At 42.7% G+C, this 288,358-nt stretch overlaps 1 protein-coding gene and 7 long non-coding RNA genes across 20 annotated transcripts; 2 read left to right on the top strand and 6 right to left on the bottom strand.

Moving 5' to 3' along the window:
• Positions 1–51,456: 51,456 nt before the first annotated feature.
• Positions 51,457–54,707, bottom strand: LOC140642139 (uncharacterized). Its single transcript, XR_012038688.1, has 4 exons — positions 54,503–54,707; positions 53,239–53,328; positions 52,379–52,532; positions 51,457–51,690 (listed from the first exon to the last, which is right to left on the bottom strand). It is a non-coding gene; the product is annotated as an uncharacterized lncRNA (long non-coding RNA).
• A 55,042-nt stretch (positions 54,708–109,749) lies between these two features.
• Positions 109,750–111,316, bottom strand: LOC140642138 (uncharacterized). The gene is made up of 4 exons (XR_012038687.1): positions 111,205–111,316; positions 110,934–110,997; positions 110,521–110,634; positions 109,750–109,930 (listed from the first exon to the last, which is right to left on the bottom strand). It is a non-coding gene; the product is annotated as an uncharacterized lncRNA (long non-coding RNA).
• Positions 111,317–112,728: 1,412 nt separating this feature from the next.
• On the bottom strand, positions 112,729–206,964 carry LOC140642505 (uncharacterized). 2 transcript variants are annotated; one of them, XR_012038927.1, is made up of 5 exons: positions 206,810–206,964; positions 204,809–205,071; positions 143,768–143,856; positions 142,698–142,798; positions 112,729–112,946 (listed from the first exon to the last, which is right to left on the bottom strand). It is a non-coding gene; the product is annotated as an uncharacterized lncRNA (long non-coding RNA). The 2 variants fall into 2 exon arrangements; XR_012038926.1 differs by lacking the exon at positions 112,729–112,946 and having other exon boundaries at positions 142,129–142,798.
• Positions 150,853–159,613, top strand: LOC140642506 (uncharacterized). Its single transcript, XR_012038928.1, has 3 exons — positions 150,853–150,898; positions 155,574–155,692; positions 159,079–159,613. It is a non-coding gene; the product is annotated as an uncharacterized lncRNA (long non-coding RNA).
• On the top strand, positions 205,748–224,631 carry LOC140642504 (uncharacterized). Of its 5 annotated transcripts, none has more exons than XR_012038923.1 (5): positions 205,748–205,921; positions 213,429–213,580; positions 213,898–213,957; positions 214,478–214,592; positions 222,429–224,631. It is a non-coding gene; the product is annotated as an uncharacterized lncRNA (long non-coding RNA). The 5 variants fall into 5 exon arrangements; XR_012038924.1 differs by lacking the exon at positions 222,429–224,631 and adding an exon at positions 215,683–217,915; XR_012038922.1 differs by lacking the exon at positions 222,429–224,631 and adding an exon at positions 215,337–217,915.
• Positions 224,632–240,668: 16,037 nt separating this feature from the next.
• Positions 240,669–248,855, bottom strand: LOC140642503 (uncharacterized). 2 transcript variants are annotated; one of them, XR_012038920.1, is made up of 3 exons: positions 248,799–248,855; positions 242,397–242,531; positions 240,669–240,868 (listed from the first exon to the last, which is right to left on the bottom strand). It is a non-coding gene; the product is annotated as an uncharacterized lncRNA (long non-coding RNA). The 2 variants fall into 2 exon arrangements; XR_012038919.1 differs by lacking the exon at positions 248,799–248,855 and adding an exon at positions 246,240–246,466.
• A 6,893-nt stretch (positions 248,856–255,748) lies between these two features.
• On the bottom strand, positions 255,749–270,758 carry DYRK2 (dual specificity tyrosine phosphorylation regulated kinase 2). Of its 7 annotated transcripts, none has more exons than XM_072843181.1 (3): positions 269,024–269,205; positions 268,338–268,486; positions 255,749–261,320 (listed from the first exon to the last, which is right to left on the bottom strand). In XM_072843181.1, the coding sequence occupies exons 1-3, from the start codon at positions 269,070–269,072 to the stop codon at positions 259,713–259,715; spliced, it is 1,806 nt and encodes a 601-aa protein (XP_072699282.1). In that variant the 5' UTR covers positions 269,073–269,205; the 3' UTR covers positions 255,749–259,712. The 7 variants fall into 7 exon arrangements, with proteins under 7 accessions (XP_072699282.1, XP_072699285.1, XP_072699284.1 ...); XM_072843184.1 differs by lacking the exon at positions 269,024–269,205 and adding an exon at positions 261,406–261,531 and having other exon boundaries at positions 268,338–268,432; XM_072843183.1 differs by lacking the exons at positions 268,338–268,486; positions 269,024–269,205 and adding an exon at positions 270,554–270,758.
• Positions 270,759–279,975: 9,217 nt separating this feature from the next.
• On the bottom strand, positions 279,976–282,043 carry LOC140642137 (uncharacterized). The gene is made up of 3 exons (XR_012038686.1): positions 281,818–282,043; positions 281,147–281,686; positions 279,976–280,011 (listed from the first exon to the last, which is right to left on the bottom strand). It is a non-coding gene; the product is annotated as an uncharacterized lncRNA (long non-coding RNA).
• Positions 282,044–288,358: the final 6,315 nt, after the last annotated feature.

Below are 288,358 nucleotides of genomic sequence, written 5' to 3'. Positions count from 1 at the left end.
TTAAATTTTTTTCCCTAAGTATTTAATTTATGTATTTTTTGATGCTATTGTAAATGGAATTATTTTCTTAATTTCCTTTTTGGATTGTTCATTACTAATGTATAAAAATGCAACCGATTTTTATATGTTAAATTTTTTATCCAGCTTAGCTGAATTTGTTTATTAGTTCTAACAGATTTTTGTGTGTATGTAATCTTTACAATTTTCTACATATAAGATCATGTCATATGCAGAGGTAACTTTCCTTCTTTCTTTCCAATTTAAACGTATCTCATTTCTTTTTCTAGCCTAATTGCTTTGCCTAGGCCTTTTAGGACTATGTTGAATAGAAATGGCAGAAGGGAGCAACCTTGCCTTGAATTTTATCTTAGAAAAAAAAGCTTTCAGTTTTTCACTTATGGGTATGATGATAACTAAGGGCTGTTTATATATGGTGCTTTTATGTTGGCTTTCATGTAATTTCAGTTTTTATTGTGTTTTTATTATAAAAAGGTGTTGAATTAGTCAAATGATTCTTGTCTACTGAGATACTTTGTATTTTTAAAATTTTGTTTTGTTAACGTGGTTCTACATTGATTAGTTTTTGTACATTGAACTAACATCCCAGGGTAAAACCCACTTGGTCATGGTATATGATAGTTTGTGAGTATCGTTGAATTGGATTTACTAATATTTTGTTTAGGATTTTTGCATTTATATTCATCAGGGACATTGGTCTCTACTGGTTTCCTTATATTGTCTTCTGGCTTTAATATCAGAGTAATGCTGGCCTTAGAAAATTAAGGTTGGAAACATTCCACCCTCTTCAGTTTTTTGGAAAACTTTGAGAAGGACTGATGTTAATTCTGTAAATGTTTAGTAGAATTCACCAGTGAATCCACCTGGTCTTAGGGTTTTTCCTTGTTGGATTGTTTTCGATTACTGATTCAATTTCTTTACTAGTTGTAGATCTGTTCAGATAGTTTATTTGCTTGTGATTCAATCTTGGTAGATTATATACCTAGATATTTATCCATTTACCCATTTCTTCTCAATTACCCAATTCTTTGGTATATAATTATTCATAGCAGTCCCTTATAATCCTTTTTTTTTTTAAGGTAGCATCGTTGTAGTGTCTCCTTTTATGTCCAGTTTATTTGTCTTCTCTCTTTGTAGTTAGTTCAGCTCAAGGTTTGTCAATTTTGTTGATGTTTTCAGTAAGCCAACTTTTAACTTTATTGTTCTTTTTTATTTTCTATTTCATTTGTTTCTGCTCTAATCTTGATTATTCCTTCTGCTAACTTTGGGCTTATTTTGTTCTTTTTCTAGTACCTTGAGGTGTAGAGTTATTTATTGTTGTTTATTTGAAATCTTCTTTGTCAATGTAAGTATCAAGGTAAAATTTCCTCTTTTGATGCACCCCATAAGTTTTGATATATTGTGTTTTCTTTTTCATTTGTCTTAAGGTATTTTCTAATTTCCTTTTTTATTTCTTCTTTGACCCAGTGATTGTTTGAGAGAATGTTGTCTAATTTTTGCATATTTATGACTTCTCCAGTGTTCTTTCTGTTATTGATTCGTTTCATTCCACCGTGGTTGGAAAAGATTCTTGGTATAATTTCAATCTTTTTAAGTTTGTTTAGACTTGTTTGGTGACCTAACATGTGATCTATCCTGGAAAATGTTCTATTTGTGCTTGTAATGTGTATTTTGCTTCTGTTGAGTGAAGTGTACTCTATTTGTCTGCTAAATCCATTTGGTCTATAGTGTTGTTCATGTGCTCTGCTTCCTCATTGACCTTCCATATGGATTTCTATCCATTATTGAAAGTAGGGTGTTGAAATTTACTCTTATGGCATTGCTATTTCTCCTTTCACTTTTGTCAAAATTAGCTTTATAGATTTAGGTGCTCTTATGTTGGGTGCATATATATTTATAATTGTTACATCTTCCTTGTGATTTGAGTCTTTTATCATTATATATTTGTCTCTTGTGACAGTTTTTGACTTAAAGTATATTTTGTCGACCACCCCTTCTCTTTTTTGGTTAGTATTTGAATGGAATATCTTTTTCCATTCTTTACTTTCAGCCTTTGTGTGTCCTTAAATCTAAGATGAGTTTCTTATGGATAACAGATAGTTTTGCTTTAAAAAAAAATCCAGCCAGCCACTCTGTCTTTTGATTGGGGAGTTCAATCCATTTACATTTCAAGTAATTGTGGACAGGAATAACTGATTATAGATATTTAAAAAATTATTTTCTGCCCCTCTTCTAGTTTCTGATTAAGGGATGTGATAACTCACTTCTGTACCTAACCTTCAGATCACCAGTCTAGTTCTGGGATTCACATCTTAGGAGAAGCAATTTTGTCAGTGAGGGAAAAAAAAGCTCAATATGATTGAAGAAAGATTTATATAAATCATGATATTATAAGGAAAGGTTGAAACCTGTGAATATTTTGCCTGGAGAAAAAAGTATTTGTAGACCATTATAGTTGTCTTCAAATATATGAAATTTGGGATAGAATTTTAATTTTTCTATGTACAGATCTTTCCTGACTTATGATGAAGTTACATCCCAATAAATCCACTGTAAACTCAATGTACTGTAAGTCAAAAATGCATTTAATGCATCTAAGCTATCAAACACCACAGCTTAGCCTAGCTTACCTCAAACATACTCAGCATGCTTATATTAGTCTACAATTGGGCAAAATAATCTAGCACAAAGCTTATTTTATAATGAAGTGTTGAATATCTCATGTAATATTGAATACTGTGCTGAAAATGAAAAACAGAATGATTGGGTACAGATGGTTTAAGTATGATGGCTGTATACCCTCATGATCACGTGGCTAACTGGGAGCCACCTTGGCACCACTGCCTAGCATCATGAGAGAATATTGTACCCTACATATATTGCTAGCCTGGGAAAAGTTCAAAATTCAAAGTACAGTTTCTATTGAATATATATTGTTTTTCATCATCATAAAGTTGAAAAATTGTAAGTCAAGGACCATCTATAGTTGCAAGTGTGAGTATTCCTGCAAATTGGCTGAATAAATAGAGGAATAGATTTTGGTTTAATATAGGGGAGAACCTTCATTATCTTTCTCTGAAAATGACAGGAACTACTTGAGAGAATATGTGTCTTATCCTTGGATGCTCCAAATATCAAGAGCCACTTATAAGAGATTTTGTAAGAAGGAATCATATATTAGGAAAATATTTAATTAAATGGCTTCTAGAATTCCTTTAGTCTCAGAGATTATGCTTCTAAGAATCATCACCTCAGATTTCTCAGTTTTCTCAATTATGCCTTGCCACACTTTAATTTGTTTAAATCAAGACACACTTGGGATACAGAGCAATATATATGCACTTGCTCCAATTGCAAGTTTTGCAAACCCCCAGCAGATTCAATCTGGATTCAGGTTGACCCCGTGCTCCTCTTCTGCAATCAAATTTATACACAGACCGTGGGGAGCTAACAATGGAGCAGCAAACGGAATTTCAGCTCCTCTTGGGGAATAGAGGACATGCCACCTAACAGGTGGCTTCAATTAATAGAGCTGCTACTGCCAGGGGAAAATAGAGGCTGAATAATCAAACCACCAAGGAAACGACTACAGGTTGATGGGGTCAGTCTTGGAGTCCTCTGGAACATGGCCAGAGAGCACAGTCCCACAAGGCGAGCACACCAAAAATTAATTGAAAAGAAGAGCAGTAAAGCACTGTGTTTTCTGTAGGTATATTTGCGACAAAACTGACTTCCTTTTAAGCTTTAAAGCACAGTTAAAAAAAAAAAAAAGGAACACAGAGAAAAAGGCTGCTACGTAATGAGATGACAGCAAAGATGTGCTGGAGATAGTGACTTCCAAATGTGAGCTGTAAAATTCTGAGCACAGTCCATCCGACGACAGTCTGTTGCCAGTAAGCTTTGGAGCCTTCCTGTCCCCATGCCTGCTGGAGCCCACATCTGATTCATCTGCTGAAGTTAGCCTCCAACACCACCTCCCTCTCTTCTTAAATACAGCGACAGTGGGAATGTTCTCTTAGCACAGGCCAGGAACAGGCTGTTTTGAAAGCATCATGTGTTGATTTTAAAAGAATGAAAAGGGATGGTCAAGGAGGAGGACACATCAGAACATCTTTGGTTGGCCATTGCTTTAATTCCATTCATATTAATATAATCCTCTTCAGAATCTCTGATCACAGTAGCATTTCCAAAAGTCATTTCTCAGGGCAGATCCTATACAACCAAAGCACACAAAGGCATCGTCTTACTCTGATTGGGCTGTTCTAACAAAGTACCATGGATTGATGAACAATAGAAATTCATTTCTCACTGTGCTGGTGGCCAGAAGTCCAAAATCAAGGTCCCAGCATGGTCGGCTTCTGGTGTCAGCCCTCTTCCTAGTTCCTGGCTGGTGCCCTCTCATCGTGTGGAAAAAGGCTATGGCTCTCTCACGTCGCAGAAAAAGGGTGATGTCTCTGGAGCCTCTTTCATAAGGTGCCAGACTTATTCAGTATCTCTCAAAGGCCCCACTTCCTAATACCATCATGTTGGGGGCTAAGATTTCAACATATGAATTAGCAGGGAACAGAAACATCTAGCTCACAGGAGTGGTGACAGAAGGGCCATGTCAGGTTGTTCTTTCTATATCCCTTGAAAAATGAGAATTAAACCATTAACAAGCCATGACCCCAAAGCCTGTGACACCAAGTTAAGTTCCTTCTCTATTATTAGTGATTAGATTACAAAAAAATCTGTGAACCCATGGGTAAGATGCTTAGTTATCTTCCAAGTCAGATGACTCCTCATGCAGTCTTCGTTGTCAGTAAAGCTTGTGCTGCTGCAGAGGAAGCAGAAGGAGGCCTGGACACCATTTGGTTAGTGTGTCCACGAAGCCATGACGGGGACTCTCATGTTCTCAGAGTGGGGAGTGGGGGGGCTAAGATGCCGTGTTTCATTCCTATCTAATGTTCTTTTCATGGGACTCAGGTGGTTGGCATCATCCCTTTGTAAAATGAATTAGCAAGCACCACAACTTCAGTTCTGGGATACAGAAATTTCCACTCACCTCAGGATACTTAGGAAAAGTAGAAAATAAAGATCGAGAATAGAAAATCTAGAGAAGCAAGAAAGTTTTTGGGAATCAGAAATTTGTGCAGGAGATTTGGGAAGACAAAAAACAAACAAACAAACAAACTAGGGCTGAGTTGCCTATAGCCTGGTATAACCTCACTTCTGTGAGGACAGAGGGAGCATGAAATTTAACCCACAAGATAGCCTCCAAATCAGAGATGACCCCCTTCTGTGAGGTAGAAATGATTTTCCGTATTGTAATCACAATGAAAGGGGAGTTTTATGACACCATGAAACAGCAACTAAAGGATTTGTTTGTTTTTCTGGCTTATTTCCTTGACCATTTATTTATTATAAAAGCAATGCTAAGCTAAAGCCAGATGTTATGCCTCCTGCTTCCATCCCGGTTCAAAGGTGACATCTAACTACTCCCTCTCACCCCCTTTTCCTAACAGAATCACAGGAAGCAAACAAATATAGTCTCCAAAAGGGATCTGCACTAGACACTCTGTCTGAATTTGTTATTTTCTCCTCTCTCGTTATGGTCCGTATTCTCAGAAGAGGCACTCAGATCTTGGGTAATTTCCTTAAGGGTGACAGATGATAGTCAGACCCTGCTAATTTTATGAGCTTCTCAGGAGGAAAAAGAAAAACACTACATGCAGAATATGAGGAGGTCTTTAAGATCATAACATAATTTCCTGTTTTAATTTCCAATGATAAAAACCTATTACATGCCCATAGTGTAATATTTTGAAAATGGAGAAAAGCATAGAAGAGGTAAATAAAAATTACCCATAACTCCATCTATATAAGAGGAGTCAACTGGAGAGTTAAATCCTGCTCAGGGTCTGTTTTTGTATCCCCTTGAATTAAGAATGGTTTTTACATATTTAAAGAGTTGCAAATCACTACCAGCACCATAACACACACACACACACACACACACACACATGCACACACACACACACACACACACACACACACAGGAACATGCAGCAGAGGCCTTATGTGGCCCACAAATCCTAAAATATTTACCATTTAGCTCTTTACAGAAAAACTTCTGCTGACCCTTGATCCAGAAGCAATCATTATTTTTTTAGGTATCTTTTTTCCTAATCTCTATTGAGTATCTGTACAAATTTTTAAGAAAAAAAAATCCGTGGTATTATTTTGTATGGTTTTGTATTTTGCTTTTTACCCCACTTTAAGATCACATCGTGAACATTTTCCCATATCATTAATTTTTTAGAAAACCAATTCCATTTTAATTCTACAAGCCAAACGTAAAATATCTACCTTTATGGACCAGGACTCTTTCCCCTAGAGTTCCAAAATTTCAAATAATGAACATCTTTTAATCTTTTAAAAATTATTTTTGGGTTAAAATACATATAAAATTGACCAACTTAACCATTTTTAAGTGTGTATAGCTCAGTGGCACTAGGTACATTCATAATATTATGCAACCATCCCCACCCTCTGTCTCCAGAACTCTTCCTCTTGCAAAACTCAAACGCCGTGTCAACTAAACAATAACTTTTCATTCTCTTCTCTCCTCTGAAAACATTTTTATTTTATTTTATTTTATTTTATTTTATTTTACTTATTCATAAGAAAGACGGGGGGGGGGAGGGAAGCAGAGAGACACAGGCAGAGGGAGAAGCAGGCTCCATGCAGGGAGCCCAATGTGGGACTCGATCCTGGGACTCCAGGATCACACCCTGGGCCAAGGGCAGATGCCAAACCGCTGAGCCACCCAGGGATCCCCTGAAAACACTTTTAATAGCTACATAATATTTATTTTGGTTTCATACCTTCTGGCTCTTTTCACTTGATGTCTCTCTATCAATGTTGGAAATAAGTTATTCTTCTGAGCCTTGCTTTTTGTGGTGACGAAAAGAAAGTAACACAAGTATTATAGAGCTGTCAACAGTGCTTATGACAGCAAACTTAAAAAATCTGATTTATGCTAAACTATCATTCATAATTCAACTAAAGGGTAGTTTAGGATTTCATGGAAAATTTTAGAGATGTTAAAATTCTGGCCTTGTAATATATTGGCTGGAGGTTTAGGAATAGTTAACCACTCTGAGTCTCAATGTTCTTATCTGAAAACCAAGGGCAATAAAATTGATAGGGTTAATGTGATGTTTAAGTGAGATAAAGTATGTAAAAGTCATTTTAAATAATATCATGTGGTGTAAATATTTGTTATGCTCTAAAAACTATTTATATATCAAACAAGGTAATCACTTATCGGAGAAGGAAATATTTTAAATAGATATTTTTTAAGAAACAAGGTCATTACATTCAAATAATAAAGAACAAAGGACAATTTCAGAAATGACTTCTTAGCAGCTCAATTTTTCCCTGGAAATTTACTATTATCCTGGGAATATCACATGGTTCAAAAGCTGAACACTTCTGCATGACATTTAATTAAAATGCAGTCTGAACATGCTACATGAAGAATTTTAAATAGTCTTGCTCAATTCAAAATATGCCCAATGTCAGCATATAATGTCTTTTTTTTTTACTAACAGTTTCCCCATTGGGATGTATTTGACAGTTAGTCTGTTAAAGAGATAGATTAGAATTTTGTAATTTTGAAATGCCTCTTAATATACTATCTTTGTTTTGTGATAAATGTATTGTTACTACTCATCCCATTTGCAATGGTTTAGGAGATAAATACCTCTTTAAAATATTGTCAAACTCTATAAACTTGAGTTCTCAAGTTTTCATGGACCTAAAAAAGAATAAAATAATCTAAAAGGGTTTTTTTTTTTCCATAGGTGCTCTTCTTTGAAAACTTCCTCTGGATAGACAAAGTAAAGTGAATATATATAAAGAATTTTTGTTAAATATTAAACATTTGCTAGGCTGTTAATTATCCACATCAATTCTCACTGTTAATAAAGTGTACCAGATAATTTTACAACTTAACTGCTTTCTATAGCTTCTTGTTTCTACACAGCAATGTGGAAATTAGAATTGAGGAATCAGATGGTGACAAAGGCCACTCAGAGTTGCTAGGATTCCCCAGTAAAAGAGATGAAGCCAAATTTGTGGGTCATAAATTTATATTATTTCTTTTGGAAAAAAGTAAAGAAAAAGTATTATGAATATAAGCATATGTAAGTCAATATTTATTTATGAAAGTCTCCAAAAATAAGGAGTCATTGAAGCTTCAGCCTCCTGGTAAATCCATCCCTGCCCAGGTAGCCTGAAAGGAGAGCCTTTCTTTTCTTTCTACTTGTCTTCTGCTTGTCTCTTGCACTAATGCAAAAAATCCAGATGGGCAGGGTGTCTGGGTGGCTCAGTCAGTTAAGCATTGACTCTTGATTTTTATTCAGGTCTTGATCTCAGGGTTGTGAGATGGAGCCCTGCAGTGCTGAGTGGGGAGCCTGCTCTCTCTCCCTCTCTCCTTCTGCCCTTTTCCCACTGGCATGTGCACACTCTTTCTTAAAAAAAAAATCCAGATGAGTGATACTGTAGAGACAAATGAATGTCATGTTTATGATCATAAAGCTCAATAGTGCGCACATTGAAGAGCTAGCTGTCCTGATGAAACAAATGTTTCTAAGATTCAGTCTATGGTTGAGGAACAGAAGGCCAACTAAAAATTCACACCAAGTGCACAAATAGAACTTGGATCCAAGAGATGTGTCCATGGTTTCTTTCAAAGCAGAGAGGAGAATCTGTCAGCCCACAGATTTACCACCATTCTTGAGTGAATTTCTTAATATCATGTGCAAATGTGACAGTGCTGGGAAAATATTAAGGCGACTGTTGGTAGCTTGCTGTGTACCTGCTTATGGTCTCTGTTAGGAGCATATCAAGCTGATCTTTTTAGGAAAATGATGTCTGGCTTGTTGGGTGGATTAACTTCCACTCTCACACTGAAGCAAAGGAGTTTCAGAGAGCTATTTGGGTGACAAATTGTACAGATAAGATGGCATTTCTTTTCTGTCTGGGTGACAATGTGCTGAGTGGCAGTCTCATTGCGTGATGATGGCTGGGCGGCTCTAAATAGCAGGCTATTCTCTTTCAGGCACAGATAGCTGGTTTAGACAGAAAGTGACCAGAGTTTTGGAAGAAAAAAAGAGGAGTTATATAAGCAAATGAAAGAACTTGTTAGTAACTTTTAAAACTAATAAATATGTATAATTTTTGTGGAAAACTTAATTTTTTAAAAAAGTCATTTATCTGCTATTAAATTTTGGTAGTACATACCCAGAATATGGATGTAAACCCATTCAGTATAAAAGTAAGATTGCATTTGGGGGAAGAATTTATTTTTAGTTTGATTCAACTTCATAGTTCTTTCCAAGTAAATTCTGGCCTTCATAAATACCATTGTCTAAAAGTGTCATGTCATCATTCCATCAAAATCACCTTTCCAAACAGGACTTGGAGCTATGCTGGGCATTGTGGAAAGGAGGTGTCAGGGGGAAAAAAACCCCAGTAAATTAAGCAGTTTGTCTTCCCACATCCTCCATCAGCCTCATTATTTCTTTCTTTCTCCTGGTGTTCATATTCCTCTGGTCCTTTCCCTGTCATCACTTTTCCCACTCCACCATGTTCTGCTATAGTGTCAGCAGATAAGGTGTTCTGTCATTAAAGAGTAAGCCTAATTCTCCAATGTGATATTTAGTAAAATTGGCTAAGACTTTGCAATGTGAAAAATTAAAATATACTGGAATGACAGGTAGTAGGATTTGAACTTGAGGCAAAGATTCCTTTAGTTTTCTCTTAATGGAACCATGGGATTAGCTTCCTGCTTCACTCTCTAGTGAATCCAACTCTATAGAGATCCTTTTAGGAGGGAAAAATCTAAGATACAAAATAAAATAGACTCTGTATTGACAGAGACAGCCAGGCTCCAAGTCAACAGAAGAATTAGGCTTTCAGAATTTGACCTTAGGGTCAAAACCTGAATTTTCTTCATCATAAAATGGAGCCTAAGAGAAGGTAAGTGAATTGCATATGATCACTCAACTCACATTTTGGTAAATCTGGTACTGGAATTCAGGTCTCATAAAATTTCTAGTCCAATGTTCTTTTTATTAGCCATGTATATCATGCCACCTCCAAAAATATGTAAATCCAATGAAGCATAAGTGAAGTAGAGTATATCAGAATGTTTTTATTTTTAGTATGTAATGATGATGAGACAGGAGATTCAAGTTTTATGAATGTACTGGGGAGAGGTGGAGGGACAGAGACAAAAGAGAAATGCATAAACTTTAAAAACAGAATAGAGTGGTCCTTCCTGAAACCAGGGTGGGAAGTGTATGTAGGGAACATGAGAGTGGATACAGATGGAGGATGAAATTGTCTCTTCGCCTGTCACTCAAATCTCCATCCTCTTTCCTACCTTTATCAAGGTAAGTCAAGCTCATAACCAAAGGTCATGTTGAATACCTGTCTTTTCCATTCTATCATCAGCCTAAGTGAAGGAAGACAATAATCAATGTCTTTTAGTTGAGGCACATTTATGAGCTTTTATCGGAGAAGGAGAAGTTTGACTAGACCTAGACTTGGTATTGGTAAGGAGACAATTTGTCAGGTGCATCTAAAATGTTCTTTATAGAGACCAATGCAGTGACTGTAACCCATTAACTCAATACTTATTTGCCTAAAACAGCAGCTCGAACTTAGAGCAGATGCCGTTGGTGCCCCATCCATCCATATCTCCTAGACCTTCAGTGCATGCTAGCTGGACCTCCAACCGCCACCTCCCGCAGGTCTATTCCTGAGGGCTTTTTCTGACTGCTAAAGCTTCATTTGCCTCCATATGGCAGACACATATACCAGGGAATTACTGCTCCCCGGGAACTGCCATCAACGAATGAACAATAAGAGTTGATGTATAAATACCCTAGCCTCATTATCTTTGAGGCATATGTTTTCTTTTGTTTTGTAGTTTCCCACTATGGTAACTGGCTTGATAATGCACCCTTTATGGGCTGTCTTCCATTCTTGTTCTCTGTCTCACTTCCCTAACCTTACTGATGTTTCTTTCAGCTCTGAAATGAACTACTTGCACCCTAACCCTTGTCCTAGAGTCTACTTTTGAGAAAGCCCAAAGGGAAACATCAGAATGCTCACTAAATTAGCAATAGAGTCTCACAACAACCTTCAGGAGAATCCACCTACATCAGACATACAGTTGCTTTAAGAAACAGCAAACCTAGTTTCAGTAACTTTAAAAACTTGGGGTTTACCTTATTGAGGGTATTTTAAAATCATGAATAGATGTTGTACTTTGTCAAATGCTTTTTTTGCGTCTATTTAAAGGATCATGTGGTTATCATTTAAATAAATTAATATCATGTATCATGTTGATTGATTTGCAAATATGGAATCACCCTTGTAGCCCAGGAATAAATCCCACTTGATCGTGGGGAATGATCCTTTTACTATATTGTTGGATTCAATATATTCAATATGCTAGTATTTTATTGACAATTTTTGCTCCCATCTTCATTAGGGATATTGCCCTGTAGTTCTCTTTTTTTAGTGGAGTCTGTCTGGTTTTGGTATCAGCGTAATGCTTTTCTATACATCAATAATGAAGTAGCAGAAAGAGAAATGAAGGAATGAATCCCATTTACAATTGCACCAAAAACCATAATATACCTAGAAATAGACCTAACCAAAGAGGTAAAAGATCTGTACTCTGAAAACTATAAAATACTAATGAAAAAATTGGAGATGACAAAGACATGGAAAAACACTCCATGCTCATGGATTGGAAGAACAAATATTGTTAAAATGTCTATATTGCCCAAAAAAATCTACATATTGGATGTAGTTTCTATCAAATTAGTACTAGCATTTTTCACAGAGCTAGAACAAACGATCTTAAAATTTATGTGGAACCAGAAAAGACCCTGAATAGCCAAAGCCATCTTGAAAAAGAAGAGGAAAGCTAGAGGCATCATAATTCTGAACTTAAAGTTATATTACAAAGCTGTGTGATTAAGGCAGTATGGTCCTGGCACAAAAATAGCCACATAGATCAATAGAGCAAATAGAAAATCCAGAAATGAACCCATAACTATATGGTCAACTAATCTTCAACAAAGCAGGAAAGAACATCCAATGGAAAAAAGACAGTTTCTTCAACAAATGGTGTTGGGAGAACTGGACAGCCACATGGGGAAGAATGAAACTGCATCACTTTCTTATACCACACACAAAAATAAATTCAAAAGTGGATTAAAGACTTAAATGTGAGATAGGAAACCATTAAAATCCTAGAGAACATTGGCAGAAACCTCTTTCGCATCAACTGTAGCAACTTCCTATGAGACATGTCTCCTGAGGCAAGGGAAACAGAAGCAAAAATAAACTATTAAGATTTTATCAAAATAGAAAGGTACTGCAAGCAAAGGAAACAACAAAACTAAAATGCAATCTCAAAATGGGAGACGATATTTGCAAATGACATATCTGATATAGAGTCAGTATCCAAAATATATAAAGAACTTCTAAAACTAAAAACCCCCCAAAACAAACAATCCAGTTAAAAGGTGGGCAGAAGACACAAATAGACATTCTTCCAAAGAAGACATACAGATGGCATATAAAACGATGCTCAACATCACTCATCAGGGAAATACAAATCAAAACTATAATGAGATATCACCCCATACCAGTCAGAATGGCTAAGATTAATAACGCAGGAAACAACATCTGTTGGTGAGGATGCAGACAATGGGGAGCTCTCTTACTTGTTGGCGGGAATGTGAAGTAGTGCAGCCACTCTGGAAGACAGTATGGAGGTTCCTCAAAAAGTTAAAAGTAGAACTACCCTACAGTCCAGCAGTTGCATTATTAGATATTTATCCAAAGGACAAAAAAAAATACTAATTCAGAGGAATATGTGCAACCCGGTGTTTATAGCAGCATTACCAGCGGTAGCCAAACTATGGAAATATCCATCAGCTGATGAATGAATAAATAAGATGTGGTGTGTATACACACACACACACAATTTGATACACATATACACACAGTGGAATATTCGTCAGCCATAAAAAGGAATGAAACCGTGTCATTTGTAAGTGGCATGGATGGAACTAGAATGTATTAGGCTAAGAGAAATAAGTCAGTCAGAGAAAGACAAATACCATATTATTTTGCTCAGGTGGAATTTAAGAAACAAACAAATGGGGGGGGGAGGAAGAGGCAAACCAAGAAACAGACTCTTATCTATAGAGAACAAACTGATGGCTACCAGAGTGGGCTACATAGAGAGTGATAGGCATTAAGGAGGGCACTTGTTATGATGAGTACCAGGTGTTGTATATAAGTGCCAAATCACTAGATTCTATACCTGAAACTAATATTAACTGGAATTTAATAAAAACTTGGAAGAAAAATAGGGGTTTATTTTTTTTTTCTATTACAAGAATCACCATAGCAGGCAGTACATAGTGTAAGTTTAGCTGTTAAATGATCCCAGCAAGGAACCATATCCCTTCTATCTTTTTGTTTTATCATCTTTAACTATCATCTTTAAGCTTTTTGTTCCTGTGACAAAATAGCTCTGGTACTGCAAGAACCAGAGCCATATTCCAGACAAACAGGAGAGAAAGTCAAAGCTTTCCTTTTCACAGAGCTTTATCTTTTTAGTCAGGTAAAGAATTTCTCTCTAGGCTGCTTCACATCTCATTAGCTGAACAACATCATATGCCCATTGCAACCAATCACATCCCAAAGGAATAAGATTAGAATGCTTGGTTTAGATCAATCATGGTTCATCCCTGGGAAGGTCTCTATCTGCATAAACAGAGGGGTCTGTTACCTGGGAAGATGAGAGCTGATACCTGGCTTAGGAAGGCAATGGGCAACATCTCTCACATCACCCCCAGAATCACTGTCAGCACCATGGTAAATATTTCAGGTTCCCATTTCCATATCATCTGTTTCCAGCCCAATGGCAAGTCAACAGACACACCCAATGTGCCTTTCTTAAAGTCTGTTTCCTATTCTTCTTTATTGATTCTTAGATAACTTTAGGAACCATATTTCTAAATCAGCCTAGGCAAATTCTTTCCTTATCCTGAAAACTACAAGCTATAGTAATTAACAATTGCTTGTAAAAGGGACTCTGCTCAGATCAGAGATTTTTTTTTTTTCAGATATGAGAAGGGGACAGAATTCTAAACAATAAAGCTACTTAGAAGAAACTTGTTAAATGAAATTGAAGATGGAAAACATTCAAAAGAACAAAATTTGGGTCTCTGTTTAGTTACCATGAAAGTGTCCTTGCAAAGATGTCTGTAAGAAGGCCCATTGGGTAAAGGAGAGTCTCATCAACCAAGTGTTGGGAAAACTGGATAACCTCATGTAAAAGAACGAAATTGAACCCTTATCTTACACTATACACTAAAACTAACTCAAAATGGATTAAAGACTTCAATGTTAGATCTGAAACTATAAAACTCCTAGAAGAAAACAGGAAGATTTATGGCATTGATCTTGGGAATATTTTCATGAGTATGACACTAAAAGCACAAACTGCAAAAACAGAAGTAGACAAGTGGGACATCAAACTAAAAGGCTGCTTCACAGCAAAGGAAACAATCAATAGAATGAAAAGAAATAGAATGAAAATGAAAGAATAGAATGCAATCTACAGAATAGAAGAAAATATTTCCAAACCATTTATCTCCTAAGGAGTTAATTTCCAAAATATGTAAGGAACCCTTACAACTCAACAGCAACAGCAACAAACAAACAAAACAACCCCTCCCCTCTCCACTCATGGAATTAAAAATTTGGCTAAAAACTTGAATAGACACTTCCTCACAAAAGACATAAAAATAGCCAACAGGTGTATGAAAAGATGCCCAACATCACTAATAATCTGGTGGAAAATGCAAGTCAGAACCACAATGAGGTATCACACTGCACATATTAAGATGACTATCTTTAAAAAGATATTTATGTACGTATGTATGTATGTATGTATGTATGTATGTATTTAGCATGTGTAGAGGGAGGGGCAGAAGGAAAGAGAGATTCCCAAGAAGACTCCATGCTGAGCGTGGAGCCCAATGCAGAGCTTGATCCCAGAGCCCTGAAATGATGACTTGAGCCAAAATTAAGAGTCAGATGCTTAACCAACTGAGCCACCCAGGTGTCCCCATATTTAGGTAGCTATTATGAAAAAAATCAAAAGACAAGTGTTGTCAAGGATGTGGACAAATGAAAACTGCACACAATATTGGTGGGAACGCAAAATGATTCAGCTGCTATGGAAAAATGTATAGAGGTTCTTTAAAACATTAGAACTGCCCCATGGTTCAGTCATCCTTCTCAGGGTATTTGTCCAAAAGAATTGAAATCGGTTGTTGAGATCAGCATTCTGGTGCATATTGCAGCATTATTCACAAGAACTAAGATGTGAAACAACCTATAAATGTCCATTGACAGATGAATGGATAAAGAAAATGTGGTATATACTTAGGATGAAATATTATTTAGCCTTAAGAAAGAAGGACATGGTATGTGTTATGTGACAACATATGTGGTATGTGTTATGTGACAATGGACCTTGGGGACATTTTGCTAACTGAAATAAACCAGACTCTGAAAGAGAAATACTACATGATTTCACTTATTTAAAGTATCTAAAATAGATTCATAATCAAAGACTAGCATGGTGATTACCAGAGACTGGGAAGCAAGGAAAATGGGAGTTATTACTCAACAAGCATAAGGTTGTAGTTAAGTAAGATGGATAAATTGCAGATCTGCTCTACAACATTGTAGCTTTAGACAACAATGATGTATCTATCCTTAACATATGTGAGGAGGGCAGATCTCACCTTCTATATTTTTGCCACAATAAAATTTTTAAAAATTAAAAAAAAAGAGAAGCTTCCTTTGAAATAGCTGGACATAACATTGGACCCTGTCTCCTGTGGAATATAAGCATTAATCTTAAAACATTGCATGCTAATTTGTTGTTGGAAGACAGTGTATTCAAATTGGCATCTGAGAGTTCTAGAGAAATATAATTGGCATCTGAAAGTTTTTAAAGAAATATAAAATATGTATTGTTTTTGGGAGGCAAGAGTCCCAGACTTTACCTCTTTCTTTCCACCAGCCAAGGAGAAATGAACAAATCAATGACTCTGTTAGGCATCTAATCTTAAAATAAACTTCACAAGATGTTTTCTTTCTATGGAAACAAAACATCCTTGTCCTCAGCAGAATGTACTCCACCAAGGGTCAGAATCTGGGGACTTTTGCCAATCAAATGGTGAATTGGAAGAGTCATTCCTGCTTTCTAGAGAATCCTACAGAACAATTTAAGTAATTAAATGTAAATGGAAAGTCACAAAAGCCAGTTAACCTAAGCTTGAATCTATTCTGCTCCACGAAACTTTATAAAGCAGACACCGTTAATTCTGATAATCCCATACCTTATAGCTTTGAAAGCCTTTTGATTCCTCTTGGGAAATCAAAAGTAATCCAGAAAAATCCTATGCTCTATTCTTATAGACCAGGCGTTGTCAAGGGTGCCTCAGATGAATTAACTCTTAACGTTCTCAACAATCCAAATAGGTGAGTGCTCTTATTATCATCCCTATTTACAGATGAGGCAACGAAAGTACAGAAAGGTTGAGGCACATGCCCAAGATTGCACAGCTACTACACGGCAGAGGCAGGATTCAATCCCAGGCCCTCTAATTCTGAAACTGACATTTTTAACCACTTTCACTACATGGAAGATTACTGGTCAGCATCCTTAATTTATAAACTAACCTGGTGTGTCATTTACCCACAAATACATGAAGAATTGGAAGGGAGAGGCTTTCAAAAATAAACTTGACAGGGACGCCTGGGTGGCTCAGTGGTTGAGTTGAGCATCTGTCTTTGACTCAAGTCGTGATCCCAGGGTGCTGGGATCAAGTCCCACATCAGGGTCCCTGCATGGAGCCTGCTTCTCCCTCGGCCTGTGTCTCTGCCTCTCTCTCTCTCTCTCTGTGTCTCATGAATAAATAAAAATCTTGAATAAAAAAATTAACTTGACTTAAGTTACTGGTTTTGTAAGAAATCTGTGTCAGTTACTGAGTCTAATGGTAATTGTGTTAGTACAGAAGTGAGACATCTGCATATTTTATTAAATAATGAATGAACCTCCACCAGAATGGTTTATTTTTTTTCTACCAGAATGGTTTAAAAGGCCATCAAAGTAGGACTCTCCTAGAATCCTTATAATCTTACTCCTTCAACCTCACCAATTCCCTGAGACATTCGTGACAAGCTAATGATAAACTAAGCCCTGCTGATGAGCATGTTCTGAAGGGCAGCGTGTGTGTTCAACTGGCCTTACAAGACTTTGATGTCAGCTACTGTTGGATCATCAGAGAAATGTTATCATATTAAAGAAAAAACAGTGCTTTTTAAAAGAATTCTGGAATAAATTATTTTGATATACAATATGGTACATCACAAAAGTTTTTGCCAGGAGAAAATTATAGGTGAAATAGGACAACTTTATTCTTCCCTTTTAGGGTGGTGACATCCAGATGTATCAACTGAGGAATGTCCAATAGCCTGGGATCTCAGAGAAGAAGAAAGAGGAGCAGGAGAAAGGCAAAAAGGATTCTGGTTGGATTGATACTTTCAAGCATATGTTCTGGCCTCTTTTTTTAAACATTGTTTCTTCAGATGAACATGGGGGCGGGGAAGAGAAAGAAAAACCATAAAACAGACTCTTAATGAGAGAGAACAAATTGAGGGTTGCTGGGGGGAAGTGGGTGGGCAGGTGGGTTAAATGGGTGATGGGCATTAAGGAGGGCACTTGCTGGGATGAACACTGGGTGTCGTATGTAAGTGGCAAGTCACTAAATTCTACTCCTGAAACTAATATTACCATGTGTGTTAACTGGGATTTAAAGAAAAACCTAAAAATTACATTAAAAATAATAATAAATATTATTTCTTAAATGTGAACACCTTTCGGATAGTTTGATGCATATTTTCTCTGTCTTTGGGCCCTACTGAACTCAATCAGGGTAAAAATAAGCATTTCCCTTAAAAAACAGAAGACAGAGTCTTTATCTCAGTCCAGCAGTGGGCTTCATCAGTGAAGAATCCTACTCTTTAATCAGTGAAAGAAGGAAATGTTATACATCGAACAGCCCCAAACTGAAATCATTATTTGTGAAGGTGTCATATGGCTTTCTCGTGGCACAGATAACCATCCAGTCAGCCACTGATTCAGCAAATATTCATTAATCATCTGTCATAGCTCTGGTAATGTTTTAGGCACTAGGGAGGTAGCAGAGGATGAAACAAAGTCTCCCTGCTGTCACAGAGCTTATAGTCCAGCAGGGCAGGGATTGCCAGTCCACATATGGACAAGTAAACGTGTGTGCCCAGTGGGGATTACGTGCTAGGAAGGAAGAAAGAGCAGAGTGGAAGTGGAGTATTTGGGAAAGGCCTTTTCGGATAAGATGATGAGGAGCAAATGACGTCATCTGGTTTCTGTGGTGTAAGTAGTCTCAGAGACACTACCAGGAAGTATCACGACTTGATGCTAGGCAACACCGTGGGTGCTTTATTGGGATCTTATCTAGTCAACGTGGCTGTCTACCTCTGTGTCCCTTAAAAGTTTTCCAGGCTAAAATTGTGAACATGATATAAATCTCTATGGCTTTGATTTCTCATCCTCTCTGGCTTACAGTGGACTCAATACATGTTTTCTAGGGCCTGACATGTGGACAGTAACCTCATTCACCTCCCACGACAGTTAAGGAACCACCTGTCTTGGAGGTTGTCCTCGTAAGCACGTCTGCATTTTCAAGAGAGTCTCAGCTTCACCCCCAGCTCCATATTCTAGTAAGTTTGATGTAGTTGGCAAACAGGAATAGTTGCATTCTGGATACTCGCCAAGGAATAAAACTTAGGACGATAATAATAATAAAATAAAGATAAGAACTAAAGGTGTTGAATACTTATGGGCAAGGTGATGTGTTACAAATTTTGTGTCTGTTTCTTCCATTGCGTTATTCCAGCCACCCTGTGAGGTCCTTTTAGCAGCCTCTGCAGATGAAGAGATGGAGGTGCAGAGAGGCAGTGCCAATTTCTGAAGGTGAGACAGCCAGCTAGTAGCTGCCAGGGACCCAGACCCGAGCCTACCCGTGTCTACTCCCGGTGCACATTTCTCTTCTTTCCTATTTACATCTAATTATGTGATCCTTATAGAGTTCTCCTCAACTTTTCTTTGGCTAAGGTAGAGAATAAATAAATAAAATGTCATTCTACAGGTTTTTCTTATTTGTTGTCTGGGAGACTTCTTGGTCTGTGGTTGGAATATCCCTCTAATAATAATCTGTTGCTTTGTCTAGTGTCCCTTTCCCAACTCCTTCTGATCCCCGCCTCCCACCCTTCTGCCTGCTGCATATACCTGCCTTATTCTTTATGCCAGTTCCAGCCTATTTTTCTGGAGTAACTCTTGGTGAACCCTGATAGCAGTTCAGAGTTGTCCAGCTTTTGGTGAAGATAGTGACAGTCTCTGACTTTCTGTTCAAGATTTTTTTTAAGGTTTTACTCATCTATTCATGAGAGATCCAGAGAGGGAGGCAGAGACACAGGCAGAGGGAGAAGCAGGCTCCCTGCATGGAGCCCGATGGGGACTTGATCCCGGGACTCTGGGGTCACGCCCCAAGCCAAAGGCAGATGCTCAACCACTGAGCCACCCAGGTGCCCTCCATTCCAAGAATTTTAAGGCCTCAGTCTACCAGCATCTGGAAAATTTTTCCATTTTTACATATCAAGAGATATCTACACCAAAGTTGTAAGGTTATCAAGGAACGGAATGGAGCAAATACCCCCTGAAAGCATAAAGCAATTTTATAGGAGCTTTGTTGGGATTTAATTTTTTTATTTACTGCTTTCTTTATTTTTAACTTGTCCCTTAAAACTATCTTCACTTAAATTGTATATGCCTGGATATGTATATGTATATTTAGGTTTTCATAATTAAAACAATCCAATTGATTAAAATTCTCAAACATGTAAAAAAGCAGTGGGATGTCCTGAGTCATTTGAATAATAGAGGAATGGAAATGTGATGATCTTAGAAGGAAAATATAATGTGAATTTGGCTATGACTACAGAGTCTTATATAACTTGTTTTGAAAATAAGGGCAGGTTCTGGAAACATGATGACCAACCTAAATAACTCTCTCATCTCTTTGTTCCTAGTCCTATCTAACTGTAGTATCTGAGAGGTCTTGGACTCTAGTGAGATGCCCCTCAGGAAGCTTGTGTGGGACTTTCTCCCTGAGATTCAAGCTTGACCTTCTAAATCCCTACTGGGGAGCTCCATGGCAGGAAGAGAGCCAGGATCCCTGAGGAATGAGTGTACCCCACTAGCATTGGCTCCCTACGAGTACATCTGTTGTCAAGAATCCGTAAGAGGTAGGAAGAACACTGAGCAGTTGGGCTGGGTCTGTACTGTATAAGGAGACAATAGAATAGGGAGGCTTCCTTCTAGCTTTTTCCTCTGCTCCCAGGGCCCCCAGAATTAGAAAATGCTTTGCCTTCTTCTTGGTGGACCACCACTACTTATGGTACTAGAGACATCAGACCTGAGTCTCAATGAGCCAACAAGGGAAAAGACAAGAATACAGCTGTGTGGTGCCATTATTCTGAGAAAGACCAAACTGAAGAGAAATAGTACTCCTGAGTGCCTCTGAGGAGACAGCTGTGAGCCCACTCCAGGGATTTTCTGGAATTGAAAAAAACGAACATGATTTTCAAACAAACACAAAAACAAGCCCAATAGGTGGGTTGCAGAAAAAATGAATTCTGTTGATACCTGCATGAATGACAAGAGATGCCAAGTAAAAGAAATCACCCAAAGAACAGAACAAAAATAAAGAGGTGGAAAAATGATGAGAAGACACGAATGGGTCCAGAGATTTAGTGTTTGAATAATAGGTTTTTCCCAAAGAGATAGATGTGTAAAAGATAGGTGAGAGGCAATAATTTCATAGATAATAAATAAAAACTTTCCTAGAGTAAAGGCAAACCTGAGTTTTTAGTTTGAAAGAAGATACTTAATTCCAAACATGCTGGTAAGAAAACAAACAAACAAACAAAACTGTATACCTGGGCATATCATAGTAAAATTCTTGAACTGTAAGCATGAAAAGAAAAATTTTCATGCTTCCAGAGCAAAGAAAACAAAACACTCCCCAAAATAAAAATAAACAGTTTGTAGGGGCACCTGGGTGGCCCAGTGGTTGAGCATCTGCCCTCGGCTCCGGTCCTGATCCTGGAGACCCGGGATCGAGTCCCACATCGGGCTCCCCACAGGGAGCCTGCTTCTCCCTCTGCCTGTGCCTCTGCCTCTCTCTGTGTGTCTCTCATGAATACATAAATAAAATCTTTTAAAAAGACAGTTTTTAGTGAAACAGCACATCGTTAAGACACAAAGTCCAGTCCAGTTTTGATTTCTGTTTCTTCCATTTACTGCCTGAGTTGACCTCGAGTAAAGTGCTGAGCTGTATTTCTGTTTGCTCACATGTAGAATAACGATAGTGAGCGGACTACATCCATGACATTCTTATGAGAATTAAATTAACTAATAGTTAATTGACACACGGTGCTTGGTACTGTGCCTGGCACAGAGTAGCAATGCATGTGATTGCTGCTCTTGCTAGATTATGTCAAGGCAGCAAGTCAGAAACAGAAGAAAATCATCTGCGGCAAAAAGAACAGATTTCAGAGGTCCTTAACCCAGTTGGTTCTCTGTCCTAGTGACCAGATATCTGTGACTATGTAAGAGCTGAGGGATTTTGAGAAATGCGTGTTTCTTATCTTAAAGGAACATGACGAAGAGAGGAAATAGAGATCTCCTTCATCTTACACCTAGGTGAGAGGGACCTCCCCTGGCCCCAAGCTTTACTGCATCCCTTAGATCACACACACATATCAAAAATAAATTTAGTGAAGGACATTTGGATACCCCTAAATCTAGATAGCTCTGGATGTCGAGAACTAGTGCTCATAGCTGGCACAGCATAAAGCGTCACTGTAAATATTCACTCATGAGGTGAGCGTTGTCCAGGGAAATGCTTCTCCAGAGCGTTTCCAGTGCATGGAGGATAGAAGCAACACAAGTACTTATTTCAGGAAAGAAAATTTAATTAATTTCTCAGCACCTTCCTCTCAGATAACATGAATGAAATAGTTCTTCCATACTTAAGCGTCCTTTTCCAACTAACACTGAAGGTCTGTTTTTTCTTGTTTCTCTTCCTGTTCCAAATCTTGGCACAAGAAATACTAAAAAATTAGCATGCTATTTGCAACATTTGTATATCGCAGCAGAGATTTATTTTTCATTATTAACAATGCAAATTACTTCTTAATTTACACATATGTAGATTAGACATAACATGAAGGAAGCATATATATATATGTGTGTGTGTATATATATATATATATATATAAAATCATTGATACTAGATGGATACCGAATACTAAAATTGGGAATAGTTTTATTTTTGTAAAAAGATAGAATAAGATTTGTTAAATGTTTAAAATTATATCAAAATTCAGTCCTTTATTTATTTTAAAGATTTTATTTATTTATTCATGAGAGACACAGAGAGAGAGAGAGAGAGAGGCAGAGACACAGGCAGAGGGAGAAGCAGGGTCCATGCACGGATCCTGACATGGGACTCAATCCCGGGTCCCCAGGATCACACCCTGGGCTGAAGGCGGTGCTAAACCACTGAGCAACCCAGGCTGCCCAAAATTCAGCCCTTTAAACATAAAGTTGATTCAAAATTTCCATTTATTATTATAAATTGTATTTTATTTTCATTTTAATAGATAAATATATTTGAAAAATTTAAAAATATATTTTAGATTATTTTCCATTTATTTTATTTTTTTAATTTTAATTTTATTTTATTTATGATAGTCACACACAGAGAGAGAAAGAGAGAGGCAGAGACACAGGCAGAGGGAGAAGCAGGCTCCGTGCACCGGGAGCCCGACGTGGGATTCGATTCCGGGTCTCCAGGATCACGCCCTGGGCCAAAGGCAGGCGCCAAACCGCTGCGCCACCCAGGGATCCCTTATTTTAATTTTTAATGAAATTCAACCTTTATGATTAAAGTACATCTGATTTTTGATCACTTAGGTTCCTGCATTATTATAAAAACATAAGAATTCTGCTTAAATAAAGGCAAGAAAATAAATTTTATAGAATAAATATAATTTTATGAGCATGGTAATTTTTATTTCATAACATTACTGATTCATCAACAAAACACTTAGATGCAATAATTGGATTCAGTTGCTTTTTATAGAAAGTATGTTAACTTTTATCATTTAAAAAACCATAGATTTACCCATACTTTTGATTTTGTCATTTTGCAGGCATATATTTCCAACACTGGAACAAACGGCATATTTTGTTCAACAATTTGTTGACTTGATTTATAACTTTCACATATTTATTCATAAGATGTATTGGGCATCCATTTGTCCTCTTGTCCTAATGTCTCAAAATATTTAGAATAGGCCTAGTAGTGAACAATGAAACTCAGTTAAATCTACATCGATGATAGACTACCTGCGAGTGTAATGTTAGTGGCATGAACTCTTAAATTTAGAAGGGAAAGCTTCAAGGAAAGTTCCAATTAGAGCATAGACCTATAACAAACCCAGAAGTTGGTCACTGGGGAAGAAAGAAAAAATGAAATTATCCTATGAAAGGTTTCACATTATAAGAGTGTTGAAGGACAAGCAAGGAATAGTATTCGGTATCTTATTTTCAAACATGTAGGGAAATTTGAATCTGATTATGAAAGATGGGGATGGAAATATTTATATAATTAAAGATAGAATTTATGCAAACACACACACACAAGGGAGAGCATTTTAAAAAGTACACCTGTGAAGAACATGAACTGTTCATCAAATTTTATGCCATATTCAATCTAACAGTTAAATATATACAGAAGAAAAATTACAAATGCAAGGAGCACATGGCAAAGACACAATTATAACAGCAGTCTTCAACATATCTTATTGGGAACTAGCTCTAATAGCTCCAACCAAATAAGTAACAATATATTGATTTATCAAGAAACTCAGATATGTGATATTTGTTACTGTGTTCATGAAACTTCACTAAAAATTGTACATTCACTTGACCATTAAGAAAATCTTATTGTAAGTATGAACGTATGTGTTATTGGCCACAGTTTTGATTAGGTTGGAAATAAAGATTTAAAAGGTTACCCAAAAAATCTCTAGTATTTGGACATAAGCATATTCCTGGATAACCTTGATATAAAAGAAGAAGTCAAAAATAAAGTTAAAGTCTATATATATAGCAATTAGTTAAAAAAAAGAAGGATTCTATAATAACCTAAGAATGTAGATGGTAGAATCATTAAAATGATTCCAGATTTATGATACTTTCTGGCTCCTAGCAGAAATAAACACACTCTCTGGGGAAAAAATATCCACTTTAGGCCTGCAGGGTTCCTACATGATAAGACAAATAGGAGATGGCAATAAAGGATCTCCAAGCTCACAGGTAGCAAGGCACCGTAAAAGATATTTAATGGAAACTGCAAATAACAGATTTAGGCCTCTGACAACGTCACATTTTGAAGCTTATGGAATACTTAAGAAAATAAAAATAGAATCACAAAAACAAGCAGCCAGAATACTTTTTTGTAGCAAAATAGTAGGGTATAAATGAATTATTTGTTAAACAAATAATTTAACAAATGAATTATTTGTTAAAATAAAATAACACAGGGAAAAAGTTAACCTACAAATGAGATACAATTGAAAAATTGAACTAAAAAATCAGAATAAATTATTCAGAATACAACAGAATGAGACAAAGATATGAAACATAATAAAAAAAGGTAAGAGCTATGGGATATAGAATGATAAGTTCTAACATACCTAATCACAGTCTCAGAGGAAAAGACTAAAATAGAGAAGAGGAATATTTAAAGAGAACATGGCTATTCAGAGATTTACTCAGGATAAGTAAGAAATGTACATCCAGACATATCATAATGAGACAGATTATTATCAAAACTAGAGAACAGAGAGAAAAACTAAAGAACAAGAATTAGACCAACAGCCGGGAGCCAATTGAATCATGTCTTTAAAATGTTGAGAGGAAATAACTGTCAACCTAGAATAGTATACTCATCAAAACTCACTCACTGCTGGCTCAGTCAGTGGAATATGCAACTTTTCACCTTGGGGTCATGAGTTCGAGCCCCGTATTGGCTGTTGAGATTACTTAAAAATGAAATCTTAAAGAATAAAGGTGAAATAAATGTATGATTAGATAACAAAACTGAGTTTTATCATCAGCAGACCTTTATGAAAACCTCCTATAAAATATATACTCTAGAAAGAAAATGATCTCAGAGGGAATGTCTGCAATGGAAGGAAAAAGGATGAACAAAGAACATGATAAATATAGGTATAAATCTACAATAGATTTGCATGCTATTTTGACAGGCTAACATGCAAACCTCAAGTACTGGACAGGAACAGTAAAGTGGAGGGTGAAGATTGAAGTGTTTCAAGATTCTTGCCTTACTTAGGAAGCAGAATAAAGTAGTGCTTAATTTTAGACCTGAGATTAAATATGCATTTGGTGACCCACTGGAACCATAAAGTGAAACAAATGGAAATAGACTGTACAATTTCCTGATCATACACAGAGAATGGGAGCAAAAACAGGTAGGAGGAGAGTAGCACAGGGTGGGAACGCAAATCCTACAAAAACCAGGATGCATAGAAATCAATTGCAAAAGGATAGAAACAAGTCCAACTGCATGAATTATGATAAAGTATTATAAAACGTGATGGTCTGTTTTAAGAAAAGCTACATTGGATTTAAAAATTCAGCTGCAAATTATAAGGGACACAGCATGTTCTTACAGTGTCAATTGAATTTCCTGAGGAGTGCATACGAGGAAGGGGTAAGATGTGCAGAGATTTACTGGGGGGAAATGCCTATGAAAGATTTAGAGAGAAGGAGTAGAAACATGAGGAGAGAGCCTTCAGAGAGCGAGGCAGGTTTGACACATGTCACAGGGAAGAGGGGGAAAGAGGAGAGTTGGGTAGGAAGAGCCTCAGACAACAGCACAGCTCTTAGAAAACTTCAACCGGACCAAGGCAGGGCATGGCAAAGAGGGACCATTGGAATGTGCCCGGTGGGCCTCAATGGCCAATCTCTGCGCCCCCTGCTGTTCTCATCATTGGCTGAGGGCATCACTGGTGAAGCCTGTCCCCTGTGGGAATGCTGTGGTGGGTCTGACAGTCTGGCAAGCGGAGCTCTCCTGTAGGGAGAGTGAGCAGAGCACCATCGTGGTTGCCTTATACAAAAATGTGAGACTAGAATGTTGGGAAAAGATACACAGAGCGAAGACTAACAACAAAAATGAGGTGAGGTATCTATCTTAAGAATAAAAAAAATAGACTTTAAGACAAAAGATGATCTTTATGAAACTTAATCAGTCTCATTACTCTTCTTGCTTACCTTACCCTTCCTATATTTCTCTTTGCCGATACATGTATCTGTGCTTTTCGATATGGCAACTAATATTTTATCTTTTACAGAAAAGATTGATTAATCATTTTTGTATCCTCAAGCAAAGTATTACAGGTTTATGTTGTTAGAGCAATAGGGATCAGAAAATTACAGAAAAGAAAATGATAAGTACTGGTGTAAATTTTCTATGATTAATCCATGAGAAAAATGAGGTGTACTTATCTGTCTAGCACCCTCGCAAAAGACATTAGTTTATGATCTACAGATACCACAATTTGAGCAACACTTTAAGCGGAAGACTGTGAAAACAAAAGAGAGGATAGTAAGAAATCCTCTAGCTTTCTGAAGTAAAAAAAAATAATAAAATATTTATTTTTAAGAGCAGTAAATTTTCCTACGCCTACACTATTAAATGTTGAGCTTTGCTTCCTGCATTTTTAAAAAAGATTTTATTTATTTATTTATGAGAGACATAGGCAGAAAGAGAAGCAGGCACCCTGCAGGGAGCCCGATGTGGGACTCAATCCCAGGACCCTAGGATTACGAGCTGGGCCAAAGGCAGACGCTCAACCACTGAGCCACCCAGGTGCCCCTGCTTCTTGCATTTAATGCTGCTATAGGTTAAAAAAAAATGTCAGTGTAGTTGACGTACAGTGTTACACTGTGACATTAGTTTCAGGGGTAACGTAATGATCCTACAAGTCTATATGTCATGCTGTGCCCACCACAAGTGTAGTTACCATCTGTCACCATACGTTGCTATCAGAATGCCATTAACTATATTTCCTATGCTCTACCTGTTATTCCTGTGGCTTGTTCATCCCCTAATGGGAAGCCTGAGATCTTCTGCTCCCCTTCACCCATTTTGCCCTTCCTCTCACCTCTCCCCTCTGGAAACCATCAGTTTTTTCTGATACATGTTGAATAAACTATGGTATATGCATGCAGCTGAGGATGATGGATGTTAAGAAATAATGAGGACTATTTCTAAGAGCCGAAATGGAAACCTCCATGGCATATTCTGAAATGAAGATGCAAAGTGCAAAACTATAAGAGTTCTTAATAAGATAATAAAAGATAGTATGTATGCATCTTTTTTATGTGTATTTTATGTGTATTTTTATTTCCCTTACATAAAAGCCAGCGTACTACCTCATATTATTAGGGGAACATGCTTTTATTCAAAACGGAATATAACAGCAGCATATGAATTTGACTTTACTTCAAATTAATAACAAAACCACACTGAAGGGAGAAAATGAATAACCAAGTAAATTTGAATACAGCACATTGACATTATACTTTTGATTTGAAGATAAAAAGAACTGTTTAAAAAAATATGAGTTCTAGTTAGTTTGTTTTCCCAAGTAGTATGAGTTAGCAATTTGAAACTTTTGGTGTAAAATAGAGATTGAACATATATATTAAGGAAATGGAAGCCAGTTTTTGCACTTTTGAATAAGAGCTACAATATGGATAGAGGAATGACCAAACCATCTGGAGTTGGACTGTGTTGGAGGTATCAACATAAACTTTGGATAAATGACATTTAGATGATAGAAACATAGAGATAAATAGCTGTATGTGTATGTCCCACCATCTTGGCATTCCACCTTGTTGGCAGAAAGGGCCGAGAAATAAAGGCAGCACAATAGCCACAAGCACACCAAAGATTTTGGTGACTAAATGCCTTTCCACGTGAAGAGAGAGTTGAGCTCCTTGAAACAATACCTGGTCCTAGGGAAAAGTATAAGAGGAGCCACAGAAAGTAGAACATCATCATCATCATCATCATAATGGGGACAGTGTCAAAAGGATCTAGGACCCAGCTGCACAGGGAGGGGAGTTCCTGCATTATATCCTTAATTCTGCTCTCTGGGAGAAATTCTCAGTTCTCTGTGAAGCCTGGCTCCATTTTCCAAAAAATTCTTTGTATGAAATGATAACTCTCCATGGTCCATCTGAAACGGGCATTAGGAATTATTCAAGGGGTCTGTAGAGGTTTTGCTGCTTATAATTTTGCCCATGGAAGTTTGGGATTCCAAGTCCATTAACCAATCAGTGGGGTATGTGGTTTCCTTGGCAGTAAAGACCCCCCGGTAATAGAATAGATTATGGATCCCTTTGTTTCTAGTCAGTCTATGGATCAAGAATCACACCCCAAACTCACTGTGTAAAGGCAGACTGCTTTTACACATGACTGCTGAATCTGTTTCTTCTCCCCGAGTCCCTACCCTTCAACTTGATGGTGTCAGCTTTGGTGATATTCGAAAGAGTAGGCGTGGGTGGCTTTCAATAGCTTTTGCTTGTTTTTGCCATGGGACTGAATCCTCTGTATCTAACTGAGGAATCTGAATAGCTCCTGTTTCTCAAAGATTTTATTTTTCAGGTTTCACTCCTTAGATTCTAGAGGAGTTCACCTTTTCATCTTTGTGAGTTCCAATTGTGATTTCAAGTCAGCCAATTTTCACGTCAGGTTGTTTCTTGCTTGTTCTGTGATGCCCTGCTCAAAGTAGCAAGAAAAGCCACCACACGTGAATACCATCCCCAGAACAACCATTCTCCTAATGACACAGGCCTAGGAAGCACACAGTTATGACAGGTGGCAATGTCACCAAATATTTACCCTCTGTATAGAATTGGGTTCCACTTTTTTGCCAACCTGTGTTTATCTATTTCTTCACTGCCTACACTTTACCTACACTTGAGATGACCTCTGAGCTAATGTAACTTGTTTTTGTTGTTGTTGTAGTAGACATTCTATGTCAAGGTGCAACTTTCAGTATTAATTAGAATAGCACTACTTACTGTGGCACGTAGACCCTAGCCTGTTAGTTAGACCTGCCTAACAATGGTTCAGTGAGCGCCTGGTTGGTAGGCAGTGTTCCTTTACATAGTAATTCAGGGCCTCAGATTCCTTCCATCTTATGCCTGGAGAGTCTTGGTGTCCTCACCTCCAACCAATGCAAGGGAAATGAGATCACGAAACCTAGGAGAGACACACCTCACTCAGTTCACATTCCATTGAAGAGAAGAGGTCACATAATCCATAATCCCTGGGTGAGCAACAACTCCACACTCTGAAAGAAGCATCACAGATTGTGTGTGGAGAGCTGGCTTTCTCTACCAATAAATAAATAACATTTATTGTAGTTTACAATAAATACTACAAACCCTTTGGTTAAACTTAGACAATCAGCTGCACAAATCCTGACTTGCTTCTCTGCTTTTGCTCTCAACGTTGGTCAAATTATCCTTGTTTTTTGTATACTGAAGTCAAATCTTGAAGGTAAAAAACTCAACATTTTCAAGTGTAAAGCTGTGCTTCTGTTAAACTTCATCGTGGCAGCAGCATCTCTATTAAGAAGGAAATGGTTTCAGGAATATATTTTATTGGATAAAACTCCATGACAGCAAGTAGAGATAAGGCAATTGGTAATTAGCTGTGCTCTTTAGGATTATTTTTCCATTTTATTGTGTTGTTCTGTTGTGCCTCTTCAGAACAATTTCCTCTCTGTGCTCTCAAGACTTAAAACACTCCCCCATTTCTCAGAGAGGCAGCGTAACAGTGAGTAGGCACGTTGTGGGTTGGATTGGATTCACCAAAAAGATATGTTGAAGTCCTAACACCATCTTCTCAAAATGTGACCTTATTTAGAAGTAAGGTCATCTCAGATGGAAATAGTCAAGAAGAGATCATTCAGGCAGGCCCTACTCCAATTTTGGTGTCTTTACCAAAAAAGCTTTCTCCTTTAAGAGCTTTACCCAAAGAGCTTTTTCTCTTCATAATGTGAAGACAGACAAGGTAACAGCCAAGTGATGTTGGAGCGAGGCCACTGCAAGCCCAGGAATCTCCAGAAGCTAGGAAGAGGGAAGGAAGGATTCCCCCCAAAGTCTCAGTGGGAGCATGGCCAACATGGCCCTGCTGACACCTTCATTTGGGAATTGTAGCATCCAGCCCTGTGAGAGGATAGGTTTCTGTCTTTGCGAGCCTCTGCTGTGGTGTCTTGTTGAGGCAGCCCTGGAGAACCGGTGCAGGTACCAGGGTGCGGGTTAAGCAGATCTGGGGTTGAATAACACTTTTCTCACTTGCCATCTCCCTGGTTCTGGGCAAGATGTTTTACCTCTCAGACACGATTCTCTCAACTATAACATGGGGGAGAATGATATCTGCCCCTTGGAACTGTTAGGAGGGTCTTAAAAATCTTTTGTATTAGTCCTGATGCACTGAATTCTGAGTTAAGGAGAAGTTATTGTTGTTTGTTGGCATGTTTGACGGCATCTTGCTTGGCCTTAGTATTTGGACATCCTTCTAGATATCACTGCTGCAACTCTGAAGCTAACAAAGAATTTTTTTCTTTTCTTTTACAGCATGTATTTGTATATCCAGATAACTCTGTGTTTTATCATTCAGACGACAGGAGCTCCATGCACGGACAACATGATCTATTTATCTTTGGCCCCAGAACAGGTACAATTTCCATGTGAAAGGATCAAGAGAAAAGAGAGAGAGAGAGAAAAGAAAAATAAATAAAAAAAGAAAAAAAAGGATCAAGAAGGATATAGTTGATGCCTTAATTGTAGAAATACTTATTGAGTACTTAGCCGATTCCTTGGCTCTCTGTCAAGTCCAAGTAATGCAGCAGGGGAAAAGGTAACATCTTCTAGATAGTCTACAGGAAAGGTCAGGTGTTGGGTCTCTTGAGGACAGTACAATGAGAGTGAGGTCAGGGAACTCATACCAGGAATGTCCAAACTAGTCTTGGGAACGAAGGAAGGCTTCCTGGAGAAGATAGTCCCTCAGCTGAGCCTCCAGCTGTGAGCATTAATTATTCAGATGAATGGGGATGTGTGGAGGGCCTAGGTACTCCAAAAAGAGGGAGCAAACCACCCTCAAAAGTCCCGAAATGGGTTAGCTTCCTGGAGATTTCTCACCAGTACCTATGAATAGTTCTGTGGCCATATCTGTATGTTCTTGTGTATTTGAGGATATAATTCCCTTAGACTTGGAAACTTTCATTCCTCTAAGGCAACTGAGTGTTCCCTTACAAGCTTGTCATCTATTCTGGTCTTTCATTTGCTCCTAAAAATACTTTTACTACAGTTTTTCAGTTGAAAAAGCATTCTTCTGAATAAAATAAAATAAGCAGTACAGTCCTTTCGCTTTTACTTGGTTATTGGTTAACAGGATTCTCTCTTGCCTAAGCAGTGGACTTATTCTTCCTTTGTTTCTTTTATTTTCTAAATATAGCCTTTAAAAATCAACCCTCTTTTTTTTCTTTTGCATTTTTCTTAAACCTTGATTCATGATGTGCCTCAATTTTCTGAAAGCTACTTTTTTTTATTTTTATTTAATTTTTTTAAATTTTTATTTATTTATGATAGTCACAGAGAGAGAGAGAGAGAGAGGCAGAGACACAGGCAGAGGGAGAAGCAGGCTCCATGCACCGGGAGCCTGATGTGGGATTCGATCCCGGGTCTCCAGGATCGCGCCCTGGGCCAAAGGCAGGCGCCAAACCGCTGCGCCACCCAGGGATCCCCTGAAAGCTACTTTTTAAAAAAGATTTATTTATTTATTTATTTGAGAGAAAGAGAGAGGAAAGGAGGGGCAAAGGCAGAGAATCTCAAGTGGACTCTGCACTGAGTGTGGACCTGACACAGGGCTTGATCTCACCACCCATGAGATCATGACCTGAGCTGAAACCAATAGTTGGACTAACTGACTGAGCCACCCAGGCCCCCTGAAAGCTACTTTGATAGGTTGGTTTTTCTCATTTGCTCTCATGTTTGCTTATCCCCTCCCTCTGTTGTGTATTTATATGAGTAAGGATGTTCTTTTCAAACATGAGTCCATCAGATAAGTCCCCCTGGATGACCATACTGCTCTCTTTAAATGCTCTTCCCAACTGTCTTCACTTTAGTCATCATTGAGACTTGAGATTCAAAATGTCATTTATTTAAGAGCTTAACATGTCCCTTGAGCCATGTCTTCCTTTAAGATGTCTGGCTATGAGATTATATGTATGGTTTTGAAACTTACCCTCCTAAGCCCTAAGCAGCAGGCCTAATAACTCCCAGAATTCTCTTCACTGATTATTGCAGCCACCAAGATATCCTTGAAATATAGACTCTGGGAGAAATTGCTTAGCGTGGGTAAGCAGGGCATGGAGTACAAGTTTTCCTCCTATCTTGGGGTTTCATAGAGGTCCCAAAGCCTGAAAATCCCTGGTGACATGATGCCATGTTCTCCTACCTTCCAAAGAAAGAGCCAGGCACTTATGCTGAACATGCAAAGAACATGGTCCAAAGCGAGTTATGTCACACAAGCTCCCCCCACCCCGCACCTTGTGTAAAGCTTGTAGAAGACAAGATGAAAAACATCATTGAGATGTTGAAGCACTTGTAGAGAGGTTTCCTGGTGAGAGGAATCCGAGTGCTGAAGCAGTGCAGGGACGGGTGAGCTTTCCCTCCCTAAACCAGACAGTGCCTACAAAAAAGCCAAACCACACTGAAACAGAAGAAAATACCTTTTTAATACTTGGCGTCTCTAGCAAGCTGCTTTTTAGAGATGAGGATGGGGCAGTGTCGAGAATGGTCCACATGTCCTGATGCTGGTGACCCTGCCATGGAGCATATGGAAGGGTTTGGATGGTTTGTCTTGAAAAGGACCTTTTCTCAAGATACCGCTGATTGCTGCAAGGTGACCTCAAAAAAAGGACCACCAGCAACCAAGGGCTTAGAGGAATTATAAGATCTAGCAGAGGAGTTGTAGCCCACATCAGGGAAGCTGTAGGCGAGAGATCCCTGGCAATGTGAGCCCTAAAGTACCCACAGAATTACCCTATGGAGAGAAAGTCAGCATTTTGCATTGCCACATCCAGAGAGCACCAATGACAGATTTCACCGGAAGCAATCAAGTACCAAGTTTTTGCCTCATACCTCCTCTCCTTGCTTCAAGGCTAACTCTGGAGAAGATGAGTACAGATGAGTGAGTGGAGGATAAAAAGTGGGAGAACAAGATGAAGACCTGGAGAGGAAGCAGCCAGGTGTGGTAGAGGCAGCTAGCGGTCCCCTGCCATCAGCATGGCAGGCGGGAAGTGACCAACCACCATGGGGTTAGCTTTTCCAGAGCCAATGCCCTTTGCATGTAGGTGGGGGCATGTGAATGAGTTCTCCCCAGTGCAAAATGCATAAAAATGGTATGCTACATGCTATCCTGTCCCACCTTAACCTTCTGTAGAGTCTTCCTTGTTCCCTCTCCCCCTTTCTATTAGCTGGATACTGATAACCAGGATAAAGCCGACTCTGTAAATGCCTTACTCATGTGCCCTTAGCCTTTAATATCTAAGTGTTTACTGACCTGTATTCCAGTGGTCTGTGCCTAAGTCTCTCAGCCTGAAGGTCTCTAGCTCCTGGAAACTTCTTTGCCCATATGCATATGGAAGCCTGGAAATGCCAGGGAATTGGCACCCCCTTCCTCCAACAATCTGAAACCAAGGACAGTTTGGAGTTGGTGGATAAATACCCCAGCTCCCTTCTCCGTGGCTGAAGTAACACCGAGGCAAATACTCTCCACCGTTTCCCAGCAGGATTCAGCTCTGGTTGCCCCAGTTGTAACTTATGCAACCCTTGTTGTTTTGTTTCCTTTCCCTATCTCACTTCCCTACCCTGTGGTATTGGCTGTGGTTGCCTCTCAAATAAAACCACTTCTATTTCAATCAAATCCTTATTTCAGGATCTGCTTCTGGGGAAACCCAAACTAAGACCAGGGCAACTTTGGAATCCCCATTACCGAAGCTAGCTGAGCCTCAGAGGCCTCGGATCCTTGAATAACTGGGAGGAGCAGACCCCCCCGCCCCAAGGACACCACAGTGCCCCTCCCTACCTCAGCTAACTACTTCTTATGAGCAAAACCTAAATGCTCATTCTGTTAAGCCACTGATGTTTCAGGATCTATCTGTTACAGGATCTCAACCAACACGCTACGTATGCCCCACTTCCCCTTTGGCAGCTTTCCTAACATAAAGCAGATCCAGATCTGGGAAAGGAGGCAGTTTTAAGTTGGAAGAGAGTTTGAAATTTTCATATTACTCTGGCTGGATTTTTTTTTTCATTGTGTTGAAAATTAAACTTAAGATTTATTACCTGAGAGTGGCCAACGTTTCATCCGGGATTGGGGAAGAACAAATTGAGACAAAAGATTAAAAAAAAAAAAAAAGTTGCTCTCTGCTTGCATCTCACTAAGTTCGGCTCTTTCAATAAACTGGTTATAAGTCACGTATGTTTATTTGATTCAGTGGAAATAGCAATACTGATAGCTCAGTGTGAGCTAACAATCAATAGAAAGGTATTTTTGCTTGGCGAGTGGAACATTGCCATGTTTAGTCACGTTAGGTGTCCATTTGGCCATTCCTTGAAGGATATACGTACATATCCATAAATAAATAAACTTTACTGCATCTGGATATTAGCCTATTATCTTATTTTACTTATATGGAGAGAAAGAAATATTAGTTTTGAACTTTCAGTTTGGAAAAAAATTCTAAGCCTATTTCCTCCTCCCCCCCCCCCCCCCCCCCCCCCCCCCCCGCGCCAAGCCTGGTACCTAGATGCTGTGTTTCTAGCTTCTTTGGGCTGAAAGCTTCGGTTGAAACAAGTGCTTTGCTGTCAACCTCCCTTTATCTTCTGGGCACAGTCTCCTGTTTAACACATGGTCCATGGGTTTTTTGTTCCTTCCCCAACCTTTCATCTCATTAAGGCAGGGACCCTGAGGTCATGCCCAGATGTGGCCCTGTGGGGTCCCACTTTCCTGTCAAGGGAATTAAGACAGCAAGTGGCAGCAAGAGGGCAAAGTGGAACAGGTTCTTGGTGCTCATGGAAAAGAAAGAAAGAAAGAAAGAAAGAAAGAAAGAAAGAAAGAAAGAAAGAAAGAAAGAAAGAAAGAAAGAAAGAAAGAAAGAAAGAAAGAAAAAAGAAAAAATAGCTATGGTTCATGAATGCAAAATAACAATGGCAAAGTCCAAAATGGAAGCCAACAGTTTCAGCCTTAGTTTTACCCTAAATACTCTTGTATCGCAAAAAGCCACCTTCAAATTAAGTGTGATGTCATTTCATCTACAAGGTGAGATTAAACATCTGAATGTCTTCGGATTAATAAAACTATATTCCATTGGTTGCGTATTTGCTACATGCCAGGTATTGTTCAGAGCACCACGTAGATCCGACGCATTTTATCCTCCCAACATATTCTGTTAGGCGAGGACTCTGCTTGTATCTGTTTTATCGATGAGAAACTGAGGAATCGAGAGCACAAGAAAATGGTTCCAAGTCACACTGGTCGGAAGTGGGGGGGTCTTGGTTTAAACTGAGACGGGCTGGCTGCTGGGCCTTGGGGTTCAGTCTGGGATTCGCCAGTCCGGCCTGTTGAGCCCACACAGTGCCCGGCTGGGAGCCGGCCCGTCACCCTGGTTTCACCCTCACGACAGTCCCCAGGTGGCCCTCCTGTCAATTTAGGGGGAGGTACAGAGGCTCAGAGGTCCCGAAACCTGCCACGTCTGTGTTTATCCTCTGATCCCCACACACTCTTCCTTAACCTTAAAGTGAACATAGAATTTATTGTGGAAAGTCCAGGGCTCCTTTCAGGGCAAAGAAGGACATTATTAGAGGTGACGCTGGCACAGTGGGCACAGGCCAGGACTCCGCAGGCTCCGTGCGCTGCAAGGCCGCGCAGCCCCCTGCCCCCTGCCCCCTGCCCAGCGGGCGACAGTCTACCTGGAGCCCTGGAAGACGTCTTCAGGATGGAGAGACAGAGACAGAGACAGAGAAACAGAGACAGAGAGAGACACAGAGAGATGGAGAGACAGAGACAGACAGAGACAGAGAGAGACAGAGACAGAGAGACAGAGAGACAGAGACAGAGAGAGAGACAGAGATAGAGAGAGACATAGACAGACAGAGAGACACAGAGACAGAGACAGAGAGACAGAGACAGACAGAGACAGAGAGAGATACAGAGATGAGACAGAGAGACAGAGAGAGAGACAGAGAGACAGAGAGACAGAGACAGAGAGACAAAGAGACAGAGATAGACAGAGAGACAAAGAGACAGAGACAGAGAGAGAGAACTGTTACTTTCCCTGGGGTTTTGAGCACTGGTGTCCCCCTCGCCCTCCCCTCTCTCTAAGTTCGTATCCTCTTTGGAAACCCCGCTCTAACGGCTTCCTCTTCCCTAACTTCAAGTCTTTCAAGAAAAAAAAAAAAAAAGACCACAATGAGGTTTTATAAATGTATTTTCCTCAAGTGCGAAATGACGATTTTTTTTAAGACTTGGGGAAAATAACAACCTTTCAACTAACCGAATAGAGCTGAGCAAGATGGGAGGAGAGCACTGCGAGGACTAATAATTTAAAGAGAAATTTATAGGTCTGCTGATCTCGTGACTAAGAAGTCATTCGCTGTCTGCAGCTTTGGGGGCAAGGAAACGCACTCAATCCAGGGGAGACGGGGCTCTGCTCCATGACAGCAGCAAGGCACTTGCCCAAGTCTCATCCCAGATCCGTTTTAGAGGGTGACCTGGCCAGTGTCTGTCCCTTTATAGAGCCTCCGCAGGGCACCGGATTCCTGGCCAGGAAGGCCAAAGCCCTATTGGATCCCTCTGACACCACAGGCCTTTCTTATAGAAACATGGAGCGGGCGTATTCACACGCATCTTGCACCGTTAGACTCACCGAACGATTCACCCTGGGTTTTCTTCAACATGTCTATCTGTCTGTCTATCTATCTACCTATCATCCATCTATCATCTATCATCCATATATCATCTATCATCTATCTATCTATCATCTATCTAACATCTATCAATCATCTATCATCTGTCTATCTATCATCTATCTATCTATCATCTATCTAACATCTATCAATCATCTATCATCTATCTATCATCTATCTATCTATCATCTATCTATCTAATCTATCATCTATCACCTATCTACTTACTATTTTTCTTCAACATGTTTTAGACAGAATTTTTTGGGTTGTTTTTCCAGTCTAAAATGGTCAGACCTTGTCTTTCAAATCCATTTAAGAAGTGTGTGCAATCTTGCGTGATTCCTTTCTTTTATTTTCCAACCCTCTTCATTCTTTGCATCTTCTAATATGTATGTATGTACACACATGTATATATGCATATGTGTGAAATGATGGTTTATTGGAGCTTTGGTGAAATAACATCCTTTCATCTCATGGAACAGAGCTGAACAAAATGGGAGGATGTATACATATATGAATATACATATATAGAGACAATCCAGGTGAATACATTTTTACATATATAATTTTATATATAGGCACATATATATACACACAGAGAGAGACCTCTTGAAGTTGTCTTTGATTTTTATTTAAGTATCTGGTAAAACAATTTTGAATAGATCTGTTAATATTTTTTTAACAATAAAACTATTTTGTTTCCCACTGATGCTTTTCCCCACACCACTATGAACATTTTAAAGCATACAACATAGACGGAAGAATTTTAAAGAAGACATACAGGTACCCATCACCTAGATTCTATTCTAGACATTTTACTCTACTGGCAACATTTTATATCTATTCATCTGTCATTCCTCCCATGATTTCCTAATCTACTTTATTTTTGATGCATTTCATGGTATATTTACACATTGACTTTAATAAATACTATTGCTATTACTAATGTTAATGACAACAAAATATTTTAGCTGCATATTGTCATTTGGTCAAGCAAGTCTTCATTCAAAATTACCCGATAGGAAAAGATATCACAGGTCAGATCCCCTTCTGAGGAAAAAATGACAATATTACCATATCTTTTTTGCTGGCAAGGAAATTTAAGGATTGGCATTAAAGCTCTAAAGTAATGTGTATTTTTATTTTAACAATTACTTTTGTAACTATTTGAAAATGTTAACCTTTTGACAAAAAATATTAATAAATGATGACTGCTTACTTGGCCAGTATCATTTAGGATAAGGCATCAGTTGGAAGTAGGACTGGTAAGTATTAGCATGAATCTGATTTTTGTTCTTCTGCCCTTAAATGTTGGAAATATAAGTAACAAATGGTTCTCATTAAATAAGGACCTTTGGTATTTAAAAAAATATTTTATTTATTCATGAGAGACACAGGGAGAGAGACAGACACATAGGCAGAGGGAGAAGAAAGCACCCTGTGGGAACCCAATGCGGTACTCGATCCCGGGACCCCGAGGTCACACCCTGAGCCGAAGGCAGACTCTCAACCCCGGAGCCACCCAGGTGTCCTGGTATTGGTTTTATTTAAGGACACCAGGCAATAGTTTTCTTCTCACTGAGATATCTTCCACACTTGCCTGAAATCCACTGTCATGGCTTTGGGGGAGATCCTATAAAAATGCTGATACTCTTCAATGCTTAGAAATTCTCTGCTTTCCTCAGTCCTTCTGGACAATCTGACCAGTATAGGAAGACCAACAGATGCCACATGCCACCAACAGGTGGAGGGTAGAGTTAATCTTGTTACCTGGTATTTTGGTGTCTTGGAAATACTCCAGTTCACCTAAGTGCCCACTAAATCGGGCTTTTACTAGCTCCTGTGTACTTGGTGTCCATATGGACTGGATTCTCACACTCATTTCCTACTTATTTTCACAGTTTCTTTATTAAATTTTTATTTATTCATGAGAGACACAGAGAGAGGCAGAGACACAGGCAGAGGGAGAAGCAGGCTCCTTGCAGGGAGCCTGATGTGGGACTCGATCCCAGGACCCCAGGATCATGCCCTGAGCCAAAGGCAGATGCTCAACTACTGAGCTACCCAGGTGCCCCATTTTTCCAGATTCTTAAATCCCAAGGTGGCTTGATAATGTGAGGGAGGGCAGGACTGATTCTTGTCTATCCTTCACTTGTTCCTCTCTAACTATTGGCCAAACCCTTGGTTTCATCAACTCAGTTCACTTTGGAGATGCCACTTTACACAGATATATCACTCAAATTGTGACCCAAGTACTACTATGAACCTGAGGTCAGCTTATGTTTGAACTGCCTGCCATCCTGTACCTCCAGCCATTGGATTAGATTCCCCTGTGTATACATGCTGACGCTAGCTTGAATGGGGCCTGTGTCTGGGACAGTAGAGATTAAGCTTCTGGTTGCTGCCCCTTTGAGAGCCAAGCCCCATGTCATAACCTAAATGGTCCTGGTTCCTCCCTTCTGTTTTGATACATATGAAGAACTAGACCAACTTAATCTGTTTGGCACACCCAGGGTGTGAGAACATGGATGCTGCAGTCAAGCAGTGCTGCATTCAGATTTTGGCTTTGTCACTTAAACTGTGGCATTTTGCCAGTGTCTTAATCTCCTTAAACTTCAGTTTCTTCATGTGGAAAATGAGGTTACCACAGCACCTTCCTCATTGCATGTTGATGACTTTTTACTAAAATGTTTGAAAAATACCTCATATGTTATGGTACACAGTGAGTTTAAGAAATGGAAGCTTAAAGCAAAAGTTAAAAGTATCAATATTATTCCAGACACTTAAAGCCATTTCCAAAATAAAGTGAGTTTTAAATAAATAGATACATAAATAACTTTAAAATGTATTTTTATTCACTACTATTTTTGACACTTTGCTACACAAACTTTATTCAGACACCTGACAAATTCTGTGAGGATAATACATGGGAGAGTTATGGACTATAAAAGTAGAATAAGTTTCTTTTATTCCTTCCTGTTCTCTTCCTCCTATAGTACACTAACTATTTGCTCAATTCTTTAGCCATTTATCTGTTTGTCCAAAAATATTTTGTGCTGGGCAGTGTGCCAGGATAGGCAGGAAAGCCAAGGTGAGGCATGATGAGACTCACAGTTTATGTTAAGGAGCGGGGTTTTCCCTGAAGGTGACAGAGAGCCATTGAAGAAACTTGATCACTTCTCATGGTCCTTTCCCACCCTGCCCTCCTCCAGGGAGCCTCCCAAGACTCTTTCATAAGCCAAGAGGTCCTGCTCTGTGCACTCCAGAACTCTATGCTTACCCCAAATTTAGCATTTGCTAGAATAAACTAAAATGATCTATTTTCCTGTTTGATTTTCCCACCAGAGGGTAGGATCTGTATCTTTATTCCTCCTTGTATCCCCAAGGCCCATCTTAGTACACAGTGCATACTAGATGCTCAATCAATATTCAACCAATAGCTGAGTAGGCTTGACTGGTGGGTAAAGGCTACACTGAATGGCTCTACAGGTAGAGGTCATGATGTATAGAAGAGACAGACAATAAATGATAAATATTATAAGTACAGTAACTGAGTTATTATATGAATAAGAATGAATAGCTGGGTAGGAGAAATTAGGGAAGGATTCCCAAAGGAGGTGATAGACTCCTTGCATCTTGAAGGTGAATGGTGCGGTATAAGACTTCAGACAGAAGAAAGAGCACAGACAAGGCACAGAGGAGTGAAGACTGGCCAGTGTCTTGCCTGGAAGTGGGGAGCAAGGGAGGCATGCTCTGCACCACACCATCGCTGGCTTCCACCTTCGAGGGCCAAGTAGTTCTTCAGGTTTCAAACAAATTTCTTATAGGCCCACAGTGTCATTTCTTATAGGACTTAGCTTGCAGGCTGGAAAGGGAGCTGGACCATAAAAAGTGGGGGGAGACCACTGCCCAATTAGCTGCTCTAAAACCACGGTGAGGGTTGAGGGTTCCATGGTTTGCATTCTTAAAAATCTGTTTTTAAGATTGAGTCCAGTCCTTTAGCTTTATTTCTGTTCTCTGTGTTCTCTCAAAGAATTATGGCACTGGTTTGTCATGTGATTTCCTTGAGAACCCTTGGATGAAATTTATCTAGGATTGGCATCATCAACTCAGAGCTGGCACGTGCACTCACACTTCCTTCTAGTAGCTTTGTTATATTGTCATTTTTAAAAATGATTTTATTATCATACTCGTTTTGCATTTTTATCACTTGGGTGGGCCGGCTTTCTGATAATATATGCTAAGGTAGTAGATCTCTGCTTTATATGTTAGAGAAACCCTCTAAATTGTATTAATGTTCACATTTAAATGGATCATTTAGTGGAAAAAAAACCAAAGTGACACAATAGGTGAATAAAGAAGGGATAAAGGGAACAGAAATTGAGAATTAGAAAATTATAAAAAAGGTTATACTTTATGAAAATAAGAAATCTTTGGTTTAAAGAATATTTAAATTTGGATGTCTATGGACTTCAAAATCATAACTATATTTATCTTGTGCTTTCAAATCTGAGTAGAAAAGACAGAAAAAAAGTATTAATTGGCCCTTTCTCCTCAGACTGCCACAGATTCTCATTACATCTTCTGCATCAAGGGGTGGGCTTACCGTTCTATTTCTTGATCTGAAGGCAGTCGAATACATACCCTTCCGGCTGCTCTTGGCTCTCTGCAATTCCAAAACGCCTCTTCAACCAACCATCTCTTTCTCTTTCTCCCTCCCTCTTGTTTTGTCTTTCTCTTTCTCCTTTTCTCTCCCCAAGCATTTGCTTTTCAGGTCAAATTGCTTACGTAGATTGGCTTTAGCGTCATGTATTAGTTAGGGTTCTCCAGAAAAAACAAAACCAGCTTATAATATATGTTTCAATACCCATATACATGAAAAGATTTATTGTAGAGAATTGGCTCACACAATTATGGAAGCTGAGAAGTCCCACGGCCTGCTGGCTGCAAGCTGGAGGCCCAGGAAAGCCCATGGTATAATTCCAGTTTGAGTCTGAATGCCGGAGAACCAGGAGAGCCAAAGGTGTACATCCTAGTCCAAGGGCAATGTTCCAGCTCCAGCAGACAGGCAGGAAGCAAAAGGGCTCATTTCTCTTTCCTCTGCCTTTTTGTTCTATTCAGTTCCTCAAGGAACGATGCCCATTCACCTGGAGAAGGCAAGCTACCTTACTGAGTCCACTGATTCAACCGCTAATCTCTGAAACAGCCTCATGGACACAGTCAGAAATCCGGTTTCATATGGGCATCTACTGGTCCAGTCAAGTTGACACATAAAATTAACCATCACATTTCATTAGAGAGAGATGAGTTAAAGAGAGAAGTTGGAATACAAGAGCGTTCTTTGGTCCCAAGTATGAAGAGGAGCAACTTCGGTTACATTAGCCTCTGGTTCCAGTTCCCTGCCACTAGGTGTCACTAAGTAATCTAATTAAATACCAATTTATGACTCCAACAAATGAGAAGACACGGAACGAAATGAGGCAGAAATAAAAATTAAGGTCATGTGGCCTAAATAAAATCCTGTAGCTTATCTACAACAGCTATTTCAAAACAGCGGGATGAGTCCCTGGAACATGAATTGGAAAGTTCATGAATTAACAAGAACACGTAAGAGGGCTTAGTCTTTATGGGGGAAAATGAATAAATTCTTTATAGTTTATGTACTCTTCCTTTTTTCTCTCCTATTAAATTGGACATCCTGCTGCCTTCATTTTCATGAGCATAATTAGATTTTATGTGATCCAAACGTTTTGGCTGGGCCGTCAGCATCTGCTAAGGCAACTGTACTTCCCTTGATCCTTTATTCAGATATTTTAGTGTTAAACTTTGTTACTATCGTTGAGGGTGCTGACCTGAACTACCTAAAAAGCAAACTTGATCAGTGTTAATACCTGTCCTTGGGAAGATCCTATTTATCCATCAGGATTCAAATGAAATGTTTTCAAGTTTGTCAAACCTGGTCCCCAGGGAGCCCTTCCGTTCACTTCATTTTTGCCACAGGACAGCTGCATATTTTTCCATGAGGCATTTTTCTCCTGACCCGGTCATTGTGTGTTTATGTACCTGTCTTCTGCACAGACTGTGAGCTCCCTAAGGATGAGGACCAGCTCCACAAAAACTCGATGCTGCTGCCCTGCCACTTGGCTTCCAGCTCTGCTGTAGAGACCCTCTGTGGCCCTCATGCGGTGCAGAACAAGTCAGGAGGCAATTACTGATTCCTCTGAGCACCCCCCTAGAATTTTCTCCAACATCATTTCAGCAAGAGATAAAACCGATTGTATGTGTTCTGTGTTTTAATACTAAGTGCTTCGAAAGAATAATTAAGGGCTCACTAGATTAATTGGAAAAGAGGTTTTTGTGTTGCTTTGGGTTTGTGGTTTTTTTTTTGGATGATGTCTTCAAATATTTGTCAAAGGAGTTGCTTATTATTCATCCATTACCAATCCATTAACAAACAGTTACACAGCAGAGAAGAGGGGATTGTGTTCTAAGAGATGCTAAGTCAATATTTAACTTGAGGGGATGTTTTTAAGCAAATTACTTCACTTTGCCTAAGAGAAGTAATGAGATTAGGAAACATTTTCCTTAAAGAGGTCAATGGACTTGCAAAGCCCAACAAATATGTTAAAATGTTACAAGTCTTTATGCTTAAATTTTCTGTAATATTTTTGATTTTATAAAATTAGCATAAATTAAGAACTGTGTAGTGAAATGCAGTACACATTTATTTAATGCTTTATTATGTGCCTGGTTCTATGCTAAGGAGGAGTACATTTCTGCCTAATTGGTGTCTCCACCCCCAGAAGCTTACACTTGGTGGGGCCTGTAGACAATGGATCTAAATATAATTTGCTAAGAGCCAAGAACCAAGAGATTGTGATTCATCCTCTAAGGGAGGGAGAGATTGTCAGGGAGGTTTCAGATGGTGGCAGGACATTTGAACTCCAATGTTCCCATCCGTGAAGTCAGGAAGCTTTACAGTTTGTACTTCGTGGCTTAGTTAAACCACTAAGCAAGCAAGCACTAAGGGATTTGAGCAATATTCACAGAAAGATTTTAAGAGCCCAGAATTGTAAACTTTTATTAACTGGTTGGATGTATCTTTAATCTAATGATAAAAGTTATTAGAGTAAATCAAAATGACTGTTTGCTGTCATTATATGGACATCACCCAGGCCTACTTAGTTTCAAGCTTTGGCATTCTTCGAACTCATCTGCGAGGCCCTTAAAATCCAGGCTCCTCCCAGACTTTCTGAACCCAAACCTCCTGGTGTGTGGAGGCAATGTGTTTTTAACAAGGCCTCCTTGTGATGCTGTTCTAAGTGCTACTACATAAGCAATTCGGTAAGCTAGAGGGAAAACTTGGCTTCATGAGGCAGGCTGTGGCTGCTAATATGTTCTGGTTTACTAATGAATGTTCTTCTGAAGGAGAGATAAGGAAATTTAATAGCGATTTAATACACTACTCTTTGTTCCAGGGCTGCATCTTGAACGTTTTTTCACAAATTATAATACCACCAGGGCACCTGGGTGGCCCAGTAGTGGTTGAACATCTGCCTTCAGCCCAGGGCATGACCCCGGAGTCCTGGGATCGAGTCCTGCATCAGGCTCCCCCCAGGGAGCCTGCTTCTCCCTCTTCCTGTGTCTCTGCCTCTCTCTCTGGGTCTCTCATGAATAAATAAATAAAATCTTTTTTAAAAATTGTAAGATCACCAAGACTCCTGTTTTAGAGATGCGGAAACTTAATGTTTAGAGAAGTTAAAGTGGATTAGGGCCACACATCTCGTAAGTGGTGAAACCAGTTAACAAATGTAAGAACCCCTATTCTTTGCCCCTTGAATATATCCAGTTTATCTCAGCCCCAGAAGGATCAATTTTTATTTTTTTAATTTATTTTATTTTTTTTGAGGGATCAATTTTTAAAAACACATTTCCTGCAAGATAACTATTTAAGTCATTTCCATTAAAGAGAAAAGATAATGATTTTCTCCCTCATGTGCTCTGACCTGGCTGCTGACAACTCAATTTCCAGAGAAGAAGGAGAGTCCCAACTTCTGTAACTGACAGTCTCTTCCACCCCCATCCAGACCTCAGGCTGTTCCGAACATTCCTGAATCAGAAATTAAATATGGAGAAATCTAAGTCAGTTGTGGAAAAATCTAAGCTTAGCACTCACCATGTCTTGTAGTTAGTGCTACGGGGTTCACTTCTGCATGCACCTTAGAGGTGGGACATCACTTTAAAATAATCAATTTACTGATATAACATGTCCATTACATTTGTACAAATCAGTCTTTTTGCAAATGGACAACTGGGATTCAACCAAATGCAAAAATGACAACTGACAAGCTCGATCCTTTTCTTTGACTAGTTAACTCATACCTGAGGGCATTCTTGGATGTAACCAGGATGAGGCTTGGGAGTGCTAATTCTTTCTGACTTCTGGAGAGTGAAGCCTCGGGGCTGAGATAGGTCAGCCTAGACCAACCCCCAAGATGATCCCAGGGACTCAAGGCACAAAATTTCTGATCCTTAAGCTACAGGGGTGTTGAGGGTCTTTCCAGAGATGGGTGGCACTGTCAGTTCTGTTTTATTTTGTTTGTTTTTAATTAAATTGGCAGTTGTGGTTCCTGAGGACCCTGAGGTACCTAAAAGCAGGGCTTTCACTGTCATCCTTTGTTAAAGGAATTCAGTTCAAAAGCTGATATTCTTAAGAACACCCAAGTTCATAGTTAGGGAAAACCAACAGGAGTAATTAACACAACTTTAACATTTGGCAACTGAGTTTTCTTCAAATGAAATTCTTCTTGTTAGACAGATTTACGTGTTTGTGTCATTTTGAAAAAGGAGATAAATATCATCTATTATGGATCAGAAACATTTTTTTTGCCTTGGCTTTTGCCCATTTTATTTTATTTATTTTATTTTTATTTTTATTGAAGTTCGATTTGCCAACATATATTATAACCCCCAGTGCTCATCCCATCAAGTGCCCATTTTACAATGGGCCAATTTTTGCACGTTCATAAGTGTATGTCTACGCCCCACTTCCAGGAACAGTTTAACGTGTCTATCTTAGAAGATCTGCAGGGCAATGTCCCCTTGCTTCTGGGACAGTGGTCATGAGGGGGTCCCACTGCCTTCTCTAGAGGATGCCAGGAGCACTTCTTTGCTACATTCCTTCCCAGAAACATTTGTTTTTCCGGTTTATAATATGATTCATCATTTTCCTGAAAAGGATAACCAATAGCTCCGGCTTTAACAGTGGTTTTCAGCTTTTTATTTATGGAAGCTGCTATTTGAGTAGCCAGAGAAGCTGATTTAGCTGACACCTAAACAGCCTCCTCTCAACGTGCCGTGCCGGGCAGGATAAACCAGCTGATTGTGTAACAACAAGAAATCCCCCTACATGAGCAGTTCAAGAGCTGGCACAGACGGTGGGAATTTTTCTGGGCAGCTTTCCGGATGGCCTGGCCTGTCTGGTCTGTCTCTATCCCATTGTTTTCTGAAGCTTAACCTCCACACCAATGTCTCACATGCGATGGGCGGTTCACACCATAAGTACAAAATCTGAGAGTTAAGGTAGTGATAGGGCCCAGAGGAAATGTTGTTCCTCATCTGTTCTTTAGGAAATGTCCTTGCATAGGAACAAACTTGGGTTATTGATTTTTACAGAGGGAGCTCAGGAGGGTGGGAATGCATTCAGACACACACACACACACACACACACACACACACACGTCCTCCCTAATCATGTTCCTTTCTTTGTGTTTGCCTTGAAAAATGGGTCCTTTTTTGCACATAGATGTGTGTGCATGTGTGTGTGTGTAACAGGGTGATGGTCCTATTTTATTCAAAGAAATTCTTCTGTTTTCTACTTATCTAAGTCACAGGGCAAGGAAAGTTTGCCAATCCTTTTGGTTTCTCATGGGTATACTGGGGACTGAGCCTTGTCTTTCCACCTTCTACTTTTATGCTCCCATGGCATGAGATGTGGTTGGTCTGATAGGTCCCTGGGACTAACCAGTCATTCTCCACTTGTTCCCTACTAAAATGCTGTGACCAGTATGATTTTATTCGGGCCAGCCTGTGTTGAGGTAGTCGACTGCACATCCCAACTTCCCTTGTGGCTAGAAGTGGCCAATGAGATACAAGCAGAAGTTGTGTGGAGCTCCCCAGGTTCAGCTGGGAGGATTCTTTGTTTTGGTCCCTCTTCCCTTCCTCCTGCCTGGAACATTGATGAGATGTTTAGAGCTGTTATCTTACAAGCTCAAGGTGACCTTGAAAATGGAAGCTATAAGCTGAGGATGTGGAGCTGAAAATAGAAAGATCCTCAGTCCCCAGTTGTTGTGGAGCACATCACCAGTACCGGCTTACCTACCTTCACACTTATTTGAGGAGAAGGAAAGTAAGCTTGTATCTTTTTAGACACTGTTATTTGGATTTTTGTTCAGCGCAAAACCAAGTCTGTTGCAAAAAATATATGTCCCATATCTGAAATAGCTCCACCTTGCCTCTTTTTTTTTAAAGATTTATTTATTTATTTATTTATTTATTTATTTATTTATGATAGGCATAGAGAGAGAAAGAGAGGCAGAGACACAGGAGGAGGGAGAAGCAGGCTCCATGCTGGGAGCCCGACGTGGGACTCGATCCCTGGACTCCAGGATCGCGCTCTGGGCCAAAGGCAGGCGCTAAACCGCTGAGCCACCCAGGGATTCCCAACCTTGCCACTTTTTCTCCACGTTTTCCCTCCCACCTCATACCTCTCAACCCCCCATTTTTGGTCTGTCTCTGGCTTCTCATCTCCAATTGATAAATCCTATGCTTGATCTGCTTAACACATGAGAAGTGGAAGCGCAGAAGATGCCCCCCAACCTCTGGTGGGTTATTTAGCTTTTGTAAAACCTGGAGTGCCATTTGCTTTTAGGTACCCAAGATGGCAGCAGGAGCTTATCTCTTGATAATCACTTCCATTTCCATAAGGAAGAACATTTCAAGGGAGATTGAGAAAAGAGAATATTTCCTTTATATCATTTCTAAGGTTGTAATGTTTTTTTTTTTTTAAAATTGTTACTATTCTTTTTTTTTAATTTTTATTTATTTATTTATGATAGTCACAGAGAGAGAGAGAGGCAGAGACACAGGCAGAGGGAGAAGCAGGCTCCATGCACCGAGAGCCCGATGTGGGATTCGATCCCGGGTCTCCAGGATCAGGACCTGGGCCAAAGGCAGGTGCTAACCCGCTGCGCCACCCAGGGATCCCGTAAGGTTGTAATGTTGATGGAAATTCTTCTGTGGGATAAGAGGGGAATGCAAGAAGAAGAGAAAATATCCCCAAAGACATAAATCCTCAGTTTTATCATGTATGTTTAGATTTCCACATCAGTCTTGGTCTGTCTGTCATTTCTACTTCTCCAGGTTTTTAAAGGGAGGAAAGGACTGGAGTGAAGAGATGGGTCACTGGATCCCGTGCCTTTCAGCCCAACGTGCGATCCCGCTTCACTTCTCCTGTGGCTGGTGGCTCTGAGGATAAGCGAGGGGATGCAGGAAGCAGGCATGGGTTCCTCTACTCTGTAAAGGGGCACATCTGGGTAGCAGTGAGGGGGCAGGGGTGCACAGGGGCGGTGTGGGGGCAATGGACTGTGGTCCTGTCTCCTTGCTTGGGCTTTACACTGTGTGAATCCTGGACCCATTTGTATAATCAGGAATAAGGAGCAGAGGGATTCTTTTGTTAGAAATGTGTTTATTTTATAGTGAATCAAGGAAAGGCAGTCATGGTCTGCGATGGCTGTTTGGAACTCGTGATTCAAGGCATGGCTCTTCCCAGACTGCTCGCCCTTTTGTAGAAGGTTAAGCTAACAATGTTTGCTATCTAGAATGGGATAAGTTACCCTTCCCTTATTGCAGTTTCTTATTCTCTCTGCCTCGTGTCTTAAATCTGAAAGAAGAAGATTGAGATCCTTTTGATTGCACCAAAAGTGTGATTCGAACGGAACGGTACCTCATAAGCTTCATTTTCTTTCCCGGTCGGTTGAAAAATGTTCTGCGTTATTTTCTAGAAGGGTCATCAGAGTTGACCATTTTGTCGAGATTATCTATTTTGAAAACATTTCAACATTCAGAACAGCATGATGAATAATAACTTAGAGCTTGACTCTCAGAGCAGTTTGTGGGTGTGCGTGTGCACACGTGTGTATGCGTCTTCATGTGTGTGCACACGTGTGCTTGCAGGAGTGTGGGTGTGCATGAATGCATACACGTGTGTACATGTGTGTGCACGTGTGTGTATGTGTGTATGGGGGAGTGGGTGTCTCAGGCTTTGCTCTCATCAGTGACCCATGTGGAACCAAGACACATCACATGGGCCACTCTCTGGCTGTGAGAAGTGAATACCTACCCGTATGTTTGAGATTCAGTTCCCACATCGTGACTCTATTTAAAGCTACCCAGGGTTCAGTGATGCCTGTATGTGTTGCCTTGTATTTGCATATCACCTTTTGCTGGAAAACACAGGCTTCTCAAAAAAAAAAAAATACTCCAGTCTTATCACAAGTGTGGGCGGCAGGTGTTGTTTCTTTCTTCCTCCAGAGGAGGAAAGTGCAGAAGCAGAGAGGAGTTACGTGACTCATGCAGGTTCACTAAAGTCTTGTAAAACTTCACCCCCATTTACTTTCAGTGTAATATGGTATAATGTGTTAAATCAGCAATTGGTTTTTCTTTCAGATAACTTTTTTATTGAAATCTAACTCCCATATCATAAAATCAGTCTTTTAAGTACACAATTTAGTTTTTAACATAGTTACAAAGCTGACTATCTAATTCCAGAACACTGTTGTCAACTTCAAAAAGAAACCCCATCCTCATTAGTGGCCAATCCCTTCCCCCACTTCTCCTTCAGCCCCCAGCAACCACTGATCTTCTTTATGTCTCTGTGGATCTGCCTATTCTGAACATTTCATGAAATTAAATCACACAACATGTGGCCTTTTGTGCCTGGTTTCTTTCACTTAGCAAACTATTTTTGAAGTGAATAATTCATTATCTTTTGGGAAAGTATTATGGATGAATAATATACCATTGGTTGGATGTACCACACTCTGTTTTCCCATTCATTAGTTGATGGACATTTGGGTTGTTTCCACTTTGGGGCCATTTTGAGTAGTGCCTCTGTGAACATGCATGTGTAAGTTTCTGTGTATACATTATTTTCGATTCTCTTGAGTATATACCTGGGTAATTCTGTGCTTAACTTTTTGAGGAATTCTCAAACTGTTTTTGCGGAGAGGCTGCACCATTTGACACTCCCACAGCATTGTATGAGGGCTCTGATTTCTCTGCATCTTTGCCAACACTTGGTATTGTCTCTCATTGTGATTATAGCCACCCTAGTTGGTGTGGTAGCTATTGACTTTTCTTTTTTAAAGATTTAATTTATTTATTTATTCATGAGAATTCCACAGAGAGAGGCAGAGACACAGGCAGAGGGAGAAGCAGACTCCCTGTGGGGAGCCTGATGTGGGACTCGATCCCAGGACCCCAGGATCACGACCTGAGCTGAAGGCAGATGCTCAACCACTGAGCCACTCACGTTCCCCAGCTATTGACTTTTTAAATAAAAACAAAAAGATATGCAGTCAGAGACATTGGGTCACTTTCTAATGCAAGAGAGTGGGTTATGTGGCCCGTGGAATTGGAAACCCCTTTCCTCTCTAGACTTCTATCTTTCATCTAGCGTCTGCACTTAATAGAAGAAAGAGGAAGCTGCTGGAGGCCTCACTTCCATTCTCTCTTCTCAGTACATGGAGGCTTCTCCAATTTTAACTTCCAACTCTCCACAGAAACTCTTCTACTGTTAATACCCAATTTAACATATTTACTATCATATTCTTCTTCAAGTGTTCTGGAATATTCTTTACTCCCTCATTTGATATGTTACTTATAATAATAGTGATGCTAAAAACCACATATACCCATAGTGCTTATTATACATGGTATTATTTATTTCTCATAACAATCCTGTGGTGTATGTTGTTATTGTCCTAGAAGTTTTGGACATGAGAAAATTGAAGATGAAGAGTAGAAGGTCAATTTCCTTGGCACACAGCCAGTGGTGATAGAATAGGACTGACTAGGGAGGGATGCGATGTCAGCCTCATCTATCCTGGGATTTATTTCTTCTGAAAGTCTGGAAGGCTCCCTCACACTGGAAAATCCTAAAAAGTGATTTCTTCTTCTCTCCTCTCTCAAATGCCACAGTAAACCTGGAGGGAATTATAAAGCTAAGTAGGCTTGGGATGACTTAGTTTTATTTAATTATAATTTTAATCATTCCATTAGGCCACTTATGTCTCTGGAGTAAATTCTCCTTCTCAGATATTTTCTGATAATTAGAAAATAAATTTATAACTATTTTCTTCATGATTTTAAGCAAGGTCCTATCAATTGGGCCAAATTAAGTTTGGGGTAATTTCTTAGCTTGGCAGATGAGAAAAATCAAGGCTAACTCCATATAGAAAGTCCAAGTATCATAACTTTCCTCGCTTATGAAACAGAAACCAGTATTGCCCCTTCACACCAGGTGAAGGATGGCTCTTGCTGAAACAAAATAACACCCCCAACCCCCAAACACATACACACTCTATGCTTTGGTTGGTTTGTAAATGGTATTATCAGAATACATCTAGCAACAGTGCTAGAGTGGACTCTGACTTTTTGATGCCAGGCAGCCGTTAGATGGAAAAAGAGAATGCAAATCTCAACATTCCATCAGAAATAGAAGCAGAGGAACCTCTATTTTTGAGGCTCTATTTAAATTAACTAGAATCTCTCTTTGGATATTGAGCTTTTGAATAATATTATTATTATTATTAATTTTTTTTTTTTTTAGTTTAAAGCACTCAAATGAAAAACCCAGGGAGGGACCAAATATATGAAAACCATAGACATTACCTTTATGCATGGGTGGACCTTGACCACATATTTTCCATTGAGAACCATGGTGCTTTTCCTTCTCATCTTTGGATCCTTCCTACCTGCAAGACTGGACGTCAATCCTCTTCTCAGTGATGGGATATGAGGATAAAATGTTTTTTACACTTCTTCCCTGGAAGAGGAGTGTGTGAGATTTGTATGTGTGTGTGTGTGTGTGTGTGTGTGTGTGTGTGTGTTTGAAAATCTTCAGGAAAAGACTAAAGAGTAACTGTGAGAATAAGAGCAAATCACTTTTAATTAACGTACAGTAATAAGCCCACCTCTGAGAACAATTTACCTATATGTTGTCATAAATAACACTCGATTATTAACATAGGCAAACACGACTGCAAAATAAGGGAGTCCATTGAATCTTGTTAAAAAAAAATCATGTAACTCAGGGTTTTACTCAGGTTTCTTCTATTTCTTTTAAAAAAAATGCTCCTCTTTAATTCTAGTTCATGGTAACATTCAGAGGAAATATATTTCTGGGTTGCAAGAATCTCCTGGAGATTTTTTTCTGGATGCGCTCATGCTCTGACACGAATTGTCCATGACTGGAATTTGGATGATTCTTATCACTGGCACAGTTTTAAAATAAATTGTAAAATAAAATAGACCTGAACTGTTTTCTCTTTAAAAAATTAAGTTAGCAAACATACTAATGATTGAGCCACTTTGGCTTATATTCAGTTTTGAGATACAAAATTGTATTGTCGTATTTGTTATTGTTGTATTTGTTGCATTGTTGTTAAAATACATTTTAACAATTTGTTAAAATGTTGTATTTTGTATTTTATTGTTGTATTTGTTATTAAAATACACAAAAAATGCCTCACCAGCCAGGATCTGTGTTCTTCCTCATGCTTCTCCACTTGGATGTGTTTCTAGAGCTTCCGGTCTGCACCTTGTCAGTGCTTCAGTAATCTCTGAGGCAGGAAATTCAATCAACACCAAGTCAGAGAACCCCAGCTCTATCCCTTTGTTGTGAGTCCGGGTACATTATTTGACTACTCTGAGATAATTTCTTCATCTATAAAAGTGGGGAAATGCTTGATGTTTATTATTACCATGAGGCCTTTAATCAAATTTTCTATACAAAGCTGTACTATCATAATTCATTTAGAATCAATGGTGACCTGAAAAATTAAATATACCAGTAATTTCCCTCTGGTCATTCCTTTCATGCCCCGTCTCCACATTCACCATTGGTATCAATATTTGTCAGTGTTTAAACAAATTATGATGATTTTTCCCTCGCCAAAGGTTTTTATTATTTTTATGGTTCATCATTGACATTTTCTGCTTCATATCATTTTTGGGATTGGGTAAGTAATGAATGAAATGAGTATCGATACATCCTTACAAAACAAACTGGCCACTTTGTTTCGGGAAAACAGTGCTGGGACACTCAACAGGGTTTCGCAAAGGATCCCTAGGAAAGATGTATGGGCAGAGCTGCTTCAGGAGATCACCAAGAGGTAGATAAAGGGCTGAGGAAAGGTCACAGAAGTCCAATGACCACCTGCTACTGCCCCGGTGAAAATGAGCCATGAACACGGGGCTAATTGCCATGGCGAGAACCCAGTTTCCTTGGATCTATGGGGGCTCTTGACTAGAGCTGAGAGTGCCCGTTAAGAAGCATGGCCACCCTAAGAGCGAGAAGATGCCCTGGGATGAGGCGGTGCTGGACCTGCCTGCTGGCATGGGTCAGAATAGTCAACAAGACTGGGGGAAGGCAACACATGTAGCTCAGCCCAAGCTGACAGTGGAAGGCCTGTAGTGAAAGCTCATTGCCTTGACAAAAGTGATGATGCCACTTAACTCTAGGATAGAATTATTTCTGCCACCTAAAGTAACAACATTCCTTGTGGTCACTAAGATGCTGTAAAGCAGTTTTTAAAAAGATTTTATTTATTTATTCATGAGAGATACAGAGAGAGAGAGAGAGAGAGAGAGAGGCAGAGACCCAGGCAGAGGGAGAAGCAGACTCCCTGTGGGGAGCCAGAGGTGGGACTCAATCCTAGGACCCCGGAATCATGATCTGAGCCAAAGGCAGACGCTCAACCACTAAGCCACCCAGGTGTCCCTCAAAATACTTACTAAACATGCTCTGTAGTTCAAACAATGTGGTTGGTGCTGGAGACATAAAAGTAAAAGCATGGTGCCTGCCTTCAGAGACCTGACATTCTAGTGTGGGGAGCCAGAGGTATGAACAACTACAACAGTGGGAGTTGCCACGGTGGAGTCATGGTCAGTATTCCATGGGGGATGTGTTGAAGAAGTGCCTTTACTGTAATTGAAATAGCAAGGCTAGCTGGGAGTTGGGGGAAAATTCCCCATGGGTCTCTCATTTTCTACAAGCTTTGTCAGCAGAGAAACTAATCACCTTTGCTTTTTATTATTATTATATATTTTTTCATACTCTTGAACCCCCCATCACCTATTTCACCCATCTCCTCACCCACCTCCCATCACTGATAACCATCAGTGTGTTCTCTGTAGATAAAAGTCTGTTTCTTGGTTTGTCTCTCTCTCTCTTTTGTTTCCTTTGCTATTTTGTTGTCTCTTAAACTCCACGTATGAGTGAAATCATATGATATTTGTCTTTCTCTGAGTGATTTATTTTGCTTAGCATTTTACTCTTTAACTTTATTCATGCTGTTGCAAATGGCAAGATTTTATTCTGTTTTACAGTTAAATAATATTCTGTGGTGTGTGTGTGTGTGTGTGTGTATATATATGGTATATTATATATATATAGTATGTGTGTGTATATATATAGTATACCATATATATATATACACAATGGAATATTATTATTATTATTATGTGATATATATATATATACCACATCTTCTATATCCATTCATCTGTCAATGGACCCTGGGGCTGCTTCCTTCATTTGGTTGTGGTAAATAATGTAGCAGTAAACAGGAGTGCGTGTGTCCCCTTGATTTAGTGTTTTTGTATTCTTTGGGTAAATTCCCACTAGTGTGATTACTGGATCTAGGGTAGCTCTATTTTTAACTTTCTGAGGAACCTCCCTACTGTTTTCCACAGTGGCTGCACCAGTTTGCATTCCCACCAATGGTGCACATGGGTTCCTTTTTGTCCACATCCTCTCCTACAGTTGTTGTTGTTGTTGTGTGTGTGTGTGTGTGTGTGTGTGTGTGTGTTTGATTTTAGTCATTCTGACAGGTGTGGGGTAATAGCTTATTGTAGTTTTGATTTGTCTTTCCCTGATGATGAGTGATATTGAGCCTTTGATTGAACTACCTTGAATTATCCTTTAAGGATGTTGCATAGCTAGCAAATACCTTGGAGGTTAGAGACAGTTTCTTACCTCCAGGGTAAGAAAGATTTGTTTCTTTCGTAGGATATTAAAAAAAATGTTTCCTTCCAAAGCAAAGGTTGGGCAGGTTTCCTTGCTGTTTTTTTGTTTTGTTTTGTTTTGTTTTGTTTTTGTTTTTTCGTTTTTTTTTTTAAAGATTGATATTTCCTGAGCTGGAGCTTCCTTCATTGTGATGCAGACCCACTGCATGTGCAGCATCTCCCTGGACCATTCTGTATCATCCTCTAGGATTTGGAGGCCAAGAAAAACCAAAAGAACATGGAGCTCACGCTGCCCACTCTGCCACGAGTCATAAAGCCCTTTGTCTTTGACTTTGGAGTCTTGCCTCTTCTGCAAGAATTGATGCAACTGTGGCAGGCTACCTGGTTAGCTTGAAAATGAGTAAAGTTAGTTCTTGACATGGTGGCTATACGCAAATTATCTATGTTTTCCAACCTTTTCATCTATCCTATAACACTATGCTTTCTGAGTTTTAATTCTCTCATTTGTAAGTTCAGGACGAAAATCCTTACCTCAAAAAAATCATTGCAAGGCTCAAATGGGATGTCATGTAAGTGGTAGAGACTGTTGGCTCTTCTTTCTTTCTCTGACACCGTAGAAACTTTGCAGTGTAGCCATAGTCACCAGAGTAAGGAAAACTATATAGTCCAGCCTCCCTTGCATGTAGTTGTGATCAAGCAATGAAGTTCTGAGCAATGGGATGGGGGCAGAAGTTATAAGTACAACTTTCAGATGATGTTCTTGAAAGGAAGAGGTCCCTCCTCTGCTCCTTCGCTCATTCCCATTGCCTGGAATGTAGACATAGAGATGAGACCTTTTGGTCCACGTGGATGGGAAAACACACAGCAGAGGAATAAGATAGAGGGAGCCTGGGTCTCTATCTTTCTGGAGAAACCATTCGCATCCTGGACTGCTAGTGTACAGACTGTTAAGTGGAAGAAAAATACATTTCTGTTTTGTTTGAGCCACTGCCATCTGGTACCTCCATCAGAGCAAAGAACCTGTACCCTAATTAGTGGAGGGGTGAGGACAGAGTGATGTGTTAGCTAGAAAGATCCTGCTGGTGATGACGGAGAGGAGAGAATACAGGCAAGGAAATTGGAAGGAGGGAGAGACCACCCAGCTACCCAGTTATGTGTTTCTTTTTCAAAGATTTTGAATGTTGGCAAGTCTTGCCTAGCCTATGGATTTCTACAAGAATTTTGAATTCCATAGACAAATAAATTAGAGACACACTGAGTTAGAGTTAAACATGATTCTTTGTGATAGGTATGACAGGTGTTTTCAGCATTAGAGAATTTTATGCCTCTTTAAAAGAGAGGGCTGAAAATACAATATTCCTCAAACTTATTTGAAAATGAGCCCTTTCATCATAAAACTTTAGCATCCATGGCTATGAACGTTCTAGAGAACACGGGGAAATGTGATCCAGTGCCTATTGGACTTAACAGCATCTATCCTGCCCTGTAGAGATTTTAAATCTGAGATGACATCCAAGTATCAACAGCCCACAAGGCATTTCACAAAGAAGGATGTTTGTTTGGGACAGAACCAAATAAACACGTGGGTGTGCACACGTTGCCCCCTCAGCAACTGGAGATACAGCAAGTACCATGCGATACCAATCTTCCTCTGCACAGGCTTAGGCTTTCAGGTTTGTTCCAAGGAATGAATGAATAGGACAAGAATGGAAGAGGATACAAGGCACTGGTCTGATGACACTTGGGAGATCTTCACAAAGCAAGTTCTTGCATAAACCTACATAGCACGAATACTAATACTCACGGCACGAGGTTAGACTGCATGGTGGATGACCCCCTCGCTCAGGGAACTCATGACCCCCTGAGAGGCAGAGTGGATGGAGGCAGGGCAGCGCATGTCAAGTCAGGATCCCGTGGCTCTGGCCTCAGGCATGTTTGGCCTGGCAGGTGGCCTTTTCCATGAGTGACCGAGTCCCACATAGCACTCATGGGATCAAATGGCAGTGTAAGTTGGATCAACCGTTAACATGCTGACTCTCTTCCATGACCAATGGGGGAAAAGTAACTCTATAGAAGAATACGTTGCACAGAATCCTTGGGGGAAACATTTTCTGATCACAATCCCATGCCCAATACCTCTACAGTCTTCTCAACAATACAGCTGATCCTCTGGGCCAGCAAAACTCGGTTTCCTTTCATTATTTTGGTCCATACTGGCAAAGGAGTTCTTAGGTGCGGGGGAAATGCACACAGAGGTGTCATGCCACACATGACGCCGTGACTGTGGTGACAGGGTTCTCTCCAGCCTCCAGAAGTTTTGTGTTTCATTGGATGCTGCACAGCTCTGCAGTGACAAGTGGCAGCCAAGAGTTTTGTCCTTCATAATATCTTCATTAGTAACAGCAGTGATAGATCACCTTGGAGGAAAGAGGGGCCCAGTAAATAGCGCACTGTGTAAGCCACAGTCTTTAGGTAGACACCTTCTATTACTTCCTCCAATTGGACTTGAATTCTGAGCGGTAGGAGTTCTGAACGCTGGAGACGTAGGGAGAAGCTTCCATGTCTTCTCTGCGTGTTGATCACAGAAGACAACCAATCTTCATGCACAGTTTCCTCATTCTCTCCTCTGGGCTGGATCATTAGCTGCCTAACAACCCCCCAAACAAGTACAAATTGTATCTCCAGGTCTATTCGATGAGAAGGTGACTTCTTTTCAAGGGCCATGGAGAAATTCTCCACAGAAACAAGAGTCTCCTTCAGAAACTAATAGTCAGGGGATCCCTGGGGGGCTCAGTGGTTGAGCATCTGCCTTCGGCCCAGGGGGTGGCCCTGGAGTCCTGGGATCGAGTCTCACATCGGGCTCCCTGCGTGGAGCCTGCTTCTCCCTCTGCCTGGGTCTCTGCCTCTCTGTGTGTGTCTCTCATGAATAAATAAATAAAATCTTAAAAAAAAAAAAGAAACTAATAGCCAGATTCCTCAATACTCCATGGGTTCTACAGTATGTTGATAAGTGTAGTGAAAAACTTTAGGGTTTCTTGATCAAATCTTAGTTTGGAGAATAGCAGTTTATGTAAAATGAAATCAAGTTTCTTTTTTTATTTCTGGAACCTTTAATAAGATGATACATATTGTGGAATTTCAAAGGAAACAGAAAATAGTTTCCTGAGTTTATTTCGTCCAAGAAATCTTTGCTATGGGCCTACATAGTTGCATGAAACATTGATTTTTTTTTTTTTGGAAAAGGCTAATGGAATCAGCTAATCATCAGCTTTCATGTCTAAGGACATACCAACCAAAACCAGAAAAGTGTTCAGAAAATGCCCAGTAACCTGGTGCACTGGCCAAAGTCCACATTTTTGGTCAGGAGGTTAGGCCTAATGATGTTTTAGCAGAGAAATAATTTGATTCTTGGAACTGTGAAGAGCAGAGCAGTAAAGGTTGCTCACTGACCCGTGGCAGAGATGGGCTGTGGGATTTGCACAATCCCTGCCTCCCTGGTGGGAATTCTACTTCCTTCTCCCCTCTTTAAGAAAAAAAAAAATGCAAATGGGCAGGAGAGATGTGATTTCAGAGCTAGAACTCTATCATTTCTAAGATGTGAAATAATAATTCAAAAAGGTGGTGCTTTGCTGTCTGAACATCTATAACTGAGCATCATGCTCCAAAACAGCCACATCAGTGATATCAATGGTCCAGAGGGTCCTGCAGTGGATTTGCTGCTGACGAGCACATGATGCATGTGTGTGCATGGCCAAGTTCACACGCATGCACCCAAATGCTCGACTGGAGAACTGAGAGGAAAAATCAAAGAAAGGAAAAAAACAAAACAAAACAAAAAACACACTTCTCCAAAGTCTTCAGAGCTAGTGAGAATCTCAGAGACTGCAATTTTTTGAAGCTTCCTCTGTCACATTTTATGGATTTGGGGCTTTCAAATTATCATAGATCATAGACACTAGGATTTGGTCTTGTGGATTTTTGCCCTGTGTGATTGAGAAGTCTTCACCTGATATCTTGGATTTATTGCATTTGGAAAAATGTGACAAGCCGTTAAATGTCCTTTGGGTTACAAGGTCAACCAGGACTAATATTTTGAAAATATAAAATGTGTGTGATAGGCAGCTAAGCACAGTGATTAAGAATATGTATTCTGGGGATCCCTGGATGGCTCAGATCCCTGCCTGCCTTCAGCCCAGGGCGTGGTCCTGGGGTCCCGGGATTGAGTCCCACATTGGGCTCCCTATATGGAGCCTGCTTCTCCCTCTGCCTGTGTCTCTGCCTCTCTCTCTCTGTGTCTCTCATGAATAAATAAATAAAATCTTAAAAAAAAGAATATGTATTCTAGGGGCATCTGGCTGGCTCAGTCAGTATAGCACACAGCTCTTGACCTTGGGGTTGTAAATTTGAGCCCCATGTTGGGTGTAGAGATTACCTAAAAATAAAATCTTAAAAAGAGAGAGAGAGAGAGGTGTATTCCAGAGCCAATCTGCCTGAGTTTGAAGCCAAGCTCTGTGCCCTTGGAGCAAGTTGTTTATCTGCTCTATGCTTCAGCTTCCTTGTCAGTAAAATTGGAATGATAATAGTAACCACCTCAGGATACTCAGGATGTCATAGGATGAAATGAATTCATATTTGAAAAGCTCTTAGAATAGTTTAATAAATGTTTGTTACATTTCAAAAAGATTTTTAAATGTGTTTTTCATTTTCTCTCTTATACACCATGATACTCAAATCATTTCAGTCTAGACCTACATTTGTCCCTCAGGCTCCTTCCATCTTCCTCATGAAAGCAAAATTGCTTTCTTTCCACAATTGTGAGCTTAATAAGGAAGACACACCTCAAGGTGCCCTCAAAGCTGGACCTAAGTGACTGTGTGGCGCAGAGGTCACACCCACCCCAACTTGCAGCCAACAGGAGGCCATGAGGGAGAAGTAACACTTTTCTTATTAAATCGCCCATGTGTAGGGTGTTTCTGTTTTGGCAAAGAATGTTATCATTTAGCTAATAAATTCAAAGCAAGATTGATTAGACACCCTAGCTCCCACCAACCAAAACCCATGAGGGACTGGGGTAGCTCGCAGAATGCCATTTTATTCATTCATATTGACAAGTGTATCTGTCAGGCAGAGTAGAAATGCTTCCACTGGCGCGATGCAGGCCTTCTCTCCCTGTCAGGCTCGCTGGGAGCCAATCGTCATCCAGACTCACTTTACCTACTCGCCATGAACGATCGCTGCTCAAGGCCTGGAAACACATGGAGTCCACACAAGACGCGTTCTTGGTCTGTATGAGGGTCAGAGAGGAATGAGAACGTTGTTCTGCATGAAAGCAAATCAAGAGCAATGAGATGACACAAGGCTTCATGGCAAAGAGCTAGGGTATGCTGAGGCATCCATCTCATAAGATTATTCACTGTCCCACTGTGACTACAAAGATTTTGGCCTGATAACTAAGATTCCCTATTAGGTGGTTCTTAGATAGGTCCCACCACTTCTTATTTCCCCTTTTTATGCTTTCATGGATGCTTCTTTTCCAGTTCCACCCCCACTGGAAGGATATCTTCCCTCACTGGCTGTGCCCACATGTTTACTCGGGGCACCATTCGGTCTCCTCTTACTGTGTTCACTTAAAGTCACCTAGATTGCAGCTGGGGAGGGGCAGTTGGAGAAACCCTTTCAAGGTTTCCAGGGAGGACCAACACCTGGTGCCATCTTAGTACTGGGGTACAGAGAGGAATAAGGTGGGCACTTGCCCCGCAGGGCCTGGCAGCCCAAGAAGGGACACGGCCAGGTCAGCACATAGACACCAAGGCTATCCTGGAGTGTAAGCACAGCCAGAGGAGCAGGTGCAAGAACCAGCTGCAGCACCGCAGGAAAGCATGATTAACTCTTCTTGGTCCATGAGCATGAGAGGAAATGAGGGAAGGCTTCCTACAGGAGGCGATAATTGAGCTGGAACAGTGATCGAGGTGTTCCGGAAAGGGGAAATGCCATAGCTAAGGACAAAGGCATAACCTGGTGTGAGGTGTCTGAGAAACTAACGAGTTAGCTATTTGGTGGGGTGAGGGTGTGGGGGGCAGAGGAGAGGAAGGAGTGAGGCGGACCTGAAGAGGTAGGCAGTCGTTTTTGCCATGAGAGGCCTTTTCACAAGGAACACCGGGCTAGTAGTTCGCTAGGCCTGCTGTGACAAAGCACCACAAGCGAGGTGGCTCACCAGAAATTTATCACCTCACAGCTGTGGAGGCTAGAAGTCCAGGAGCGAGGCGTCAGCAGGGTTGGTTACTTCTGAGGGCCAAGAGTGACCAGGTGTTCCAGGCCTCTCTCCTTGCGTCTGGTAGTCTGTTGGCAGTCTGAGGTGATTTCCTTGGCTCGTAGAAGCACCGCCCTGATCTCTGCCTTTGTCTTCACATCCGGTCCACGTGCTCCCCATGTGTACCTGTGTCCACAATTCTTCCATGACACGAATTCTGCCATGTTGAATTGGGGCCTACGTTGTGCCCTTCCTTGCTTATCTCCGTAAAGGCCCTCTCTCCAAAGAAGGCCACGTTCTGAGGATTGAACATAGGGATTTTGGAGGAGGACACAATTCAACCCGTAACAGCCTGCATTTAAAAGACGATGGAAGAGAAAGAACTGCAGGAGGATCAACCAGGAAACTAGGAAGAGAAGGGCAAGAGGTGGGGGTGTCTGCAAAGCTAATGGCTCCTTTAGGGCAAATAAGTGGACGCACCAAATCCCAGCTCTGCCTTTTGCACTTCACTTATGTGCTTCTCATGTTTCTCGTTGAAGGGTCAGGGTAATACGTCTTCGCCACAGGGTTGCTGTGAGGATTAAATGTAATTATGTATAAACTCCATGCACACAATGGGCACACACGCATGCGTGCCTAAATAGTAGTATGAGGAGTGGAGTTAGTGACACCACGGTGGCATCCTGAATGTGCACAGGCTACCTAATGCCAAAAGGGTTCTAGACTGTTATCAATTTACTCCCCAGAGACACTACATCTTTTAAAAGCTGACCCCTTGGGGGGCTGCTCTTGTCTCCCATGATGTGTAGAGCTCATGCCATTCCATATTTGCTTCACGTGGCCAAAAACCTGTGGGAACATACAGGCACACAGAGTATGAATTACGGCCGCGAAACAGGATTTCAAAATATTCCCCTCTTGTGCTTTCTATGGAAATTAAACATCTGATTTGACACCTCATGAATCTTTCTCTCCAGGTTGTTTAGTTTGGATTTCACATGGTGACTGATCTGCCCAGGGGAGCAAAACCAAAAAAAAAAAAAAAAGGCCTTGCTCTGTGCGTGCAGCCCACCGGCAGCTCCAGGTCAGCTCTACTTCCTCAACCATGCCCACCACCGAAAAGAGACCAAGACCCTTCATGTGGCGTAGTGTCTGCTTTGTTTTGTTTTTTTTTTTCTTTCTCAGATACAGTCGAGAATGAGCTTAGATGCCACAAACGCTCTCTTGAGAGCATATTTTCTATATTTGTGGCACATTCAGATGATTCTTCAAAGGAGCATCTATATCATGACTGAGGGTGTAAAAGCAGCTTAGTTTCCCAGGCCTGCGTCTGGCTCTCAACGTCTTCCAGGCTCTAGGCCTCCCTTGCGCAACTGATATTTTGCTGGTGTGGTTCAAAGCCATGAAAAGGAGCCTTATTCCCTCTGATGAAATTCATTCGAGAATTATTTCTGAAAGACATAAATTTTTGAGCATGTCCGTTATCGAAACATCTGTGAGATACGGCGCTCTGTATACTTATTTTTCTTTCAAAACAACCTCTCCCCGTATTTTCTGTGGGCTCTTATCCTTTTTTGTTGGGAGAGTAGAACCACCCTTCTGCTTTGCTCATCCTCAACCACTCCAGGCATGTTTACAAGAAGCTTATTTGGACACAAGGAATGTTCCCAGGTGCTGCCAATCATCCCCCATTAGCCACATGACTTCGCTCTCTGTAACACACTGGAGAAGACCAAGATGCATGAGGAGAATCTTTCTTGTTGGCTTCTTCAGGCCTGTGGCCTTCTGAGTCATGGAGCATCAGGCCAAGGAAATGCATCGGTCAGCAGCATTTACCTGTTTCTCCTTTGTCTTGCTCTGTTCCTCTCCCCTGACTCCTCCTCAGTGAGGCCCTCATCCCTCTCATCTGGTTTCTTGTAATGGCCTTGGGATGATCTCTCCTCCATGTCAACATCGTCATTAACTTACGCTCTCAAGGGCCAGCCCTTCTCTTGGGTTTCTGGACACTCACTGGTCTCCATAGCCCTCAGAATAAAGTCCACACATCCTGACATGTCTCTCAAGGTCCTTCCAATCTGTCCCCAAACCACAATCCGACGCTCTCATTCCTTGACAATCTTCCATATACCATTGCTTTAGCTGGATGGAATTGCTCCTCCATAGGCACCTGTACCATGGCCTGTGTTTTACTCATTCTCTCGTCTGAGTGGAATGCAGATACCTCTCACCCTCAGGCTTGGCTTACCTCCTCCATGAAGGCTTTCATGACACTTACTCTGAAGGGGTGCCCCCCATGGATTCCCGTAGCCCCATCTCTCTGCCTTTCCGAGGCCTCATATTCCTTTCTGTTTGATATTGTGTTTACTTGTGTATCTGCTCAGTTCCTTTCTAGACTGTGAACTTCCCGAAAATACAGATGTGTCTGACTCGTGCCCCCAGAGTATCAGACACAGCTTCTGACACACATGGCAAGCACCTTATGAATGTCGGGGAGCCAGGCAGCGGGATAGACATGGGGGGCAAGGAAGACTCACGACAGACTCTTCCAGCAACTCAGCAAATTTTTACATATGGTGGCTGCTGAGTTGACTCAGCTGAAATTAATATGGAAACAGGAGTTTAGAGAGCAAATTACTTTCATATGAATTCAGCCTTGCAGCTAATAAATGAAGCAAAAAACCTCAAAAATCGTCATTGCGTATTGTCTAGCCGGGTACAACTTCAACCACACTTTTATAAGCTACACTTCCATGCAGATCTGCTGGATAATTTACCCCCCTGTGACAGCCGTCTTTTGCTTTCTCTCATATATTCTTAGCACAGTCCCCATGGTAATAAAACTTTACTCGGAAAGCAAGACGAGTGTGTGGAGGAGGGAGGGAGGTGAGCAGTGTTTTTCTGTCTGACTTGTCCTGCTGTTGCTTCAAGTTCATTGCTTGCATTTTACCTTGGTCTTGATAAACAAATTGCTATCGACGATCTTGTTTTCTGGAAGCTCTGCTGAAATGCATTTGGCGGTAGCTCCTGGCTCCATGGTGTCCTAGGTTCCAGAAATCTACTCCTATTTGGGACTTCATGATTTTGGCCGAAAAGGGGGCCTCATTTAGTTTGTATTCCCTTCTGTGAACAGCTAGGTTTCCAAGGAGAAAGCTGGCTAACGAGAGCAGCAAACTGAAGCAAGCACCCTGGGTTCTGCGTTATGCATCTGTGTCTCGGTGTATGTGTGCACCTGTGTGTGCATGTGCATGTAGGTATGCGTGCACGCGTGTGTGTGTGTAAAAGAGAGGGGGGAAAACAGAGAGAAAATGAGAAAACAGAGGGCATTTGGCATCCTTTAAATTGGACCATGTCCACCATCATGCCGCCTAACTTTAGAATCTGTCATGGGAAGGCACTAGGTGGAGGTTATTTTAACCTGGTGGTGAGCTCTGAGGAGTGAACACAGTGAAGGAGTAAGAAAATGGTTGGGGATGCTTGCAGTGGGTTGACAGTCTGAGGTGCCCACGCCCAGTCCCACACCAAGTCCCTCCAGCTACACATCTGCTCATGAGGTGGCCCTAATGCTGGGGCAGTAGCAGAAAGGGCAATTGCGATTCTGCTAAAAGCCTGTTCCTCTGCTGCCTGGTAGTAGATGTGTCCTAAAAGCTGCATGAAAGAATTAGCGTTGTCCAAAATTTAGTAGAGTTGCAAAGGATCTTTGTCACATATGCCCCTGCCTTATATGAGGAAGCCATCAGCTCTTTGATCAAGTTCCCTGCAAAGTTTAGAAAACACTAAATCTATTTCATTTCAAATGACATGAAGCAATTTCTTTTGTTTGCTAGTTTTGCATGAAGTTTTATAACTGAAGTCTTGAGAAACATCTCTAAGATTAATTGGTGGCAGTGATGGAGGTGTGAGTGTGGCATTCTGTCTAAGTTATTTACAAAAGAGAGTTTTGTACATTTTAAGAACACGATAGCTATAACTAAGCTAATGGTGTTAGCTTAAAATTAGAAGGCTGGAATTAAAGATGCATATGGGAAAGACAGAGCTTATCACTCAGATCTTTTCTGTCTCAAGCACAGAGATCTCAACATTTTAAAATATAAGGACAGAGGGATGCAAAGTGATTCTTCTCTTTAGGTATCATTTTCCCCAAAAAAAGGATTTGCAATGAGGCTAACAACTATGTTCTAAAAAAAAATTAAGCTCTTTCTAAAGAAAAAATATATTTTTCTAAAAAGTATCATATTGTATTCAATTGCTCTAGCCTTTTGGAATCATTACATATCAAATATCTCATTTTGTCCTTACAAAATTGTCTAAGACAGATTTTTCTCATCCCCATTTGACATCAAGGTAACAGATGCCAGGTAGTAAGAAAGGTAGGGCTAGATTCTAGATGTTTTGATTCCTCGTTTTGTGTTATTTTTGCTAGCTCATAAAAGAAAGGAAAAAGAAATAGTAACAGCTGAAAAGTCCTGGCGGAGGTCCACGTTTCCCAAGTGTGGGTACGATGCTACTGGTTTTAGTGTGTAACGTAGGGGTTCAAGTTCAAATTCTTTCTCTTCTTTTAGATCATTTTCTTTTTTTTTAAGATTTTATTTATTTATTCATGAGAGACCCAAGAGACCCAAATTCTTTCTCTTCTTTTAGATCAATTTCTTTTTTTAAAAAAAGATTTTATTTATTTATTCATGAGAGACCCAAATTCTTTCTCTTCTTTTAGATCATTTTCTTTTTTTTTTTTTTTTAATTTTTATTTATTTACTTATGATAGTCACAGAGAGAGAGAGAGAGAGGCAGAGACACAGGCAGAGGGAGAAGCAGGCTCCATGCATCGGGAGCCTGATATGGGATTCGATCCCGGGTCTCCAGGATCGTGCCCTGGGCCAAAGGCAGGCGCCAAACCGCTGCGCCACCCAGGGATCCCCATTTTCTTTTTTTTTTTTTTAAGATTTTATTTATTTATTCATGAGAAACCCAGAGAGATGCAGAGACACAGGCAGAGGGAGAAGCAGGCTCCATACAGGGAGCCTGACATGAGACTCGATCCTGGTACCCGGGATCATGCCCTGGGCTGAAGGCAGACGCTCAACCGCTGAGCCACCCAGGTGTCCCTAGATCATTTTCTGGTGATAGTATTGGTAGTCTAGCATGGTGGTAAATAACGTTTTTAAATTTAATGGGATGAGCACTGGGTATTATTCTATATGTTGGCAAATTGAACACCAATAAAAAACAAATTTATAAAAAAAAAGTCCTTTAATACTTACCATTTACATCGACCTGAATGCAACTGGAGGGTATTATGCTAAGCGGAATAAGTCAATCAGAGAAAGACAGTCATCATACGATCTCACTCATATGTGGAACATAAGAAACAGTGTAGAGGATCTTAGGGGAAGGGAGAAAAAATGGAATGGGAAGAAATCTGAGAGGGAGACAAACCACGAGAGACTCTTAATTACAGGAAACAAAGGGAGGGTTGCTGGAGAGGAGGTGGGGGGCTGGGGTAACTGGGTGACAGGCGTTAAGGAGGGCACGTGGTGTGATGAGCACTGGGTGTTATAGGCACCTGATAAATTACTGAACACTACCTCTGAAACTAATCACATACTGTATGTTGGCTAATTGAATTTAAATGAATAAATAAATAAAAATAAATAAAATCCCTTTGATAAGCTGGTAAAAGAAATTTTAACAAAATAAATTTTTACATAAATAAATGCCAGCTACACTTTGGGACTTACTGGATAATACTAATTGATAATCATAAGTTATTACTAATCAAAGCTTAATTTAGTCTTCAAATTTTTTCCAGATTTTTCTTAGAATTTTCCCTCTCAGTCTATTTTTTTTAAAGATTTAATTTATTTATTCATGAGAGATACAGAAAGAGGCAGAGCCATAGGCAGAGGGAGAAGCAGGCTCCCTGCAGGGAGCCCGATGTGGGACTCGATCTCAGGACCTCAGCCAGGGATCACAACCTGAGCCAAAGGCAAACGCTCACCCACTGAGCCAACCAGGCACCCATTAGTCTATTTTTTAAAAAGATTTAGTTATTTATTTGAGAGAGAGAGAGCAAGTGGAGAGAGGTGCCAGAGGAGGAGAGAGAATCTGAAGCAGACTCAATGCTGAGCGAGGAGCCAAACACAAGCCTCAATCTCAGGACCCTGAGATCTTGACCTGAGTTGAACACAAGTGTCAGACGCCTAACCAACTGAGTCACTCAGGCACACCCTCTTAATCTATTATTGATTCAAATGGATCATTATCTTTCCTAGGGTAGCCTAGGTCTCTTATACATGAGGTTACTTTAGCTTTAAGATTCTTAAGATACATCAACGTGTTAGATCAGCAAAACTCTGACGTGGTAAGTTTATGAGTCTGTTTTCCTTTTGTTGTTCATTTGGACTTTCTCATTTTTTCACAATGGGAACATATTGTACTTTTATGACAGGAAGATAGTTTCGATACCATTTTAGATAAGTGAAATTATAAAAAGGAAAAAGGAAAAAAGGAAGGAAGGAAAAAAGAAAGATGAGGGGAAAAGAAAGACAAAAAAGAAGGAAAGGTAGGAATGAAGAAAAGAAGGAATAAGGTAAGGAAAGAAAGAAGGAAGAGAGAGAGAGAGGGAGAAAGGAGAAAAGAGAAGAAAAGAAAGAAAACATGAAAAAGACTCTAGCCCAGGCCTTGAGAAGTATCTTGTTGGGTGACTATGATTATCTTGCTAAGACCACAGGACCAGACCACACCTTTGTATTAAAGTCACGTTTCCATAAAGGAACACATGTTCCCACTCTTAGCCATCTTGGGAAGAGGCTAATTCTGGATCTGAACACAAGGTTAAGTTGAGTCTAAACTCTAAGATGTGGAAATGCCTAGAGAGTTCTGATGGCTCATGGTTGAGGTGGTCCCTACCACCGAAGAAGGAGGCTGGCTGTGAATTGGTCTCTATAGAGTCACCACATCTAGTAGCAACTGAAGTCTGGAACCTGTAGAAGCCCCTCACCTGGGCTAGATTGAGGCTATACCTGCTACAGGCTGGTGTCTCCAAAGAGCAGTGATGCCACAAGGATGGTGGGCTTTGAGACACAGAGAAGAGGCAAGGTGGGAACCAGCAGGGGGATCCTGGAGGGGACGGGAGGTGGCCTGTTCCTGGGACTGCAGGAGGCTTGCCAGGAAAACCTGCCAGGAGACTCCTGCAGGCAGCTAGTTCCTGGGCCTTAAGCTGGCGAGGGTGAGGGTGGGGCCTCACATTATGTAAAAAGCAAGCATAACATTTTGTCATGCTTCAGACTTGTGCCACCTGGGACATTAAGTGGTGGGGAATAGAAGTGGATAAAAAGACAGGCTAAGGGGGCGTTGGGTGGCTCAGGGGTTGGGCATCTGCCTTTGGCTCGGGTCATGATCCTGGGGTCTAGGGATCAAGTCCCACATCAGGCTCCCTGCATGGAGCCTGCTTCTCCCTCTGCCTGTGTCTCTGCCTCTCTCTCTCTGGGTCTCTCATGAAAAAAAAAAAAAGGATGAAAAGAAATGCATAAAAATGTAGACTAGAAATACATGTAAGTTGTTGAATTATGAGCAATTTCTTTTTCCTTTTCTTTTTTTTTTTTCTGTAATTTCCAAGTCCTGTATACTTTCTTCCACTATCAAAATGGCAGCGTGTTACAAGAGTTATCATTACATTTGGTCTTGGCCTCCTAGGCCCTGTTCAATCTCGATGACATTGCAGCTTCCCCTTGTGTCGCAGTACATGGAATTGCTCCTATTATTCCATTATAGGAATCATCCCTTTGCCTGCTCCCAGGTCCTGCCTCTAACCTGATACCCAGCAAGCTCCAGCTCCTTCTGAGCCCTCCTAGCCCCCGTCTACACAGAAGAACGAGGAAGACTAAAGGACCATACCTGCATACTCAGAAGAGGCAAAGCTGATTGTTAATTTGTAGAACAATCAGGAAGTATCTGTTGACTGTGCCTTCAACGGATCTGGAAACATCTTAACTCACACAGCATATTTTAAGGATTCGGTAAATATTTGTTGAACGAAGAGTGTAATCAATCAATATATTCATTCTCTACTTCTATCTACATGGCAGATATTTACTTAGAACTTAAATATTGATTTCTTAGTAATAACCATTCATCCTTAGTATTTTTCCGACTGAGGCTCACCAAAAAAGCTTCTTGGGAGACACGTCCTATATTATAGATTTATGCTCTCCAATACAGTAGGTAGTGGTCACGTTGAAATGTGAGTAGAATGCATTAACATGCTGTAAATGTAAAATGTGCACTGGATTTTGAGTGATCTTATTAAGAATGTTTTAAATTTTGGTTTCATATTGAAGTGATAGTACTTCAGATATGTTAAGTTGAATATATTATTAAAATTATTGTCACTGGCTTTTTAAAATCTTTTTAAAAATATGGTTGTTAGAGAAGTTTAATATAGTTCATAACATTTCTATTGGGTAGTAGAGCACAAACATCTTTAAAGGGAGGAGGATTTACCATGTAGCTTTAATGTGATTTTATTATTGTACCGAACATCTTTCTCGTTCTTCTGCTATAGGTTCTACTGTAAACCCTCATTTCTTTTTTAGACAGTAGTGTAATGATTGCTCAGCGAAAAGAAGTAATAAGGCCACGCAGCAATGCCATATATGTTGACTATAGAACATGACATAGGTTAGAAGTTCAGGCACTAAAAGTCAAAGAATTTTGTTTAGGGAGCCTGGGTAGTGAGCCCATGGGAGCAGAGAACACCGAGTATGTGAATTGTCCTGAACCTCTGAATGTATCTCCGGAAGGGAGGGACTGTTATTAAGAAAGATTATTGCGACCTGGTGTTGTGGGATGTTGCCTTTGCAGGTGTGAATTCAACCTCTGGTGTCTGAAAATCCTACAGATCTCTATTCAGGTAAGATGGACCATCTGTAGTTGAGGTACTTCTCGGAAATCTCAATCTTAACCTACTGTCAAAATCTTGATAAAAATGAATGATTTTTGCACACCGACTAAGAAAATGCTACCCAACTATCCGATAACATTCTGACCAACAACCGTAATGCGTTTGCATCACATAAGCTCCCCGCCCCATCCAAATGTCCTCACTTAACCCCAGTTACGTACTGTGATCTCGGTTCTTCTATGCAAGACGTGGTATAAGAAATGGCCATGTGAGATACATGTGGAATGATTTTGTAGAACAGATATTGTCCATGTCAGAGTCTCTGCAGTTAGAATCCATAGGAATAATTTGCTCCTCGATTTTAAAGGAGCAAAATAGAAAAGCTGTTCTCACCTTAAAAACTCATCTTTCCTTCTACTAGGTAAAGAGGTCCCTGGACACTGCTCTTTTACCTTGGGTAATCATAAGCTCAGAATCAATTAGTGCTTAATTGTGGTAATAGTTTAATTCTGGTTCTTGACAAAATTATCTTTCTCTAGCTTCCTCTTGCTCTTTTTTTTTCTTTTATTCGAAATATGCTGGGTACATAATTGTAGTGGTGGCTCTTGCAGGGCTGGGGTTTGTGTTCAGCTACCCCGGCATGAGAAGTAATCCTCACTCACCCTCTACCCCTAATCCAAGTGTACATGATCCCAGGGAAAGCTTTCACGCTGTCCTCAGTCGGGGTTTTGCTGTGTATTGATTTTTTTCTGATGGGATATGTAGGGTGACATCAGAAGCCAGCCTGAGTAAAGATATAATGTATTAAGGGGAGTCTAAATATACTCTAGCCCTCAAAGAAAAACTCTCTCTAGACCTAGTGAAACAAACAAGAAAAAATTATGAAGTGAGAAAAGTGACAGTTATAAAACCTTGAATTAAAGGCTCAGTGGTATAGCAGAGTTGTGTCCTATTACTTTATATAAATCCTTACTGATCCACAAGGCCCTGTGTGATTGATTTTTAGTCTATCTCTCCAGCATCAACCTGCCTCTCTTCTGCTTATTCGCTGCCTTTATGTTCCTCAACTGCACCAACCTCATCCCTGCCTCAGGGCCTTTGCACTGGCTGTGCCTTCTACCTGAAACACTCTCACCATCTCTTTATATTTCTGGCTCTTTGCTATTATTTAAGTTTTGGCTCAAACAACATGTAGCGAACGAGACCTTTACAGACCAACCCATCTGAAGAAGCCCTTGTACCTTCACTTGCTCTCTATCACATCACCTTGTTTTATTCATTGTCCTCATCACTAAAATCATCCTTGGTTGTCCCCTCTTTAGAATGAAAGCTACCTGAGATTAGAGATGTTGTTAGTCTCATTCACATTTCTGTCCTCAGCACCCAGGAGTGCTAGGCATATAGAAGGTTCTCAACAAATATTTGTTGTTAATTCCTTCGTTTACTCATTCATTAGTGTCTTGGGCCTGGTCCCCCCATGAAGCAGACTTTCAGATGGATAGTTTCTTGACAGGAGCCTTTGGGATCAACACGTGAGAGCAGAGAAGGATGTAGGATCGGAGACAGGGCACTGCTGGCCTGGGAAGCAGTCAGAGCAAAGCTTCAGTCAATCCCATAGGAAACTGGAGTCGGGATAGTCGCTCAGGGTTGGCCCACCTTGAGGTAAGAGCGATGGTTCTCTCTTCCTCTGGAAGGGGAACAGAACCTTGGGCCCCTGAGGTCTCTTCAGTCAGGGCAATTCCCGGGGTGAGCCTCAGCTGTGAGCCACCAACACTCAATCCTGAAGATTCTGAAGGGTGGTGGGGAATCCGGGCTGCACACCCCATCACCCCTATACCCCAGCACCTCCCGCGAACCGAGAATACATCTAAATGCTGGCGACCCAGCAGCAAACTGAGGGAACACAGATCCTTGGGCTCACAGAGCTTACACGTTAGTGGATGGATGATTTGGTCAATGTGTCACCTGTATCTACACGGCGTCCTCACTCCAACAGCACACTTTTAGAATTAGAAACAGTTGAAGGACCATGGCTCTTCAAGGACATAATAAAGAGGGCTGACCCCTGAGTCCTTTGATGGAACCTAGCATAGCCTGTCAGGGTTAGACTCCTTGTTGCAGAGGGAGGTCCCAGGGCCCCAGGACATCGCACGCTCTCCAGACACAAAACCTACCTTTAAAAAAAAATCCCTCTTGTATCTTCTTTTCATCTGTCCTTTACCCAAACTTTTGATTTATGTATCTAGTCTGTCTACCTACAGACGATCTACATGTATTCAGACATCCTGGGCCTTGGAGTTCTTTTCTTGCATTTCTGTAATTTGCTTAAGTTCTCTCTTTTTTTTTTTTCTGAGAAACTCATTTTAGAACCCGCGAGCTCCAGAACCCCAGTTCTGAGAGATGCTGTGGGGGAAAAGGGAGGAGGAATCTCAGCTCAAACGTTTCCACGTTTTGGAGAATCATGACGTACGTCTGGACAGTCCTGCAGAAAACAAGTGTGTTTGCATTTGGACTGCTGTTTCTCAAATTTATTTTACCACAGTTGCTTGCCCCCCTAACTTTTTGTTGTTTGGGGCCGTGGTGGTGTGTTCATTCAGTAACACATCAGTCGATACCCCTGCATCAGTGAAGGGCGTCGTTGAGCGATGCTCTCCTGGCCTCTGTCCCTGCAGCCTCCTTTCCTAGCCTCTGCCCCTCCGCGCCATCCCATCGTGCTGCAGGATGATGCCCGGTGCCAAAGGCGGAGGTGACTGCTGAGCTACCCAGTGCCCTTTTCACTTCCCGGGCTAGCCATCTCCATCCCCACTGCACCATGACATGAGAGCTGTTGCATGACAAGAACTTTCATATGAGGGTAGAGAACGCTTTGGGCCATGGCATCTGGAAGGCATCAGGGACAATGAGGATTCAAAGCAAAGGACCGATTCGATCTAGAAAGGTGGAGGTTGGGGGGCAAGGTAGGATGTTGTCTAATTTGGCATTTGGAAATCAGAGAGCACAAGGTCGTTCGGCAGGAGATGCAGACAACCCGGGGGAAGGTGACAAGTGAGACGGAGGGAAGCCTGTCCCATCCATGTGCCTAATGTCAGGCAGTGATGCTTTCACTTCTCTCCCCAGCGGTTCTAACTGGGAGCCTGAACAGGGCGGACGGTTAGGGCCCTACATCTCCCGCCAGCGGAGAAGGAGCTGTCCAGTCCCTCCCCGGTGCTGTCCGCCAAGGGCCTGCTGTGTTCCTTTCATTTTCTGAGAACCCGAGGCTGGCTTTGCCACCCCCCTTCCCACATGGCCGCCCTGCACTCTGAATACCCACGTGAGACCCTGGCAGCTATTTTAGGGACGTTGGGTGAGTTGGCATTCCTGGGTAATGTTGGGGCTTCTCCTATTCTTAAAATTAGCTGCTGTTTGCAACTTTTAGGGTGCAGTGCCCACCGGTAATGAAGTTCTGATGACGGCGAAGAATGGAAGCATTCTGGGAAAGCAAAGCTCTGCAGAGGTTACCCAGGCACTGGCATTGCAAGCATGACTGGTCGCACGCTCATCTGGCCCACACCGGCCAGGCCCCATGACCGCCCCCGAGCATAAATGCATTGGCTTCGAGGGATGCTATCAGTGTACAAACTGTTGTCAACAAGCAACAGTCTCCCATCAGCAGGGAAAATCCTGAGGCAATCCCCACGCACGCATCCAAGCCAACTTGAGAAAGTCATTTCCAAAGTGGGAAATGTCTATTTCGTGTCGTTGTTCCCAGACAAGGCCCCTGCTTGTATAACATCAGATGACAAATGATGCAGCTGCTCTTCCTCTATTGGATGCATGCACAGAACAGCCGAAGAGGAGCAGTTGCTACATTCACCAGACGTAATCCCTATCCAATGGGCTTGGAGAACGGCTTTCTTTTTTATGTGTCATAAGCCAGATGACATGGGAAAGTCATTTTAAAAATAGTCTCTGCATGGTAATGAATAAGTTCATTCGTCTCCAGAGGCCAAGTGTTCATTTCAATTAAAAAAAAAAAAAGACAAAGCCATCACTGCCTTGCATGTGGTGTTAGGAAAAGGTGTGGCACTTGGATGTGAGGGCTGAGAGTTAGAGTTCTAGAAAAATAAGGCATTTTGAGTAATACATGAAGAAGATGTAAAGAACCTACTGGCTCTTTACTTAGTAAATACAAACGTGGGAGAATCACACTCTCTGTTTCTTTTTTTTTTTTTTTTTCTGTTTTCTATTTTCTGGATGACTTGGATCATTCAGATAAAATCCATAGATTAGAAAACTAAGGACCAAATTGTCCCTGCTCTCCCCATGTGGACCCTTGAAATAGCCCAGGGCTCCAGCCAGCGTTCTTGTGGCTTTCTTATTGTGAATGAGCACTTCTTGGTTCCTGTTATTGCTGACTCTTCTAGGTCAGGGACATGTTCATAATAAACTTCCATCCTATAGCTCATGTAACACATTTATTAACATATTAAATTAGCCCTGATGTATGGGAATTCCAGCAACTGGTTTCCTATCTTGTTCCTCCCTGCTTGGGTCGCTGTGTTGGTGGTTGGCTGATCACTAATGACTTCTTTTGGGACTGAGATTTAGTTTTTCCCTCCTACTCATTTTAGATATAGAGGAACTTCCCCAAAACTCAGGTTGCCTGACAGAAGCCCACAACCTCCTGTTGGGTCTCTCTAGGATCTCCATCTGTGATCTAATACTTTGGTCTCCTCTGATTCTCTTCCAAGCTTGTAGGGCCTGCTGGTCTGTCTGGTCAAACCCCTCCATCCACCAAGCCTCACTTTCAAAGACCAAGACTGTAGGACACAAATACTTCCTTTGTTGTAATTATTATTCCTAAATATTCTTTTAGCTTTAGATATCACCTTACTACTTTCAGCGTTTATTTATTCAGCCAAAAACATGAATGATTTCTATTTTGTGCCAGGAACTGAAGCAGGTACCAAAAAAATAATAACACATGGTTCTTTCCTTGAATAAACTCAGTCTAAGGTAACATTCTCAAATAAGCATATCTTCTATTTGCACAACACTTTAGTGTTCTCAAAGAATTTGCACATGTGATTTCTTGATCATTATGCTTTAAGCTACAGATTAATTGACTTTTCATATTCAAGACCACAACTATTCCAAAGGAATCATGAAACTAGCTTTCCCATGATGTAATTCAAATTTGTACTGGAGAGAAACCTTATAAAAGTAATGAATGTGGGAAAGCCTTCAGCCAGAATCATCACCTTTTCCAAGATGCAAGACTTTGTACAGGGGAGAAATGCTATAAATGTTTCATTGCCTGAGCAAACTGGTTTCTTGACCTATATTAGCTGGTCGATTTTCTATTTAAAGAGGCCTCCTTTCAGGGCCATTTGGGGTTTTAGTACCAGGTTCATCTATTTTGAATTGAGAGAATGCAATGTATGCTTTTGAATATGATTTATATGAGTAGCTTAGCACTATCAAAATTATTAAACTTGGAGAAAGTCTAATGGGATCACCTCATTTTATTTTTTGCACATTTTGGTGAAGTCCAGCAGATTGAATATTCAGTATAATCAGATAAGGCATAGCTATACTACGGGAGAGTAAGAGAACACCTAAAAATGTTTTGCTGTCTATTTGGTCAACTGAAAAACACACATTTGAGAATTTCAAGCAATGAGGATCAGTAACACCCAGGCCCAAATCCAAAAATGTGTGATGGCAGCATCACTTTATGGAGCCGCACTTTTTAAATTCAAATACTCCAGGGCTCTTATTTACTTTTAGGTAATTTGCTGTAATTATAGGGTAAGTTGCCCGCCAGGTGCAGGTTAGTGCCATATATGTATATATATAGCCTTGAGCTCAGCAGGTGGATGAGAAGGAGAAAAACAGGGAAACCAGGATCAAAACATCTACTGCATTTGGCAACCTGGGTATGCTCAGACCCCTGAGACGACTTTGAAATTGGTTCTTCAAAAGCTAGAGAGATATAATTGCCTTCTGAATAGATGCACAGAGCAACTTGGGTTATCAATCATAATCTTAAATTGCATTGTTTTGATTTGTATGTTAAAGTGCAAAATTTTGAAGTCACCCAGTAAGTTATTTCAGAGTTCCATCTACTCCTTTGTGATTCAGTCTTTAAAGTAAGAGTTAGAATAAATGCTTATGAACTAGCCTACACTTTAGCAAGTACCTTAAGAGAAGGGGCCTCTGTGAAAGCATATTCTTTGGTAAAAGAATTAAGAATCAGATACTGAATGCCGGGAGTTTCGATGTAAAAATGCTCTTCCTCCACCCCCGCCCCCAAAATAAAGCTGTTTCAAAGGAACGTCTAGGGATGTGACCAGAGTGCTGTGCTAATCGCATATGGCAATTCTGTACCAGAATATGTGTTTAATTGCACACAGCATGTTCCTAGGCACTCTTCTCTATTCCCTTCTGTCTTATTATTACAATCTTAAAATAAAGGGATGAGTTTAAGAAACTAACCTTAATGATTCTTTCCTATATCTCAGCCATTGAAATTTATATTAAAATATATTGTCTTTCTAATCATTATAGGGATTGTGTCATGGAGGCATGATATTCTCATTTTATGTGTTGGCTCTTGTGGCAAGTGCTGCAGTAAACATAGCAGTGTTGGCTTTTCTACCCACCAGCAAAAACCATTAGAAAATGCAATTAAAACACACACACAGGGATCCCTGGGTGGTGCAGCAGTTTAGCGCCTGCCTTTGGCCCAGGGCGCGATCCTGGAGACCCGGGATCGAATCTCATCGGGCTCCGGTGCATGGAGCCTGCTTCTCCCTCTGTGTCTCTCTCTCTCTCCTGTGTGTGACTATCATAAATAAATAAAAATTAAAAAAACTTTAAAGAATGGAAAGGAGAGAAACTAAGAAGATAACCTCTAGTCAAGACCAACTAATTAACTGTACATAGCTCAGAAGGGCCTCAGCACCTGTGAATTCATGGCCCCAGTTTCTATGTGAGCTTTCTCCATTTAAAACACACACACACACACACACACACACACACACACACACACCCCTCCAATGCACAAGAGCCATACAACTATAAAGTACTCAAGAATCAACTAAAATATACAGGAACTTTATAGAAAAAAACTATAAAGTTATGCTGAAGGAAGTGAAAGGATGGATAAATGGGAAAAGAATTACAAATGTGGGATCCCTGGGTGGCGCAGCGGTTTAGCGCCTGCCTTTGGCCCAGGGCGCGATCCTGGAGACCCGGGATCGAATCCCACGTCAGGCTCCCGGTGCATGGAGCCTGCTTCTCCCTCTGCCTGTGTCTCTGCCTCTCTCTCTCTCTCTCTCTGTGTGACTATCATAAATAAATAAAATCTTAAAAAAAAAAAAAAGAATTACAAATGTAAGAACTCAATATTATAAGGATAAAAGTTCTCAAATGTGTCTTCAAAAATAATGCATTCCCAATCAAAATTCCCATGACATATGTAATAGAAGAGTATATGTGCAAAAATTGTGAAGACGATTTTATGGATATTATGAGGTATTATGAAGTATTATAATGAGAATAATGTGATATTTATAATTATAAATTATATTTATAATTGAATAAATAGAACCATGTAACAGACTAGAGGGCCCAGGTGTGTGTGTGTGTGTGTGTGTGTGTGTGTGTGTATGTTTTAATTTTGTTAGGAAAACAATAGAGTTTCAACTCTCTGTGGAAGAGATGAACAGCTCAGTAATGGTGTTGGGATAACTGATCATGCATTCACAAAAATAAATTCTTGATAGGCTGAGGAACTGTTTATATGTGTATGTGGCTGTGCACATGTGAGCTACACACATTTACCCTCAAAGGTATTTAAACGTGTGTACAGGGAGGCTTGTACAAGGAGACTCATTATATGATCACTTTAATAATAAAATTATTATTTCCAGAATCATGAAACAAACTATGGCACACCCAAACATGGAATGTCATGCAATATATAAAAGAATGAAGTGCACTCATATGTAATCACATTGAAAGATCTCAGAGTCAGAGAAATTACTGCCTGTGTGCTCTTCTAGGATTTTTTTTAATAATAAATTTATTTTTTATTGGTGTTCAATTTGCCAACATACAGAATAACACCCAGTGCTCATCCCGTCAAGTGCTCCCCTCAGTGCCCGTCACCCGTTCACCCCCACCCCCCGCCCTCCTCCCTTTCCACCACCCCTAGTTCGTTTCCCAGAGTTAGGAGTCTTCATGTTCTGTCCCCCTTTCTGATATTTCCCACCCATTTCTTCTCCCTTCCCTTCTATTCCCTTTCACTATTATTTATATTCCCCAAATGAATGAGACCATATAATGTTTGTCCTTCTCCGATTGACTTATTCACTCAACATAATACCCTCCAGGTCCCTCCACATCGAAGCAAATGGTGGGTATTTGTCATTTCTAATGGCTGAGGAATATTCCATTGTATACATAAACCACATCTTCTTTATCCATTCATCTTTCGATGGACACCGAGGCTCCTTTCACAGTTTGGCTATTGTGGACATTGCTGCTAGAAACTTTTATGATTTCAGGTTTCACATTTAGGTCTATAATCCATTTTATTTTTGTCTATGGTGTTAAAAGGTGGTTCACTTTCATTTTTTTACATGTAGCTGTCCAGTTTTCCCAGCAGCATTTATTGGAGAGACTATCTTTTCCTCATTGTATATTCTTGTCTCTTTTATCATAGATTAATTGACCACATAATCACTGCTTTATTTTTGGGCTCTCTATTCCGGCTTATTGATCTATGTGTCTGTTTTTGTGCCAGTACCATACTATTTTGATTACTATGGCTTTGTAATATATCTTGAAAACTGGAATTGTGTCACCTCCAGTTCTGTTCCTCTTTCTCAAGATTGCTTTGGCTATTTGGGGTCATCTGTGGTTGTTGGGAATGCAACTTGGTGCAGCAACCACTGTGGAAAACAATATGGCAGTTCCTCAAAAAATTAAAAAATAAATACCATATGATCCAATAATTCCACTATTGAGTACCCAAAGCAAATGAAAACATTAATTTAAAAATATATAGCTACCCCTACGCTTATTGCAGTAGTATTTACAATATCCAAGATATGGAAGCAACCTAAGTAACAATAAGTAAATAAATAAATAAATAAGGAAGATATGATATATATGTATATACATACATATATTATTCCATATATATTTAGATTATTACACGGCCATAGAAAGGATGAGATTCATGCCAATTGAGATAAACATGGATGGACCTAGAGGGTAGTATGCTAAGCGAAATAAGTCAGACTGAGAAAGACAAATACCATATGATCTCACTCAAAAGTGGAATCTAAAAAAAAAAAAAAAAAAGAAAACAAATGAATTTTTTAAAAAGCAGAATCAGATCCATAAATACAGAGAATTAACTGATGCTTGCCAGAGAGAAAGGGAGTGGGAGATGGGCAAAATGGGTGAAGAGGAGTGGAAGCTACTGGCTTCCAGTTATGGAATGTAGAAATTACTTGGGAATAAAAGGCACCGCATAATGAGAGTGAAGCACAAGCTGTACAAAATGCTTAACGGAGGGATCCCTGGGTGGTGCAGCGGTTTGGCGCCTGCCTTTGGCCCAGGGCGTGATCCTGGAGACCCGGGATCGAATCCCACGTCGGGCTCCCGGTGCATGGAGCCTGCTTCTCCCTCTGCCTGTGTCTCTGCCTCTCTCTCTCTCTCTGTGACTATCATAAATAAATAAAAATTAAAAAAAAAATGCTTAACGGAAAAAAAAAGGAAGAAAATGCTTAATGTTCTATAATTTATATAAATCAATTTATTATATATCCATATACATCCATAGGAAGCAAGTAAATGTTTTAATATATATTATATGATTGTTTTAATATTTATTAATATATATTTTATATGTATAAATAATTGATAATGGACTACAATGTTTTCTTTCCTTTGGGGAGTGTACTGATCAGGGTTTTCAAGGCTGGCTGGCAGAAAATCACTTTGTGCATCAACTATTACAAAAGGAGGCTATATTGTTTGTTCTCACATTTCCCAGGCAGTGTAAAGAGAGGAGTGGAACTTAACACTCTCAGAAGAACTTTTGGAAATTAGAAGGTCAAGACATTGAGGACCAATGAATGAAATGAGTCACGGAGGCTAAAATCCACTCATTTTCCATTACTCTGCGGCTGAATATTTTGGAAATATAAATACGAGGGAGAAGAAGAAAGTCTAAGCATTTAATCATATTCCTGAAAGGACCATAGATTGCTTTGGTATAATCATTCACAATCTATTTCCCTATGGTAATAGGACATATATTACTCTGATGTTTAGAAAGAAATGCCAATTTCCATCTAAAGGTGTGATCACACAAGTACACACAAGTGTACTGTTTAGGTGGTACACAAAAGTATACAGAGTGGTTATAGAAACCCTCTTTTGTTCCCCCAAAAGTGTCAACTAATGCTTCACCCAATGCATGCGGTCAGAACATTTTTTTGATTGACTGGAACGACGTCTTTAGGTTAACTTCAAGAGTTAAGATTCAGGAATTATCTCTCCATCTATATAATTAGTAAAAAGGAGCTTGAACCCACCCCCCCCAACCCCCACAGGCGTACATCAGAGAAATGCTGATCCTGTAGAGTTCTCCTACTTGAATAATAGGGTCTGCTATATATAGTGATAAACACAGTTAGGAACTTCAGATGTCCTGTTGAATATTTATATGTCGTATACATCTCACTATTAAACACATTCACTCAAAGGGAGAATTTGTCAGCTCTGCCGGGTAAGGTTCGGGAAGCCGATCCTTGAAAGGGGAAGAGTAAGAAAAATTGTAGCTCTGGCATTCCAGGTAAATAAGCTCCTAGCAGTTGAAAACCACTGAAGTCGTACCCCGAAATACAGATCTGTCTGGAAGACTTAACTGCTGGGTTGAGAAATGAACAAATACTCAAATACACTTAATCCTTCTCAAAAGACACCCGGTTTCAACAGCCATCTTTGGATCTTGTAGCAAGAAACCTTTAAAAAATTCAAGAGGTGCTTCTTGGTGTTAAATGAAAAATAATCCCGTAGCCTGCACGCTGTGAATGTCTCGTTTGTTTTCTTGCAATAAAACAGCAAGGGGGGGGGATTTGTTTTCAAACAGATCTCTCTCCCTTCTTGCCTTCAGGATATCTAATGCTTGGTTTATTTCCCCATCAATTTATCAGGTCACAGAACGCTCCCTAATTCCCACATTAAAGGGAGAGGACAAACTAATTTTTGCCACATACATTCTCTGCCTTATTCGTTGTCAAGCTTGTTTTTCGGCAAATAGTCTTAAGGGCTTGGCTGCCCAGGACTGTGCAGAACCCTCAGCTCCCCAGACGCAGGCTGCTAGGAACTTTTTCTGCCTCCCCTTTGAATCCTGCATGACAAAGTGTTCCCTTTCCCAGAGAGTCCCTACAATGGACAGGCCTTGCCATGTCCACTTGAACTTTTAATAAGTAGCTAAGATGAAAATGTTAAATGCAGAGCTCTTGCTTGTCCTCACCCCCATCAAGCCTGCTCTTCCTCCCACACCAACCACCCTCCTTCCAGAGATTACCCAGGCCAATATCCTAGGAGTCCTCCTTGATCCTTGTCCCTCTCAAGCCCCATATCCCGTTATTAGGAAATCTTGTCACCAAATTGACCCCTGCCCTCATCCCTTCCCACCAGCTCCCCTGCACGTCTGAGCCTCTACTGCCTCTCACCTGGGCCAGTTCACTGACCTCCTCGCTGGTCTCCAGGTTCCCACTCTCTCCACCTCTCGGAGTCTATTCTCCAAACAACTGCTGGAGAACCTCTTCTAAAATGTAAATCTGATGATGCCATTTCCCTGCTGAAATCCCTCCAACAGCTGCTCATTGCACCTAGCACAAAACTCACAGGCCTTCCTTTGGAAACCAATATTTTGTATGAGCTGGCTCTTGGCTTTTCCACGTCTAGATTGCTTCCCCTGCATGCTCTTCTGTAGTGGCATTGCCCTCCCAGAGGCAGAGCGAGCGTGTCGGCCCCAGGGCGCTCATATGGCTCACTTCCTCACTTCATTCAAATATTACCTGCCCTGGGCGCCTGCGTGGTAAGGTCACTTAAGCTTCGGGCTCTTGGTGTTGGCTCAGGTCAGGATCTCTGGGGTGTGAGATCTATCCATCCATCTAGCCCCATGTCCAGCTCTGTGCTCAGTGTGGAGTCGGCGTGAGATTCTCTCCCTCTCCCTCGACCCCTCCCTCACCAAAACCCATAAATACATCTTAAAAAAAAAGACTCCTCATTTCCAAAATGGGGGGGAAAGTAATTCGATTGAATTAATGAATGAAAGCAATACTTAATTGACCATGTTTACAAAAATAAAATGAAAAGTATTGATTCATAGCAAGCCATGTTTCTGGTTCTGATGTTTAGTTTCATCTGGTGAAGGCTATTTTTCTTTTCAATGATGTGTTTGGAAGTTTGAGATGTTATAATCTAGTATTTAGTAAAAATTATTCACATATTCGAGTGCATTCTGGGTGCTCAGAGACTGTGCTAGTTTGCCTAGTACTTTTTTGCCACTACTAGGACACTCTTGTGATGAGGGTGGTATGACTTAGAGAGTTTGTTTCCAGCCCAAAGGTCACAGTGATCACATATAGTGGTGCTTGGATTTGAACCCAGGCATTCTCTGGAAGTAAGGCTTACTAGGGACTTTGATAAAAAGAAAAAGTCAATGAGATGGACACCAAATGGCCACTTTGAGCACTTATGTGAGTGCTAGGGGACTCTCAGATGCTCGTGTCACTCTTATTGTCTCCCACCCGTTGCCCTTTCCATCCTGAGCAGGTGGGCCATGGTGCCAAGCCAAGCCCAGCATCACCCTTTTCCAACCAAACTGCCTTCATAGCAACGTTGCTACACATTTTATGATTCGGATAGGATTGCAGCAACTTTTTATCAAACAATTCTTTCTTGGCCTCACACTCTGGTAGAGCTTTGCTTTAAATGTAAAGACGTTTATGGGCTCATCCCAAATAATCCAGTGTTGTCAACTCCCTTCTGCACCAAACATTACTGTTGAACATATTCTTCTGCATAAACTCTCTTGGCCTATGTGGTTGCTCCTCATATGCATCCCTTCCCATCGGACTCCCCCCCACCAAAAAAAAAAAAAAAAACAGTCGTGTAAGTGGAGAAAAGGCATCCTTTGAATTAGGATGATTTTCCAGTTCCTGCTGCTCAGAGTGGGCAGAGCTCCGTCTATGCTCCTGTCATCAGGAGTAGTTCTCAACCTCCAAGCGTCTTCCCAAAAGCCAGGGCCACCACTCCCTTCTCGCTACTGCCCTTACATCCCAAGTCTTGACTTTCCCAAATCAATCATCCCCATCCCTTTCCTTCCACTCTGCCTTCTTTGCCCCTTACTTTTCAGTTTTCCACTTTATTTTCAACCTCTCACATCTGATATCACCAAATGATGTGAGAGGTTGGAAATTTAGTTTCGACCTTCTCAAATTTAGTCACATGTTCTCCGAACATCATTGTGTTTTGCACTGAAACAAGGTCCTCTTTCAGCAATGAACTATCCCCATTACGACTTGTATTTATACAGCATTTCATGGTTCTGGAAGCCTGTTCGCGTATCCAATGGAACCAAGCCTTCCGAGCAATACTGTGAAATAGATATCACCATCCTAAATGGAGGGAAAAGGAAGTGGAGTCACAGAGCCTTGTCCCTTGCTCCATCCTACCCAGAAACGTGGACATGGGAGTAGAATAAGGCTGTTTTGTCATCCCTCCACAGAACACCGATTGTGAGTCTACTACAGTAGAATGTGGCGGGATTTGTGCTATCTGTTCTGATAACTACTATGTACATTTAAATTAATTAAAATGAAACACAATTGAAAATTCAGTTCTTTGGTCACATCAGCTGCGATTTACGTGATCGGTAAACACACCTGGGAAGCGGATACTGTACCGGACAGAGCAGATGTTGAGCATTTCCATCATTGGGCGGATGTTCAATTGGACGGTGCTGCCTAGGTCCCTGTCAGACTGTTGGTGCTGAGAGAAGAGTAGAACTTCCACTATCCTGGCTTTCCAGCTGCATTTGCACTGGCGAGGGTGTACACTTGTTCCCGGGAGATCTGGAACCATCCCATCATAGTGGACAGCTAGTTCATTGTTCCCCTAACGGGACAGATCATCAGAATGACAGATTCCTGACCCATTAATTCCTGAATGAATCCAGAGTGCTGGGAGGTGGATTATTACCTCCTGATCTACTAGTTGCAAACCCTTTTATTGATAAGTCAAAGAATCCCGAAAAGGCGAGCTGACCTCAGGACACTGTGGACGTTACCCATCGCAATTCTCCCCTTGCAAAAATTGAAGTCTGGAGTAACCAAGTCACCCTTTCAAAGTCACCTGGTTGTTAGCAGACTCAAGAACAAAACATGAATTTTATTTATTTAACTTCCAGATCCTCTGTGCAGGCTCTCCTTCCTCAGCCCCACTATTTCATTGAGCATTTGTTGTCTACCAAAGCCTGTCCTGGAGGATGGTCAGAGAAGGGAGTCAGAGAGCAATGTCCTCCTCTCTCTGCCCAAGCCTTTCCTGCTGCATTTATTAAAAATGGAGCTGCTGTTTTCCTAAGGCTCTGCCAAAGAGGAGCAGCCTTGTGAGGCTCCCGAGACAGCTGGCCAACAGGATTACCCAGCCTCGCCTTGGATAATGAGACGCTGTCTCATACCATACCTCACACAACTTGTTCCAGAATGTGTGTCTGCTAAGAACACCTGCCCCATGGCCCTCCCTCCATCAGCCACCATGTAGAGCCCTGGTCTCCTTCCCACAGGAGTTCGAAATAAGTCAGTGCTGGGCAGCCAGAGAAAGCTCTAGAGCTTCTTGCCTACAAAGTCATAAAGCAACAGCTGGGTGTAAAAATATAACCCCTGTCACTTTTCCAAATAGCATGAGACCTGGCCTGGAGGGGCCCGTGGAAGTTTCTCGGGCATGTTGTAATTCACAGCTGCTGCCTGGAGTGAGTTTGTCCTCCCCGAGGTTTTAGGGTGGCGGAGGGCTGCGGTCTTTCTCCAAGCCCTGCTTTGCTTCCCCGGGACATCTGCGCCCTCCAGTCTTCAGAGTGACCGGCTGTGAAGTGCAGTGGCCCTGGGGGGCCGGGGCATCCTGAAGCGCCGTCAAGGCTCCTAGAAGGAGCACCGGGACCTCTGGGGCAGCAGCAAAGCCAAGAGCCGAGCTCCCGGCCTGACAGTCCTGCATGCGTGGAAGCAGCAGCTCGCTGAAGTGGGTGCTGCTGCCTGGTTCGGTGCAGGATCCAGAGTCCGAGTGTCCCAGGCAGGGAAGTAGCCTGTGGGAATCCGGCCGCCCTGGCGTCCAGTCCCTCCTGCCAGTAGCGGAATTGTTTTGATTCCTGTCTCATGCAGAGGCATTAGGGGGTGAAGTGGGCCATGAGTCTCCTTCGTGCAAAGCAGAACTGGCTGGTTAGGTGCAAAAGCCCAACAGCTATGCGTGTCCACCTGCACCCTGGGCAGCCGAGGAGCAGATGCAGCAAGGACTCTGTTGTCAGGTTCAGCCGGGACCTCGGGGCCGGGGGCCCCCCCAGAGCCTGGATCCCGCTGAGCCTTCTGATCAGCAGAGCTGCCACCATCTGCTGAGGCTGCCGCCTTCGCCCCCGGGCTCCGGCTCCGGGGCCCAGCAGACGGCCGGGCATCATTAGCCGGCTTGTGCACCAGGTCACCCTGCTGGGACGGGTCACCTTGTGTCTTGAGGGGGGGGGGGGGTTGTTCCTCCCTGTTCCCAATTCCCATCCTGAGAAAGGAAACTTGAATTTTGGTCCTCCGAGGAAAGGATGACAGTATGCAATCCGTCAGGCCTTGCTGGGAGCCAAGCGGCTTCGCTAAATGAAAAAAGAAGGGGGACACGCTGAGGGGCCCTCTTCTTCTTTCAGTCCCCTGGGATCGGACTGGGGGAGCCCTGCCTGCGTGCAGCCCATTTAAATGAAAACACCTCAAAGGTGCTTCCCTCCTCCCTGGTGCTGTGCAAATTAACGGAGATGCCAGATGCTGACCATTCTGGCTAAAATGCAGTGGAAATGAGAGGCACTGGCGTGAATGGGGAATCAAAGGAAGAGGCTCAGCATGCTGGTCAGTGGCCGCAAGGTCCACGCAGGGAGCCACGCAGAGGCGCAGAGAACAAAGCTACAAGCGCACACTCTGCCCCCCAATCCCTAATTTTTTCCCATCAGGCATCTGTTTCACAGCCCCAGACAGTGGCACAGACTTTGTTGCACAGTTTCCCCCCACCACAGACCATTTCCCCCTAATCTACCCAATACTGTGAGCCCTGCACCCCGCCACCTTCTCTAGGGGCCTTGTCAGGCTCTGATCTCCTCCCCTGCAGGAGGCCCTGGGCCCGGCCTCTTGACCTTCCTGCTGAACCCCCTTCCCCCCTCTTTCTTATCTTGCTTCCTGAGGGGCTTTCCCCTGAGTGACAGTGACCTAGTTCCGGACCTCACTCTACACAAGTTCGGGCAGGAATTCTTTTTATGAGTCAAATCTCAATGTAATCGATATTCTCTTCTGAGATAACTCAATTAATTCTCTTAATAAAGGAACCCACGTTTTTGGAGGGGGCTGTAATTATGGATTCGGCTGCATTTTAATTTGGAGGAAGAGTGAGGGTTGTGAGAGCACAGAGATGCATGACAGAGAATCTTCTAGATTTCGCTCCTGTAGGGAATTTGTGCGGATGCTGCCCTCGGGTCAGCGGACGGCTCCAAACTGTGCACACGGAGGGGAGATCGTCTCATCAAGTGCGGAGATTTGAGTTTAAGGATCTTAAAGCTTTTTAGATCACGGATCCGTTTTAGAAATATCACAAAAGGCCATGAGGGTGCAGCCGTCTCTGCGCACTTCTCAGAGGCGCTCGGCTGCAGGGGCAACCGCAGGGCGTTGGGCCCGAGGCCTCTACACCTGCTCTCCGGGTCTTCACCTCCTGCACCGGTTCGGTCAACCTCCTCTGGCTCCCTCCCTGTGGTTATTTCAGACCTTGAGCAGCGCACTCGAAGTTTCCACCCGGCCACTGAACCATTTAACCTCACCTTGGACATGGCTGAGAGACTGGGGCTTCGTAGATGGTCCCCTTCTTGGAGCCCTGCCCTGGCCTCCTGTTGCCAAGGCCTGTCCTCTCCTCCTGTCCCGCCTTCCGGGGAATCTTGGGAAGAGATGACCCTTCTCCACTCTGGTCACCCCTCTGCCTGCTTCCTGCGGGCCTGGGGCCTCCCTCTGTGACTGCTCCTCCCTTGCATCCTACTCCCCTCTTGCCCGACTTACGGCCCAGGCCTCACCTGTGCCCACATCCGTGCCTCCTTCCCTTGGTCGGAGGAAAGGAAGGCTTACACATGCTGCTCAAGCTGCCTCAACTCCCAAGCACTCTTGAAACTCTGCGCTGTGCTTCTGACCCTCCCGAGAGACCCTCTGGGGAAAGGTCACCATTGACCTTGGAGGTTTCAAATGGCAAGAATTGGGGGGTGGGGAGGGCTGGAAGGTTGTGGCTTGCCTTGACCTTGTGCGGCTTTTGAAACTGCAGCCCCACTGAGATCAGGGTGGGTACAGCTAGCTCGCCCTGCAAATTCCCGCTAAACCCAAGCAGGCAGGTCGGGGTTCAAGTACCGTCTCACACTATGGTGATACTTTGGGGAGGCATCTTTAGGGAGGTTCCTTATCACGGTTTTAGTGACAAACTATTACAGCTACACGGCCGGCGAGCTGCTAGTGGGGTCACAACCAGGATTCACACTGAGCGGGCAGGGGCAGGGCTAATTCTTTTCTGGGTATTAATTCTTAGAGCAACTCTGTAAGATAGTGAGGAGGAGGAAGGGGAGGGGCAGGGGGAGAGGGAGAGGGAGAAGGAAGAGGGGGAGGGTATATAAAAAAAATGAAGAAAAAAATAAAAAAAAATAAAAAAAAATGAAGAAATGGAGGCGGAGAGAAGGAAAGCAATTTACTGCTTCAGCCACACAGCTAGTGAGAGGGAGACGTCACATTCTTAGGCACCGTCCCGTGCTCTCTGTCTCTAGCCCCTGTTCACTCAGAGTTGTACACGAGATACAAGCCCCTGTGCCAGTTAGGCATGTCTTCATGAGTGTCCCCTAATGCAAACCCGTTCTGTGTCCCAGATGATTTGCATTACATCCCTCCCTCTTGTGTGGCTCCCAATCTTGGTGAGTGGACCAAACCCCCTTTCCGGAAACCTAAGAGGGTATCTACCTTTCTTTCTCTCCCTGGTCCTCTCTCTTCCCAGTACCCAGCTCCCCTACTGTCTGCCTCCCTCGTGTTTCACCCGCCAGCCTCCTGGTTCCTTTGGCTGCAGCTCCAGTGCTCATCACCTCTTCTCACCATCATACTGGTTTCCCGACTTGCCACTGCTGCCGTGGGTCTGGCTCCCCTCTCCTTGACCCTTTATCCTTCTTCCAGAGGAGTTTTCAAAACACAAACAGGATCAAGTCCTTATTAATCCCCTCCAAATAAGACACAGACAGGTCACATCACCTGCTCAAGTTCTCAAAGGTAAGAGTCAGAGCCTGACTCCAAGTCCAGGGAGTCTGGGTGAAAAACCTTCCCTCTTAACCCTTCAGCCCAAGTCAGCCAGGCCTCCCAGAGAAGCAGGGGGAGGTCACCAGGGTTTCCCTGGCTGCCTGCTTTCTCTGCCAAGGGCTTGCTCAAAGCTTCCACACCGATGCTCTCCTTGTACCTGATTCCAGCTCATCATCAGTTAGAATCAGATAACCACAAAATCATACGTCAATCCACCGGTTTTTATTGACCTCTTTCTTGTCCAAGTCTATACACATTCAGGGATACTCACACCAGAATCACTGCAACAGATTTTCCCCAAATCCAACAAACTAAATGTCATTTTTGAAAAGAAAAATATGTGAAAATATGCACTCTCTAATGAGATTAATATCTGACTCTTAATATTTTTTTTTTGTACTGAAGGCATCACGGATCACTTATGGGTCATTTTGTAAAAGTAAAGTAAGAAAAAGGTGTGTGTGGATTCACTAAATAGTTTTAAGGTTGGACTGACGCTGCAATTCAAAGAGGCTTTGTGAAATATTTGCATTTGTGGTCACCTTTTATATGGGTTTATGAGGTTTCATTTGCTCTTGCAGTAATACTGTGTGAAGTAGGAATTTTCCTGCCTATTTTATGAGGCTCAAAATATTCACCCAATGTGCCTCAAGTCACCCTGTGGGATGGTGGTGGAGGCAAGATTCAAATCCAACCTTCTCATATTAATATCCAAGCTGTTCGCGGTGCCTAGGTTCTCAGGGATCTGAAAAAACATTTTGTTAATCTTTTTATTTAAATTCAGTTTAGTTAACATAGAGTGTATTATTAGTTTCAGGGGAGGAATTCAGTGATTCATCAGTTGCATGTAACGTCCAGCACTCATCACATGCCCGCCTTGATGCCCATCACCCCGCGCCCCTCCAGCGACCCCCGGTTTAATCCCTGTAGTCTCTTATGGTTTGCCTCCCTTTCTGTTTTTATCTTGTTTTATTTTTCCTTCCTTTCCCCTATGTTCATCTGTTTTGTTTCTTAAATTCCACATATGAGTGAGATCATATGGTATTTGTCTTTCTCTGTCTTATTTTGCTCATCTAGTTCTATCCACATCATCGCAAAAGGCAAGATTTCGTTCTTTTTGATGGCTGAGTAGTATTCCTTTGTATCCATGTACCATATCTTGATTCATTCCTCTGTTGATGGACATGTGGGCTCTTTCCATATTTTGCCTATTGTGAAAATATTTTTTGTGAAAATATTTTTTAAATAAACATTTGATTTTGAGGTAATTGTCAACTTAGAGAAAAATTGCAAAGATGGTACAGAGAGTTCCCGTGTACCCTTCACCCCTTTTCCCCAATACTAGTGTCTCACGTTGTAATAGTACAATTATCAAAACTAAGAAGTTCTCATTTGTACATTACTATTAATGAAACTCCAGTCCTTATTCAAATTGCACCTTCTTTTTATAATATCACGTTTTCTGTCCCAGGATCCCTGGATCTGTAATCCAGGACCCTACATTACATTCAGTCATCATGCTTCCTGGGTTGCCTCTAATTATTGACACTTTCTCAGTCATTCCTTGATAGTTTAAAGAAGTACTGACTGGTCAGACATTCTGCAGATGTTGAAAATAATTTTTTGATACTCAAAAATGTCACATTTTTGCTTACAGCACTTTATTCTATACCTACTTGATTTTTGTAGGCCTATTTCAAAAGGTTTCCAGTGCTTTTGCCTGGAAATGATTGCATATATCTTCTTGACATTATTAGGGACCCAGAACTTGTTTCAATGCTGTTTTTACCTCGCAAATCATTGCAGTGCATACCCTCAGATGAATTTAGTGCCTATGCTCATATTCCCAGATAATTGGATCCTTGAGGTCTAAAATGGTAACTAATCTGAAATCATTGCAGAGAAGACGATGAATTACACGCAAAATTAAGAGGCCACTTCACAGAGAGATGGACTAGTAGCTAAACTAAATGGATTTAAATTTTTAAGAAACAAAAGTTTGCCATAGCAGAAATCAATTTAAATGAATGTTAGATGTAATAGAACACGCTGACTTGTCTCAGGGTTGATCGTTCTTTATCATCAATTACTTTGGGCTTGAGGAATATTTAAGACCCCGTTCTGGTATTTTCAGCTTATAAAATGAAATCGTAAAGATGACGACTCATACCTAGTACCTGGCACATGGTAGGTGCTCCATAAATGTGAATTTCTTTGCAGAGAACACTTACTGAATGCTTATTTCATGACAGGCCCTCTTCTAGTGCTTTACACACATGGGCTCATTAAATCCTTACCACCCCCCACTTTACAGTTTAGGAACTGAGATTCAGAGAGGTTGAGTTGCCTGGTTACACAGATGAGTGCTATGGTTGGGATTTGAACCCAGGCAGTCTGGCCACTGTAGCCACTCCTTTAACCGTGGTTTTCCGCTGCTCCTTTTTTATATAAGCAGACCAATCCGAGACATTAGCCTTGCACCTGAGTGAACTTTCAAAATGACCAAATTGAAAATAATTTATCCTTTTCTGTTGGAACTTTCTAAAGTACATTGCTTGTCTTTCTTGCATAGATATCATATTTCCTTAGTATCAGAGGATTATGAGTGTAAACACCAAATCCTGTATTTTGCTCAACTATTTTCTTTTCCCTACACAGAACAGCCCCATACTGATAAAGGGTTGATGAGTTATTTTCCCTGTCTTTCTGATTTATCAGTTTCCTTTATCACTCTTGGCTCTCCATCACTTCTGGCTTCTTCCAGTCGCATGACTCTCACAGGATCTGTTCTTTCTCTTTGCAATCACCTGCTTCCAGTTTGCTCTTAGAATTACATCTAATGTCAAAGTAAAGCTACTGAGGGGTGCCCTCAGGCTCTTTCCCATGAACTTAGGGCATGGGAGAGCATGGGATTTGTGACATGTATTTCCATTGCTGTCATATCACTTAGATGGCTTCTTTGCTTGTTGCTTTGGCTCTACTCCTCACCCTTGAGCTCACTTCTGGATAAGTGAACAAATATATCGCACATCTTAAACATCAGGTCTTAATAAAATAGATAATAAATTACTAATGGTTGTTTTATACCCCCAACCAAGTTACTAAACACCATGCCAGTGGTGGCAAATAAATTAAATAAATAAGCAAGCAAGCAAAGAAGCAGTTTATTATCTAAATGATAACGCAAATGTGATCAATTATATCATTTAAAGCCCCATGGCCTTCGTCATCAGACTTGGGGCATGGTGGTTTTTCTTTGGATTAATAGAGAAATTCTCCCCCTTGACCAATGTTGTAACATTCATGGCATTTGAGGTCTCAGGGGTGGAGTGTGGATGGTTTCTCGGCAGGTATCTGGTGCCCTCTGGGACACATAGAGGTGGTGATCTCTGATGGATTTCCATTTTTCATCCTGACACTGAAATCCTTACCAAAAATGAGACCAATCATGAGGTTTCTTTCTTTTTGCCTTCCCTGATACTGAAATTATTCCAATTCAGCATCAGGATGGATGGAGTTTTTACTCCTGGCTCTCTAGTGGAAACAGAAGAGTCCTCCACCTGGACAGGGTTGGGGCCAAATTGAGGAAAGAACTTCTTCTCAGCTGTTATTTTGGACTCAGCTGTGTTTGGGAAAGGGTGGCTGGAATCAAGCAAGGTATGTTTTTGACTCCCAAATCTTCCATGGTCTTTGGTATTGATCATGTCTGTTACATCCCAGAGCATCCACATGGAGGAGGAAGCTCAACCAGGTATCACTAGGGAAACTCCACAGAGGCAAATGGTTTCCATCACCCAGAATCTTTCCCACCTGAGCCTCAACAAGTGGGCACTCAACAAGCAACTAGGGTGCTCCTACTTCAGAGTGGAGACTGTGCAGGGGCAGGGGGTACTTGGTTCTCTGTTTGGAAATACAACACTCACAGCTCATCGGGTATTGATCTCATGCGTGGTGACTATTTTATTCTTCCATAAATGGGACTGAAGAGCTCCCTGGAGTCTTAGCTCATCCATCATAAATAATAAATACTCCTATTTATTATGTGGTCAGTGACTTTGCAGTCCGAGATGTCATCAAAGTTTATCAATTAACAAATATTTTGTAGAATTAAGAAAGGATTGCCCATTTCAGTTCCTTAAAGCTATATATTTTCTATCCTTTAACCACACCTAAAGTCCTCCCAAATTCGATAAACCCATGTTCAGATTTTCTAACCACACTTAACTAATTTATTTCCAAGTCTGCCACCATGTTTTTGTGAACCGCATGATTGAAGAGGTGTTCAGCTTTGATGCTAAGTGACAGTCAAGGCAGTTTCTTAATGGATGAATTATTAATATTCAAGATGCATGGGGTTACCAGGAGACTTTCTGGCACGACTTTTAAAAGCAATAACAAATGTAACTAGGGCTTTCCAGATATGGCACCATGGTCCAACTTATTACCCATCAACTGCCCCTGGTTTTTTGTGTGATAGAACACAGCCATGAAATCTGGGCTCTATTTTTGAGGTAGCTCTCCAACACCAGTAATTGCTAAGAATAGCAGTGACCATGTATTAATAACCAATTAAGGCATTAGTCTGTGCTCACTGCCTGCTTCTAACTTCTTCCTCAGGCAGCCCAGAGAACAGTGCTGTATTTGAATAACAACGAAAGGGAAAGGTCCTGCTAACATATATATAAAAATACATATATATATATTTGCTACTATAATTTATAAATATGTATGTATATATAATTTTTACATATAATTATAATTTTATATAATTTTTTTCCCCCAGCAACGGCCCTGGGTAGCAAAATGAGTTTTTCTTACAAGGCCCCAGAATAGATAGCTGGCTTTCAAATGTTCGCTTTCATGGTGATATCTGAATAAGGAATATGGCTGGTCAATTACGATGGATATGATGGTGACTTTCTAAGAGCATTTGGCTGAAAAAAAATCTATTCTCTGGTTAATAAATGAATAAACACTTATATAAAACATTACCCTATGTTTGTTGTCTTTTATGATCTCCTCCCATTTTTGAGAATTTTTCTTCTCTTATTAATCTCTGACACTCACATGCTTCTTACCTTTCTTCTGGTGCCAAAGGAGACTTAACTTCACTATCAAATACTCTACTCTGCTTAGTCCTGTGTCAGTCAGGTTCTCCCTGGAAGGTTGTATCCAGGGTGACCAGCGCAGTGTTTGGGTTTGACTGTCCCCCTTTTAATAGAGGGGAGAAATCATTTCAGTCAGCAGATTACAACTGAGGCCCTAGCAGTGGGCAAGAGGGAAGTAAGAATTTCTTCCCTTCATTTGTAACTGCCATGGGCTACATTGGATCAAGGTCTTTTCCAAAAGAAAGATGAAGGAGAAAGAGAGGAGTGGAAGAAAGGAGAGATTAGTCATCGCCACCATGTTTTGAGGGTCTACTTGAAATCAGGATCTTCGCACACTTTAGCTCATTTAATTCCACAACATGTTTACTTTAAAGATGGAACATGTGAGGCTCGAGAGTCTAAGCCACTTGTACCCAGACACTCAACTTGTAAATCGCAGGGTCTGAATTTGAAACCAAGTGTGTGTGAGTCAACACTCAGTTGCCTTCCACCATTCCCTGCTGGCTCCCCCAAGGTGAGAGTGAGTGAACCTGGCTCCTGAAGGGCCCTCACCCCTGCTCTCCTCCCCACGGAATCTCAGCGGTCAAGGGGAGCTCCACCAATGAGGATCCAGGTTGTCAGTGAGGACACTGGACTCCCAGCTGCTACTTTCCTCTGGGGAGGCGGGCCACTTCCAAACAGGGCACGCTCTTCTACCTGGAAGGTGCGGACGTTAGCTATAAAGATGACTTTGTTGCCCCCTGCCAATCAGACTTTTTTTTTTAAGATTTATTTACTGATTTTAGGGAGGAGGAGGAGGAAAGGCAGAGGAGAGGGAGAGGGGGAAACTCTAGGAGACTCCCCGTTGGTCGTGGAACCCAGTGTGGGGCTCTATCTCGAGCCTGCGATTGCGACCTGGGCCGAAACCAAGAGTCGGTCACTTGACGAACTGTGCCGGCCAGGCGCCCCAATCGGACAGTTTTAATAAGCATTTTGGGGCACATAACAAGGCTAATAAGTCACCATTAGTCCAGCTGCAGTTCTCAAGCTTGTATGTGAGGTGGCTTGATGATGGCAACCAACCAAAAACAGCCACTTCCCCTGAGTATGAACTGTGATCTCAGGCCTCATGTCACTTCTCATGACTGTGAGCACTCTCAGACATTATGTCTCCATCTTACAGATAAGAATACTGAGGCTCAGGCGGTGAAAGAACAACGCCAGACAGCAAGCACGTTGCTGAGAAGTCACGAGAAGACAGGTCTGCGGGCACCCACCCCACAGGCCAACCACGGCCCTTTCCTGTCCCTGCTGGGTCGGAAGGACGCCTGGCAAAGCTGCCCTGAGCACCCACGCTCGGGTCCCATCACATTCCCATCCACGATCGAACCGAATAATTGGAACCTGTCCCATTCTTACCCTAGGTTTGATTGCAAACTCTCTGGCCCTCACTGTAAGCTTTCCATGGCTCCCCATTGCCCCAAAATCCAACATCCAAATGCTTTCGGTGCAAATGTTAAGGCCTCCACAACCCACCTGCCCACTCTTCCATCTCATCTCTGACCACCTTGTCACTAAACCCGTGCTTTAGTTTCGGGGTGCGTGGGGGGCTTGGTGGGCCAAGTACCTGCCTTCGGCTCGGGTCATGACCCCAGGGTCCTGGGCCTGAGCCCCTCATCGGGCTCCCTGCTCAGGGGGGCGTCTGCTTCTCCCTCTCTCTCTGCCCCTCCCCTGACCACTCATGTTCTCCCTCCCTCTCTCTGCCCCCCCAAATAAATACATAACATCTTTTTTTAAAAAAAGATGTTATTTATTTATTCATGAGAGACACACAGAGAGAGGCAGAGACAAGGCAGAGGGAGAAGCAGGCTCCACACAGGGAGCCTAATGTGGGACTCGATCCCGGGACCCAAGGATCATGCCCTGGGCCAAGGCAGGCGCTAAACCACTGAGCCACCCAGGGATTCCCAATAAATAAAATCTTAAACAAAAACCCCCCCTGTTTTACTTTCTTGATGAGACCCCAGGCTGCCTGAGCTCGCCCCAGTTCTGTCCATCCTAAAAGCTGACACTAACCTTCCCGTTGAACCCAGCTCCAATTCCACTTCCTAGTTCATCTGGAAAATTCAGATGGAAGTACTGGCTCCTAATCCCACACTCTGGTAGTAGCTATTGTCAGGCTAGTTCACTTGCCAGTTGGTGGGCATGACTTGCAGGCCTGCCTGCTTCAGGGCTTTGATATGCTACTTGAAACTCTGCATGTTTTTTAACTTTTTAGTTTCACCCCCATTAGCGAGGCAGTCGGGCTGATGCCCCTTGGTAACACCTGGGCAGCCACCCAGGGCCTGGGCCCGGGCTCCTCGACGGCAACGCAGTGGAGCCGGAGCCACCCAGGTGCGCTTGTGCAAGGACGTGGTGGTGTCAGCCCAGGTGAGAGCCCGGTTCTGGCATTGACAGGCTGCCAACCTTCATTTAACCTGAAAGGGTGAGAGGGAAGGCAAGATGAAGCGAGACAGGATGGAACCCCGAAGACCGAAAATGAAATTTGACTTGGAAACGAGTCATGGTTTTCTGTGCATTTTGTTTATGGCCCATTTGCATATTGCTCTCTGTCGTGTTTGCGTGTGCAGCTCAGAGGGTGGGGAAACGATGGAACTTTGGATTAAAAGAATTCCTTTAAACCCTGGTAATGCTGATGAACTGCCTCCCTGGGGGATTAAAAAAAAAAAATCTTACCTTCAGGAGCAGCCAGGGGCAACCAGACACCCCGGGGGACACTGTAACTATCAACAAACCGGGCCAGACGCTTCTTCTAAAGTTTGTTTGTTTGTTCACCTGCTTGTGAGTCAGCGGTAGAGAGAGTGGCCCCAGGACTCCAGGGTGGCCACCTTACTTGCCTGTGACTCTGTGACCCCAAAGCTCTTTTCATCTTGTCTAAACCATTGAGGGGAGGAGGACAGCAGCAGACTCTTCCAAAAAAGGGGGAGAAAATATGTCCTTCCCAAAGCCTGTTTGTCCACTTCATGTTCCTTTCAGCCTTCTCTTCCAGAAAGTGAGAGAATACAAGCCCTCATGCACAAGAATGCTAATCACAATCGTCACCCAAAGTCACAAATCTTTCGCGACAAGGCCCAAGCTGTCAGATATTACCCCTAAAGCCCCATGTTTCATTTTGGTACAAATTCCTTCCCTGTTCCTTTTGACAAATGCCTCAATTTTCATCTCAAAGTTGCTCTTAGAATGAACATGTAATTATCTGGTCTTGTTTACAGCAACAAAGGTCAGGCTCTTTAGCAGATATTAATAACCACTGTGCTAAGAGCACTCTTCAGCTCCCGCCACACGCTGAGCTTTGCCCTCGTTTCAACCCTGGGAAATTTTCCCGGCGCCCATTCTGTACCCTACCCACTTTTTGTGCCTGCAAAGCCACAGTGATGACCACACCGAGCCAAATCTCCTCTTATGAAACCCAATCATTATGGATTAAAGAGACATCACCTTGCTCCACTAGGGTTAACAGAGTCCGTTGGAGAGACACAAAAACACTTATCTGATTTCTTTGAACCTCCCAAGGCTTGAGAGCTTGAAGAGCGTGACAAAGAAGTTACACTGATTCATGAAGAAGATCATAGTGGTTGTGTCATTTCTGAGGCCAGGTTCAAGCCAGCAAAGTGGAAAACTGCCATGATTCCCCCACACACACACAAAAAGAAAGCATAGTACGGTACCAAAAAATGTTTTGCCTCAACTCTTTGGCTACTTTAGATCTAAAATGGGACCAGGTATTCAATTTTATATCTACCTCTATGTTTATAAAGCCATAATAATAGCTGACATCATGTCATATTCTAGACAACTGTTCAAAATATTAATTATTTAATATTCATAACAATCCTAGGAGGCTGCTACTGCTATTGTCCCCATTCTACAAATGGGGAAGCCGGGGTGCAGAGTTATGTACCTGCCCCAGGCTATGCAGCTAATAAATGGTGGGAACGGAATGGGAACCCTGGCAGTCGGATGTAGATGCTAAGGGTTTAATCACTCTGTGCTTCTGAGCATCTAACCTAGTCCATGACTGCCAGGGTCTAAGCCAGAGGACTCTAGCAAGGAGAAAATTCTGGCCAAGTTTTACTTCCTTTGGGGTCCTTACTCCATGTAGGAGCGCACAGAGTGTGATTGCTCCGACATTAGGGCAAGGATCTACACCACAGCAAGCCTGAGAGGCCTGTTCTGGTCTCACCTTTAAGAAGAGACTTAATTCTCTCCAAGGAAAGGGAGACAAAAAAGTATTATTTATCTATCACCTCACAATAACTACGTGAGGTAGAATTTATCATAGAATTATCTTTTACAGATGAACAACTCAGGAAAGCTAGTAAGTTACTTAAGGGCCATATAGTTAGGAAGACACAAAAGAGGGGGTAAAGCTCCGTCTACTTTGTCACTCTTTGTTCCTAAAGTAGCATGGTTGAAAACATTTTAATGAGTATTACAGGAAACAATGACAAAATAAGAAAGGGAAAAAAGGAAGGAGGAACGGGGGAGGAAGGGAGGAAAGTTTCTATGTTTAAAAAAGTTTGGGAAACCTTTGGTTAATCAAAATTATTCTTACCTGCAGGACTTCTCAGAGCCTTTAATACATTAGTGTGCATTGAAAGGATATAGTATGAAGAACTTATTTCACACTACAATTCTGTGTGTGTGTGAACAAAATTCCTTGAAGTACATTTTGAGAAATGCTACCCTAGTGATTTGAAGACCTTCTAGGCAAAATATGTGATCCAGGAAATGCTTCTGTTTCATTATCATCTTTAGGGCAAAGGCCAGGGCATACAGAATGGGAGATTCAATCTATTTGAGCTTGGATTTTTATTATTAGGACTGGGTCAGGATCATAAATCCCATTTAGTGCAAGGGTAGCCCGAGGTGAAAGAGTACTTTAAGGCCGACAAATGTATTAAACTCTGTATTTCATTTGTAGCTCACGTTGTGCCCTTAACATCTCTTCTCCACCGTTGTTAACTATTTGTGTGTATATGTGTGTGTGATTCTACGTGACAACTGCCCATGGAGGTTTCAAACTACTGCGTGGCTTGAATTACGTCCTGTTTTTACTTTGCCAGTTTGTTGACTATATTGCTTCTCTGCCCAGAAGAAGCATGCGTGTATTTAATTGCCTAATTTGAGCCAGACATTTCTTAAATTTTTAAAATAAATGATCCAGTAGAATTATAAAGCTGCTTCAACTGACAACCTATTAGGGTTTTATGGTGATCGAATAAGATAACGCATGCAAATACTTATTATTATTATCCCATAAAAATGGTAATGTGAATTCTTGTTACTTCAAACTTGTAAGAGTTTCTACCATCAACCAGAAGTCAGAAGTTGGATTTAAAAATTGCCCCATTCCTTGACAGCTCTTTGGCCTTCAAGCCCTGTTGGCATGCTCAACAACAACGAGCAACGGGTCCGATATTTGAAAGTGGCTTCTCCATACCAGTTTGAAAACCTGAGTCCATCTATTCCCATATTTAGCTCATTGCTAGCCTTTTTGGTCTGCCTCTTACCTTCCCCTCTTTTGTTCTCCTTATATTTGTATTTGGTCTTCCTGCCTGGATTTCCAGCTCCTGGAAGCCCAGGGACCGTGAACTATCATCTTTGTATCTCTCTGTTCCAGTGTCTATTCCTGTGTAGCCATTTCATCCCCACACTTAGTGGCTTAAGACAACCATTTCATTATGCTTCGTGCTCTCTGTGAGTCTGGAATTTGGGGAGCGCTCAGTGGGGCAACTCTTACTCTGGGTGTGGCACGCAGCTATAGTCAGATGGCAGCTACCAAGACAGAGAACTTGCATACTACAGCAGCTGGGGGTGGGGGGGCTGGCTGGGCTTCACATCGTGGTCTCCCCACATGACTAGTGGAGTTTCCTCCCAGCATGACAACCCCAGGCCAGAAGCCAGGGCAGCTAAGAGTTTTAAGAGAGAGAATTCCGGTGAGAAAGGTAGAAGTCATCTCCTCTGTTACCACCTAGTTTTAGAAGGTTGATTGTGTTACTTCCACCATTGTCTGTTGGTCACAAAGGCCCACGTGATATTGTGGTGGAGGAAATAGAGACCACATTTCCCAATAGGAGTGTTAAAGTCATTTTAAGAAGGGCGTGTGGGATGGAAGTTAATTTTGTGGTCAAGTTGGAAAACACATCTCCCACACCATCAGAATTTTTGACATGGTGCTGTGCAAAAGGTGAGTGCTCAGCAAATGCTGGAAAAAATTGATAACATAAAAGCATCCTGCCTAAAAATGTGGTTTAAGTGGAAGACCAACCCAACAATTTTAGTTTAAAAGGCTCTACTACATACCCCGCCCGCTCTGTGAGACAGGTACTCATGCAATTTCAAGAGCTTTAAGATAGCACTAGCTCCGATCGGCCATGTTCACAACTGTCTCTGCAGGCTGGCTCTGGGTAGTAGTGTTTACATTATTTGTGGAAGAGTCTGTGTCCTTTTCTGCTTGATCTGTTTATAATAGAAGTTGAGAATTAGCTGATCTCCACTCTTCAGCCTGCCCCATGTCTCGAGATATTTTTCAGAGTCCTACAGACCATGTTAATAAAGAGTTCACATGTGTTAATTGTAACTCTCATTGGTTCTGGACAAAAGGAGAGTCAAATAGCTCTGCAGAGATGGTGAGATGATTTATTACTCCAGTGCATTCCCCCTTTGGGATAGAGATAGGCGAGAGTGGTGTTTGTCCAACTAATTGGAAGATGGCACTCAAAAAGATATCATTAAATAGACAAAACACCTCTACTTAGAAGAGAGTCACAGGACTTTCTGCAATGGAAGGAGTCTTGGAAATTCTCAGTGAACAATCTCACTTAAAGAAGAGGAAATGGAGTTATTTGATGTGACTGAATTTGCAAAGTGGTCAGTGCTGCTCTAATGTCGTCTGTAAGTTCTCCTGATGGTGAGCAAAACAACTTAAGGCTAAAAAATCTTTTAAAAAATCAAAAAAGAAGACTTGAATTGTGGAAACTGTGATTCCAATGGTATTTCAAAATGATTTACAAAAGTGAGCATTATGCAAGAAAGGGGGCACTATGAGCTTATGTAGAGACAAAAAATGTCGCAGGTATCTTCATGAGACCTTTGAGTGCCTTTAATAAAATATTCATTTACTGTAAATATTTTAGGGATCGTCAAGGAGGTATCTCCCAACTGCACCCTTTGTTCAAAAGAATTTCTCAGGTCTTGTACATTATAGAAAAATCTTTGAGAAACACTGAAATATCTTCCCCAAAAGGCTAGGATAGATGAAGATTTCAGTATCTGGGGGTGCAACAGCCAATATACAGGCTAAGAGCTGTGCGAAGGTCTCCCAAAGTTCAAAAGAACACCTGAGCAGCTACCTTAGTTGACATCCCTTTCAAATAATATTTTGCCCATTTTTTCCCTTATGAATATAATGAATAGGATACTCAACTAAACCCATAGAAGCACACCATCTATCCTGAATTAGATGAGCTATTTGGTAAAAATACATGTGTTCTAGAGCTTAGTGTTAAGAAACCACTTAGAGAAATTCTGACCCTGCAGTTAAATTCCTCCTGTGTTTGCTGAGTTGTAGAACATACTACAACTACTCAAGTAAAATCAGACTCTTTCCAGCAGAGGACTGAACATTCAAAAGTGACCACAAAGATGAACCACGTGAAGAAATTCACCATTTTGCTGTAACACAAATTTGAACCTCATGTGCTATCAGGCTGCAGATATGAGCAGATGATTTAAGTAGAGGACGAGCCCCATAACCACCAGACCCCTGCAACTCAACACACACTTTTTACGGTTAATAACTTTACATATAGTTGATTATGTATTTTATAGGGGTAGATCAATCAGCTAGGAGCATGTTCAATTGTGAGCAGCAGGAAACCTTTATAATTATGGATTAAATAAAATAATTACTTTTGCTGACATAACAAGAAGTCCAGAGGCAGCATCCTGGTGCCAATAGAGTAGCGTAAAGATTTTATCGGGAATCTGGTTTCTTCTCTTGACTTGTCTCATTACCCTTTGCAAGTAGATTCTTCCTATGGTCACAAAATGGCCCCTGCATCTGCAGTCACTGTACCTGCATTACAGGTGAGCAAAAAGAGAAAGGGGAGAAGGTGAAGAAGCCAATGCCATTTAAGTTTATTCCTGATTCAATTATATTTTTCTGAAAAGCTCTACCATCGATTTCATCTTCCGTGTCATTGGTCATCACTTTGTCATGTAGCCATCAATGTCTGGAGAGTGACCTAAAAGAAGTAGATAAAATCAAGGTTTTCTTGTTTTGTTTTCAACTGGAAATATGACTGCCACCAAACCATGTTGGTGCTTGGTAGAGAGTCCCTTTCTGGTGTTGACAGAAGGTTGTGGCTGTTCAGACCCTTCTTTGATGGTCACAGTAGGTCTCTGGTGCCCATTAGACCAGTGAGATGCCTGAGCTCTGCTGAGTGCCTCCGCCAGCATCTCTCACTCGGTCCTAACGGGACAGTCCTGGTGGCCTATGGGTTTTCAGCTCTCTGACCACTTAGGCCCCTTCTAGCAATGCGTGTTCCCATAGGGTTGAGAGCCAGAGCTCACAGAGATGCAACTTTGGTTGTGTCTCCCTGGTAATTCTAGTCCTTCCGAGTGCTTCTAGGAGCCTGAGTGATTAGCTCTTCATCGTTTACGAGGTGCCTAGCTCGAGGTGCTGTGCTAAGGACTATATTGATGCAGAAATAGAAATAAAAGACAGCACTTCTGTTCTTCTGCCCTCACCTCACCCCTCCCGGCGCCTCCTCTGCCCTCCCTCCACGTCTGCTTCTGCAGCTGTCTCTGCACAGATGACAACCCCCGGGGAGAATGTCAGAGGTGTGACATGGAGAAAGAAGGGGGGAGCAGTGGGGAAAATTTGTGCTCTCTTCTTCAATCAGCACTGAAAATCTCTAAAGCTATTGCAGATCTTTCTCGATCCTGAAGTTGCAGCAAGATGGCCATCACTGTTGAATGGGACCCACGCGTTCTCTTTAATGGCCTTGTAAAAGGGAGAGAGGGTAAGAGAGCATCCGTTCCAATGGTTCTTTCCTACTTTTGCTGCTTTGCTTCTTTCTCCATTCCCTTCACCAGGGAGATAACTGTGTGGGAAATCGTGGAAGTAAGCAATGTGAATTCTAGATACAGCTCATCACCACCTTCCCGTAAGCTCGGGGCAGTTGCGCACGAACTCTCTGGGTCTCTGTATTGGTTAGCCACTGCTGATTAACAAAATGAGCCCCAATCTTAGAGGCCAGACACGACAAATACTTACTGTCTCATAGTCTCGGTGGCTCAAGAATGAGGGTGAGGCCTAACTGGGTGGCTCTGGCTTAAGATCTGTAGTGAGGTTCCATCTGGTTATGGGGCAGAGCTGTACTCTCACTGGAGGAGGCTTGACTGGGGACTTCTCTGCTTCCAAACTCACTCACGTGGTTGATGGCAGGCTTCAGATCTTTGGGCTGGTAGACTGAGGGTCCAAGTCACCCCGCCACCCACCCCGGCTTCACTCCCTCAGGTCCTTGCCTGGTGGCCCTCTCTATGGGGCAGTTCACAACGTGGCAGCTTGCTTCCCCTCAGAGCAAAGGCTCTGAGAGAGACAGCGAGTGAAAGAGAGTGAGCAAGAGAGAAGTCACGGTCTTTCTGTAGCCTAATCTTGGAAGCGACATCCCATCGTTCCTATCGTGTTCTATTGTTAGAAGCCAGTCACTGGGTCAAGCTCCTACTCAACAGCAGGGAATTTCACAGGAACATGAATAGAAGGGGCAGGGATCATGGGGACCATCTTAGAAGTTGCTTCCCTCTGTCTCTCTCCCCTTTGTGGAGCGTCCTACAAGCTATGCAAGCCCGTAATTTCGTGGTTCTAAGAATACTTTGAGGCTTTGAGTCAGCCCCTGGACTGAGTGTTGTGCAATCCGGGAGTGTTTCTTTTACCCTGACATCTTCGGGCCCATCACGGGGCCTGGCCCAGAGTGGGTGTTCAGTTGACAAATATTTATCAGCCATCTACTATGTGCCATGCCCAGTAGCAGGTGCGAGGAATAGAGCAACGACCAAGATCAATGAAGGCTTTCCTTTCATCATGGAACCTACATTCCAGTGGGAGAAGACAGACAAGTCAACCAATAAATGAGTAAGATACCATCACACAGATAGAGATTACTAATGCATCAAACTGGAAAAAAAAAAGTCTTTGCTGTCTATACTACAGACATCATTTAAATGACCTTTAATTACTCTATGAGGAGCTATATACAAGTCTGTAAGAAGGAGCTGAACATTCCAGAAAAACTGTTTTCAATAAAAAGTGGAGAGGAAAAAAATAGATTCATTATTGCTCGTTGTCTAAGATCCAGAGATTGAAACAAAACCACAATTTATTAGCGACTCTCTTCAAATTGCTGTTGTTGTTACCATTTTTAATAATAATAGCCAGTGTGGTTGACCTTTTGGGGGAACCGGGCCCTCTCACAGATTCTTGGAGGAAGTGAGTATTGGTTTTATTTTCCTGGAGGGCTTTGTGGCGGGATGTGTCCAAATCCTACATGAATGCGTAGCTTTTTTGAGTTGGTAAAATGAGAACAAAAGGCTGCGAGCGCGGCCTGCGGAATCAGCTTGTGCGGGTGGGGTGGGGGTGGGGGCTGCAGCATGGCTTGGTAGGGGGATGATTTCTGAACGGAGTAGGAGCTGACATAACCATACGGGGTCCGGCAGGAACCGGTGGGAGGGGGGGTGGTGGTGAAGAAGTGGTCTCCTCCGGGACAAGAAGGCAGTGTGCCTATGAGGGAATATGAGGAAGGCTGGCATCAGAAAGGAGATTGTGGGATTCCCAGGCTTCTCTCTCGGGCAGCTGGTTGATGACAGTTGTCATGAAGACAACAAAACAGGAAAAAATTCTGTAGGATAATCAGGGGTTCCCGAGCCCCTTTGCTTATGGCTCACTTAGGTGAGTAAAATACCTGGAGCCCATCTCCTCCAGCCACTAGGCCCTGGTTTTCTCCTTTATTATGTTTTTTTTTTTTTTTTAAGCTCTATTTAAAAAATGACTTAATGCCAAAATCGGGCCATGAAAATGTTAGTACTTCTTATATGTTAACATTTTGCAAATTAGCACTTTCGGCACACAAATGCCCACACAAGTATCCGCACTCATTTGGACAGAACACCCAAAGTCTAAACCTGAGGTCATTTGTGACCGGGAGACCCCAGCCAATGGCTCTCCTGCCTGCCTCCTGGGGGGGGGGGGGGCACCCACCCACCACCTCCAGGCCAGGATCTGCCCTCAAACACAGGGGTTCTTTCATTTTCCATTCCACAAAGGTGTTCCTCTGATAGAGTCAAGTCCAAAGCAGCAAGTTCCCTCTTTGCCCCCAACCGCCCCCTACCCCCCTACCCCCTTACCCCCCACCCCCCACACTCCCCAAGGGACTGGGCTCTCAGGGGGCATATGAGGAAACCTGATGACGTCTTTTCAAGGCATAAACTTAGAGCAGCCACCTGGTGGCTAGAGTCCCTTATCTTGACTGTCTTAGCCCTTGGACAGTTTTGGGACCTTTCAGAGCACGGTTTACGTTCCTCGAAGCTGCCTAGCCGACGGTCTTGATCACAGTGCTTCTGTTCATTGGTTGGTTTGGTTTTAATTGGTAAAGTTAACTAGCCCTGGGAGTTATCTTCATGGGGAGTTTTCGAATTGCTGACTATTTAATAGTAACAGGAGTATTGGGGTGTTCTAATTATTCTTGTGCTAGTTTGGGTAAGTTGTGCCTTTCAAGAAAGATGTCCAAGTTTTATCCAAATTGTCAACTTTTTGGCATTGTATTATTTACAATACCCTTGTTACCTTTTCAACGACTGCAGGTTCTGGAGCAATATTCAATGTGTCATTCTTGATATCAGTTACTCATTCTTTTAGTCTTTTTCCTTGGATTGATTTTGCCGAAAAGCCAGCTTCTTGCCTTCTTGCTTCTATTATATGTTTATTTTCTATTTATTTCATTTACTCCCGTCTTACCTGCTTTGGATTTATTTTGTTGTTCTTTTTTCTGACTGCCTGAGAAGGATGGTTAGCCCCTTTCTTGCTGGGCTTTGTTTTTTATTCCCATTTTAGGCCATTTACTTTTGTGAATTACTGTTTTAACTGCAGTGTGCATGGCGTAGTGTGTAATGTTTCGTTATCACTTGGTCCCAAATATTTTTTGATTTTATTATAATTTATTCTCTGACTCATAGACTGTTTATAAATGCATTTTTAAATCTCCAAATAATATGAAACTTTTATATTTATCTTTTGTTACTGCTTTTTCAGTATAACTTTATAGAGGTCCTAGCACTAACTACAATTTCAATCTTCCGGTGCCAAGTATATAATCAATTTTGCATGATGCTCTATGAAGAAAGTGTTCTACACGGTTTTGAGACCAGTGTTTTAAATATGTCCAGTAGGTTGACTTTTTGTCGGTCATGTTTTGGAATTCTGAATATTTTACCGATTTTGTCTGCTTATTCTAGGTATTATGGAGAAAATGTGTTTAAAAAATTCTCCCTGTGGTTGTGAATTGGCCCATTTTTTTCTATCGTTGTGTTCATTTTAGACGTGTTATAAATGTATACAAATAGAAATCCTCGTATCTTTCTGGCAAGTTAAACTTTTAATCATTTTAAAGTGACTACCTTTTATTAAGTAATCTGTTCTTTCTTTTTAAATGTGGCTATACCAGCTTTCTTTTACCTAATGCTTCCATGGTAGGTCTTTTTCCTCTGTTACTTTCAGCTCTTCAATATCCTCATGTTTTCAGTGTGTTTTTATAGGCTGCCTCTATTTGAGTATGATGTTGTTCATAATTCCTTCTGAGAATCCATTTCTTTTGACTGGAGCATTTGCTCTGTTTATGCTTAATGCAATTATTGGATTTGAAGTTACGCACTTTTTAATTCAATCAATTTTATCATTTTTCTTCTGCCTCCCAAAATAACTTTAAAATGTGCTTTAGTTTAGATGGGTGTGTGGTACATTCTCTGAGTTTCTGCTTGCCTGAAAATAACTTTCTTTTACCTTCTTCCTTTTTTTTTTTTTTTTTAGATTTTATTTATTGATAAATAAATAAAAGTCCCAGAGAGAGAGGCAGAGACACAGGCAGAGGGAGAAGCAGGCTCCATGTGGGGAGCCCCATGTGGGGCTCGATCCTGGGACTCCAGGATCAGACCCTGGGCCAAAGGCAGATGCTCAAATGCTGAGCCCCCCAGGCGCCCCTATTTTATCTTCTTTTCGTAGGATATTTTCAAGGGACAGAAGTTCTGAGTTGGTAACTGTGTTCTGCAATACTGCACTTATTTTTCTTCCTTCTGGCTTCCATGTTTGCTGTTTGGACACCAGCTGTTAATCTGGTTGTTGCTCCTCTGAAGAGGATCTCCCTTTCTCTCGCTGACTGTTGTTTAGCTTTGGCTTTCTGCAATTTCACTGTCTAGATTTGGGTTTCTTTTTATTTTTCCTACTTGGCATTCATTAGACTCCTTATTGTGAATTGGTATCTTTCATCAGTCGTGGGCTATTCTAACTCATTATCCCTAAATTGCCTCTGCCAGGTTTCTGTCTTTTCTCTTCCAATTAAAAATATGTTAAAAACACCATCTCATGTGTCCTTTGTCTCTCACTTTCCTTTCTATATTTTCCTTTTTTTTTTTTTTTTTTTGTCACTCATGGGTAATTTCTTCTTACCTGTCATCTCTTCAGCTGTTTAATTTGCTTCTAAACCTGTCCACTAAGTTTAAAATTTTTATGGTTGTATTTTTTTAATTCTAGAATTTCTTTTTCTGTCTTGTCAAAATTTATAGTTTCTGTTCCCCCCCCCCAAGTTTTATGCCCATCCTTCATCTCTTTGAATATACCGAACATTGGTTTATAGTCTATGTCTGGTAATTTCAATATCTGGGGTCCCTGAGTCTGTTTCTGTTTTTTGTTATTTTTGCCTGGCTCTTGCTTGTGCTAGCTTTTCTACCATTATTTCTTCCCATGTATGTGAGAAATTACTTGTAGAAAAAATTGGGGCCATAGAGTGGACTAATAGGATGGTGTATATCAATTACACTCAGATGAAAATATAAATTTTTATATATATAACAAAATAAAATGATTGTTAAGATTAAGCAAGCTTCCTTCCAAACAACTCAGCAACATAATCCACTAATTTGCTGATTGTCGATTAATGTAGACCAACTGCTGTATTACTGGCAACACAAATACTGTGCCTATTACTCATTAACAATCTTTTAAGATGCCATGTTCTTGGCTTGCTTAATGCCAGCCAGAAATAAATTTCCAGAAATAGCATTTTAATCCATGATATTCTTTCACTCTCAGCCAGGAGGATGTAACACGGAAAGAAAGTATAGCCTGAGATAAAATACAAGCCTATAAGGGCACTGATGTGATACAATAGGTATATCCCAGTTCTTTTCCCCACTAATCGTATTTGAACACAACCATTTAAACACTTGCTGAGCATAAGAATCAAGAAAGACCCATCTTCCATCTAGGTTGCAGCTATGAATAAAGCAACGCCAAATCCTAAGGACTCTAAAGTTACCCTTGTCGGGCTGGGAACTTCCACAATGAAAACTGGGAAAATAAAAGCAGTTGTTAAAGCTATATAAAAAAGTATGAGGGTGCAACAGCAAAGGCGGCAGGAAGAAGGGAGACCTCTGAGGGAATCGGACGTGCTGAGTCGGCCAGCAGCTGAAGCTGTGACTTGGGTGTCCTAACACAGAAGCATGAGTGTCCTAACACAGTGGCTTCTCAGCTCTGTGGCTCTGCAAGACAAGGAACCACAGGCCAGGCAACTCAGATGGATCCAGGGAGAATATGAAGAGAGAAATAAAGTGAAGGGAAGCATGTGAAAAAGGCAAGGAAGGCCAACAGACCTGTAAAAAGAAAAACAACCAAATAAGGTTCTCACCCACATATTCACCTATGAAAGCACTTGAAGCATCATTAGTCTCTCACATGCTGTTATTGTGTGGCCATTTTAATACACTTTATAGTACAATGTTTAATATGCCAGTACACACAGAAGTGAGTTTACATTGCCGCCGGAACTTTGGTTTGGATGTTTCCTATTTTGAGAATGTAGCTTCTCTCTAATTGAGGCCCTGAGGATATTTATGCATCTTATTTTGTGAGAAAATGATATGACTTCTTTGCCTGGGCTTTTGTGTCACTTTGGATTTTCTTTTGAAGTGTAGAGGAACTGCCAAGTGGAGTCACCACCGCATGACCTTGGAAGGAAAGGATGTTTTTGAGAACAGAATTCGCCATGTAACCGTCTTTGGCCAAAGAAATCCCCTTAAATGTATATTGTGCAAGAACTTTTCTGGGCTCTGCTTCAAACTAAATTGGCTTGGATTTTCATGGGGTGCACTGACAAGTGTTTAAGGCTAGACAATAAATCAGACCCTTGTGTCACTAGAGGAGCTATCCAGCACCACGAAAATAGTCTCTCCTACCCCACCCCGGAGGGAGCTGTTTTTCCAAACACATGGTGCTCACTGTTAAAAGAGGTCACTTGGGGCGCCCGGGTGGCTCAGTGGTTGAGCGTCTGCCTTCAGCTCAGGTCGTGACCCTGGGGTCCTGAGATTGAGTCCTACATCGGGCTCCCCACAGGGAGCCTGCTTCTCCCTCTGTGTCTCTGCCTCTCTCTCTCTGTTTCTCATGAATAAATAATTAAAATCTTTTAAAAAATTAAAAAATAAGTACAAGATGTCACATATTGAAACGGGAAGTCAATAATATGAAAACTGACCCATTCCCTTTGGCATTAACTTTTCCCGCATCCCAACCTGTACAACATTGTAAAACACAACCATACCACAATCAAATGTAACGTTTCTTCCTTTTGAATGAGTCTCCCTTTGTTCTTTGCTTCCATAGCACAAGTTCCTTCTTAAGACATTATGCCTCATGTACCCCAAACGTTTGCAGGCTATGCCAAAAAGTGAATACAAATCAGGTCATTTTAGTATTTATGAAATAAGTTTCCTGGTCCTGCCCACAGCTACTGGTATATGCTCATCAACTTCCTCTCTGCCTTTTCCCCTCCCATCGCCACACATTCTTTGAGTTCCCAACTTTCTCATATGCTCCCTGAGCAAGTTGGCCCTTCTGATCCCTACGTGGCATGGTTTTCTTTCCTTCCCCCCATCCCAATCCCTCTTGTCCTCTCCCCTTAAAGCCTTTTAAGAACTTTTTATTTATTATTATTATTATTTATATTATTTTTACCAATGTTAATGGAGCCTATTGTGACCAGCAACATCCAGGCCAAGGGCATGAGTTCCTGCAGCTCCTGAAAGCAACAATCCAAATATTCCAGGGTTGGCTTGTTCACCAGGTATTTGCCAAGCACCCACGGTTTTCCAGACACCATGCAGGCTCTCTGGCACCCTCCACATATCTATGCCCTACACAGCCACCCAGACCTCTAAGTGTCATTACGTGGGCCAAGACTTCTGGAAAGGTCTTTACAAAACCAGTTTATTTCATTTTTACTTACCTCACTAAGAAGAGATTCAAAACCAGCTCAGTAGCCAAGGCAGAGAAGAAAAGCATTCTACTCAACTGGTCTTATCCCTTTCTTCTTTATCAGGAGCTCTTTTATGCAGGCTAATAAGGAAACACAAACATTTTTCTTTCTCTTTCCTAGAAATTGTAAGTCCATGCACATTCACTCATGCTGTCAGAGAGGTCATAAACCCACCAGTTTCATGAATAGCTGAGCTCTCAAGCCTCCTGAGTTAGCTATGACATTCTACTCTGATACTCTGTTAACATACTTAAATGTATTTCTTAGGTTCCCTAGTACGTTAACAATAGCTTAAGAACTTGTCAACATTATAGTCTTTTTCACACGTTACCTAAAATAGTGATACCTTAGATAGCTAACAATGATACTTGTTAGAATTGAATTGATAATTTTTAAAAAATATCTTATTTATTTATTCTTGAGAGACACAGAGAGAGAAAGAGAGAGAGAGGCAGAGACACGGGCAGAGGGAGAAGCAGGCTCCATGCAGGGAGCCTGATGTGGGACTCGATCCCAGGACCCCAGGATCACACCCGGCTGAAGGAGGTGCTCAACTGCTGAGCCACCTGGGCTGCCCTAGAATTGATTTGACAATGACCTTTCATGCATGATCCTAGTAAATCCCAAGGGATATGACGGTCACATTTACAAAGTCACATTTAAAGAAGACACAAGTCAGTCTGCATAACTCGAGAAAATGTATATCTTCACTATTGGTAAAATATTAGAGTTTTGTATCACGTATTCACTGCCCAGAAATTTCTCAGAAGTGCTATCTTGGTGATCATTCCTTCTCATCAAAGTTGCACAGCCATAACAATTACAAAAACTCAACAAGCAAACAGAACAAAACCTCCCCTACTCTCTTTGTGTATTTCTTTTCCCATCTAGCCCTTGGGTACCACATTCCTGACTTGTGATACTTCACTCTTTGCAATCACTTTTCCCATCTTTCACTGGGACTATATAGTGGAAGTATGATTCAAATGAGAATCACTTTTTAAATGAGACTCATCAACCCAGAAAAAAAAAAAGGATAGTTCAAGAGCTGACTTGGAAATAAGTCAATGTTAATGATACAGTAATAATTTTTCCATGTTAAACATACAACTTCCTTGTTTTTATCTATTTATTATTTTTAAAACTTAATAGCAAATTTGGAACCAAAAGATCTATTTTTAGATATCGTTAACAATTTTCTCCAAAGAAGAAAATTTCTGACACAAAATACGAATGGTCGGAAAATATTTTTCTGCAGTATTCTGATAAGTTATTTTTGTGATATTTTTGCCTTTTTAAGCTCTTGTGAATTCAATCAGCGGAGAATTAACAGAGGGAAACTAAGAACAAATTTCAAACACCACATTCAACTAGTGTTTAGAAAAACAAAATGAAATGAGGGGCATTCCACTTGCTCTGATCATCTATTACTGTGTAAAAAACCACTGCAAAATTTACTGGCTTCGAATAGTAACCATTTTATTCTCCCTCATGATTTTGTGGTTTGCCTGGGCTCAGCTTGGCAGTTCTTTTGCTCCAGGTGATTTAGGTTGTGGTTACAGTCATTGGGGGCCTCAATTATCTGCAGTGTCCAAGCTTGCTCACACACGTCTGGTGCCTCAGCAGGCCTGGGGTAAAGGATGATGCTTTCCATCTATCTTTTCCTCTGAGTTGGGATGTAACATTTGGTGCCATGGGTTAAACATGTTATCCTGTGGACAAGGAGTTTGGAGGAAATGCTTTGGTTAAACAAATTTAAGGAGATTTGTTAAAAGCCAAACCTCATTAGACCTTTAACATGCAAAGTGGGATTGAATGTGTTTTGTTTCCTTAACTTATTTGAACATCAAACTTTTTGTCTTAAAACCACCCCCAGGGCCTAAAGTTCCACCAAACACTCAATGGGAAAATGATTTTCTAAAGAATAGTGTGCTGTGAAGATCATATGACTACCCAGCGCCTTTATGCTCCATGATTTTGAAAAATATTTATGAGTGTAAAATAGACCCTTAAAGCATAGTCGTTACAGGAATCATGATCATGGCCAATAGCATTTATTGAGCATTTACTACATGCTGGATATTGTGCTAGTACTTTATATTCATTTGCTTATGCTCTGAGTGGTTTGCACCCCATCTAATCCTACTAATAATCACACAAAATAGATATTATTATGATCTCCATTTTACAGATGAGGAAACTGAGTCAGGGTTAGACACACAATTTGGAGGTACAACTCTGACTTGAGCCTCTTTGTATGACTCTGTAGTCTGGGTGCTTAACGACTGTTCTAGTCTGCCTTCTCTTCTGCATCTCAAGTCAAGTTTTCAGTTTTGAAAATTAGTGATTCACTTTAGTCTGAGATTCTGTACCTCTAGAGAAAACTAATGTTTATCAAGCACTTACAACTAGCCTTTGTGCTTTTAAATATATTTATTAGGTGATTTATACTGACCATAACCATAGGAAAGAAGTATTGAACATTTTGTGAGAAAACAGAAAAAGAAGCCCTCTTTTTGCTCTGATAGTAAATATTTTGCCAACAGAGGATAAGCATCTCATAAACCACTTCAAATGATTTCTCAGGAACCCACTCAGTTCTGAAATACAAACTATCATCCTTCATCTCCCTCTAAAGAGTTGCTTCCCTGAATCACCCAGAGCATTCAGAAACGATTTTAGCTTAAATAAATCCTTTCTCCAACCTATCGAATATCTACTTGAGTCCTAGGGAAAATTATATGGAATAACATGTTTGGAATCCACACTTGTTAAATTCTATATCCAAGTGATAATGTATATCTTTATAATGTAAATATAAATTATATATAGATGTGGAGATTAATAGTACAGCTTGAATCTCTACTTTTTCACACAATGTCATTTCAATAGAGCAAAATTGCAAAAATACCCGCAGAAACCTACTTTTGAAGTCGTTTCAAGATGGCAGCCTGAGCACAAATTTACAACCCAGGCCTGTGAGAGTCCACTGAAATAGAAATACAGACACACAAAGAAGGAGAAAGAGCAACAGCAAAGTACTCTGGATGAGGATGTGGAGAACAGTGGTCATTAGTGAATGAGAAATCTAAACAAATGTCGGGCTGACGTTAAGCAGATGGAAGCCTCTAAGCAAATGAAAGAGCACAGAGCTCCCTACAGAAGCCCCAGCAGTGAGGTGAGGCAGGAGCTCTTCCACCGGCAGCAAAGTTGGAACAACCTCAAGGTGGGAGCTGGTAGGGATGAGGCAAATACGGGGCTGATGACAAGGCCTGTGGTCTTTCCATGGTAAGGTCTCTGTAGGAAAAACTATTTTACCTCCCCCCTCAGTCTCCACCCAGAGAGGGCAATCAGCCCAGAAACAGAACCTAGAAATTTTTTTTAAAAAATGGACTGTGAACTAAGGTCACCTTGGTTCAACGTCTGCTTCTGCCGCTGACTGACTGGGTGACGTTAAGCAGGTTGTGTGAGCTCTCTGTGCCTCCATTTCCTTGTACGAATGGGGCATAGTCGCGGTGCCTAACTTAGAGGAGACGGTGAGTGAGTAGTAAAGGAAATTGCTCTACGTGATGTTCTTGAAACAGGGCTGGCCCATGACCAATTAGCTATCATCGTTATCATCATTACCTCAGAACAGATCTCTTGAATAAACCATGGGAGAACATCTGGGGCTTATGGTTTGGGAATTGGAGTCCTAAAGTAGAGCCCTCCTGCATCCGGAATTTGGGGGGACCAGCCCCGGCTTCTGGCTCCAGAACAGTGCTGTTAGTGAACCGCTCTACCCCCACTACACAGGGCTTCTAGCTGGACTTGCCACATGGGAGAGGGAAAGCCTTTCAGGAAACAGACCTATTGATATAATAAAGATTAAAGCAAACCTACCCCAACTACCCCATCCTTTGTTTTACATAGAGGTAGAAAACCAAGGATCACTACACAGACTGTACCAGCATCTTTATTTTTATTCATTCATTCTTCTATTCATTTGCCCATTGATTGACTGATAGGAATCAAAATAATTTATTTTATTTTTATTTTTTCCAGCCCTAGTGGCATATAATTGACATATAACATCATGTACATTTAAGGTGTACAACACGGTGGCTTGGTATATGCGTGTATTATGAAATCATTATCACAATAAGGTTAGTTAACACATCCATCACCTCACATACACATAGCAGAAACTGATTCCAGAGGAATTAGAGAGAATTCAGGGAGCAGAAGAGAAGTCAAAAATGGCAAGAACATACTCCCATTAGAGTTCTCAGAGAGACTTGAGATGATTTTGCACTACTGAATGTGTGTGTGTGTGTCTGTATGTGTGTTTGTATGCCACTTAAAAAAAGAAATCAGAGCAACAATTAAAAAAAAAGCTCTTTGGTATTAAAAACATAATTTCTAAAAAAAAAATACAGGGACAAAAACCATAATTTCTGAAAATAAATTCCAAAGAATTTTGGAATTCTTGGAAAAAAAATTTCCAAAGAAAGTGCTAAGGTAAAATCATGGAGACTTCCCAGGATTTAAAGCATCATGACAACATGGAAAACTAAAAGGGGAACAAACGAAAAGCCTTAGAGAGCGAATTCATGAGGGTTCCCCATAAAACTAATGGATTCTCAGAAAAAAGAAGTCAAAATGGTTGGTACATGCGTTACCAAGGATTATATTGGACACTATGTCCCATGGCTAAGGAAGGATTTAATGATTCGGATTGAAATGCTGTGTGAACGCCAAACAAGGGGAATGAAGTCCACGCTGTTCACATCATTAGGGAATTTCGGGATACTAAGGCCTAAGAGAAGATCCTAAAATAAAAACCCATCGAGAATAATTATGTTAACAGCAAGGAGTGACGCTGGATGCTAAAAGACAATGAGGCCAGGGACCATCGGTCACTTTCTTGTAATAGGTAGGGATGCTGATTGCATGGCCTTTGTTCCCAAGCCACACCAGCCCAGGCACAAAAGTAAGATCATAAGGGTAACAACAAAATTATAATTTTCTTCTAGTTTGGCCCTCTTAAGTAAGGACTAGCAGGCCTCCAAGTCCCTCTCTAAGATCTTAGGATTTCCTCAGTGGGGCATACAAACCAGTCACATTGGCTCCAAGAGGCAGCCACGCGTTCCTCACCACCACCACCCCCTCCATGCACCCCTTTGGTGAGGTGTCCTGTTAATGCCAACACCGATGTCTGCCGCAAGTCTGTCGCTGAGAAGTGACTCAGTGAGGCAAGCTGTCGTGGCACTTTGCTCACAGTCTGCATCAACAGTCTCCCTGGACTTGAATCCCAACTCACCCCGGACCGAAAGGATAACCTTGACCTCACTAGGCCTCAGGTTTAACATCTGTAAATTGGGAATAATAACAGTATTTATCCCACAGTGCTTTTGATGATGCAATGAGACAATCCCATTTGGGAACTTAGCACAGTGCCTGGCCCATAGTTGGCATTTGATGAAGCTTCAGGAGAGAGCAAAAACCAAGAAATCACACTCATTGTGCCACTGAGGCCTGCCAGTGTGCCTCCCCAAAGTGCTGGCTGCCTGCGCATGGCACCATCTCCTATTTGAACAGAAGCTGCTGTTGCCTTGGGTAACATCTCACTCAGGAGAGCAGTCAACATAATTCCCTTGATTTGCGACTTCGCCTCCTTTCTACTTTAGGCACCCATTCTGAGCAGTAATAGAAATTCAGTGAATTTAGAGCCCCACTCTCACTCCCCAGGTGGTGTGTATGTTTCCAGGGGATTACGTGTCACCTCTGTGTTGTCTGGGGGTAAGAGGAGTTAGCACCCAGTCCTTGCTTCTTCTGCTGTAATGTACTTTGGCTCCTCTGGAATCCTCCTCAACGTCAATGACATTAGCTGCTTTGTCTCCCCTGACTCAAATCCTAAGGCCTTTCCGACCTAGCTCTCTGACAGCTTCTTGTGTGCCACGCTAAAGCCTCAGAGATCTTCTGGGGTTGTCTCTGGCCCTTCATCATCACTGGCTTCACCCACCATGAGTTCAGAGGAAATCGGTCTACGGATGGCCTGGCCACCCAGGCAGGTCTCGTGACTCAAGCTCTGAGAATGGGCACAGAGGCCTGGGCTTGGTTCCAGATTCCCTTGACTTGTCTGGATTGTTCTGTCTACTTTCTCCTCTTTTGAGGACTCTGCCTGGGAGTTAAGAGGAAAAAGATGCAGTCCCCTTTGAGTAACAACCAACATCCGCTTCCACTGCTTCCTTCCAGGTATCCTCCTCACCCAAGCTGGGAGGATGGTCATCTTGTTGGAGAGAAAGAAGAGACAGGAAAAGCCAAGGTCATGCATTATGCACTCTTTGCTCAGAGGCCCTTGAGGGCCCACTGCTTTCAGCTCTTCAGCTATGACAATCCCTGATGACAGTGCAGACAAGGGCAAGGAAATGCAAAGATACAGAGAGATATTTAGGAGAGCCAAAACGTTATCTGCCATCATCCTGATAACTCCTAGAAGAGCCCCAGGGAACATCTATTGAGAACCTGCTAGATGCCAGTCATTCTCTAAGCACTCCATACATACTAACTCGCTTAATCCTCATAACTGAGGAGGCAGGTATGGTTTTATTCCCACTTTCCAGATGGAAAAAAAATGAAGGATGGGTGAATTAAATAATTTTCCCAAGGTCAGTGAGGCTGCCCATGAAAAAAGTGGAATTCCAACCCCAGATACTGTGGTTCCAGGGCTGCAGCCTCCACCCACTTCCATCTTCCTCTCCTAGACTGTGAACCAAACAGCCCCTGTGGTTGTCTCGGTTCCTTATTGCAGCATAGGGATGACTCCAGGCCTCTGGGCGATGATAGTGGGGAGATGATAGTGGGGGCAGCATCATACAGAGTTGCTCCCCATGCAAGTTCACTGTCTCCGAAGCCAGGGGGCCTCCTGCGCCCCTCTCGCTTTGGCTGGAGTTACTACCTGAATCCCTCTTAAATGGCAAGTCACTGTTCCCCTGTGGGTCACCACAGTCCTCTAGACTTCTTCATCAGGGTAGGTGGAGATGTCTATTTAGAAAAGCAAAACAGGGCCTGACTGAAAATACAAGCTCAGCTTAAACCACCACTCCACTGTTACAGCTGTGAGACTTGGAGAAATCTCTTCATCGCCTCTGAGCCTTAGTGACTTCATGTCTAAAATGGAGATAATACTTACGGTACAGTCATTAAATACATGAAGAGCTTAGCACGATGTCTAGCATGTAGAAGCCACAAAGTAGATATTTATTTGGTTCCTTCGATTTGCAATAAGCATGTAGATGCATTCTTTAAGTTTTTATTTAAATTCAATTAGTTTATATACAGTGTAATGTTGGTTGCAGGTGTACAATATAGTGATTCAACATTTGCACACAACACCCAGTGCTCATCACAGGTGCACTTCTTAAATCTCATCACCTATTAACCCTTCCCCCCCCCCCCCCCCCCCGCCGCCTCCCCTCTGGTGACCATTGGTTTGTTCTCTGTAATTAAGAAACTGTTTCGTGGTTTGCCTCTCCGTTTTTTCCCTTTTGCTCGTTTGTTTTGTTTCTTAAATCTTACATATGAGTGAAATCATATGGTGTTTGTCTTTCTGTGATTTGTTCCAATTTGCATTATACTCTTTAAATCCATCCACGTTGTTACAAATGGTGAGATTTCATCCTTTTGTATGGCGCAGTAATATTCCGTTATATATACCACATCTTCTTTATCCATTCTAACCTATGGAGGCATAAACCTACTTCAGTTGCTCTGTGTGAAACTCTCCTTGAGGTCCTCTATCCTAGGGTCAAAACCATCATCTGATTTTGTGCATCACAATCAGTGTACTGAAGGATCCACTCTTACCAAAGGTTTTCTTCCTCAACAAATGACCACTCTATATGACCGCTCTATATCTCTTGGATTATAACCAGTGTTAAGTCAATTAATTTTTTTCCCTGAAGGTACTAAACATATAATCTTAAGCAAATGTGCTTAATACTAATGTTAATTGCCACCATTTGAAAATTACTCACTAGGTGCCAAGTACTGTGCTAAAGTTGATCTAATCTTTATGGTCTTTTGAGGAAGGGATACTTGTCCCCATCTAATAGAACAGATGGTTGAGATTTGGAGAGGTTAAGTAACTTGTCCAAGGTCACAGAGCACATGGCGGGGCTGACCTCTAAACAGTGTTATCTCTGTCTGAATCCAAAGCCCATGCTCTTCACTACTATTTTAAAATGATAATAGTAATAACCACAGAACATAATGAGAAACTGAGCTCCTATATTCCTTTTGCTTTCCAACAAATTGTATATTCATCTAAGTCACATGTTCCATTAAGCCTTGTAACATAATGGCAATGGCAATAAAATAGAGCTTGTCTTCGTAGAACTGCTAATAAGAGCAAGGAAAAGAAAGCCCCATGAGAATATTCTATTATCTAAACATGTACAAAATCTTCTGGAGGACATTGAAGGCAAATTATTAAAGTCTGGTGTGCTGGTTTTATTTAAATCTTCCACGAGTACATTCACAGGGCCTCTCTCCTGTAGTTAAAAGGGATAGTCCCCGGGTGACATCTAAGTTAAAAAGTCAAATTTTTCAATTTGAGTATTAGGTGCCGATTTATTTCTCCATCCGTGTTTGCTGTAATCCTTTTGGCCAATTTCCCTTGGGACTTCGGTTAGCAAACTTACTGGAGGCGGGGTGTCCTTTGGAAATTAAAAAAATAACAAACAAACTAGATTCAACAGATAAGTGACACATCACTGTTCAGAAACCTTTATGGCTCTGACAGAGAATCCAACACCCACATCCTTTCATAGACCTGATTAACGAGAAATTTTCTCCAAGCAGATGGAGCATGAAAATTGCTGCCCCTTGGAATCAGTTGTCTAACCGAGTTTAATATTTTCATTTGGTTTTCCACTGTTATTATTATTATTGCCATTTTAACTTCTGCATTATAGCCACAGCATATGCCTCTGGGTACAAGAGGAAGGAAAAATTCAATTTTAGTGTTTGTCTTATTTGTGCTTTACTTGAAGCAATTTGGTTTGCCACATGGAGTGAATAAAGCTGTCATGTTATTTTTTTTCAAAAAGAACACAATAACTATAATGGACTATGCATTCATTACTGAGTAGATTAATTTTTTTCTTCCAGTGAATGGCATTTAAAAAAAAGGGGGGGATAATTTCCAATTGAATTGTGTCTGGTGAATCACGATGCACATTTCAAACCTAGGCACATACCAGGTCCCAGCTTTTCTGCTAGTGTTTTCCCAACACACAATCTTTTTTTGAAGAGTATTCCACAGAATGTAATAAAAACATATTTTCTGGCTTCCGTGTAGTAATTTTCTGCAGGAAAATGTAGATTAAAATATAACCTTCGGCTCCCAGAAAGTACTGTCTCTGTTGAATATCTGGCTTTCTTTTTTTGGGAGGGGGGACTTGAATTCTCTCTTCCTTTCTTCTCTTTTTACGTTGTCTCCTTTACATGCTCAGCTAGCATCCAAACATTGCCAAAGCCCTCCTTGCGTGTGAGAGATGCTAGCTGGGTGCATAGGCCTTCAGACATGCCCGGCCCTGGCCGGAGGCTCACAGTGGTGGGCCCTGCGGAGCCCTGTTGCACGATGGGTGGAAGATCTCCCTAGGAAGCAGTTCATTGCCAGGCAGCAGAGTTGAGGGGGATGTAGGCTTGTTTCAAGACAATGAGAAGGGGTCGGAGGAGAGGGTCACATGGGCAAGACATGACGATTGAGTTCATTCCCTCCCCATTGAGTCCCCTTGGGAGTGAGAACTATGAACAAAGACTTTAAGAGCTATTTACCAGAAATATCTTTAGACATCGGAAGCCCAAAGAACCACTCTTGGTAACCTAGGTAACAGATGCGGATGCTAATAATTAGCATTTATTGAGCTCTTCCTAATTATGACACACCTAACGTGCATCCTCTCAACCACATGTTGTCGTCATCCTCACAGTGGCCCTCTGATACGGCCTTAATTGTCTCCATTTTACAGATGAGGAAGCTGAGGCCAAGGGGGGGGGGGACATGTAACTGGCCTGTGGCCATGGGGCTATAAAGTGACACCTTCAGGATTTGAAACCCAAGCTCTCTAATCTCACCATCTCCCGTCTGGACCATATGGCCAGTGCTGTTTGCCACCAAGTGCAACTGGAGGACACTAGGGCATGGAACAGAAGCTGTGGGCCTCCATGTGCCCCGGAAGGTGGGAGGTCGCTGGGCACTAAGTCACCCTCACTCAAGGTGGGAGGCCGGTGCCTTGCTACTCCCACCAGAAGCTTCTTGTTGGCTTTCTGACAACCTCTTAGCTGCTGAGTAAGGGGAGGAGACCGGTTCCCTGCAGACGCTGCCCTTGATGACCGCTTGGGGGACACGCATGAAATAACTGCTGGGTTTCCCAGAATAATTAGGGGGAGAGGCAGAGGCGCTGGAAGTTCCTGTAGAGTGAACTGGTGACAGGCTACAATGTTTGATGCCCCTTGGGCTGGTGAGGACTAGGGAAACGGCTCATGCAAAGAACCCCCCAAATCAGGATTGGGCTGGTAATGAAACAAGGGACACGGCCTCTTGTTTTTGTCTTTGGATGCCCTTTCATTCCAGTTTGCGGCTTCTGGGAGAGTGAGAACAAGTCTGGAGGGCTGTTCTCCTCCCTCTGAGCTTGCTCAGGAATGGACTCCTTCTGCCTCTCCCCCCAACCCCCACCAAACCTCAATTATTATCCAGAAAGTATTGCCGAGCACAGGCCCTTTAGCGAATGAGAAAGCACTTGGTCACCAGTCGTATTTGTCATATCTGGAACACCTGCTCTCTACAAGAGGCACCGCACAGGGACTGGGGATCCAGAGATGACTAAGCTGGGATTCCCTGCTCTCAGTCAGTTTCACTGTCCTAGAGACAGAGGACCGGCCTATAACTGGTCACGCAGGGGACACAAGAAAACAGCATGAAATGGAGACGAAGTAGCAAACGTTGAGGAGGCTTTAGGCATGGAACACCATTCTTGTGGGGGTGGGGGCTTTGCCCATCTCGTCAATCCCGTCAAGGTTAAGTGCATGTTTTGGGTAGGTGCTATTTTACATGATTCTTCCTGGCTTCCCCACTCTGTTCCTCCACTTATTCATCTTTCTTGGGCTCTCTACAGTCGCTTCCTCTCTCCCCTTCCAAATCCCTTCTCAGACACCCACTGAAATTGCTGAGCTCCTACTCAGAACCACCTTCACATCAAGCTACTAACGACATGTTCTTGCCAATCATTACTCTTTAGTCCATCTGTCTTCTTGTCTGCTCAGAAGAGTCCAAAAGTATTTCTAGATCCTTAACAGTCTCTAAGCCACATGGGGGAAATGCATTTAAACTGGTTAATAAGACCACAGACTAAGGGCAAAGCGCTAAGATTGACTTTTATGTACCCAATTACCGCCTTAGATGTCAACTGTACACCAGGGGGTTTTTAATGAGTTATGTAAGGGAGAACGTCTTTGAAATGGTTTGGCCTTTCCTCTTTCCTTTATAACCCGGCATCTATCCTACTCTGCTGGATGGAACAGCTGAAAAATGCAGAAGAGAGCAACAGCAACAAGGAAAAACTTCACGAGAGTGGGGAATTGGCTGTGTTGCTCACTGCTCCATTTCCACCACCTATCATGCAGTGGTACTAGATAAATATTTGCTGAGAGGGGAAGGAGAGGGGGGATATTGAGATAAACATTGGACTTGGCTTCTCCTAGATGAACTCTAAGATCCCTCCTGAACTGAGATTTTATGACCCAATAAGAGTGAGAACTTAAATCTGAAAACCTATGTAAACTCATTATGTTGCATTGTTTCCTACCCCACCCTCTCTGTATTTGCAAGTCATTACAGTGGTATGGCCCAATATTGAGATCAAGGAAGGGAGAAGAGAGTCAAGGCAATGGAAAGAATTTCAAAAGCCTATTTATTTTATCCCCAGTTGGCAACTAAATCATCCCATAAAAGGACGTACAATGACATAATGGAAAGTATGCAGGCTTTGGAGTCAAACAGAGCTGGGTTTGAATTCCTGTTCTGCTGCTCACAGACTGCGTGACCTTGGACGACGTAACATCTTTGGGCCTGGTTCTTCTTTTATAAAAGACACACCGTAAGAAAATATTTTAGGGGGTTTTGCCCCTTGCACAGACTGACACATAGAAGGACCTCAAAAATGCTAGTTTTCTCTTCAGGAATCTATATGCACGTGATTATTTTTTAAAATATATGACTTAGGGCGCCTGAGTGGCTCAGTCAGTGAAGCATCTGCCTTCAGCTCAGGTCATGATCCTGGAGTCCAGGGATCAACCCTACATTGGGCTCTTCACTCAGTGGGAAGCCTGCTTCTCCCTCTGCTGCTGCCCCTCCTCACTCATGCTCTCTTGCTCTCAAATAAGTAAAATCTTAAAAAAAAGATGCATCTCAATTTCCTTTAGGATACCAGCATCTTACAGGCTTCCTAGCCACTTAAGTCTACAGATTTTGTAACTGTGCTGACATGAAAGGCCTTTTACTCACTTAAAAAAAAAAATGTTTAACCTATGGTTGGACTATCAGTTGAAAAATATCACTACTGCCAAGTCCCCATTTATACAGTAACTCTTCATAACCCTAAAGACCATTGTCAAGTCCTTTGTGTGTCTATTATAAGACCCAACCCGTGCATTGCCTCTTTGTCAGGAGTTTTCAAAGAAGAGAATTCTTTTAAACACTTAGTATATGACTAGGTCTTAACCTGCGTTAAGACAGGACTTGTTTTCACTCTGACAAGGTAAAACCCACAACATTAATGACAATTCTAACTCTGGAAGATGTAGATCAAAGCTAGAGGAAAAGAAAACCTATATTATCTCCTTCCACTAAATGAAGGTTAATCTCTCTTCAAAGACCTTTAAATTTAAAACAGTTGCTATACAGCCAATGGGCTTGCAAGGTGACTGAAGACAAACGAAACTTGACCTCTGATAGGAAGTGTTTAAAAATGAAAAGAAGGTTCTGGAGCAAACTCTCTTAGGCCAGAGACTGAGTCTTAATCCTTCATGATTCTCAGGGATCGGGATCATGTGTGGTACCAGGTTATGACTTGAAGTAATCTCAAGCTGAATTGAAGTAAGAGTTGTTACCTCCATAAAAATGGTAACAGAAATACTTTAAGTAGAAAAACAGAAAATATAAAAATTGAAACCTAATAATATTAATATTATAATAATTATTTTTAAAGTGGCCCTATTTCCTTAAGATGCCTGTTGTCCTTGTAAGGCAAAGAATAGCATTTTATATATTTTTTAAGCGACTGAAAAATATTTCAAAGGCCATTAGTTCTTGGTCATAAATTACTATCTTTTCCTGGGATCCAATTAAAAATATTCAGTAAGGAGACGTCTGGGGGGCTCAATCCATTAAGCGTCATTCTTGGTTCCCACTCAGGTCATATCTCAGGGTTGTGAGGTCGAGCCCCACATCGGGCTCCATGCTCAGTGTGGAGTCTGCTGAGATTTTCTCTTTCTCTCTCCCTCCCCCTGCTCACGCACGTGCTCTCTCTCACAAATGAATGAATGAATGAATGAATGAATGAATAAATGAATAAAATCTTTACAAAAATACTCAGTAAGGAGATTTATATAAACATTGATTTATCTACATGGGACAGATTCATTCCCGGACCCTACTGCCACCAGCCAACAGGGCCATTCCACCACATTGACTCCAGGCTGCCATTTGCCTTCATGGCTGACAGTCATTCCTACACATGCAGCAATGCACAGGTTTCCTGAATGTGTGAAGGAAACTTATCTAAGGCATGCGATAATCCAAATACATCAAAGTCTTCTGTCTTGCAACTTAAGAATGCTAAGAACTGCTGCATGGGGCTGTGGTATAGAGTAAATAAAATAATGAATGTGTCCCTCAACATATGCTTGGGACTATGACATTGGGCACCAAATTAATATTCTTAGTGGCTATAGGAACAATAGTTGTAAGTGGAATAGGTTCATCAATCAGGCCAGCCTGAGTTCAAATCCCAGCTCAGCCACTTGACAGCTATGTAATTTGGTGCAAGTTGCTAAATGTCTCTGAGCTTCAGCTTTTCCATTGACAAAACCTGGACACGTATGGCATCTACCTCAAAGCACTTTGAGAGGATTGAACTTAATAATCCACTTAAAGAATTTGGCACAATGTATGTTTCTTCTCACGTGTTCAACAAATGTCTATTATCATTGCCATCATTATTATTAATGATAATTCATCAATTAATTTTCTCTGTACTTTTATCTAGGGAAAAATGGTAAATTAATTAAATACCTAGAAAATGAATCTCAAGCCTTGAATCCAAAGAAATATTGAATATAGCAACTGCAAATGGAGAAAGGGGTTTGTATATTGGGGACCAGTAGGAGCTTTCTTAGGATACTGATCCTTCTTTTTTCCTAAGACCTTGATATATCTTAGAGAGGTGGTGGAAATAAACCTAAGAACTTAAAAAAAATACCCACTTTTGGTCAGGATATGCTCTCTTTTTCATTTTGAGGATCACTTACCTAGTTATAAGAATAATAATTAGTTTATTTTTAGGAATTTCACTTATTATTTATTTTAATTTTTTGTTTTTAAGAATTTTAACTAAGCACAAAAAATTGGAAAAGTTGTTTAAAATGCTAATTAAAATAGACCAAAACAAAAACATTTGGTTTTAGAGGAAATATATTTACTGTGTCATTTTGAAGATGAGGGCACTGAAATGAAGACGTGCCTGGGGTTGTCCAGGTGAGTAGGCATGGGGCTCAGGCTAGGTTTCATTATTACTCTTCAAAGCACTCTGTTACAACTCGACAAAAATAAGTCAAGGTGCTGATTAACCAAGCCTGGGCTCTCTATCAGCCAGGGAAATTGAAGTATTTTGCTGCAATCCACCACTGACTTCTTCAGTATGTGAAAATCTTATCATGTTCTGCTTGGAATGATCCATCTTTGGCGTATGTCATAGCCATGCATTGATTTTGTCAACTTAATGTGAAGAAAATTAGTTTAATTAATTATTGAATGAACCAGAGTTTCCTTGTAACCCCATGAAACCTGCCCTAGAACATGCATCTACTTTTCCTTCTACTGTAACTCATTTGTATGACTAGTGATGAGACTTGGCTCCACAGCCCTCAAGAGTTCTTTAGGTTTTCCCATCATATATTTCATCTCTAGAGCTGTCAGACATTTTACAAAATCATTCATATTACTCCTCAGAGATTGAGAACTGATTAATATAGGGCATTAATGACATTTTAGGGTCCCAGGCTCCACTTTATCCTATGGTTGTGAAAGGCTACTATTTAATTGCACTTGTGCCATTCTCAGAGAGATTTCCTCTTTGTGGGGGCAAGATGGCTGCAACAACCCCAGAACACACATTTCCTCTTAAAAATGCAGACCAAAATAGCATGCCAATCTCTTCCAAAAGTCATGAGAAATATTTCAATAGTAAATTAATGGCATTGGTTTGGTCACATGTCTATCTCTAAGCCAGTCACTATGGACAGAGAAATATGAGCCTTTGTGTGGCCAAGCTTAGCTCAGACACCATTCCTGGGGTGAGGTCAAAAGCAACTTCACCAGGACCATATATAGTGAGAGTGGCTGGATCCTCAGGTAACCACTGGGGATAAACTGGATTCTGATCTAACAAATGTCTGCTATTCAGGGGAAATTCTCTGAGCTATGGGATGATAGGATAGTAAGACTGGAACCCTTTAGTTGGGAAAGATGGAACCTAATGGAACTTCTTAAAACTGTCATGCATTTATGCAAATGGACAACAAACCCTTAATTATTGTAATAAGAATACCACCTTTGAAATTCTGAAAGTTATTTTAGTAGTGCAAAGTGCTACTTTATGTCATAGGCAGTATCTTTGTGGGATTCTTTATCACCAAGAGGCTGTACTTATTAAAATATTAACTCAAAAGATTCGGGGTTGGGGGTGGGGTAGTCTAAGTTAGTAATGTAGAAAAGGGCTAAGACATCCCCAATTTCTATAACTCCTTTTGAAAACTGACCTTAATGATCCTCTAGAGCAATCCATATATTCTCCTGAGGCCTAGATAGTTGACCAAGCTCAATAATCTAGTTCAACTCAACAAGCAAAATGGAAATGGTTTCACACGCAGTTTGAAGTCCCGGAAAAAGTTTAAGGAGTAAGCAAAGCAGAAAGCTGCAACCAGGCTATGAAGAAAAAGAACATGTGTTCCACTGCTTCATTTCTGTATCCAACAGAGAGAAGAAAACGCAGCTGTAATCCACATAAGTGAATCCAGAGAGTAAGAAAAAACAGGTTTTAAAATTCAAAGATATTTTGCTTGAGACCAAAAGCAAACCAAGTAAACACATGATAGTAGGTTAGAGCTAAAAACATTTGACTTCAAATGTTTTGTTTTCTATTTCTAAATGTGTTCTCAATTTATAACTCACATATAAAATATATTATTAAATTATATTATTACATATAAAATATTATATATCTTCGCACATAGTCTCATAGTTGATCATTGAGTACTCGGCAAGCAAGGGCACTTTTGCTTTCTTCTCCTCTTGCTTCCTGAAAACAAAGGTCTGAGAAGTTGCTGATTCTTACGATGAAGCTTATTTCATCAAAAAAAGGTCGAAATTCTTAAGAATGTAAATGTGTCCTTTGAGCAGGCTTTCATTCCCTTTTCTTTTTTTTCCTGGGGTATTATTGTGCTTTCCTGGTGATTTAGCCACTGAGGAATGATGAAAAGAATTATCTGTTTCAGTGATTTGTGGCTTATTATAGGCACTGGGGACAAAGTTGAAATAAAGGATCACGATGAGATTTGATTGTTCTTCATGTTTTGTCACAGATAGGAATAAAGGCATGCCTTGGGAAAGAAACTGTGTAGAAACAGAACGTCTTGCTGTAGGTTATGCAAAACCATAGACAATGTGCTTTATAGAAAAGAAACGTCTTTAGAGATATCAGGTATGCTTCCTAATTATGGCAATATAATTTGAAATAAAATCTTTTAAAAAAACGTGAACCTTACATTTCTAGAAGTTTGGGATCTGTGAACCCAAGATAATTTTTTTTTTTTAATGGGCTTGGGGTCAGAGTGGGCAGTTGCCTAATTTATTCCTTAGCTATGCCCATTGATAAGATCAAAGGCGTGACCATATGAGTAAAATCTTATAATATTTGCTCAGTCACTGAATAACTCATTCTATGGGACTCATTCTATGTGTCAGAAATACAACACTGAATAGGACAAAGACTTTGTCTGGTGGGAAGACTCCTGGGAAGACAGAAATTACATAAAGATATTTAAATTATGATTGTAGTAAGTGACACAGAAGGAACGCATGATGGAAATGCCCAATACCAAAGTGGTCCAGGACCCAAGGAGTGATATCTGGTCACATCTTGAAGGGAGAGTGGAGGCAGTAGGTGGAGGCAGTCAGGGATAGGACTAGTGGCAAGAAGAGACAGAGGACACTACATCTCTGGAGTTTCTGAGATGGGAAGAAATATGAGGTGTTCAGTGAGCTAAAAGAAGACCCACAGGAAGAAGGCAGGTGTGGATGAGGGTTCAAACTGGAGAAGAAAATGGAGTCAGAGACCATAGAGTCATGAAGGCCTATCTGGAACTTTATAAACAATGGAAATTCATGGGAGAAGGTTTGTTTGTATTTTTGTTTTGTTTTGTTTTGTTTTAATTCATGTCCCTGTCCTATTTTTAAAAATTTTGAACGATCTCCTTTTCCACAGTTTAGGGAACCAAGCAGAGAGGTACAACCACAGAGATAGGGAGACTACTCGCATCTGTTGTTGTGATCCAGAAAGCCGGTGATAGTGACTTTGCCCACCAGGGATGGCAAAGCTGGTAGAGAGAAATAGAAGGATTTGAAAAGTATGTAGGAGCCAGAACCAATAATATAATGGGTAAAGTGAGTGAACACGACTCTCGCGTTTCTGGACTGCTTAGAAGTAGGGAGGATGGACCTTGATATGGGTACCTCCCAAGGCAGAGAATGTTTTAGGAGAGATTAACTTCAGTTCTGGAAATGTCTGTGTCACATCCAAGCAGAGACATGGAGTTGACAGTTAGGTACTTGGGCCTGAAATATAGCAGAAATGTCTAAACTAGATCTATTTGCAAGTTTCTGTAATAAATACTTTCAGATGTTTCCTAGTTACCGGTCACTATCTAAGCACTTTATAGACACTAAACTGTCTTACACTTCCTTACAACTCTCCAAGGTGAGTGCCACTGTTAAACCTCTTTTACCAGGATTATTCAAGCCACCCAGCTTGAAGATGCAGAGTCAGGATTTGAACCCAGGGTATCTGGCTCCAGAGTCCACACATCTAACCATGAGGCTGAGGGGCTGAGCCCAGAAATCGAATGGGCGAGTGAGACTGTAGAGTACTAAGAGGGGAGAAGGGAGCCCTGTGGAGCTCACACCATTAAAGGTCAGAGGAGGAGAGTGAATTGGCAAAGGTGACAGGTGACTTGTACAAATCCATTAGACCCATTTGTCCCAAAGTGTTCTCCCAGCAAGGCCTCACACGCTGTCAGCAGAACCGAGATGACACTTATCTCCATTAGCCCGGACACCCTCACCACCGGATACAAGGTCTCAGGGATTTATCCTCCTCGAAAATCCAGGCCAGAACTACCACGCCGGGCTCTGCACAACTGGTGTTCCTCCAAGGCGGACTCTTTTGCCAATAACTTGACTTGTATTATTTTTAGTGAAATATCATGTAGCAAGCTGCTCCTAAAATATTTCCAGTCTGGAGTGCTGGCAAGGAAAAAAAAAATCAAAAAAGAAGAAAGCCGGGAGCGGAGGGCAAGAGTGGGAAAAGAATCGGAATAATGAAAGGTGGAGTGTGGATCACACACCCAAAACTATAGCAGACAGGACGTAATCTTGTAAGTGAGAAGGCTGGAAAGTCCTCACTGGTTGATCTTAATCAATGAACTGCCACCCACTCCTGCCTGCGTCTTCCCGAACTAAGCAATTAGCCAGTTCCTCCTTAGTGATCCTGTTAGGTGGTTTTCACCGGTTGTACGATTACACACGGCCTCGGCACCAGGAAGCCTTGGAAAGTCCTATCTGAAGGCACAGGCTTTGGATTTGAACCAGTTCAGGGGGTGTGAGCTCAGGCTCTGGTAAATACAGGACTTGAGGGAGTGAACTAAGCTGTGGTCTCAGTTTCCTCATCTGAGAAAGGGGGGTGATGCGAAAGCCTACTTCACAGAGTTCTTAGGACACATGTGAAATGGTCCCTGACCAGTAGGATAGGAAATACTCGAGAAGCGTCCATTAATCTTATTTTAATTACTATTAGAGGGGTTGGTGCTCTTCAGATACTTTCAGTAACAGAAAACTATGGTCTTTCCAAGGGCGCCCATGCACCTTATTAACAGTAAGTCATGGTCATAGCCAGTCAAGGAGGATTTTTAGCTGAATTTGAGGATTACTGATGGAAGGACTCTCAACTACTGTTTGCATGTAGCAGCATTCAGAGAAGCAGATATGGTGTGTGTGTGTGTGTGTGTGTGTGTGTGTGTGTGTGTGTAGAGAGAGAGAGAGAGAGCCATGTGTCATAGAGATTAGACTTCACACAATTGCGAGATGTGGTTCAGCAGTCTGTGGGCATCCATTGCCCCCCTGTCTGGCCCTGGAGCTTGAAGCCACAGTCAGGTGAGTGAGCAAGAGAAGACAGACATAGAACCAGGGAGAATCAGGACAGGTGGAAACCCAACAGTAGGACCTGGAGGCCGCAGGGAGGGACTGAGACTCCCTCTAGTTTCCGTTATCTCTGGCCTTAATGATTTGGCCATCCTGCAGAAATGGGGATCCTTAGTCCAGGAAGGAAACACACAATGGCTCAGGGAAGCTGAAGAAGGTTCTGGAAGAAGGAGGGAAGTAGTGGGCTCATCCGCTATCTCATGCCAACAAGATGAGCGACTCAACAACAATGTGTGTGAACGACAGGATGGTAGCTGCTTCATTTTGCCCACTAAGTAATAGCCCGCTGGACTCTCCTTTGTAGGCCACCCCAGGGGGAAGTGCCCAGGAAAGGGAATTCTGGGGAATGCATTTCAGCCCCGCCAAGTGCTGACCACATTACAAAACCTCTCACCTCTCGCCATGGATATTTTACTAACCAGATACGTGCTCAGCACTCTGCTGACTACTTTCTTTTCCTTCATTCATCTCTTTTTACCCCAAACCCTGCAAGTCTAGCTATCATGGTTGAGGAAACGGAGGAAAAAATTCTTTTTGAGTAGTTTGGCCACAGTCAAATGAGATTTATTTATAAGTGAGGAAACATACAGTTAAGTTTGGGAGTTGGTGTCTGCACTAACCAGATTTTCTGTATCATTAGAATTCCTCTCCAAAACAGCTTAGCTAATGACTGCGACAGATAATCATCATGCAGTTCCTGTCCTGGCTCTTGTTAAAAATAAGAAAGCAAGACAGGCCCAAGGCACTGATGTACCTAGTGATCAGATGACACTCTTGGAATCTCAATGAAAGCGAAATAATTTTCAGGTACTGTTTATATATAAATATTATTCTCTTTAAAATTAAGTGGGTATCAACACCAAATGGAATTATTCCTTAGGCTCAATTTATTTCCTTTCAAAAGCTTTACCTTAATTTTAGTTACATTCTAAATGTAAGTCATAGCTAGTCTACCATTTCTTGTATGCGGCATGCAGTCTGCATCAATTTGCACTGAATTTAATAAGAATTAAAATGGAAATCTTCATTGTCATTTAGCTAAGAGTAATCAGTATCTGAAGTTGAAATTCTTGCAGGCAATCATGGGATCACATCCACATAGGCAAAATCCCAATTTACCAGTTACAAGCTGGTTATAGAGAAAACATAGGGTAACTGCTGAGTAAGCACAGATCCTCCTATAGAGAGCTATAAACTCTGGGCACAGGTAAAAAAGTAGCTGGCTGAAATCACTAGGGACTGCAACGAGGCCAACAGATTCTTTTTTTTTTTAAGATTTATTTGAGAAGGAGCTGGGGGAGGGGCAGAGGGAGAAGGAAAGAGAGACTCTCCAGCAGACTCTCCGCTGAACGAGGAGCCCATGCAGGGCCAGATCTCATGACCCTGAGCTCATGACCTGAGCCAAAATCAAGAGTCAGATGCTTAACCGAGTCACTCAAGTGCCCCAAGGCAACTGGATTCTTACAGGAACTCCATGCTCAAAGGAATGGAGTAAATAGAGTGGTTTCCATTATTGTCTTCAGCCTGGGACCAGGTATAGTCAGCAGCGATTTAGCGACAGTAGGGGCATGGGTGGAAAAACCACAGTCTTTTTGTCCTGGAGACTCAAGAGAACAAATATGAGGAAACTCACCACCAAAGGGCCCGGGGAAGCCCTGTAAGGAAAATGGTCAGAGAGGGCTCACCAAATTCTGTCTGCTGTTACCTCAGTCACTCTTGAACCATTCATGTACAGAACAGACTCAAAACAGCTCTGCTAAGACAAAAGGTATGAACTGGATTTAGACCTGCTAGCCTGAGTTTTAAGATCTAGTACAACCCAAGATACTGTGTGGCTAAAATAATATGAACATTATTTATTGATACATATTGTAGGGCTAGATAACTCTAGTAGCTTAGCTCAAGATAGAGAATGACCAGCGACTTCCATATGACAAACTATGGTAGAGGAAATCAAGTGCGAGGAAGATGGAAGAAACACTCTTGAGTTGGCCTTGAAGCCAAGCTTTGGAAATGTCATCTAAATGTGGAATTCAAAGAAATCCTGCATCTCATGGGCTCCCTCATGTGCTTCCTCCTGCAAAAAGTCTTTTTCTGATTACTGCATACAGATTAATACATCACCTCTGAAATCCATGCTATTTCTTTTTTTTTAAGATTTATTTATTTATATTAGAGAGAGAGAGAGAGAGAGAGAGCTGAGGGAGAGGGTGAGGAAGAGAATCTCAAGCACACTCCTCACTGAGCAAGAGCTGGATGTGGGGTTCAGTGTCATGACCAGAAGATCACGACCTGAGTAGAAACCAAGAGTCAGATGTTTAACCAGCTGGGCCACCCAGGCGCCCCAAATCCTTGCTATTCCTGATCATTCATGAGGCATGACTCTGATACTGTCCTATAACAAAATTACTTTCATGTAAGTATCACCCCAAGTTGTGTGTGGGCTCAGCGGGAAATTGTGCCATGAGCGATTAGTGGTGTCTGCCACAGGCAAGGAGATCATGTCACGTATACTCCACGTCCCCCCTTTTGAGCCCTCTGAAGTGTTTTACAGATATTATCGAACACTCACAGTAACACTCTGAAGTAGATATTATTTTCCCCATTAGAGAAAACTGGAAAATAATAACTCAGATGAGTTTCTGAGAGGTTGCCTAAGGTTACTCAGAGTCCCTCCCGCCCTGTGATAAATGATGGAATTAGGCTTCAGCACCTGAACTTTTCCCACCATAGTGCTACGATTCTCTTTGTAACACTATCTCCCACCTACTCAGTTCCTGGCAAGTGCTTAGCACAAAATAGGTTCTTGGTAAGCATTTTTACAGACTTAATAAATGGATGACATGTCAACTTGGCACGCAGCAGCCTAAAATAAGGAGGTTATTTTTTAGACAGCTGTGAAACTGAGGGCAAGTCTGAATCACAATAACAGAATGTTTTAACTGGAAGCCATATTTGAAAATAAAGTGTTATCATGTCTGCAGTGCACAGAGGGTTGTGGCCAGATAAGCACGTCCTCGAGCGATTAACAGAAGTATCCTTTCCAGTAAACACAGGACAACGACATTAAAATCCATATGATAATTCATCTATAATCTTTTCATGGCAAAAGTTGTCATCAAATGAAATTTTAACCATATCACTTTGTGCTTAAAACTCTTAATTAGGCTGCCATGCATATCAAAGACCACAGCTGAGCCCTAAATGTTCTTCATGATCCATCAATCTTTATCTTTAGCCCCATCTCTACATTTGCTCACCTGACTAGCCTCACCTCAGTCGTACCAGGTTACTTAAACCATTCATATGACATGTACTTTTACATCTTCTCTCTCTTCTTATACAACATTCTTTCGGGATCCCTGGGTGGCGCAGCAGTTTGGCGCCTGCCTTTGGCCCAGGGCGCGATCCTGGAGACCCGGGATCGAATCCCACGTCGGGCTCCCGGTGCATGGAGCCTGCTTCTCCCTCTGCCTGTGTCTCTGCTGCTTCTCTCTGTGTCTCTCATGAATAAATAAATAAAATCTTAAAAAAAACAAAAAAAACAAAAAACAAAACATTCTTTCTCCCTGAACTGCCCATTACTCTTCTTTGTTCTGAAAGAACAAATTCCATTAATTCCATTAATTTAAAGTGTTACCTCTTTTTGCAACTCCTCTCTGATCCTCGGAACCTAAAGATCCCTTGTTCTTGCTCAGAATGGAAGCCTGGATTCATCACAGCATCTTCTTCACTTTAATTGTTGATTGAACTTTCATTCTCTTCGACCTAACCAAAAGCCTTTGAAGACACAGATCACATCTTATTTTACAACTGTATCATCCAGGATCGTGTCTGGCACACACACAGCAGGAGCTTAATAATTATTTTTTGAAAGAATGGATGTCAGTTCTATTCCTAGATGACATATGGGTATAAAGGAGAAGAGGAAGGAAAAGGTCAACTATTTGTCATGTGAGGGCAGGGAAGGCCAGTTTTTCCAGGAGATACAGTAGTTTATCTCCCAGTTTTTATCAGTCAGTCTGGTAGGGACTGCAGCTAGTAGTCACCTAATTTCATTTCCCAGTCCTACTCACAGTTTAGTTGGTCATGAGATGAATGATGGTGAATGGAATCTATGCAGAAATGACATAAGCCACCTTTCAGCATGGCTGACAAAAATCTCCCATGTGCAGTAATACATTCTCATTGTCTTCCTCCTGTCTCCTGTTGGACGGTGCTGGGGTGACTTTGAAACTTCAATACAGTGGAGTCACAAGATGGAAATGGCCCGGGTCACTGAGTCACCACTTGGGTGAGAGCTAACGCATAGCCATTCAATTAGAAACAGCCACACTGGAAGTGCAATCACTGAGATTTGGCAGTTATTTATTATAGGAGCTTATGCCATTTATCATGACTAATAAAGTCAAATATGAATTCTATTTGTGCCAGCGTTGCTCTTATACAAAATACTACAAACATCTGAAAATGGAGCTTTTAAGGCCTTGAGGGAGACTCATTTAATTAAGTAGCACTTATTAAATCTTCTCACTGCAAAGAGAAACTGGAAGTTGCAGAGGAAAACATTTCAGAATCAAGCAGACCGGATGAACCCCCACAGGGGACCTGAGATGTGGTGTGTGTGGTATCAGAGATGCACCTACAGAGTAGTTTTGAGCTAGCCCCTGTACCTTACTTTTAGGGTCTGTGTATGTATAGAATCTGCAGAAAGGCAGCTGGCTTGGCTCTTTTAGTGACTAGCTAGGGAAAAAGCAAAGTTAAGACTGTAATTAGATGAGTCTTGAGGCTTTTGTAGGCCAAGATAAAGTATGTATGCAAGGGGCTGGGGCCCAGGGGGGCCTTTACTTTCCATCAACATGCCCCTTTCCTGATTCCTCCTTCTCCCAACTCCATCTCTTTCCTGACAAGTGATGATGTTTCTGCCACCAAAGTCATGCTCTGCCTGTTGAAGCGGTAGCCAAAGTGTAACTCTAGAGATGTGGTTGCCTGTAAACAAGAAAGTGGAGCAAACCGGTGCTAAGTGGTAAGTGCACTTATATAAGCAAAACAACCAAGACCGTTCAGGTATCATTACCCAAGGGATGACTTTCCTGTGACACTGTAGAGGACATTCGATTCAACTCTATTTTACTGGCGTAGAACCTTAAAATAGAATGCGACAAAACAGGGTAATGCAAAGCTGAATGGATATAGTAGGAACTGAGGAATTACTGGGTTCGGTGAGATCCATGGCTTGATACCAATAGAGCCCCAACTAGAGGCATCACTAAATTCTCAAGAGTTGATCTCAAAAGGTTAATGCAGAGGACGTCTCTTGGGGTGACCTCCCAGTTCTCTGTGATTCTCTTTTATTGAGGAACAGTTCTGTGTCAGCCGTGGAGAGACACAATTCTGATCCCCTGCTGTGAAGGAAGTAACTGATTGGGTGGCCCCAGCTGCTGCTGAGTCACACACAAGACCACTCTTCCTGTGGGCTGCTCCCAGCCAATGACTGAGTACGTCAGGGATAGTAAGTCAGCTGCTTCTTTTTTATATTTTTTGAGATTTTATTTATTTATTTTTGAGAAAGGCAGAGACATAGGCAGAGGGAGAAGTGGGCTCCCTGAGGAGACTTGATCCCAGGACCGGGGGGAACCATGACCAGAACCAAAGGCAGATGCTCAACCCCTGAGCCACCCAGGAGCCCCTAAGTCAGCTGCTTCTTGCAACGTTGCAAGAATTTCCTGATTCTGGACTTTGGCTCAAGGATTCCCATCAGCTTGGCCAAAACTTTCCTAATGTTGTAGTCTTAGATTTTGCAGTTTAACCTTGCTTCCTTCTCTCCTTCACAGGGATTAGACCTGCATTATGATGTCCTCTGCTCCTCCCCTTTATGCTCCACAGGTTTTTCCACAGTAAGTCCCTTGCATCCACTTCTCAGAGGGCCCAAGCCAGTGCAAGATCACTTCTACGGGGGGCTTTCCAAGAACCAAAGCTGTGTTCTAGGATCCTGCCAGAATTGCCATGGGACCAGACAACTGACCAAACTTGGGGCCATGGGATACTCAGCCCCAGGAATTTGGGGGTTAGAGAAAGCTGGGGTACCTCGAACTCAAGCATACTGAAGAGCTTCTTGGAGAAAAGGCTCATGAGCTTAAGTGTTGAGATCCTGAAGATGCCTTCATGCCTTCCTCTCTTATATTTTTATTTTTAATCATTCCTTTATGTCTTTGTGATTTTCCAATTTCATTCCACTGAACTCTTTCTTTTTCCTTTTGCTTGTCTAAGTCAATTTCTGTTACTTTCAAGTGGGCAATGGCTATAGTAAGGCACAGACCAGATTTTTCATGTCTTTTATGGCACTGCAGAGTTCATCCAGAGCCTTTCCTAACCCATTTATGGATTTTTTTGATGTGTTGAAATAGCCATTTTTATTTAATTAATCACTCATTTCTGTCAAACATCTGGTCAATTTAGTGAAGGGGAAAATAGACAAGTAGTTGTTTGCTTTAACTAATTACCAAACCAGTTTAAATGGCTGATTCCTTCATTCTACATAGATCCACTTCCCAGCCATACCATCCTCCCCCACCAAAAAATGAGAAAACAAGGATTCAATTTCATAACAATTTGTTTCTATGTAATGTACTAGTTCAGGTCTACCACAGTGAGAATGGGGATGTGTGGCATCTGCCCATTTTTCAGGACCAGCAGGATAAAATAGAGAAAGGATAATCAAAAAGGAAGGATTTCCAGGGGAAAAAAAGTGCTGCAAGCACAAAGGTCCTAACCCATTTATGCCTCTGATGGCATCTCTATGGTGTTGAGTTTTGTCCTCTGCATGAAGTTGGCTTTATTTTTAAATTGTAAAAATCTTTATTTCTCAGGATGCTAAACATAAATCTAAAACCCCCGAAGTAAAGTTAAAAAAAAAAAAAAACTGAAAAAACAAAACATGACTCACAAAAAGGACATTTTGATAGTTAGAAGTTATGGGAAAAGATTTGTCAGGCATCATTTGCTAAATCGCACACATAAAGAGAAGGTGCTCAGAAACTATAAAAAGAAGGAATCTTGTCCTACATTAGGCACATAGGAAGGAAGTTCAAAGAGTAAGATTACCTAAAGCAACATACGATTTTCTGTCTAGATCTTAGAGAGATTTTTACTTTCGGATGTTGAATAGCTATTAAAATGGGAAAGATCTTAGATGAGGGAGGAAACACTGCAAGAAGTCACAAAGTGAAGCAAAAACAGAAGATGCCTACAGATTGCATTCTTCGAAAACACTTTACACCTACCCTCGGCTCTCTGTCTGGCAACATCAGCGTGTTTCTAAATGCCCCCGAGACACACCTAGGAGGACTGCATCAAACCGCAAGTCACAAAATGGCACTAAATCAGATCACTTGTTCATTGTCAACCTAGGAATCCAAATTAGAGCTGAGACTGGAAGCTCAGATTTCTACAAACTCTTTGAGGCCCGTGTGATAAAAACAGGCCACACCACCTCTGAAAATACAGCTGCTTGATATGTGTTCAGTTTTATGAGAAACGTTTGCATTTCTTTGCTTGACTTTCTGAGTAATTCAGAAACAAATGGCAGAAGTTTTAAGGATTGTTTTTATTTTTTATTTTTTTTAGATTTTATTTATTTATTCATGAGAGACAGAGAGGCAGAGGGAGAAGCAGGCTCCATGCAGGGAGCCTGATGTGGGACTCGATCCTGGGACTCCAGGATCATGCCCTGAGCTGAAGGCAGGCGCTAAACAGCTGAGCCACCCAGGGATCCCAGGATTGTTTTTAAAGGCTCCAGAAATCTATCCATCTCCCTCCCTCCCTCCTTCCCTTCCTCCCTCTCTTCCTTCCTGTCAAATACCAGTCCACTGACTGCACTTAATGAGGAAAAGTAAAAAAAAAGTCCTATGTATGATACACATCCAGAGACATGGACGCTTTGTCAAATAAAAGGATGTGGTCTAGATTTTCAATCAAAACAATTAGGCAATAAGCTGAGAATCTGTCTGGCTTCAAGAGTTCCCCCAGGAGTTTACAAATGTGTTTTCAAACACCAGACAAGCTGTTCGTTTCTAGTTTGAGCGGCAAAGTGTAGATATACACATCATCACTTGCGATGGCGGCCCAAGGCTCTTCTAGGTAATCTCAAAAGCTTTTCATTTGGTTCGGAAACAGAGAGGAAGAGATAATTAGTCATCATCTGCTTAATCTCCAGTGACAGAGATTGGCCTGATGTCCCCATTTACTTCTGTCTTAATCCAATTGTGCTGTAGAACATCGAAGCAGAGATCAAAGCCTATCTTCCCCTTGGAGACCCAGGGACACGTTTTCCTCCACAGAGATTTGGAGCAAGGTGAGCTGTGTCCGTGGCATCTACAGGTAGCCAGGAGCCGGCCCTGACTCTGCCGGGACTCTACTCCATAGGGATGGATAAGGTCTGAATCACAAAGCCTCCCTTCCCAACCTGCTGAATACTGGGAAGTCCGAACTGCTCGGTGAACCCTGGTGATTTCCGGGGGATGCTTCTGTGTTCTAAAAATTCAGCGTGGTTTGTATTTGCCACTCACTCACTTTGAGTTCTTTTCTCCTTATAGGGCCTCATCTCCTCCTGCCGGTGGGCCCCAAGGTCTCTGCTCCCAATATTCCTTTACCAATTTCCTGACAAAGACAAAACCAGAAATCTTCCTGGGGATAATCAATAATTTATAATACATTTAGAGGCAGTCTGAGCCAACTTTTAGAGTGCCTATGATCCACGCTCTATGTGATTTAACCTACGTCTTGCTACCACTTTATGAGTCCTGGACTCTTATTAACAAAAGCCTATAGATGAACTAACTGAGGCACAGAGAAGGTTAAAACTTTTTTTTGTTAAAGTCACATTTAGTAAATCCAGAGCTGGGATTTGAGTCCAGGCCATCTGGTTGAAAAAGCTGGGCTCTTCACCACCGTACTGAATATCCTTTCTACCTCCTAACGAAGTAAACAAAATCTACAAAGATGCACCTTTATCCATGTTAAAACAACATGCTGCATTATCTTCTCAAAACCTTGGCCTTATTGGAGCTCAAATTTCTCCATTCCAAAGTCTTTACTCTCCGCTTGCACAACTGACAGAAAACCACAGGGTTGATCTGCCCCAAAGATAACGTCTCCAGCTCTTTGTGAAATGTAAATTATTCTGCTTGAGAATCCTTGCTCTGGTCTAGTTATACTGGTTTTTTAGCTTCTGTCCTCTCCGACTAAAGATCAGTGACCTCTCCCTGCACAAAAGAAAGCTATCGTGTCATAAGGCAACTGTCCCACTCCATTCGAGTGGATTTGGTTTCAGGTTTTTAAGCCCCTTCTTGAGCATCCTTCTTTGGTGGGGATGCTCAAGGTCAGTGCAAGCAGCCACTGATAAGATACATGCTTTCCCTGACTCGGGGAACCCCATCTATTTGAACTCTGACTGGTTTTACCTTCTGTCCCAGGAGTGCATTCTTGCTCTGCCCCTCCTCCCATTCTGACCACTCCCATCCCTTCAGATGGAAACAGTATGCAAATGATTCCCAAGCCTAGGTCTTGAGTTAAACCTCTTCTGTGAATTCCTCTTCTATATATTAATCTGCCTTTTGGATGTCTCTACATAGATGCCCCATGGTCACCTTGAATTTAGCACAACCACCACCTCAGGTCATTGCACTAGCTCTCTGCCCGGAGTGATCTTCTACTAGACATCTCAGGCTCTCTCCCTCACAGCCTTCCCTGACCATCCTCTTTAAAATAGTGGCATCCTTCCACCCACACTCTCTCAGTCTGTATCTGTCCCTCTCCACTAGAATGTAAGTTCCAGCAGAGCATTGCCTTTTGTCTGCTCTGGTCAGTGTTGGAACATTGCTTGGCATGCTGTGGTCACTTGATACATCCTGGAAGGAAGAAGGGAAGGAAGGAAGGAAGGAAGGAAGGAAGGTAGGAAGGAAGGAAGGAAGGAAGGGAGAACAAATCATCTCCTTTGTTCCTATCAAAGTTCCTCCCAGTCCCAGCCACTCTGTTTCCAACGTAACAATCTCAAATGCACATCTTGTCATGTGGGTCATCATTTTAAAGGAATCCTTCAAATCTCTCCTATATCCACAAATAGTTAGCATGGTACTGGCTTTACACTTTACCATTCACCATCCTCACCAGGCTCATTTCTGACCACTCTCCCATAAGCATCCTGTGCTCTACCCAGCATTTCCCAAGTAGATGTGCCGTGAACAAATGGCCCTGTGGACAGTGCAATCTGGACAGCTTGTCACACTGTTGAAAGATAAACTGAGGCATAATAAATTTTTTAGGAGTTTATTTGTGCAAAAATCAATTTGATTCAATGCCAAATTAGTAGTTAGGAGTGCTCTACCAACAGGAGCCAGGGGCAAAGTTTTTATCAATAAGATGTGAAAACAAAGCAAGGAAGTTATTTGATTGGCTCTGGCTTACATTACTTGGGAAAGCCAAGGTGGTTGGTTGCAATTGATTGTTCTTCTTACCCTAGAGGCATTTATATGGATTGCCTGAGGCTTTGGATAGGCTACTAGGGCATCAGAGCCACCCCAGGCCACTGCCTCCTTGTTTGATTCCCCTGACAGTGCTATATCTTGACAGTAACAAGGCACAAAGCACACTGGCATATGAAGGAAGTCATGTCATTAATAAACAGATCAATGGAATATTACTCAGCCATTAGAAATGACAAATACCCACCATTTGCTTCAACGTGGATGAAACTGGAGGATATTATGCTGAGTGAAGTAAGTCAATCGTAGAAGGACACACATTATATGGTCTCATTCATTTGGGGAATATAAATAATAGTGAAAGGGAATAGAAGGGAAGAGAGAAGAAATGTTTGGGAAATACCAGAATGGGAGACAGAACATAAAGACTCCCAACTCTGGGAAACGAACTAGGGGTGATGGAAGGGGAGGAGGGTGGGGGGGGTGGGGGTGAATGGGTGACAGGCACTGTGTGGAGCACTTGACGGGATGAGCACTGGGTGTTATTCTGTATGTTGGCAAATTGAACACCAATAATAAATAAATTTTATTATTAAAAAATAAACACATCAAGAATTTATTTATTTATGTATTTATTTATTTAGAAAGATTTTATTTATTTATTCATGAGAGACACACAGAGAGAGGCAGAGACAGAAGCAGAGGGAGCAAGCTCCCTGCAGGGAGCCCAATGTGGGACTTGATCCGGGGACTCCAGGATCACACCCTGGGCCCAAGGTAGACCCTCAACCTCTGAGCCACCTGGGTGTCCCACGAGCATGCACTTAAAAAGGGAAAGCTGTTTAGGAACCCCAAGTTTGTTCAGTCCAAGCTCCTCAAACTTTTTTTGTGCAAGGAACAACGAGGAACCAGGTTCCCTGGAACACAGTTTGGGAAACACTGCAGTCTACACCTGCTTCCAGTTTCCTGTGCAGCCCAGGCTCCCTCATCTTCCCATGCTTTACTTTTATAGTTCCTGTGTCTACGAGGCCCATCCCTCTTCTGATGCTTCCAGAATTCCTATAAGCCCTTCCTCTAAAGCTCAGTGTAGGGTCACTTCCTCTGAAAAGCCCCCGCCGGGAGAATTCATCCTCCTCTTCTGCTTTCCAGCTCTACGGATCACTCCCCTCTGTCCCAGCACTCACCTTATTATTCCGGCTTATATTCTGACTCCTCCATTGGACTGCGATCACCAGGGATCTGGGGTCATTCACCTACGTCCCCTCCGTCCCCAGGGCACAGGACACTGTCAGTGTGATGAAGGAAAAGTCTGTTCAGGGGACGCAACATTGATATCTACGTCCCTGGTATCAAACACGAGGAAGAGGGAAGATGATGAGGAGTGTGCAAAGAAATACCGACTCTGATTCAATAATGTGAAGAGTGCTTTATGTCTTTTTGCGGGAAAGCATCCAGGGAAGAAAAGGCGTAGCCCATCGGGAGGTGGTCTGGTCTGGACCTCCGCACCCTGCCTAAAATGCATTCACCACTCTGAAAGAGACTTAATGGGTCTCAAATTCCTAGAATCAATAACTTTCTTTGTTGCCACTGCCTGCCTCTGCAGATGGGAAATAAACAGCCCATCTCCAGCCCACTTAAAACACAGATGCCTCCCAAACCACAGGTTTGCCCTGGAAACTTGTCACAGTCATGCCAGCTGCCTGGGTTTTTACTTTCCAGATTCCATCCACAGACAGGGTGTAGCTTTCTTGTTGTAGAAAAAAAAAAATAGCCTAAGGACACAAGCAATAAATAAATAAATAAATAAATAAATAAATAAATAAATAAACATGTGATCCTTTCCAATTTAATGATGAAAAATGTGACATTTATTTCTCAGTTCATATAAAAAGAGAAGTCAAGGAGTTTGGGTCATCCGACTTCATGGCATCCAGCATCTGTTACGGTGCATGAAACATAGCAAGTGCTCAGAAATGTATGATAAATTAATTTCTGTAAAATGTGTCAGATTCAAAGATTTCAACAGATGCATAAAGCAAGGATACCAACCAGTGACCTTGCGAGGCTGTCTAAACGAGAACTCGTCCTGGCCCTCAGTCAATGAAGACTGAGTAGATCAGTGCTTCCAACTTTGTGAGTCTCCTATCGGACCGGGAGGACCAAGAAAGGGGTGGAAGCCACGTGGAGGGGGGTGAGGGGTGGGGATCACTAAATCAAGTGTCTTGCCCTTCAGCTGATGGATCAACCAGCTTACCAAACTATCGGCCCGGAAACTATGTGTTTCCACGCACAATGCTTAGCGGGGCCTCCTGCTTCTCTTAGCGATGCCTCTTCCAGGGTTCTCTGCAAGGTGCACACAAAGAGAGTAATTATTTCTAGGTCTTCCAAAGCAGCTTTGTCACTGTGTCATCTAAAGAACGAGCTGGGAGGCAGTGATATCTCATCAGTGGGTTTCTTTTGAAAATTTTTCAATCAATTTCAAATGACTGAGGCTAACTCTGCTCTTCCCTTCCTGGTGTTGCCCAGGAAACAATTCTCTCCTATAATTGTACCCAGATCAATTTTCTGCTCTTCTCTTCCCTGATCTGTGCCCAGGAGGACCCACTCCTATGACTGCATCACCTAGGCTCCTCTGCCTTCTGACTGCCAGTTTTGTTTAGCAGGCGACAGGCACCAGAGGGACATCAAAAAGTGGGAGAGGAAAGCAGTCACACGTTTCTTCCTGCCCCTCCCAGCTGGGGGGCTGTGAGTGTGGCAGTGGTCACAGGCTGTTATGACTGCAACTCTTTGCACAGCTCCAGTGTGTGGCCGGCCCACCATTCCTTGTTGATCCCCTTAAATCTACCCCCCCCCACACACACCTATGCAATAGTTTCTTCCGTAAATTATTTTCAGCTAAACACTGAGTGTGCCTTCTGACTGATACACCATGTTAAAGAGTTCCATTTTTATCCTAAAGTATATCAGGAAACCATTGAAATGTTTTAAGCATTGGGGGAAGAATGTGGGAAAAAAAAGTCATAATTACATTTGAATTTCAAAAAAATCTAACTCTGGCTATGGTTTGGGATGTAGATTGGAAAAAGATGAGAGTGCATATGGGTAGGTCAGTAAGGAGATTATCGTACGGTCCAGAGGAGGAATAGCACTGGGATGGGATGTTGGACTGGGACGTTGGTGAAGGTAAAGAGGGAGAAATCAAGAGATGTTTGAATGCAAAATAATAGAAGCTAGTGGTGGATTCGATAAGGAGAGAGGGAAGGAGGTGAGATATTGAAATGTCAAAAGTAATTCCTTGCTTGGCTGTTGATCATGCTACGTGATAAGAAATGTAAATGGGAGGCCAGGTTTCTAGGATAATGCTCATGATTTTGATCTAAGGCCCGTTCGTTTTGAGTTGTCGTTATGATATCTCAGTAGACAAATAAATGCACAAGTCTAATAACTCAGAGCAGAGATCTAGACTTGAGATTGTATTTGAGAGTTGTCTCTACATAGCTGTGGATTAACCCTGTGAATTATGACCCCTGGGAATGAAAAATGGCTCCATGTTCCGGACAGAAATATTACGGATACTTCTTAAGAGACCCTACAAATGAAGACAAATGAACAGATATGTGAAGTGAAACTACCAGTTGGGTTTTTTTTTTTTTATTGTTCAGATCAGATGCATGCATTTAAATACAAATATTAAAAATTTAAAATAATAAAAAGGGCTATTTTTTTATTAAGTACGTCTTATGTCATTTTTTTATTTCCCGAGTCTGATGCAAAACGTCTTAATGCCTCTTAAGTTCTTTTTACTAAACAAAAGGTTATGGATCCCCGACACGGAGTTTGGACAAAGGCAGAACCGGTGCACCCATGGAAGAGGGTGCAGAGGTCTCTGCTCAGGTGGCTCCTGCTCTGGGCACCCCAGAGAGCACTGGCGGAAATCGGGGAGCAAGGACCTGAGCCCTCTCCAGCTTGACGCTTCCACCCTTGTCCCGCTCCCTTCCCAATTCCATGACCCTGTCGCTGCGATGCCCCCTAGGGCCCCTGGGGATGGCTGAATGAATGAAGTCCTCCTGGTGCTTCGAGGAAGGAGAGCCCTTGACAGGAATTGTCAGCCCACGCTGGACTGACTTTTACTCTCTACACAACGGAAAGTTGTAAATGTTGCCCAAAATTTTCACAGATAAAGATTTGCGTCCTACATGTACGGTGCCCCCAGAAAAGGAGCTGCCTCTGTGTCATCACACTTGGTGGCAGGACGCCCATTTCCGCTCAGGCTCAGGCTGCTCCACGCCAATGTGCTCACCTGGCTCACCACCGTGGAAAAGACTCACATGGAAACATCTGGCCTCGAATTATTGCTGGAACGAACCTGGGAACCATCCCACCACCAGCATCACCGCCACCAGCACCACCACTACCACCGGCCATCGCCAGCACAACTGCCACCAGCACCATCAGCACCACCGCCGCCACCACCACCACTGCCACCAGCACCAGCACCACCACCACCATCTCCACTGCCACCAGTACCACTGCCACCAGCACCACCACCACCACTTTCACCAGCACCAGCACCACCAGCACCACCACCGCCACTGCCACCAGCACCACCACCATGCACATGCACAGCCTCTGCAAAGTCTAATCTGAACTCAGAATGTTGCAAGAGCCCACCTGAGAGTTGTGTGACCAAACCTCAGTCCAAGAGCCAAAGCATTTAACCCGCTGGCATCCAACAGTTCAGAAAATGAACTGAATTTAGAACGCCAAGGAAGCACTGAAGTTCTTTCCTTTCTGTTTGAGGCCCTTCTGGACATCACAGCATTCAACAAAGCAACATAACTGACAAGCAGCAATGGCCAAAGTGAATTCAGTTTTGCAAATGAGCGAGGCTCTTTGCTTCTCCATGGATTTGCCCTGCAGCTGCCACTCACTGACAAGCGACAGAACCAGGCTGTGTCACACATTTGAGGGATGACTTCAGGACTCCCCACATTTGGCTGCTCCTGGTCTCAGACCATCAGAAATAGTCGACTTTGGCCACTTTTTTTTTTTTCTATAAACTACCCCAGATTAAAACCTCTTTTGCCCCCAACAGTTTGTTCCCAGAACAAGGTATTTCCAAGTAAAAGGCAATTATGTGAAATCTACCATCAGGCCACAGAAAACAGAGTAAACATTTAATAAATTTAAACAATCATGCCTGTATTTCTGCTTTGTTAGCTTAAAGCAACTCACGGACTCCAAGTATGTATCCCTTCGGTGCCAACATCAGGCAGCTGCAAATGTGCAGAAAGAGCACCTAGAAGCCAATTCCAAGATTTCAGGAAAGCTCACAGAAAGAGCATGCTTCTCCATGATAAGACTGCAGAGGCTAACTAGCACATCTGGGGTCTGTACTTCAGGCTGGAGTTATATCATCCACACGGAGTAGATATTCTTTTTAAAAATCTTATGCTGATCCACAGTTTTGATTAGCAGTTATCTAAATCTCCAATTAAAAAAAAGATATAACATTTTTTTTTCACACCAAATGTCATTTGGTAGATTTTATATTTCCCAACATGGGATCCAGGAGATGACAATAGCTAAAGGAGTCCTTGAGGGTGAAAATATTGGAAACTACTTAGAAGTTATTCTCAGGAAATAATTGAGAAAAATGTAGCCACAAAACAATTTATCACAGCCCCACCTGTGAGATGGGAAATTCAAAGCCACAGGAAAGACCAGTAACAGAAGATTTATCAATAAATGATGACACACGTACATAGTGCAAATACCAAGCACTCCTTAAAGGTTGCCGCACATGCGAATTTATCAAAATGGGAAAAAATGTTCATAATGTATCACTAAGTGAGAGATAACAGGTTGCAAAGCAGTTTAATGATGAGTGTAAACCGAAGGAAGGGGTTGTCTCTAGATGGTAGGATTGTGTGGGTTTTATAATTTTCATTTGATTATCTATAATTTCTAAGTTTTCTCTGTGCCTTTGTAATAAAAAATGAAGTGAAAGATAAATAAATATATAAATGTTTATATATTTTATATCTTGATATAATATATCATGACCAGGAGAGATGGGGCAAATCATGATGCTAACCAACAGAAAGATACATGGTTATCAAAAATGTAAATAAAATAGAATAAAAGACTGTTGAAATAAATACATAGTGAGCTTGAGAAAATCCAAAGCATGGAATCTGGCTAACCTGTGTCTTTGCTCCTCTCGTCTAGAATTTTCTCCTCACTGCCCACTCCTACTCCCAAGTGCAGGAAGCTTTCTTTGACTTCCCTATGGCCCTGCTTTTGAAAATTCCTTTGCACTAATTTTCAGAATTACATTAACCATTTTGTCACACCTTTCCTAAGGTGGCCACGTTTAGTTTTGTACTAATGTTAGCCTTTTTTCCCTAGTTCTTTCCTTTTTTCCCTCTTATTCTCCAACTGGCTTGAAGACCCTTTAAGTATCCTTATAGTTTTGTTTTGTTTTTCTAGTGTGCCCTATCTCCCTACTTGGATCTCATCACAATATGGACCATAATCAATATGGATGTGCCCTGCACGTCATCAGCATTCGATAAACACCTACATGACCTTTTCCTTTTTTTACCAGACCGTAAATGTCTTGTGGGATGGGCCATGCCCTGTTTATCTTTGCACCTCCTTTAGTGTCTTATGATAACTTATACAAATAATAGAGCTCAATAAATGTTGATGAACAAAATGAATGACCAAATTATGAGGTCTGACTCTGGCTTCTTTTATGTTCACTAGACAATTCCAAGCCATTTCTGTCTCCCTTTGGCTCAGAATTTCTCAAAGGAGGGGCAACTTTGCTCCCCAAGAGACATCTGGCCATGGCTGGAGACTTTTCTGAATGTTCTGACTGCGGGGAGGGGAGATGTTACTGGCATCTCACCACTGACGGCCAAACACGATGCTGAACACTCTACAATGCTGGGGACAAACTCCCTCAACAAAGAGTTATCCAACCCAAAATGTCAATAGTGCCAAGGCTGAGAAGCCTCCCTTTTGCTGTGTGTGTCCCTCTGAAAGTCATCGTTACACCACACTCATTTCCCCCTCCTCTTTCCCTGCCCAAACGCACACATGCATAGCTTTGAGGGAGTCTCCAAGATTAAAACTAGAAATCTGCAAGCCTGGTTTTGTCATCTGTTTACTGAAGGATAAGACCTGCCCCACCTACCTTTCAGCATTATTGTGTGGGTAATAGAATAAATCTTTAAATGCTTTTAGAGGCAGATGGAATATATTAAGAGGCTCTGCCAAGATACATACTGAGGGGGAAATGGGATATTTAGTAGAACATGAAACTCATTCCCTCACCAATAGACACATGTACTTTCTATTCCAAGTCATCCAATAAGTATTAATTAAGCACTATTTATATAGAATAAAAAATGCTACTAGTTTTTTGATAGAAAGAAATCATGTGATTTTATAACATGAAAGTAAAATTGAAATCGTTTCTGGGCTCTAGGCAACTAGAAATATTTTTGTTAAGCTGGAAAATGCTTTTTTTATTTCTCTATATGGGCATGAAGCAGGGTTGCAGAGAGTGTGGCTGAGTTAAACCCAGAACTTCTTACCATGCCCATTTAATCAGACAGTGGTCATTTTTGTTGAAGGTTTTGCTGGTCATATTTATGTGAACTTTGCCTCTTTTGGTTTGGCTACCAATATCTAAAGCTCTTGGATTCTTAATCTTATAGATCATAATGTGTTGAGAGATCAATTCCAAGGAACTGACCAAAGAAAACATCAGAATCTCCTGAATGAAGGGAGTTCTCAGAACTTAAGAACTTAAATCTCAAACAGAATATAGTAACGTTGAAAGGCCTGAGAAATTGTTTTAAAATAAACTACATGCTCTTTGGTCAGTCTCCAAAGTGTTGATTTGCTCTGTCACGATGGTCTAAAACATGCATGATTGTGTCTCAAGAAGCCTACTGCTCACTTGATCCTATAACTACAGAACCGTGATTTAATGCACATGCTTAAGAGATGTGTTAGGCTTTCCAATTTTTCCTATATTTACGGCCACAGGGTTTTACAAATTGGGCCCCTGTGAGAACATGAGCCAGTTGGGAGGTTCTGGAGGAAGAATAGATGTTTTAAAATGACTATGAAAAGATAAAATGCCAAACACACTTAAGATAATTTTGAGTCAAAAAGTGTAGTTGCGTGAATTGATAACTTTGTCATCTGCTCAATGAATATTTATAGAATGACTTTTATGTAAATAGAGAACAAGTAAGGTGTTGTGTTGGAGACAAAGAAGTAAAGAGCTTGGAATCTGTCTCGGAACATACATGCATGAAATTATGTCATCCAAGATATGTCATCAGACAATGAATGGGATATGTCGAGTAAGCAACAAAGTCAATAATTTCTATAGGTAAGAAGAGAGATATCATGAGATATAGAGTGACAAGAAAGGATTCATGAGGAATAAGGGACTTGGCCTTGAGTGACAGGTAGACTGGTCAGGTGAATAGGAAAGAAAGAAAAAACATTTTTGGGAAGAGCACTAAGAGAGGAAAGATACAGAGGTGGAAATTCACTGATGCATTCAAAATAAGCATCATTAATGTCATTTCTATATCCAAGATGCTATGCTAACTTCCATGGATACAAAACTGAGTTAACCACACACTAGACCTTCATAGAGTACCCAGTCTAAGTTGAGGACAACAAATATCACTACTATAATACAGAGATCTCTGAGGTGAGATACAAACCCTCCAGGGAATGTGCAAGATGATCTGTGGGGAGGAAAACAACATATTTTCTAATTATGTTTATTCTTAATGTAATCTTTTTAATTTGCATATATTCTAGATGTATAAAAATGTACCTCTACAGTAGTGTGTTTACATAATTTATAAATAACTACGTATGTATTAGGGATGGGTGCTTAAAAACATTTCCTGATAATAGTGCAAGATCAAAAACTAGTGGAGTCCTGCTGTGGTGGTGTACTTGTCACACCAGAAGTGCAAACAAATCCCATGGGAATCCAAACCCTGGAGGTTGGACAATATCCACAGGGGACTGGAGGTGGTGGTGGGGGGAACGAAGGCAGGGAGACTGGCACAAGATAGGCTAGAGGGGGGCAGATCTGGGACAACATTTGGAAGTCCTGAGTAACCTGATCTCAGAAGAACAGATGGATGTTGTAGATGGGCTGTGGGGGCTAAAATCGGCTATGCAAGGGCAAATTCTCATCTGCAGAAGAGTAATATGTCACCCAAGGACTCTACAGAAATTCTAGCTGGAGAAGAGTTAGTCTATAAAAAGACCAACATCGTCTGTTTTTCACAGGTTTGCTGATCCTGAACCAGGTATAGAAGCCTCAGTCTTTATAGTAAGTGAAACACTCATGGTTCATACCCTTCAGAGGCTTATAATCCACAAACTAATATGTTCTGTTCAAGAGACAAGACTTTCTTTAAGAAACTACATAGGGTTGGGATCCCTGGGTGGCTCAGCAGTTTGGCTCCTGCCTTTGGCCCAGAGTGCAATCCTGGAGTCCCGGGATCGAGTCTCGCGTGGTCCTCCCAGGATGGAGCCTGCTTCTCCCTCTGCCTGTGTCTCTGCCTCTCTCTCTCTCTCTCTCTCTCTCTCTGTGTGTGTGTCTATCATAAATAAATAAATAAATCTTAAAAAAAATAAAAAAGAAACTACATAGGGCTGAACTCTTAGCCTGTTACTTTCCAATTAGCCAGGGTCTGAACAGAAGACACTTCCAAGGTGAAATCATCTCTGCTGTTTACTAATGTCCCCTTGACTTTCCAGAGCAAAGACTACAGACACATCAATCCCCATTCCTTATACTTGAGTTAGGTAAGCTCTCTAATGGAATTTGACATCCCCCCCATATCTGTGGATTAGCCCTAAAGTGTATGTGGATGAAAATCAATTTACAAAATATTGCATGCAAGCCCAGAGGAGACACTGATAAATACCTTTATTCTGTTAGCGTAGAATATGGGAAGTGCTAGCAATTAACCCTGGAGACAGAGACAGAGCCTGCAGTTTGAGATGCCATTGCATGCAGAGTACCACGGTGTTAGAGTAATTAGCTATACTAATATACTTCTGGGTGTTAAGACACAGAAAGAAATCAGTGTCACTTGCATCTGCTGGTTTGCACGGCTACTAATGTATTAAGTGCGCTGTACTCATTATCATTTAATTCCAACCAGAACCTCCAAACCTCATAAGCACAATGAGAATACAGATTATCATCAAGGAGAGAGTTGTTTTACCTGCTACTCTGCAATGAAATTCTTTTGGCTGTTAGTAAGGAAAAGAAATCCCTATTTGGAGAGCTTTCAGCTGGTAAGTACCTGTGGCCTCAGTAAGCAAAAAGTTAACAGAGAGGAAACTCCAAATTCTTCTAGAATGAATCCTTGAATTTCCATGGCCTACGATGTAAAGAAACTATTCCCTAGGAAAAAGGAAATGTTAATAAATCCTTGGTCATCACCATAACATAGGTGAAACTCTTCCACGGGGAAATACAAGAATTCTACTAAGATTCTTCTCTATCGCACAATGGAGAACACTCTGAAAGTCACTAGAGGTTCCTGTAAGAATAGAAGTGGCTCCAACAGACCGACTCCATTCCTCAATGTCAAACTGGAATGAGCTGGTAAAGAAAACATTGGAGAAGATGGAAAAGAGCACAAACTAGACTTCAGAGCTGATTCCATAAAATGGAACCCAATAATTAGAACAAAAAAAAATTACACCATGGAGGATTATTTAACCCCCCCCCAAAAAAAAGATCCATTGTCTTTCAGGTTTAACTCATTAGGACTCTCTGGACAGGAAAGGTATATATTTATGTTTAAAAAAAATTAAAAAAATAAACTTAAATGCTTTTTCTATATTGAAGAGTTGGAAAGAGATATTTATGCTTTCTCTCAATTCAAATATTACTTTTGCTTCATTTATCACCTGTCTGAAATTTCTTGAATGCCTTTCTCTAAATGATAACATAAGAATCCATTAGTGTGTCTCAAAGACAGCTGGACCACCCTAATAACCTACTAAGGGACTTAAAAGTTATATTTAATCAACTGTAATTTCATCTGGAAAAGTTCTAAGTTCTTACTAGAGTACATAATAAAAAACAGGCTAGAATTTGGCACTTTCTTAGTGGGGCTTTGATACTCAAATTTCCTCTTTTATTCTAGCCTCAAAGCAGTTTCTCAGGCTTCAGGATGCTGATCTAGGTTTGGGGCTGCAATTATCTAAGCTAATTGTGCAATTACCAGCTATTTGAGAAGGTTACAGTATTCAATTCAATATATAACATTGTCATAATTTACGCTGTAGATGTGATTTACATTTCACCCATGAGTGGATAGATGAATTGATAGTTGAGCATAGAGATAAATGAATAAATGCCATGAGAAGCACGATAGTTTGTGCACTTCACAAAAAATAAACACCTGTAAACTCATTGTGTACATACCAATGATAGCAATTGTTAATGCGTACTCAGCCACAAATAAACAATCAGCTTCATTTTCTTATTCGGATAAAATTCAATCCTCACTTTAAATGAAACATATCTGAACATAGTGTGGTTTAAAATTTCCAGAAATATATCCCTCAAAAACTATGGTACAGATCATTTTATTATAACGAGTCCATATCTTTTTATTGCCCTATCTTTAGTGAATGAAAATGTCATGTCCTTCAGCTATGGCATGAGACAAAAAATCCAGGGCTGCCTATTAATAGTAAATGTGTACTGTCCATGGAATTTACGAGCTGGAAATATCTGTAGAGATAATCTAGTCAAACGTCCCACCCAAGGGAGAAATGCCCAGTGGAACATCCTGGAGAGGAGAGTGGTGTCAGCAAGATGGTGACATAAGGTTTTCCCTGACTTCCCCAACCCTACCCTCCCCTTCCCCCTCTCCAACCCCCACTCCCAGAAGAACAGCTAACAACTATTCAAAACAAGACACCACGGAGAGAATCCTAGAACAAAGGGGTGAGGCGGAAGCTCCTCCCACAGACCCTATTAGAAGGGTAGGAGAAACAGCTGTATGTTGATCAAATTGCCCAAGCCAGCACAGCACTACGTGGAGATGTCTCCCCTGAGCCTCTGGTCCTTCTGGTGGAAAAGGAGAACCTAGGGGGACCACCAGCCCTTCCCGGTATTGTGGATCATTTTGTAGGAGCCCCTACTCTCATCTCACACCATGAGGCTTGCTGGGGAATCTGCGGGCCTCAACCACTGGGAATCTATGACAGAGAAGGAGGAAGGGCAATTTCAAAATGGGTAAAGAACCTGAATAGACGTTTCGCTAGAGAAGGGATCCAAAAGGCCAACACGTACATGAAAAGATGCTCCATATCACTAGCCATTAGGCGGATGCAAATTCAAACCACAAAGATATAAAAAAAAAAAAACCCACAAAGATATAACCCCTCATGCCAATTAGAATGGACATCATAAAAAAATAGACAATTTTATAATGTTAGTGGGGATGTGGAGAAAAGAGAACCCCGGTGCACAGTTAGTGGGAATGTAAATTGGTGCAGCCACTCCAGAAAACAGTATGGAGAGTCTTCAAAAAACTAAAAATAGGGCCATCCTATGATCCAGCAATTCTGCTTCTGAGAATATATCCAAAGAAAACCAAAATACTAAGTTAAAGGGCTATCGGCACCACTATGGTCATAGCAGCATTGTTTACAGTAGGCAAGACATGGAAACAGCCTAAGTGTCCATCAGTAAATGAAAGGATAAAGAAGTTGTGGTACGTCTACGCAATAGAATATAATTCAGCCACAAAAATACAAGGGAATCCTACCATTTGTGGAAACATGGATGGACCTTGAAGATATTCTGCTAAATGAAATAAATCAGATAAAGAGAGACAAATACACTATGATCTTACTCACATATGGAATTTAAAGGAAAAACAAAACTCATAGGAAAAGAGATCAGACTTGCAGTTACCAGAGGCACAGGGTGGGAAGAGGGGAAGAGGAAGGTGGTCAAAAGGTACCAACTTCCACTTATAAGAAAAATAAGCACTGGGATGTCACGTACAACATGATGACTACGGCTAACACTGCTGTACGATAGGTAGGAAAGGTGTCAAGAGACTAAAGTCTATGAGTTCTCAACATGAAGAGAACATTTTTTTTCCTTTTCTCTTTTTTTTTTCTCTCTTTTCTTTTTGTTCTATCTATATGACAAGATGGATGTTAGCCAGGCCTGTTGTGGTAGTCATTGAAAAATAAATGTAAATCAAACCATCATGCTGTAGTCCTTAAACTTATACAGTGATGTATGTCAATTATTTCTCAAATAATTGGAAAAAAAATAAAAATAAAGGTGATTAGGAAAAATAAACAAACAATCCCAATCATCCTGGACAGTTGATTTTCCTCTCAGTCTAAACCTGCCAGCACCCCGGAAATATGTTAGCAGGGCAGCTCTTGCATTCAGGGCACCTCTGTTTCCTCAGAATTCTCTTTTGGAGGCGATGTGCATTCTTGTAACTTCTTGGTCACCCACCCGGCTACGAGATCAGTGACACTGTTCTTTAAAGGGTTCAGGTTCAATTCTAGTGACTGCCACTTTCAAGTGATGTCCATCCATTAGGTGAGAACCAGAACAAGATGGAAGCATCAAAGAACATCCTGGATATCTAAGTTATTATCCAAATATATTTGAAAAACTCCACAGGCATGTTGCATCTAACACAATGAGCTTTAACAGGGATAAGGCAAGGCTGTAACACGGTTCAATAAACTGGTGACATTAAAAATGGTAGAAGAGACTTGACTTAGCGGAAAAGTATAAAAAACCTTTTTCCGTTCAGACTTCAAATGCTAAGGCTGCACCTAATTAAAAATAATTAATGAGACACTGCATGTGAGTCAGTAGGGTGACATGGCCAAAAAAGCCCGAACAATCTTCGCCTGATATTAATAGAAATATAATTTTCTTGAAGGAGAGAAATGAGATTATTACCTGCTGTTGTTTTTTTTTTTTTTAATCATAGCCAAAATGCCTTCTTGGACTCTGCCTTGTGGGTCTTCTGGAAAAACTGAATGTATCTAGAAGAGAGTGATCGGGGTGGTAAAGGATCTGGAAATCATATCAGATAATGCAAAGAGAACTGTAAGTCAAATATGACTTTATAAATACTTCAGGAGAGAAAAGCTTTTTATAGCATTTGATCATTGATTCAACATCTACTGAGGGCCAAGTATGGGCTGGGTACTGAGGTGCCACATAAGGAACAGCCTACCCGGAAGGAGGTTAAGATCTGTAGCTTTCACACCTTGTCAAGCCCGTTTCCTCCAGTACGTTGGCGGGTTCAGAGCCATAACACCAATATATAAGATGATCATATAATCTCTTTTCCAAATTAGGGCATTTTTGAAAGTGAAAAGGGTGCTATTAATAATTGCATTGAGACAACAGGTGTAAAAAGGACTGTCCAGACGAACTAGGACATCTGGTCGCCCTATTAATAAGCCTCTCGAGCAGAGGGAAGCAGGCCTTCTGACAATAGTAAATCATCTTTGATGCTGAGGATGTAGACTGTGTGCCCATTGGTTTGTCAACCCAGCTCCTCCCTATTTTTTCCATTCCAGAAATGTGATTCTTAGTCACTCTTGATTCATCCACAAGTGGGCACCAGACCCAATCAGAGTCTGTCCCTGAGATATTTTTAGAACTGGCCCTCTTGAATGGTGGCAACTACAAGATATAAAACTTAAGTGCCATTAGTGAGGAAGTGGTCTATGTAGAGAGACTGAAATCAACTCAGAGGAGCAAGCGCAGAAGAGTGCCCGCAGAGCCTGACTCCCTAGCATCTGTTTTCCTCATGCTCTCTCTCCTGCATGTCAGTGCTCCCTGTGATCTGGTTGTTCGGACTTTTCTTTGTGAGAGATACACCGATGTTCTCCTAAAGTCTCTCTCTTTTCACTTTAGCTAGTTTGAGTTGGGTTTAAGGTCCTTTCAACTGAAATCGCAATGATGAATCCAAGTTGCGAAGAAATAATTTAAGTGGAAAAGATGGCTCCCATGAAGCTTGTCATTTGCCTCTCACCTGTAGGTCTGGCCTTGTCATAGTTGCCAGGACAGAAGGTGTTTAAGCAATTCTGAGGCTTAACATCAATTCTCCCTTGCTCTTCACCCAACTCCAGCCTTGAGCATATATTTGAAAAATGTGCTCTCACCTGGCTTGAGACCCCCCGTCGTCTTTGCCACTAACTGATGTTATGGGGTGTCTTTCTTGGTCCTTGTGCCTGAGTCTCCAATCTGGTAACTTGTACCAAACACAGTCTCTCCCATGTCAGGGTGCCTGCCGTGACTTATCCATTTTCTTTGCTGGGGATTAATCCCTTCAGCTATGGATGTGGCCCCGTTATCTGCAAAGGATGCGTATTACTTCTCATTGTCCGTGCCCTCTCTGATGCATTACCATTGCTGACTGTGTACTCTTTCTTGAATTTGTCTTTTCTTTTGACTTCTATGACATCGATTTCTTCCCATTGTTGCCCCACTGTTCTAAGTACTTCTCAATGTTTTCTGAAATCATCTCTATTTTGTCCATTATGGAAATGTTACAGATCTTGGAGGAACCATCTATTCCTTCTTCCTAGACTTCTATTCCTATTCTTCCTAGACAATTGAGTTGAATCTCATGGTATCAACTGCCATCAATTGAGATGACTCTCAATTCGATTCTGCCAGGCTGTGTTTTCCTGAGCTCCTGGTTCATTTGTTTTTCTTTTTTAATACTTTAATTATTCTTTCATGAGAGACACAGACAGAGGCAGACCTAGGTAGAGGGAGAACCAGGCTCCCCGCAGGGAGTCCGATGCAGGATTTGATCCAAGGACCCCGGGATCATGATTTGAGCCAAAGGCAGATGCTCAACCACTCAGTCACCCAGGCATCCCTTGAGCTCCTGATTCATAAGTGCAGCTGTCTGTTGGACATATTCTGTGAGTGACGCATTAGCACCCAAAATTGAATCCATCTTTTCCACAAAACTAATCCATTTCTGATATTCTCAGTTTCTTCAAATAGCATTACTATTTACCTCAGCACCTGAAAAAGAAACTTGAGAGACTATTCTGAGTCCTTCCACTTCCTGGCACCACATTTTAATTCATTATGCTCTATTTATTCTATTCCCACTAGTTCTTGAAGCTGTCCCTTTCTGTGAGTTCTCACTGCCAATGCCTGACGGTTTTATTCCTTTAACTATTACAGTGGTATCCTAAGTGGTTTTTCTTTAACCAGCCCCACCTCCTTCAAATAACCTTCTTTCATGCTGCCTTCCTAATATTTATGAAATATTCTCAAATCCAAAATTTTCCAATGACTATTACCTATAAAACAAAGTACTTGAATAAGGCATATATGTGAAGTCACTCTTGATGTCTCCTAGCCACACTCCTCAGACCCTTATTCCAACACTTCATCAATCATATTTGGAAGGCCAGCCCCCTAAACAGTTTGTCTTTTTCTTAATGTTTTACTCCCTGTTATCCTTCCATGGAGGTCATGAGAAGCCATTCAGCTCTGCCTGTTTTTTTTGGAATGTTGACTCTTAGTTTATTCCCTCTTGAAACCCATGTCATGAGAAGCTCAAGTCACGTAGAGAGGCCACATAAAGACATGCAGTACCAGCTAAGCCCAGCCCAGGTGTCAAACATGTTAACGAAGAACCTTCCACATGATTCTGGCCCCAGGTGTCTAACTCACCCCAGCTGAGGCCCCAGACATCGTGAAGCAGAGATAAATCATCCCTGCTGTGCCCTATCTGAATTTCTGACCCATAGAATCAATGAGCATATTAAGAGTGTTGTCATTTCACATCACTAAGTTTGGGGTAGCTTGTTACATTGCAACAGATAACTTAAATACCCAATTATAATATCATCTAGTTCTCTGGAATATCTAATGCTAGAATAGTTCTCGGTATCCTCCACCATTTGTCCCCTGTTATAGCTGCATAGTGTTGTAATTGTTGTCTTCATGATATGTGTGTTTTATTTTATTTTATTTTTTGCCCAGTGCCTAGCACACAGAAGATTTACAATGGATATTGTTGATGAGGTCCCTGAACCTTCTTCCTATCTAGTTACTCATTACCACATTGTAGGCACCCAGTGAGACCTTTTCCCACTCTATATTTTATTCTCAGTCACTGATAGTTGCTGATTGGATCACCTTTGCCTCTCAAAATAAGTCCTTCAGCAACCATAGCCCCAGAAGTTCACCCAGACCCTTGTCTACTACAGAAATCCGTCTAATTTCAATTCAGTGTCTCCCTAGTGAGCTCTAAGTAATTATGGAAAGCTTGGCAGGGGTCCTAAGAAATGCCATGGATCCATGTCTAATGGCATAAGGAAAAGTGGGGGGAGAAACACATTCATTTCCTGAATACCGACTGTGTGTCAGGATCCTTGCTAGAAGGGCTCCATGTAGCTGACCTAATCCTCTCAGCAACCCTTCAAATAGACATTTCAATTTTCATTTTATAGATGAAGAAGCTGAGTTTCAGTGAAGTTCAGTGATCTACACAGAGCCACTTAGCAGACAGAACGGGAGAGCAACCCCAGCTTGCTTGCTCCGAAGCGGATGTACCTCCTACACGTCATACATAAATTTTGGAAGAATCTCCTCTTCAGAGGAGCTCTTGCCCCGGGAGAGAGCTGATGGATACAATATCACAAGTTGGATTTTCTTTCATTGACTTTAACCAAAAGGGGACTTACCCTCTGATAAAATGCTACTTAGCACAGAAACAACTCAAGAGGTGTAATCAATCAATAATATTTCAGGATGCATATGTTTACTCAAGGGCAGGTCTGAGTGGGAAGGGGGTCAGGGAAGGGAGTGGAAGGAAGTGAGAGTACACAGAAGGTCCGAGGGAGAGGAAGGAGTTGTCTGAAGGTGAAGTCAGGAGGAAACTGCAGGAGGGAAGCCTGGAATCTAAGACAAAAGGCCTTTCCCTCCAGCCTTGGGTGGGGTTGTGTCCTGGGGAAGATCAGAGGATCTAGGACATCCTTTTGTATAATACAGACAGGAAGCTGAAAACTTCTTCTTTTACCTCTAAGCAGAGGAGCTTTAAAACTCTGCTAAACCAAAGAGGGCAAAGAAATGTCCCCAAATGAAAATTGGTTGGTAGGACTCTATTTTTCAATTTTCATTAATGTTAATTTTTTATCATTCTTTTTACTTATGCATAAATTGATTTTTTTTATTTGCATAGTTGTCAAAAGACTCATGCACAGCAAACTTGGGATCAGGATCAATTTCTATTTCTTTTCCATTAAAATCAATCTATTTTAGTGAAGGACAGTTGATTAATATTTTAGAAAAAGAAAAAAAGACTCATTTTCCCAGGCATCATTGATTCGTGTCGGAGCCAAAGAATTACCAAAGGCCAGCCTCTATTTTTCGTGCTGAGTAAGTCCTGGGATTTTGGGTTAAGCGATTACGGTGATGTCATTTAAAAAATCAAACGTAAGTGCATTTCGACAACCTGCAGTGTGAACGTGTCCCCTACCTGCAGACAGAGAAGCAGCCTACGTGCATGTGCACGAGAAACTAGGAAACAAGATCATGTGTTTGAAATCTGGTTTCCTAAGCAAGAAGTTCGGAGGTTGCTTGATAAGACCTGGTTATATAGAATTAGTGGGTTTTCTTCTAAGTGGGGGCTCACCCCTCTCTATGTCCCTTCTGAATTCAAGATACAGTTATGCCGGTGCTCCTGCTGGGGCTTGGAGTGTGAGCGAGTGAAGGTATGCTCCATTTTAAGAAACACGCACAAACCCTAGATTTCCATAGAGGTGTGAGGGGAAAGCATTATGGAAGCAGAGAGGAGAGGGTGTCCACAAACAATACGGAGTGCAATGAAAATAATAACTGAGAGCTTGATGGAGCGCTGTCTATGGTTCTGGGCATTGGTCTCTATGCTATACATGCATTACCCTTTAGTCTTAATAATGGAGGGAGATACTTTAGGACTCCCTACTTGTAGTTAGGAAAATGAGTCCCAAAGATTCTTCATTTTTCCAAAATCTTAAGGATAATGAAGTGGGAAGCTGGGAGAGTAAAGGGATTGCTGAGGTACACTTAACTCTGATTAAATCCAGCTCTGGCTTTTCAGTCTCTGCCGAGGCAACAAAAAAGGTTCTAGGCCTTCTCTGTCCTTATCTTCCTCAGCCTGTTAACAGGTGAGAAAACTAAGGCACAGAGGATACCGTGGGGAATGAAATAATTGAAAAATCCTTGCCTTTTGGAGCTTTCCCTCCAGTGGGAGAGGCAGATCCTAAGATAAAATATATAGGATGGAAGAGAGTGTAGGAAGTGCTAAGGTGAAAGATAAAGCTGGGCAAAGAGAAGGGGCGTGTTGGGGGTGGGGGGAACCCTTAGACAGACTGGTCAGGGAAGACCCAAACAGGAAGGGGACATCTCAGTATGCCCTTTATTTATTTTTTTTCTTTTTAAGATTTTATTTATTTATTCATGAGAGACACACAGAGAGAGGCAGAGACATAGGCAGAGGGAGAAGCAGCTCCCTGCAGGGAGCCCGATGTGGGACTGGATCCTGGGACCCCGGGCACTTGGACACCTATACGAATCCAAATGTCAGGAAAGAGGACAGGGGGTGGTATGAAATCAGGGCACCTGTATGGACTTTAAAACCGTGTGACTGGATGAGACCAGCAAGAGGGAGGGCGCAGGGAAAGAGACCAGACTTACACACAGGTTGATCTCACTCGTCTCCAACATTAGGGCAGTGATGAAGAACCCAGAAGGGGGTGTGACCGGAGGTGCCAGGAGGTAAATGGGAAGTAGACACGCGCGAAGTCCTGGTTTCCAGGTGAAGCAGGTGTTCAGGAGAGATGTGTGCACGAGGCTGATGCACCAAACAAGGGCCTTGACCTGTGGATTTAGCTAGGCAGAGGCTGTTGTTGATCGCATTAGGATGAGTTTTCTTGGGGTAGATCGAGAGATCTCCTGGGTGGTGTGAGAGCCCGACTGGAAAGGACTCCAGGGAGTAGGAGGAGAGAAACAGGGGGTAACAAGCATGGGCTTCCTTGGAAGGAGCAGGCGAGGAGGGAAAAGAGAAGTGGAGTCGCTGCTGGAGGGGAGGGGAGGGGAGGGAAGGGGAGCGGAGGGGAGGGGAGGGGAGGGGGCAAGAGAAACTTGGTGATGCTGTTTCAGCCGGCTGCTGGGAGAAACCTGGTGGAGGGGGGATGCGGGGGATGCGAGAAGACAGGCTGCCTGCCCGACGTGAGTGGGGAGGGGAGAGGAGAGGAGTGCCCCAGAGGAGGGCTCAGCGATGGGCACCTGCCATAAGAGGGCAGGAGGTGGAGCACAGGGACAAGTCGGGGGTTCCTGCTGGGCGCCTCCCTGGGCGTTCTCCTCCGCTGGCTTCAGGCTTCTGAAAATCCGGAAGGTAGTGGGAAGCAAGGTGAGTTAGCGGAGTGCAAATGGGAAGGGACGGGGGTCTGCGGAGAGCGGAGAAGGTATACGGTATTCAATGCTCGGGAGATTAGGGGTGTGGATAGACCAGCAACACCCCAAAGGCAGCGTTAAAGACCCACGTTAAAGACCCATGAGTAGCTTGTGACCACAGATTCCAGGTGAAGCCAGGCAGCAAGAGTGTGTGCTCCCCCCACACCCTGCCAGGCCATCAGGGCAGGTGCAGAGCCACCAAGGGCAGTGTCCCCCGAGTAATGGGAGAAAGAAGCCAAAGTGGGGGGCCTTCCTGGAATGGGAGGTAGGAGCCCAGACCTAACCTGTTCTAGACTCTCACTGTGAAGCAGGGCTCAGAAATGATGCGATGGGGATCCCCGGGGGGCTCAGTGGTTTAGTGCTGCCTTTGGCCCCGGGCCTGGTCTTGGGGTCCTGGGATCAAGTCCTGCATCGGGGTCCCTGCGTGGAGCCTGCTTCTCCTCTGCCTGTGTCTCTGCCTCTCTCTCCTTCTCTGTGTGTGTCTCTCATGAATAAATAAATAAAATCTTTAAAAAAAAGGAAATGATGCGATGTTTGGAGGCACCATAGGCCCGGGAAACTCAAGCTCTGTCTTCACACGTGGGTGATGCTAGCATGTGATTCCACACCAGCGGTCCAAGGCGGGAAAAGAAGATGGGTGCAGAAGAGACAGGGGGTCACGGGAGGGGTCACGTCCTGCAGGCGGTAATGGGGCATCGATCGCAGAGCCCAAGGGCAACACAGAGGGGCACAGGTGTAATAGACCTGGAGGGAAGATTGGAGGGAGGACAGGTCCAATCTGGTTTTCCAAACCATCATAAGATGAAGTCACCAGTTGAGAAGGGGGCACAGGTGGGAAGTCAGAGGAGCCAGGAGAAGGAAGCATCTAGAAGAATAGCTGAGTGTACTTCCTAGGGAAGCAGGGTAGGATTACTAGCCATTGTCAAGTGCCCATTTGAGATTTTTATCCCGCATTTAAAGTTAAAGCAATCAACCTAAAATCACAGGTAAGGGGCGCCTGGGTGGCTCAGTCAGTTGAGCATCTGCCTTTGGCTCCGATCATGATCCCGGGGTGCAGGGATCCAGCCCTGCATGGGGCTCCTCGCTTCTCTCTCCCTCGGCCCCACCCCCTGCCCGTGCTCTCTGTCTCTATCTCTCTGTCAAATAAATAAGTAAATAGGATCTTTAAAAAAATAAATAAATAAAAGTGAAAGGAGTCGGTCTGGTTCTGGGATTTTCTTCAGCAAGCAGTTCTCGGGAGGCAGGGAGAGGGGTTCACCAGGGAAACCTGCTAGTCGACAGCTTCGTCCAGGAGGATCCTATCTCTAGAACCCGGGAGGGCGGCAGAAAGGGTGACCTTCCGTGTGCTATTCTGACTGTGGTTCCCTTTAAATGAGTTTCTATTTGAAGAGCCTGGTTGTCAATAGTGCTTAATTTAATCAGCTTCTGGAAGGTGAAAAGGAAATTGGAAATCTTTGGGAGTCCTGAAACAAGTTTTCATTAGAAACTCAGACTAGTGGGCTCAGGGTGTCGTAGAGCAAAGGTGGATAGCTTACTATCTATTCCAAAAGACAGTTATGACCCTGCAGGACAAATTATTAGACTTGGTTTGTCTGGGTCTGATCAGGATATGCTGGTAGCTCATCTCTGGATCTCTCCTTTACCCCACTCCCCTCCCCCAAGCTATCATTTCTAGGTCTGGCCTGCAGAATCATCCCTGAGACCAGTCCTGATGTTAGTACAAGGAGATTTCAGGAGCTCTGTTTCAGAACTCAATGGACCTTCACCTCCTTTTTGTGGCATGTTAGGCCTTTTATAATATGACTTTCCACCTACTTCCCTAGATTCATTTCCCATCACTCCACCTACCTATACCAGGCTGCTTGTAGATCTCTGATGATTCATATTTCCAAGGAATTGTCCCTTCTCACCTCGACTACACTTCATTGCCTTGTGCCCTGGCAAAGCTGCTCCTATTCCCCCAAGCCTCCTCAGTATCACCTCCTCAGGCTTTCTCTGGTTCCCTTAGCTTTCCCATCAGCACTTAATATCCAGCCCTTTAAGCACCTATACATTGCGCTTGATTTACGTATTTGCCTACCGCAGTACTGAGGGCCTGTGTCACACTGACCCCATAGGCCTAGCGCGTAGCCCAATGCCTTACCTGTCATAAGCCCTTTGTTTAATAAACAGCATCAGGTCTGTCTCGCAGAGAGAAAAAGAACAGTTCTCGAGACAGAACTACTTTTTTCCTGAGATCAAGACCTAAACTAAATGTGTCGAGGTCTGCAGCGTGTGGCAGTGAGTGTGATGGAGCTGCCGCGTCCTGGGGCTCGCGGCAGAGGACTCCGGATTGGAAGCTCAGCTCTACCACTTATTAACCAAGTGCCTCTCTGGGCCTCGGGTTCCTCAGACATTCAGTGATGAGCGAGAGAATCAAGGTCAGGGGGTCACTGTAAAATCAGACGAGACAGAGCTTGCAATGTGCTTAGCTCCGTGTTTCCAGTGCCTGGCACACGGTGGGCAATAAGCGGTCGTTATCATGATCATTATCATGAGCTATAATTATCTGGAAGCTAGATTCTTGCTGATTTGTCTATGCCTGAACGCTCGTCTTGAAGTCCTAAGTATTTTAATTCCTCATTGGATGCACGTCTGCATGGCATTCCCCTCTCGCTCTCCCCACACCCCCACCAAACTACCACCCACCCGACTCCCGGGTGTCTGGTCTTCCAGGGTCAGGTCTCTGGCACCGGGTCGTCAGCCTCTAAACACTGCCATCCCGAGGTTCCCCATCGCCACGCTCCACCTGCAGGCCTCTGCGGACCAGCCATCCCCGGTGGGGTCCTCCTCTCCAGCTCCTTCCCGGTGGGGTCCCCCAATCCAGCTCCTTCCTGATGGGGTCCTCCTCTCCAGCTCCTTCCCGGTGGGGTCCTCCTCTCCAGCTCCTTTCTGGTAGGATCTTCCTCTGCAGCTCCTTCCTGGTGGGGTCCCCCTCTCCAGCTCCTTCCTGGTAGGATCCTCCTCTGCAGCTCCTTCCTGGTGGGGTCCCCCTCTCCAGCTCCTTCCTGGTGGGGTCCCCCTCTCCAGATCCTTCCTGGTAGGATCCTCCTCTGCAGTTCCTTCCTGGTGAGGTCCCCCTCTCCAGCTCCTTCCTGGTAGGATCCTCCTCTGCAGCTCCTTCCTGGTGGGGTCCCCCTCTCCAGCTCCTTCCCGGTGGGGTCCTCCTCTCCAGCTCCTTCCTGGTAGGATCTTCCTCTGCAGCTCCTTCCTGGTGGGGTCCCCCTCTCCAGCTCCTTCCTGGTAGGATCCTCCTCTGCAGCTCCTTCTTGGTGGGGTCCCCCTCTCCAGCTCCTTCCTGGTGGGGTCCTCCTCTCCAGCTCCTTCTTGGTGGGGTCCTCCTCTGCAGCTCCTTCCTTGTGGGGTCCCCCTCTCCAGATCCTTCCCGGTAGGATCCTCCTCTGCAGCTCCTTCCTGGTGGGGTTTTCCTCTCCAGCTCCTTCCTGGTGGGATCCTCCACTCCATCTCCTTCCTGGTGGGGTTTTCCTCTCCAGCTCCTTCCTGGTGGGATCCTCCTCTCCAGCTCCTTCCTGGTGGGGTCCGCTTCTTCAGCTCCTTCCTGATAGGGTCCCTGTCTCCAGCTCCTTCCTGGTGAGGTCCTCTTCTCCAGCTCCTCCTGGTGGGGTCCTCCTCTCCAGCTCCTTCCTGGTGGGGTCCTCTTCTCCAGCTCCTCCTGGTGGGGTCCTCCTCTCCTTCCTGGGCTTCGGTCTCTAGCTATCAGTACACGAGGCTCACCCTTTTGCCTCCTCTTTTGTCCCTGCCACCATCCCGGATACCTGCCCCACCTCAGCTTTTCCGGTTGCCTCTGGGTCTGCACCGAAGAGCCTTCTCTTTTTCCGTATCTGGTCAAAATGTGCATTTTATGTCCTCTGTACATGCTTGTGGTGGATGGTAATGATCAGCCCTACGACAGCACACGAAAGAGGGCGCTGACCTACTTAGGTTCTTTTGCTCTAAGGATCCCCGATACCTCGTGCAGCCTCCGAAAGCGCACAGATTTACCAGGTGGTTGGCAGTTCTAACCAGATCACACATCTTAGGTCCCACTACGGGTTGTGGCTCTCACCCAAAGCCATCGCTGTGGCCCGATCATTGCATCCTACCCGGAACTCTGAGGCTAAAGCCTTCTGGTGACCGTCGACGGTGGTTTAAGAGGCTATGGCTTTGAATTTTATTCAAATGAATTTCCCAACCAGAGGCTTCAGGCCCTATGCAATAGTCTGATTAAAACTCTGTAGCTAACTACCAAATAATCTGAAGAAATTAGTGGATTGGCAGCAGATGTCAGTATTTGGAAACAAGGAGAATCCCATTTCTAAACGTTTCCCAAGGCTCACAGTTAGAAATGACCTTGGCCAATCCGTTTAACCCAGAGTCTCGGTTGATTGAAATGGCAGATTTAGCAGAGAGAGAGAGAGAGAGAGAAAGGGGGAAATAGAGAGAAAGAGAGGGAGAGACATTGAGATGAGGGAGAGAAAGAGAGCAAAAGATGCCCCTGGAACCAAATATTTCTGGATGAACAAATCACCCTTAAAACAGAGCCCCCATCCATTGGCAAAACAAGGCACTTACTTCCGTATCACCAGGTGAGCGAAACTTCATCTACAAGACGGGTTTTCCTGGGTATTGACTCTCCTAGGAAGTTAGCACGTTGCATCCATTTGCATGGACCTCTAAGAACTCAACCCATATGTAATGATTATGTTCTACGTGTACAGTTATGTTTTATGAAAGAAGCCGCATGTTTAGACCCAAGGGCTTCTGAAATGAACCAAAGATACATTTCCCACAAAACCAAAGGGAGGTGCTTCCTTCCATTTATTTCCTAAGTCGAGAAGTCATAAGGCAATAACATTAGCCCACTCATCTTATTAGTGGTTAGTTAATGTGACACCAGAGAGGAGGAGAGGACTGGAGGGAGAAGGGCCACTGTTTATAGCATTTTGAGGGATGGCTCTTGGGATCAGGATTCCTTCCCTCCATGTGAAGACAAAGCAGCAGAGATGAAAGGGACTAGATGTCCTTCCCAGACTTGCCGAAGATGCCATCCAGACACTCTGGATGAGGTGGAGGGAGGAAGAGGCCAGCCTTCTCCCAGGGCTTCGGTGGAAAGCCTCTCCAGGGACTGGAGTGGAGCTTCACTACACATCTGTATCCCAGCCACCCACTCCCACGTGAAGCTGCTATTCCCCAGCGCCTGTTGCTAAATATAGGGCCTGCATTTCAGACTGACAGGAGAGCTCCTGCTGTGTACACCCGAGCTGAATGCTCACTTCACACACTCCTAATATGGTAAAAGCCCTGCAGCCTATGAGCCTGTGAGCCCTGGAGAGAGACCAGCTCTGGGCCCCGCACGCTCCTGAAGCTTAACCCTTCCGTGCAAGGCAGGGTGGAAGGCGGACCGACCGACCGCTGGTCACTGCGAATTCTCCAAGTGCTCACTGTCACACGTCATGTCCACGTGATCTGGAAACCAGGATCCAGTCCCACCTCCAAATAGCAGCGTTTGTGGACAATGAGCATTGAGATCAACGACACAGGGCAAACCCAACTGCCTGAGCTCTGTGGGTCACGGAAATGAAATGGGAAAAGGAAAAGAAAGGAAAAAAGAACCCGTGTTTTCAGGAAGAGGGGAAAGGCAGGCGCCAATAGGGCAGCCCCGAGTCCCCCCACGTTCCCTCAGACTGTGTGTCTGCAGCTGCTGCCCCAGGCGGAGAGGCCGACAGGTGTCCCTGCCAGCTTTTCACAACAGGCCCAAGAAGCGAGCAGAGAATGCAGGGCCCTCGGAGCTTCAGAGGCTTGCAAGAGCCAGAGGGCCACGGCCCCTGCAGGAATAAGGAGGAAGAGGCAGCCAGTGGTTAGACACCTCATGCTCCTAATAACTTGCTAACGTATTAGAGTGTTGGTGTTTTCTCCTTGGGGGAAGGAAAGGGAAACCACAGTAGCAGCTTCCCACTGAGAGGTGGGCTGTGAGGGCTGCCAAGTCCCTTTTCAAGAGGGGATGATGTATAATGAAAGCAAGTCAAGTTGCAAGACATCTTCACCGTGCTAACGGTTGCTGTGCTTCTCGGGGTTCCTCTGGCTTCCATAATTTGGTAGGATTGTGCGTCTCCAAGAGGCTAGGGAGGGTAAGGACTCTTTTGAACAGTACGGAGTATTTACCCCCTCAAGGTCAGATGGGGGCTGGATCTGCTGCTCACATGTCTGCAGTGATGAGGTCAGTAGCTGGCCAACAGCGCATGCTTATTTACCTTTTGGATCCTTACGTTATAAAAACTGCTTAGCCCCTTTTTCTTTCTCAAGACCCGAGTGCTCCAAGAAGCACCTTACATGAGGTCCCCAAATTAGAAGTGAGATCTTTTTTGGGCTTATTTGGGACAAAAGGCATATGGATCAACATTCTGCAAGATCCCATCTTCTCCCAGTGAGCTATGTCTCTGTACAAGGTATGAGTTTCCGGGCTCCCAGCACTACCCAGATATGTGTCGTTTCGTGTATCTCTGCCTCTCCAAGGGGGCCAAGGACCTCACCCTGTGTGTGTGCCCAAAGGTGACTTCCAACCGGGATGGTTAGTTGGGAGCTCTGCAAAGTCTCAGGTCACAGAGGGGTCCTCCTGCTGAGGGGTGAACTCCAGGCAGTTGTGGAGGAAAGTCCCCCCTCCTGACATAGGTAAGACCTCTCCTGACACAGGTGAGGACCCACCTTACTGGCTTTTTGCCAGGGAATGAATAGAGAGAGGTGCTACCGATAGCTTTAGCTTGGCTTCCACGTGGCTGTCTGTCCACTGTCTATCCTTTGCCTCATCTCCCCCTGGGGGATCCCAGTCTGGCCCTTTCAGGTCCTGTCCCACATAAATCTCTCTGTGCTCCATGGAGGAGTAGGGTGGGCCAGAGCTTCTGCTATCCCCACCCCCTGCCCTCAGCAACCCCCACCCTGGTTTTCTTTGCAAGCTTTGTTTTTGCACAAACTCATAAGTGGGGGGGGGGCTGCTCAGTTCCCCTCAGAACCTTTGCTTTTGATCCTAATTAAACCCCATGAGTAACTGGTTCCTGATGCAAAAACCAGTTAGTTGTAGGATGTTTGAAGGACAGAAACAAACCAACCTGCACTTAACTATTTCTTTCCTTTATAGTTTTGGATCTAATAATCCTAATTTTCTTTGTATCAATGTAGACCCTTCAGTGCTAGGAAAAGTGTCAGGAAATATGGAGAAGGAAGAAAAGCATAAAAATTAATATATAAGATCTTACCTCATACCAATTGAAACATCTATAGACTTTATTACTCAAGAAAGAAATGATAGCCATTTGGCAGAAAAGGAACACTGGGAGAAAGCTAACAAAGCATTACTCCATTTTCAATAAAACTTAGGTTAAAAAGTCTTGGTCAGAACTTGTATCATGGCCCATATTTGCAACTGAATTAATAAAAAGAAAGAGAAAGAGCGGAAGGTGGACTTCCTTCTCGAGAATTCTTGCAGTGGTCACAGTTCACTTCATTAATTTGAAACCTGAACTCTAGCCCACGTCCCCCTCCCCACCAAGGATGGGTTGATCCTGCTCTGATGCTTTGTGTCTCAATAGTCATCAGGCCCAAGAAAATGTGGACTGTGAACCTAACTTGCTCATACTCACAAGGGGTTTATTTTGGGCATTAATATTAACCAATAGGATTCACTTGCATCATCCAACAATCATATTTCTGACTTCTGCAGCATGTCATTCTCTGTTCTTGCTAATGGAGATACTGCAGGGATCAAGGCCAAGTTCCTACCTTTGGAACTTTTAGTGGAAGAAACAGACCAAAAGGGGGGGAAAAACCCATCTGATTGTCATCATCATTCTGAAGGAAAGAAACAGTGATTTGGTGAGTATGAAGTGTCAGCAGCAGGAGCACTACTTAGAAAGCGTGGTTCAAAGAGAAAGACCTCTCCACAAAGAGACGTGTTAAGACAGGTCTGGAAGTGCTAAGGTGTTGACAGAAGAACCAGCTTAGGATGTCTGAGGGACAGTAACAAAACCAGTGTGTGGCTGGAACCCAGTAAAACAGAAAGAAAGAGAAGAGAAATGAGATTGGCCAGCAGGGAGGGCTCAGACAAAGCCGTGGAGAAGTTGAGATTTTTACTCTTATTTCAGTGCAAAAGCACAGAAGGGATTTTTGCAGGGAAGGAATGTGATCTGATGTCCAGGGTCAATGTCAACAATTTCTAAATAGTGCTCTAACAATTAATAACCACAGCTTTTATCATCAAAGAGATGACAATGGGGATACCCAGCTACCGGCTGTGTGTCTCTGCACGTCATCTTAGCAACTCAAGAGGCTCTACAGTTTCAGTGCCTTGAAGGTTGAAACTTCTGCATCACCAGGAGCGGAGTCATTTCAGGAGTAGATGCACATCCCAGAACATGCCAGGCAGGAACGCTCTTTTTTTTTTTTTTTTTTTTTACCCCCCTTCTAAGTCAGGAACAGCAGGATCTTCCTCTCTGATTATAGTCAAGAGTGTAAATAGCTCTGCCCCCTACCTAGATAGATGAGCTACCCACCAAATTGTGGAGAAGAACTATCACCCTGACCTTGGTACCAGGTTCTACGTTCTAGGTTTGCACAAAGAGCTAGACAGGGACCGACGAGAACATTTCCTGTTTCAGACAACAGGCCTGGGAGCAGACTGCCAATAAAACAGCACATAAGGAATAGAAGGATTTCAGCAGCTGTGCTTTGCATGGACCTTCTTCCCTCTGCCTTTGGCTACCATGTTGATGACTTTTTATATATATATGGTTTCTGACACCATTGCTCATCAGCACTTAAGTAAAAATATCTACACTCCATTCTTACCTGCCCCCCATCCAACCTGACTTCTGATGACTTGGCAGGTGAAGGGACAGGAGACCAATTATACTTAATATGGAATGCACTGAAGATTTATTTTTGCAAGTGGAGATCCTCTCTTCAAGTTTGACCACCTGAATTTTCCAGAGCTACAAATAGAGGTGACATGATTTCCATGCTACAGTAAGGCCTGCAGGATCCTGATAAAACATAATATTGATGAGAGGTGTTTTTTTGTTTTGTTTTGTTTTTGTTTTTTCCACAGTGCCTTCCTTACTCTCAGGCTACAGAAAGGGATAGTTGGAAGCACTGGGGAAACATATCCAACCAACAGAAGCATCAATCCCAGGTCTAATTAGTAATGCTATTCAGGTTTAAGATGAGCTGACATGCCCTTTGGAGGGCTTTGGGTTGGTAAAGCCTGTGGATCAATGTCAGTTTAAAGGTGGTTTTTCTCTGTTCGCCCATGGAGCACGACAAAGGAAAGGATTCTTCTTCCCAGGAACCAGTGGGGAGATCTGTCTCTTCAATGTGGGTGAAGTTGTAGACAACTATCATTTTTCACAATAAACATTAGCTGAACCATTACATTTTTGAAATACAGATTTATTGGGTAGGTTTGTGTGAATGTATGCCTTTGGCCAAATTCTCAAGGGCTGTCTTTTTTTTCATGAGGGAAAAAAAAAAAAAAAGAAACCCTCTCAGTCGCGGCCAAGGAAACTATTTCAGCTAAGAAAGGAACTGCTATGGCCTGTAATGTAACCCATGAAATAATCGTAGCCAGAGCCAGCAAATGCAGCCAGTGGAAAGGCTTCAGCAAGAACCAGGCCGTGACAAGGGGCCCCAACAGCCCTGCTCTCACCTTAATGGCTTTTACTATGGAAAAGTGGCCTTAGGATGCCTTTCAAGCCTTCCATCTCTTTATGAAAGAAGGTATCGGGAAGGAATAAGAAAATTATAGACGGGCTCTAAACATGGAATCAAAGGGGGGAGGTTCTTATGAGTTTACTTAGAAAAGAAATATGAAGATTATTTTGAAATGCTCTTTTATTTTACCAGACACACGGAGGACTCGGGGGAGGGAAGAGACCATGGCCAGGACGCAGGACCAGAGCAAGTCTTTGCAGACCAATCCCTGGAAATGGATTAAACGAAAAGATGGGATGGAATTAGGTCACCTTAACCCTTTGATTAGGGAGCCCATTTACTGGGGGTGGCACCGCTGCCCATTTGGCTGTTACAGCTGAAGGAAGGAAGAAAGAATGGGTCTCCACAGGCCAAGCATCTAGTAAGCAGGTACGTGGGAGGTAGGGTCGTGGGCGCCAGTTCTGCACCTGCCCTCCTCGGCCCCCGTCTCTGCCCCTCTCTGTCCTGTTCTGCACCCCGGGGACTAACTGTCCCTGCTCCCCGACAGCTGGCCTCTGGGTGGGTTTGCGACCAGACGTGAGAGCGGGCTGCTGGCTGGGGGCCCCTCTGCTCACTCCGTTCCACTCGTGATCGCGGACACGCAGCATCCTGTCGGGGCACGGGCTCCCGGGCTCCGTCCTCAGTGGGCTCTGGGAAGCGACTCCCCTTCTCCTTGCCCTGCAGCCTGGAAGCGATCCTGGCTTTCTGCTGGGCTAATCTCTGGATGCCCGCCATCCACGGTCCGCTCCCTCCCTCTCCCCCACCTCCCCTGGGGGGCTCCTTCTTTACATCCTCTTCACTTAAACCACTTGAGTGGAACTGTATCTCCTGCCAGGACACAGGCCTGCATAGTCCCGAATACGTTTTCTCAAAAAAGAACCACAACTGTATTCTCAGGCAAAGGGTCGCGGGACCCCACCGGTGCCTCATTTAGGTTCAGCCCCTTAATGCCAAAAACCATGGGACGTCACTGCAGGACCCGGCCTGCAGTTCATCATCTTCTTTGGGCATTTTCAGCACGAGGCTCATGTGCTTTAATATACACATTACAGGTCTGGGCTGGAGCCCCCAGAAATCCCCCGTGAGAGCTGCATTACGGGGGAACCCAGCCAGAAGGTGCGGGAAGGCGGAGGTATTACGGCTCAGAAACAGCCCCAATTTATAAAGGAACAGAAACCCTTTGCCTTTGTTTTTTCTTCCTGGCTATGCAGGTAGTCAAGATAAGAGAAAGACGAAAGGGAGAGGTAGGGGAGGACAGAAAAGCAAAGGGGATAAGAGGGAGGGTAGAGGAGGAAAAAAAAGAGAGAGAAAGAGAAAGCTATTAATTCTTTCTTAAATTTCAGCCAGGACTAAATAAAGTTGCTTTTTCAGAAAACCGAACACTTTTTTCTTACAGAATTAATGCCAAGAGTTTTGCTTGGAAAGAAAGGGCCAGCCTACAAGATGCCTGATGCACAACCGTGAGCTTTGGGAGGCTTTTTCCAAACACCCCTGCTAAGGGAGCCGGCTCCCCCCGGCCGCCTAGGCTGCGAGCTGGCCCTCCGGGGCACCTGCCACCCCGGCAGAGGACTCCTGGGCTCCTCTGAGGGCGCCCCTGCCCCCAGCCCATGGGCTCCCCTTGGGCCGGCCGTGCCCAATGCCAGCCCCGGTGCCAGATGGACAGGCCATGCCAGGACCAATGTGAACGTGGGAATCCAGCGAGTCTGGAAACCAGGGTGGCCGTGGCTCCTGGCAGCCGGTGACCGGGTGGTGGGCACCCAGCGAACACCGGCGATTTCCTCTTGTCTCCGCAGGCCTGAATTGGGGACACTGACTTATTCAGAGGTGATCCTCTCCAAAAGTGACTTTTTCTTTTCTTTTTTTTTTTGTGAAAACCCGATTCAGGGCTTGATTCACATGTTGTTAGCGGCAGAGAATGCAGTGTCTCTCTTTTCTTCCTTGGGGCTGTGTCTTCCTATGAAAATAAGGAAGAAAAACCTCCAGATGGAGAGCCGCACATTGCCAGCAGATTTAGAAAACCCCCCTGGAATCTGTGTTGGCGATGCAGTTTGGTGCACACTGACGAGTTAAAGCCACAATCTTCCATCTTACTGCTTTACTTAAGTTTTTAAAGATTTTATTTATTCATGAGAGACACAGACAGAGAGAGAGAGGCAGAGACACAGGCCGAGGGAGAAGCAGGCTCCATGCAGGGAGCCCGACGTGGGACTCAATCCCAGGACCCCGGGGTCACGGCCTGGGCCAAAGACAGATGCCCAACCACTGAGCCACCCAGGTGTCCCCATCTTACTGCTTTAATTTCAGGTTTCGGAGATGCCTCGCTCTGCTGTTCAAAGAGTTTGATTAAAAATTTGGGAGGAGGGGGGCACCTGGGTGGCTCAGTGATGGAGCCTATGCCTTTGGCTCAGGTCCTGACCCCACGGTCCTGGGATCGAGTCCCACATCGGGTTCCCTGCACAGAGCCTGCTTTTCCCTCTGCCTCTCTCTGTGTACCTCTCATAAATTAATAAATAAAATCTTTTAAAAAAATTTGGGGGAGGCCCATGGGCCTGATTCCATCATCTCTGACAGAGCACTCAGATGGAGCAGAGCCACGGAAGGCTGACAGTGGCCATCCATGGCGCTGCGGTGAAGCAAAGGCCTCTGGAGCCTCCTGGCACTGACCATGAATGTTCTAGTCTGCTGGCATGTCTCACGTCGTCGTGAATCTCAATCATTAACCTAGAGGCTAAGTCTCAGTCATTAAAGCACCAGCATTCTGGTCAGAAGACACACCCCACCCCCACCCCCCCGCCCAGATCCCCAACCTTTACTTTTGCTCTTGCTTCCCTGGGTAGCCAGCTCCAGTCTCTGGTAATTCTCTCTCTAAGTCCAGATTGAGCAAACAACTCTCAGCAGTTCCTCGATGGCAGTTCCTCTGAGGCAGAATGTGAATCCAGCATTTTATAACGAGGAGGGGCTGTCCTTCGGATCATCATCCGAACATTAGGATCCTCTAAGTCTAGGTGCAGGCCTCCCAACATCCTTAGGAGGCAGAGAGGGGCCTGATGGTACTGAATAAGATGGAAAAGACTGAAAAAAAAACAAAAAAAATAATGGAAAGAAAGAAAGAAAGAAGAAAGAAAGAAAGAGAGAAAGAAAGAAAGAAAGAAAGAAAGAAAGAAAGAAAGAAAGAAAGAAAAGAAAGAAAGATGGAAAAGACTGACCTGTGTGTCCCATAGGAAGGAGCATGGGTCACATGAGGGCAGTCAGCACACCAAACAAGCCGCCTTCTCCATACATATTTCTCTGGTTGCCAAGAGGGGTTTCCAGCCTGGACAGTGGCCCTGTGGAGGGTCGCCCGGTGGGGTTTCGGGAAGCTTAGGGATGAATAAAGAGGTGGGGCGAAGTGCACCACAACGTGGGATGGGGCCGCGGCAGGTAGAGAGCCCTGAACGGGCCGTCTGGACCCCAACCCCAGCTCACGCACCAGCCCCATCACAGCCTTACTCAACCCTAGATAAGTGTTGGGATCAACCGAGAGCCTTTTAAAAATACAGATCCCTGGGCACAACCCCCAGAATCATTATAGAGTCAAATGGGAACCTCCGTTTATAAAAAGTGGGGGAGAACCTACAATTTAGGACAGTCAAAAAAAGTTGGGGAGAACCTTAAAGTGCAAGGCTAATGCAGAGAAACCAGGGGGTTCTGAGCCAAAGAGGTAGAGGTAGGTGGCGGAGGAGAGCCAAGCGCCCCCCTGCTCGGGCTCCGGTGCTCTAATTTGCTCCAGGGCAGACTGGGGTGTCATTCCACAGCTGCTTTGAGAGCCTGGTCAGCAGCTAGGCTGGAGAAACCACCTCACTAAGGCCCCAGGCATCTCCCTTCGATCCTTTTGTTAAGTCCGTACCCACAAGCAAAGATGAAAAGATTCCTCCCAAATCCCTCCCCTCTTGTCTACTTGTCTATGAACTTTGTCTCTACTTATTTCTCCTCCTCACGGGAGAAAGGAGGGCAGCTCTTTGCTTATGTGTCAGTGGCCTGTATTAGACTTGGCAATGGTCATGGTTTTTCCGCACAGCATCGCTGCCTCATCCAGTGGGGTTGTGCAGTGCAATACCTGGACGGCTGTAGATGAGGACGTTGAGGAGGCCATGACTAGACAAGCATGCCACTGAGATGGAAGTGCAAATGACTGAACACACACACACACACACACACACACACACAGGGTCAGTAAGCCACCAGCATGGCACAGAATGGAAAATAGCAGCAACAACGAAACCAAGAGAATGACCCGTTTTAACCTAGACAGTGATCAAATGGTTCCATGTACACTGTGATTTTAGTAGCTGCTTCTTCAGCCCTAGAAATTATGCTTCCCTTTGAAGAGCTGATGTAGCACTCCAAATGATACATTCAGTACTGAATTCGGTGTTCTGTGTCTCTGTCGGATGGTAATAGAGACTGGATACATGTCCTAGTGTCTAATTCTCCAGTTACATAATTAGTAACTGTACATCATGGGGAAGAAAAAAAAGAAAGAAAGAAAAAGTCCTGCTACAAGATAGGATCTCCCAGGAGGCAAAGCTGAAGGTGTTAATGCTTATTAATGTTTTTTTTTAATAATACGTAGGCCTCTTTCGCCCCATGTCATTATTAATTCTCTTTCTTGCTCTGTTACATAACCATTGTTATTATTATCGTTGTTAAGAGAAGGTTGTTCCAGAAATTTGAGAATGAGAGAATGGGAGGGAGGAGGGACGTGATACTGGCATCATCTCCAAACTCCCACCCTCTGCCTCCCCTGAGAAGCTTCCAGAGGCTTGTGTCCTATCTCTAATTTTCATGAGACACCCCCACCCCCACCCCATGCATGTCACATTTCACTTTTGGGTGCCTAACCCTGCGCGGGGCAGGACGGGACAGGGCAGGGCAGGTGAGGGAAGAAAGCAGATCTGGTTAGCTGAAAGGCACGAAATCTGTAACGGGATGCACGGGCCAAGTTCCTTTCCTTTTCCTTTTGGTTCTTCAGTTCGATGATTATTATTTCTCATCCACACACCCAATAGGGCTTTTTCCAGAACGTGTAATCTTACGGTTTCCCTAGTGGCCCATCCTTTAGGTCCGTCCTCATTCTCGGAGTTCGTCTTCAGCTCGCTGAGCCCTTCAGGAGACCAGCAGGCCTCTGCTCACAGTCCTGGTTTGGACCACAAGTGGGGCCTCCTGCAAATGTGATCCCCCTGAAACAAAGAGAAGCTCCTCCTTTGGAGAAATGCATCTCTGCAGAGCTAATGGTCGAGCTAATGATCAGTTGTTTTCCGAGGGGGGCATGTCATCTGCTCTCTGGAAGGTTCCAGAGCTGCCCTCTCCTCTGAGTGGTGGCGTCACCCCCTCCTTTCGGTCTCCCCTCACTCCAGACACACGTACTCTTGCTTCCCAGCCTTTTCCCTGCCGGGGATGTCCTTTTTCTTTAGCATGCACAGAAGATGAGAATAGTATCATCTACTGACATGTCTCTTAAAGTTTGAGAAGCAGTGTTGGCAACTGCAACCACAACAAACAGTCCACATCCAGGGCGCGCACTTCTGCCTCGAACACAGGAATTCAGGCCAATTCAAATATTTCCGAAACACCTCTCAGAGCCAAATGCTCAGCTCCGTGCACCGAAGGGGCAAACACTCCAGTCCTCTTCTCGAGGAGCTGTTTTTAAACAGCCCTCCCCATTAGTGTTTTGGGTAGGTTTACATAAGATCAACACTTCACAGATGCTTAGTTACTTCTAGGTCTAGTCTAGGAGATTTTTGGCTACTCACAAAGGTTAACACTCAATCCTGTAGTTCTGTTGTTGGGTGCAGCCGGTATCGATGATAATGACTATTTAATAGAACCAAACAATGCACAGGTAGCTTTTATGACTGTGGTGTCCAATGCAACACAACAAGTGGATAAATGTAAAATTACACGATTTCAAAGAGATTAAAACATCCTGTCATTGCTAAGGAAAAGATCGTTTAGAACTCTCCCTGGGTGTCATAGAGTGAGCTGCACTTTGCCGAAGAAATTTCCAAACATCTCTACTATGATAACATTCCTTCCAGATTTTCTAAGACAGTTCCAATTTCTATTAATTCGCCCTCTTGTTGCCAGCCATAAATATCCCCATGCTAGTCATGTGGGTACCACGTATTTTTGGCTTATAATCAGCGTAATTAAAGCTCACTGCTAATGTTAGTGCACATCCAGGCTTCTGAGACATAAAAAGAGGTCCTAGGTCACTCTCAAACTTTGAGGCTAAATGTATATTATACTAAAAAAAAAAAAAAAAAAAAAGCCAAATCAGGATTACAAAAGCTGTAGTTTGATTTAAATAAGGGCATTTGATTTTTCTTAAAGATTTTATTTATTTATTCATGAGAACACAGAGAAAGAGAGAGAGAGAGAGGCAGAGACACAGGCAGAGGGAGAAGCAGGCTCCCTGCAGGGAGCCCGATGCGGAACTCGATCCCGGGTGTCCAGGGTCACGCCCTGGGCTGAAGGCGGCGCTAAACCACTGAGCCACCTGGGTTTCCCAAGGGCTCCTTTAACCACCCCCCCCCCAAGTATAATGTAATATAATTGTGCTATTCATAAGATATAAATATAATTCTGTGCACACACATACCCTACGTATGGTGTGGATACCCGTCTTGAACTTGAATCCCTTTATCTCTGGCTAGCGGTTTATTTGGAGATGATGGTAAACACCCAAATGGCAGGTGCTTCATGATGTTGATACTCTTGGAGAAGGAAAAATAATCTTTCCTCTATCCTTCTAAGTTTTGACTGGGACCCATATAACAAAAGACAGATGAATAAGAGAAAAAATAAACTGGGGTTTATTCACAGTGTATCTCATATGTCCACGGGAGAAGCCTAAGAACTAGAATAGCTTAAGGAGGTGGCTTAGAATTTAGGTTTATTCAATCTTCAGCTAAACCAAAGAAAGGACAGTGTGGGGGAGATAAGGTGTGGAAAGGTGACCAGCTACGTAAACATGGTACGCCTGGGTAAGGGTCATTGTGCAGATGCCTGCTGGTGACTTCTCCACTGATAAGCCTTTTATGATTTAGAGTCATCCTTCTCTTCCTAGTACAAAAGGGAGACACCCTTACAAATGGACATTTCCTTTGTAAGTATACGTTTGCCTTCAGAAAGGGCAACTCTTGTTCTGTTTTCAAAGCTTTTCCTATGTCTGCTGTTTCCTAAAATAAACAGCTCAAAATAATCCCTATGCCAAGAGGCATATTTGGGGGTGGCCTATTCCGGTGTCCTACGATACTAAATACACTTCTGGCCTCCTGGTGCTGGGCCATAGGGTGAGTGCTAATTAAGCAGCCCTGAAAATAAGCCCAGGGCCCAACCCAGGTAAACCGATCCTGAGCCAAAGTGAAGAAAGCAAGCGAATCCACAGAGTTGGGGGTGCGAGCACTGCATGAGCTCCGTCCTCCTCCCTGCCTGGCTTGGGTGCTCACAGTATGGGAAGAGAAGGGAAAAGCCTTGAGGCCCGGGAATCATTTCACAGGCCGATACGTTTTTGAAACTAACTGTGGGGTTGTTGGAGCCTCCAACTCTGGGCTCTCTTTCCCACAAAGGCCTTCAGGGGAGCAGCATGGAAAGCTCCAAACAGGATCAGCTTTCCAAAGCGGTCTAAGCTTCCCACCTGCGGTCCAGGGGTAAACGAGGAGCTGCTTCCTGCCGACCCCACGGGAGACACACTGTTGATGGGCAAAATGAAACCTTCCCATGGAACAATTACTCACCAAGCCCAGCTGTGGGCAAGACACCGGAGGTGAATTTTGGGGAAGATTTAAAACAGGGGAATGGGGAGTTTTTACATATATGCATATCTGTATTTGAAATTTCTGTCCTCACAGGTCCTGTTCCTGAGGCATCAGCACTAAAGTTGTGATCAAAGGCTCCGTACTAAATTAAGGAAAGGAAATGTACGTAGCCAACAGCTATAAATAAGACATTGGAATCCCCGCAGGGTCCTTCTCTTGCATCACCTTGTCCTTGTGAACAGGGATTGGCGCTGGTTTCCTGAAACATCCTTCCTAGAGGTTGGAAGCAGCCCCTCCCCTACACTCTGTCCTCCCAGCAGCTGTCCAGGGGCTCGGGCACTTCATGAGGCCAAGCGCTGGGTGGGCTCTACATGTGATCCCTACCCGACATTTATTTTAGGGACTAAAGAGTGGAGAGGGTAGGAAGCAAGGATACTCAGACTTTAAATATTATCTCCGATCCATTGCACCAGGCAGCACTGAAAAACCCATTGCAGTGCAGAGCAAATACAATTGCTAGGTGTTTAACAATTAAAACAGCTTGCATGGAGCTCTCATTATGTGCCAGCCAAGCTTAAATACTCCCTATCCATGATATTATTTTATCTGCTCCACGGCTGACAGGTTTATACTATTTTTCCCCCTTTTTGCAAAAGAAGCAGCCGGGGCTTAGAAAGGACAGGTGATTCATCCAAGGTCACACAGTCAGACTGCTGGATCTAGAAGCCCTAACTCTGAACACCAAGATGACAGACAGGGAAACCCGAGCTTCTAAACTTTTCAGAGCATGTACCACTCATTCCAGTCATCGGAGATTTAATATAATCTAAAATATTGCACCAATTTTCATGTCAGCTTTTCTAATCCCACTAGGACCACAAATTCCTTGAAGTCAATGTCTGGGATTTTCTACTTCTTTGTGTTCAAAGCTCCTACCATAGCATTTTGCACAAAACAGGCAATTAAAAAAATGTGCACATTAATAAATCGAAAATCTGAGAGTTAAATTACTAATTTTCCAATGAGTTGAAGGGGAAAAGAAAAAAAAAACGAGCCCACTAATTTAAAGAATGCTTGAGGATTTGCCTTCCCTGTTTCCCAGGATGTGGGTCATTTTTAAAAGGCGAATTCCAGATCTGTCTTGAGTTCCTAAGGAGGGGAGTATCACAGGGAGGTTAACTTTCTGAAATGGCTACAAGAGGAGTGAAGGAGGCAGTGGGAGCCTCCGCTGGCGCTCCAGGGTGTCAGCAGCAGGCCGCACACCTGCAGAGAGGCCTCCCCTGAGCGGTGCGCTCCTCTGGAGGCCTTAGAGCCTACAGCGGCCCAACGGCAGGAGTCACAGCTCAGCGCCCCGTGCACATCCTTTAAGCAGAGCCCCTGGGGGTGGATGCACCAGAGGACTGAGGTGCCCGAATGCTTCTAGACCCCCATATGCAAGGAGAGAGAAGCGCTCCGACAGCACAGCCTGACAGAGTCAGGCCAAGGGGCCACGCTGCCTCCCTCCCGAAGAGGGCCGGGTTGTCTATACCACCGAGCCCTGATGAGCGGGGCCCCCCCAAGTGTGCAGGCCTGTGCACAATCACACCCACTCCCCTAAGCGCACCCCACTGCCTCTCGGTTCTCCTCCCCCCAAGTGCACAGCCCGCTGCTCCTACCCAGTGCTGGGCGCCAGGCCACATCTCCCTCAACAGCGAGAAGTTAACAGCAAGATGTTAAAGAGAGTGACATCCCCTCTCCCCCTGGTCCTCTGATCACGCAGTATCTGTCGCCTGCCTGGATGTCCTTCTTTCTCCTTCAGATGCACAAGGAGGAGGCATCCTTTAGGGATGGGAGGGTCTTTCTTTTCAACCTTTGTCTGGCGCCACTTTTGGGCTGTGATCTGGGGCCAAAGGCAGAGCCCAGCCTTTGCAGCCGGTTCCCTCCCAGACATGGGTCTCAGCCAGCAGGGGCCCGGCCAGCGGCGGCGCACATCTGTGCTCTGGCCCTGGGAGGGGAGGGGAAGGCTGCCTTCCCAAAGGCTCCCCCCAGGGGCTCCCTGCCCCTCTCCTGTGATGCCAAAGCCTGCCACCGAGCTCCAGTTTCTCCCACAGTAACCAGATATGCTGCCTTGAGGGGCCTGGTGCTGGCTCTGCTGTTTTAAAAATGAAAATATTTGCTTCCAACTGCAGTTACCATCTGTTTGCAACCTTTCCTCCTGTCCACATGCCAGCTTGAAACCGCCGCTGTGGCCTTTGGGTCTCATGGACTTTCCCGACAGACTAACCTCTGGCTTCCTCCTGGAATTTCTGGAATAACCAAGACGGATCATCATGAGCCGTCTGTCACTACAAGCCCCCGTCCACTTTTTTACAGGGCTGCCCGTTGCATGTGACATCCAGGCCTCCGCGGTGAGGGCCAAGCACAAGAGAAAATAAGGATCAGAAATTAAAACGTGGAAATTTTTGCAAACCCACAGAGTTCATTATACCTTCCAGAATGCAAGAGGATGGATCGAAAAAAGAAATTGTTCATGTTATCAAAGAAAACAAATTTAAAAAAAATAAAACAGGACTTCAAAGATATTTTGGGATAATGATAGCATGCTGGAAGAGAAAGAACCTGACTTAAAAAAGGGTAAAACCCACGGGAATTTTAAAACATCTGAGGATGTGTAATATTTAACAACACTATCGTGAAGAATAAATGAGATACTAAGAAACGGCAATTATATTGGTTGGGTTATTAACAAAGCAGGTTAGCTTAAAAGCAGGAATCAGGGCACCTGGGTTGGCTTAGCCGGTTAAACATCTGCCTTTGGCTCAGGTCATGTTCTCAGGGTCCTGGGATCGAGTCCCTCATCGGGCTCCCTGCTCAGCAAGGAGTCTGCTTCTCCCCCTCCCTCTCCCTCTGCCTCTTCCAGCTTGTTCTCTCCTTCTCTCTCAGTTCTGGGTAAAAGGTATCTTAGCAATCAGAACTGTAGGAGACACTTTTTTAATCCAGTGCTGGGGTTAGATAGAAGCCCATGCTTGCCCAACCAGTTGTCTATACTTGTTATTCATCATTTCCTGGTTACCGAGAAATGTATCAAAATATGGGTGGGCTCTGGAAAACACAGCAAGCTGGGATCTCTATCCTATGTCACCAGGGAGGACTTAGAAATCTAGATTGGATGAGATAGGGATGGGAGAGAGTGAAGGAAGAGACGAATCCAGCCAACCCCTCAGTTGCAGCTGAACTGTCAGATGTCTGGTATGAAGCATTCGGATGTGATCACGCATCCCAGCGCAGAGGGGTCTGTGGTGAGGAATCAGGAATCAGACAACAATCAAGTCTTGCAGGAAGTGGCACCACATTTCTATGCATACAGAGTTACAATAACATCTAGGAGTTGCAGGTATTCCTGTTAATAACAATAACACATCTGCCAGTCTCTGTGCTGAGAGTTTCACGTTTTATTTCGCTGAATCCTTAAAACCAGCCAGTAAGACAAGTACTATTTTTATCTCCTATTTTTAGAGGGAGAAGTTGAAGTTCAAGAATGGTAACCCCACTGGTAACTGCCAGAGTAGGGATATGATCCGCAGTTCAGGGTGTTTTGTCCTGCGAGTCTGATTCTCCAATATTCACTGGACTCTGTCCTCACCAGATACCTCCCCTAAAGCAGGAATGGCCCTTATAGGCCTTTGTCAATGGTGGTAATTCATTGACCAGTGATGGTTCAGGAACTCAGACCAGTCAGCCTCTAACATTTCCCTTCAGTAATTATTGATCCAAAAAAAAAAAAAGCATACAACTGTAACTGGTCTAAGCAAACAAATGGGAAGGACTTGGATTCCAAAGAGTAAGGAGAAATGCTCTCTCTCTCTCTCTCTCGCTTTCACTCTTTCTCCCACCCCTCCTTTTCCTACTTTCCCAAAGAGAATAGAAAAGCATATGGCACCAACTGTGACATGAAGCCACCAAACTACCAAGCAGAGAATTCACCTTAGGATGAGGTCTTCTTCATAGATGGCTGTATGGACGAGTAGAAGGAATCCGGGTTGTTGATGACATAATTAAATGGTAGGAATCAACAAATCTTGAAGCTGCCCTACCTCTGGATTTCATTTTATAGGCCAATAAATGTCCTTACTGTTTAAATAACTTGGGGTTGAGTAACCATTCTCTACAACTGAAAACATCCTAACTAATCCCTACCCTATGAGTCTTTCTCAGAGAAGAAGGGGAAGGGTCCACTCATGGGTGATCTCACTCATGTGAGGGAATTTCTAATGTACCCTGTTCATACACAAAGAGGGTGAAGCCTGACATGGAGGGCGAAGCCTGACATGTTGGACCTCATAGCCATTAAGTGTCAAGGCTGAAATATGCACCTAGGAGGGTCTGACACCAAAACGTGCTTTCCAATAAGCACAGTGAGAATCTTGGCCAATGATGAAAGGTGCAACCAGAGTCCAGTCCCGTGCGGAAGTTAGGCAAGGACACACTGAGGATAAAGCCTAACAAGAAATTTGGTTTTTCCTGCAGAATGCCAGTCTCAGCAAGGAACGGGTGTGCTGGCGTCGGAAGCCCCCTGCATGGGCCACTCACTGTGGCAGGAGAAGGGAGAGGCTGTAGTGAGTATAGAGAGGCTAATCCCTGATACACTGAATGCCGGGTGGAAGACCAAAGCATCACTTTTAGGCTCTATTGGGTGGTGTGTGTGAAGCTACTGATATGCCTTCCTGCCCTAGTCAGGACTGGCTTGACCACCAAGTAGAAACACTTAGAAGAGACAGAAGCTGCTAAAGAAGAAGAAGATGAAGAAAGAAGAAGAAGAAGAAGAAGAAGAAGAAGAAGAAGAAGAAGAAGAAGAAGAAGAAAAGAGAGAAAGAAAGAAAGAAAGAAAGAAAGAGAAAGAAAAAGAAAAAGAAAAAGAAAAGAAAAAGAAAAAGAAAAAAAGAAAAAAGAAAAGAAAGACAAAAGGGAAGGGGAAGGAATCCACGGATATTAGGAACATGGTCATTATGTAATTGACAAAGTGGATTCCCCGCCAGATTGGTGGTTTATCTGGATGTCTCTGCTCATTCTGGTCAGTGCTGCACGATATGCAAGTTTCTCCTATCTGTTTGTAGTGTATTTTCATGTTATTATTTCCCTAAAATTGGTAACTATTCTGTCCTAAGTTCTTGCTCAGACGTTTGCATCTGAAAACTCTAAGCACAGTGGTGCCTGGCGGCCTTTCCTGATCTCTACCCGTTCCAGAGCTGGCATATATATATCTGCTGACCTTGAATACGACAATGTTTTAGGGAGTGCCATTCACGTGGTTCTTCTCAGATGGTAGAGTGCACAACTTGAACAACCATACCCAGTGTCCTGCGTGGTCCTCTAACTCCTTGTCCACCATTTGTCTAAGAGTTTCTTAATTGTATCTGGGCCCGTTTTCACTATAGGAGATAGGTCAACTGATTTTGCCACCGTTGTTCAAGTAGCCATCATAAGGCAAAATGCTCTGGTTTGGGTTTCAAACAAGATGTGGGTTAGAATTTTGGGTCTGCTACTTACTAGCTAGTTGGCCGTGGCCAAGTCAATCAACTGAACCATCTATAAAATGAAGTGAATAGTAGCTACTTCATGGTATCAATGGAGGAGTATGTATTAAATAAAACATTTCAATGTGTATTTTTGTTGTTATAATTATGCTTATTGTTTATATTGTCAGAGTCCCGAGCATGGTGTTTGCAACAGGGCAGATTCTCAATAAATGTTAATTTTCTTCTCAAATTTCTATCTCAACCTGTGTCCCTTCTCCTCAGGGGATGAACCCAGCCCAGCGGACACCTAAATTCTCAGTGAAGAGTACCCTCTCCTGACTATTTTCCAAATTGGGTGGGGAGTATTGTGCAGAGGATGTCCCTTGAGTAGTTCTGGGTTGAAGGAAGAGGGAGATAGATAAATTCTTCGGTCCAACATCTGCGAAGTACTGTATATTCTCTCTGCTTTTGAAGATCCTCATTATTTGCTGGCATGTTAAAGGCTTTGAAAAATCTCACTGCGAAGACCTTATTTCATTGTTTTACCAAGTATTTTTCAAATCAGTTAGACTATGGATTCTCTTTTACATCAGACAAGTTAATATCTCACTTTTGTGCTCCACAGGACATGTGTTGGGACACACTCATTTAGGGGCAGAAGCTAAAAAAGCTGGAGAGCACCAGGAAGAAGGTAGGTGTGACCCGAAAGATGACACTCACCAAGGGATCCTGGGGCAAAATTCTCCTGCAAAGTTCTAGAAGGGTCTAGACTTGTGACTTGATAGATGTAGATTATTCCCTCTGGGCAGAGAGGGAGGAGTATATGGGAGCAGAAGAATGAAAGGCAGCAAAAGCACATTCATGAGAGTGTAAGAACTTAGCACTACTGGTTCAAGCCCTTACTGAACAGCTACTATGTGAGCATCGTGTGATGCAAAGGTGAAAAATGTTGTCCCTTGTTGAAGAAAGAAAGGAAAAGGGAGGAAACAGGAAAAGTAGGAAAAGGAATAAAATAGATTAGAAAGGGAAAGAAGACACGTGTGAGAAAAACCTCATCAAGATTTCCGGATGGCAAACATTCCAGTCTTCTCGCTTCACACAAGCTGCCCAAGTAGCCTCTCTTTTAGTACGTGACGATGCCAAGCAAAAGGATTGATTGTCTTTTTTTTTTTTTTTAAGTGAATTCTGCAAAAGGTTAAAATTCTGTTGAGGGGGAAGAAATCAACAACAAATGCACGCATTAGGACAATTCAGTCATTAAAGTGGGCAGCAAATTAGCTAAGGGCAACAATGAAATGCGACCATCTCGATTAATATTTATGAAGCATCTCTGCAGCAAATATGAAGGCTGAGGCTCTGAAACGGCGTAAGAATAAACCTAAAACCAGAGAGAAGGCAGTTTTTTCAAGTGTGCCTTCAGAATATGCATCTTATTCTATCATTTCATTTGCCAAAAAAAAAAAATTGTCAACAAATTGTCTTCGGTGAAGGAAGATGGGAAAACAAAAGTGGAAAATTAAAAGCTTCATTCAGAGGCAAGCTCAGCATCTGGGAGGCAAATTTCAGAAACTCTGAAATACAAATGTTGTTCTTGGAATATCGGAGCTCATTATTGCTTCCTGCTTGTCCTGCCTCCCCCCCACCACTCTGTCCTGCATGTCATCTCCGGCCCCCCCCCACCCCAGCCTCCCTCAACCCTTAAAAAACCCAGGTCCCAGATGTAGAGACTCACCCCCTAAATATTCTCTTCCCTTATGAGGCCTTTTGTCAGGGGTTAGCCCCTTCTTTCTGCACGCACTCACGTACTCATTCATTCTTTTACTCATTCTTTGCCAGCCCTGCAGTGCAGCAAGGGCTGTGTAGGTGTGGGGCACTCAGAGGATCTGCTACTCCTTCCAGCTTCAACGAAATGAGGTTTATTTTCTCTTCCCAGTAACCACAGATTTTGTAGGTTTTCATTTTGCATCTTGAGAGAACTTCTCTGATGGTTTTACTACCTCAGGAAAAATGCAAACACACTGGTGAACCATGTTTAACAACTACTCTAGCTGATTTCATTTACTCTCCTGTTTCACGCCGGGGTGGCTCAGGGGTTGAGCATCTACTCTCAGCTCATGGCCTGATCCTGGAGTCTTGGGATCGAGTCCCACGTCGGGCTCCCTGCATGGAGCCTGCTTCTCCCTCGGCCTAGGTCTCTGCCTCTCTCTCTGTGTCTCTCATGAATAAATAAATAAAATCTTAAAAAAAAAAAAACAGCAAAGAAAGAGATGAACAAGATTTTTTCAGATAGTAGAAAAGATAATGGAAAAAATGTTTTCAAAGGGTGTGTGTTAGAAGTCCTTAAAGATGGGGGAAGAATGAAAGCTAACCTAGGGCAGCAGACCAGGAAGGGCTTCATGAGGAAAGGCCACTCAATAGGACCTGAAGAACGGGAAGGGGTTAGCCGTGTGTAGTCACTCCAAGCAGAGGATGGCAAGTACCAGGTTACACACAGGGAAGCAAAGATGGGTGGAACTGACTCTAACTGACTCTGACCAGGGGGTGAGATGTCGCATTGACTTCCTAGAGCTTTGCCGCAACAAAGCATCACAAAGTGAGTGGCTTAAAATAACAGATTTATTGCCTCACAGGTCCTAGAGGCTAACAGCCCAAAATTAAGATGTCACCAGGGCTGGTTCCTTCTGGGGACTATGAAGGGGGATCTGTTTCATGCCCCTCTCGTGGCTTCTGGTGGCTTGCTGTCAATATTGGGCATTCCTTGTCTTGTAGATTTATCACTCCAGTCCTCTACCTTCACATGACCTCGTCCTTGCCTCTGTTCACCCAATCCCCCTTGTTATGAGGACACCCGTCTTCCTGGATTAGGACTTACCTAGTGACCTCCTTTAACTTGATGACTTCTGTAGAGACGCTATTTCCAAATAAGATCACAGTTGGAGGTAGGGCGGGCTTGGGAAGTCAACAGACCTTTTGGGAGCTACACAATTCAACCCATAACAGCAGGACACAGAAAGTTTAGATTTTATTTTTAAGCACCAATGTGAAATGCTGGGTACATGGCAAACAATAAAGGTTGGCAAGTATCATTGTTATGCAGAGAAGTTCTTAAAAATGCAAAAAGTTAACAGAATGAGGTTTTTAAAAAGGGAATTGGATTGTGTCACTATACTGGCTGAAATCCCTCCAATGCCCCCACCTCCTTCAAACTCTGAGGAATTCCAAGTCTTTACAAGGCCCACAAATCCCATAGGATCTGGGTCTGCTGTGATCTCCAGCCCTGTCTCCCACCAGAGACTACTAGCCCCTATCTTTTCCTCCCACTCTATCTACACTGGTCTTTCTGTGTGTCCCCAATCGCCCAGGCAGGCTCCCCTACCCACAACTCAGAGCCTCTTTGTGTTTATTGCCTCAGCATGGAATGCTTGCCCACCAGATATGGTCCCTGATGTCAGACAGGCCTCCCTTCTAATACCTCTCTTAGAATAATGCCCTCATCAATTCAATGTCTGTCTCCTACTTCACTGAACTTTTCCTCTTAGCTTTTTTTCTTTTTAAAAGATTTTTATTTATTTATTTGAGAGAGAGAGAGAGAGAGAGAGAGAGAGAGAGAGAACATGATCGGGGTGGGGTGGGGGGGAGGAGCAGAGGGAGGAGGGAGAAGCAGACTCCTGCTGAACAGGGAGCCTGACGCCAGGGGCGATCCCAGGACCCTTAGATCATGACCTGAGCCGAAGGCAGATGCTTAACTGACAGGTGCCCCTCCTCTTAGCTTTTATAACTTTTTAGACTTATTACACACACATGTGTCTGTCCTTGTCACCAGAATGTGAGCTCTGTTGGGAAAGGGAAATGTATATTCTAGTATGTTCGCTACTAGAGTCACAGCCCCCAGAACAGCACCTGCCACCTAGTAGACGTTCAATATGTTTACTGAATAAATGAATCAAGGGTGCTGATAAAACCAGGTGTCCCTATCCTATTCAAGTACGATCTTCTCTCTCTTTTGGATTGTGTCTGCAATCCACAAATGTCCCACTACTTCTTTGTTTCACCAATGAACCATCTTGGTCCCCAATAAATTTGTCTGTGTTCATTGTTGAACACTCAGCAATGCGTATTTAAAGGACAGATTTTTATCTTGGGGACATGGAGTTAACAGCTATGTTTCCATCTCATTTTATATTCTTCATTTACTTGCGGTTACATAAATCTGGGTTCTGTAGGGATGGGAGGTGAGATGCCTTTAAAATGAACCCCGGAATGCCTGCAGATGCCCCCTTCTCTATCCTGCAGTGGTGGTGGGGGGCTTCCTAAGTTCCATCGAGCAATTAAGTCAAACGATTATCAAGGATCTGAAACATTTCCCTCTGAAGAGTAGGAGTAAATTAGACAGAAGCCAAATTAGAAACCAGAATATTTATCGTACTACAAAATGTGACTTCAGATGCACTGAACCACACAAGAAAATCAATCAGTTTGCTCTGGAATCCTATCTTCTCGTGTTGCTTTGTTTCCTAATCGCAAAGAGTATAACACAAGTTGATCATGTACCTTACAAAACTGATTTGAAAAGAAAAGACTTTTGTCTATTTCCAAAATTTGCATCAGTCTTTAGTAGAAGAAAATCTGCCACTGCTAACGATATTCAAAAGAATGTGCTGTAAGTCCTTAAATTAATTCCAAAGAGACAGTCCAAACATATTTTAGACAAGGCGTCATCCCTGAAATAAATGAATAGCTTCCCAATCTGACCACTCAATTAAATGCACAAATTTTGCTGAGATAATTTTAAATTCAGGCATACTTTGTAACAAATGTATAACATATCGGGGTGCCTGGGTGGCTCAGTGGGTTGAGTGTCCGAGTCTTGATTTTGGCTCAGGTCAGCATCTCAAGGTCATGAGATGGAGTCCTGTGTCCAGCTCTACATTCAGTGGGGAGTCTGCTTGACATTCTCTCTCCTCTCTCTGCCTCTATCCCTCCCCTCCCCCAAACCCCCACCCCCTGTGCTTGAGAAGTCTCTCTCTCTCTCTAAAACAAATGAAGAAATAAAATCTTTAAAAAAAATGTAAACACACTCAGTTTGTGGTATATCAAGTTTTCTAGTGTGCATCTCGGTTAATTAAAAAATGGTTCACTACATTTTTTACAAATTATTTATGATTATAAATATCTATGAATATAAATTTATGATTATAAATTATTATTTATATATTATTTATACATTCTTCAGGGGAAAAAAATTACCTAATTTGAAAATTCATGGTGCTGGTCACATCTTTTAAATTATACAAATAGTTAAAAGTTACTGTACTATTCTTTTAGTCCATTAATTTCATTGAGGCTCCTACTTTAAAGAGAAGCCTTCCTTACAAGGATTCTTATTCAAAAGACATTCCTGATCAAATGCCATAAGTAATAAAACTATTATCAAGAAGGAGGGGTAACAGAGAGGGAAGAGAGGAGGAGGAAGAAAGGGGAAAAAAAAACCCAAACATTTCTGGGTGACAAGGAGATTTCCAAATTCCAGCAAAAAGCCCAGTAATTTCAATGAATTAACACTCAATGCAAAAATTTTAATAGTATTTAGTAGTATTTAGTAGTATCATGCCCTTAGAGTTTCATGCCCAGCCTTGATTGACAGTAAATAAAGATGTGCCTGTCTTTGGAGCTGTTACTATATTTGTGGTTTAAAATTAGTGGCCAATTTACCCAGACTGGCCGGGGGCTTCCATCGATCAGTGCTTTTTTTCACGTAGCCTCAATGGACAACTTCAAATAACCTATCAGCTAATTCAGTCAGAAGAAGGGCATTGGTAATGCCTCCAGGCTCATTCCCTGTAATCTGAGTAAAAGTCACGAGGGGATATTATAACTAATAGCACCCCGGGAGAGTAATGGAGAAGGACTGGCTTGGAAGGTTCTCGGCTACATGGAATGTGTTCCTTCGTTACTTGGCTGAGGCCTGTTTGGTCTTCATTCCGTGCAACACAGACTTTTCATCATGGACCGAGGCATGTTCCAAGGGAAGATGATAATTAGTAATAGTGGGAGAGCTTCATGCTGAGGTCAGAGGCACTTTGGTGAAGGCAAACAACACAGAGGTTTCCACTTACTAGAGAACAAGTCAGAGGGCTTGGTTCTAGTTAAAACAGAGAATGATTCTCATTCCGAATCATTTTCAGAAACATAAATTTTTCCAGAAACCTAGAGGTAGTTATGGAATGAAAGTGCCTCTAGGGAAAATGCAAACAGAAAAGCTTGAATGTATTCTCTGGAAGTTCCCCAGAGCTTTTCTTTATACCCCAGACGTTTCTGGTGAACGGGCCTTATGAGACGAGGGTGTTGCTTTGAAAATTAACCTTGTCTCTTTTGGAACATTGAGAAAAATACTTAACGTATTTCCCCCTCTTCCACTCCTGCCTACTTTCCAAGCAAAATTTACTCTTGAAATATCTTTTAATTTTGTTCATCTCAAAACTATTTAAATGAATGATTCAAGATTTCAGAAATTTCAAAACTTCACAGCCAAGTTTATTTATTAATCGTTTATACCCCCATGTATTTATTGAGCCCCTGCTGGGCACTGGAGATGCAGCAATGCAAGGACCAACCAGCTCCTTTCTCTTACGAAGCTTACTTTGAAGTTGGGAATGTAGAAGTGTTTCCAAAAATGAATAAAAGAATAATAAATAAACAAACAAACAAACAAAAAATATATATATCAGATGGGTTTTGTGCTTCCTGAGAATCAATATAGGGCATTCTGAGAGAGAGAAAGGGACATGTGGTGATTCTAGATTGAGTGGTCAAGGAAGTCCTCTCTGAAAAGGCAGGAGTAGATCTGAGTATCAAATGACAGGAAGGAACCAGCTATGCAAAACTCAGGAAGGAAGAACATTTTGGGCAGAGAGAAGAGCCAATCAATGCACAGGCCCTAGAGCAGAATGAGTGTGGTCTGTTCTAGGAACAGGAGGACGGCCAGGGCGGGTAAGTGGGTTGGCATGGAGTAACCCCAGCCCAGAAATGAGCTCTCGCTGTACCCTTGATTAAATTGGTAAACACCAAGGTAGGTAGTAAATTCTGATCTGAGTTCTGTCCCCTTCCAATATAATCTGCATGTCACTGCAAAGTAACCTAAAATATCATGTTAAGTAATTGAACTATCATGTCCAAAAATCATCTTATAGATCATCTGCCTACAAGAAAAAAAAAAAAAGTCCAAATTCTTTAGCTTGACATTCACAAACCTCCAAAAACTTATGCTAATCACTCTATACAACTTCATGTCCCTCTGCTCACTTTTTTTTTTCCCCCTCTGCTCCTCTAATAAAAACTCTCTCTTCTTCAGCCAGGCCTTCCCCTCCAACACTCCTTGTATTTTAATCTCAATTTTTTTCTCCTGCCATTCCCCCTGGTCCAGCATGACCAGCTACCTCCTCCCAACAAAGTTCCATCAATTTCTGTCAGTTAGAAGTCTTTTGGTAACTACCATAAGGAAATCCAACACAAAGTGGCTGACATAAAAAGAGGAAGTTTCTGGCTCAAGTAAATTAAATGAACAAAGTGAAACAAACTTGAGGCAGAGTTTTATCCAGAGGCCAATGTTACTACTTTGAGATGATCTCGACTCTGTGTGGCCCCATGTGCTGGCTTCATTCTCAGGCTGGCTTCCTTCAGATGCCAAAACTGGCTGTCACAGTTCTAGGGTTGAATAAGGTTTCCCCCAAAGTCATGTATGTCTACCTGGAACCTGTGAATGTGGCCTTCTTTGGAAATATGGTCTTTGCAGATGCAATCAAGTTAACGTGAGGTCGTACTGGGTGTACGGTGGGCCCGAAACCAATGACCTTCTAGGAAGCAAAAAATTCGGACCCACAGAGAAGCAGAGCAGACTCTCTGTGAAGACAGCAGCAGAGATTGGATTGATGAGGCTACAAGCCAGGGAATGCCAGGGACTGTACCAACCACTGGAAGCTAAGAACATACAAGGAAGGACTCTTCTCTAGAGCCTTCAGAAGGAGCACTGCCCTGCCAACACCTTGATTTTGGACTTCTGGCCTAGATTTCTGTTGTTTTAAGCCACTCAATTTGTGGTGATTTATAGGAGCAGCCCAAGAAAACTAACACAGGCCCCTTCTCCATCCCTGCCTTGCAGGGGAGGAGGGAAAGATATACCTGGTAGTCCCCATGGAAAAGAGAAGCTTCTTTTCAGAAGCCTCGGCAACTTTTCCTCATGCTTCCCATGTCCAGGTTGGAGTCAATCACTGCAACCAGTCCTGCTTGGAACTAAGAGATCGTCTCTCCCATTTAAAACACGAGGCAAAATGGTGGGACTTATTTCCTTTGTCATGAAAAGAGGGAAATAAATCCTAGAAAAGGAACCAACTCTACTATTGGTAGCAATTTAGATGGTTTTGGCTGCAAGTTACAGAAAAGCTGCCTCTAGCTGGCTTAAACGTTGAAGAAATGTACTCTCTTGTAGAATAAGAGAACTAGAGGCAGATCAAGCTGTGGGCAGTACAAATAGGGCTCCCACTCTGGATCCTCTTACTCTCCAGACTTCACCTCCTTCTATGTGCCAGCCTTGTCTTCATGCCAGGGTCACTCATGATCTCAAAATGACTGCCCGAAGCAACTAGGGCAACCAACATCCTTTTTCTGTGCAGTGAGAGAGAATAAAAATCGTATTCCCAATTATGAAACAGAAATCCTTCCTTTTAGACTGAGTGGACCCACTTAGCTCTCATGCTTACTCCTAGGCCAGCATTAATGGCTACAGAAATGCCATCCACTGGTTGGCTTAAGCCTGGTTCTTTGAACAAATCAATGGGAGAGGGGAGGAAAGCGAGGGTGAGATTACCAAAATGGTTTAGCATTAGACTAATCAGAATTCTCCCTTGGAGCTAAAGATAGAATTTACTTACCCTGATGCTACGGTGGAGGGGATTCTGAAAAATATGAGAAGGATGAACGGATGCTGGTTAGGCAACCAAGGTTGCCCACCCCAGCATCCTCTCAAGTGTAAATCAGATCTTCCTACCTCCGTGAAGCCTCCCCTCCCGCATCACTCTAACCAGAAGCAAACTTCCTCTCTGATTTCTTCAGCATTATGGCTCACACTGACATTGCCCACTTAGCATAGAGTTTTAATTGTATTTTTGCATACACATTTCTATTCTCCCGAATTCTTAAAATTAGAGTATGTGTATATCGCAGTATGTCTAGTATATCACCTTACCCAGAGTAGTTTATCCTCACAAAAATCTGTCACTTATTTGAGTGACTGCTGATATAAACATGGAGAACCAGGCAGCCTTTAAATTTAGCAATAGGGGTCTAGGCCCGGCTCACAAATTCAATCCTTCCTCCTTCTTAATAGAAATTTACCCTGGCTCATTATCGCAAGAGTCTTTTATGCAGACATCTTGGTGATTTTCAGCCTTGGAATTCATCTGCATTTAATAAAATGGTGAGACTTTGAACCTAATTAAATAGTGAGAAGCCCTGGTAATACATGACTTGGCTAATATTTTGAGTAACAATCTGAGTGAGGTACAAATGCTAGAGTGATAATACAAGCTTCCTTACAGAAGCTGAGTAAGATAAAGGAAGGAAGATCTCTTCAGTTGTGCAAAAATGTTTTAGTCCCTTTTCCCATTTCAATAACGTAAATCACAATTGTGTTTATCCATTCAAACTATAAGTTTTTCAGCATCCTCTGAGTCTAATCCAGTAACCATACGTACAAGTTTTCAGAATTCTGTTGCTTCACACTATGTCACTAAATCTCTATTACCTTTAAAAACAATCGTACCATGTTCAGTAGCCACATTTTTCCTAGAAGGGTTTCTTATCTAAAATCTCAACGATCTAGCATGGATTTGGATTATTGATTCATTAAGGGGAATGTGACCACTTTGAAGATGTCTTGAAGACATCTGAAATTCTCTCTACAAGTGAATTCTAGTATTTCTGATGGTTGTTATTGTTACCTTAGTGAATAATGTAATGTCCTGGTCCCGTTCCATAACCAGTAGTAATAAAAGTGGTCAATAATGTGTTTCAAGGTGAATTCCTCTTTCAAAGAATGAGAGTAAATCATTAAATCTTTTCCTTAAAAATAGAGTTGGGTGGCTCTGTCGGTTGGGCATCTATCTGCCTTTGGCTCTGGTTGTGGTCCTGGAGTCCTGGGGTTGAGCCCAGCGTCAGGCTCCTCACTCAGTGTGGAAACTGCTTCTCCCTCTCCCTCTGCCTGCCACTCCCCCTGCTTGTTCTCTCTTTCCCTCTCTCTCTTTCAAATAAATAAATAAGATACTTAAAAAAAATAGAAAGAGTTGAGAGTAGAATATCTATAGACAAAACACCTGATTTTCCCCCTCAGAGGGAAATGGGAGCAAGAAAATTAGATATATACACTCCCAGCGACCTTCCTGTAGGTTGCTGGGGATAACAAAGCCTGCCTGACCTGAGTGCTAAAGATGCATCACCGTTAATTTACCACCTTGAGCAAGCTTTGGTCTCATTTTTATAAAGAACTAAGGAGAAGGTGAGCTTTAACAGTGATTCAAATCTCCAGAAACATTTAATGTCCGCTGACTATTGTTCAAGCCACTAGACAGAGTAAGGAAAAACACTACTGGACAGTTCAACACCCAAATTTTAGTTCTGTGTGCTTCCAGGCCTACCCTCTATACTCTCTCACTTTCTAATGAGATATGCATTTAACTCTTCTACAGACCCATTTTGAGAACTATGGATGGGCTGGAGGTGAGAGCAGGAAGGCAGGTGGAGAGAGGGCATTTCAAACATAACAGCATAAAAATGGTTTTGATGTGGCTTGATGGAAAGCATTTCCAAGGCATAAAAATTCTTTTACAGCTTTATTTATTGATTTATTTTAGAGAGGGAGAGGGAGGGACAGGGAGGGAGAAAGCACGTTGCGCATGAGAGGCAGAAGGAGAGGGAGAGGCAGAGAACCTCAAGCCAACTCCCTACTGAGCACAGAGCCCAGAGGCTGGGGCTCAATCTCACAACTCTAAGGTCATGACCTGAGCTGAAACCAAGGGTCGCACACTCAATCGACTGCGCACCCAGGCCCCCCCATAACATTTTTTTCAATTCCCAATTTCCCAATTTGGGCCTGAGCACCAGGCACTGGCGAGTTACTTAGCTCACAGACACCAGGAAACCAGCGAGTGATGAACCAGGGGGGCATCAGCCCCTCTGAGCCCAGGTGCAGCTCCACTCCATATCGTGTGACCTTGAGAAGTTACCTAACTTTTCCCTAAGCTCCAATTTTCACATCTGTAAAATGACAGTGATCATAGCCCTTCCTCACTCTGTGGGGTGGTGGCGAAGATTAAACCATCTACTCCTATGAAGCAGCTAGCACAGGGTCTGGGACACGTGAAGCCTTCGTGAGTGTGAGCTGCTGTCACAATTACTGGGGGCAGCCAGCCTGTTGGAGGCTCCCTCTCAACGCTCTGGCCCAGAGCTGTCAGCCCCCCGTGCAATTACCCGGACAGAAGCATCTGCTCCCCTCATTTCTTATCTCTTCATTCCCCTATGCTGCTTCTAGAATAATTTATGTCACAAGAGGTGAAAACAATCATGTCTCTATTTACATAACATTAACCTTATTTTCCTTCTTCCCTCAGAAATGCTCCCTGTTATCAAATTAGTCCAGTTTGAAGATGACATCCACTAGAGCTAATCAAACCGAACAGTTTCTGTTCCTTGGTATTATCCTCGATTCTCATCCATTAGGGTAACAGCTTGCATGACTTTCACAGGAGCTGGGCACACTCACGCTGGAGATTGTCAGCCCTTGGTGGCTGCAGTCGAGCCGGTTTACCGAATGCTAATAGTTGTGTGTGTGACGTGGCCTGGTTTTCTCACGCCTGCCACTCCTTCGCTGCAGAGAATCACACTGCAGAGAGGCCCCTCTTGCTCAATCCAAAATCTAGTTCTATCTCAGTTGTCTGCTGGGCTCTCTAGTGCTAACCTCCAACACACTACATTTCTGAATACAGATAGCAAAGGATGACCATTTACTGTCTTAGCCCTCGAGTACCAACCTAGTGCTCACGCACGGCATCCTCAACCGGTGGAGTGCCCTTTGAGATTTGTCGATGTGTCTGAAACATTGTCTGAAACATACGCTTGGTGTGTCTCGTACGTCTAGATGTCCTTTGTGTTTGTGACGTTACTCATGCTCTTGTTTCTCTTGCATACAAATGTCCCCTAGGAGGCAGGTGTAGAAGCAAATGCCCTTGCTTCCTCCCCTGCTTTCGAGGCTGCATCCCAATAATTCTAAGAATGCCTGCATGACAAATGATAACTGCATTATTAACATACCTCCAGCCAACGATAGAAAACAGCCATGATACCAAATAGACATTTGGTATTTTGGACTAAAGTTTCAGATGTTCCAAATCACATCTTCAGATCTCACTTTTTATGTCTCTTGGGTTCTGGTCAGAGCATGTAATTTGTACATACCACTCAAGTGGTAGAAAAATGATTGATGACACGCAGCCCTACCGAGTTGTGGGGCCTTTAAAAATGTGTTTATATTCTGTTGAATTTTATATTCTGCTGAGAAAAAAAATGTTTATAAATTTTTAAAACCAATTGCTGATTCCTGCTACTTAATGATTATTACTCTTAGAAAAAAGATGTTTCCCCACTTTCCTTCTTTCTTGAGTGTGAATATGATACATACTCGTTAAAAGAATTCAAACGAGTACAAAAATGTACAAATGTGATAGTAGAGACCACTTGAAACTCCTCTCTCTGAAGATAGCCACCATTTACATTTTGCTGAATATCCTTAGCGGTATCTCTCTATGAATATGTACATGAAGATGTAATTCTCCATAATGTCCTAGAACCTGGCTTTTCCAGTCAGCAATATGTTTGGACATTTTCCCATGCCCATAAATATAGCTCTGCATTTGTGTTTCTCATTATGTCCTCCCTTCCCTTCCAGATAAGAATGTAAGTGTATGTAAGTGGGATGGTGTGGAAACAGGTAAAGGGTGGAGGGGGAGACATTAGTCTCCATCATCATAGTTCATGATGACATAGTATCCACTGTACTGACAGGTCATAGCTTTTTACCTCATCCCCTCGTGATTGATGTTCGTTCCCAATATTTCACAATTATAAATTTTTTGAGCTCTTTTCTCCCAACAACTTTATTTTTTTAAAACCTATTTGTAGATACCGCTTTATCTTAAGCCTGACTCTTGTCTGAAACACCTTGCAGTCAAGAAAAATTAGGACAGTGTTAGTTCTGTTCAATTCTGAATGTTTCGTTGGATGCCTGTGATTTACTTTTCTCAAAGTGAGTCTCCTGTTTCTTGATAACATGTAAAGTATCCTATACACAAGAAAATCTTAATTGACTATGAAGAATTGGTTTCAACTGGTTTTCTTACTTAGCAAACAATTCAAGATTTACTTGCTAATAGAAAATTGCTGGTTTATGTGCCAGTTTTTGTTCATGGTAGTTCTGACAAGTCACCCAAGAACATGCAGTTTCATCCCCATAAAAAGTCTCCTTTTCACAAGTCATTGGGCTCAAGCTGTCTCAGTGCACGTGGTCATTCACCTTGTATGACAGTCCTCAAAAGTAAACTGGGAAAGGTTGAGAAGCTTACCTATGTTATAGGGCCATTCTAACTAGATCAAAATTCATTTCCAGAAAGTAAGACAAAAAGATCCAAATCAGAATATTAGCATTTCAACTTCTTATGCTTGGGAAGATTCATTCTTCTGGAAAATACTATGCTTGCACAATCATTCATTCATTTATTCAACCAATAAACTGTGATGTGCATAGTGCCCTGCAGGCACATGGTCCCAATATCCATTGATGGCTCAGGGCTGGGCAAGTATCAGGACTTTGCTGGTATCTCGACCTGCACTTGAGCCAAGTATATTCCCCTTTTACAGCCCAGCTCCTTCCAGCTAAGTCTAGAAGCTGAGTAGCCACTCTGCACACACCTAAGTTGGAGTTAGGAGGCCAGACTCTGACACTTGACCCCTAAACTCGAGGCCCATGTATACCTCAGGGTGGCCACCTTCACATCCAACATGAGCAATACTGGATCAATCTCACAATTTTTGCAAATGCCAAATCATGTGTCTGAAAGACTCTGGCACACCGTAGGCCTTTATTTATTTTTTTAAAGTTTTTTTTTAATTTATTCATAAGAGACACACAGAGAGGCAGAGACACAGGCAGAGGGAGAAGCAGGCTCCCCTGCGAAAGAGCCCAAGACCCCGGCCAGGATCATGACCTGAGCCACAAGCAGAGACACTCAACCACTGAGCCACCCAGGCGCCCCGACAGTAGGCCTTTAAAAAGCGTTATATAGAGCTACCATCTTCAGTGTCAAAGTAGGAAAAGAATATTTTCTATTTGCTCCCTCTCATGACTCAAGTTAAAATAAGAAAAACCAAAACATGTTAGTAAATCCATCCTCATCTGTGGAAGCTAACAGAGAATTTTTTTTAATATTTTTTTTATTTATTTATGACAGTCACACAGAGAGAGAGAGAGAGAGAGAGGCAGAGACACAGGCAGACGGAGAAGCAGGCTCCATGCACCGGGAGCCTGACGTGGGATTCGATCCCGGGTCTCCAGGATCGCGCCCTGGGCCAAAGGTAGGCGCCAAACCGCTGCGCCACCCAGGGATCCCGCTAACAGAGAATTAAAAATTACTTTTTTAGTTAAAAGCCAGGCTCCTCTTTTCCTTTTCCCAACCTATTAAACATCTTGAAAAAAAAAAAAATATATATATATGTTGAAAAACAAAAGCCAGTCACCTTTACTTAGAAGCTGCAGGTAGTGGCTGCCTTTGGTTCCTGATCCTTATCTCTACCCTGGTTCCCACTCGGGTTTCAAGCTCTAAGTCTACTAATTGCTGGTCCTTTGTTCTGAAGGACCACCTTACAGATCAATGGAAGAGAAACTGTAATAGGAGACTTGATTTTATCTTGTCCCCACAGATAATCAGAAAATCGGTTCACCTAGAGGTTAGTATGACTATCTCAGGCAGAAGCAGATATTAAAGCTGCGAGGACAGTTGGCTAATGATTGTGTCACTGTGTGTCTCATTCCACAGCCCCAGGGAACGCGAGAAGCAGCAGCAAGTTTGTTTTGACTCGGAGTCCTCTTATTATCCACCCACCGAAGACCTCTCCTTAGTTCCCTGTTTCTGTTTCTCCAGTTATTTCTGACTATTTAAGTTTATTTATTTCTCCCCCATCTGTGGATGAAGTCCTTTCCTAACCATAGCCCCTCTCATTCCAACAGAACGTGGTCTAGAGGGGAAATTGTTCTCATCTGTAGAAGCACACAGTCTTAAAAAGAGGGGAAAAAAATCTTTGTAAATCTTTGGGATTTTTACTCCTAACCTCTCATTCTTCAGATGAGCGAAGAGCATTAGAATAAGAATGAAAATCAGGTCCTGGGACCTCTGCAACACTTAAAAAGAAAAAGATTATATTTATTTATTTGAGAGAGAAAGTGAGAGAGGGTGTGCACATGTGCAGTGAGGGAGGCACAGAGGGAGAAGCAGACTCCCCGCTGAGCAGCCCAGACCCCCCCCGCTCCCCTGGTCTCCATCTCAAGACCTTGGCATCAGGACTGGAGCTGAAGGCACCCATTTAACCCACCGAACCACCCAGGTTCCCCTCCAGAACACTTTCCAAATTTGCTACAGCTACGAAATAACTAAGTTACCCTTAGTCAGTTTTTAGATTAGGTGAGCTCAAAAAAAAAAAAAAAAAAAAAAAAATAGGCGGGCTCAATATTTTTCTTTTCTCCAGGGAAGAAAAGAAGGAAGAGCTCCTCTGTGTCTCCCGTGGTCTGTCCCACATGGTTCTAGACAGTCTGTCCAGGCTGGAGGAGTCGCGCCCCTCGAGCAGCTGGACCCTTTTATTGATGGCTGTGTCCACAGCTGATTAAAAAGTAGAAAAATTCAATCAAGTGGCTGATTGTCCTGAGCCCCTTTCCCCCTCCCACGCAAAAAAGTCTAAAGCTACCATCTTCACTTTCAAAGCAAGAAAGATCTGTGTGGTTCTTGCCCTTCATGACCAGTAATAGGAGAACATATGTGGCAATAAAAGTCTCCCCTGCAGTGTTTTGACAACGAGCATCTTTGTCCAATATATTCCCTTCACCAGACATTAGAATCTATTCAATCTGAATTCTCAAGACAGTTTTTTTTGCCTCTATTAGAGTATTGTATATTTAAGAAACACATTATTTTAAAATGATGGTTTTCATTAAAAATTATCATTTATCTTTTCCTGTATTTACTTTTGTTGCAGTAAATTGTGACATTTTTTTCTCTTCCTATCATAGCAAGACAAATTCACTTTGGGAAGATAAATGTCACATTTTAATGAAAACCAGCGTACAGCGTGGATGGGGATAGTGAGCCTAAAAGGGGAACAGGCAGGCGTACACTTTGACATTTCTCATTCTTCTTGGCCACCGCATAAGATTTACCTTTATTTTTTTAATATTGGAAAAATTACCCTGCAAATCCCATCAGGAAGATAAACTAGATATCTTGGGAGTTCATCAACCGTCACAAACCTAACCCAGAAAAGAAATTCCCCACACAAGACAAACTTGCAGTTAAATGAGAAGTGAAAGAAAGCCAATGAGAATTGGAATGTGGAATGTTTCGTACTCCAAATAAGACAGGGGCTGTAGGAGCATGGCATGGGATGCAGGAGAGCCCGTTGCTGGTCTTCGAGGCTGGGAGAAGAGCGCTGGGCCCAAGGCTAAATCACGAGACTCCCGGGAATTTCAGCCTTGAATCATGTAAACGTGAGCTGCAGAATGAAGTAGTTTTTTTGTGTGTATAAACTCATCTAGTTCATGGGGGATATTTATCTTTTCTTTCTTTCTTTCTTTCTTTCCTTCTTTCTTTCTTTCTTTCTTTCTTCTTTCTTTCTTTCTTTTTCTTTTTTTTTTTTTTGGCTGCCCAGCATCTGAACCTCTTTCCCAGGTTTGGAGAATTTCTTTTGCAGTGAGTCCTGGTGGGAAGCATGGCCTGCCTGTCACTGCAGAGGCAGAAAGGAGCAGATAGCAGTTTTTCCCCTCCGAGGAATCGAGGCAGGTGTGCTACCCAAGCTTGGCTGCTCAGGTGCTCCCACTCAGATGGTGGAGACCAAAGCAGTTTCCGCAAACAGGAATTTGTTCAAGTTGCAGGGACTCTGGCACCCTGTGTCCAGTGCTGATGGGAGAAGCTGAGGGTATGCAGTTGCTAGTGCTGGTGGCAGCAATGCTACCAGAGACCTGGCCACAGGCCTGCAGCAGCAAGTGGCCTCCCCACGCTCATCCTTCAGTGGGATTGGGCTGGGTATTGTAAGGAGTCTCCATACATGTCTCCTGGTTCCTGTCTAATTTCCCAACCTAATTTTCTAGAAACCCTTGCTACTCAAAATGTAGTCAAGAAACACGCTGGAAATGCAGAATCTGAGCCTCCCCCCAGACCTACGAGTCCAAGTATTAAAGTGCAGTACAGTGCCTGGCACAGAGGAGGACCTTGATGAATATTTCTTGAATGTACGGATGCATAAAAATGTGTCCAAATTTGGTTTCGCTGAAGTTATCTGAATATATTTCTTCAAAATATATGTATGGGGATCCCTGGGCGGCGCAGCGGTTTGGTGCCTGCCTTTGGCCCAGGGCGCGATCCTGGAGACCCGGGATCGAATCCCACATCAGGCTCGCGGTGCGTGGAGCCTGCTTCTCCCTCTGCCTGTGTCTCTGCCTCTCTCTCTTTCTCTCTCTGTGACTATCATAAATAAATAAAAAATTAAAAAAAAAACAAAATATATGTATGCAAAAAGCCCTTAACCCGATGGTTATAGTCTTGAAAAAAAACTGAAGTATTATGTATAAGGAATTGCATTTCAAATGCGTTTCATTGATGTTTAAGGGACTCTTACAGTGAATCCTTCTCTAAACTCATTATGCCTTTTCAAGTGGGTAATCACTCTTTCATTTATCTGTGTTGTTAATATTTATTCTTTAAAGCAAGGCACACCCACAGTAGAGATTACCGTAATCAAATGATGTGTCGCTGAGATGACCATTGAAATTCTCTCCGTGGCCCTCGTTATTTTGATCCTTTCCATTGGTTCCCTACAATGCCAGATCCACATGACCTTGGTGCCTATCAGCAATAGCTAAGCAACCAAAATGGATACACAAAGCAGCTCCCTTTACAAAGTCAACCGAATGCTACAGTCCCAAAGCGCTGCTCTCTATTGTATTTGGCTACCTGCAATGACTGAATTAAGGGCGACTTGCCCTCTCAGTCGGCATCGTGCCAGCCTCGAGAGCCTTCAACAGGCATGCCAGCCAATGTTGGTAGAGTGTCACTAAAAAGTGCCTAAGCAAACATAGCTCTCTGGTTCTCACCTAGTAGAGAAGCAAACCTATTTTTAAGAAGCTTTGCTGAAGAAAGCTGGAAAAGAGATAGTCATAGTAAGAATTTGAGGAGGAGGAAATGCTACAGCTTTGCAAATCAGTCACTGAATTACTTGTTGTGTTCTCAAGAAAGTTTCTTAACCCTCTCCATCTGTAGTGTCCTCCTACATAACCTGGAGGTAGTAAGATGCTTATCTAATAGGGTGTTATGCGCATCAAGTGTAAGAATGGATATAAAACACACTGCCAGGTACATACTTATTGCTCTGGAAATACTAGCTACTGTGATTGTTGTATTTCTACTACAAGATGCCCAGCACATCGACAATTTATCAGATGATCCAAAACTAGTTACGGCAATACATACTTCACAGATAACAGGATGATTTTTCAGCGGCATTGACTTTGATCCCCACCTCCCAACCCCAAACAACAACTTTTAAAAACTGGCCACCACATATTTTAAGAGTTGTGGGGCAGACAAAGCACAGGTTTTGGCAACACATGTATCAGGGGTAGAACTGCACAATCATAGATATCATTCTCCTTTACCCTTCCTAAGAATGAACAGATTTTTATTTAGGTATTAGCCCCACTTCCCCATAACCCATGGGTGGAGAGCAAGCTCATGTTGACAGTGGATTTAAGGGGCCTTTGGGAAATCTCATTCCCCTGGTCAGAGTGACTAGTTAAAGAATTCAGGCCTTAGCCAATCAGGACATTTAATCTTGTCACAAAGACTGATTTAATTATTGACCAATGAGATATGAGGAGAGATACAGCAGCCATGAGAAGGCACCTCAGGGGTGCCTGGGTTGCTCAGTCAGTTGAGCATCATCACACTCTTGATTTTAGCTCAAGTCATGATCTTTGTGTTGTGAGATCTAGCCCTGCATGGGGCTCTGCACTCAGCCAGGGATCTGCTTGAGATTTTCTCTCTTCCTCTCCCTCTGCCCCACACCCCACCCAGCTTAGGGGCACACAGGTGTACTCTCTCTCAAATAAATTAATAAATAAATACATGAATAGCAAGCCTTAAAAAAAAAGAATGCACCTCAAATACTTCCTATCATAGGATCATCATTGACCAGGGGCCCCAGGTACTGTACTTTGATTCATCCCCAAGTTAGCAGGTCCAAATGGTCCCTGCTTATTTCCTTTCACATGTGCATTTTCCCTTAAGAAAGCCCAATACATATAATCCTACCTTGATGTCAGCTCTTGGAAGATCCTGACTCACACAGGGGGTTTGCTGGAGGCTCCTAGAAAATAAGTCTCTTTGTTCTTTTTTAAGGCACTGGAGGTCATGTTCTTTCTTCCTCTAGATTTCATGAATGCCATGTAAAGCCTGGAACTGCCCCAGTCATTTTCCAACAAGAGTTCTCTTCTCTGGGTTAAATATCCTTAGGTTTTTTTCAACATTTCTTTATATTAAATGGCTTTCAGATCCTGTAACTCTCTTAAGTGTACCTAGAAATGAAAACATTGACAAAGTGAAAATAGAAAATACAGCAAGAATACAGCCTCCCTTGTTTCTCATTATATGGCTTCAGCTTTTGGAGGAATTGTATATATATTTTTAGGAATTTGGTAGCCACCTTTCCTTTACCTATTGAGAGGCTGACACTTAGAATGCAGCTATGAAATGGTTACTTTTTCATGTTTCAATAAATGGAAGCAAAGAACCCAGACCCCAGGGGCAGACTAAGTTCCAATCCCAACTTTGGCTCTTGGGAAGCGATGTGTCCTTGGAAAATTTAATTAACCTTCCTGTACCTCAGTATCCTCTTCTGTAAAGATAATTACAGCATCTACCCCATAGTGTCCTATGAATTACTTGTATTTTGAACAATGCCGTCACATAGAAAGTGCTAAGTAATTATTGAATAATTGAATATTTCAAAGCACCTATTACATTCTAACCCCTGGCCAAGCTCAGAGAGTAGAAGTAAGAAAAATAAATGAACATGAGAATTCCCTTTCAAGTAGCTATGCCTAAGAATGGAATAACTGCACCAAAAATAAGACTGTTGACTTTGGCTAGGGATGTGTCATGGATGTTGATGAGAGGCTTTCTAAATACCCTTTCAGCTCTAGAATTCTATGATTCTGCTTCTGAATTCTAAAACTAAGATGTCACATTGTGCTAGGTCTGAGCTCAGTGAACTTTCTCTGTAAAGGGCCTGATACTTTGCAGGCCATGTGGGTTATGGTGCAACTTTTAACTCTACCATTATAATGTGAAAACAGCTACAGACAACATGCAAATGAACAAGTATGGCTGCATTCAAATAAAACCTTGACTTACAGACACCAAAATGTAAGTTTCATATAATTTTCTTGTCATAAAATATTATTCTTCTTTTCATTTTTTGAACCATTTAGAAATATAAAAACCATTGTTAGCCTGTGGACTAAAACTGGGCCTATGAGCCATAGTTTGCCAACCCCTATGTTCGATCAAGTGAAGTGTAAGGCAGGGTCCCAATCGAGGATGAGATGTCCAACTGGGGCTAAGTGTTCTAATGACAAGTAAACATCTCAAAAGAAGAACTAAGACAGAACCAGGCCTATTGAAACATCATACTATTGTGAGCATAAAAGAAGTTCTAGGGCACAAGAATATGCAAAAAATTACAATTTTGCAAAACTGTGATCTTGTCATAATTGCGACAATTATGGTTGAGTTTATCTAAACAAGATGTATACCCTTCCCATTCCCTCTCTATAAATTTTGGATAATAATTTTTTAATTCTCATGAAAGAATCTTGAACGCTTGCATGTGTTCCCTAACACCAGTTGAGGAGCTACCATTTGGAAAAGTTGTTTAACTCTCAATTCACTTCTCTCTTCTTGGAAATAACTATCCCAAAGAGCATAATCCATTATGTTTTTTACCTACTTCTCCTTAATTAAAAAAAAAAAAAAAATGCAGGACACCTGAGTGGCTCATCGGTTGAGCATCTGCCTTGGGCTCAGGCCGTCATCCCAGGATCCAGGATCTGGGATTGAGTCCCACCTTGGGCTCCTTGCAAGGAGTCTGTTTCTCCTTCTGCCTGTGTCTCTGCCTCTCTCTTTCTGTATCACTCAGAATAAAAAAATATTTTTTAAAATAAATAAATAAATAAATAAATAAATAAATAAATAAAGACATTTATGTCAGACATGCTGACGTGCCACTCTTCATTATAAATTCTTAACATTTACCAGGATTAGCTTGGCCCTACAGAAGATTCATGAGTGGCCCCAGATTCCCCACTGACATGGATCAGGAGAGTCTTCCAGAATCCCAGGAAGAGCCTACAACAGAACTCTGTGCTCTTCTCAAGTGCCTGTATAGCAGGCTCATAGAAGACTATGAGACTTCAAGAATTCAGATGTCTTTGGTTTCTCTCTGTGACATCATCACAAGTCTGGGGGTCATCCACACGGTTCATCTTCCCGTCCCAAATAGAAGGGGCAAAGGAGTGGAGACCTCAAGGGTACATGATCATTATCTTTCAGAGAAGGCGCTCAAAAGCCCCAAACTTTTTGCTAGCATCTCTTTGGTTAGAATTTAGAGACAAGATCATACCTAGACACAGGGAGGGAAAACTTAGTCTCCCTGAAGACAAAAAAAAAAAAAGTTTTCTGGGAGATGATAATGCATATCTGCCAGGCTTGAAATACAAGAGTTCTTCTATCAGGCTGGGGCTCATGCTCTGGGAGCTGCTCCAACTTCTTTTCTTCAGAAAAATGCTTCAGCCAGACCAGAGAGAAGCCTCTGTACCCGAGGACTGTGGCCATCAGACACTATTAACCATAAGGAGAGGCAACAATTGCCATCAGAACTAGAATGTGTAAGGGTGAATGCCCCATGGAACTCTCATCTGATTTGACCATCTTAACACCTTCTGCCTCATGAATCCCAGGAAGAGTCTTACTCTGTGTGACTTTCTACTTTCCCAAACTCACATTTATAACTCATGCTGGAATGTATTAGGCTCATGTTCTTGTTTTGAGAGGAAATATTTGAAATTTCTTGTAGGTAAGCTGCATAAGTCCTATGAATAAATATTCTTTTCTCTATTTCTTCAACTTCCAAAATGTTTCTAAAAGACTCCTGGGATCCCATGTTTAATCTAATGTAATATACATTCATTGTCTTGCTGTATACTTTGGAAGTGTGTTTGAACTTATGAGGTAATCAATTTTGGGTTTAAAAAATAAAAAAGAACTATCAGGCCTTATCTTTACTCTAAGTGTAAGGCACTGTGAAGCGAGCAAATGCATCCGAGACATTTGGATGTAATTAAATTCTTACTGCTCTAGCAAGGAAAGGTGAAGAGGTGAGAGGATTACTTATATACTCAGATAAATGAAACTGCGAGTGAGACAATGATTTTTGAGATTTTAATTATTTGATGTCTTGTTGCGAAGGGTAAACAAAGGGGTTAATTCTCCATCGTTCCTTCCTACTTTTTTGCTTAAGCAATTTATAGTCCCTACTATAAAGTAGGGACAGTGCACACTCCTACACTGGGTGAGCAATGGGCTTTCTTTCTGCTGTTTTCCTCTAAGATGTCTGCAAAATGAGAAGTATTAGGAATAGTTCTAGAACAGGACAATTTTTTGGGAAATTATCTTTTTGAGCTTTACATGATCACACACTAGAAGAGTAACTGCAAATAGTGACTGATGCATGTATCTCACCTTAATCATCCCTGAAAATATTCCTTTAGGTCATATTTCTTACATCTAATAAATAAGTAAGTAATATCTGAACTCACCTTCTGTAATACTCTAATATGGTATACACATTTCTGTTGATAAAAACTAAAGCTACGTCATAGCATAAACTATATATCTTTTTACTACCTGTAGTGTAAGCCAAAATATCTAAAATATACAGACATAATTAAAAAGTCATTTTGAGACTAATTCCCCATCCTTCTTCCTCAGGAAGCTTGTAATTTTCTTTGCTATCTTTACAATCCATTTTTATAAAAAAGAAGAAGAAAAAAAAAAGAAAGAAGAAGAAAAGAAGAAAAGAAAGATGTTCCATTCTACATGCACAGCAAAAGCAAAGGATTCAAGATTCCTTTTGGTTGACTGAACACTCCCCCAACTCCCCCAACACACACACACACACACACACTGTCCTTCAAGGCAAGGTCCTCAGAGCTCTCAAAAGCTGAGCTGTCCCTGTCTCCCAAAGCTTTAATCTCTTGGACCTTTCTCCTAAGGGTTGAGCCTCTTTCCTCCCTCCACGTTGGCACTCCTCTAAGGAAAGTCTTGGTATCGCTTCTGTAAGTTGGTCTTCCAATGATAATTGTAGAGAAGTTGATGAATAACAGCATGGGGAGACTTTAATTAATTTGCTTTCTTCCACCAGGCAAGAAACATATGCAGATTGTGCTTCAGCTAAACTCTAACCAGGAAATGTCACAAGCGAGGTCTAGCATCCACATTCCCAAAATGGCAGGGGACAAGAGAAAGCATTTGGCTGGGTTCTAGGAAGCCTGTGCTGCATTCTCCCTTCTTCTGCCACTAACACAGTGATAACTTGAGGCGGAACCCTGATGTTAATGTGCCCAGCACGTGTTCTTTACAAACTACCTTCAAACTACTGAAGATTCAGTCTTCCATCCTACCTTTGGTTTGCTCCTGTCCATACCCTCCAACACACCATCATTGTCCCCATGCTCCTCCTGCATCTCACCATCACTCTAAGCAGAAGATGATAACATTTTTAACCTCTCCTGGTTCTCTGTGTGTGTGTGTGTTTCTAACTCTGGGAAATATTCATGGCACCTTCCTAATCTAAAGCTGCTTCCCCCCATCACCATGTGCAGTATAACCCAGAATGTATCGTTTTCATTTTTAGGTAAGCACCCTTCCCTCCCTTAGCAGATGTTAACCTAAGAAAGCAGATATGTGACCTTTTTAGCCAAAGCTGACCACAGTTGGAGTAATAAATCACTCACTTTAACAAAAGTAATTACAATTTATATAGCATTTACTATGTGCTACCCTCAGTAGTATTTAATGCTATCTCCTTTACAACAATATTTTAACAAGATAGACATTATTATCCACATTTTTATGGGTGAGATTATGAACTTACAGACATTGCCCTAAGTTGCAAATATCTCCAAGTGAGAAACAGGTCATTCTCATCTCCATATGAGAAACTGCCTTTTAAACTTAATGTGGTTTAAAGCAAGTGCCTCCATTTTGAAATGAGTGATGCAGATCCTTTTTCCTTCTTTCTCCACCAGGTCTCACTTTGGACCTAGTCTCACTTTGAGACCTAGTGTCTCAACAATGGGAGGCAGGGTGGAGATTGTGGACAGCTCTGCCTTAAGAAGCCTTCTAGGATTGTGGCCAGGAAGGAGGAAATTTACCCCATGGCTAAATGCCCATTACAAAGCATCCTCCTTCCGTCCTCTGACTTGGAGTCACCAGCAAGTCTAGTCTGCTTTTCTAGGTCCTAGCTGACCCATCCCTATAGAGATGGAGAGCGTCTTATGAAAATAGTGTGTGCTTTGAATGCAGAAAACTCTAATTTTAAAATCCATTCTGTAGAGAAGTCATTTCTCTCAGTCATTTGGAAGTTAAATAAAATCACATGGAAAGTGCATTCCATATGGTAGGTATCTGATAGAGGTCCATGGGTTTGGTTTCTCCTCAATTAATAGTTCTGCTCTCTTCCATCTTCCTGATATAAAGGGAGAGTGGGACCCTCTGGTCTTCTCCTAAGGGTATAAGCCAGCTTCACTCAAGCCTCTGTAGCTTCGGAACGATCCTCTTGCCCCTTCCCGGCACTGCTCAGGGCTCCCTCCTACCCTCAGGTCCTTTTACCTCTCCATGTTATCTCTTTATTCAGTTCTCAACAAACCTATACTTTAGGTAATCCTTGCATTCTTGCAAACCAGCAGGGAGCCCTAAATTCTGATATTATTTAGCCTGAATTGTACTTTCCATTGCTTGATTATATATCCCACCTTATTTTTTTCTGTTTATCTTTCTTTAAGACAACCTGTGCCCCCAACCTGATGGTACTTAACACAGCACAGAGAATGTAGTAAGTAGGGCCACTGCAAATGGCATCATTTCATGGATACTTGTTCTTCCAAGTTTGTGCAATGCTGCCCTGACTCAGGATCTAATAAAAATGTATTGACTAGACTTGTAAACAAGCCTGAGTCTGGTTTCCCATGCCTTCAGACAGCCGTGCAGGGCTTCTATGAAGCAAGACTTTGTGAATTGCCCCCTCTTTTGGAGCTGAATTCATGTGGAACTCAGGGAAAAGGCTGAGTTGGTTGCTCATGCACCAACTCTGTGGTAGCCAGCCTTCAAGATAGCCCCCAGTGATCCTACATCTGATATTCACACCCTCTCATTGTCCCCTCCTACAATGTATTAGGGTTGGTCTGTGCTATGGTTTGAATGCTTTTGCCTCCACCTCCCCAAATTCATATGTTGAAATCCTAATGCCAATGTGAGGGTGTTAGGAAGTAGGGCCTTTGGGAGGTGGTTAGGTTAGGAGGATGGAACCCTCATGAATGGGATCGATATTCTTATTTAAAAAATAAACAAACAAACCCACAGAGATTTCTCACCCCTTCTACTATGTGAAAACACAGTGAGTACGTGCTGACTCTGAAGCCTGAAGTCAGTCTTCACCAGAATGAGACCATATTGACACCTTGATCTTGGACTTCCCAGCCTCTAGAACTCTGAGAAGTAAATTTATATTGTTTATAAGCCACCCAGTTGGTGGTAGTTTGTTATTGTTGTCCAAACAGACTGCTATAAGACAGTTTGTGTAACCAATAGAACACAGGAGTAGTGATAGTATATCACTCTGGAGGCTAAATTATAAAAGTCTTTGTGGTCTCCATCTTGCTTTCTCTCGGGTCAGTTGCTCTGGTGGAAGTCAGTGGCCATGTCTTAAGGAGCCTCAAGCAGCCCAGTGGAGAGGTCATATAGGGAGAAACTGAAGTCTCTAGCCAATAGCCTTGAGTGTGCCTTGTTAGAAAAAAATCCTCCAGCCCCAGTCAAGCCTTCAGATGACTGCAGCTTCATGAGACCCTGAGCCAGGACAAATTAGTTAAATTGCTTTTAGATTCCTGACTCTCAGAAACTGTGTAAAAAAATAAATGTTGTCTTAGGCTGATGTGTTTCAGAGCAAATTTTTATGCAGCAATAGGTAACTAATACAAACTCTGCATTATTTTTTTTAAGATTTTATTTATTTATTCACGAGAGATGCAGAGAGAGGGGCAGAGACAGAGGCAGAGGGAGAAGCTCCCTCTGGGGAGCCTGATGTGGGACTCGATCCCCAGGACCCCAGGATCACAACCTGAGCCAAAGGCAGACACTCAACCACGGAGTCACTCAGGTGCTCCAAACTCTGCATTCTATTTGCTACTGCTTATCTCCCCTGCAGTGCCCACCACTCTCAAATGTATATCTGAAATCCATGAATATAAACCAGCTTTGTCACTTTAAAATTATCTGACTGACTTTCATTACCATATAACATACCCAGCAAACAACCCAACTTACCTTAACAAAAATATCAGGTTTAGCTCTATTATTACTGGAAATAAAACATTAAGTATATTTGCATTTTTTTCCTAGACAAAGATTTGAATAGGATACGTGAAAAGTATTTGAAGAAAGCTGCAGCAACTGGTGCTTTGAAAGTCAAATATCCTTAGTGACTATAAGCCACAATAAGGAAAATAAAGCCATAAATTACCCTCTGAGGATGCTTTTGTCACCCAAAGATAATGTCTCTCTCACAGTAGACTGTTACAGTATACACAGTACTCATACTTTCTATCTACTAACTTCTATTGAGTATTCTCAATGTGCCAAACACTAGGGCAAAAACATAAAACATATTTCCTCCAGAAATTCAGAATATAAATAGTCTAGAGAGAATTAATCATTGAGTCAGAATTCTGCATTTTTCCTGATCTAGAAAACACACAAACCATATGTTGGTTACAAAGTCTTTTCATCAAAAACAGTAATTTATTAGTACATGCTACAGGGGGATACTCAAAGCAGATGATTAGGAATGAAGCAAATTCCAAGAAATTTGAAAATCAGACATTTTTTTATCACATAGAGAAACATAACAGGCAGCCCTGATCACCTAATTTGTAGTGCGTAGAGTCACTTGCTTGAAAATTAGGATTTGAAGACAACAGCAGAGCGTTAAACTTAGCCTAGGGCCTTTCTGAGCAAGGGGCCTATGACATGAGCCCGGTGAATAAGATGGTGTATAATTTATAGCTGGTTAAAAAGATCTCTCAGGAGTGAGGTGCTCGAGGAAAAAGGGAGGTAAAACCAGAGGGCAACAGTGTGACACAGAGCAGCAATGCCCTGAGATATTGTTATCCTCTTTGTATAGAAAACAAAGGGTCTAGACAGGTCAAGTGACTCCTTCAAAGCCACTCAGCCCATACAGGATCTCGATGTGGGTCATCTGACCTCAAATCTAATTTCCTTTCATAGAATCAACACAGCCTAGTGCTAGGAGCTGTGCATTACAAAGAGCTGCAGAATTTCGTGGGTGCAGGCCAGCAATTCACTAGCGGGGCACTGACACACGGCACCCACCTGTTGTTTTCACATCTGTGGGTCTGACACCACCTAAGGACAAACAGCAGAACAGATTCCATATTCCAAATCCCTACGCACCACCCCTGCCTGCCCTGGCTGTCCTCCCCATCCGCCCATAATAGCTTCAGATTTTAGTGCTCCCATCAGTGTGTGGATTGGAATGCTAGTCAGCCTAGCAATCTCATGCTTCGGTTTGCCTTACTAGGAGCCCTAGGAATTCGAAGCAAATGCCCTATGTTTGACTGCTGAACAAAGCCTTTTTTAATCTACAGCACGCAGCTTTACCTTTAATAGCAGCTTAAAGGACTCTTGAAAATTACAGACATCATCTTAACTGATCTGTCATCTCCCAAAAAGGTAAATGATAACTAGTATGGAATTTGCCAGCGTAAATCCACACCTGAAACAAATTTAATAATCGTTTTTAAGCTCATTTCATTTTCTCCATCTTCCATGAAAAGCATGAAAATGTGTGTTTACATGACAAATTTTCATTAGCAATCAAGAAGCAAATTATCAAACAAAACCATGTTATTCTTTACGAGCACTACTCTTAAATGCCATTACTTATGAAATATTTGCTTTTAATTGGTAAATATATAGAATCTTGATTAAAATACTTTCACAGCCCTAATTTATAACTTTTCCTTCTTATTTCATGTTTCTCTGTACAGGAAATCCAACGTTGAGCGGGACTTATTTCCCTTTAGTTCCAGTTTTATTTCTGACTTGCTGTAAGGCACTGGCTCAAGCTTTTAACTTCTCTGTATTTCGGTTTTCTCTGCTATAAAATTGCAAGTACATTTGCCTGGCTTGCAAGGAAGCCTGGGAAATTCTGGTCCTAGGAGTATACTATTTTAAAAGTACAAAGTATCATTATATTTATGAGTATAACTTGCTTGACAGTCTCATTGTACTATAATGTAGGAAACTGGCATTTGAAAATGATGATAACACAGAAACTGTACAGGTTCAGGATGGTGGTTCTAAGATCTACCAAGAGTTAGAATGTCTCTAAAGATACTATGACCCTTCAAGTGCTAAGATAAAAGTCAAATCCAGAGTCTCTTCATGTCTTATGGTAAAAGACTTTTGAGAATGGTATATGTTTATTCTCAATATTAATATGCATTAACATATATAACATGCAATGGGACATATTCCACAATAAGTCATTTATGATAATACATGTAATATATAGCCATATATATTATCATCTGCCTTTGGTTTTATTACTATTATCCTATTTCCTAGATTTATTCCTTATGGCAATTGGATGAGGAGAGTAAAATATCAGAAGTGACCAGTGGACACATTTCATGAAAGAATGAAGAAGCATGGCAAACAATGAAGGGGAGGACGTGAAGGAGTGAGCATGGAAACCAGAGGATGGAGAGAGAAAGAGAGAGACAGGGATCCTGTTGAGAGACTTCCTGTGGTGGTTTCTCCACTCCTCTTCTCGGCCTTTCTCTGTTCTTTGAGGCTGTGTCTGTTTTGTTTTGTTCTGTCTTTTTTCCCTGGAGCCCAAATCCCAAGAGAGATATTCCCTAATGTTAAATGAAAAAGAGGTCAAGGTCCAAGCCTTTCAGTGAGATGCAGTTCTAATGAAGGCTAACACTCCTCCCCATCCTCCACCAGAGCAATCACAGCATTGTGTGTTTGATTGGCTTTTTTTTTTAAGTTCCTTTTTTTAAAGACTTAATATTTTTTTCAGAGCAGTTTTAGTACACAGCAAAAACTGAGCACAAGATACAGAGATTTTCCATATTCCTCCTGCAGCCCCACCTGCAGAGCCTCCCCCAGTGTCATCATCCCCCACTAGAGTGGGAAGCTCTTTTCTTTTTTTCTTTGTTGTTCGTATTTTTCCTTGGCTTGTCCCCAAGTAGTCACTTCCTTCCAATTCATCCTGTGTTTTATTCCCTCCCTATTTCCCTTCATTTGTTTTTCTTGCAGTTCTCCTACACGTTATTTTGTTTATCTTCTGAGCCATCACATCCTCTATTAGTTGAGGTTATCTCTGGGTGTTGGCTCCCATCTCGACAACATTCATTTTCTTCTGACCCTACTTTAGAAGGGAATTTCAATTACTTATGTATGTATTTTATTCCCAAAGGGGTGATCACTCAGATTTGCTGGTCCCTGCCTGTCCTACACTATACAGACTTTCATCATCTGGAGGCCAGCTGCCAGGCAGAAAGCACATCCTTCTCTTTCTTTACCTAAGGATCATTCCACTCCAATCCACCTTGGATTTGTTTTCGAAGACTTCTCTCTTGACAACTAGATGTTGTCATTTGCAAATTTAAGCTTGAGACAGAAAAAAGGTACCCAGAACTCCATTCCATCCCAGGACTTTATCGAGATAAGCTCAGCTTTTATCATACGATAATATTAACTGATGGCTTCTAATTACAATTCCGACAAATGAGTTCTTCTATAAATCTGTGTTCATATTCCAGCTGCTGGAGTGGACTTGGAAGCAACTATAGAAGAAATTGTGTGAAGAGAAAGTGACATTTGCTTTAGATATCCTTTCTTTAGGGATTGTGTCTCAGTAGCTTCTGGGTGGCAAGTAGCCTTATGGGAATTTCTTTTGCTTCTTCCTCATCTTTAAAAATAAACTACTGTCTCGATTTTCAAGCATACACACACACATCATTTTAAATAAGGGAAAAGACTTTCTGTGGCATCTTTTTTAAAAGGGCCCAAGTTAGTGAGAGGATGCCTTTTGTTCCAAGGGGTTAAAGCACTTAAAAGATAGGATCCTGCTTTTAAGGAAGAAGAAATGCCAGGATCAGGGAAATTGGGATCTTGAGAGGCTAAATTAACTTGTTATCAGGCCAAATGAAGGACTAATGGGGAAAGTGGGCTTAGATGTTAAGCCGCTGACTTCTTTCGCTAATGCACTTTTGAAGTGCTCAAGGCTCAGGTGTGCTTATGAGAAATTATAGCAAGTTCTACAGAAGACAGTGATCAAATTAAAAAGCTCTACACAGCATGGGAAACCATCAAGGAAATTAAAAGGCAACATATGGAATGGAAGAAAAAAATTTGCAAATCATACATCTGATAAGTGGTTAATACCCCAAATCTATAGGAAACTCCTGTAACTCAATAACAAAAAAACAAACCATCCAATTTAAAAATGGGCAGAGGCAGATGTCCATCAACAGATAAATGGATAAAGAAGATGTGGTGTATATATTATATGTGGACTACTACTCAGCCATCAAAAAAGAAAAAGAAAAGAAAACTTGTCATTTGTAAAGACGTGGATGGAACTAGAGGGTATTATGCTGAGTGAAATAAGTTGATCAGAGAAAGACAATTATCATATGAGCTCACTTATATGCGGAATTTAAGAAACAAAACAGAGGATCATACGGAAGGGTGGGAAAAATAAAATAAGGTGAAATCAGAGAGGGAGGGACACCTGGGTGGCTGAGTGGTTGAGCAACTGCCTTCAGCCCAGGGCATGATTCTGGAATCCCTGGATCAAGTCCTGCATCGGGTTCCCTGCATGGAGCCTGCCTCTCTCTCCCCGTGTCTCTCATGAATAAATAAATAAAATCTTAAAAAAAAAAGAAAGAAAGAAAGAAAGAAAGAAAGAAAGAAAGAAAGAAAGAAAGAAAGAAAGAAAGAAAGAAGAGAGGGAGACAAACTATAAAGAGACTTTTAATTATAGGAAACAGAGTTGCTGGAGGGGAGGGGGGTACGGGGATGGGGTAACTGGGTGATGGAATGAGCACCGGGTGTCATATAAGACTGATGAATCACTGACCTCTACCTCTGAAACCAATAATATATTATGTGTTAATTAATTGAATTTAAATTTCAAAAAATGGGCAGAGAAAAGTGATTGGACATTTTCCCAAAAAAGACATCTAAATGGCCAACAGGCACACAAAAAGGCGCTCAAGATTACTAATAATCAGAGAAATGCAAGTCAAAATCACGGTAGGCTATTGCCTCACACCTGTTAGAATGGCTTCCATCAAGAAGACAAGAAAAAACAAGTGTTGGCGAGGATGTGGAGGAAGGGGGACCCTGTTGTTGGAATGAGTGTGAACTCGTTCAGCTGCTATGGAAAACAGCATGCAGGTTCCTCAAAAACTTAAAAATAGAATTACCACATGATCCCACAATTCTACACCTGGGTACATCCAAAGGAAATGAAAACAGGACATGGGAGATCTGCAAGGTGTAAAAACAAGTTGGACAAATAACAGTGTCCGTCAGTGAATCAATGGATAAAGAGGAGGAGGGAATGTACAGAGAGATGTAGATGCAGGTATAGGTGCACATGCATCCCCTGCCCTTCGTGACAACTTGGATGGACCGTGTTAAGTGAGATGAGCCAGAGAAAGACAAACACTATATACTATTACACGTAGAATAAAAACAAAAACAAAAACAAATCCAAAATAGACTCATAGAAACAGGAAAAAAAAAAAAAAAGGAAAGAAAAGAAAAGGGGCCCCTGGGTGGCTCAGTGGTTGAGCATCTGCCTTCGACCCAGGGCGCGACCCCGGGTCCCGGGATCAAGTCCCGTATCCGGCTGCCTGCATGGAGCCTGCTTCTCCCTCTGCCTATGTCTCTTCCTCTCTCTCTCTGTCTCTGTGGGTCTCATGAATAAAATAGATAAAGTCTTTAAAAAAAAAAAAAAAGTCTTAAAAAAAATAAAGTCAGAAAGTCTCTGAAAATCCCGTGGAGGTTTCTGCAGTCTCGCGAGAGGAGCAGAGGCCTGGGGGCGGGGCAGCGGAGGGGCGGGGCCGCGCAGCCCGCGTGGGGTCTGCGCACGCGCCGCCACCACGCCGGAAGTGGAGGTGAGAGGGCTCGAAGCCCGCCTGCCGGGGGGTGAGACAATGCACCTTCTCGGAGGAAACAGGAAAAGATCTTCAATGACCTTGAGGTAAAAAAAAAAAAAAAAAAATTTCCCCCACCTTAAAAAAAAACAAAACATGATACTCCCCATTTTTGCTTCAAAAACATCTGAGCATTCTGAGGGAAATCAACAACTTTGATATTAAGGGTGAGGGCTGGGGGTTGCCTTTGTGGGGAGACGGGGCGCCGCGACCTGAGGGGAGGCCTGAATGAAGGGAGGGCGCTCCTCCCGCTGCTTTCCGCCCACTGTGCTCAGCTTATGGAAACTTCTAGAGCTCCACGCGGGCTCTCCATGTGCTCTTCTGTGTTCTCTTGTGCTTCCCCGAAGCGTGTACCCAAAAAGAAAGTCCTGGCATTCTAAATATACCCCCTCCTCACCCCACCCCCCCAAACAAACCACCAGAATGTTGCAAATTGTGTGTTTTAAGGTCAGAAAGCTTCTGCACTTTTATTGGAGCGGTGGCTCTTCACATTTTTTTTTAATATTTTTAAATTTATTTATTCATGAGAGACACAGAGAGAGAGGCAGAGAGCCGGATGTGGGACTCGATCCCGGGACCCCCAGGGTCATGACCCGAGCCAAAGGCAGACAGATGCTCAACTGCAGAGCCACCCAGGGGCCCCACCCGCTATTCGCTTTTCTGACAATGAAGAGTTTTACAGTTTGTTTTCAAACTATCAGATTTAAATAAAAAGAACCGGAAGACACCTCGAGCGAGCTGAGACCCCTTTTCCACTGCTGCGAATGTCAGCAGAATGTTATGTCACTACCAGGGAAGATCCAGACAACCTGAAGCATCGACAGGTTTGGCCTTATTCCTGAATCTCCTGCAAAAGGTGCAAACACCCTCCCCACCCTCTCTCCCTCCCACAGTGCAGTACCCAGCAGGGACTGCAAGAGGTTGTCTCTGGTGATGTGCTCTCCTTGCAAACTACAGGTATGTACAGTTCCTAACAGGATCTCTAACGGATGACACTACCTTACAACCAAATTACAAATGTTTTTTCTTAAATTCCAGGAACATTTTCCTGCCCACTCACACAAATCTCAAGGTCATGGAATGAGGACAACAAAAGAGAGTCTTATTTTTTAAATATTTAGTTAGTTTAAAATTTTTTTTTTATTTGAGATAAAGAGAGAGAGCGTGCCTGAGGAGTGGAGGGGCAGAGGGAAAAACAGACCTACTGGTGAGTGTGGAGCCCACTGTGGGGCTTGATCCCAGGACCCTGAGATTGTGACCTGAGCCGAAATCAGGAGTCTGAGGCTTAACCAGCTAAGCCACTCAGGCGTCCCTATTTATTTATTTTTTTAGAGAGAGAGAAAGAGTTCAAGCATGAGGGTGTGCACTCACAGGCACACGCAAGAGGGGGAGGGGTAGAGAGAGAGGAGAGAATCTTAAGCGGACTCCACAGTTAGCAAAGAGCCCTGCTGGGGACTTGATCTCACCACCCTGAGATCATGACCTGAGTTGAAATCAGGAGCTGAATGCTTAACTGAGCTGCCCAGGGACCCGCAAAATATTTAGAAATACAGACACCTTTGATAGAATTTCTGGGTGCTTGTGACACCCCTAAACACTTCATGGAAACCACTTGCAATTTCTAGAACACGTCAAAAACTACGGTGGAGGGGGATCCCTGGGTGGCTCAGCAGTTTGGCGCCTGCCTTTGGCCCAGGGCGTGATCCTGGAGTGTGGGGATCGAGTCCCGCATCAAGCTCCCGGCATGGAGCCTGCTTCTCCCTCTGCCTGTGTCTCTGCCTCTGTCTGTGTCTATCATAAATAAATAAATAAATAAATCTTTAAAACAAACAAAAAAAAACCTACAGTGTGACAAATTTCCAGTTATGGGATCAAATTCAATGAGAACAAATAAAAGTTGAGTCAATTACAGCGTTTGTTTGGCATGTAATTCAATGAGAACAAATAAAAAGTGAGTCAATTACTGCATTTGTTCAATGTGTAATTCACATGAAAGCAGATACACAGTTCTATTAATTACTTTCCTCCTCATCCTCTTTACCCCATTCTCCTACTCTTCACCTTCCTCCTCCACTCTTTTCCCTAGGAATGTTAGATGGCTAAAATGCTATTTTGCTTTAGATTATAGTTGGAAACATTGTTGTCCTTCATCTTCTTCAACTTTGTTGTCTCATCATAAGGTGGCTTCTCACTATCAGTCAAATTATTCCCCAAATTATTCTCGCTTAATTTTTCTATCACTGTGGCACAAATTACTACAAACTTTGCAGCTTGAACCAGCACCCATTTATTAGCTCACAGCCATGTAGGTCAGAAGTCCAGTATGTTATGACGGAGTTCTCTGCTCAGGAAATCATAGGGCTGAAGTCAGGTTATCAGCCAGGCTGGATCTTCATCTGCAAGCTTGAGTAGGCATCCCTTCCAGGCTCCCTCAAGTGGTTAGCAGAATTAAGTTCCTTGTGGTTGTAGGACTGAGAACCTTGTTTCTTTGATGGCAACTGGCCAGAACCCTTTCTTACCTCTTTAAAATTTCTGGAATTCCTTTTCATGTGGCCTCCTGCATCTTCGAATCAAATCCCTTTTATTCCTCAAATCTCTCTGACTTCCCTTTCCATCAGCTGGAGAAAGCTCTCTGTGTAGAAAGGTTTTTTTTGGTTAAATCACGTCCATCCAGATAATCTCCTGTTTTAAGGTCAACTCTGCCACAGACAATAATCACAGGACTGAGTGATGTCTCATCACATCCGTAGGTTCCAGGGATTAAGGTGGAATATCTTTGTGGAGAAGTTTTAGGAATTCTGTACACTATATTGGCAGTTTTTTTTTTGGCTGCATATTCAATGAAAATGTGTAGGTGTGTGGATTTGACCTTGGGCAGAGTTCTAAGTAGAAGAGGAAGAAGCCAGATGAAATACGAAAAAATTTGGGGATTTTGTGATCTTTTTTCTTGCCTTTGTTAGCTGGTCACTAGCCTTAATTTCCTGATCATAGTGCCATTTACCATTTCATCAGATTTACATTTCTCTTCCCCACGCACTATAGTGCATCTCCCAGAGCACTTGGAAAAGGCAAAGTTCACAGGGGTCTCTGGATTTGCCTTCCTATGTCCCTCCCAGCGTGTCTTCACAAAGAAGGCATGAATAGGCATCTTGCCCTTTGGTTTCTTGGGGACACCATTAGCTGTCCTGACTGTACTGTTTGCTAGTCCAGGCTACATAGTGCATAACAATTTCCCAGTCTCGCACTAGCAGCCTCCACAAGAACCGCCTCAGGCAAAGATTTCTTAAGACACAGAAAAGCAATAACCATAAAGGGAAAAAGTATTGATCAATTGGATTACATTAAAATTAAGAATTTCAGTCCTTCAATACCATTGAGAGTAAAAAGATAAGCCATACACCGACAGAAGAGACTCTCAATGCATATATCCATGAAAGATCTTTTACCATCTGGAATCTATAAAGCACCCCTTCAAATCACTAAGAAAAAGGAAGAGAACTCAACAGAAAAATGGGCAAATGTCAAAGTAGATGCTTCACAAGAGAAGTTACCCAAACAGAAAATAAACATGAAAAGGCATTTGACTGCATTCATCACTAGGGAAAGGCCGATTAACATCATAAAGCAGATGCCACAACATACCCTCCAAAATGGCTAAAGTGAAAGAGATAGACAATGTGGAGCAATCAGACGCCTCATACTCTGTAGACCAGAGTGCAAATTGTTACCGCTTTGGAGAGCTGTTTGAGAGTGTGTACTAAAACCGATCACACCCAGACCTTATACTCAGCAATTTCACTCCTAAGTATATACATAACAGACATGCATGCATATATTCAACAAATGGCACATATAAGAATGTCAACTGCAGTATTATTTATAATATTCCCAAACTGGAAACAGCCCAAATCCCCAACAGTAGAGTGGATACACAAATAATGGTATATTCATTCATACAGTAGAATAATATGCAGGAATGAGAATAAATTACAACTTAGATGCAAAAAGAATGAATATCAAAACATAACACTGAGTTAAAAAATAGAAAACAGCCAGTCACAAAAGAGTACATGGCATGATAGCTTTTTTATAAAAGTTAAAAAGAGGCTAAAGTAATCTGTGGTTTTAGAAATTCAGAATAATATTTACCTGGGCGGAGGGTGGGTGGTATGTGTGTGCCGTGAATGGAAGTGGGCAGAGGGAGACTTCTGGGATGCCGGTAAGATCTCATTCTTGATCTAGGAATTATGTGTATGTGTGTTGATTTTTTTTAAAAAGATTGATTTATTTATTTATTTATTTATTTATTTATTTATTTATTTATTTATTATTCATGATAGAGAGGCAGAGACACAGGAGGAGGGAGAAGCAGGCTCCATGCTGGGAGCCCAACGCGGGGTTCAATCCCGGGTCTCCAGGATCAGGCCCTGGGCCGAAGGCGGTGCCAAACCACTGAGCCACCCAGGGCTCCCCGGTATATGTGTTGATTTTGTGAAAATGAGCTAAGCTGTATGCTTATTATTCCTGCAATTTCTGTATGCACTTTATACTTCAACAAAAAGTTGACATGATGCAAAATGATTTATCTATTTTTTTAATAAATTTATTTTCTGTCGGTGTTCAATTTGCCAACATACAGAATAACACCCAGTGCTCATCCCGTCAAGTGCCCACCTCAGTGCCCGCCAGATTTATCTATTTAGTATCCGTCCCACCCACAAGTACAGGACCATTCCTGGTTTGCTCACTTTAATATCAGCAGATATTTTGCAAGCTATGCAAAAATACAGTGCCTAACACATTGCTTGTTGAATGGCTGATTAATGAATTTTTAAGAGAGTTTCTTTAATACAGTGATGCTTTTTTCCCCTCACCCTTATCAGTGGAGTCACATTTACCTGTGTTTTACCAAATCTCTTTATATAGTGCAGGGCAATTGTTTAGGTAGGTGCAGAGGGGAGAATGGAGAGCATAATGCAGTAAGGAACTGGAATTTTCTATTTCTCATTCACCGTGCCAGGCACTGTTCTGATACCTTTACACGTATAAGTCACTGAATCCTCACAACCACTAACAAGATACCTCACAAATGAGGCAGCAGATGAGGCCACTGAGGTTTAGAAAGGCCTGATAACACAGAGAATAAAACTGCCCGCATTCAAACCCTGAATAGGAGCTGAATCCTGCAGGACACTGTGAACATAGGGGGCACTTGAAAAATATCTGTGGAAGGAGCCCATGGTGGACCTCTCCATAGTCCCTTATTTTCCTCCTCCCTGCTCCCCAGTCATAATTACATACGAAACTTCTGGTCTCAGTGGTGAAGCTGGAGGAGCTGAGGGAAGGAGGGCCAGGGAGCCTTTTCATCCAGACTTCCAGATTTGAGAGAGTCTCAGAGACTTGGCATCATTCCCAAAGGAGCCTATACTATACGTGCAGTAGCATTCACTCCTGTGACTGGAAGGAGTCCTTCATCACACTCTCTTAAGTTTGGGTCACCTTCTCTCTAGCACAGCCTACATCGCTTATAAATGCTATAACCTTTTGAAAAACAAGATAAACGTGTGGCACTTACGTAAATGCATTTGTTTACGGGGCACCTGGGTGGCTCAGGTCGTGATGTCAGGGTCCTGGGATCCAGTCCAGAGTCCAGTGTAGGGCTCCCTGCTCAGCGGGGAGCCTGCTTCTCCCTCTCCCTCTGCCCCTCCCCATGCTTAGGCTCTCTCGTACTGTACTCTGTCAAACAAGTAAAATCTTTTTAAAAAATGCATGGGTTAAAAAATAAAAAATGCATGTGTTAAAAATTACTAATTTTTTTTCTAACTTTAACGTCTGTGTGGAAAATATGCAGCACAATGTTTGCAATTCTGTTTTGGCATTTCACTTTGCAGCATACCAGGAGTATTAAAAGAAGAAAAAAAGTAGAAGTGGCTGGGGCACTTTAGCTTCAGAGAGACCCTGGCTATCGCACAAGCAGTTTTCTGTGTGCACAGCAGCATTTTATCTCCTGCCAACCCCGGGTGTAACCACTGCTACAAGGGGAGAGACAAAAGGGGAGCCCTCAGGCTAATTTCAGTCACTGAAACCCACAGAAAACTGAAAGCTTCATTTAGTTTCAACTTTTTACCCTGCAAGTCTCGTTCCTGGGGTGGCTTTTAAATAGCAACAGAAATGCTTGATTTTACTTTCACTTCCTTCCTTCCCCATCACCAGCTACTGGTGGAGGTTCTGGTGAGGTTTTGCTGACAAAGGCAAACACCACAAAACCTCTCAGTTCATTCAGTTCCCTTCAGTCCTCTGGGAGACCCGTCAACAGCAAAAGTGACTCTTTCTTGACCATCATGGTGACTGAGCCCCCTCCAAAAGTAGAAGTGACTTGTCCTTGGTCTCAGAACTACTAACTGGCAAGCATGGATCTCATCATCCCCCAGGATGGAGAGAGGAAACATGATACAGCCCGTGAACTGAGCTACGTGCTATTGCCTTCAAATTGCTTGGCTTATCAGTGCCTCCACCTTCAATTCCATGAAAAATACAAAAAAAAAAAAAAAAAAAAAAAAATTTAAATTTCAACTTGGCATTTTTACCATTTTCACCTACTGAAAAAATTAATCCATTTAAACTTCTTTTATTGTGCACTTTAAGCCTGTAGAACTGTCTTGTGTGAACCAGGTGAAGGAATTAATTTTCATTTGATGCAGAAATCAAAAGGAAGGAAAACATTTGGTAGAAGATGAAACCGTGTTATTTCAAAGAGGAAAAAATGAATGTAATACAAAAGAGAAATTATTTCAAATTTGTAAGAAAGAATACTTTTTCACTAGAAAAATTGCCTCACACTCTCCTTTCTGTTTGGCTTCACTCATTGGCATTCCAAGCAGTTGGTCGGTCTCTTGGCACCACAGCTGCAAAATATATGCGCTTGAGGAGATTCAGGGAGTTGTGACCCCTCCCCCCATTTTCCTAGCCACCTCATTTTCACTGGGCAGCGTGGGCTCCCATTGTGGGCAGTGTCTTGCCATTGGCCTTCACACTGTGCTATCTAGACTGTTCAGTAATTCTATTTTACAGAATAACATTTTCATCTGATAGAATTTAATAAAATCAGGGAAATGGTAACAATTAATATACAGACACAACCACATTGCTATTTTTGAAGAACAATTTATTATATACTAGTATCCAAGCTACCCTAGAAGAATGGGCTAGTTTAAGAGTGAAGTTAATCATAGACTTTATATCAGAAATTTGTATCTACTAGATTAGGAATCCCAAACCCATTTTTTTGCAAAGAGCCAGATAGCAAATATCTTAAGCTTTGCAAGCTATGCTGTCTCTATCTTGACTACTCAACTCTGCCATTCTCAAGAAAGCAGCCATAGATAATGGACAATATATAAATTGTCGTGTTTTAACAAAATACCATTTATAAAAACAGAGGCAGTTAGGTTTGTGACATGGAGCTATAGTGTGCTGACCCCTAATTGAGATGATGGGTATGTTTGCAACTACCATTCAAAGGCTGATCCTAGATAGCAGGATTTAAACATTTGTTTGACAACTTACCTAAAAAATTGTGTGTGTGTGTAGATGGGAAAGGTTTAAGTTAAAATGAATTTTCTCATGAGAAAGTTTTTAAGAGTAGGTATTTTCCTAGTGTGTTGAAGGACACATCAGTTATTTCCCTACATACCAATAACATTGATATAAAATCGGTTATTGGATGAACGGAATTTTCTTAAAGTGCTTATACACTGAATAAACAATACCCAACTAACCCTTGAGCCTTCAGCCTTCAGCCTTGCCCATCTCCAGAGTCTCCCTTGTAGGAATGCTAGCACACAAAGTCAGTGTCATGTGTTTCTGGATTTAGCTCCTCCTTTAATCTTGGTAGCATTGTGCATTATCCGGACTGTGCTTTTATTAAGGCAAAGCATAAGGCTTGTAGGAAGTTCAATATGATTTTTTTCATGGCATCTCTTTCCAACTTCTGTCCGTGGTGATGGTCCTTTCCTTTTTTTTGAGATTTTTCCTGAGATTTTGACAGTAACTTCCCAATAAGGGTTTTATTTAAATTTCAAGCAAACAAATGAATTAAAAAACGTCGTGTGCCACGTGGCACACTGTGGAGCGTCAGAAGAGAACAGTGCCATTCCCTTTGCCAGCAAACCTTCCTCCTGAACAGAGCTGCCAGCCTCAGACATAAATGATTGTATTCCAAAATTAGTGCTCACATATTAACAGGATTTGCTCCCAAATATGCAAGTAAATTTCATATGAAATGAGAGATAATATACTGTTTGGTATGTAAGTTTTCTGTAGGCTGCCCTGCTGACTCCCAGGATAAGAGGGGGAGGCCTGCCTTCTTATTACTCAGATAACAGGAGGCAAAGTCTTGGGGGTGGAGCAGAGGGGAAGGGTTCCGTCTCTGGAATTCCTTGCCTGTCTTTCCCTGGCTGAACCTGGCTCAAAAATCTTTCCTGTCTCCAGCTGAGCTTTTCCAGTGGTGTAGCAATCATGGCAGTTATTTATACTGCTCTTTCATACTCTATTCCTGCCTCTGATATTATTTTCATATTTGGCATTGGGCTTTTATTGTCTCTCCTCCTCGAGGTGTTTGTGCAAAGGGAGGTTTGGGGAGGCTTCTCCTTTTTGTGGTCAGTGTTTCCTGAAAAAAATGAATGAAGATCTTTGTCTACTCATTCATCAGTTCCATAATGCCTGCTGTATATTAGTCACTGTTCCTGTTCCTGTTCCCCCCTGTGCTGGAGGGTAAGCAGTAAGCAAAACAGGCAAAATTCTTGCCTTCATGGAGTGTACATTCTAGTGGAGGGAGTCAGAAAACTAAAAATTGTAATACTAGTTTAACAAGCACTTAGTTCTTTGGAGACTAGCAAAATAGGAAAGGAGGAAAAGGAATCCAGAAGGAAGGGGAATGAAATTTTAAATATGTAGCCAGGGAAGACCTCACTATGAGGCAGACATATGAGCGGAGAGCTGAAGGAGGTGAGGGAGAGAGCCACATCCATTTCTGGAGGTTTCAGGTGGAGCAAAGGGAAAAGACCTGGCATAATGAGGGCCTACTAGAGGAACAGGCTGAGGCTCTGGGCCTGAACCCGATGAAGAAGAGAAAAGAGAAGAGGATTAAACCATGAAAAGAATATGGGCATTTACTCTAAATGAAACAGACCAGTTTCTTTTCTGGATTTTCGAAAGTCTGAATATGATCTATTCCACGGCATTTCCACTTCTTTGCCACAGAGTTGACACCCTAGATCTCTGCTTATCTCTCTTTTTCTATATTTAATTCCCTTATACTTTAAATGGGAAAAATAACACTTGCCTTTCCTTACAGGGAATGTTGATGGGATCAAATGGCCATCACTATGAGAGCATGAGTTTAGACTGTTCAGTGAGCTGGTAACACAACTATGTACTCAACAGTTGTTTATTAAGTGCCTGCTATCAGGAAGTCAAATGCGATCTTTGTAAGAGAGGAGGGTAGAAAGATCGAAGAATTAGAGCAGGCAGGAAGATGGAAAGCAAATTCAGTAAGGTGGAGAATGAGGAATAAGAAAATGGAAATAAAGGTGATAGCCCCAATGTGTCCAACCACAGGGAAAAGAGGATAGTCTTGGTGGTTGCACTGATAGTTCTAAATCTTACATACTGTACTTACTGGCAATATGATCTTGGGCAAGTCACCACTCTGAGATTGTTTTCCTCTGTGTAAAATAGAGACCTGACATCTGCCTCATGGCATGTTGTCTGGTTCAAAGGAGATAAGCATATAAGATAAGTACAACACCATCATCAATTTACTCAATACATATTAGTCACTTTACTGTTACTATTATCGTCACTCCAAGAGGACAGAAAAGTCGAAGCAGCTTTGCATCTTCTGACAGGGAAGATAAAAGCAAGAAAGGTCTCATAGAGAAAACTTGTCATAAGGATCCATTTTAGAAGCAGCTAGCAGTATGATTATGCACTGAAATTCAACTTATTATTTGAATTGGAATAAGCCTAAAGGGACACATTTTCAGTAATTCAGATCCCTAGGAATTTGGTTCATCTGGGAAACAGGATTTATTCTAGAGAATATTTATGTATAGGACAGAGGATAGAATTTTGGAAAAACTTGGTAATGCTTCCACATTAAAAACAAATATAAGAGACCTTGGATGGCTTGGATAAAGACTGTAATGTATTAGCAGTTCCAGGAAAAGCAGAAGACAGATTTGTAACTGAGCAATACAAAAATGAAATAGTGCTATGCCAAGGAAGAAGGGATTGACTTAAGCATTTGCCAAGTGCTTTTACATTTGGGACAAAGTTTATAGCAGGCAGCAGGAACAGCCAAGACTTGATATACATGAATCTCATAAAATTATCTGAATATATTCTGTACTGTAGTGGGCATGTGCCACTTTTTTGTTTGTCTAGCATTTCTTACTGGAGAAAATTCCCCCTCTCCAATTGCAGGTGATTCCTTTGAGTCTATCAATCAAGAGATCCCAACAGCCATGCCAGAGGGATAGACTTGTGATCCACAGTGTTCACTCAGAATACCCTATTTCCTGGCCACAATAATTGGTCTAGAGGAAGACACATGACCCAGGTGTGGCCAGTCAGGATTTTCTGAAGGAATGATATGGATGCTGACAAAGAGTCTCTCCTTTTGAGATTGTTAGCTGTCAGTACTGTATAAGCCTGGAGCTGGGGGCATCTGGGTGGCTCAGTGGTTGAGCGTCTGCCTCTGGCTTGGGTTGTGAACCTGGGATCCTGGGATCGAATCCCGCATCAGGCTCCCTGCAGGGAGCCTGCATCTCCCTCTGCCTGTGTCTCTGCCTCTCTGTCTCTCATGAATAAATAAATAAAATCTTAAAAAAGAAAAAAAAAAGCTTGGAGCTGCCTGGAACCTTGTTATTATCATGTAGAGCAAGATGCAGAATAAGCCCAAATCTAGACAAGAAGAATCAAAATAGAGGGAAGGAGGAAGTGACAGATGGACAGTGATATTCCTGTTGCTCTTATTTTATTGTTTTAACCTCTTGATTCATACATACCTGAATTTGCCACTTTTCAGTATGCGATCTAACAGTTTGGAATTTTTCAAATTTACAACCAAAAAAGTCGATGAAGAAAAGCTTGAAAGAAATGAAGAATCTAACTGATGAAGGCAATTTATGGCAACCTAAACAAGAGTACATAATTTACCCCAAAAAAAGATAAGAAATGTGTTAAAATATGTTAAGATATTACAAAAGATTTGGTTAAATGTGTAATTTAGTGTTAAAGTGGCCAAGGGACACAGTCTGCCAAATCAATCCCAACAAAAGGACAGGAGCTTAGCTCCCACAAGGACATGACAGATAGAACAGTCCTCAGTGTGTCTTTGTGGCTTGGGCAAAATCATCCTGGAAATTTGTAGTCCTATGACCCATGTCCTGCTCTTGAACATCTGATACATATGTAACTGTATCAGAGTCCAAGTCTTTCAACCCAGTAAACTCAATGCACCTGAATGGTAAAACAGCTCCTCTCTTTTGGCATATGATTGTACAAGTACAAGAGGCTTAGAATAAAAAATAAAGATAATGGAGTAAGTTAGACCCATAATATTAATACATTAATGTTTAGTAATAAAAGGTATCACTTGTGTGTTTAAAGTGTTAGTAAAACATCTGATGTATGAAGAGAATCTAAAATTTACCTTCATGATACTTTCTTATTATCTTAAGTTGCAAAGTTCTAATAATCTGATACTGTATAAACAGTCTTTGAATGTTTTGATTGGTTATGTTTTTAAGGGTGAATTTTTAGACTTACAAGTACTTTGGTTTTGATTGTTGAGGTTTAAGTCAGCCTTGTCAGGCATCTAAATTGCTTTATTGACTTATAAACATTTTGAAAAGTTTGGGAGAATTTAATTGATGACTTATTGATATAACTAATTGTATAGAGGATTTTAATCTGCTAGAATTATATAAATCAAGTAACTGGAGGGATTGTTTTAAATTTTATTAAAATTACTTGGTTTACAAGTAAAATCAGAATTGCAAAGCAAATATAAAGGCCTAAGAAAATGATAGTTTCACATTTACAACTTAAGTTAATTAAGTATTATTTCATTACTCAAATATCTATATTCCTCTCTGTGTACAAAAGCACTCGCTTCCCAAACATTGGGGAAAAAACCCACACCAACACACATGGTAAGGAAAATCATTATAGATGCAAAAGCCCAAGATGCAACAGTGCTTCATGTAGAGAATGAAAAATGTGTGGCTTGCATGGGGCATGAGGTCAGGCAAACTGTAAAAATATTCATAATGAACAATGATGAATTAACTGGACCAGGTACCAGGAACTAAAATAAAAGCAAGAATACCAAATGTTCTTCCATTCATTTATTTATTCTTTCATTCAACAAATGTTTAGTGAATATGTACTATGCATCAGGCTCTGTTCTACAGTTCTTTTTTTTTTTTTTTTTTTGTTCTACAGTTCTAATACATAGAAGAAAGGAAAATAAGGATTGTAGTTTGAATGTGAAAAAGGCAAAAAAAAAAAGAGAGTAAAGCAGTTGGAAATGAAGGAGAGATGCCAGCAGCAGATTGCTTTGATAAAGCAAAGCCCAAGTTGTCTTGTCTCAGATTCTTTAGCTTTGCCTGATGTCAGCAAGCTGGGAAAATAAGGGGTGAGAACATCTCAAGATATCCATAGAAGAAAAAAGAAAAAGAAAATGAAATAATGTATTCAGTAATAATAGACTCTAGACGCAAAAGAAGAAAGGGTGGAGGGAAAAGTAATAGAGCCTGAGAGAAGTAGAGGAGGCAGCCAGCACAGCCATCAATGGTAAGAAAGGGGGTTGATGTTCAAATGAAGCCTTACAGGACTAATTAAAATGACACAAATATGGTAAAGTACAGTATAAAGTAGGAATAGGAAGAAAAAAAAAAAGAAAGAAGGGGTAAGTAAATCCATAGGGTTCTGAGAAAAAAATCTGCATATGAGTTGAGGCAAAGGAAATAAGATTGAATACCAGTACACCTTGTTCCAAAGGACTGGGGTTGACTTCTCCTATTCATCCAGAGAATAAAGGAGACACTTGGTACAGTGACAGCTCAAGAAGTGAGGCAGTTAATCATACTGGAGAGAAAGGAAGGCCTTACCACCCACTACAGTACAAGTCTTTGCAAGTCCTGTTGACTACCTTTCTGACCACGCCTTCCAGTTGACCCAGAGGCAGACAGCCAGAGAAGTGGAACAAGTAATATAAATGGTGATTTTGGGAGATAAAATTTTATTCTGATTATTTTAAAGATACCACTGATAAATAAATATATTCATTCTTAGACAAATTAGAAAATATATAACCGAGTCAAATATAGAAGAGAAAAATCACTGCCACAAGCAGTGATATTTCTGAGGGAGAAAGGGCCATTGACTTTTTAAATTAGTCAAAATTTCTTGCAGGATTTGACAACCATCCTTACCCCATCCTGAAAGTTGATAGTGATGACCCATATATAGGAAAAATACAAAACACAATTGCCAAGGAAAAATAGTAAACACAATTGCCAGATCCCAATTAAGAAAAAAGCTTTTAATCAGCTAATCTAAGATACTCTCTTCAAATGAATGCAAAGATATGGTGGCAAGATTTATAAAGCATTCCTCTCAAGTGTTCATCACACTACTGATTAGCACGTGCTCATGAAGAAACAACACAAGCCCAAGGAAAGAACCGACCTAGAGGATTAGAAAGTATCAAATGTTCACATATGGCTGGGCATAATGCCTATTCCCACCAGCCAGACTGGAAAAATCTCATAATTCATGGATCATTGGGTAGAGTGCTCAGAACGGTCTTGCCTCAGAAATGGGACAAAATTTGCCCTAGACTAAACACTGCTGTGGCCTAACAAATCTTAATGGTATGACCTTAAAGAATCAAAGTGTTTCCAAGTAATTTACTGCATCCCAAAGCCCAGCTCAAGAATATTTATAGGAATAAAAAAAATCCAACACTCAACAGGGAAAAACATCCAATGTCTGGCATACGATAAGACAAAACAAAACAAAAAACACAAAAAAAATAGGAATGCTAAGCACCATAATGAGGAAACAGAAATCAACTAGAACTGAGGTAGATGTTGTTAGAATTAACAGAGAAATACATTAAAAGTTATTATAGCTTTATAGCATATGTTTAAAAAGTTAAGAGACATGGAAGATGTTAAAAAGATACAAATCAAACTTCTAGGAATGAAAAAAATGTTTGAGATGAAAATTGTATTGAGTGGGATAAACAGCAGATTAAACATTGCAAAAGAAAAGATTAATGAACCTGAAGACATAGCAATAGAAACTATCCAAAATGAAATATATAAAAAATATTATAAAATGTATCTCTTGGAGATAGAGTATGATAAGTTAAAAATGTATACTAGAAACACTAAAGCAACTAATATATACATTTTTTAAAAAGTTATAGCTAATAAACCAACAAAAGGAGATAAAATGGAACCATAAAAATAATTCCGCTAATCCAAAAGAAGGCAGAAACAAGAAAAAGGGGAACAAATAATAGATGGAGTAAATAGAATATAGATAGCTGTTGTTGAAGTATTTTATAAATGCCAATTAGGTCATACTGGTAGATAATTTTGTTTAGGTCTTCTATATCTTTACTGATTTTTCTATTCTATTGATTGTTGAGAGACAAACATTGATATTTTCATCTCTGTAGATTTTTCTACTTTTCTAGTTCTATGAGTTTTTAACTTTATGTATTTTGAATTACTTCTGTTAAGAGTATAAACATTTAGGAAAAATTTTTTTTAAAAAATAAACATTTAGGATTGCCATATATTCTTCTTGACAGACTGACCTCTTAATCATTACAAAATGACCTTTTTTATTCCTGGTGAGGTTATTTGCTTTGATGTCTACTTGATATTAATGTACCACTTCAGTTTCCTTTTGATTAATCTTAGCATATGTATTAGTCTGTTTGGGCTTTGGGCTATCAAACAAAATATCACAGACTGGATGTCTTAAACAACAGAAAATTATTTTTTTTCATAGTTCTGGAGACTAGAAGTCCAAGATCAAGGTACCAGCAAAATTGGTGCCTGATGAGATCTCTCTTCTGGTTTATTGATGGCTGCCTTTTTGCTGTGTCTTCACTGGGCTTTTTCTCTGTATGCTCTTATAAAGTGTGAGAGATCTCTGGTCTTTCTTCCTCTTCTTATAAGAACACCAGTCCTGTCTGCTTTTATGACTTCATTTAACCTTAATTACCTCCTTAAAGGTCCTATATCTGAATACAGTCACATTGGGAGGTAGAACTTCAATATAGAAATTTGTAGGGGTGAGGACGCGATTCAGTTCGTAACAGCATGATAGCTTTTTATGTGTAACTTACACATTACTTTATATGCAAAAAGTACATGTCTTGTAGTAAGAATATAGTTGAATTTTGCTTTTTTCCCCCAATCCTGATAATCTCATTAAGGGTGTCCAAATAATAACATTTAATGTGCTTACTGATATGTTAGAGTTTAAATTTTTTTAAAGATTTATTTATTTTAGCGAGAAAGGGAGGAAGAGCAGAGAGGAAGGGGAAAGGCAAGGGAAAGGAAAAGAATCTCAAGCAGACACTATGGTTAGTGTGGAGCCTGATGCAGGTCTGGGTCTTATGACCCTGAGATCATGAACTGAGCTGAAACCAAGAGTCAGACACTCAACTGACTAAACCACCCAGGTGCCCCATTAGAGTTTAAATTTACCACCTTGCTGTCTGCTTTCTATTTATTCCATCTATTCTTTGTTCTCCTTTTTCTCGGTTTCTGTCTTCTTTTGGTTTAATAGAAAGTAGAATGGTGGTTGCCAAGGGTTTAGGGAAAAGGAAATGGGGAGTCACTATTCAATGGTAGAAAGTTTCAGTTAGTGAGATAAGTGAGTTCTAGAGATCTGCTGCACAACACTGTACCTGTAGGTAACAAAACCATATTATGCACTTAAAATTTCGTTAAAAGAGAGTAGCTCTCATATTGTGTTCTTACCACAAAAATCGTTTTTAAAAAAAGGGGAAAAGATGAAAGATATAACCCGAGTAGCCCTATATCTATTATAAAGAAATTGAATTGATAGACAAAAATCTTTCTACAAAGAATATTGCAGACTCAGCTTCAGTGGGGAATTTTGTCAAATCTACACAGACTCTTCCAAAAATAATAATAAAGACGATAATTCTCAACTCATTCTATGTGGGCAGCATTATCTTGATACCCAAACTAGACAAAGACATTAAAGAAAAAGAAACTACAGGTCAATATATTTCATTATCATAGAGGCAGCAATTTAAAAGTGTTTTAAGAAATCAAATCCAACAATACATAAAAAGGTTAATACATAGTGACTAAAATTGGTTTATCATAAGAATGCAATATTTGCTTAACATTCAAAAACCAATGTAATTCATCCTATTAGCAAGTTAAAAAAGAAAAACCACCTATCAGTAATTTCAGGAAAAAAGCATTTGACCTCATTTAACATCTATTCCGAAGGAAGCTGTTAACAAATTAGGACTACAAGGGAAACTCCTCAACTTGATAATGAGCATATATACAATACGGTAGCTAATACCATGTAATGGTGAAAGACCAAACGCTTTCCTCTTAAGAAATAGGAATAAGACAAGGATGTGCCCTCTATTCAACCACTTCTATTCAGTGCTGCAGTTGAAGCTCTCTACCCAGTGCAGTCAGAAAAGAAAAAGAAATAAGAGGTACCTAAATTGAATAAGAAAAAGGAAAACTCTTTATATGCTAACAGCATGATTGTCTATTTAGAAAAACTGATGGAACCTATGAAAAAGCTAGTAGAACTAATAAAGGAGTTTAGCAAGGTTACAGAATACATGATCAATAGGCAGAAATCAATTTTATCTCTTATATACTAGCTACAAACAATTGGAAATGTAATATGACTTACAATAAGATTAAAAATATGAAACATGTTGGGGTGAATCTAACAAATACATGCAAGATGTATTCACTGAAAATTACAAATTGCTGAGGAAAATTAAAGAAGACAAATAAATGGGAGTGATATGCAGATATAGTTTGTTCTGGGTGGGGGTGTGGAGGGTGTGGGGGGTGGTGGGATCAAAAGACTCCATAGTGTTCAGATGTCACTTCTTCCTGAATTAATCTGCAGATCTAATGCAACTCCAAACAAAATCCCAGGAGAGCTTTTGATAGAAATTGACCAGCCAGTCCTACAATTTACATGGAAATGCAAAGCACCTATGCTAGCCGAAACAACGTTGAAAAACAAGAACAAAATTAGGGGACCAACACTACCGTTTTCAAGTGTTAGAGAGTGAATTATCTCCCCTCCCTAAATTAATGTGTTAATGCCCTAAGCCCCAGATAGTATTTGGAAATGTGGTCTTTGGGAGGTAATTAGGGTTAAATGAGATCTTGAGGGTACAAACCAGGAAGAGAACTCTTAACAAACCCTGAACATATTGGCACCCTGATATCAGACTTTCAGCCACTGGAACTGTGAGAAAATAATTTCTGATGTTTAAGCCACCAGTCTATGGCTATTTGTTATGAGTCCAAACAGGCTAATACATCAAAACTTATAAGAGTAACCAAGATAGTGTGCTATTGGAATCAAGATAAGATAAATAGGTCAGTGGAACAGAATAGAGACTCCATAAAGAGACACACGTATTTGGACAATTTGTATCTGATGAAAGTACAAAAGTATTTAAAAGAAGAAAGTGTAGTCTTTTCAACAAATGGTGTTGAAACAATTGAATACATATATGCAAAAAATTAAAAAAATGTTCCATACTTGTCACCATATAGTCACCATAAGGATTAAATGAAATTTGATCACAGACCTAAATATAAAGCCTGAAACTATAAACATGGGAAAATTACAAAGATTCTGTAAACAACACCAAAAGCATGATCCATAAAATGAAAAAAGGTAAAGATTGGGCTTCCTCAAAATTAAAAATATGTATTCTTCAGAAGACACTGTTAAGAGAATGAAAAGCCAGAGACTGGGAGAAAATGTTTATAAATCACATATTTGATTAAGGGTTTATAATCAGAATAGGTAAAAAAACTCACAAATCTCAATAATAAGGAAACAATATTTTTTAAATGGCCAAAAAATTTGTATACGTTTCTGATGAAGATACAGACAGAAAATAAAAAGTGAGAAGATGCTCAATATTTCAGTCACCAGGGAAGTGCAAATTAAAACCCCAATATGATATCACTACCCTTATATTGGGGTGGCTGTAAAAAGATGGTCCCGCTAAGACAGAAAGGTAGTGGAACTGGAAGTCTCAGACACTGCTGATGGGAATGTTGAACACTTTAGAAAACAGTTTGGCAGTTTCTTAAAAATGTAAACATATGCCTACGATGTGAACCACCCATTCCTCCTTTATGTATCCATCCAAGAGAAATGAAATCGCCAGTCCATACAAAGACTTGTGTGTTGAATATTCACAGCAGCTCTCTTTGTAATAGTCAAACACTAGGAGTTAAAAAGCAACATACTTCCATCAACGGGTGAGTTTGTTCATTGTGGTTTATCCACATAAGGAATGAGAACTATTGATACACACTTTAAAGTGGATGAATCTCAAAATAATGATGCTGAATGAAAGAAATCAGACAAATGAGCATATAGTGTATGATTTCACTTATATAAAATTCTAAAAAGTGCAAGCTCTGCTATTCTCACAGAAAGCAGGACAGCAGCTGCCTGAGATCAGGGGAGTGGGGAGGAACTGGGAGAGGGGATTACCAAGAGGCATGAGGACACTCCTAGGCATGATGAATATGTTCCTTATCTTGATTACAGTGATAGTTTCAAGGGTGTGCACATATGTCCCCAAATTATCAAATTATAGTCTCTGAATATGTGTAGTTTATGTTATGTCATTATACCTCAATAAAGTTGGTAAAAACTAAGTAAAATTAATACCTGCATCTGGTAAAAAGAAATTACTAAAAACAAAAAACAAAAAACCTCCTCAGATAGGAAAAAATAGAAAAGCCAGTCTCCCTCATGCAGTGTTCCACTCACCAATGATAACTACTTTTAACTATGTCTCTTTTTTTTTTAATTTCTTCTGAGGATTGCCTCCATAACTCTGAATATGGTTATGCCTCTTCTTCTAGATTTGTCAACTTTAAATATCTATTGACCTCTCTTTTTAAAAATATAAGAAAATAAGCTCTCTCAAACTACTACTTTGCCTTTCTGATCTATGCACATTGAAATGTTAATTTTTAGTTCTTTTGTGGTTTTTCCATCATCATCACCATTATCCTCAAAAACACTTTCAATGTCCCAGACTAGTATAAGCACTTGAAAAATAGGTAAGTAGGTAGGTAGGGGGAGAGAGAGAGAAAGAGAGAGGGAGAAAGAGAAAGGGAAAGAGAAAGAGATAGGCAGGCATAGCTAAACAATTTCCCAAGTTGAAGTGGGGAGGAAGAACTCAAACCCAGCTATGCTCTTCTGCATCAGTATAATAAATTTTTTAAAATATGCTTAAAACTGTATTTGACTCCTCAAACATAGATATGTTATCTCTTAACTCCCTTTACGTTTGATGAAGAAATCCAACTTCACTACATTTTCCTCTACCTCTGTACCCCTTTCTAAACCTCCATTCTAGCATACTATGGTTTTTGCATTTGTTCTGCAATTACAGTTAATTTTTGACACATTGTCTATAAATTGATTCTTTTAGTTGAAAATGAAAAGGTAGTATTCACAATATTTCTATGGAAAGCTGCTGCAGAGCCAAGGAGTCCAATTAAGCCTATAAAGGAGGTGTAACTCTTATCAATCAAGCTTCGCTATTGGAAGGAACTTTAAAGTTTGGAGAGGATTAGGACAGCACTATGTCATAATGACCCAATATGCCTTTGCCTTGTCACAAGATTACCCAGCTGCTTAATTTTTCTATTTGTTAGAAGAAGAAATCCATATTCTTCTGAAAGAGGCTCTCCACAGAGCTTCTAATTAGGACTGAAGGCTCTCCAGGCTAGCCTCAAAGTTCTCATCCTGGAATTACTTTTCACCACAATCCTGGTTAGAGCCACTCTTCCTTAGTGTGACTTTCTCTTACTTGGATTCTCTTATGTCTTGCTTGAATAATTCTTTCAGAAATAGTCTGTAGCTGGTAAATGGTCTGAACTCTTGCATGTTTGAAAATGCCTCAGTCTTCATTGATAGTTTGGCTAGGTAGAAAATTTTAGGTTCAAAAACATTTTTTCCCTCAACATCTTAGAGCCATGCTTCTTATTTATTTATTTATTTATTTATTTATTTATTTATTTATTTATTTATTTATTTTGTAGCATCTAGAGTTGCTGATGATCTAGCTAATGTCAGTTGGGTTCTCATTTATTTTTGAATGATCTGCTCTTTTAGCTTTTAGAATCTTCCCTCTCAGTGTCTAAAATGTCACAAGAACATGTCTTGGGATAGGTTTGTTTACTCACCCTGTTCTGCATTCTCTAGGTCCTTACAATCTGAAGTCCTAGTTCTTCATCTCTAGAAAATTCTCATGTTTTCTCTTTTGTCTGTTTACCTATTCTAAACATCCTTTCAGTTATTAGATCTTTTGGACTGTTCTCTAATCTTTTAATTTTTCTCCCATATTTTCCATCCATTTAACTTTCTACTCTATATTTAGAGAGATATCTTCCATCTTTTTCCATTGAATTTTTAAGTTTGGCAGGGTTTTTTTTTTTTTTTTTCATTTTAAGGGGCCTTTTTGGTTTTGATTGTTCTTTTTGTTAACAGCCTATTTTCACTTTACAATTGCTTTATCTTGAAAATTTCTCTGTGAAGAAACTAAATAGAATAACTTTAAAGATAATTTCTACTTCCTGAATTTCCATTTCCTCCAGGGTCAGTTTATTTCAGCCTACATTTTGGTTCCTACATCTCCTCAGATTTTTATGATCCTTGGCTATCAATTTATATTTATGACTGCAGACCAACTTGTTTAATAGAGAGCCCTCCTTGCCTAGGTCTCATCTTCTATCCACATGGGTGGGCCTTTTGACTAGCAGGCTTCACTTTAGACCTTTACTTTAGACCTTCACTTTAGACTAGATGAAAGAGGAGGAAGCAGGATGCCCAAGACACCCGCCCCCCCTCCCCCAACCGCCTCTCCCATTTGCCAGCCCAAATGAGAATTTTCTTTAGAGTGGGCATCACCCCTTTTAGGGCTCCTCCTCATGCAGGCTCTTCTCAATTATTTTAAAGATTAGTCCTCTGGTTTTAGCCTGAGCATGTGATGCAGGGAAGGGGAATGTGGGCTATGACTCACAGTTATTCCACAGTTGGTTTACTTCCAACTTCCCTCTCGCACTCCACAGAGCCTCTGTGGGTCTGCTGCCAGGAAAAATAGCTCCAGCCCCTACTGCAGCCTTCTCCTGTGAATGTGATTTAATCTGTTAATATAATTCCAAGTATTTTTTACTTTCAAGAGATTTGTCTGTATCTCTAGTTTCCAGATGCTGTTTCTCCCGTGCCCAGGCTGTCTTTAATTTATTATTCTCTGTTCCTCTTTACTGCTATTTCTATGGGGTTTTGGAGCAGAAAAGAGGTATACAGATGCTCTTGTCTGCCATCTTGAACAAGAATCCTTATTGCATCTTTGGGCATCTTTGTGATTTCTTTCTTATTTTGGGGCAAAAGACTCCATATAGTCTCCACATAGGACCATGGGACCATACTAGCAAGGCTAATTTCTCTTCTATTTGTCAGCTGTCTAGATATTTTAAAACTGGTTTTATATCCTCTTATCCTCTCCAGGTCAAATATTTCTAGTTCCACTAGCCATGCCTCATTGAATTTTTAGTCCTCCTATCATTCTGATCATTTTCTTCTGAACTTTCTCTCTAAAAGAATTCAGTTCAGTGCCTAGTGTAATAATTGGTGGAAACCCTTTCATAGTGAACTAATCCTCCCTACCATATCACACATCCATCTTGTACAGTTATGCTTTCTTCCCTGCCTTAGACACATAAAATGAACGTTTTACCACCAGCAGCTGCTGGGAGGCACTCTACACATTAGTGATATATTTAAAAGCCATAAAATTTTGGGAAGATAGCAAGAGAAATTTCTATCCAAGAATTTCCATGTTCTCTATCAGAGCTTCTAACTTACACACAATTACTTTATCACTTAAATAAAGGTTATTTAAAGATTCTTAATTTTGGTCATTTTGTAAAGAATGGTACTATGTGCTGAAGAAGAAATTTGGGATAAATTGTACCTAAACTGACTGAACCACACAATCGAACGCACCACATATATGTATTATCAAGTGTTTGCAATGCAACTTCAGAACTCCAACACGTTTCCTGTTAGCAAAAATGAACACTTTTCTAAGAGCCTCAAGTTCTTGTAAAATCACTACCAATTAAAATATGTACAGCACTTAAAAACAATAAAAAGAAGATGAAAAAAAAAAGGAAAAAAAAAAAAGAAGATGAAGACAAACATGATACCAATCTAAAACATCACAGCTTCGGTGACATCCCTTTATAGCAGCAAGAGTTTTAAAATTTAAATACAATATTGTCTGACAAAGTGACATGGTATAGGCTCACAAAACTCAGGATAACACAAAGATTCTTCTGATAATGTGCACCTTCCTTGGAATATCCCCTGCTCCTGGCTCCTTGAAGAGCATATTAAAAAACTGTAAAAGAAAAAAAAGGGTTTTGAGTACATTAATATATAGGAAAATATTTGTAAATCGGGTGTATTAAAAGAATAAAACTTTTCATAGGAAATGTATAGAAGTTTTCAACATCTCTTTGTTTAAAAGAATTATTTAAGAAACTGCTCAGTGCTAGGCACTTGTGGTTCAATCATATACCAGAAATCTGCAGTCTCTATTTTCATGGAGCTTAGTTGAGTGAAAGGTACTCAAATTTGTTAAAGCACCTTCTTTAACAACTTGGGTTAAGGAGAAGAGACTCAGATGTACATGAAATGATGCCACCAGCCTCTAGAAAGCAAGAAGCCTCGCATCTTTTCCATTCTCTAGGCCAAGTTAACTATGTCAGTGACACTTAGGGAATGTTGACTCTGAGGAATCAGAGCTGGAAAGTTAGTCGGAAGTTAAGCCATCTCAGGAAACATTTGTTGGTCATTCTACCCTATTTCTTCTGATCTGTGGGAACTTGGGGAGAAGGTATTCTACTTTCTGCAGGTGTGTGGCTGCACCTGGCACACCTGGTATTGTTGGGCCTTTGGGATCTCCTGCCTTCACAACTGAATCTCCTACAAGCCTCATAAAACACATGCTGCTCTTGCCTGGAGAGCTATTTTTAGCTCTCCATGCACACCGTGCTCTTTGATACTTCCTTTGCTTTGCCTGAAATGCCCTTGCTTTCCTCATTCACCTGGAGTCTTCCTCCTCAGGTTGCAAGGCTCCCCTCAAACACTGCTTCCTCTGGGGAGCCTTCACTCACCCCCAGGCTGGTTAGTCAGTTAGTCGGGGGGTTGTGGCAACAACTGTGAGAAAAGACAGACTGGGAAACGGAGCTTGGTTCTAGCTTTTACCAGATGTGGAGTTATGTAAACGTTCTGAACCTTACTTTTTCCCTATGTATAAAATACCGATATTTGCCTTCCAGGGCTGTTTTGAGGATTAAATAAAATGGTGAAGGTCAGGTCCCTAACCAGAGAGCTTGGCACACAACACTCAATAAACCTTGCTTTTTACCGCCTCCTCTCTAGTCACACCTTGGAGTTGGCATGAACTTAAATATGCTTAGAGCACCCATGGTCCTTATGAAAATCAACACGATTACAATAATAGCTTCAAGTTAAAAACAGTATTACAAATCGAAGCTTATTAAAGATTTCCCAATTAGTTACAAATACATTTTGTGTGGAGAATTACTATAAAATAATTAGAAGGATATTCTACTTGAAATGCATGCATACAGTACTTTGAAAGATCCTGATCAAAAGCCTCAGCAGTGTGTGTTCCAGGCCTATAAATTTTACATAGAGGTCAATTCTATATTCTCAGCATCACATCTGCCCTTGTAACTATTTTACAAACTCCTTCCTAGGCCAAGAACACAGTATATCCACAGCAAAGATTTCAAAAATTCAATAACATTATAAGAGCAATAATTATTATATTTAATAAGAATTTGCATTTCTTCCAAGACTTTGACCCAAACCTTAAACATTCTATGAATATTCATTACCTCTCATAACATCCTCTGTGGCAGGTCCATAGTGCTGTGATAACTAAGCTGTCCCAGTATTCAAGGCCGTGCACAGAAGGCCTTTCACATCAGGATAGCAGAGCGATGCTGGGTGTGTTGTTGGAAGACGAGAAACTGGATAAAGAACATAGAATGGTTCCTAAACAGGCAAAAAGTTTCACTTTGGGGCCTGGTTTTCAACTCCATTTTGAAAAATTGGGGAATCATTAGTGTCTTATTCAGCCACTCACTCAGCAACTATTTATAAACATAGTGGGAAAAAGTACAGAGTAATCAGGAGTGAGAAGCCTGGGTTCAAATTCCAGCTCTGCTGCCTGTAGCTATGAGGCCTTGGGTGAGTTACTTCCTCCTCCTATGGTTTAGCTTCCCCATCTATAAAGTGGGGATAACGATACTACATCATAGGGCTGTATGGAGCAGGGAGGGCCTGGCACATAATTAATGTTCCTAATTATTGGGAACTATTAGCGTTAACTTTTATTTCTGTCCTAGGCCCTAAGCTGCAGTGGTGAACAAAAGGACTCAATAAATATTTAGTGGATGAATAATGCAAAACCATAATAGACTGAAGCCACAAATACAGATTTTGGATACCCAGGTGGTTTCTATGAATGGCTGATGTCAGATAACAAAAATGTAAACATTCATATAATTAAGTCTCAGCAACATGCTTATTTGCCCAAGAGCAGAAACAGAATGATATAGTGAAATTATCACCTGATGTCACAACAGGCAAACCAATGACAGTAAGCCAAGTAGCTCTGTGCCCAGTGTTCTTTTTTTAACTTGGCTGTAGTAGAATCCTTTTTTTTTTTTTTTTTAATAAGCTTGTAAACTTTGTTTAATTGTTAGCCAAAAACAATGACTCTCCAGTGAGGTCATGTTTGGAAATATATGTATCAACATTTAACTCAGAACCAAAAGAAAAGCCTCAATACTTCAGCCAAATTCTGTCTTAAAATTGAAATAAGTGAGATGTAAAAATTAGAGGAAGGCATATTCTCGGTTGGATCATTGTTTTATGCTACCCTTTATATGTAATAAGCACAGGGTAAAAGCACTTCAGGATATCACTAAAACTGTTTGCGGCATAAACGAGTTCGAACCACTGCGAAAACTTCCAGCAGTGCTTAAAAATACTCAAGAGACAAGAGCTACAATATTTACATCTGCCTACAAGCATGTAGTCATCTTAATTCTCGATTTTAAAGTCAGATATTTTCTTTTAAAGTTGTTCAAAATGTATGTTCTGTGAAAAGGAAACTTTAAAAAGCATTAATGTCTCAAGCTGCAAGCAAGAGCTATTAAGGAAGGTGTTGAAAGAGTAAATGCAAGCAATTGATGCAAATCTAAACCGGCAAGAGGGCCAGAGAGCAGAGAGGGCTGGGGGGAGAGATTCATCTCCCTCCAACTGCAAAAAGGAGAATGTGTGTCCACATGACCACAAACACTCTCCTTTATTATTTTCCCAGAAATGATGAAATATTAGGAACCAGAAGAACTTAAAGAGTTGATCAGTACTAAGAAAAGCCTTCTTAGTATCAGCATAGATATAAAGGGGTGGTTTCTTTAACAACAATGCAAACAGACTACTGACAAGAGAGAATAGAAAAGCCAGAAGGAAGGATCCCTGGGGGGATCAGCGGTTGAGCATCTGCCTTTGGCTCAGGGTGTGATCCTGGGGTCCAGGGATCGAGTCCCACGTCGGGCTCCCTGCGAGGAACCTGCTTCTCCCTCTGCCTGTGTCTCTGCCTCTCTCTCTCTCTCTGTGTCACTCATGAATAAATACATAAAATCATAAAAAAAAAAAAAACCCAGAAAGAAGGGCGAAGCCATTCTTTAAAATACAGTAATGCGAAGCTGCCTTCAGTAACTGGGCATCCTGAAACCACAGATGATCCCAGGTAATCACACACACACACACAATTAATGATTGATAAAGGAGAGAATTTGCTTTTATTCACAAGTTCCTTTGTAGAAAGGTATTATGTTGCTTTAAATGTCGCTCTGTTCAGATAGTGAATTGCATTTACATACAGAGTCCTTTCAGATTTTTGCTTCTGGTGAGTTATTTTAGTTGTGAAAACGAAAGTAAAATAATGTGGAAGTGCAAGTTTTATGCTCTTTGGTCCCCGTGTTCTAGCAGCAGCTTATTTGGGTTATACATAGAATATACTTTATCACCTTATTATTCTCTTTCTTTCACTTATTCTTTCAGGAGGAAGTGAATCCCAAATATATATGTATATCCAAAATATTACTTTAAAAATGTTAATGGATATTATGCCTTAACATGCTAATATTGAATCTTCTCTTGGTGGCCAGTTACCACAAACTTTCATGGCCTAAAACAACACAGATTTGTTATCGTACAGTTCTATAGGTTAAACGTACAGGTCTCTCCAGGCTAAAATCAAAACATCGGCAGGACTGCATTACTTTCTCGAGGCTCTAGGGGAGAATACATTTTTTGCCCTTTCCAGCTTTTAGAGGTCTCCTGCAAAATAAATAAATAAATAAATAAATAAATAAATAAATAAATAAATAGAGGTCTCCTGCATTCTTTGGCTCATGGCTTCCTTCCTGAGAAACCCAGCCTGCATAGTGATATCTCCCTCTGACTCTCTCCTCCTGCCTCCTCCCTCCACTTCCAAGGACCCCTGTCATCACCCTGGGCCTATCTGGATAGTCCAAGATACTCTCCCCCGTCTCAAGGTCTGTTGATTAACAACCCTAATTCCATCTTTAATCCCTCTTGGTCATGTATATTAGTCTGCTCTGGCTGCCATAACCAAATAGTGCAGACTGGGTGGTCCGAAAAACAGAAATGTATTTTCTCACAGTTCTGGAAGTTCAGGGCTTGAAGCGCAAGATAAAGGTGTGAGCAGGGTTAGTGTCTAGTGAGGCTTCTCTCCTTGGTTAGCAGATGGCCGACTGCCTTCCCCCTGTCTCCTCTCATGACCTTTACTCTGAGTCTGTGGGCACAGAGATCGAGCTCTGGCGTCCCGTCCTATGGGACTAGGTCCCCACCCTTATGACCTCATGTAATCTTAATTACTTTCTTGAAAACCCTATCTCCAAAGATAATCATATTGAAGGTTAAGGGCTTACTAAAGAAAACTGTTGCTCTATTTACAATATTTCTGGCACCAAAACCATGAGATTTTCCTAACCAACAATCAAGGTCAACTTTGCAGATAACAAGGGGTGTCCTACAATTTAATTCCATTTGACACTAAGTACCGGACTTAGGCAGGCTGTGTAGATTAAGAGCTCAGTCCCACAAGACTGCTCCCGCTTCAGATGCCAGTCACATCGTCCCAGGCTGTCCCATGTGCTCTGACCAAGAAGCTGTGAGAGGTTCCCACAATTTCCTCTTCAGTAATTTGCTATATAGAGGCTCACAAAACTCAGGAAAACACTTTCCTTACATTTACCAGTTTATTATGAAGGATGCTAGTGCACAGCCAGACGAAGAGGCACATAGGGCAAGCTCCAGAAGGGTCCCAAGCCTACAGGATTCTGCTCCTGTGGCGCAGGGGTGCGCTCACCTCCCTGCGCTTGGATGCGTTCACCAACCCAGAAGCTCTCTGAACTTTGTACTTTAAGGACTTTTTAATGGAGGCTTCATCATCCAGGCATGATTGATTGCTAACTCGGTTTCCAGCCACTCTCACTTTCCCAGAGGTCAGGATGGGGGTGATGGCCGGGGGAGGGCTGAAAGTTCCTGGTTTGTCTTTCCAGTGACCAGCCCCCATCCTGACACTATGAAAGGGCCCCCAGTACCAGTCCTCTCACTAGCATACCACATGACACTCTTACCTGGTGCGAGGATACCACGGGTCTTAGTAGCTCCTGTCTCAGGAGCTGGGGACCAAGACCAAATGTTCTAACAAAAGCTGTTGCTGTCACCCTTATCACCCTGAAAGTAACAGTTTTAGGAGCTCTGTGCCAGGGAACTAGGGACAAAGACCAAGTATATATTTCTTATAGCACAAGCTTCTACCTATGAATTATTTTTGGTGGGGACACATTTCACAGTCCACATTATGGACTGAAAACCTGTGAATCATCATTAAATAAATAAGATAGTTCCAGATCCTGCTAATTCACGGGTTTTCATGCTAATATGTAAACTAACATATTCACAGGTTCTAGGAATTAGGACATGGACATCTTTGATGGAGCCGTTATTCCACCTGCCATAGTACTGTACTTTGGATTGCAGGCCCAGCCTGCAGGAGTGATAGGCTCCTGAGGTCACATGAGGGATCAGCAGCGAACCCCATCCCAGACAGGGCCGGGAAGGAGGAAAGACACTGGAACAGCAGCGTGCTGGCTCTTTTTCCCGAAGTGGTTGTAATTGCTGCTTGAGCCACTTCCAGAGCACCAGCCTTCCTTCCTCTCTGGCAGTGGTTCAGGGGAGGATCAATGCAAGCACTTACTCAGAGTAAAACGTGGCAGTGCCAGTGGCGTCAGGCCCTCTAAACCTAGGGGCTGTGACCGTCGCAACACTGTGGTGACTCACGGTGCCCGGAGGTTAATCTAAACACTATCAAATGGCCTGTGCTGATCAGATCCTCTTGTAGAGCCCATGGGCCAAGCACTTTGTGCTTGGTTTTAAAATCCACATTTCCAGGTGGCATGATGAATGAAAGAGATGAGGAATAAGTGCAGTAACTAGTTGTCACAAAGGAGTATGCCTCTGAAAAGTCCAGAGAGAAGCTGATTCTCAGAGCAGGCAAACATGTCACATCTCTATATTCCCCTTTTATCATTCATGAAGGTCACTGGGTTAATCGGCCCCATTATTCATCATTTGTGTGCCAGGACACACAGGGATGTGGCCATCTTGATAAAAGGCCTTACTGTTCTCAAGAGGACATAATTAGCCCAGGGAATAAGTGATTTGCAGATTCCAACCCTAAAAGGAGACAGCAAGTATCAGAACAAAAACAACTCACGTGCAGCTTCCCCTCTACTTTTATCTGGTGCTCTTATTATCTCTACTTTCTAGCCAGAGGCTTGTTAATGAATTTTTACCCAGAATTAGCTACCATTCTGATATCAGCCAAAAGATCAAGCAATGAACGTGTAAAAGAAAGGAGATTAAGATGACAGGCAAAGACTTTCTTGTCCTCCTGCTAGCTGTTGAACACACACAGACATGCACATCTAGTAGAGCAATGAATGTGTAAATGAAAATACAATTCAATCCAACAAATCAAAATCAACAAAATAAAACCATGGCCTTGCTTGTTTTGTAAATGCTTTCAATTATGTGTGTAATACATTGCTTCCTAAACAAAAAAAAAAAAAAAAAAAAAAAGAATAGTAAGCTGCAAGTAAGATATATTTTTTTAATTTTATTTATTTATGATAGGCACACAGTGAGAGAGATAGAGAGGCAGAGACATAGGCAGAGGGAGAAGCAGGCTCCATGCACCGGGAGCCCGATGTGGGATTCGATCCCAGGTCTCCAGGATCGTGCCCTGGGCCAAAGGCAGGCGCTAAACTGCTGCGCCACCCAGGGATTCCTGCAAGTAAGATATAAAAATACTCTAAGATATAGAAAGAATTTATGTTCTTCATGTTATGTTGGTTCCTAAAACCACACACACACACCCCCAAACACCCATATTTTAACTCAGCCATATCCCGGACATTGTCCACGTGTAAGATAAGAATTTTGAAGCAGCGCACACTAGAATACAGAAGAGTCTATTAGGCCACTAAACTGCCCCTTCATATACCCATAGCAGATATTGCTAATCAATCCTATGAAACCCAGAGGAAACTTCATAGTCCCAGCACTGGGTTCTAGGTGGCTGCTACAAAGCATTCAGGGTTGGCATTAGAAATTATATCTATTTGCCTCCTGGCATACAACAGTTCTAATTTCTTCCTCTCCACCTAGCTTCTTCCTCACTTCCTCCAAATATACACAGGCCTTACACAACAGCAAATAGTTTGGAGCATCCACTCTGTACCAAGCACTGTCTCAGGCAGTAGGAAAATACAGTGGTAACAGGAATTTACATGATCTCTGTTCCAATGTAGCACAGGGTAGGTTATACTTACTGAAGAAGACACACAATAAGTCATCATTAAATAAATAAGAGAGTTCCAGATCCTGCTAAGTGCTTCAAAGAAATAAAGCAGGGTGATGTGATGGAGAGACCGAGAATGGGGAAAACCACTGGCAGTCAGAGAAGTGCTGTGTGAGCGGTGAGTGGACCTGCACCCACATTTCCTCACCACCAGCCTCCTTAGCCATTGATGATCCAGTCCATTTCCTTTACTCTCATGAATTCTCTTTCTGAAGGGACACTGATGGCCTCTTCTGTGCACACCTCTTTTTGGTCCTTTCCAGGTACTCACTCAGAAGTTGTTATTGAGGCCCCATTTTGCCCCCAAACTCTGTAGTGGTCACTGCGGCTACCGTAGTAAGAGCAGGAAGGCCTGTCCATTGCCCTCATGGTATACAAAGGCTAACAATGAAACTAGGCCTGTAACAATGAAGCTTAAGGTCTATGAAGGCGGGAGTTGCAGTCATTATGGGAGACCACAGCAGGGGCATCTCATCTAGTCTGGGAACGACTGAGTGAGGTGTGGGACAGGGAGGACAGGGGAAGCACCGTGGGAAATAGCCAGGCCAAGAAGAGAACATATTCCAGGCAGTGGACACTGGAGGTGCGACAGAGCTCAGCAGGTGGTAGGAGCAGAAATGGTTCAGCCAGAGGTAAATAAAACAGGAAGTCATTTCCATTATTATTATTATTTTTAAAGATTTTAGTTATTCATGAGAGAGAGAGAGAGGCAGAGACACAGGCAGAGGGAGAAGCAGGCTCCTCGTAGGGAGCCCCATGCAGGACTTGATCCTGGCACCCTAAGCCAAAGGCAGATGCTCAACCGCTGAGCCACCCAGGTGCCCCGCCTCTGCATTGTTAAACTGTTCTGCTTACATGGTCCCTAGCAGTCTTCTTTCAGTTTTATTCCTTCCCTTCCAAATAACTTTCTGCTTAATAATTTATTGGGGTTTTTTTAAACAATATTTTATTAAAATGTAAATGCTTGTGAAAATTGATGACAAATAGCTAAAGAAAATTAAAATGAAAATCAATTCCCTCAACATACTGGTCTGTGTCCTCCTAATAGTTTTTCCTATGCCATCTCCCTGCCTCTGCCTCTTTTGGAGGGGATGGAATTCAGTTTTATGTCCTATTTTGTTTGGGGGAAGAGCTTTTTACTTTACATCCTCTGTTGATGGGTACAAGTTTTTTTTTTTTTTCTCTGTTTGGGATGCTAGATATAGTTATGATTATCTTTATACATAAACCTTTGTTTACATCGTGGATTATTGTGAGACTCCTGAAGGCAGATTTGTCAGGTAAAAGCAAAGAAGCATTTCTGAAGCTCTCAGTGCTGATGGCCAAGTTGCCCTCCAGAAAGATACTGTTCATTACACCCCGGTAGCAACGAGTGAGTGTTTTGTGCCACCACACACCCTTGCTGGCATGGCACGTCACTGTTTTATTCGTTGTTGGTACTTCATGGGTTAAAAATAAACTCATTGCTTGAATTTACGTTACTTTGACTCACATTTCTAAGTTGATTTTTTTGGGCCAATTTATGTTTTTCATGTAAATTTTTTAAATATTATTTACCCATTTGCTTCACTGGCTTATTAGTGCTTTCCTTACTTGAAAAGTTCTTAATAGGTTAAATTGAATCTGTGAATCTTGAGATTTTATAGGCTAACAGTCCTCTCATTTTGCCAGTTAAAAACTTTTAATACTTGTTTGTAATTTGTATATAGTCACATTTTAAAAACATTTTTTCAGCACGTGCTACTTGAGCTATAAAAACAACATGAATGGTGTCTTCAGAATCTTGCGGGGTCTTATTCCCACCTCGCCTCACCTGGAAACAGGACCCATGGTCTGGGACCATTATTAATCCTACCAAATTATCTCTCCCTAACTTCTTTCAGGCTGTTAGGGCTCCTCTGTCTCATGAAATCTCACCATTTCCACTTGGCTCTCCTCCAGTTTTGTCTCCACAGGAAACCAGAATGACTGTTTAAAAATCTACTTCAAATGCTTCAATGGCTTCCTGGTGTAATCAGAACACATTTCCAGCCCCTCAACATGGTCAATGTGGTCTTCTCCCTGGGCTGGTCTTGTTTTCCTCTCCCTCCTCATCTTGTGCCATCCTTTCCCTGGCTCACCAAATTCCAGACCCAGAGGCCTTCTGTCTGCTGTAGAACTCATGTTCTGGATTGTTCTTCCCTGGGGTTTTGAGCTGCCCTCGTGCTTACAAACACCACATAAATGGCACTGTACCAAATGAGGTCTTTGTTGACCTCCTAGCCTATTGTTCTTTCTCACAAAACCTAGCTACTTTTCCTTCATGGGATTTCTCATCATTTATAATGGACATTTTTGTGGTTATCTGTTTAATATCTGTCTCCCTTACCTCTAGACTCGACTCTGTTTTATTTGCTGTATATGCCCAGAGACAAGGATGAGAGGGAAGCAGGGGAAAGGGTTCCACTGTTTTCCCCAATTCAGTTCCACTCACCCTCTCATTAGAAAAATTCCTCCCAGATACTAAGAAAAGCTTGCCAATGGTAGCTTTTGAAAAGGGGCACTTGGCCCAACCTCATAAAGGAGGGCTTTGTAGAGGAAGTGATGTGAACCAAGTGAACCAAGTCCCACAGGAAGAGGCAGACATGGGGAAAGGCATTCTTGACGGAGCACGTGTGCAGCGCCTGTGAGGTGAGAACACAGCTCATTTGAGGAAACCGCGGGACAAAAAGCCTTCACTTTTCCAGAGGAATTATCCTTCACTTTACTCAGCAAAAGCCTGTCTCCTTGCCTTATGCCAAAAGTCATACACATAGGTGCTCAATAAATAATAGATGATGAGATGAATGGTATGTGACCTGCCTTGATTAGGGCAACTCCCTTCTCATAGAATGCTCTTTTTCTCTCTACGAGTCTGAATTCCATCAAGACCTGGCTAGAGACACACCTCCCTGAAGCTCTTCTTACCCACAGTGACCTTTACTGGCTCTGAATTTTGTCTTTTACCATTCTCAAATTGTTTTCTTTCTAATCTTAACAGATAAACATCAAGGCCTCAAGGGTAGGGACCCATCCCCTTTTCTGCCACTAAAAATTTTTTTTATTCTGTTTTGTTTTGGTATATCCACATACCCTATAGAGCAGATGTTTACTTTCAATGGAAGGAAGGAGGGAGGGAAGCCTAAGAGGATAGCTGTCCTCATGGAGTATTTGGCTTAGTACTGACCTCTACACTCGCCCTTTTCCCTCCTATCTATCTATCTATCTATCTATCTATCTATCATCTATCTATCTCTTTTAAATCTAAATAACTTCCTGGATTAATAAATGAGATTTTACTCCAATGCTTCAAATTTCAGCAAAAGGTAAATAGCTTACCAGGACTTCACAGTCTGTAACCAAAGGCATTAATTTTCACCTTCTCTTTTCTAGAACAAATGAGATACTGTAATTCCTTCTGATGCAGTGTAGCAAGTCAGATGCTAAAATAGCACCAGCTGCTTTTCATACACAAACACCACTGTTATCTCTACCTTAATATTTCTGCATCTTGAAGAATCTCCCAATCCTTCCTCTTCTTTAAATCCCCATCCCTGTCCTCTGGTCTGCTCTAATCTGCCATCTCTTGCAAACACTTCCGATTTGTCTTCCTTCACCTACTCTTGCCGTTCCTAGTACATTCTACTAAAGACAGCCAGGGAGAGCCATGCTGTTCATGGCATTTTCCTAAAATCCTCTGGTTTGCTGCCTTTGCAGATAGCATAACGATGAGCACCTACAAGACTTGGCATAGTTGGGGGCCAAACCACTTTGCCAGCTTCATTGACCAAGTTCTGTCATTCTTATGGTTCTAGTGGGCTCCAGCCATAAGGACCTTTAACGGTTCACACATACGTTGCTTCTTCTAGCTCCAGGATTTCTGTCCATGCTCTCCCTCCTCAGTTTGAGCTATTTATTTCCTAAGGAAACGAGCCTTGATCCACACAAGACAACACAACGTGCCCCCTTCCATTATATACACATGCTCAGGACCATATGCTTTTACTTCACAGCACTTGTTACATTTACAGTTATGTATTTGTTCATATAATTACTTGTATAGCACCTTGTGTTCCCAACCAGTCTAAAAACTCTATAAAGACAAGAACTCTGTTTTGCTCTTTTGTACCTAAATAGTACCTGGCATATAGTAGGCATTTAATAAATACTTGACAAATGAATGCCATCTGCAGTAGATGTTAATAAGATAGATGTCTCTTTTTTCGTTTTTTTCCTACCTTTCTTCCCTCCTTCCTTCCTTCTTCCCTCCTTCCCTCCCTCCCTCCTTCCTTCCTCCCTTCCTTCTCTCTCCTCTTCCTTCCTTCCTTCCTTCCTTCTTTGTTTCTTTCTTTCTGTCTAGCAAAGCCAAAAATCCAATGATTTGAATTCTAGGGAAAGGGGAAATTAGGTTGGGAATTCCTCTTCAGATAAAAGATGACAAATTAGATTTATCCATATCCTTATTTCCTATAAATATACATAAATTGCTGGTACACTAATCACATTTTCCCCCAAACAACCTACAGCAATTCAATAAGCTCTTACTTAAATGATCTGGGCCTGCTCATGGGGTTTTGTTTTGTGAATAACACACTTTATTTTTATCAATGAAGAAATAATCTGGACATTTAAAACTTCCTGCAACTTAGGAGGGGAAATCATTTGGGATAAAAAGCAAGGAAAGACACAATATTTTAGTTTGTAAAATTGGTTTATTTACAATTTGGTGTTTTAAAATCGTATTTGGAATTTTAATTTTTATATATTTGCCTGGTAGGCATTCTGTGTTTTATTCAGTATGGAGGAAAAGAATAGGAAACCTGAGTTAAGTTTGAATTTAAGAGGTTGACCTGCTGCTACAGTCAGTAAAATTTAACTTTTAACCCCTGAGAATTAGCAAAGAGTCAAAAATATTTGCATACATTCAAATGTAAAAAGCCTATTTTAAGAACAGAAAATAATAAAGCTACTATAATTTATCAACCTCCTCAAATATGGCAATATTAGGAGTCCCTCTTTCAGTTAACCGACAGGTGCATGCACAATGCATGTTAGTTATTAGGTGCACCTAAGGAGACTAAGATGCTGTAGACTTCCATTTGTTGTTGTTTTTTGTGTAGCTTCTCCTCTTTTAAGAAATATTCCTAGGAACTGATACACAATTTATTCAAGTAATATAAATGCTCACCGCTAGCTCAAATCCTCCCTCCCCTCCCCACTTTCTAAATTTTTGTATGTGATACATAGCTGGGGATTTTTTACTGTCCAAGACCAGAATTCTTTATCAGATTGCAACCTGAGGCCCAAACTGTTTTGCAAAGTCACGTTGGAACAAGTCACTTTAGTTAATTATAGCTTACAGGAATGTATAAGCCTGAACTGATGTTCATACACTGCCATGAGACCTGTGAAGTCTTCTTTGGAAGGAGCAGTGCTCTGGAAACATATCAGAGTTATACCCTGCTGCTCCCTCCTTACATAGATGACTACCTAATACTCCTAAAATGTCAGCTTTCTTTGGAGGAGTAATATAAATTCATTAGTCTGCTCATTAGACTTCCTTGAGAAGCAAAGGAATGGCAATTATGCCCTCCCCAACATATAGGAAATGTAGCACAGGTAGTAAGGATGTGACCACAGCAAAACAGTAGGTCAAAGTCAAACCAAATGAAACCAAAGCTTTTGCAGTAAGATGGGAGTTTTCTTATGTATGTGCAACACAGTGGCAGTCATTTTTCATTCTGGACGGTGGTAAGCATCACTAATGACAAGTGTTTATTTGCCTAATGACTAAAACAAAACAAAAACCACAATGTAATCCAAACTTCTTAGAGACTACAATGAAACAAAGTCACAAGTACCCTTTCTTCAAATGTCTCTTAATGCTCTTTCCAAAACAGAAAATAAATGATTTCCCCTTTTTCTGAAACACCAATACCAAGCCAACTAAGAACACCCTGGAGTGCTAGTTTGAAGGCAACTTTGAAGTTCCAGAAATAGTTAATTGCATAGGTGTTGATCCCCAAACCAAAACGATTATAGAAATTCAAACAAATGGTATTAATCAATTTAAGAAAGAGATTTGGAAAGATCTGAAAAAAGAGAATGAGTGGGAACTATAATCTTCTCTGAGTACATCAGATCTGGACATTCTATTTTAAGTTTAAATTGCTGCTTCAGCATCCAACTTTCAATTTTATATGTAATGCACATCTCAAGTTTGTTTTCTTTTTTTTTTCCCTAAATATATTGGGTTTCTTGGTTAGTTGGTCAGTGGGTATTTTTTCACTGGGTAAAAACTCAGATTAGCAGGAGAAGCAGTAATAGGGGATCATGGCATAGGATATGATAAGACCAAGTCTGGGTTTGGGAACACCTAGGGTATTCCTTGTTTCAGCAAATCCCATTTCTGCTGCAGGAAGCCACACTAAGTTTTTCGGCTGTTGGTGGCAGGAGGGGTGTAAATAAAAATGTGAGGTAGTTCTTTCCACAAGAGGGAAATATTTGTCTACATAATATCCCCGCAATGTCTGACAAATTACTAGAGCATCTGCTTGCTGTCATCTGTAAGCAAAGTCTTCACTTGGTAGTAACTGAACTTGACACATCACGAGCTAGTTGCAGTTTACAGGCCCTATTTTCTGATCCAGACATGGGAAAAAGAGACATTAAACTGCCCCTCCCCCACAAAAAAAAAAAGCCATGAACCATAGAGACCACCAAGTACAAGAATTGGAAAGGCATAAGCTATAAGAAGCATATAAGGGAGCCGGTGAGAGCACATAAGGAGTAATTTGCCAGAACTTGGGCACAGAAAAGGATAGCCTGGTGGGGGATAATTTATAGGATCTGCTTCCACAGCTGGTCACCTCGAAGGTTAAAAAAAATAAATAAAAAAAAAAGATTTGAAGTTCTAGCAGGATATAGAACACAGCCACAGAGTCCATATAAAGGACAATAAACACAGAACTATATTACAGGTTAAAGAATAGGATATCCTAAGAAAAGCAAGAGTTGCCTGCTAAAACTTTAGTCTTTCTTACTTAGAATCTGCACATTTACGCTGAACTAATAAAAAAAAAAAAAAAGTCAATTGTAGCTGACAATGTTTGCCTTCTAAACAACTCTCTCCAGGCTACCAGACCAAGAATACCACCGGAAATAGATCAGGAGTTAAATTATAGTTAGAAAAGGGGAGAAAAGTAAGGTAGGACATTAAATTTTTATTCTGAAATTATCTCTGGCCACGACAATAAAATGTTAACAAATATTCACTGAACAGTCTTACTCCTGTCTTCAGCTGTACAATACATACAGTATCATAGAACTGGCCACTAGGATTAAAATCCACCAGAACATATTTCATGTTAAGTGGCGACAGCAGCATCTCACAGAAATGTTTACATACATATATACACAGTCCACATTCAACCATTTTCACATATTTTCAGTACACACAGTTGCAGCATATTACAGTCACGTGTCTAAGTTGTTGCTCGATAAAAACCCAAGCCACTGCCTAGACATAACTGTAGCAGTTGAGCTGAGTATAATTACAATTAATTTTATCTATGTCCATAGCAGAGAGATGTACAAGCCCCTAAGAAACAGAGTTGACAAATACTTTTTTTTTTAATGCTACCACAGCATTATGTTGGGCGATATTAAAACCTTTACCAACCAAATCAGTTTTTTTTTTAAAAAGTCTTCTGCTTACCAGAAATACTCTTGATGAAAAAAATTACAAAAATGAATGCTCTCTTTTAAAATAATTCACACTTTTAAGATTCCAATATGGCCCAATGCTACTGATGCCTGAAGTGTTGCCTAACCTCCCGATGGAGTCCTTTAACACGACTCCAAACCACCCATTAAGTTTAAAAGTGGCTTAAGTGCCTTGCACCCAAATTGTAAAAATCCCTGGCCATCCGTACTAGAGCCAGGCACATAGAAAAGGAATGCACTTTGGTTCATACCAAATGCCCTGGGATTAATCACACTATAAAATTAAATGGTTTGAGGTAAATTTTTACAAATACAGTTGATTTTTGTCTAGTGTTAGCATAACAAAAAATATCATTTAAAAAATCAGTCTGATGATAAGATACAACAAAGATCGTCTTTAACCCCTTAAACATAGGAATTTCCGGTGTAACTAACCAGTGGTTACCTTTTTCAATGCCTGATGATGATTTACGCCTTGTGGTTTCTATTAAGGCCTGTAAGTCACTAGATATTTAAGACAGATGTATCTTTGCAGAGGTGGGTTCCATCCTTACTGCCTGGTATTCAAAGAGTTAAAGAGGCCAAAAAATGCATGCCCTACAACATGGCATTCAGAACAAAAGGCACATTGTTAATTAACACTGAGGGCACAATTTCTCCTCTCCTGTCGATCTGCACTGTCCTGCAGCACGGTGCTGTTCCACTGCTGGAGCAACGCACTCAAGTGGTCATGTGCACTGTGGAGGTGCAAGAAACGGAGCCAGATGAGACTGCAACCAAAGACAAGACACTGTGCTATTCTGAAATCTGAAAACAGCTCAGACATCCCTAGACAATGGTAACCTGTGAGACCAAGGACTGTTTCCAAGCCAACTCCTAGTAGCCTATTAGAGCCCTTCATTTATTTAAGATCACAGAGATGCAACTTTTTTTTTTTTTGGACATTATAATTAAGCTGGATTTTTTTTTTTTTTAAAGCAGCCCTATCACTAAACACTGAACATGGTGGCTCTTGTGAATGAAGTAAATTTCACTTTATTTCGGGGGTGGGGGTGCATAGCGCTGCACATCATAGTTTGGCTTAAAAGTTTCCGGTTACATTTGTGAATATAGTCACAAATGCACTATTGGCATCTTAAGAACCAGTTTTATGTGGTGGGGGAAAGACAAGCAGTATTAGTCCACTTATAAATTTTCACATGTATTTTAAAGGGAAGTTTCTATTAATGGCAGGCTCAGGTTCATATAAACCTAAATGTGAAAAGGAGGATGGATATGGAAGAGGAGCATCGCAAGGGAAAAACAGCCTTTATGGGTTTATTTTAATGACCTAAAGAAGCTAACCATCATTCAGAGGCTTACGGTTTTACAAAGCCACCATACTGAGTCTTCTACTTCTTATGCCTTCAAGTCACAATTTTAATAATAAATACACAATCTTTAAATTCTATAAGCCACTGATTGGGGTATCGTCACATGAGCATCGTTTTAAAAAGCAAGTTACTAACATATTATTGCACTTCCACAGATTACACAGAAATGTGTACGATATGCTAAAGAATTTGACTAGGGGAAAGAAGCTATAATTTCTAAATACAGAAGTACAAATTAATTTATCAGTGACACCCTTAAATAGTAAAGCAAATATCAACATCACTATCTTACTAATAAGCTAATCTTATTACTGTTTTTTGGCAAATATCTGTAATAGTTCCTGAGCATTTTTCTCCACCAACTGACAAAGCCTCAAGATAAGTGTTTTGTTCCAAAAACTACTTTTTTTTTCTTTTCTTCTTTAAAGTAAGAGAAACTGTAGGACTAATGTTAAAAGAACTTAACCGGAAACTTTCTTGGCCTCGTTGGGGACCATGCTTTAAGTACTTGTAAATCAATTTACAGGCAATACAATAGTATCTGTGCATATAAAAGAGTATTTATCCTAATTTATACTACCCAAAACCTATTATCCAAACAGGCAAAATCTTTCTATATTAAATTGCACATACCAAAAAAATTTCTTCCACGTGCCTTGAAATTGATAAATATCACTGCTCATACATTAGTGATAAAATACTGAATTTTTCACTTTGAAAATAATTATTATTCAGAGACGAAAATATTCTTTTGCCTAACTCTCAGTTACTTTCCCAGGTAAAGTGTCATTCCCACAAAAAACAATCAGTGCAATCCAAAAGAAAGTAAAACAGAGGAATGCAATTTGTGATTTTTCTAATGATGCAAGAAAGTCAAACCATTTAACTTGAGATTGAACTTTTCCTCCTTTACATTGGTTGTTAAAACGGGTCTCCTTGAACAGTCACAATGACTTCTGTTCAGCAAGAGGATTTTCAGCCTTCTTTCTTTTTAAAGAAAGAGTTGATGCTTTCCCAGGCTAAGAGAACCTTACAGTGACACCTGCAAAGTGTGAACTCACTTTAATTTGCTAGACCTTTGGAACTGTGGAAATCCCCACCTTAAGTAGCCAGGCTGCTGTTCTTTTTTAAACTGGGATATGAAACAATGGTCAAAAATCACAGCTGAAATGTCTCTCTTCTGTATTAACAGTCTGGGATATATATTTGAAGGGGGAAAAAAAAACACCTAAATGCAAGCAACAGATGTGTGGTAAAAGAGGAACAGAGAGGAGAAAAGCAAAGAGGAGAAACAGTTCATGGAATACATTTCTATATTTAGGTGCAAAACCAAGTCCGTGATCTGAGGCTTCTTTACAAAACAGCTTGCTGATCGTATTAGAGAATGTGAAGGAACACACACGTTTCCATTTATCCACCCAGGTGTGCTTGGCCAGCTTTTAGAAAGTCAGAGTGCTAAGTGGGCATTTGAACTTGGGGATGTCGTGTCTGTTTGACCACTGGTTTAGGGAAAAAAAGTCTCTACCGTGCAGTTCTCTTTAGAGCGTCAGTGTTGTCCTGACTGTTCTCCTCCCGCCCTCACTACCACCCACGTAACTTAGGGGAAACGGAGGCAGGACATGCTACTCCTGTGTGTGAACCTGGAGCATCGGTGGGGCTGGGGGGGGAGGGGACCTTCGGGAGCAATCACCTCGGGGGAGGGGGGGGAATATAATATGAACCATAAAAACAGTGAATGTCTTTGACACCAATCTGTAAATGCGCAGCAGTCATGAAGTAATCAATGGCCTGCCACTGATGTTTATTACTCTGCCACACTAGATACAGTAAGGCTCATCATACTTTTAGAACACAAAAACAGTTTCAGGAAGTATAAAAACTTAAAGCATTGTCCCCATGTATTTTATAAAAACAAAATGAACAACTTTCTTACATTAAAATAAGTGCTGAAAAGATACAAATGAGTTGAGTTATTGAGCAAATAAAAACAGGTCTGAGCTACTCCTTTTCAACCCAGTAAGGCTCAGCAACGTCGTATCTTTCAGATTACCAGCATCAGGGGACTCAGCTCAGCTGACAAGTTTTGGCAACACTGTCCTCTGCTGAATATTCCCATTGGCATCTGTCATCTGTGCCAAATTAGTCCTCAGTTTGGAAGCTGAGCTGGAAGGTGGAGGTAACTTGGAAATGGATGTGATAGCACCAGTGCTCTCGGTTATCCTTTTCACGGACGTCTTCTCCCCTGTCGGAGGCTTTGGCAGCCGCCTCCGCAGCCAGGGATGCCGTAAAGCCTGGCCAGGGGTCATGCGAACCGCAGGATCCCATTCTAAACACTGTTTTAAGAAGTCCAGGAAAAGGGGATCGTCACACCCCTTCAGTGCATTCCCCCACTCCCGGCTCTCTGGTGGGCCCCTCAGTTTCCCCCTCCGGGAACGGCCTCCGTTGAGAACCACAGAGCCGTCTGAGAGTGTCGTGACAGTGCAGTAACGGGGATAACCCTTGGAGCTCACAAAATTTTTGGCTCGTTTGGATGCATCCAGCAGTTTCTGGGAGGGCATGCCCAATAGTTCAATCATACAAGCCAGCTGGTCCCCTTCGTCTTCCCCAGGCAAGAGCGGGTAACCAGTCAGGAGCTCGGCTAAAATGCAACCCAGGCTCCACATATCGATGGGCATGCCGTACCTGGCGCCCAGGATCACTTCCGGAGCCCGGTAGAAACGGGACTGAATGTACGTGTAGACGCGCTGATGCTCGTAACAACTGGAGCCAAAATCGATCACTTTAATACCACTTCTACCCTGCTGCTTTAATAAAATGTTCTCGGGCTTAAGGTCACAGTGAATTATTCTGTTCTTGTGCAAAGCATCCAAGCACTGCAGAATGGAGTGGGCAAACTTGCGAACCAAAGGCAGGCTGAAGCCCTGGAACTTATTCTTCTTGATGAGCTCGTAGAGGTTCATGCTCAGCAGCTCGAACGTCATGCAGATGTGGTTCCGGAAGGTGAAGTTCTCCAGCATGTGGATGACGTTCATGGTGTTGTCCTTGTCCTGCTTCCGCAGGTGCTCCAGGATCCGGATCTCCTCCGCTGCCTGCCGGTGGAACCGCTTCTCATTCCGCACCATCTTCAGGGCCACGTGCTGGTGGACTTTGTGGTCGTAGGCCTTGACCACCTGCCCAAAGCTGCCCTTCCCAATGACCTTGAGGACCTCGTACCTGTAAGCCACGTGATCGTGGGGCACCTGCACGTAGGATCCCTGGTCATCGTCGTAGCCCCCGTTGTTGGGCCCACCTGTCATGCCCTGGCGCTTCTTTGCATTTGGACCCAAGAAATATATTTCAGGGTAGCTGAAAATCTCGTGGTGTTCAAAGGTGGTTAGTTTTTGCATGTATTGCTTCATTGCTTGTTCGGGTGTCATGGGGGTGGCTTTCACCTTCCCCATGCCTTCCATAGACTTCAGAGACGTGGAGCTCCCCTGCCGTCTGTGGATGCTCTCCAGCTGCCGCTCGGGCACCACCGGCAATCCCGCTTTACCCACTGTTGTAAGCCCATTTGGTTGTGTCGTGAGCACTGTCCGCTTGTTACTATTATCCTCAAACAGCTGCTGAACCTGGATCTGTCCGTGGCTGTGGCTGCCGACGTGTAAGTGATCATTCATTGTGTGCTTACTGCCGCCAAGCTGGAATTCAGAAAGCAAACGTGAATAGGATGGAAGAGGTGTGTCTGTTCACATGGGCTATTTTATGGGTCGGCCCCCGCCCCACCTTTACGAAATCCGGTTTGTTTGAATCTCCAGTCAGAGTCAGTTGCTCTAAATGGAAAGAGCTGTACACCCAGGAGGGACCTCACGAACACCCTGATGGGGAGAGTGGACAGGACGCCGACAACCTCTGATAAAGGAAAAAGATTACACGACTTGGTAAGGCTACGAAACTTGGGATCCAGAAAAAAAAGACCCCACGAGCGCTTACACCTAACAGACAAGCAGTTTGCTGTACATATCCAGGATCTTCCGAGCAGTTCCCTACGGAGGCGGAGAGCGTCTCTGTGCCTTGTTCGCTAGCCTCTACCTAAGATTCAGCACAGGGCCTGGCACAGCACAGGTGTTCCACTCAACCCACACAGCACCCAGTGAAACAGGATGCAGAGAGCATGAACAGGTAGTCCGTGTGCTGGCTCCCCCTCCTCCGGAATACAACCTCCTTCTCACCGCAGTTAGTAGCTTCTTCGTTACCCCGAGGGCAGGGACCACATCTGTCTTGTTCACTACCCTTCCTCCAACGTCTAGCTAGCTCTGTGTGGAAACACTAGCATCTTCATTCTCCTCGGCCTCCTCTACTCCTTGGAAAACTGACCACACCTAGGAGAGAATGTATGAACCGCTGGCAAAAAAAAAAAAAAAAAAAAAAAAGTATGCACTTTCAGGCTTGAAAGATTCCCATGTAGATACGCACTGTAGCATCCTGTAAATCCCTAATCTATTTTTAAAAATGTCTGGGCTTCATTGACTGTGATGACCATTTAAGGCCATTCGGCGCAACAAACCAACCACCACACAGTTTGGGGCCTTCCTTTGGTCAATGGCTCAGCTCTCTCCACAATGTATTTCTGTGGGCTGCTGGGATACCCGGCTTTCCAACAAGGAACACAAAGTAGCGACTTCTATTTCAGGCACACATGCCATCCCTGAACATTCCTGTCTAAACAAAACTGATGGTGCAAGCCAAGGGGCCCCCGGCCTTCCACTGAGAATCTGCTGGGGATTTCTTTCAAGTATTATTATTGCAAAGATGTGAGGGAGGGGCGAGCACTGGCAGCCAGGATCCCCTCTCAGTTCGGAATCCTCACCAGCCTCAGACAACCACCCCACAAGACTTAATGCATCCTGCTGGGTGATTTTTATATAAAACCTTAACGATCAATTCCTCACCTCCAGCCCATCTTATCCGCTCAACCAGTATCAGCTAAGGTCTAGCCACGCAAGTGGTAGCATCCCTGCCCTTGAGAAGCTTACAACCGATTAGCTGAACTCTTTGGCCGTCACTATTTTTTCTCTTCTCCCTTTCTGAAGCCTACCTTCGGGGCTCTATGTCCTACCCAAGGAGTAGAAGCAGTTTGTATGTGTTAATTCAGCAACTTGGGAAGTGGTGTGGAATCACCTCGATTCCAAAATGAAATTTCTCAGTAGCAGACCAAGACCTTTGAATTTTCTTTAACTGACACGCCGCCCGCACAGTGATTATTTGAGGAGTGAGTTTTCTCTCTGCTTGCTTCTAAAACAAAGCAGAAGACAGTACAGTCCCTGGGCTTGTCTGAAGTGTGATTTCACAGATAGAGGGATTTTACTTCTCAGACTTCTAGTCAAACCCTTTTATTAAAGTCACAGATGATAATGATGCTAAGTGAACTTGTGTCAGGGCAGCTGGACAGGTTATTTTATCCCCATTCGAAGGCAAAAGCAGAACAATCTATAAAAATGGAATCAGGAAGTCCATGAGTATATATATAAAAGTAGTACAGGCTTGTCCACTGCTTTTGTTCCCAAGCCCGCTCTCTGCACCCCGCCCTCCCCACTGTGGTCTTTCAAGCACCAGGAAATACAAGGACCTGAAATTCGAAATATAGCTCACGTAGAGAACCATTCTCTTCGGGGTGGAAGTGATTCAGAAGAAAAACCTACATTACCAGTATGCACAGTACAAAAAGCAGGAGGCTTCACTAGGGACAAGATTAACCTCGGGGCTTTAGCAACTCCTAAAAAGACAGCAAAGCAAAACTTTCTGAGCATCCAAAATTCACTCCAGTTTCAGCAACGGCAATCTTCATGTTGTGCACGATTTAAAATATAACACACAAGTTTATCGACCAACACCGAAGAGAGTTCAACAACTAACTGGATCACCTCCCGTCTCTCCAACCACCTCCGCTGGGTCTTCTCAGCCGTCTCAAGGTCTCAAATATTAGTAGGTGAACTAACCTACCCTTGGGTGGCTTCAGGGGTTCCCCAGGGTTCAATCCTCAACTCTCCTGGCTTCTCGCCTCCCGTAATTCTCCCCGGCCGATCCTGACCACAGCCGGGGCTTCAGCAACCACCCAAGGGCTGGTATCTGCTGCATCTGCCACCTACAGCTGGGGCCCGCCCCACCTAGGCTGAGTCGGGGACTCTCGTGACCAACTATAGACCCGTGGCCTTTCCCACAAGCAATTCAAACTGAACTCCTGATCTTCCTACCACAACCATTTCCTCCTCCCATACCCTCAATTTCTGAGAAACAAGAGGCTTCACCTCCACGTCATCACTCAAGATTTACATCTGGAAATCCTTCTCAACGTCTCCCTCACCTCCTTAGTCCCCGCTAGGCCCTGTCCTCTCTCTCCATCCTACTCCCGCTCCACTGACCGGGCCTCACAGCCCACTCCTGTTGGGCTAGAATTTCCTTCTCGGGCTAGAATTCCTCAAATCTCTTCTCTCCAAAGTACTTCTAGAATGGTCATCGAGAAGTGTCAGTCTGATGGTGACCTCACTTCCGCTCAAGGCCTACAGCTATACCCCGTTTCCATAGACAGTAGAAGAATTTACAGGCCAGGACACCAGGTCCTAAAGTATAGCACATGAAAGACCTGAGGCCTTCCTTACAATGTCATCTACCACTGCTACAATTCTCTCTGAGAGTTACAAAGCTGGGTTCCCCAAAATGCGGCAACACCATGCTCCTTTACGCACCTCTCCTTTTTAAGTAACCGTTACAAGTCGAGGCATTTTCCTTAGACACACAGGTAATGAATCTCAGCTCTATCACTTACTAAATGTGTGACCTTGGGCAATTTACTTAATCTCTCTGAACCTCAGTATGCTTGGCTGTCAAAAGAAGGCAACAGAGTTTCTCATGAGGACTATTTGGGTTAAGTAAGGCAAAATGTATAAAGTGCTTAGTAAAGAAGAGCTATTATTATCCTTTCCAAAAGCTGCTGGGAATCTCCTCCCTAACCATGTCTACACAGTAAACTCCTTCTCAGCCTTCCATGTCCAGTTCAACTCTCATCTCTTCCATGAAACACAGGAAAGGCCCCTTTCCTCCCTTGTGCTTGTAGCCCACCGACCGACTGTTAACATCTACTTCATCTTCCCTTAAGTGCTGTAATACCTGAGGTACCCACCTGGCTGTGAGCAATACCAGGGCGGGGTCACCTGTTAATCTTTGTAAGTCCCTATTAACACAAACCCAAACATGCAGTAAGCACTCAGTAACTATCTGCGGAACGGAAGAACAGGTGTCAATAAATCCTTGCTAACTGATACCTCTCTGAGTTCTGCTTGGGAACTACCTTTGCACCTTCACAAGGAAACACGAACTTAATGCCCAGGGAACTGGGAATCGTCCCCAGTGATCCAGGTCACAAGATGGTAGGCTTGCAGTGCATCAGCAGAGACTTTAAAGGCAAATGAGAGCCAGTAAAAAAGTACCGGGGGCAGAGGCATCAACTAAACCCCCGAAAGCCATGGATGGCATCTTAAAAACTCTCCAGATGTTAAGGGGATTCAGTTGAGAGGCTTTAGTAAGGAAGGCCTTTGATCTCAAGCACTGCAGACTCCTAAAATCACAACGAAATTCTGAAGCACAATTAACTGATGATTAAAAAAAAAAAATAAAAGGGAGGGGGCAGCTCTAGAAGAGCCACCCTATTTCCAGAACACATTTGCCAGGCCTACGTAACGGTAAAGATATTAAAAACCTCTTGGAGTCTGACAACCTGGCTTATTCCTATTTGCCACTGCCTACCTAGCATGGCTGTCACATTTAAAAATATACACAGAACGAAGGCAATTGTTAGAAATGTACAATCTATGGGTTCAAACAGGCCTACAAAAGCCTTCTCTGACCATGAAATCGTTTAGTATTAAAAATTATAGAAGGACAGTGGTCTAACCAGTTGGGTAGTTTAAATCTCTTCCAATAAGAAAGTGGAATATAGCAGATACTTCATACTGTGCTAACATTTTGGAGCATTTAAAAACTTCCCTGAAGTCATCTTAGAAATGCAGTATAGTGTTATGGGAACAGACCTGACTGTCAAAAGGCTGGATTTTAGCTGCTCCTCAAACAGTCTGTGTGACCCTCAGTCAAATATCTACTTTTTCTTCAAAATATTACTATTTTAAAAATGAGAAAACTCATTCTTTCTTAATCCCAATTATTTTATAAAGGTAAAATGGTAACCGGAGACTGCTTTAGTCATCAGAACAGTTATGAAAGTGAGATAATACTAACACTTGGGAACTTAAAAAAACGTATATCATTATCTCACAATATCAAAAGAAAAAAACTACAGGAATCAAGACGGTTACTGGGTACACTCTTAGGACAAATAGAAATAAACAAAATGACTAAGTATACAATAATATATCCATGGAGACAGGGAACAAAAGGGCAATGGATGAAATAAATTCCAAAGTTCATAATCTTTATAAGCACATATTTACCCACCTACTATATCATGACCAGGGAAAATATGGGCAAGCTTCTGTGATAAGATCCCTTTTCTTATCCTCAATACCCATCCCTCCCGACCATTTTAAAACTGTTCTTCCCAGATATAACTGCTGTGGAATTAAAAAAAAAAAAAAAAACACCCCATAAAGCACCTGAAAGACATATGGACGTACGGATCTGCAAAGGTTCCTGCATTTATAACAAAACGAACACAACTTCCTAGGCTTAGCGGTGTCAAGCAAGATGTTGAAGGTAGGCTCAGGAGGGCCTGGGCTTTCACTCCAGCCTTGATACGAAGTGGCTGGGGAGTCTTGACCAAACCAGTTAACCTGTCCGACTGCTACCTCATCTGTAAAATGAAGGAGTAGAACCAGATAAACACTGTGGTCTTTTTAAACTTTCCTGTTCTAGGAAATCTGCAATGTCGTACAAATCAAAGCTAAACCACAATAGAAAACGAACCTCACACTTTCAAAACCAACTCCGATGACCAATAGCATACTGGAATTTTAACTCTAAGCTCAAGACAGGTAAACCAGTCCGATACTGCAGCGAAATACAAGCATCCATTCCTGGGAGTCCTGAGAAGGCCCCTCACATCTGTTCATTTCTGGGCCACCTCAAGCTGTTGCTCCAGTGCATACCTTCTGTTTTCTCTAATTTCATCACATATTTCTACGGGAAAGGCTCTGATCTAGTAAAGCCCACTTTTGGAATCCAGGTGCAAACCAAGTACTTCTTTCCCAGGTCACACCAAGTCACGTGATTACATCCACACACGGGGATGGGGGTGGGGGTGTGGAAGCGGATGCTACGTTTCCAAATTGTCAGATGATTCCAAACCAAACCAGAAACTCCTAAAAACCAATGGCAATTCCTCAACTAAAACGTCACTGTAACAGGAATATTCAGCCCTAACATATGGAATCCACCAGCCCACCGACAGATTCTCTTCCACCATCAACATGTAACACAGATCAGTTAACTTCTGTGTAGTGAATTCTTAGCCCCTGGTCACGTGGGGGAGGGGGGAGCGGGGGGGGGGGGAGAGAAGAGAGGAAGGGAGAGAGAATGACTAACAACAAAATGTTTTCCTACACAACTTGTGCACATGGGTCCAGGTCTAAGGGGGGATACTGCACTGGGGCATCCTCTCACAAACTGTCTAATAAAGAAGTTTCCACGTACCCCCTGACCCTCAGAGATGCTTCTCTGTAGAGCAGAAATGGCCTTTTCTACAAGAATTCAACTTGCACTAGGCAAAGCCATATTCCCACCAAGCATCCCTTACACAGAACCACCTTAGGCCGTTCTTCTGGAGGATCCAGTTGCAAGTAGGACCTGGGGAAGCACGGCCTGCTCCCCAAGTGCGCACCTCCTCTAAGGGGCAGTCACCTTCCAAGGGCGATCTCTGCGAGCTGAGAAGAGGTACATGCCGAGGTCAAATCCAGCCGGCCAATCCGCAGCCACAGGTCCCACGGTGGGTGGTGGGTGGTGGGCTCTCCACCCACCCGGGGACCGCAGCACCTGCCAGGTAGGTGCCCTTCCCTTCTCGCTTCCAAAGCAAAGGCGGCTCTTTCCTTTTGAATGATATCCAAGCGGGAGAATCCTACAGGGGTGGCTGGTTGTTTTGACTGCTGCTGTGGCTCTTATTTCTGTTCACGTTAATTACAATTTCTGCTGTGCTCAAACCTGTAGCACTCATAAAACATGCTTCCACACGCGGGGGACAATTGGCGGTGCTCCCTGCTGGCTGGGGCCGGGCCTGGGAGGCTCTTTGGGGGATCGATTTTCCGGGCAGGTCGGCCTGACTGTCCCCTAACACATATCTGTTCTATAAATACCCACTACCCAACGTGGGGGGGGGGGGGGTGGCGGCTGGGGGATGTTTATCCGGTCAGGGAAAGGAGCTCTGGGAAGCGAGGAGGGGGAAAAGAAGGAAAGCAGCGCGGAGGAAGTTCCGAGGAAGAGGAGCCGGGGTGGGCGGGCTCCGGAGGGGAAGCGAGGGGCCCAGGCCACGAATCTCCCTTTGTGGCCGCAGCCCTGCGCTCGCCCGGGGTGCACGGGGTGGCGTCCGAGGGGCCAGGAGCCAGGGGCGTGGGGACCCTCGCGTCCCGGCGTCAGAGCCGCACTGCCCCGAGCCTGGGCCCGCGGCCCTCCCCGCCCCTCCCCGCCCCCCCGGCCTCCCGGGGGCTGGGTCTCACCGTGTGCGCCGCGGCCGCAGCGTTGCCGGCCCGGAGAGGCGGCAGGGCGATCGGGGAGGGCGGGCCGGTCCCCACTCCGCTCCGGGGGGCCCCCGCACCGAGCCCCGGGGAGGCCTGCAGCTGTCGCACGGCGCTGTCCCCTCCTCGGCCTGGGAGCCACGCGCGGGAGGAGACAAAAGAGGGTCAGGGAGGGAGAGCCACCGGACCCCGACGCCCCGCCCCACCCCTCGGGCGGCGAACCCCGCTCTCCCCCGGGAGGGGGCCGGACGGTGCGGCGGGCCAAGCGGGAGGACGGGGGCGCCGGGCCCCGGGCGGGGTGCGGGCAGCTGCAAAGTTCGGGCGGGCGCCGGCGCGGGAGTTCGCGACCCGCGGCGCTGCCGGGCGGGCGGGGAAGGGGCTCGCACCGCCGGCGGGGGCGCGGGGGCGCGGGGGCGCGGGGGCGCGGGGGGGCAGGGGGCGCGGGGGGGGCAGGGGGCGCGGGGGTGCAGGGCCCCCTCGGAGGCGCCCCGGGCCCGCGCGCAACAATGAGCCGGGCCGCGGCGAGGGCGCGCCGTCCTCCCGGGCCCGCCGCCGCGCGCACTTCGCTCGAGGTCCCGCGGGCGCCCCGCCACGAGGGCAGGACCCGGGCGCGCGGGGGCCGCGGGGGCCGCGGGGCGGGGGGCGGGGGGCGGCCCGGCCCTGCTTACCGGTCGGGTAGGCGGCGGGAGCGGCGGCCGAAGGTTTCCTGGTTAACATGGCCGCTGGAGCAGAAAATGCATTTCAGGGCCGCCGCCGCCGCCGCCGCCCGTCCTGCCGCTGCTCCTCCCGGCCGCCCCTCCGCGGCTCTCCGGCGCCTCCTCGCCGCCTCGCGTCCGCTACAGCCGGCCCCGCGCAGCCCGCCGCATCCCCGCCGCCCGGGCCCGCCGCCGCGAGCGCCCCGCTCTCCTCCTCGCCGCCGCCGCCGCCGCCGCCGCCGTCCTCTTCCTCGGGCGGCCGCAGCACCCCCCGGCCCGTGCACATGCCTCGCCCTCCCCTGCGCGCCGCGGGCCTCCCCGAGTCCCTCACATGGGGCGCGGGGGAGCGGGCTGCGCCGCCTGCACCGACTCGCTCGGGAGCCTCCCCCGGGCCCGCGCGCGCGCCCCCGCGCACACTCGCACTGGCGCCCGCGCGCCGCCCGGCCCGGGAGGACGGCCCCGCCCCCGCCCCGCCCCGCCCCGCCCCGCCCCCGCCCCGCCCCGCCCCCGCCCCGTCCCGCGGCCGCCGCAGGCCCCGCCCCCTCCGCTGCAGGCCCCGCCCCCGCCCCCGCTGCAGGCCCCGCCGGCTCCGCCCCCTCCGCCGCCGCAGGCCCCGCCCCCGCCCCGCTGTCGCTGCAGGCCCCGCCCCCTCCGCCGCAGGCCCCGCCCCCGGACCCACCCACCCACCCCCACCCCCGCCCAGCCCGGCCGCACGCGCTCACGCACACCCCGCCCCCACCCGGCCGCCCTCCGGAGTCCCTGCCCCACCCAGTCATCTGCACGGCCGCCCCTCCAGTCCCCGGAAAAGTCTGCAGGCTCCGCTCGGCCTCCGCCTCCCCCGGCGGCCCTCCGCGCGGCTGCCCGGCTCCCCGGCCCGCAGCCCCTGCAGCGCCCCCCCTCCTCCTCCGCCCACACCGCCGCAGAGCCCCCTCCCCTTCCGCGGGTGCCCCCTACACACAGGCACGCCCGGCTCGCTGGGCCCGGGGGCTGCTCGCACACAATACGCGCCCCCAGCCCGCCTCTGGTCCCAGGGGCTTAAGCATCCCCCCGGGCCGCAGCTGATCTGGGAAATTAACTTGGCGGTGCGAGGGTCACCTCGGCGAGCCAAGCCCGGAGCGCGGGCGACGGGCTGCCTCCCCCTGCACCGCGGGCGCACACGCCCTCCGGGTTCCCTGGCACCGAGGGGGCACCGAGGGGCCGCCGGCCGGGCCGGGACGCGAGGCGCAGAGGCGCCGGGGGGTTGCTAGGCAAAAACAAACATCGCAGGCGCCTCCCCTTGGCGTCCCGCGGCCGCGGAGACACACCTGCCCGCCGCCGCCGCCGCCGCCGCCGCCGCCGCCGCCGCCCGGGGGGGGGGGGCACCCTGAGCTCCGCTCGTCCCCGGAGGCCCGGCTCCCGCTCTCCCGGCCTCGCCCACGTGGGCACGGTCCCTGCGGTCCCTGCCCTCTTGCCGTCACGGCCTCTCTCCCTTGCGGGCTGCAGACCTGCGCGCCCGTCCCGCACCTGCGTCCTGTCGAGTGTGTGGAACATCCTCTGCACAAAGGTCACGGGTTTGGGTCACTTCGGGCAAGGCGGAGCAAGCGCGGGCGATCCCGCGGACCACGGGCCCTCCTCCTCCGGAAGAGGAGCTGCGGGTGTCTGAAGTTCTGGGGGACCTGGGTGTCCTATGCCCTGCCCCGCGTGACCTGCCGTGCCCCCGGCTGCACCCAGCGTGCAGGCCTGAACCAGCCCAGCGCAGACTCCACTCAGAAGGGGGCCACCTCCCGCGGAGCCCCGTCGCCCCTACCGTTTGCAGATTGTCATAGCAGCCTCCCAGAGGGAGCACCCTGGGCCGCGTACAAGTGCCCCAAACCCGAGTGTTTCAAAGAAAGGCTGTGACCCGGCCTCCGGGGGCTCTGCAGAGGCATCAAAGACAGTGGCTTTGGCAGAGGAAGCCAGTGGGGCGGAGGAGAATCTGGCCTGGTGCATGTGCTGCAAAGACATCCTGTTGGCGCCTTCTTCTAACCAAATAGAACGCGGTGAAATGCTCAATCCGACAAGAGGCCTCTGGAGCAGTGATAACCGGGTCTGGCCCTGGCAAGAAACTGCCCCCTTAGCCTGCCGGCCCATCCAGATCCACCTGGGGAAAGAGCTGGTGTTCAGAATTACCTAAAAGAAAAGGGGCTGCTGAGTGGCAGAGGGGAAGCCGGAACCCATTCCCTGGCTCCCAGTCTAACTGCACTCTGCTTTCCTTTACCTGACCACCTTGGATTGTTAAGAAACTCAAGACTTTTTCCTTCCTTCCTTCCTTCCTTCCTTCCTTCCTTCCTTCCTTCCTTCCTTCCTTCCTTCCTTCCTTCCTTCCTTCCTTCCTTCCTTCCTTCCTTCTTTAAAGATTTTATTTATTTATTCACGAGGGACCCAGAGAGAGAGGTCGAGACACAGGCAGAGGGAGACTCAGGCTCCCAGCAGAAAGCCTGGTGCAGACTTGATCCCAAAATCCCAGGACCACGCCCTGGGCCAAAGGCAGAGGCTCAACCATTTAGCCACCCAGGTGCCCCTCCTTCTTTCCTTTTCAAAACAATTATTTTCATACCGTATTCCTTTTTTTTTTTTAAATGAATACCCCATGTAACGGATCTTCAAATAAAAAAAATCTCAAGCAAAAAATTCAATTTTAATATAACCTGACACCCCTTTTGAGCTAAATCAAAGTCACTGTTGCTATACTTCGGTAGAAACGAAATATGGCACTGCTTTTTCATGAATAAGGGCAATGCTGGAAGTCGTGGTTTGTAAAATCCAAATTACCAATATTAATCTATACACTAAACATGAGGAAAAGGAGCACCGACTTTTTTTTTTTTAAAACAGAAGGACACACACACACACAAAATAAACAAAAGGACACAAAGAATCATTAACTTTAATCAAAGAAAGAAAAAGATACATGTTTGGGGAACTTTAACAGTATATTGCTTTATGACATGGCAAGTATCATTTCAATTTTATATTTTTTTTGTTGTTTTGTCTTAAGAAAAATTTTATATTAGCCTAATCTGGCTATTTTGATTATAAATGGCATACCTCTCAAAATTATATTCTCACTCAAAATGAGTATTTATAATTTCTTGGGTTTCTCTCATTCTGTTAAATATTGAGGACTTCAATATTAATTTAATTTAATTTAATATTTAATTTAATTCAGCCTGTCAAATTGTTTGATTATGTCAAACATAATCAAATATGTCATAATATTTGATTATGTCAAATACATGTCTAAATGCATTCCGTGAGCTTTCAAGGAGAATGAAATGAGTACATGCTATGAGTTAGGACCCTCCAACGTTAGTATTTTAATGCATCATTATTAATCCCACTGGCTCTTTACCTCTTTATAAAACTCTTTCACAAATATTATCACGTGTAATCCTCAGGATTCAGTCTGACTGGGTTGTATGATGTTACTAGTAGCCACCTCAGGGGGCTCCAGTTCATTAGTGAATGTCCACTCTTTGATTGTTACCTGTTGGAAAAACCCCATCGGTGTTGTATGTTTATAAAACCCAGACTCAGATAACAAATAGGTAGGCAGGATGTGGCCGGAGTAGAGAGAAGGAAGCTTTGGGGGACTCACAATAGAGCCTTGTGGAAGTTGAGTTTTCGCCGGGAAAAGTAATGATCACAGGGAAATTGAAAATGAACAAGAAAATTGCTGGTTCTAAATCACATTCACGGGATCCCTGGGTGGCACAGCGGTTTAGCGCCTGCCTTTGGCCCGGGGCGTGATCCTGGAGACCCGGGATCAAATCCCACGTCGGGCTCCCGGGACATGGAGCCTGCTTCTCCCTCTGCCTATGTCTCTGCCTCTCTCTCTCTCTGTGTGTGTGACTATCATAAATAAAAATTAAAAAAAAAAACCACATTCACTCCTTTAATCCCTTTATCCTAGAAACATCTACAAAGAATTTAGTATGTGCAAGGCCTACAGATATGATGAATCATCAGATGAAGTGGGCTAGGCTTCAGTCTGGCAATCTATTAGGACCTCGTTCTTTTGTCCAATTAAGCAATAAACAGTAAGCCCTTAACATATTTTTGACGCTTTCAGAACTGGGCCTACACCGTTAAGTAAATAATCTCTGGCTTTGGTGATTGTGATTAAGGAGCTCTCAGTCCAGGATAGGAGACCACACATTTAGTGATGTGATGGAGCAGAAACTGAGGCCAGTAGGAGGTACGGTGGTGGCACACGGAGGGAATGATGAGCTCTACTTAAGTGGTGACCGGCATCCAAGAGGTTGCGCTTCAATGAAAGTTCTTTACAAATAAAAATTATTTATTCAATCATAAGAGATGCAGAGAGAGAGAGAGAGAGGCAGAGGGAGAAGCAGGCTCCATGCAGGGAGCCTGATGTGGGACTCAATCCTGGGACTCCAGGATCACGTCCTAGGCCAAAGGTAGCACTAAACCACTGAGTCACCAGGGCTGCCCTTTGGTGAAGGTTCTAAAGACACTTGGGTGTCTTTAGACACCATCCAACACCATCCAACACCATCCAACAAGCCAGGATATTCTAGGCAGAAGAAACAGGATACACAGATGTACCAAGGTATAAGGAAGCGTGGTGTATTCTGGAAGAAGGGTCAGCAATTTAAAATGGAGGGTGCTTGGGGTAGCAGGGAAAAGCGCCGTCCTGTCGCCTCCATAAAGTCAGGGTCATGGATGCTAGAGTCAGGTGAAGAATTATCTGAAATTTTACCAGCTGTGGAAATGTGAAAACAAGACACAAGGTCTCTTAAAGCAGTGAAGCCAATTACTAGGAACTGACTCATTTGGGGTCGCGGAGCCCTGAAGGGGAGTCCAGCCTAACTCCCCGTAGGAGAACACTACTTACTGGTGGTAACTTCCATGTGCCCATCACCAAGGTCCAGAGCCATTTGGAGAAAAACACGACCTTTATTGCCTGAAGTCCATGAATGGAATCTGCTGAGATGTAGGTAGGAGGCCTAGATGCCATATCACCTGATGGTCACTGGGTGTTTGCATTTGCATCTGTGGCCGTCGCTGGTATGGAAAACAAGAAGTGATTTCCATGCCGTGGAAACTTGGTGATCCACCAAGCAAAGTTGGGGCAGGCTGGTCATGTTTTGGGTAGCGTACTTACAGAGCCTGTTTCTTTGATCCTAAGTGGAAGACTACCCCTAAAGCAAGCCAGATATCTAGAAAGGCTGAGGATATTGTTCAGCATTTCTTGGGGATAGTTCTCCTGCTTTCTCCAACTACACCTTAAGGATGGAGTTAATATAAAAACCAGTGAGCAAAGAGAAGACAAAGTTACACCCTGGAAGCGAGGAGTGCATGATAAAGAGCCCAGTGGGACCGCTATTCACACTCTGTCTTTGGCACTAGCAAGACAAATGTGAACAGGGTGGTGGCCAGTGTGTCCAGGAGCTTCGAAGGGACAGAAGCACCACAACCGGATAGAGTCCCCACCAGCTGGCCCCCGATGTAGTGGCCACGCTATCGGCACAGCTCACAGAGCTGGCCAGTGGGGTCAGCCCTTAGGAGACAGGCTGACAAGGCCCTACCGGGGGCCGCCAGCCAGGAACAGGTACCCGGGAATCATGCTGGGCCCTGCTCCTGCTGAAGGATAAAGAGGGGAAGTGGTACCAGAGCCTTTGAGAGCAGCTCCACTGGGGAGTTTGCTAGAAGAGAGACAGTGATGCAACTCTGCGAACCAGAGGAGAGCTGGAGAAAAGGGTCTGTGACATCCCATCTTGGGACCTTTGGTGCCACTCTAACCAAAAGTAGTGTCATCTAGTAGTAGGAAGGGGCAAGTGGGGAGGAGAAGCGGGGAGGAGAAGAGGGTTTCACAAGCATTGTGGGGGTTACCCTGGGCGTTGCTGCTGGTGTGCTGTACGGAGTAGAAACGAAGGCCAAGGATGGGCTAAGGAAAAACATCCACATATTCAACCTGTCAGGACCTTCTATAAATAAGGAAAAAGATCCAAATTCACTATATATATATATATATATATATATATATATATATATATACCCTTGCTGTTCAAGGTATATGTTCAAACAGCATGGGTTTGAATCGCATGGGTCCACTTACAAGTGGATATTTTTTTTATAAATACAGTACTGTAAATGTATTTTTCTTATGAATTTCTTTTTTTTTAAGATTTTATTTATTCAATAGGGAGAGAGAACATGCACAAGCAGGGGGAGAGGCAGAGGGAGAGGGAGAGGGAGACTCCCCCCAGAGCAGGGACCCCAATGCGGGACTCAATCCCAGGACCCCAGGATCACTGTCCGAGCCGAAGGCAAACGCCCAAAGACTGAGCCACCCAGGTGCCACCCCCCCTTAATAATTTTCTTAATAACATTTTCTCTTCTCTAGCTTACTTTTTTTAATAATAAATTTATCTTTTATTGATGTTCAATTTGCCAACATACAGAATAACACTTTATTTTAAAAATACACTATATGTATTTTTTCCAAATACACTATACAATGTGTAATACACTATATTAGTTTATGTAATACACTATACGTACTTTATTGTAAATACACATAATATACAAAATACGTGTCAGTCGATTCTATTACTAATAAGGTTTCTGGTCTATCAATAATAAATAAGGCTATCAATAATTAATAATTAAGTTTTGAGAAGTCAAAAGTTGGATGTGGATTTTCAACTGCACGGAGCTGCTATGCCCCTCATCTTCTCCTTGTTCAAGGGTAAACTGTATGTGATGAACAGATATATTCAATATCAACCTCTGTATATCGCTCCATATGTAACCCATTATATATATATAAAACCCTTTATACACTGTGTATACGTGTCTGAAATCCATTATACATCTGTCAAGTCAATTATCAAGTTCCTACATGTGTCAGGCATTGATCTTGGTGTCTGGAGTCAAGCAGACTAGGTCCTTGCTCCGTAGATCTTGTATTCCAGGGCAATTCCAGGGCAAGGAGAGCAATAAGTGACACAATGCAAACACCACACGTCAGGTGGCAGTGGGCACTATAGGGAAACAGAAGTGAGGTAGGAGGTAGGGAGAGATGGGAGAGTCAGCAGGGAGGGCCTCTCTAATAAGGTAATAGGCTTTTAGCAGGTGGAGATCTCCAAGCGGAGGGCCTGGAAGATGCAAGGGCCCTGAAGTGGAAAAGTAGGGGGGCAGGTGGCTGGCACCATGAAGTGGGTGACAGGGAAAGTCATAGAGATGCGGTCAGAGACATAGCAGGATCCAGGTCACGCTAAGAAATTTGGATCTTACTATTTTTTTGTAAAGATTGTATTTATTTATTTGACAAAGCGCGCACAAGCAGGGGGAGTGGCAGGCAAGAGGGAGAGGGAGAAGCAGGCTCCCCACTGAGCAGGGAGCCCAAGGTGGGGTGGGGGGGCTCGATCCCAGGACCCTGAGATCATGGCCAGACACTTCACCAACTGAGCTACCCAGCCTGCCCCCACCCCCCCCCACCCCCCCCACCCCCGCCCCAGGATTTTACTTTGATTGACTTGGAAATCCAAGGCTTTGGTGCTTGGAAAGTTATACTTAGAGTGGGAAGTTACTATTTATTGACTTGCTTACCTATTTTACGATCTTTTTTTTTTAAGATTTTATTTATTGATTCATGACAGACACACAGAGAGAGAGAGAGAGAAGCAGAGACACAGGCAGAGGGAGAAGCAGGCCCCATGCAGGGAGCCCGATGCAGGACTCGATCCCAGGACCCCAGGATCACGCCCTGGGCCCAAGGCAGGCGTTAAACCGCTGAGCCACCCAGGGATCCCCCTTATTTTACAATCTTCAACGTATATGAATTTTTACACCTTTTCTAATTGACAGCATACTAGGCACTGTGGACAGTAAAAGCCCCACACAAACCTACTTCCAAGGGATTCCAGCCTAGCTTGGGAGAAAGCTCACACTCCAGGAAACATTTGGGCCACACAGTAAAGAGCCTGTGCCCCCTATTTTCCATTTCTCCCTCGGATCCAGCCTTCCACCCCATTCTGTGCCACAGGGGGCTTTACAGAGGCGTCAAGGGGTGCCCTCGCCCATTAGCTTCTGGTTGGGTTTACCATTGGAAGGTCCTGGCAAGAGACCAAGGGCAATAAGGAGACAATAGGGTCAGGCTGTTCATCTCCCTGGCTCGCCCCAAGCCAGCTCACCTCAGATTGGCCATGGCCCTTGAGTAAAGGCCTCAGCTCATGTCGGGAGCACTTTCCTACGGCAACAGCTAGTCCCCAAGGGACTTGGGGACTTGGACACTCCTCAGTCCCCCTGCCCCTTCAAGCCTGGAGGCGCCCAGGGTTTCTTGCTGTGGCTGGCTCTACGGGCTGGATTTTCCCTTCGCCCTATCCACACTCCTGAATGTAGTCCTTTCATTAAACTCTCTGGGTCCTCTGTAGGATAGGTCGTGGAATCTAAATGTCCCAGAACTCTAGAGGGCTGGGAGGATCTGTGCCCGTGGGAGGAATCAGAGTGGGATTCCTGGCAAAGGCACAACCTGCCCTGGGCCTCAGAAAAGGAGCAAGCAGACCTTGCGAGCGAAGGCAGGGACTCTGCAGAGCTGAGGAGGAAGCCCGGGGAACAGGCGTGGTGGGTAGGGCAGCGGCCCATCCGGGTCACCGATAGCAACCAATGCCAGAGGGAGGAGTTTCCACTTGGCCAGGAGGGAAACCAAGGCCACCAGAGATTTCTGAGGCATGAGTTGACCTGAGACAAGTGCTTAGGAAGGAATGTGATCGATTTGGCTGCAGTGCCCCCAGAAAGACAAGAGTGGGGAGGGGGCAACAACAGAAATGCCCAGTTCGGAGGTGGCTTCCAGAAGGAGCTGAGGGGGGCACTGGGAGGCAGGGGCAGATACTGGTCATTTGGATGCTCTCCCTGGAGCCCAGGGGAGGGGGGCCTTTGAAGTAAGGAGAGGCCGGAAGTGATGGAAGCACCAGATGTTTTCCTCACTACCCTTGGGCCTCAGAAGCATCCAGAATTCCTCGAGCTGCTTATCCAGGCATTTTGCAACAAAGCTTATTAAGATGATCAGTTCAAGGGAGACATAATTGTGAGATAACAAGACAGGGAAACTCGGAATCCAGAAAGATCCCTTCCCAGCGGCCCGCAGACAGGATGTAGCGTTCACTCAGGGAGGATGAGTTGTCATGAAGGAGGAAGAGACAGCGTGTTCCAGAGCCCCGTTTTATGGGCCAGGGTCTCATTTATTGTGAGGATCGATGCCCTAAGGTTGGGTACAGACTGTTTAGATTCAGACAAAGGGGTACCTCTCATTAAAAGAAAATGCAAAAATCTGAAGACGTCCCCCTCTTCCCTTCGTTGTCTTGGAGGAAGGAGAAGAGACACACCGACAGGATCTGGAATGATCCATGCCCCTGTTCACTAGGCAGCCCTGGGCGTTGAGGTCCCCTACACCTTGCAGGTCTGGCGTCTTTGGAGCCTCTCACTCCAGGCCTCTGTAGAGCGAGTCTGGGGATACAACTCTTGTCCCCCCTTGGATATAGGTCTGTTATAGGGCAAATGCAGAAGAGTCTGGTTCAGGATAGTCCTGCTCATCACAGTCAGCCAAACATGCTAAACTGACTGCAGTTCTGGGGGCTTCTAAGACCTCAAGTTAGATGGAAAGAAGGCAGCACAGAGTCTAAGGCTAGAGACCTTCTCGAAGAGTAATGATGCCGCTGGTGACACCTGAGCTGCCCGAGTATCCTCACTATCATAGCCTCTGTGAAGTAATAGAATTTTCACAACCATCTGCGTGGAAGGTACTGTTATTGGTTCCGTTTTAGAGCTGAGGAAACTGAAGCTCCGAGAGGTCAATTAACTTGTCCAAGGTCACACAGCTAAGACACGAGGAGGCAGGTTCTCTGTCTGGAGACTCTGCGTGGTTACAGCTTTTAACCAAGCAGAGATTTGACCCCATCGCCATCACCACCACCATCTCAATCTCATTAACATTTCATGTCACAAAATAAACCCTCAATAACATCTCAAAATAAACTTCTCAGAGAAGCCTTTCGTGTTTCTATGGTCATTCAGCTGTGGTCATCCTCAGGAACCCGGTATCCGAGGCAAACCTACTTCACAGGTGGGGACAGTGAGACGGGAGGAACAACATAGCACGTCCGGAGGCACAGGTAGGGGGAGAGGACCTGCATTAGGGTCAGAAGCCAGGTTTGTTGACTTCTAACAATTTCTTCTACGTCTTCCAAACCAAATTATTATAAAATTGCCTTAATTTCAGAGATGAGGGCATGAGTAATCCCTGAAACTCCATGCCACACAATGATCAAGCTTTGATGTCTTAGGACTTTGGGGGACAAATTCCTATTCCGACATTTCTGAGAATGGTTTGAGTCTGGCCTTTATCAAAAAACCAGTTAAAAGAGTTAAGTTTACTGGGTTCAAAAAATCCAAACACAAGTCAATTGATTTCACGTTTATCCTGCTGTAGCAAATAGCCCCCTTGCCTCAAGCAGATGGAAACGTCAAGGAGCCTATGGCAATAGACATGGGTGCCCTCCACCTACCTCGCTACCCCGTCTAGACCACCCTGGATCCCTGGGGAACTGCTTTTCACTAAATTATACATTTATTGGGGATCCCTGGGTGACTCAGAGGTTTAGCGCCTGCCTTTGGCCCAGGGTGTCATCCTGGGGTCCTGGGATCAAGTCTCATGGGCTCCCTGCATGGAGCCTGCTTCTCCCTCTGCCTGTGTCTCTGCCTCTCTCTCTCTCTCTCTCTCTCTCTCTCTCTCTCTGTGTCTCTCATGAATAAATAAATAAAATCTTTAAAAAATTATACATTTATGCACAGTTACACTCTTATTGAGGTTAAATGGGTCAACAATGCGCTTGCTCCTTAAGATCATATAAACCATCCCTGGATAATCTAAGCCCCCAACTCACTTTATTGTTGTTGTTGTTTTGTTTTCAATTAGCCTGGAAAAAGTAAGAGAAATTGTTTTTGGTGATCGAATAATTTGAGTAAGGGTTAAATGGTTAAATGGTTTTGGGACTTTTATATTTCAAGGGAGCTTTGACAAGCCGTGGCACTTGTCAGGTATTTCTCCTCAGATGGTATTGGACAAGCGTGCTGTTTACAAGTCATGTTCTCCGATGAAGGTTTTAAAACACAGGAAACCTAAAGGCCTGTAAGCAAGTGCGAGCGTTCAGCACCTGCGCAGGTGCATGGCCCTTGGCCGGCATCTCCCGCTGGCACAAAACATAAAAATGCCCCAAGAAGTAATAACTACTGGTGGGCAGGTAATGAAGGTATCGATGGGTAAAGAGAGATTAGGAAGGAGTGTGTCCAAATAGAAAAAAAAGAAAAAAAAAAAAGGAAAGGAAAAAGAAAGAGTGTATCCAGGGGGTCAGTAAAAAGAGGATTGCTTTTTTGGGGAAAGAAAAAAGAGTTTTCTCCTGACTGGGAAGGAACCCCAAAATATGTAAAATATGGGAAGGAACCCCAAAATATATAAAATAAATAATAGAGCAGCTGGCAGGCTACAGACAGCACTAGTTGCCCCGAGGGCAGAAGAGAACCAAACCACGGCAGAGGCCTGGCAAGAATGAAGAGGAGGAAACGAGGGCAGGGAGAGAGAAGGGCCCTAGAGGAGAGGCCCGAGAAATTTCCAGAGGAAGGCGGGGCGCTGGCAGGTTGGGGGTGCGGCTAAGCGTGAGGCAAGGGGAGGAAACACCATGCAGAGGTAGGGCCAGGGTGCTGGGTGCAGGCCCCCCGACCGCTCGGCCTGCGCCTCCAAGTCGGCTGGGCCTGCCCACAGCTGGATGCTCCCCTCTGGCCGGGCTCCCCCCCGCCTCTCCCCCCTCTCTCCCGCCCCCTTAGCCGCGTCTCTCGGCCTCCCCACCCCACACGCGCTCCAGCCCGGGCTGCTCTGCTGCGCCGGGCCCTCAGGCCTCAGCCAGAGCCACCAGGCCGGGGTGCCAGTCTCCCATTTTCGAGGGGAGGACATTGGAGGGTGTGCAGGGTTACGTGACCGGGGAGAAACGGGGCCCTAAACGGATATGGACTCGGGGACGCCCTCTTGGGGCGGGCACCCTGGCGGCCCCATCTGACCTGACAGTGCTGTCCTCTGCCTCTGTCGTCTACTCCTGCATTCCCCCCAAGGCTGCTGACTGGAAAGGAAGAGGAATCTCCACAGAAGTCCTGACATCAACGTGCCCAACCCGAGCAGAAGCGAGGGTCTCTTCCTCATTTGCTCTCCTGTCTGTTTCCATGGCGCCGTGGCCCCCCCTCAGCCCTTGTGTTGCCTTTACCGTCCGCGCCCACCTCCGCGGAACAGAACTGCTTCCTCTAACGGCTGAGCTATTAAGGCGGCATCTGGGGAAGGAAAAGAAGAACAAGAAGCAGCAGCAGCAAGATCCAGGGAATTTATGCAAAGAAATGATCCCTCAAATGTGTGAACCTGACGTCCGGAATGACGTGTCTCTGACGGGACTCAGCCGGGCACCGTCGTGGTTGTGAAGGGGACTGTTGGCCAATGACCTAACTTGGTAGAGAAAGATTATCCAACGCCAGCGAGTTGCCGCCTCTTTCAGACCTTTCAGACAGAAACAGAGGCGTCCGGGCCGCGGTACCTGGTGAGCTTCTTTCCTCCTTGAGAAATGAAAAAGGGACACAATCTCGTGAGGAAGACATTCCTCTATCTACAGCTGTTGTGTGGTGGGAGAGACGAAATACCCTAACCCCCAGATTATGGAGCAAGAATAAAAGCATGTGACGACCACCTGAAAAGAAATAATATCCTCTAGCTTGGCACGGCAGTGGGCAAGGGAAAGACATCTGTCCCCACCCTTCTTTTCGGCACAGGCGCTCCCGTGGCACCAACCGGCAGCGAGGTGTGTGAGGGCCTGTGTGTGGGGAGCGAGTCAGGGCGAAGGCTAATCGCCAGAGGAGTCACAGCCACGCGGCCAGGCCCCAGCGCACTTACTGGGACCAGGAGCCAGGCTTTCCCCCGGCAGCTCCCCACCTCAGGTTTAGCCCTCCTCGCCCTGCGGTCAGCAGGTCTCTCCAAAGTTTGCCGAGTAGGATGGGACCGTCTGGGCCAGTGACAAGCTACGTTGGTCTGTCAGCTTTCCCTCCAACCAGAGCTCTTCCAGCCTCGTTCTTTGCCCCTCGTCATTAGAAGTTTTCCCGAAAGGACTTGGGATTCTCCCTAAAACGGGAGGGTGGGTGAAGGTGACTGAAGTGGTCAGCCCTCTCTCTAAATGCTACGTCACTTTTTCTTTCTGTCTCAAGCAATAGTTGATTTTGTCTTCATCTCCCAACAGAAGCCTGAGGAGACTTTGATCTGTCGCTCGCGAGCCGCAGCCAGCATGAGGCCCAGCTTATGGGCACACTCACTCCTCCAGACCCTGCCCCTCCCAGAGTCTGGAGCTCGGCCTTGACTTTGTGGTCTTGCTTTTCTCTCAGCTCGTTGCCTTCATGGCTGGCGGGGTGGGGAGGGGGGCGGGTAGGAGAGAAGAAGTCACTCTCCCACCTAAGGTGTTAGCAGGTAGAATTTTTTTTTTTAAAGATTTTATTTATTTATTCATGATAGACACACACACACACACACACACACAGACAGAGAGAGAAACAGGCTCTATGCAGGGAGCCCGACGTGGGATTCGATCTCGGATCTCCAGGATTGTGCCCTGGGCCAAAGGCAGGCGCTAAACCACTGCGCCACCCAGGGATCCCTAGCAGGTGAGAATTTGAAGGGAGTTCACCACTCTGGGGTTATCTGTTCCTCTCAATTATCAATCAATCAATCAATCAATCTGCTCCTCTTGATTATAAATAAATGAATAAGTGAATGAATGAATGAATGAATGAATAAATAAATAAATAAATAAATAAATAAATAAATAAATAAATGCCTTCCCTCAAATCTATTTGTATGAGTAGGAATGAAGCCACTATAAAGCAAGAGTCTCTTAGGAAAGTTTTCAGGAAGGCGGAACCCTTCCCAGACGCCCCCCCACCTCAAATCACAGCACCCCCAACAAGGCTCTGGCAGCCAGCTTAGACTGTCCTAGCATAGAGGCCATCACAGGATCTGAACAAATGGAGTTGAAGCATCACCCAAATCTATTCAATCATCCAGTGTTTCTTGCTTTTTCAAGGAAGATTCCTACATAGAATGATGGAGGCAAATGACTTACGAAGAAAATCTGTGAAGACCAGCCTTAATCATAATGGAAATCTCTCCTTCCACTTGTTCTTTCCAGCCAGAACTAGTTCTTTCCCATCAACCCTATATAATTTCTGAAGCCGAATATCCTTAAAAAAAGAATTCCAGGAGAATCTCGTAAAATGTCAACCTATTTTGGAAGCAGCAGAGCATGACTCTGCCTCATTCAACATCATCCTTGGGCAACTTTATCATATGGAGACGATTTTAATTTGAGAAGACTTCTGCGAAAACCATCACAAAAGCCCATCACTTTCATTTTTAAAAGTTCTGAAAAGGTCAGGGATTATTTGGTATTATTACATCGTTTTTGCTCGTCTGTATTTGAAGAGGAGGACTTTGTATTGAAACAGAAACTTCAGGTCATATTAAAAAAATGGTTTTTCCTGTGTGGGAGAAATAATTGCTAGAACTACCTTGAGTGTAATGGCTTCATTTAATCAATAATTAAAACCATTGGAATGCAAATGGCAATGCTAGAAGTTGCAAGGTGGTCTAAAGACTGAGGGCAGTTTGCAGTTTGGTTTGGCTTACGCGGTGCTTGTTGAAAGATGTGAACTTAAACGTCAACATTTCAAAATCGGGAGGTCTCATAGAAACATCTAGACTCTGGGCTTTCCTGGAAATAAGGCCCCGTCCTGCGGGCCCCGTCCTGCGGGCCCTCTCCCCACATTCTCTCTGGGAGGAAACCCGTCAGGCTCCTCACCGCAGACCCACCACCTCCTGTTAGAGCCCCAGCCCGGCTCTACCCATCGCCCTTACCTAGCGTCTGTAACAGGCACGTGGGTCTCTAACCCCTACTTTGGGTTTTGCATCCCCTGAGGTTTCCCCGCTGCCCTTTGTCGTCCCGGATCGACCCCTCTTTTCCTCCCATTTCCTCTCCTCCTGCTCCCTGTCCCCGCACCACCGCCCTGCCCAACAGGGGTCGAGCCCCCATTTGGGTTTCACGCTGAGGCCTTTCGAGCTTGCCTTGTGCAAAACCACACCTCCTGGCATAAGAAACACGGCTTCCCTCGTGCCCGAGAATCAAACCAGTTGAGATTTGGTACCAAAGAGCGTGGAGCCTCAGAACCCCTGCCTCCTGGAGACGTGGGACAGTAGCCCTGCCCTGTTTGCCCTCGGGGGCCTGCGGCAGCTGCTACAGGGGGCTCTACTTTGGGATCCTCTACCCATTGTGAGCATGCAAGTGACATGCCTACTGCCTCTTAGGGAGGGTCATCAGCCCGGTTCCACCAAGGGAGTCATGCAGGTGCATCTGGGTGCTGCGGGAGCACCTAGCCGCGAGGCATGCATTCGGGACCCAGAAGAATCCTAAAGCAAACTGCTCGCTCAACGTTGCTGGTTAGACAGCTAACAAATGAGGATCTGGAACTTGATGCGTCTGGTCTTGCACGTCTGATCCCATCTCTCCAAACCCATCCATCCCAGTGTGCTCCCTCCCCAGTGTCTCACAAAAGGCAACTCCAGCCTCTCAGCTGCTCAGGCCAGAAACCTGAGAGTCGTTTTTGATCTCTCCCTTGCTCTTACACCTCAGATCCCACCCGCCTGCAGGTCCTGTTGGACATACATCCCCAAAGATATGGAATCCACCCGCTCTCACCATCGCCACTGATACCAGCGGGGCCACCGATCCTTCTCGCCCCTGAAACACAGCAGCAGCCTCTTACCTGGTATCCTCTGCCCCCCACCCCCTTTAGTCTATTCTCAACGTAGTTTCCATACTGATGTCTTGAAAAGGTAAGTAAGATCGTGTCCCTCCTGGGCTCAGAACTCCCCAAGTTTGCCATCAGTCAGGGCAAAAGCCAACTTCCTTAGAGGAGCCAACAGCTCCTGTATGACTCCCGTGCCCTCTCCTCACCCTCATGTCTCTACGCTCTGCTCGTGTGTTACCCAGCCCTGTCCACTTTGCTCCAGCCACACTGGTCCTCTCGCTCTTCCCCCAAACACACCACACAGGCCCTACCTCAGAGCCTCTGTGTGTCTTGGGTCCTTTGCCTAGAATGTTCTTCCCCTAGAAAGTCCTCATCTCCCTGCCGTCTTTGCTAAACGTTGCCTTCTTGGCGAAGGCCTTCCCTGACCACTGTATCTGAAGAGCTCCTTGTCGCCTTATATATCTGACTTCCTTGTTTTCCTTTAGTCACCCTCCACAACGTGTACCCTCCACAAAGTATACTTTCTGAAGGCAGGGACTTCTTTGTCATTCTTTTTCCCACTGCTGTTTTTTAGTACCTACAGCAGTGCCTGAGACGTAATAGTTGCTCAATAAAAACCTGATGCATGAGTTAGGTGGAAATGCCATCAAATTAAACTTTTCTATTTTCAGCAATGAAGTCTATGGAGAAGAGTGCGTGCTTCCAGTCATGAGCGTATTTGTATTATCTTTAAACAGACAGAAGCCCAAATAAAAAGATTTACTTTTTAGATTTTTTTTTTTTTTTGGATATGACCAGCAATTCCGGGTTTTTCAAAGCTAACTCCCTACTGCTGAATTCCAACCATGTGGAACCTTAATATCTAAATAAAGGAAAATTTACCATTTCAAGGTAAGTCATAATGAGGGGTAATGGATTCAGTTTGGCTATTGTAGCTGACTCTGCTTGCTCTTGTCAACTGCACAGAGGATTCTAATACATCTTGAATGAGGCCCTTTGGGGAGTCGTGTTTTGGCCGATAGGTCTGTGGGGCATGTTTCTGGGTCTGAGCTCCACTCTATAAACTCATCACCATTGGCTGCTACATTTGTTTGGTTAAATTAATTAAACAATAGACAAGGAGGCCATTTGACTGAGTGGCTCTAATGCCTTAGTAGCCTACATACATAAGCAAACCAAATCCCTAGCCTGTAAATCCCTGAAGGTTAAGAAATTGAACCCTAAGAACAACTAATCACAAACAGCCAACTAGGGTTTCCCAAATAAGCCAAACCCTTTGCCTATAGCCAGTCAAGTAATTTCTTGGCTTTGTATCTACATCTTCTCTGTAAAATTCTTTGCCCTGGCCCCTGTGGGTGGAGCGCTCCTAGACATTTCCGATTTGGCACTGTCTGATTCAGATCGATTTTTGCTCAAACTCTTAAAAATTTTAATAGGCCTCAATTTATCTTCTCATAGTTCTTTTTTTTTTTTTTTTTTTTTTTCCAACATTCTCATAGTTCTAATACCTGATGCTGGTCAAGACGTTACAATTCTTGGGCTTGTGTTATTTCAACGCAGCCTGCTTCTTCTGAACTTGAAAAAATAGAACCGCAGGAGAAAAGACCAGAACAAAACACAACAGAAATTCTCTTGCTTTAGGAGAAACAATCACAAAACAAGACAAAATGGACACTCTGCTGACCATGTTAGAGTTTCTATTAAGTGTTGATTTGTTAGGACTGATGGAGACACGGGTGTGATCGTTGTTCATTATACATGCCCTCAAATAAGTCAGGCTCCCTAAGGAAATGAGATGTGATCAATTGTCCAATGTGACTATTGGCTCTGCAGTTGGTGGCCACCTGTTTCAGGGAAGTGTTTAATGCAGACTCTTCTTCAAAGCCCTGGGTGGATAATAATAGCTAAGATTTACAAATCTCTCCCAGGTACAAGTACAGGCCCCGTCCCAAGGCTTCATGTGCCTTAGCCAACCACAATGCTATGACGCGGAGGCAGTTGTTTAGGTAGAAGTTTGTCTCATGTGACTGAAGGGTTCCGAGCTGGGTCCAAAAATTTAACCGACAGATCCTAACAGGAGCAAAGCAGACATATTCTATTAATTTTTTACTTACACACAGGAGCCTTCTCAAGAGAATGAAGACTCAAAGAAGTGACCGGAGCTTGTTTGCCTTTCCAATGAAGAAACAATACATTTGTGAAGAATCAAGACAAAAGGGTTTGGACTAGAGGTCGTAAATGGGGGAAAAACTAACTAGGAAGATAAGAGTGAGTTTAACAAGGTTTGTCTGGGCAGATTTCTTGGCCCTAAATTCCCCATCTCTGGTGATAACAGTATCTCCCTTTCTCTTGATCTCTGGAGGGCACCTTTTACATGGGGGTTTTACAACCTGTTTCAAAGAAGGACAAGGAAGGAGAGGTCAGAGTGACCTTCCTATTTCTCCCATTTCTGCCATTCTTTTTTTTTTTTTTAATTTATTTTACTTATTCATGAGAGACACCGAGGGAGAGGCAGAGACACAGGCAGAGGGAGAAGCAGGCTCCATGCAGGGAGCCCAACGTGGGACTCAGTCCCGGGAGCCTGGGATCATGACCTGAGCCAAAGGCAGATGCTCAACCACTGAGCCACCCAGGCGCCCCTTTTCTTTTCTTTTCTTTTTTTTTTTTTTAAGATTTTATTTATACTTCTGCCATTCTTAAAAAAAAATTGCTTCCAGTTAAGATATTTAATATGCCAAGGTACCATATCTTGGGGTAGTGTATTCTGAACCCCACCATTGTTTGTATCTGTATTTTACAGATGAAGAAACTGACAAAGGAGAATAAGTAACTGGCTTGACTTAACAGATCTAGTTAGTTCCAGGGCCTGATTTGGGGCCCAGGTAGCCCGGTTTGAGAGTCCAGTTTCCTCATCAATGCTCTTAAGAAAAGATGAGAAGGCAGTAAAAAATATAAAAAATATAAAAAATATATTTGATTTTTAGTCTCTAACTTTGGCAGAGCTTCTAAAATCCTTGGAATTTCCTGAGAGACGGGAGTGTCTTTTGTTATTCATAAGGAGAGTCTTTGGAGCACATGTGAGGTGGCTTGGACCCAGGCTCCCTGGACACCCTCAGAAAGTCGCCTGATCACAGAAAGACTGTATGAGGAGAGGGTTGGAGCTCTCAGCCCCTCCCACCAATCTCGGGAGTGTGTGTGAGTGTGAGTGTGAGTGTGTGTGTGCAGGGGTGCTGGAGATTAAGCTCTTAGCCCGTGGGATCTGACATGATCTCCAGGTTACAGTGTTAGAATTCAATTAAATTTGTAGGACACCTAAGAAGTGTCTGTGGAGAGTGACAATGACTCACCTGGTAGTGGAAAACATGCCAGAAATACAAAACCAGCACTCAAATAAGCAAGGTATTCATAGTCTTTTCCTAAGAAAGTAAGAAAGTCCTGGGG

The sequence above is a fragment of the Canis lupus genome, chromosome 11 (assembly GCF_048164855.1).
Source record: "Canis lupus baileyi chromosome 11, mCanLup2.hap1, whole genome shotgun sequence".
NCBI lineage: Eukaryota > Metazoa > Chordata > Mammalia > Carnivora > Canidae > Canis > Canis lupus.
The sequence above is the reverse complement of the archived record's forward strand: the minus strand, read 5'-3'. Positions and strand labels throughout refer to the sequence as shown.

Bases quoted from the DNA above. Each gene is read 5' to 3' on its own strand.
- DYRK2 (XM_072843181.1), bottom strand. From the start codon at position 269,072: ATGTTAACCAGGAAACCTTCGGCCGCCGCTCCCGCCGCCTACCCGACC. The intron at 268,487-269,023 runs GTAAGCAGGGCC...CGTGGCTCCCAG, and splicing joins TCCCGCCGCCTACCCGACCG to GCCGAGGAGGGGACAGCGCC. The intron at 261,321-268,337 runs GTGAGACCCAGC...TCTGAATTCCAG, and splicing joins CTGCGGCCGCGGCGCACACG to CTTGGCGGCAGTAAGCACAC.